General features: G+C 55.7%; 55 protein-coding genes across 59 annotated transcripts; 31 read left to right on the top strand and 24 right to left on the bottom strand.

Annotated features, from left to right (window-relative positions):
* Positions 1-962: 962 nt before the first annotated feature.
* On the top strand, positions 963-3,416 carry KRP23_5486 (Ankyrin repeat domain-containing protein 50; the record flags this gene model as incomplete). Its single annotated transcript, XM_067890556.1, has 7 exons — positions 963-1,511; positions 1,579-1,677; positions 1,767-1,944; positions 1,998-2,671; positions 2,739-2,897; positions 2,964-3,312; positions 3,397-3,416. 7 exons carry the CDS (start codon positions 963-965, stop codon positions 3,414-3,416), a joined length of 2,028 nt encoding a protein of 675 aa, XP_067747094.1.
* A 68-nt stretch (positions 3,417-3,484) lies between these two features.
* Positions 3,485-4,237, bottom strand: KRP23_5487 (mRNA-capping enzyme; the record flags this gene model as incomplete). Its single annotated transcript, XM_067890557.1, has 1 exon — positions 3,485-4,237. One exon carries the CDS (start codon positions 4,235-4,237, stop codon positions 3,485-3,487), a length of 753 nt encoding a protein of 250 aa, XP_067747095.1.
* Positions 4,238-4,469: 232 nt separating this feature from the next.
* KRP23_5488 (TBC1 domain family member 13) lies at positions 4,470-5,658 on the bottom strand (the record flags this gene model as incomplete). Its single annotated transcript, XM_067890559.1, has 3 exons — positions 4,470-4,811; positions 4,874-5,224; positions 5,287-5,658. The coding sequence occupies 3 exons, from the start codon at positions 5,656-5,658 to the stop codon at positions 4,470-4,472; spliced, it is 1,065 nt and encodes a 354-aa protein (XP_067747096.1).
* Positions 5,659-6,147: 489 nt separating this feature from the next.
* Positions 6,148-8,171, top strand: KRP23_5489 (uncharacterized protein; the record flags this gene model as incomplete). Its single annotated transcript, XM_067890560.1, has 2 exons — positions 6,148-7,605; positions 8,067-8,171. The coding sequence occupies 2 exons, from the start codon at positions 6,148-6,150 to the stop codon at positions 8,169-8,171; spliced, it is 1,563 nt and encodes a 520-aa protein (XP_067747097.1).
* A 202-nt stretch (positions 8,172-8,373) lies between these two features.
* On the top strand, positions 8,374-12,975 carry KRP23_5490 (DNA-directed RNA polymerase III subunit RPC1; the record flags this gene model as incomplete). The annotated part of the gene is made up of 1 exon (XM_067890561.1): positions 8,374-12,975. The coding sequence occupies one exon, from the start codon at positions 8,374-8,376 to the stop codon at positions 12,973-12,975; it is 4,602 nt and encodes a 1,533-aa protein (XP_067747098.1).
* Positions 12,976-13,124: 149 nt separating this feature from the next.
* On the bottom strand, positions 13,125-15,917 carry KRP23_5491 (uncharacterized protein; the record flags this gene model as incomplete). The annotated part of the gene is made up of 8 exons (XM_067890562.1): positions 13,125-13,884; positions 13,953-14,374; positions 14,449-14,613; positions 14,687-14,847; positions 14,917-15,067; positions 15,147-15,233; positions 15,299-15,382; positions 15,483-15,917. 8 exons carry the CDS (start codon positions 15,915-15,917, stop codon positions 13,125-13,127), a joined length of 2,265 nt encoding a protein of 754 aa, XP_067747099.1.
* A 3,014-nt stretch (positions 15,918-18,931) lies between these two features.
* On the bottom strand, positions 18,932-21,024 carry KRP23_5492 (uncharacterized protein; the record flags this gene model as incomplete). Its single annotated transcript, XM_067890563.1, has 4 exons — positions 18,932-18,979; positions 19,062-19,166; positions 19,250-19,363; positions 19,438-21,024. The coding sequence occupies 4 exons, from the start codon at positions 21,022-21,024 to the stop codon at positions 18,932-18,934; spliced, it is 1,854 nt and encodes a 617-aa protein (XP_067747100.1).
* Positions 21,025-24,763: 3,739 nt separating this feature from the next.
* On the bottom strand, positions 24,764-25,489 carry KRP23_5493 (Secreted RxLR effector protein; the record flags this gene model as incomplete). The annotated part of the gene is made up of 1 exon (XM_067890564.1): positions 24,764-25,489. One exon carries the CDS (start codon positions 25,487-25,489, stop codon positions 24,764-24,766), a length of 726 nt encoding a protein of 241 aa, XP_067747101.1.
* A 4,045-nt stretch (positions 25,490-29,534) lies between these two features.
* On the top strand, positions 29,535-30,014 carry KRP23_5494 (uncharacterized protein; the record flags this gene model as incomplete). Its single annotated transcript, XM_067890565.1, has 1 exon — positions 29,535-30,014. One exon carries the CDS (start codon positions 29,535-29,537, stop codon positions 30,012-30,014), a length of 480 nt encoding a protein of 159 aa, XP_067747102.1.
* Positions 30,015-32,316: 2,302 nt separating this feature from the next.
* KRP23_5495 (Phosphatidylinositol 4-kinase) lies at positions 32,317-35,445 on the top strand (the record flags this gene model as incomplete). The annotated part of the gene is made up of 6 exons (XM_067890566.1): positions 32,317-33,840; positions 33,913-33,969; positions 34,035-34,298; positions 34,374-34,815; positions 34,888-34,992; positions 35,060-35,445. The coding sequence occupies 6 exons, from the start codon at positions 32,317-32,319 to the stop codon at positions 35,443-35,445; spliced, it is 2,778 nt and encodes a 925-aa protein (XP_067747103.1).
* A 6,635-nt stretch (positions 35,446-42,080) lies between these two features.
* KRP23_5496 (uncharacterized protein) lies at positions 42,081-42,988 on the top strand (the record flags this gene model as incomplete). Its single annotated transcript, XM_067890567.1, has 3 exons — positions 42,081-42,684; positions 42,795-42,865; positions 42,932-42,988. The coding sequence occupies 3 exons, from the start codon at positions 42,081-42,083 to the stop codon at positions 42,986-42,988; spliced, it is 732 nt and encodes a 243-aa protein (XP_067747104.1).
* Positions 42,989-43,082: 94 nt separating this feature from the next.
* Positions 43,083-45,120, top strand: KRP23_5497 (Protein HOS4; the record flags this gene model as incomplete). The annotated part of the gene is made up of 10 exons (XM_067890568.1): positions 43,083-43,487; positions 43,563-43,625; positions 43,702-43,806; positions 43,883-43,915; positions 43,982-44,054; positions 44,128-44,191; positions 44,261-44,490; positions 44,556-44,742; positions 44,831-45,012; positions 45,074-45,120. The coding sequence occupies 10 exons, from the start codon at positions 43,083-43,085 to the stop codon at positions 45,118-45,120; spliced, it is 1,389 nt and encodes a 462-aa protein (XP_067747105.1).
* Positions 45,121-45,822: 702 nt separating this feature from the next.
* Positions 45,823-46,704, bottom strand: KRP23_5498 (uncharacterized protein; the record flags this gene model as incomplete). Its single annotated transcript, XM_067890570.1, has 1 exon — positions 45,823-46,704. One exon carries the CDS (start codon positions 46,702-46,704, stop codon positions 45,823-45,825), a length of 882 nt encoding a protein of 293 aa, XP_067747106.1.
* Positions 46,705-46,893: 189 nt separating this feature from the next.
* On the top strand, positions 46,894-48,084 carry KRP23_5499 (uncharacterized protein; the record flags this gene model as incomplete). The annotated part of the gene is made up of 1 exon (XM_067890571.1): positions 46,894-48,084. The coding sequence occupies one exon, from the start codon at positions 46,894-46,896 to the stop codon at positions 48,082-48,084; it is 1,191 nt and encodes a 396-aa protein (XP_067747107.1).
* Positions 48,085-52,636: 4,552 nt separating this feature from the next.
* Positions 52,637-56,029, top strand: KRP23_5500 (FACT complex subunit spt16; the record flags this gene model as incomplete). The annotated part of the gene is made up of 3 exons (XM_067890572.1): positions 52,637-52,780; positions 52,861-55,650; positions 55,724-56,029. The coding sequence occupies 3 exons, from the start codon at positions 52,637-52,639 to the stop codon at positions 56,027-56,029; spliced, it is 3,240 nt and encodes a 1,079-aa protein (XP_067747108.1).
* Positions 56,030-56,468: 439 nt separating this feature from the next.
* On the top strand, positions 56,469-57,512 carry KRP23_5501 (Transmembrane protein 184C; the record flags this gene model as incomplete). The annotated part of the gene is made up of 1 exon (XM_067890573.1): positions 56,469-57,512. One exon carries the CDS (start codon positions 56,469-56,471, stop codon positions 57,510-57,512), a length of 1,044 nt encoding a protein of 347 aa, XP_067747109.1.
* Positions 57,513-57,850: 338 nt separating this feature from the next.
* KRP23_5502 (uncharacterized protein) lies at positions 57,851-60,868 on the bottom strand (the record flags this gene model as incomplete). The annotated part of the gene is made up of 1 exon (XM_067890574.1): positions 57,851-60,868. One exon carries the CDS (start codon positions 60,866-60,868, stop codon positions 57,851-57,853), a length of 3,018 nt encoding a protein of 1,005 aa, XP_067747110.1.
* Positions 60,869-62,934: 2,066 nt separating this feature from the next.
* Positions 62,935-64,761, top strand: KRP23_5503 (Cilia- and flagella-associated protein 100; the record flags this gene model as incomplete). Its single annotated transcript, XM_067890575.1, has 4 exons — positions 62,935-62,959; positions 63,025-63,116; positions 63,182-63,274; positions 63,340-64,761. 4 exons carry the CDS (start codon positions 62,935-62,937, stop codon positions 64,759-64,761), a joined length of 1,632 nt encoding a protein of 543 aa, XP_067747111.1.
* Positions 64,762-64,979: 218 nt separating this feature from the next.
* Positions 64,980-66,277, top strand: KRP23_5504 (uncharacterized protein; the record flags this gene model as incomplete). The annotated part of the gene is made up of 3 exons (XM_067890576.1): positions 64,980-65,258; positions 65,335-65,810; positions 65,914-66,277. The coding sequence occupies 3 exons, from the start codon at positions 64,980-64,982 to the stop codon at positions 66,275-66,277; spliced, it is 1,119 nt and encodes a 372-aa protein (XP_067747112.1).
* Positions 66,278-66,337: 60 nt separating this feature from the next.
* KRP23_5505 (uncharacterized protein) lies at positions 66,338-70,872 on the top strand (the record flags this gene model as incomplete). Its single annotated transcript, XM_067890577.1, has 5 exons — positions 66,338-67,284; positions 67,363-67,441; positions 67,513-67,568; positions 67,658-67,817; positions 67,906-70,872. The coding sequence occupies 5 exons, from the start codon at positions 66,338-66,340 to the stop codon at positions 70,870-70,872; spliced, it is 4,209 nt and encodes a 1,402-aa protein (XP_067747113.1).
* Positions 70,873-70,987: 115 nt separating this feature from the next.
* Positions 70,988-72,291, bottom strand: KRP23_5506 (uncharacterized protein; the record flags this gene model as incomplete). Its single annotated transcript, XM_067890578.1, has 3 exons — positions 70,988-71,351; positions 71,461-71,936; positions 72,013-72,291. 3 exons carry the CDS (start codon positions 72,289-72,291, stop codon positions 70,988-70,990), a joined length of 1,119 nt encoding a protein of 372 aa, XP_067747114.1.
* Positions 72,292-72,481: 190 nt separating this feature from the next.
* Positions 72,482-74,128, top strand: KRP23_5507 (General transcription factor IIE subunit 1; the record flags this gene model as incomplete). The annotated part of the gene is made up of 5 exons (XM_067890579.1): positions 72,482-72,522; positions 72,597-72,660; positions 72,726-72,814; positions 72,881-74,021; positions 74,084-74,128. The coding sequence occupies 5 exons, from the start codon at positions 72,482-72,484 to the stop codon at positions 74,126-74,128; spliced, it is 1,380 nt and encodes a 459-aa protein (XP_067747115.1).
* Positions 74,129-74,245: 117 nt separating this feature from the next.
* KRP23_5508 (uncharacterized protein) lies at positions 74,246-75,114 on the bottom strand (the record flags this gene model as incomplete). The annotated part of the gene is made up of 4 exons (XM_067890582.1): positions 74,246-74,767; positions 74,838-74,894; positions 74,958-75,016; positions 75,078-75,114. 4 exons carry the CDS (start codon positions 75,112-75,114, stop codon positions 74,246-74,248), a joined length of 675 nt encoding a protein of 224 aa, XP_067747116.1.
* Positions 75,115-75,394: 280 nt separating this feature from the next.
* On the top strand, positions 75,395-80,869 carry KRP23_5509 (Vacuolar protein 8; the record flags this gene model as incomplete). Its single annotated transcript, XM_067890583.1, has 1 exon — positions 75,395-80,869. The coding sequence occupies one exon, from the start codon at positions 75,395-75,397 to the stop codon at positions 80,867-80,869; it is 5,475 nt and encodes a 1,824-aa protein (XP_067747117.1).
* Positions 80,870-81,057: 188 nt separating this feature from the next.
* On the bottom strand, positions 81,058-81,606 carry KRP23_5510 (Protein flightless-1; the record flags this gene model as incomplete). The annotated part of the gene is made up of 1 exon (XM_067890584.1): positions 81,058-81,606. One exon carries the CDS (start codon positions 81,604-81,606, stop codon positions 81,058-81,060), a length of 549 nt encoding a protein of 182 aa, XP_067747118.1.
* A 1,031-nt stretch (positions 81,607-82,637) lies between these two features.
* Positions 82,638-84,560, top strand: KRP23_5511 (uncharacterized protein; the record flags this gene model as incomplete). The annotated part of the gene is made up of 1 exon (XM_067890585.1): positions 82,638-84,560. One exon carries the CDS (start codon positions 82,638-82,640, stop codon positions 84,558-84,560), a length of 1,923 nt encoding a protein of 640 aa, XP_067747119.1.
* Positions 84,561-85,493: 933 nt separating this feature from the next.
* Positions 85,494-87,149, top strand: KRP23_5512 (Myb-like protein L; the record flags this gene model as incomplete). The annotated part of the gene is made up of 1 exon (XM_067890586.1): positions 85,494-87,149. The coding sequence occupies one exon, from the start codon at positions 85,494-85,496 to the stop codon at positions 87,147-87,149; it is 1,656 nt and encodes a 551-aa protein (XP_067747120.1).
* Positions 87,150-87,421: 272 nt separating this feature from the next.
* On the top strand, positions 87,422-87,760 carry KRP23_5513 (Meiosis expressed gene 1-like protein; the record flags this gene model as incomplete). Its single annotated transcript, XM_067890587.1, has 1 exon — positions 87,422-87,760. One exon carries the CDS (start codon positions 87,422-87,424, stop codon positions 87,758-87,760), a length of 339 nt encoding a protein of 112 aa, XP_067747121.1.
* Positions 87,761-87,840: 80 nt separating this feature from the next.
* Positions 87,841-88,793, bottom strand: KRP23_5514 (Peptidyl-prolyl cis-trans isomerase FKBP4; the record flags this gene model as incomplete). The annotated part of the gene is made up of 3 exons (XM_067890588.1): positions 87,841-88,377; positions 88,442-88,600; positions 88,689-88,793. 3 exons carry the CDS (start codon positions 88,791-88,793, stop codon positions 87,841-87,843), a joined length of 801 nt encoding a protein of 266 aa, XP_067747122.1.
* Positions 88,794-88,897: 104 nt separating this feature from the next.
* KRP23_5515 (Heme oxygenase 2) lies at positions 88,898-90,270 on the top strand (the record flags this gene model as incomplete). The annotated part of the gene is made up of 9 exons (XM_067890589.1): positions 88,898-88,974; positions 89,060-89,130; positions 89,212-89,306; positions 89,379-89,470; positions 89,535-89,559; positions 89,648-89,797; positions 89,866-89,973; positions 90,059-90,142; positions 90,229-90,270. 9 exons carry the CDS (start codon positions 88,898-88,900, stop codon positions 90,268-90,270), a joined length of 744 nt encoding a protein of 247 aa, XP_067747123.1.
* Positions 90,271-90,568: 298 nt separating this feature from the next.
* Positions 90,569-92,025, top strand: KRP23_5516 (SAC3 family protein B; the record flags this gene model as incomplete). The annotated part of the gene is made up of 2 exons (XM_067890590.1): positions 90,569-91,048; positions 91,111-92,025. 2 exons carry the CDS (start codon positions 90,569-90,571, stop codon positions 92,023-92,025), a joined length of 1,395 nt encoding a protein of 464 aa, XP_067747124.1.
* Positions 92,026-92,295: 270 nt separating this feature from the next.
* Positions 92,296-94,756, bottom strand: KRP23_5517 (Serrate RNA effector molecule; the record flags this gene model as incomplete). The annotated part of the gene is made up of 4 exons (XM_067890591.1): positions 92,296-93,759; positions 93,827-94,418; positions 94,484-94,614; positions 94,754-94,756. 4 exons carry the CDS (start codon positions 94,754-94,756, stop codon positions 92,296-92,298), a joined length of 2,190 nt encoding a protein of 729 aa, XP_067747125.1.
* Positions 94,757-95,013: 257 nt separating this feature from the next.
* Positions 95,014-95,592, bottom strand: KRP23_5518 (uncharacterized protein; the record flags this gene model as incomplete). Its single annotated transcript, XM_067890593.1, has 1 exon — positions 95,014-95,592. One exon carries the CDS (start codon positions 95,590-95,592, stop codon positions 95,014-95,016), a length of 579 nt encoding a protein of 192 aa, XP_067747126.1.
* A 414-nt stretch (positions 95,593-96,006) lies between these two features.
* Positions 96,007-97,479, top strand: KRP23_5519 (uncharacterized protein; the record flags this gene model as incomplete). 2 transcript variants are annotated; one of them, XM_067890594.1, is made up of 1 exon in its annotated part: positions 96,007-97,479. In XM_067890594.1, the coding sequence occupies one exon, from the start codon at positions 96,007-96,009 to the stop codon at positions 97,477-97,479; it is 1,473 nt and encodes a 490-aa protein (XP_067747127.1). The 2 variants fall into 2 exon arrangements, with proteins under 2 accessions (XP_067747127.1, XP_067747128.1); XM_067890595.1 differs by having other exon boundaries at positions 96,862-97,479.
* Positions 97,480-97,570: 91 nt separating this feature from the next.
* KRP23_5520 (EF-hand calcium-binding domain-containing protein 10) lies at positions 97,571-98,200 on the bottom strand (the record flags this gene model as incomplete). Its single annotated transcript, XM_067890596.1, has 4 exons — positions 97,571-97,610; positions 97,673-97,760; positions 97,820-97,913; positions 97,988-98,200. 4 exons carry the CDS (start codon positions 98,198-98,200, stop codon positions 97,571-97,573), a joined length of 435 nt encoding a protein of 144 aa, XP_067747129.1.
* A 206-nt stretch (positions 98,201-98,406) lies between these two features.
* On the bottom strand, positions 98,407-99,334 carry KRP23_5521 (Mitochondrial inner membrane protease ATP23-like protein; the record flags this gene model as incomplete). The annotated part of the gene is made up of 6 exons (XM_067890597.1): positions 98,407-98,493; positions 98,583-98,727; positions 98,792-98,841; positions 98,902-99,029; positions 99,099-99,177; positions 99,251-99,334. 6 exons carry the CDS (start codon positions 99,332-99,334, stop codon positions 98,407-98,409), a joined length of 573 nt encoding a protein of 190 aa, XP_067747130.1.
* A 186-nt stretch (positions 99,335-99,520) lies between these two features.
* Positions 99,521-100,708, top strand: KRP23_5522 (Peroxisomal multifunctional enzyme A; the record flags this gene model as incomplete). The annotated part of the gene is made up of 6 exons (XM_067890598.1): positions 99,521-99,539; positions 99,598-99,804; positions 99,863-99,980; positions 100,037-100,318; positions 100,390-100,546; positions 100,631-100,708. The coding sequence occupies 6 exons, from the start codon at positions 99,521-99,523 to the stop codon at positions 100,706-100,708; spliced, it is 861 nt and encodes a 286-aa protein (XP_067747131.1).
* A 3,225-nt stretch (positions 100,709-103,933) lies between these two features.
* On the bottom strand, positions 103,934-104,218 carry KRP23_5523 (uncharacterized protein; the record flags this gene model as incomplete). The annotated part of the gene is made up of 1 exon (XM_067890599.1): positions 103,934-104,218. The coding sequence occupies one exon, from the start codon at positions 104,216-104,218 to the stop codon at positions 103,934-103,936; it is 285 nt and encodes a 94-aa protein (XP_067747132.1).
* A 6,741-nt stretch (positions 104,219-110,959) lies between these two features.
* KRP23_5524 (uncharacterized protein) lies at positions 110,960-111,244 on the bottom strand (the record flags this gene model as incomplete). Its single annotated transcript, XM_067890600.1, has 1 exon — positions 110,960-111,244. The coding sequence occupies one exon, from the start codon at positions 111,242-111,244 to the stop codon at positions 110,960-110,962; it is 285 nt and encodes a 94-aa protein (XP_067747133.1).
* A 7,196-nt stretch (positions 111,245-118,440) lies between these two features.
* Positions 118,441-122,193, top strand: KRP23_5525 (Endothelin-converting enzyme 1; the record flags this gene model as incomplete). The annotated part of the gene is made up of 1 exon (XM_067890601.1): positions 118,441-122,193. One exon carries the CDS (start codon positions 118,441-118,443, stop codon positions 122,191-122,193), a length of 3,753 nt encoding a protein of 1,250 aa, XP_067747134.1.
* Positions 122,194-123,871: 1,678 nt separating this feature from the next.
* Positions 123,872-126,211, top strand: KRP23_5526 (Kinesin-like protein FLA10; the record flags this gene model as incomplete). Its single annotated transcript, XM_067890602.1, has 1 exon — positions 123,872-126,211. The coding sequence occupies one exon, from the start codon at positions 123,872-123,874 to the stop codon at positions 126,209-126,211; it is 2,340 nt and encodes a 779-aa protein (XP_067747135.1).
* A 118-nt stretch (positions 126,212-126,329) lies between these two features.
* KRP23_5527 (Kinesin-like protein KLP1) lies at positions 126,330-128,879 on the bottom strand (the record flags this gene model as incomplete). Its single annotated transcript, XM_067890603.1, has 1 exon — positions 126,330-128,879. One exon carries the CDS (start codon positions 128,877-128,879, stop codon positions 126,330-126,332), a length of 2,550 nt encoding a protein of 849 aa, XP_067747136.1.
* A 194-nt stretch (positions 128,880-129,073) lies between these two features.
* On the top strand, positions 129,074-130,117 carry KRP23_5528 (Glycoprotein-N-acetylgalactosamine 3-beta-galactosyltransferase 1; the record flags this gene model as incomplete). Its single annotated transcript, XM_067890605.1, has 1 exon — positions 129,074-130,117. One exon carries the CDS (start codon positions 129,074-129,076, stop codon positions 130,115-130,117), a length of 1,044 nt encoding a protein of 347 aa, XP_067747137.1.
* A 69-nt stretch (positions 130,118-130,186) lies between these two features.
* KRP23_5529 (uncharacterized protein) lies at positions 130,187-133,098 on the bottom strand (the record flags this gene model as incomplete). Its single annotated transcript, XM_067890606.1, has 12 exons — positions 130,187-130,333; positions 130,410-130,508; positions 130,578-130,706; positions 130,781-130,916; positions 130,986-131,188; positions 131,258-131,356; positions 131,429-131,545; positions 131,620-131,922; positions 131,992-132,588; positions 132,647-132,781; positions 132,844-133,020; positions 133,096-133,098. 12 exons carry the CDS (start codon positions 133,096-133,098, stop codon positions 130,187-130,189), a joined length of 2,145 nt encoding a protein of 714 aa, XP_067747138.1.
* A 398-nt stretch (positions 133,099-133,496) lies between these two features.
* Positions 133,497-134,225, top strand: KRP23_5530 (uncharacterized protein; the record flags this gene model as incomplete). Its single annotated transcript, XM_067890607.1, has 1 exon — positions 133,497-134,225. The coding sequence occupies one exon, from the start codon at positions 133,497-133,499 to the stop codon at positions 134,223-134,225; it is 729 nt and encodes a 242-aa protein (XP_067747139.1).
* Positions 134,226-134,382: 157 nt separating this feature from the next.
* Positions 134,383-136,043, top strand: KRP23_5531 (Ubinuclein-1; the record flags this gene model as incomplete). Its single annotated transcript, XM_067890608.1, has 6 exons — positions 134,383-134,968; positions 135,033-135,196; positions 135,256-135,397; positions 135,463-135,550; positions 135,616-135,709; positions 135,774-136,043. 6 exons carry the CDS (start codon positions 134,383-134,385, stop codon positions 136,041-136,043), a joined length of 1,344 nt encoding a protein of 447 aa, XP_067747140.1.
* A 69-nt stretch (positions 136,044-136,112) lies between these two features.
* On the bottom strand, positions 136,113-138,584 carry KRP23_5532 (the record flags this gene model as incomplete). Of its 2 annotated transcripts, XM_067890610.1 has the most annotated exons (2): positions 136,945-136,998; positions 137,052-138,584. In XM_067890610.1, 2 exons carry the CDS (start codon positions 138,582-138,584, stop codon positions 136,945-136,947), a joined length of 1,587 nt encoding a protein of 528 aa, XP_067747142.1. The 2 variants fall into 2 exon arrangements, with proteins under 2 accessions (XP_067747141.1, XP_067747142.1); XM_067890609.1 differs by having other exon boundaries at positions 136,113-138,584.
* A 143-nt stretch (positions 138,585-138,727) lies between these two features.
* Positions 138,728-139,390, top strand: KRP23_5533 (Cobalamin trafficking protein CblD; the record flags this gene model as incomplete). Its single annotated transcript, XM_067890611.1, has 2 exons — positions 138,728-139,081; positions 139,172-139,390. 2 exons carry the CDS (start codon positions 138,728-138,730, stop codon positions 139,388-139,390), a joined length of 573 nt encoding a protein of 190 aa, XP_067747143.1.
* A 251-nt stretch (positions 139,391-139,641) lies between these two features.
* On the top strand, positions 139,642-140,770 carry KRP23_5534 (PWI domain-containing protein; the record flags this gene model as incomplete). 2 transcript variants are annotated; one of them, XM_067890612.1, is made up of 3 exons in its annotated part: positions 139,642-140,420; positions 140,487-140,543; positions 140,626-140,770. In XM_067890612.1, the coding sequence occupies 3 exons, from the start codon at positions 139,642-139,644 to the stop codon at positions 140,768-140,770; spliced, it is 981 nt and encodes a 326-aa protein (XP_067747144.1). The 2 variants fall into 2 exon arrangements, with proteins under 2 accessions (XP_067747144.1, XP_067747145.1); XM_067890613.1 differs by having other exon boundaries at positions 140,629-140,770.
* A 184-nt stretch (positions 140,771-140,954) lies between these two features.
* Positions 140,955-142,205, bottom strand: KRP23_5535 (Diacylglycerol O-acyltransferase 2-like protein 6; the record flags this gene model as incomplete). Its single annotated transcript, XM_067890614.1, has 1 exon — positions 140,955-142,205. The coding sequence occupies one exon, from the start codon at positions 142,203-142,205 to the stop codon at positions 140,955-140,957; it is 1,251 nt and encodes a 416-aa protein (XP_067747146.1).
* Positions 142,206-142,413: 208 nt separating this feature from the next.
* Positions 142,414-143,634, bottom strand: KRP23_5536 (Diacylglycerol O-acyltransferase 2; the record flags this gene model as incomplete). 2 transcript variants are annotated; one of them, XM_067890616.1, is made up of 1 exon in its annotated part: positions 142,414-143,634. In XM_067890616.1, one exon carries the CDS (start codon positions 143,632-143,634, stop codon positions 142,414-142,416), a length of 1,221 nt encoding a protein of 406 aa, XP_067747148.1. The 2 variants fall into 2 exon arrangements, with proteins under 2 accessions (XP_067747148.1, XP_067747147.1); XM_067890615.1 differs by having other exon boundaries at positions 142,414-143,436.
* Positions 143,635-143,820: 186 nt separating this feature from the next.
* KRP23_5537 (ABC1 family protein C21C3.03, mitochondrial) lies at positions 143,821-145,458 on the top strand (the record flags this gene model as incomplete). Its single annotated transcript, XM_067890617.1, has 1 exon — positions 143,821-145,458. The coding sequence occupies one exon, from the start codon at positions 143,821-143,823 to the stop codon at positions 145,456-145,458; it is 1,638 nt and encodes a 545-aa protein (XP_067747149.1).
* Positions 145,459-145,476: 18 nt separating this feature from the next.
* KRP23_5538 (Transient receptor potential cation channel subfamily A member 1) lies at positions 145,477-146,918 on the bottom strand (the record flags this gene model as incomplete). The annotated part of the gene is made up of 8 exons (XM_067890619.1): positions 145,477-145,655; positions 145,729-145,756; positions 145,836-145,907; positions 145,972-145,998; positions 146,075-146,188; positions 146,246-146,305; positions 146,396-146,434; positions 146,499-146,918. 8 exons carry the CDS (start codon positions 146,916-146,918, stop codon positions 145,477-145,479), a joined length of 939 nt encoding a protein of 312 aa, XP_067747150.1.
* A 177-nt stretch (positions 146,919-147,095) lies between these two features.
* On the bottom strand, positions 147,096-148,286 carry KRP23_5539 (WD repeat-containing protein 74; the record flags this gene model as incomplete). Its single annotated transcript, XM_067890620.1, has 1 exon — positions 147,096-148,286. One exon carries the CDS (start codon positions 148,284-148,286, stop codon positions 147,096-147,098), a length of 1,191 nt encoding a protein of 396 aa, XP_067747151.1.
* Positions 148,287-150,213: 1,927 nt separating this feature from the next.
* KRP23_5540 (uncharacterized protein) lies at positions 150,214-152,211 on the top strand (the record flags this gene model as incomplete). Its single annotated transcript, XM_067890621.1, has 2 exons — positions 150,214-150,598; positions 151,607-152,211. The coding sequence occupies 2 exons, from the start codon at positions 150,214-150,216 to the stop codon at positions 152,209-152,211; spliced, it is 990 nt and encodes a 329-aa protein (XP_067747152.1).
* Positions 152,212-220,100: the final 67,889 nt, after the last annotated feature.

Raw genomic sequence — 220,100 nt, forward strand, 5'->3', positions numbered from 1 at the left:
CATGTGGGTCGTCACGGGCTTCGATATGAGTGGTGTCTCGAGTTTCATCTCCGAGTACTTCCAGTCCATTTGCGGTCCCACGCAGTTCATGGGCGAGATCGACGACGGCACAGACCCCGACACTCTCGGCCTGAACACCATCCAGAAGGCCTTTCAGAACAGTACCATGCTGTGGACGAAAAAAGGAGACGGCCAAGTCATCATCAACTTCACCAGCTACGATACCAAGAATGTCACAGTGAATATCTTTTCTGGAGGAGACAAAGTCGACGAAGTGGACGTCGCTGCAGGCGGCAAAGCCCAGTGGAAGTCCAACGTCACAGCGATGGGTGGCCGGACTTTGTATCTGGATCGCTGGCGTCCGGGTTTCCTGGGTCTTCCGGGCACCGGGGGTGGGTCCTTGATGCTGTGGGTGCCTCACGCAGCTCAAGGTGGACATTTGGATCTGAATGCGAGACTGAATGTGAGTTAGATGTTGTGAGAGGTGCTCTCGCATATTAGAGATAGTGAAAGTTAGTTAGAGTGGAAGTGTAAATTATGAGCAGTTTGAGCTGCAAAATAAACTGAATGAATCATCAACTCACCAAAGCAGAGCATCGACTTAAAGTGCTTCGAACCAGCAAGTCGGTCCATTATGCACCATATCAACAATATTGGCTACACGATAACGCTACATCGAAAAGGCCGCAAACTTCGCTGTTGAAGTGGCTTGGTAGCGCTGTTTTGAGCGGTAGGTACCTCGGTATCCGTTCAATTTTCGACATCTTGTCAAAAACTTGGTTGCTGTGTCGAAAGTGGTGGGGCATCAGACCTCTGCTCTACGCCAGGCCTTCAGTCTTAAGGCCGAGTTGGTGCCCATCGACGCGCAACTGGAGTGCTCGTTCTACGGCAACGCTGGGCCGTTCTCCCAGCGATGGGAATGTAGAGGCCTAAAACTAAATTTAAAGCACGCGGAGGAAAAAATGGTTGACGACTCGACACCTGTGGTGAATGAGAAGACTGAAGTGCTGGTGGTGCGTCTTCAGACTTTGTACCGAGCGCGTCGTGCACGTCGACAGGCGGTGGAGCTGGCCAACGGTTCCTACCTGAAATGTTGGGATGCTGTGAGTGGTTTGGCCTACTACTGCAACTTGCGTACGGGTCTGTCGTCCTGGAAGAAGCCGCTGCTTCTAGCAGCTCGAGATCCCGTGGAAGCGCTAGCTCCAACTATTTCCACACTTGATGAGGACGTCAACACACTGGAGAGCAAACCCGAAGGCGAAGCTGGGATAAATCCGCAGCTGAGTTTGAAGGACCGCCACCAGCAGCGCGAAGAGAGCTTGGCGTTTAAAAAGAAGTGCGAGGGAGAAAAGCGTGAGCTGATGCTTCGACATCGCCGGAAGATTGCACGTGCCATGCGTCGCTTTGACAAGGACTCGCTGGACGAGAAGAGTCGAACTCGGCAGGAAAGGCAAACCAAGCTGAAACAGGACAACCAACAACTTCTGCAGGACCTCTACGACGGCAAGAAGGTGCGTTGGTGCTTTGAGTTTTGGTTGAAACCATTGTCGTGATTTTGATTCCACACTTTGCTGCTAGAAAGAGAACGTGGAGACCATCCGGGAGGCAGCGATGCGAGGCAACCTGGACCGGATCGAAAAGCTGCTAGATCTGGGCTTCAGTGTTGACGCAGAAAGCGTAAGTGCTGCTCTTGCAGGCAAAACCCTCCTTCTTGTACACTCTCTCGACGTGAGTAGGCGTTAACTGATTTTGCTTCATCTCTCAAGGCGATGGGATTGACTCCTCTGCTAGCAGCGTGTCAGAGCGGGCACCTGGAGGTTGTTCGACGATTGTTGTCAAGCGGGGCGAACGTTAACCACGCGCACGTCAAAACCGGTCGAACAGCGCTTATGGAGGCTGCCAGTCGCGCAAAGCCGCCTGTGCTGAAAGAACTTCTTCGCTATGGTAAGAAACATCTTGCTCACAATTCCCGCCAGCTCACCTCATTTCTTCGGTAGGTGCTCGAATTCACGTCGAGGACGCGCAGGGTGAGACTGTCTTCGACTGTCTGAAAGATGCGGCAAATCGAGAAATTGTGGAGCGTGCGTGTCAAATCTGGTCAAGTGAGAACGCAGCTCTGTTTCCGATAGAGTTTCGACAGGTCTCCCTCGTGTACGCTCTCATCAGCAAGTGGCAGCGAGGAACGTACGAAGCCGAAAGAGTTGCTGTGCGCAGGGACCTCGCCCAGTTGAAGCAGGTGCTGCAACGGAAATGTGTCGAGGCGAAAGTTCGCTACGACCAGGATGTTCGTGGAAGTAGTTTCGAGCCTACGCTCATGCGAAGACTTTCGGCGATGGAAGCAGCAGATTCTCGATACGACGATGAGCGTCGAGCGTTGCTATTAGAAATCCAGGATGCTGTCGACAAGCTTCGCGACAGCGAACAATCCCGTTTTATCCCTGAAGCAGCCATTCTCACTATCCTGTCTTTCTCTGGGCGACATTGGTTTGATGCAGACCCTCTGCGGCCCCGAATTGCAAAGAAGAAAAAGGCGACCAACACGAAGGTGGTCCGTACCGAGTCGAAAGCCCAAATGAAGTCAGGAATCGCTCCAACAAAACTTCGACCGCCACCAGATCAACTGCCAGGAGACCTCGAAGACGAATGCAGTTCCTTCCAACAAACTTTGAAGGTATCACGTGGTCGAAAAGATTAGTTCACCGGAGCAATTCTAACGATACTGACGTTGTTCGCCTCAGGAACTCTGCGATCAACTGCAGACAACAGCAGAAAACGAGCATTTTGACTCGGCTAACGGCGTCTCGAGAGATGCGAGCGCCACAAGTCTCGCTACACTCGACGTCTTTGTTGAGCAAGCAGAGAGCTTGCCATATCGCGACCCACGAATTGGCGACATGGTACGTTGTGAGCAACCGAACAACCTGCAGATGGAATAGTCTGACATCGCCCCTTGCACCTTGCAGATCGATCCTTATGTGCGCGTTTTCTTGAGGCCAACCTCCGTGCTCGAAGCCGCCGAAGTGTTCAAGTCAGACCTGCGAATCTCGGATCGCAATCCTGTGTGGGAGTTTCGATGCCAACTGACGGCAGTACCATCCGTGCAGAGAGAACTTGGCATCCAAGTAGTAGACACCAAGCGAGAAGACGTAGCAGGTGAAGCCACCATCCCGTTGCGCTCACTCCTAGATCAAAAGGACCACAACGAGTGGCATGTGATGCCTCCAACACTGCGACAGCAAATTCTGGAGAAGAAGCCACGCGAGCAACCGGCGCGAATTCGTGTCTGCGTACGACTGATACACACAAAGGTAGGTGAGCCACCCCCCACTGTATATTATCGCTACGACTCTACACACGAACGACCTTCTCACCACTCGTTTCGTTGGCCATCCGCAGTCCATCGTGCTCACTCGTGAACTTCAGCAGCTCCTGAAAACTCGCGAGCTTCTCGTCAAAAGGCGACGCGGCGTCATTCAACACGCGCTCAACTCTCGGCTTCAACAGCTGCCGTAACCACCTCATCCTCGTTCGAAACCGTGTCCTCCTTGGAATCAAACCTCAAGTGTTTTCCACGACTGCCGCGTTTTCCACGGCTGCGATGTTTGCCTTTCTTGCCTGGTGTCTCTCTGTTGCTGTACTTGGCACTAGCCCAGTCCGGCAGTTTGGGTAGTTGCACGTCCTCGTTCACCCCCAGTCGCTTGTACAGTTCCTCGACGTACATGTGCTTAATGAGTCCAGGGGGTCTCGCCAACTTGAAAGCTTCCAGGGCCTCAGTGACCGTGCAGCCCATCCTCTTCACCATATAGTCGACAATGAGGTATCCCGTCCTGTTAAGTCCATGTGTGCAATGTACGGCAACGACTCCTTCGGACTCTTTCTCCAGAAAATCATCCACAATCTTAGTGAATTTGGCCACATCCCTGGCTTCTGGGGGCCCCGAGAAACCCTCAATTTTGAGTTTCACATACTCGACTCCCGAGTCCTTAAACTCATTTTCTCCATCATAATACTTGAAAGTATTAGTCAGGTCGATGATCATCATGACGTTGAGTTCCTGGTCCTTCTGGGTCGTCAAGAAGTCTTTTGGCGACCAAATTTCGTCATTTTTGGTCTTGAATTGGGGCAGATACGTGTCGTCCAGCGGCACCCGGAGCGGAAGAAACCTGGAAGTACCTACAATTGTCCCCATTTTGGCCACATCAGCCCAATTATCGGGGATGCGGTTCTTTTTGGGCATCTCGCGGCCTCTACTGCGGCTTCTGCGCCGATTTCGGTGGGAATTCCGCGGCTCGGAGCGGCGCGGGGAGCGTCGATGCGGCGGTGAGCGACTGCGACGACGGTGGCGATGACGGGGCGGCGACGCACTGCGACTGCGGCCTCGAGGCATCAAGAGGAGGTCCGGGAGACTTTTATTGGACAGATTGCGGCTTCTATTTACGGGGATGTGGAGAATTAGATATGGGAGATGGCTACATGTCGTGGTGCGGTGTTGCTGTGTGAGCGGCGTCGAAGTTGCGATCGACTTGACGCATTTGTTCGGCGGTGAGGAGGAGCTGGGAGATGTCGAGGTTAACGTCGGAGGACTGCAGGTTTTGCAGTCGTTTGAGACCCGCAGTGAAGCCATGTCCGAGCAGGAAGCGGCGTTGGGAGCGAACGAGTGCACAGTTGACATAGTGTAGGAAGCTGAAGCGCTTGGGGTCGGCGAGCAATGCGTCCCAGATGCGAAGCGTGTCTGGCATGGAGAGCTCGCGGGCTAATAGGGCCATGTACCAGCGGAAACTGTACAGGTCTGGGGTCAAGCCCACCGAATTCTAGGACGACACAAGTTTAGATGGCACAATTCCTCAATACAAGCCTGCTGCGACTGCCGTACCAAGTGCTGCCACAGAGCGGGGTCGTGTTGCCGTAGCAGTTGTGCGAATCGAGACATTTGTAGATCCGCGCCGTTGAGAAGGTCTTTCGGAGACCCACCGTAGAGAACTTTCAGCGACGCCATCACGGACGCGAAGCAGTGAAACGCGTCGGCCTCCACTTCCGACGCCCTGTTAGCTGCTAAATCTGTGCTGCAGACGTAAATGATTGGGGCGAGGATCTCGTTCATGCCTTGGACGTACCCGACGTCTGGATGCAGCTTGGCAAAGACAAACAGGATGTACAGCATCTGCTGCATCGCGATGCTTCCGCTCCAAAAGAACGCAAGCTCACTGCGGGTGCGAAACACGTCCTGTTATCGGACGCACGGTAAGGCATTGCATCTAACGACCATGTTACCGAGGAGGACCTCACCTTTTCGATCTCTTTCATGAGGAAAACGTCACTATGGTGTTCGGACTCCGTTCGAATGGCACCGTCACCGCGACGAGAGGAAGTTCCGCCCACCAAGTTGCGCTTCCACCTGTCGTAATCGGATCGACGGTTCTTGAGCTGCTCGGGCCATTCGTGTGGGTCGCCCTTCACTACACCAAGCAGGACGCGCCAGGCCAGCACTCGAATGTGATCCGACGAGATAGTCGAGTTTGCGCTCAATTGATCATCTGAAAGAGCGATGTCTGCCTCCGAAATGCCCTTGAACATCAACGCTCGGAGCTCGTCCAGGTCGATCGTGGCAGGTATAGTCTGTGTCAACAGCATTTGCTGAAGGCGCTCCAAGCGGTCCATCGTGGCAGCTAATGTGCAGAGAAAGTTAAAGGATGCCGCGGTGATCACTAGCCCATAATAGCCCTCGCAGTACGAATAGACCGTTCACAGTTTGGCCGACAATTTGCTTTTCGGTGAGCAGCTCTAAGATGGCTACGCGGCATTTGATTCGCCATGCAAGTTGAAGTGGGCCAAGATGTAGCAGCAACAGACCAAGATGCAGCAGCAACAGACAGCAGCAACAGACAGACCTCGACTCGAGTGCAACCCGGTCAAATCCAATTCCCTTCCTGCATGTAAAGCCTCGCCGCCGCAGTACTGTGATGGCCGCACACCATCGTGATGGCATCGTGGACCACGGCCAACGTCCGCCCTCCATCACCCTATACCCTCGGCCCATGTTCAACCTTCTGCGACATGTGGCTATGTCCACCACACCACAGAGAATCACGCACAATGAAGGGGGGGGAACACAATCAAAAGGCACCTCTGGCAGCTCAAGCTACAGCTATGGCGCAACCTGGAGGCAGCTCGCACCCCCCGCCCGTCCCCACGTCCGCCGCGCAGGAGGTCCCTGGTGTGAACCCGGAGTTGCTGCGCAGTATGATGGACTGTGTGGACACGTCACTCTTCTCGCCTTCGCAGCTGGCCAACTGGACGCAGATGAAGACGCGGCTCGCGGCGGCCGCCGAGCAGAACGCGCCCGTATCACTCACGGGCGGAGACCTGGCCATGGTCAAGACAGAGCTGGCGCGCACGTCCAACCTGAGCGAGCGCCAGCCACTGCACCGCGAGGCCAGCATCCAGGACGTACTGGCCTGTCTGCTGGACCAGCCGCCGCCGTCCGCGCGCGCCATGAGTTCTGGGAGCAGCTTCCTCGTCAACTCAGAGAACGCCAAGCCGTCGCTCAAGAAGCTGCTGAGCTCCAACGACTTCAGTATGACGGAGAAGAAGGAGAGTCTGCGCCATCTACTGAGCTTCATCGACAACTCGTTCGCGAGCAACACGCCCGAGCCTTTGACGCAGGTGTACAAGGACTGCGAGGCCGGTACGTTGCAGCGGCTCTCGAGTCTGCAGCTCATGCGCAGCTTCATGACGCCCAGTCCACAAACGGGCGCGAACACCGCGGCAGCTGGTGCACAAGGCGGCATGGGCACACGCACCACGAGCTTTGAGATCATCCAGGCCATGCTCAACGCCACGTCCAACCAGGCCATCCAGAAACCCATGACGAGTCAGGACAGTTTCCGCTTCCAGCACTTGGCCAGGACGCTCGAGTCTATTGAGACGGACGTGTCGGCGATTGATAACGAGGATTACGGAGGCGACGACGTCGTGCAAGTGGATAATCTGGATAATCTGCTGGATTATCACGGATCTAACGGTAGTTCGGCTGGTAACACAGTGACGACCAGTGCGCCGAATTCAGCCAATGGAGCGCCGGCGTCGCAGCCTCCTACGGCGGGCTTTGTGGACACGCAGACGCTGATGAACCCGTCGCGATCGATTTACACGGAGATGAACCCAGGACCTGGCAGCATTCCGGGCTTTACGACTTTCGGACAGGCCATGGACAGCCAGCAGCACAATGGATACGGCCAGGCAGGGCCTGGGTCGCTGCCTACGATGAACATGATGAACCAGCAGAACGTGTCGTACCAGCAACAGCAACAACAGATCTTGCAGCAGCAATTGCAGCGGCAGGAGCAGCAACACAAGCAGCAGCAGCAGTACAACCAGCTTTATCAGAACGCGCTGCTTCAGCAGCAACAACAGAACGGGCTCATGATGTCTGCGCCTGGATACGTGGGCGCAAGCCAGCCGATGCCGCAGTTCCCGAGTATGCTCATGCAGCCTGGGGCCGCCTTGCTCCCGCAGAAGCAGCAGCAGATGCGAGGTGGCCATCCACAGCAACAAATGCGGATATCGACACAGAATGGCAAGCCTATCAAGACGGATGCTAATGGGGTACAGCTGTGCTCGGCGCTGGGCTGCAACCACGCAGCGCGGGTGAAAGGCATGTGCAAGCTTCACGGTGGCGGCCGCCGGTGCAAGGTCGAAGGTTGCATGAAGAGCGCTCAGACTGGCCACTTGTGCATCGCCCACGGTGGCGGCAAGCCCTGCAATGTCGAGGGCTGCCCCAAGACTGCGCAGTCACGAGGCTTGTGCAAGCAGCACGGTGGAGGCGTGCGGTGCAAATTCGAGGGGTGCACCAAGAGTTGCCAGTCGGGCGGGTTCTGCCGTGGCCACGGCGGCGGCAAGCGTTGTGAATACCCGGGCTGTGCCAAGTGGGCACAGAAGAACGGCCACTGTGCCAAACACGCACAGGAGATCGCCGCGCAGCAACTACAGCAGCAGCAGGCCTTGCAGGCGCAGATGCAGCAGCAGCTTGTGCACCCTTGATCCCGAGGAGTGTTCTATGAATGCAGCAACGCTGCCAACTGCCAGATCGTGCTTTTTTCATCCACTTTGAGATGATTCTGTCGGCCGTACGACACGAACAGCAGAGGAAGGAGCTGTACGGCCGAGTTTGAGGCCGCGGCACGAGCACGTAGTAGGTAGGTGGAAAGCAGCGATGCTGCTCAAATAATAAAGCAGCAGCTCTTCAACGTCGTATATGGCTACATTATCATGTCTCCCAAGATGGCTACATAATCAATTCTCGCAGGTTTCGCTTCAGCCAGTAGTCCCTGTCCAGCCATAGCCTAATCCGCCTCGCCATCACCTTCGTCCACCATGCAGAGCGGGCGCCCTCGCGGCGAGCGGCGCAACCCGCTGGTGAAGCAGCTCGTGCTGGAGAACGCGCGTCCGGCCAAGATCAGCCACCTGAACTTCGGGTTGCTCTCGGACGTGGACATGATGCAGATGTCGGAGCTGCGCGTGCACTGCAAAGACCTGTTCAAGCTGCAGACGCGCGAGCCGGCGGCCGACGGCGTGTTGGACAAGCGCCTGGGCGTGAGCAACAAGAAGGACACGTGCGCCACGTGTCACCTCAAGCTCTCGGACTGCGTGGGCCACTTTGGCTACATTCAGCTGGAGCTGCCGGTGTTCCACATCGGCTACTTCAAGGCCGTGACGGAGATCCTGCAGAACATTTGCAAGAGCTGCAGTCGCGTGCTGCTGCCACCGACCGAGAGGGAGGTTTTCCTGCGGCGGATGAGAGACCCCAAGGCCGATGTACTGAGACTTGTGGGCCTCCGGAAGAAGATCTCGACGCTCTGCAAGAAGACGGTCAAGTGTCCGTACTGTGACGCTATCAACGGCACCGTGAGGAAGGTCACGAGCACCACGCTCAAGCTGGTGCACGAGAAGTACCGCGCCAAGGCTACGCACGACCTGCGCAACGTGTTCGTGGCTCAGTTTGCAGAGGCACAGGCTAATAACCCCGAGATTGGAGCCCATTTGCCCAAGGCGCAGGACGATCTGAGCCCGTTGGTGGTGCAGCAGCTTTTCAAGGAGATCCCGGACCAGGACTGCGAGTTGTTGTGGGTGGACGCGGACAGCGGACGCCCCGAGAAGCTGCTGTTGAACGCCGTGTTGGTGCCGCCCGTGTGCATTCGCCCGTCCGTGGCCATGGACGGAGGCACGGGCAGCAACGAGGACGACATCACCGTCAAGCTCCAGGAGATCGTGCAGGTGAACTTTGCGCTGCGAGCGGCGCTGCAGAAGGGCGCGTCGCTCAAGATGGTCATGGAGGACTGGGACTTTTTGCAGATTCAGGTGGCGCAGCTCATGAACGGTGACACGCCGGGGCTCGTCAAGCCGCCTGGAACCCAGAGCGGCATCCGCGGTCTGTGCCAGCGTCTCAAGGGCAAGCAGGGTCGTTTCCGTGGCAACTTGTCCGGAAAGCGCGTGGACTTCTCGGGTCGAACGGTTATTTCGCCCGACCCGAACTTACGCATTGATCAGGTGGGTGTGCCCGAGCATGTGGCCAAGACGATGACGTACCCGGAGAGGGTGACGCGCTACAACATTGAGAAGCTGCGCAAGTGCGTCGTGAACGGCCCGAACGTGCACCCTGGCGCGAATATCATCCGCATTGAAGGCCAGAAGTTCACGAAGAACCTACTGTACGGTGACCGCGCGAGCCTGGCCGACGAGCTGAAGATCGGTGATGTTGTGGAGCGCCACATGGAAGATGGCGATATCGTCCTGTTCAACCGTCAGCCTTCGCTTCACAAGATGTCCATTATGTCTCACCGCGTCAAGGTGATGCCGTGGCGCACGTTCCGTTTCAACGAGTGTGTGTGCTCACCGTACAATGCCGATTTCGATGGCGACGAAATGAACATGCATCTGCCGCAGACGGAGGAAGCACGTACTGAGGCCATCATGTTGATGGGCGTGGAGCAGAACCTGATCACGCCGCGTAACGGCGAGCCGCTGGTCGCAGCCACTCAGGATTTCCTTACGGCGTCTTACCTGTTGACGCAGAAGAACATTTTCTTCAACCGCGAACAGTTCTGCCAGGTGATCTCCATCATGAGCGACGCAAACGAACACATTGAGCTGCCCCCGCCTGCGATCGTGCTCCCGGTGCGTCTCTGGACGGGTAAGCAGGTGATCAGTCTTTTGGTCAAGCCGAACTCGCAGACGAAGGTTCTGGTGAACTTGGAGCTCAAGGAGCGCAACTACACGAACGACAAATACATGTGCTGGAAGGACGGCTACGTCTGCTTCCGCAACAGCGAGCTCCTTTGCGGTAACCTGGGCAAGAAGACGCTGGGTGACGGCAGTAAGCAGGGTCTGTTCTACGTTTTGATCCGTGACCATGGCTCTCATGAGGCCGCCCGTTGCATGAACCGCTTGGCAAAGCTCTGCGCGCGCTGGTTAGGCAACTTCAAGGGATTCTCGATCGGCATTGACGATGTGACTCCGTCGGAGGAGCTGGCTAAGGAGAAGGAGAAGCTGTTGCAGGCAGGTTACGACGCTGCCAACAACTCAATCGAGGAATACCGTCGTGGCAAGCTGTCACTCAAGGCCGGTTGTAATGCCATCCAGTCACTCGAGAGTGAACTCAACGGTCTGCTCGGTAAGCTGCGTGAGACTGCTGGTGCCGAATGTATGCGCACGCTGCCGTTCCACAACAACCCGCGTATCATGGCTGAATGTGGCTCGAAGGGTAGTGCGCTTAATATTTCTCAGATGATGGCGTGTGTGGGTCAGCAGTCGGTGGGCGGCAAGCGTGTCCCCGAGGGCTTTGTGAACCGCACGTTGCCCCACTTCCTGCCGCACGCTCTGCACGCCTCTGCCAAGGGTTTCGTGGCCAACTCGTTCTACAGCGGTCTGACGGCGACGGAGTTCTTCTTTCACACAATGGGCGGGCGTGAAGGTCTGGTCGATACGGCTGTGAAAACTGCCGAAACAGGCTACATGGCTCGCCGTCTCATGAAGGCCCTGGAGGACCTGTCGTGCCAGTACGACCAAACTGTGCGTAACTCTGAAGGTTCTGTGGTGCAGTTCACTTACGGTGATGATGGACTGAACCCGGCGTATATGGAAGGAGATGACCGACCGGTTGATTTCCACCGCCTACTGGAACACATTCGCAACACGTTGCCTGACCGCGAGTCCCCGGCACTGCTTCCGTTCGAGCTGCGTCGCCTGGGTAAGCAGGTTGTGCAGCGCCCGCAATTCCAGGCCATTCTGCCGACCGGACGCAAGTTCTTGATTGAAATCGAAAAGTTTTTGGGCTCTGTTGCGAGTGAGATTGCGGCGAACCGTACGGGCTGTGGTCTCGACTCCTTGGACAAGGAGGTGAAGACGTACGCTTCGAAGCTCGAGAAAGCCTTCGATGACGATGAGGCTGCTAGTGTGCTCAAACCCAAATCTGAAGCTGGAGGCACGAAGGAGAAGAAGATCCAAACTGCAACCAAGCTCGAAAAACTTGCCAAGCCTCATGGTCGTCGCCGTCTTGTGAAGCCTGAGGCTGAGTCCGACGATGACACGGAGGAATCTGATGAGGAAATGAGCCTGGATCTGACCACTTACAAGAGCAAGGGGCTGGACAAGGTGGGTCTGCCGGAATGGGAGCGCACTCGCTTTAAAACGAAAAAGGCTCGCACTGAGTGGATCAAGCGCGCTGCCAAGGACGGAACTGCGGAGAAGGAAGAGGCGGCGTGGCTTCTGTCGCACAACGTGTGTCGTATCACGACGAAGCAGGTGGAGAAGCTTCTGGAGATTTCGTTGTACAAGTACAACCGTGCCGGCATGGAGCCCGGCGAGGCTGTGGGTGCTGCTGGCGCGCATTCCATCTCAGAGCCTGGTACGCAGATGACGCTGAAGACGTTCCACTTCGCCGGTGTTGCCAGTATGAACGTGACGCTCGGTGTACCGCGTCTCAAAGAAATTATCAATGCGTCGAAGGTCATTAGTACGCCCATTATTACGGCGGCACTGGTGTGCAAGACGGATGAGCGCTCTGCACGCATTGTGAAGGGCCGGATCGAGAAGACGACGCTGGGCGAGATCGCAGTGCACATCAAGGAGGTGTTTGCGCGCGACCAGGCGTACCTCTCGGTGAAGCTGGACTTGTCTGCCATCGAGCAGTTGCACCTAAATGTTACGGCGCGATCCGTGCGCAACAGCATCCTGAACGCTGTTGGCGTGGGCCCGCGTGGTGTCCTGCGACTGCTGAAGGAGCAGCACGTGCTACTGAACGCCCGCTGTCCGGATAAGCTGCGTTTGCTGGCGCCGCCCAACTACAAGGGCGCAAAGGGCGACACACGCGGTGCGTACTTCGCTCTGCAGGCGCTCAAGGCGGAGCTGCCCGGCGTGATTGTGCAGGGTATTCCGACGGTGAACCGTGCTGTGATCAACTACGAAGAGCAGCAGGATGCGAACGCGGCCAAGTCTCTCCACTTGCTGGTTGAGGGCTACGGCCTTGCCGAAGTCATGGGCATCCCAGGCGTGGATGGTCTGCACACAACCTCGAACCACATTGTCGAGGTGGAGAAGACGTTGGGGATTGAGGCAGCGCGCGAGCTTATCAGCTCCGAAGTGAACTACATCATGAGCGCGTACGGTATCGGTATCGACAGACGTCACTTGATGCTGCTGTCTGATATCATGACGTTCAAGGGCGAGGTGCTGGGTATCACGCGCTTCGGTATCGCCAAAATGAGGGAGAGCGTGCTGATGCTTGCGTCGTTCGAGAAGACCACGGACCACCTCTTCGACGCTGCGGTCCACTCGCGCACGGACGCCATTGTGGGCGTCAGCGAGTGTATTATCATGGGTATCCCGATTCCTCTGGGTACGGGCATCTTCAAACTCCTGCGCCAGGTTGACAAGCCGCGCGTGCAGCAGCGGCGGCCGCTGCTGTCCGGCCAGCTCTAGACTCAGCACCGGCAAGCGTACGACAAACACCGGAGCGGATAAGAAGATTTTGTAGTCTCTTGCTCATGCTGCTTGCATACTACTTTAACTGTTTACTATCCGTTGCTCTCGTTCTTCTTGTCTCTCGCTGTTTGTCCCCACCGATCCGGCTACCACCCCAGGGGCTTGTGTTGCTGGCGATTGTTGTTCTTCTGTGCTCGGCGCTTCCCTCTCCCCTTCCGTAAAAGTTCGTTTGCGAGGCGCTCCAGTATCTGGTGAAGCGTGAAGTGTGGCAGCAAGCACTGGCCTGGAGGCTTGGGGCAGTGCGCTTGTGCATACAGCGAAGCAGTGCTCGGATCGGAAGGTGGCGCTTTCTCTTCGCCACAAAACGCGTAGTTCAGTGTGACCCTTGTCGGCCGACTCAACACCTCGAAGTTCGTTCGCGTCGCCTTCTTCAGCACCTTGGTGTAGTTCTCAAACTTCCACCGCTTCGTCTTCACCGAGCTCTTGGAGCCTGCGTGTTGCTTTGGCAGACGGAGGTGGATGTGGTCGCAGCTTTCCCCCTTGGAAATGCTCGGACACATGCCCTCCAGGAAGAATGGCAGGCAGTACGTGCCTGTCTGAAATGTGTACGGGATACGATCGCGGAGATTCCACGCCGGCAGAACGGAACACGCTGGATCGGAGGGCAGCAAGGCTGCTGCTTGTCCTTCATCTGGTGCGTTGGTCTTCGGCATGAACGAATACAAATCGACCACAGGCGTCTCGAGTCCAGGCTCAGTAGTGGCCATCAGTACTTCCACACCGTCACGCCTTTTACCGAACGTGCTTGGACCGACCGCATCCTGTGGTCGTAGGACGTAGTTCCCTACTGGGACATCCCCCAACGCAGTGAACAACGTAGACAACCACTGAAACTTTGACGCAGGGCTGGCATCAACAAAGCAAGCATACGTCAGCCCAATGGCTCACTCAAAGAAACCTATGCGTGCACTCACTCAAAGCATTCGAGAGGGAGGCTCTGCTTGTCTCCGTAGATCAGTGACGCTGGAGAATACGTCGTCCAGGATGTGACAACATCCTTCTTGGGATTGACTCGAGCCACGAGTACCGTGGAACCACCGCGAAGCCACGAATGAAGCCAGAAACGGCACCTCTCACTTGTCGTGAGCTGCTCCTCGATGCCAAGCAAATGGTAATCAGGTTTGACAAAAACACTCAAAGGCACTGCGTGGAGCTGCTCATGTGCAGCTTTCTTGTCTGATTCGGACGCCGGCCCACCTGCTGTTCCAGGTGGAGAACGTGACGATGTACTCATGGACGCCTGCGTCGTACTGCGCACAAGTATCCGCTTGTCTTCCAGCTGCCAGATGTGGTACGCTGTTCGCCCACCAGTAGATCCCTCGGCGATAGACTCAACCTGTGCAGCACCCATCAGGAACACGGCATTGACGTTAGTCGGGATCATTGTGTTGCGATTTCCGGCAATTTCACCTCGAAACGTGACAAAAGCGCAGCTCGACCAGCCTCTGCAATCTTATTTCGCGTGCTCGGGGTACTTCCTGGCAGTGGACGATCCAAGAAAATTCGCTTTTTCGCCTCTCCACTTCCTCCCACTATGATCGCCCGGCTCTCCATGGGAACACCCCAATCTGTTGGCTGCGTAAGAAAATATTTCATTAGTCAATACTCGAAACCCGTTGCTGTCCGAAATTCTCGACATGTAACTTACCACCTGAGCAAAGTGAGCTGATGTGTCACTGTCGAAGAGTGTGACCAACGTCGATGAAGACACGGCGATATCGCAGTCGTACTGCTCCATCAGTTTCTCAGCCTGTGGATCTGCCGAGATGGCCTGGCGTGGAGATACAACTTCCAGCATCAGGCCTCCATCTTCACCCAGAGAGGTTCGTAGAGGCTGACCAGATACAAGCTGCCTGGGATCAATCACACAGCACCTACCGCGTGAGGCAACTTCCTTAGCTTTAATGACAGCAGACCCATTATCACTGGGAGCGTCACCACTAGGCAGGTGAACAGCCACACACGGCTCAAACCACCGCGGATAAAGACGATAAACATCGTTCCAGCACTGCGTTAGCATCACCTTGTACTGCTCCAGCAACGTCAAAACACATCCTCAATCAAAACTAGATTCCTCATAACTCCATCTTTATAGCAACACAACGTACCCACGATGCAACAAACTGCGGGACGTGAGCCTCGTTGACAGCGGCTTCTGCAGCCAGCCCTCTCGCCATCATCCTGCAAAACGTCATCTGCCATATCAAACCCAGTCACGTCAGAGAGACTCTAGCACATCTACACACTTTCAATTCCCCACCTGCTCATTCTTAACTTCAGACTTCATCTGTTCCCACTGCTTCGCCTCATCTTTCGAAAGTGCGAGCACCTCCGGCAATCCTCGCTGTTTTCAGGCAGAAACCAAAAACCCACCACCAAAACTCCGTCAGCTTCTCCATCCACGTCACCGCTTCGGCTATAGTCAAAAGTCATATATCCCGCACCTGCTGGGCCAGGAAGAGTTTGTGTTGCAACATGAGGTACTGCTCGTGTTCGGCCACGGAAAACCCTGACACCCGGCGCCTCCCGTTGTCAAACTCCGACATTTTCTCTGGGCGCTGGATGCGATCGGTCTCGATGGCCTCCACCAGCAAATGCACCAAGTGCTTTGTTTCTCGCTTGACTTTCATCGCTGAGGAGCTTTTCCGCTTGGAACTCGCGACATTTGACGTGACAATTGTCCGTCGACGGGTCTCCAGGTCCCCATAAAGACGCGACTCGTGGGCGTCCCCGCGCACTGAAAATGCTGCAAATTCATCTGCAGAGAAGAACTGAGTGCTATTGGTGGCATTGGGGGACTCGGGGCGGCGTTTGCGGCCCGTGAACAGCCGCCGAGGGACGGCGAAGGCACCATCCGAGAGCTTTAGCGTCGCGTCCATTAGGCTGAATGGTGATTATTGACCAATCAGAGCGGATAATAACTAGAAGATGGCTACATTAGAGCCATCAACATTGTTTTGATCCTTCAAAGAAACGAAGATATGGACAAACGACTTCTTCGTCAAACTATGTGCGTCAGTAGAACTACTTTTAAGTCTCCAACATGTAGAAATGATGTGGTAGACAGCAGAGCGAACAATGGGGCCGTGCAAGCTAAACCAACAGGCGATCTTGAATCGGCCTTGCTGCGGAAATCGGAAGCCTTCGGCGTAGATGCCTTGGGTAGTTTCTGTGTATGCTACCAGTACAAATGAATACATCACTTCATGTATTCCTGAAGTGTTATTTCCCCACACTCGCCTCAAACCCACCTAAGCCTGGCTGTTCAGCATATCGGACCGCAAATCATCTCACAGTCCGGTCAAATTGTCAGCGTTCGTCTACCGCAGCAACTGAATCACTTAAGCTGGCGTCAAAGGCGCCGTCGTACGCGTCGTCCGTGCCCAAGAAAAAATACTGGATCTCAATGGGGATCGTCCAGTTGAGCGCAGGCATATCATCGACACACGCCTTGTTCAGCTTCTTCAGATCGCCTCTGCCCTTCACGTACGACGATAGCACTGTCATGCCACACATAACGTCGAATGAATTGCTATCAACGAGCGAGCCTTGCATGGTGTAGTCGAAAGTGATCAGCTCCTTATTGTCACCGTCAAGCACCTCGAGCAAATACTCGCCATACTTGCTGGGCGCCATTGGATCCATTTTGCTGCCCATCAGCAGCACGCTGGCTTGGTCCGGGATCTTGGCAGCCTTGTTCCAGTATTCATCTCGTTCGTAAATAATGCCGTTGCCTTCGTAGTTGCCAACCTTCAGCTTGTCACACGTCGGCGATTTCTCTTTGGAACTAGAGCAGTATTGCGGTATCTGTGCGTAAGTCGCCCTAGCACTAGCAGTTGTTTGTTCAAATTCTGCCTTCAGCGTTAAAACGGGTGATGCTGGCGATTCCCACATCTCGGAGAAGGTGATAAATGCGTCGAGCACGCCCGACATGAGAGCATCTTGCTCGGTATCCAGACCGTCATTTACCATTGAGATGAGGAAGCTCAAAACGTCGACATCCTTTGGCGCACAGCGAAGCAGTCTGTAGACGACCGGTGGAATAAGCGTGCGTGTACCTGTACCAATTACGAGTGTGCCCAGCACATACCGCAGAGCGAACGATGGCGGGTCTTCGTCCATGTCACTCTTCGTGGTTTTGATCAGCTCCGAACAGGTCGATTTAGGGTTCTTGTCGAGCTTTGAGAACAAGTGCTGGATCGATGCCTGGATACCTTTCTTTTTGAAGCGAGAACTGCACACGCTGTCTTCGACACAAAGTGCCAGAAGGGCATCGCTAACCTCGCCAAAATCGGTGTCCGCCGATGATGCGTTGAAGATCTTGTCAGGAGAAGCCCCTGACGCCGTGGTAACGCCATCCAAAACATAGCCCGTCACCTCCGGTGGATCAAGATGAATGACTCGCTCCACCCACACCGTGCCGTACCCCACTCCGTACACGGTCGTACTAAAATCGTTTCCGTGGTCGGAGATGAACGTCACAAGGTCCATCGCGGCACTCGTAGTCGAGAACGCCGCGAGGTCGCCGTACGTCTCTTGTAGTTCTTGGGCGCATTCAGGAAATTGTGCTATCTCCGTCGCACTGGACGAATTCTTAGCTGTCTTGCACGTCAACATCGTGCCTCTACCAGTCCCGCGGTAGTCCATCGTGTAGACGTTCACAGATGCGTTCAATTCCACGTACAGGTTGACCATCGGCAGGTCCACTGCAATCACCCAGACAGAGCACATGAATACACTTAGACACTATAATACTCGATTTTCCAAGTGGCACTTACACAACGCGGGTGTGAAACCCGGACCACCTTGAAGAAGCCAAACGCTGGGAGTCGTCTCGGGGTCTCCTTGCAGAGCTGGAAGGCGCTTGACAAATACGTCGACCGTCGAGTTAACAGAGTCCGGCGTCTCACAGATCCCAGGGTAACACAGCGGCGCAGTGTACATTGCGCATTCTGCAATTTGCCTGCCACCGGTTTTTGGTTTTGGCGCATAGGTAGAGTAGGCGCATGTGGACCAGGTTAGGTTGGACGCGGTCGAGGGTTTTGCTAATGCCATCGCAAGCGCGACGACATGGTAGAGCTGCATCTCGGATGCCTTGCACGCTGCTGATCGCCGTTAAATTGAAGAATGAAAATAGTTCGTTGGCGCTGTGGTACGGCGAGCGACCTTGGCTTTCAAAGCCCATGATCGTGAGAGGCAACGACTTAGGTGTGGATATCTCAAACATGAAAGCGGAGTACATGTACGCTGTTACTAAAACTCAATGTATGCAATTTGGCTACCAAAGCCCATGATCATGAGCAATAACGGCATTGGTGATTGCGAGCTGTATGTTTGCCTCCAGTACGAACATTGCTGCCTCCATCTTTTGCTGTATTAGAGCCAGAGCGGACTGTGCTGAGGGACTTGGCAAGGACGAGGATTCATGTCCAGAGCAATACTTGGAACGGCAGCCTAGATTCATTTGGGTTAGCCACGTAGTAACACACCCTCGAGTCCTTGGAGAAGCACCACGAGTAATACATGATGGGAAAATGAGGGCAGCAGTCGCTCCACTTCCACTTTGGCGTCTCTCGTGTACCATTTCTTACTCCTTCAAGGATTAGGATGCTTGCGTCCGACTCAGTGTCTTGATTGTTTGGACACTTGCTTCAATCACACGTTCACGACGTCTGGGATTTCCCGTTATAATTGTGGTGAGTGGCTGATCATTCATTGCTGCGCAGGCTGCTGGACGTTACGCACCACCACACTTGTAACCTAGACCAAAGTACAATGTATATGCGCTTGGAAGTGCTGGTGGATCAATTAATTGGACTCGTTGGTCTCTGCAGAAAATTTGTTTGCACAATGATACTAATGGAAAGCATCGGGCATGCAAGGCACCACCACTCTACTGAGTCATCACTGCAGTTCTCAGGCGATTGATAGCCGCTGCCAACTGGACAAACACACACGTCGAATAGCAAATCAGCCTCCGTTTCCAAGCACACAACCCGCGGCAGCAATTATGCAGCACCTACCTCAAGCTTACGAGGACGGGTGTAGAATCCAGACTTCTTGTGGGTACCAACGACGTCAAGCGAGCCCGTACGGTCCATTTCGGCCTCTAGCATGGCCAGCACTCCCTGCACGAGGAAAATGCACAGCAGCAACAAGAATGAGCGCATATTATCAACCTCCAAGTAAATTCTGCATTTACTGGCCGTACCTCCAGAGTGCGTTTGCCGTCCATGAAAGAGCGGGCCTTCAGAATAGCATCGGCAATGGTTCGCACTTGGCTGGGCTCCACGATCTGCTCCACAGCGCTCAGGTCCAAATCCACCTACATCAAACACACAAACAGCCGTGAAAGTAAGCGCGTGCTCAAGCCCGGTTCACAACTCACATGTGCAGTACCTCTCCGTATTGGATCTTGCCAATCCCGCGCGAGACCACCTTGCCATTGACCTCAAAGCCTCGACTTAGTGGAATACGAGCCTTGAATTCGCCAAACGTAGCGTCTTGACGGATCTCGCCATGCTCGCTCGCGATCTTCTTCGCTTCAGCGGTCACATCTCGCGGCTCGTACGAGTCCATCATGATGACATTGTCCGCCACAGAGAAGTAGTCTCCAGCGCCGCCGATGACCAGAACGGACGAGACGCCACGCTGGGTGTAAAGCGCGCGCACCTTCGATATGAACGGCGTGATGGGTTCCTTGTCCTTAGCCACAAGCTGCTGCATCTTCCAGTCACGGATCATAAAGTTGGTAGCACACGTGTCCTCATCGATCAACAGGGTCGTCGCCCCCACTTCCAGCGCCTCGACAATGTTGGCAGCCTGAGACGTACTTCCGGAAGCATCAGCAGTGGAGAAGCGAGTCGTGTCCTGCTTGAAGGGCAAATTATCGATAAACGCGCTGATATCTGTGCACACCACACTGCGCGAGTCCTCCGAGCGAATTTTAACCGCGTTCGGATCCATCACCACTAGCTCACGTCCGTCCGACGGCACGTGGTTGTACACACCGACTTCCAGCGCCTTGAGCACAGTGCTTTTACCATGGAAACCTCCTCCCACAAACAACGTGACACCTTGCGGAATCCCCATTCCCGTGACAACGCCGCAGTTCGGCAACGTGAACGATCTGCTCAACGACTTGGGCGACTTGAAAGGAACGGCCTTGTCACTGCTCAGCGGGAGATCCGACGCCCCCGACTGTCGTGGCAGCACTGCTCCATCCCGAACGAACCCCACGAGTCCCGCACCCTTCATCATCCCTCTCAGCGTCTCCTGATCCTCCACCGAGTGCAGATGTTCCCACACGTGGGCCACGTCCAGACTCTTGAGCAGCAACGAACGCTCCACCAATGTCGGCAGCGTGTCCACCAAAATCGTGTAGGCCCAGTCCCCACAGATGCTCCGGCCACGGGCTGGCAAGTTAATATTGAATCTGGCCTCTACGTCTCCATTGGTCAGCACCATGACACTGGATCGTTCGATGACATGTTGGCCCGGGGCATCGATGGAGATATCTCCTCCTTTCGCCCCCTGCCACGAATTACTGACAGTTTTAGCATCGGCCCCGGCCTGACGAGCACTGGCCGCGAAGGCCCTCGTCAAATAGTCACACAGGGTCACATTGCGCGTCTTGTCGACGTGCATCTCGGCCGGGAAAGCGGCCGAGCCAGCGGAGACCGTCACGTGGGCCCGGGATGGACTGGCGTACGGATCGCCCTGGATGTGGTCGAACTCGAGCGAGAAGCGCAGGCCACCGGCCACGTCCTCGAACTCGAACGCACGCTGCAGATCGTGGTACGCGCCGTAGTTGCGGTTGTGCAGCTCCTGTAGAATGCTGCCCAGCTGCTGCCAGGAAGCGGTGGCCAGCGGCGTGCTTAAGTGGCCACCACCATGGCCACGCTCGTAGCCGCCTCCGCGGCCACCACGTCCTCGGCCACGACCGCCGCCGCCGTACTTGTTGCGGTAGTACTCGCCCCGGCCCATTGGTTCCTAATGTCAAGAATCGGTAAAATAAGCGAAACAAAACGGAAATAGTGCTAGCCAATCGTGGGCGATGCTACAAAAGCACGAGCAATGATTGGACAAGAAAAACTAAAACCAATGCGAGATACTTCGAAGTACTATTTGGTGATGAAAGCTCTAACATAGCCGACACTGGACAACTATTGCACGCGTCACGCGAGCGCTTGCTGTAACACCATTACAGTAGAGAAAGGAGTACAATGAAAAGTTGCGAGCGCTGTTGAGTGTACCAGCTGAGCCGATCAGCATTTCCTGCATTTTCTGCTGCAGAATATACCCGATAATGCAACTCGAAGTAGCTTGAGTTTAATTAACTCACCATGCCTGTTAATTTGTTAATTGGATAGTATGCTAGCTTTGCTTTCAATTATTCGCAAGTTGAGTTGGGAATCGTGGTCTGTCAGATGACGATTCTTGGCTTGGTCTGTCAAGCCAGATAGTTGAAGTTTGATAGTCGCGAACTTCAACAACTTAACGCATGGGACGGGAACTGTAAGTTGCAAGTATGTGTACATGTAGTCCACCCAGGAGTACATTGTTGGTTGCAGTTGTAAATTTGCCGGGGATGCCTGTAAGTGGACTGACCAGGAGTCACCTCCTAACTTAGGAATGGGGTGCGGCTATCGGTCACTTCTGTCGGCCACTTCTCTATCGGGACAGGCTCATCGTGGAACTGTCGGTGGCAATTCAAGTTGATGAGCAGCTTGCACATCGTGATAGCAAAAAACTTTTCCCGACAAGCTGCTCTGCTCAATGAGCACGTACTGTACAATCTTTATCCAAAACAATCAACAATATACAGATACCGGTATTGAACTTGCCGTCAAAAGATTAGCTTAAAGGCACTTTCTATTCACGATTCGCTCAAAAATATCACAATGTAAATCAGTGTCTACTGTTATCGAGTGGGCAGGAGACCCCAAAGTCCAGCTTTAGGACGGTACATGTACTGCGCATCGGTGCACATTTTTCGCTCATCCTGTGCTGCATGACGCTACGACTTTGTGAAAGACGGCAATGCCGTCGGCAAAGCAGGTAAAGTGTCATAACAAACGCGGTATCGATTTGCAACAACGATTTCATAACTGGGGTTCGGCGTATGTGTCGGTCAACAACACCGCGTAATCACTCGTCGACGTTTCCGAGCTGACCTTGGACACACTCTTGCACTGCTCGTACGCGCAGTGCTTGATAAACAATTGCTCGCACCGAAAATCTTCTATCATTTTAGTACGTGTATCCTACATGTGTCGAAGATGGCTTCACCCTGCTGCTCATCGTTCTCACCGCGAGTTTTCTGTTCGAAGGGGGCACGTCGGATAGAGTTTCCCTCACAGTGAGTGAGATGGTTGTCAGGGAAACATCAGCGTTGCAGTACAATCTTTACCCTTCCCGGGGGAAACCCTTTTGATGGTCGGTTGAGCTTCAACCGCCTTCGGAGACTCTCCGGAGGCAAACACAATGGAAACGAATGGAGAAGGTTATGAACTTGCAGCGCTGTTGGGCTGGGCTGACACTGTCTGCACGCCAGATGGCTGACCTGCTTTGCTGTTTGCTCATCGAGAACTGCATCATCCGGTAGTACCCCGTGGTGTGGACAATCTCGCTGTGTGCTGCCTGGCGAGTAGCCAACGTTGTCCTCATTTTTTGAGCGAGGGGTAACTCATTCTCGAATTTGCTCCACACGACAAAGACCTTCTCCAAGAAATCAAGATATGCAAGCGTGGAAACCAAGGAACATGCTGAAGGCGCTTGCCGTGCTTCTCGTTCTCGTAAGCGCCAGGACAAGCGGCGAGGGTGGCAGCAGCGGAGGTTCCCCTGACTTTGCGGACATTCCTTCCCCGTCGCAGGTTGCTGTGGAGCCGACACCTGAGCCCCTCCTGCCCAATTGGGTTAGGATGGTTGACCCCACCGCCAACGGCTGCTACCGCAAGACGTACATCTCCAGTACTTGCTCAGCGGGATACGCCTCAGACAAAGTTGCAGCATGCCGGGCTGAGTGTCCGATCAACTACCCCGTGGAGTGTGGCCTCGAATGCATTCAGCAGAACGGGGATTGCGCCCTGCATATCATCGGCAATATTCAAGCTGTCGCCAATGCTGCTTTGAGATCCGCGACGTCGGGGATATTCGGTCAGCTAAGTACCGCCAGCGCAGCAGTACAACAGGGTGTCAAGTGCGGCCAGAAGCTTTTCGCTACAGTGGGTGACGCTGTGTCGTATGCCGAACAATTGCAGACGAGCTTCCCGAACTCCACCCAGGAGCAAATCGTTTCTCTCCTGAATCACTCCGACATCTTCATCCGGGACTTGCCCACCGCAGTGAGCGTCTGCCTCGGTTCGGATGCATCAACAGACTTCGTTAACATCGCCGCAAGAATTGTGAGTATTGTCGACAGGGTACTCATTGCAGTGGTGGAGAGAGGTTCGTCGCTTTTGAGTGTCGACACATTCATCACGTTCATCAAAGCGGTCGGTGCGGGAGATTCAGTGCAGACACTCGTAGCGGATGACACGGCAGCACTGATAAGTCTCATCAAGGCTGGGCGAACCTGTGGCACCGAGTTGCAGTCTGCCATCAACAAGGTTTCCAACGCAGTAGCTGCGATCAAGGAAGCAGATGCCGATTCTACTGCCAGCGCCATTCGTGCTGCGCTTGGCAACTCGGACCTTTTTCTTCGCGAGATTCCAACAGTGACGAACAACTGCATCAAGAACACCACCGGCGACGCGTATACTGTGCGAGACCAGATCCGAACGGCGCTCAGTTTGATCACCGACGATCTCATCGACTTAGCAGACGACGACGATGATAAGGCTCTGTCCGTGGCTAACTACCTTGCGAAGGTCGCTGACATGGGTCTGGATGTGATCGCCATGTTCGACCCCACGGGGATTGCCTCCATGCTAGGCAAGTATGTCCAACCGATCTGCGGCCCTACTGCTTTCGTCGGTAAAATCGACGATGGGTCTCTGGAAGATGCGCTTGCACTCACTGCTAAAGACGATGCATTCGCCGGTAGTTACGGCACCTGGAGCCACGATGGAGACGGTATCGTCAACGTCATCTTCGAGAGCACGGATACGGAGGACGTCACTGTGATCATTCACTCTGCAGGTCATGAGATCGCCCAGGTAAGTGTCTCGAGTGGAGCAACAGTCACTTGGAGCTCGACGGTGGCCATCCTCCAAAGTAAAGCATTGTACTTCGACCGCTGGCGACCAGGCTTCTTCCGTCTTGTGGGGTCAGGCGGAGGTTCGCTAGTTATGTGGATCCCGAGCTCGTCAGCCGGCGGCCACGTGGAGCTCGTCGCGAAGATTAATATCAGTTAGTCATCGAACAAGCAGATTCACAACTGGGAAACATAACTAGCAAGTACGAGCGACGGAGTAAAGCTTAAATTTGGCCCAATTGATATCCCTCTACTAGCATGTACCCACTGGGGTTATCAGGGGGCAGCAAGTGCTGGAGTCCCCAGTAGTGCTACAATTCAAATGTAACATTAGGAATGTACCGCGTGCTGTTCTGGACAAACTTTGACCACTCCGCTGTCTTTCATGGACACCCCATTGCAGGCACACCCGAAATCAGAAACCTCTTACTTACTTACGTAAAAGTCAAATGAATGGAACCAACGATTCTTTGCAGCCTATGCCATTTTGCCTTATGATCATTTGCCGGTGCTCGAATATTGCCGTGTCTAAGCGATTTTCCGTCCGACCAACTTCAAAAAGAGCTGGTATTCCTCGTTCACGCTGAGTTTGTACTCAGATTTTCTTTCTAACCCAAGCATTCGTTTCACGTACGAGTTCGACCTCTTTTTCTTGGCCCAAATACCAATTTTCTCAATCATCTGGTCTGGATACATGCTTCCAACGATAACCATGGGTTCGGCGCCGCTGTCCAGGCGCTGATGTAGCTGGTCGTCGTACATCGTCGCATACCGCACGTAGGTTTTGAACTCCTGGCTACCTTTGCGTTCGGCTGCAGGCATATCCTCTAATCCCAACCGTTTCCAAACCTCGTGCGTGGGACGTCCGTTCTCTTCGTGGTGTAACCATTTGATGAGCTTAGGCCCTCCAGTCTTGCGCAAGTATTCCTGGTAGTATGTGAAGGCTGGGCTTGCCGTCAGAGCATTCCCAGTCAGCCTCTCCAGCCCCAACGACTGCTTGACGTACTCGTCCGATTTTCCAACTTGAGCCCAATACTTCACTTTTGCCCACTTCAACAATGCGTCTACACCTCTTTCCTCAACATCAGGCAAGCCGGTTTCGTCGCCTCGTAGCTGTCTTCCATCGAGTAGAGCATCGAGTGCAGTCACCCCGGAGATCTTGGTTTGGCTGGGCTCTGCGGCTATCGCGAGGGTATCACTGTTAACGAGGAAGGCGAGCACCGTCGCAAGCAGGATGTAGTAAACGTGCCTCATTGCAAGTCGAGCAGCTACTTGATGTCTCGATAACAAATGGTGAAGTGGTGGCCACCAACGCAATAACATGCATGACGTGTTATTGTATCGAGTTATCCTTGCATAGCACGTGCGAAAAATATCTCCATGATGGGACTCCCATCATGGGACTACATTTACATGTCCATCCATTCAATTTCGATCAAGATGCCCTGGACAGCTTTTTGCCGAATAGTTACTCCGAGTAACTTACTCGTACGCATTTCTTATTTACATGAGCCCGAGCTATTATGCTGCTCAGAGTGCAGTAGGCCTTCCACAGAAAACCATAGTTCGACTGCTGCAGCGACATTATTAATATAATATGGTTATCTCAATGCTTGTCAATCACTTGTGTCGAGCATTCGTACAACAGTGCTAACTAAGTGATATCATTGGTTAAAAGTACCCGGCAAGCGCGACAAAATTGAAGCAGAGCGTTCAAGTAAGTGCATTTATACTTGGCGTCTTCTCTTCCTCTGCCTAAATGCTAAATTGCGAGCGTTGTTGCTCTGTTCGTGTTCTGTCTCTCTAACTAGACAAAGCAGTGTGGTCATCTCGAGTTGTGCTAACCGACGAGAGCGACGAGAAGAGCTAATCGGCAGACCGTTCACCCCAGTAATACACAGCAATGCTGCCTGCTGTACAGTCATAGAGACAGGTGGTTGCGCTCCAGTCTCGCGCCCAATTGCTGCAGAAATGTGCTGCATCATAATTCGCCACTCTGAATAGGTTTGCCGCTTCCTCCTCGTAGATAGATCACCTGCGCCTGCTCCTCCCTAGTTGCGCTCAGCTTCGATGCGCTTCAGACCGGCGAAAAATGTCTCCATGTCATCAATGTAGGCGACAGCGAGTGGCAGTTTCTTCTGCCGGAAGATGTCTTGAATAGCACTTCGATAGCTGTTGAGGGTTGTAACCTTGAGAGTTTTTTCAGTGTCGTTCATCTTAGCTAGCAAAAAGACCTCAACACCTTTCGGCGTAAATACATTGACGTCAATTTCACCGTTAGAGTCAAAATACCTCGCAGAATCCGTCTTAGTCGCATGAATCCATGCAGCAATGCCGCGGCGATAGCTGCGGTACGTCGTTTGAGTCCTGGAGGTTGTACATGCGCGGCGAACGTTCTCCGCGTTGAAAGACTCGGTGGGTGGCATTGAGGAGCTCGGAGTAGCACCATTGCTTCTCGCAATAATGGTGGGGTCTTCGGGGGAGGACGATAGCGCAGAACGGGGTGGGGGCATAGGGAAATGCTGGGGGTTGAGGGCTGTTTGTTTTCCAGTGAGGTACATTGATGTAACTTAGCTAAGCTAACGCCTTCTATCAAATGGGGCTGAGGGCTGGGAATTGGAGACTGGAGACTATGTGAGGTGCTCTGAGCGATTCTAGCTAATGATATAGCCCAGTCTTTTGTACGACAACTCGTCGTACGAAATGCACGGCAAACGCATTGGTGGCAATACATAAGACACGCTGTCAGACGGCAGCTCTCGAAAGACAAGATACTAGTATGTCGTACGAAAGCGCATGAATCTACGTTTTAAAAGAATATCTATCGTACAAAATGGGCTTACTACATCGCCACATGGACCATGTGTACCAATAACACTGAAAGTCCCATCAAACGAAGTTCATGGTATTATGACCAAGCATCGTAACGACGCTAGTGATGACCTGCATCCTCGGCTTGGTGTCGTTCAACTGCTTAGCGTTTCATAATAGTTACGTCGGCTGACGTCCCCAGCACCCGTACTGTGATAACACAGCGATCGCGCGGTCGCCTTCGACTCGTCGCGGGCCAATCCCGAGAGTGTTATGTGAGACCAGCCGGGGCATCCGGATCTCGCGACGAGGGCTGGTCTTCCCCGCCGCTTTGATAATGTCGCTGCGCGTCCTTCGCCTCCAAGACGTCCAGGCCTTCCTCTGCTGCTGCTGTTGCTGCAACCGAGTTGCAAGCGAGCACCTCTGGCTGCAGTCACCGGCTGTGAATCACAAGTCGGTGGAAGGGTGGGACCTTCGCGGCCCGGCCATGCGCGTGTCTTGGCGCACGCAAGTCAAGCAGATTCGCGCGAGTCAGATGGTCGTAACGGACCTGCTCGGCCCGAGACGTGTGCGGTCGGTGGCGCGCAGCTTGGCCAACGATACGCCACGTTACAGGCAACTTCAAACCGGGCCGAGCCGCATTGAAGACCTCGGGGCGAGTTTGTGCTGAAGATGCCCTTTGGTGCCGCCAACGGCGATGGCTGTATATACAGTAAGCTTACTGAGTATGTGTTATTGCCAAGTGCCATGCTGCCAATAGATCGCGCTTGGCACGAAAAACGCGCGGTGTGGCACTGGCAGACGGGGGCGGGATCGATTGGTCGTGCGAGCTTTGTTGGTTGGCGTGCGTGCAGTTTGTATGTACTGTATTTGCTCGCGTCTCGGGGCCTCGAGTCGAGGCTGAAAGCTTGGCTCATGGATGGCGGCAGCGATGGCGATGCTTGGTGCATGTACAAATACTACAGCGGGTATACATGTGTATATACCCGCTGCAGTATTTGTACATGCACCAAGCATAAAGCGAAGGCGACAGCGCTGACTCAGTAGCTGAGGGCGCTTCAGTCTGCGGTCGAGGCAGCCTGCGACTGGCGGCACGTGCTTCCCGGGCCTCGTTCTGATTCAAATGCGCGTCGGCGCGAAAGATCCTGCGCGAGATCGGCACTCGGATCCCCGCGGTGGGCCACCGGCCTGGTGCAGCTTATCCTGAATCCCCACGGGAACGCGGACTCCGAATGCAGGGCTCGGTTTGATGAGTGCGGAGAACTCTGAGCCGCAAGCGCTGCGAGTTTGACGCCTTCAAGGCATTCGGGGGGAGTTCCGTCCAGCGCTGCCTGGTCTTCACGCTCGAAGTTTGGATTGGCCCCGAGTGCTTTGTTGTTGTTGACGGCGAGGTGAGCGCCATCCAGTCGTCTCGCCTTTGGTCGGATAGCCGATGTAAGGGCACATCGCGCTGGCACTCGTTTACGCTGAAGGCACTCCTGCCTCTAGTCACGTGTCTGCATGGACATTATCAATTGGATATTCCTGTGGCCGGCTGCAGCGAATGGGGCTCGACGACAGCTTGAGCTTTAGTGATGTAAAATACCAAGATAGAGCAGTTGCCGTGGTTATTGAATGACGACGTACACGCGGTGGCAGGAGCAGGTGGGGAATGTCATCCATGATGCATACAGCCGGAAAAGCGCTCTGTGCTCCGTGTGCTGGATATGACTGCCACCATTGACGCCTCAAGCAGGTGTTGGAAACCTGTCATGAGGCTGCTGCCACACGACAAGGGGCGTTGACACGCGCCGCGTAATTGTTCCACTGTGTGTGGTGCACACCAAGCACGCATGTACCCGGTGTGGTACCTCGCACACCCGCCAGCTAGTGCCACACGACGTGTCTTGGCAGACTTTCTGCTGGACTTGTTCACAGCAACAGCATCGCCTGCTGATTTCTCTCAGGCGACGGCAAGTTTGGCAGGGTGCGTGCGTTCCGACCGACACCAAAGTATCGCTTGCCTGCCGTGCTGCTGAAGTCGAAACTGGAATTCCGGCGGACAAACGGCTAGCAACGGCAGTATCTGTGCAGAATGCCCACCATGACAACAACGCGACCTGCTCGTAGTGGTGGCCAGAAGAATCAGCTTGCGCATGAGTTGACGTGGGAATATAACTCGGATATCACACGTACACGATATCCGTGCCCAGGCAACGGCAAGCTTCCCTCGACCCAGAGCCCGTAGAGGAAAGCGCTCGTATAACTAGCAGCAGAAAACTCGTCGTGCAGTGCTCTCTCAATGCCATCGCGCCACCGATCCGACACCGCTCGCGCCACCGTTTTGCTCGTTTATGTGGTCAGTCGCCGCAACTGCTTTCGCCGCGTTTATATCCTTATCCGTCCCGGCTCCGCTCCCTTGTGACTGAACGCTCCAGACGGCGGGGCGCAATCCAGACCTCATTATCGAATTCCCCCGCCGAGAGCGAAAGTCACAGAGAAACAGAGAATGGAAACGACGGAGAGCAGTGAACCGCTGAAGAAGCAGGTGCGCTGGGGCACCGTGAGCGTGCTCGAGTTCCGCGTAGGCTACAACGCCAGTACCGTGCCCAAGAGCGGCGGCCCGCCCGTGGGCCTCGTGGGCCGCCCGACCCGCCACTCGTACTCGATGATCCCGGCCGAGGACGACGAGTTCGCGAGCGACAGCGAGTGCGAGAGCGTGGACTCCGACTCCGACACAGAGATGACCGTCCCCCTGAATGTGGGTCGCAGCCGTAATGACTTGTGGTTGGACCCGATGGAGCGCGCCCGCATCTTGGCAGAGGACCACGCGTTCCCGATGGAGGACATCGCACTCATCTGCCAGGACGTGCAGGCCACTCTGGACGCGCGCGCGTTCTCGCGGTTCGACCAGGTGACGCACAAGATGGTGCAGACCCCGTGCGCTGAAGCCTTCCACGTCACGAGAGAGAAGGTGCTGCTGTATTAAAGCCCCAGGAAGCTGTGGCGTTATTTTATGGAAAGGGGAGCGTCCCGGTATTTATTGCTCCGTGAGTCGTGCAGGTATAAGGAGAAAACAATAGACATGGTGTTCATTACGACAGACAAATTGTCGCCTGCTATCGGTTCACTTGCTCCATTCCTGCTGGACTGAAGTGAGCTAAGCAGCGAGTCGACGAAAAGCTCCTGAATGAATCTCTGGCGTGGTCAGCGTCGAAACAAGCACGCTTCAAGTGCTTTCCAGTGAATCTGGTCGATGGCACCTTTACCCCGAAGGAGTCACTGGCACCGGCGAACCTATTCACGCCGGACAATCAAGTCCATGGCACATGTATCGCCATGATGACAATCGATCGGCCGACCAGGTTTCGCCACGCTGGATCTTATCGCTGCACGCTGTGAAACCTGGTCCTGAGCGACTCACGCACGAGCTTTCGCTGAACTAGTCCACCACAAGAACGACACTTGCCTATCAAGCGACGCGAGATGAAACCGTAATGGACAGCAAAGCTTTAGGTTGAGGATAGAACTTGGCATGAAGCGTTACGGGTAAGCTTCATGCCACGAAACAAGAGCGCCTTCAGCCTCCCCCCGTATAAGATGTACATGTCATGTACACCGTGGTCGGCTGCAGCCGACCACGTGAATATCCATCCAACCACGTTGCCATCATCTGCGAAATACGCTGCACATGCCTTCATGACTCGAGGCAGGAGTGCCTTCAGCGTAAACGAGTGCCAGCGCGATGTGCCCTTACATCGGCTATCCGACCAAAGGCGAGACGACTGGATGGCGCTCACCTCGCCGTCAACAACAACAAAGCACTCGGGGCCAATCCAAACTTCGAGCGTGAAGACCAGGCAGCGCTGGACGGAACTCCCCCCGAATGCCTTGAAGGCGTCAAACTCGCAGCGCTTGCAGCTCAGAGTTCCCCGCACTCATCAAACCGAGCCCTGCATTCGGAGCCCGCGTTCCCGTGGGGATTCAGGATAAGCTGCATCGGGCCGGTGGCCCACCGCGGGGATCCGAGTGCCGATCTCGCGCAGGATCTTTCGCGCCGACGCGCATTTGAATCAGAACGAGGCCCGGGAAGCACGTGCCGCCAGTCGCAGGCTGCCTCGACCGCAGACTGAAGCGCCCTCAGCTACTGAGTCAGCGCTGTCGCCTTCGCTTTATGCTTGGTGCATGTACAAATACTGCAGCGGGTATATATACACATGTATACCCGCTGTAGTATTTGTACATGCACCAAGCATCGCCATCGCTGCCGCCATCCATGAGCCAAGCTTTCAGCCTCGAGTCGAGACCCCGAGACGCGAGCAAATACAGTACATACAAACTGCACGCACGCCAACCAACAAAGCTCGCACGACCAATCGATCCCGCCCCCGTCTGCCAGTGCCACACCGCGCGTTTTTCGTGCCAAGCGCGATCTATTGGCAGCATGGCACTTGGCAATAGCACATACTCAGTAAGCTTACTGTATATACAGCCATCGCCGTTGGCGGCACCAAAGGGCATCTTCAGCACAAACTCGCCCCGAGGTCTTCAATGCGGCTCGGCCCGGTTTGAAGTTGCCTGTAACGTGGCGTATCGTTGGCCGAGCTACGCGCCACCGACCGCACACGTCTCGGGCCGAGCAGGTCCGTTACGACCATCTGACTCGCGCGAATCTGCTTGACTTGCGTGCGCCAAGACATGCGCATGGCCGGGCCGCGAAGGTCCCACCTTCCACCGACTTGTGCTTCACAGCCGGTGACTGCAGCCAGAGGTGCTCGCTTGCAGCAGCAGCAGCAGCAGAGGAAGGCCTGGCGCGCTCTGAATGCCTGGACGTCTTGGAGGCGAAGGACGCGCAACGACATTATCAAAGCGGCGGGGAGGACCAGCCCTCGTCGCGAGATCCGGAGGCCCCGGCTGGTCTCTCATAACACTCTTGGGATTGGCCCGCGACGAGTCGAAGGCGACCGCGCGATCGCTGTGTTATCACACTACATGTTTTATAGTACATGTAGTGACAATACGGGTGACCTACCCATGACAACGGATCAAACATGCAAGTCCATACACCTACAGGCTGCAGCAGAGAGCAATGGCATTGCCATTGACAATGAAGACCCTCTCGTTTTAACCTTCGGCCGTCCGTTTCGACGAGGGTGCCTTCAAAATGAGGCAACCAGAAGGCACGCAGCCCTCTCGTTTTATTTAAAGCGCCGAACAGCAGCCTGGCCAACACCAGACAGAACTCATCCAAGCTCACGGGCAGCTGAGTCGGTGGAGGAACTTCGGTCGCCATGGCGTCCACCGCGAATCTGTCGACGAGTCCTGGAGCTTCGTCGATGTCGCCTCTCGCGCTCGCGATCAAGTCGCCGCCCCCGTCGCCCACCAAGTCGAAACTTGTGGCCACTCCCAGTGTGGCGGATGTCCTGGCTCGCGACGGCAGCGTGGACGTCCGACTCCTGATGATTTCTATGTGGAAACACCGAGCCAACGCCCCGTTCACGGCGGAGCTCTGTCAACGACTGTGCTCGATGCCAATCACGCTGTCGATGCTGGACCAAGTGGAGTTCTACCTGCCTCAGTTGGCGCACATGGTCGTGCACCTCGAACAAGAACTGCCCATGGAGGACATGGAGCAGTTCGTGCTGCTGCTCTCGCAAAGCAGCGTGCACTTTGCGTTGCAGTTCTTCTGGATGATTTACGCGGCGCTGGACGAGAATCGTCCGAAACGTGCAGGCAACAACCCGCGCACGTTTGCTCGTTGCGCGCGGTTGCTACTGGCACTGGAGCAGTGCTTTGTGTATGGTTCTCCTGCAGCCCGCCAGGCTTCCGAGCTGCTGACGCGACAAAGTATTTCCAGGGACGAGATGGAGCAGATTCTCATGGCTGACCGTCGATTCTTCGCGGTTCAGCAGAGCAGTGCGGACGCTTCCAGCGCTGGCAATGCGGTTGAGGGCGTCGCACCAATATCCGGTGGATGGCTACTCAAGAAGGGAGGCGGCACCAGGACAATGGGGAGACGCAACTGGACGCTGCGATGGTGCCGACTCGAAAAACGCATTTTGCTTGTCTTCTCGAAGCCCACGGATTTGCAACCTCGTGCTGCAATCTCGTTGCATGGTGCCAAGGTGCATGTCGTGGAGAACAAGCGTCCATTTTACTTCGAGATCACCCACGACTTCAGCGAGACGAAGGCGAAGTTTGCTGCAAAAACCGCCGATGAGCTGTCCACGTGGGTGGCCTACCTCCAGAAGACTGCTGCGTTGCCAGAGCCTCCTGCGGGCAGCCCGACCAAGGGCAACAGCAGTCCCGAACGCACACTAGCACGCATGTCCTTTGCCATGCGGACCTTTATAATGCAGTCCTCCAGCAACGTGAACAGCAACGCCACTCTGACAGCCGATGGCACTGCGAATCCATCGCGGGGTGGCTCGCCTTCAAAAACAGAAAGTGCCAGCCGCCCACCAGAAGCAACCGTAGAAGCTCTAGCTGTAAACCTCGAGCAGATGCGGACTCGTATGCTCAGCAGCGGTGCCATGAGCGCTTGTTCTACCCAGGCGGGCGATACCGAGGTAAGTCAGTCTTCGACGACAGACTGCTGTGGGCCCGACGCGTTGATGCAGGCGCTTATGATGCCAGATCAGCAGCGGCGGTACGAGTTCTTCTGCGGCATGATCCATTTTGTCAAGTCTGTCACCGACGTATCGGAGGCATTACGACGTGTTGAACCTTCAAAGCGCAAGGAGCTTTTGGGTCCACTGTTGAAGCAGCTCCGATTACCAAGGCGAGCGTACATCCCGCTGTGCAAGTCAACAGAGGTATGTTCGTGCAGCGTTGAATCTGTGAAACATCCTGACTTACCTATTATCCTTGCGTATTGTGGTGACTAGCCATATTGCAACGTCGTATCAGTGTTTAGCGACGAAGGTCGTGTCTTCAGCACCCACGTATGTCTTCTGCTCATGCTGCGAACTTCTGCTCAACATGTCCTTACTGATTATTTACTTCACAGGAAAGAGCACCGTGCCTCATCTACTTCGGTACTGAAGAGAACGAGAATGGGGAGGATGTTTCTACCGTCTTGTTCAACGAGCTGTACGAAACTCAACCAAGTGATGGCGACGACGGTGTTAATGGGGACGATGAGACTGTGACGACATTTGATGAGCATGCCGCAGATATTACAATGCCTCGAAGGCAAGTGCCACCTCCGCCGCGGTCTCAATCAAGCCAATTGTCCAGCCATATGTCTCCTTTTCTTCGTGAACTCCTGATGGTGAGTTGGCTACGCTACTGCCTCGTAAGCGTGTGTTGTGATGCTCAATTTCGTGTCGTTTTCGCTTGGTGACAGGACGAAGAACGAAAGCAGCTACTAGAGAAGACGTTCGGTGAGCTGACCTTCACCAAAGCGGAGCGTCTTCAGGAAACAGTCAATTGCGCGAATCCGGAGCGGTGGCGTCTGACTGGGCTAATGGCCAAGAGTTACGATGATCTGCGTCAGGAAGTTCTGGTAATGCAGCTCATCTCGTACTTCCAGCACATCTTTGAGCTCGAGAAGCTGCCGCTGCGACTACACCCATATCGCATTCTATCTACGGGCTCTAGCACAGGTCTCATTGAAGTGGTTCGCAACGCGATGTCGCTCGACGGCATAAAGAAAACGCCAGGTTTCAAGAACCTTCGCAGCCATTTTGAACAAATGTACGGTGGGGCGACGAACAACGCAGAGAGCAAGGCTGGCGAGAGCGCTGAGCTCCTTCGTCAAGCTAAACTCAACTTTATCCACAGCCTAGGTGCGTTCTCTTCGTTCGGGTTCTCTATCGCGATGCATCCGTCCTAACTTGTGGTTTTGTCTGCTTCTCTAGCTGCATATTCGATTGTGTGCTATATTCTCGCTATCAAGGATCGACACAATGGCAACATCATGCTCGACATCGAAGGTTACATTATCCACATCGATTTCGGCTTTTGTAAGTGTTGCTTGCTTAGTGCGGGGCTAGATAGACTGCCAGCACTAACTATCAGCCTTTCCTTTAGTCCTAGGAAGAGCACCAGGAGGGAGTTTCAGCTTCGAAACAGCCCCGTTCAAACTGACAGCGGAGATGGTTGACGTTCTGGGCGGCCGTCACTCCTCCAACTTCCAGTATTTTATCGACTTGTGCGTTCAAGGTGCTCTGGCTGCTCGAAAGCATGCCGAGACTATTTACACGTTAGTGGAGGTTATGAGCTATCACTCCAAGCTCCCGTGCTTCGTCGGGGGTGCAGCAGGCCCGCTGTCGGGACTGAAAGACCGACTGTTTCTCAACATGCCTGAGAAGAAAGTAGCTCCAACCATTCAGAGCATGGTGCAGCGGGCCTACGACCACTTCGGCACGAACAAGTACGACCAGTTTCAGGTGTTCTCGAACGGGATCGCCAAATAGATCACATGCCCAGCTCTAGTCAAGATAGTGGAATGTATTGGGAAGAGGCTGGCGGTCTACAACATTCACCTGATTCATTTCCTGTATAGTGTCCCGGAAACGGAAAATTGCAGAATGAATTGAATTGAAGCGAAGATCGAACTCGCTAAGATATCCCTAGCTAGTCTATCCTACGAAGAGAGAAAGCAACATGCAAACAACAACCCACAATCATTGGTACTGAGTTTCTGTGTGATTCGAGTGCTCTTAGGATAGCTCTCTGTTAACAACATGGAGAATCGGTCAAGCACCTTGGTCGCATACAGGTAGCTCTTCCGATGTATGAAAATAGAGCGGGTGACACGATTTCTCTCGATCGTCCAGCCAAGTGGGTAGGATACGCCCCCTCAATCGGTCATGAGGAAATCGGAGCTCAAGGCCGATTTGACCAGAGCGACAACTACATGTAGCTTGGACGGTGAGATGAACAACAGGCCATCTACCAAAACCGAGATGTAGCACGGTTCATTGAATATAACCTTAGCCCTATTGCAGTAAAAGTTTTACTTCAAATGTTGTATATTTATTTTTCGTAGTGAAATATAAACAGGCATAAATGCTTGGTTTTAGCCCGCACTCCTCAGGATAGTATTCTCATATTGCGTAGTTTTATCGATTTTATTGTCATTATTGTCGTAAAATCATGCATACCGGTATTGCTTAGTTACCCCAAGTGTTATGATTGGTCTAAAGTAAAATATTTTATTGTGATTCGCTAATATTTGTAAAAACAACCATAACGTTATTGCAGAGTTTAAGAGTCTCTAACCGCAATACGGTTGAAGAACGCGCAACGACCCTGAACTGGGCGAGGGAAACCAAAACGCTCGATGTATTTGGCGATGGTGTGAGACCAATCCCGTAGTGTCTGTTTCAGATCATAAAGGCTCTTGCCAAGATAGAATACTCGTCTAGAGCATTCCTTAGAAATAAATCCTTCCGGTTGTTCCATGAAATTTTCGACTAGAGGGAAACCGTTGATAAGAGTTGTCTTCACATGTTCATAGTGAAGGATTGCTGCATGCGTGAGAACTTCCATTTGTTCGCCGGTGAGAACATCTCGGTGCAGTCGTCGCCATACTTTTATGGGGACCCTCTAATGACCGGTTATGCTTTAAAACAAACAATACATCCAGTCTCATCGCACGTGCCGACAAAAACCAATGGCACTGAAGCACTTTACGACTGTACGGACGAGGTACTAGAGCCCATGTGTTGTTTCCATGAGCGATTCATACCCGGAGAGGGCAACTGTGTGCCAGTCAGAGGCATGTGGAGACTGCACAGGTATTGGGGTCATAGTGAGCGGCTAAAAGACTGACAATGATTTAGTGGCGAGTGTACTCCTCCTCCGAATTATTGAGCGTTAGCGCTTTAGAGTACGTAAAACAGCGCATTGAATTAAATTTTCTGTGCGGAGCAGGGGCAAACTTCGGCAACAGTGGCTACCAGAGAGGTATGGTTGCATTTCAGGACCGCACTCAGGTGGTAGCAGTTGGTTTTGAACAGGTAAGAAGGTACTGATTGGATTGATGTAGCGCGTTTGAGATAACTCAAGGTAAACCAGCGAGCATAAACTTTTGGCACGTGTCTTGAGCTTGTTGCGGTAGGGCTCTGGCATTAGAGTAACGAGGTCGGTGGACCCGTTTCTCTCAGATGCGTAGTGGTAGCCTAGACTCAGGTTTTGATTCGAGCTGGGAGGTAGACCCTGAACGCAGTTCCTTGAAACTGTGATTCAGAGTGATATGGCACCTTGTGACATGCATAGGCGATCTTTACCTTTGAGGAACCTGAATGGGTCACCAGTAAGCTGCTTGATGTAAATAGGCCTTGCAAATGTTGGGCGTAGCGTTCACTTCCTGAACGCACTTCTCCAATGTCTGAAACCAGGTCTGAGAACCCAGAAGACATACTCCCATTCAGATAACCAATACAATACAGAGTTACATAAAACAATCAGCCGTTACTTATTCTTATAGACCCTTGAGCGGTGGGTCTGAAATGTCAGTCAACTAGGGTGCATTCAGGATACTGGCAAAATCCTGAAGCCTCAAACACGCGCACCACCCTCAAATAAGGGAAACACACACAAACCAATACAATCGAATTATGAATGCAGTCTATTAAACTATTTCTGGGGATGACTGCTACGCATCACCAAGAATACGAAATAGAGCATTACTCTTACCCTACATTAATGAGCCCGACTAGGATATGGAATGCGTGGATCACTACAAACGCTGGCACGAATGATCCCCTCGCAACTGGACTTGTGACTTGAAGGGAGCTCAGAACCGACCCGTCCACAACCGACCGGCGGACCCTAATCCCGTTGGGTACAAGCACTAACCCATTTTTCGGGCTGCTCGGTCGACTTGCGCGGTAGGGGGTTAAATAAACTCTGCTGTACTATCGCTAACTATTTGCAAATGACATCTTACTGATTTGTTCTTCTTCATGTTATTCCATGTTCTTCGGGCAATGATGTGACTTGAGTATACTGAATGCTGCCGTCGACACCTTCCTGGGTTGATCTTCCCATCTTCAAGACGTCATGTCTTTGTGTAATCACGTGGCGACGCCAGGAGAAAACCTCACTCAGTCTCGTGTCATGAGTGCAAATCCAGCACATCCAAACACTTTGATATATTATACGGATGGCTTCTTGCCGTACCAGAGTTCGTAAGGTGCAACTTCACTAGCAGAACTCTGCTTAATCAGATGACCGAGCTTTTCGTTCTTCACACTTGTCGCTTTGAAGGCGTGCAATTTCAGGATCAAATTGATTGAACTGTGTCTGAAGCGTGTCAACCTCTGTGTTGAAGTGATTCTTAACTGCATTGCGGGATTATTCATTTAAATCAGACTTCCGCTGCACTCCGTAGAGATAGATAAATCGCGAGTAAAACATAAGAAGCAGGGGTCACCACTTAGGCTAGGGTAAGACAAGGGACCATTGATATCAGAATGAACCTTTTAGGAGGTAATTTTGAGCGGCCGACATTGCTATTGAAGGGAGCACTGGATTCATTAGCAAAAATAGACGAGGACAGAAGTGTTGTGCGATCACGGGTGTACCCTTTCTGGTCCCACTTGAGTCCTAGACATGGCCAGCATCACACGGAAGTTAGGATGACCGAGACGTTTGTGCCACAGTAAAGAAGTCGGGTCCATACCTGTAGTGGTCACAAGGGCATTGGCGGATCTGTTTTCCGCAGCAGCCAATATTACGAGCGTGCTGGATGGCATCTTGAATGACGTTTTGGTCTTCACTTGAAACAAGTCTATCTCCGCGTCAAGTTAGACCTGTAGTTTGTAGTCCATTCCCACGAAGAACGTGTAGGGATGCAGCCGAAGACAAGGCCAATGCCCAGTTTTAGGACTTGTGCAATAGACAGCAGGATGAACTTTGTAACGGGGCTAGAGGTACTTGGGTGTCTCGTGAGGGAAAACGGCGTACACCCTGACCCGGGAAAGGTCAGAGTGATCAATGAATGACCTACGCCTTCAAACGTAAATGAACTGTAGAAAAGCGGCGTGGTGCACCAATTGAAGCTGTGTGATGCTATTATAATGGATCGTCTCAAATTTTACTCCACTACGTGTACGCTATATCCAGTTGTGTTGACACCTACTACGATGGGCTGTCGATGGCGCCCGTAGTGCACACAGCACACACTATACGATACTACCCGTACACGCACACGAAATAAATACTGGAATATTGCATGACAAGATATATTAATAACGACTACGCTATGTAAGGGGGGTGGCACTTGAAGATTAATTGATGGTGTTTACATACTGCCACCACACGAACAACCCCCGCATCAGCTGTAATTAGTGTGCTCCGCGTTTCTAAATACTAACTAACAGAAAGTGGTGTCTGCAAATTGATATGATGTTTGTACTGCCTACAATTTAAACAACAGCAACGCTGAAGTCGTTACGTGTACTGCTGGTGGCACGATGGGGGAGAGTGGTAGCCAGCTTGACAATTGGAAAATGAATAAAGAATGCATGCAAGCCAGAGCTAACTGACTGCCTGGAGCGCAACCAGAAAGAGAGCTCGAGGCCGCCACGCCTTAGAGGCCGGCGGAGGCTCTAGACTCCAGGAGCTAAAATAGGTCAGGTGGTTAAAGACAGCTGCCGATGCCGACAAGGTCATAAGAAGTCGTTAGCCAAAGAAGTTAAGTGACAGCAATGTACCTCACTGAGAAAACGAAAACAAAAATAGAGCTGAATTGAGATGGTTGGAGGCGGTGGACGGATCCTTGCCAACCTGACATTGCTTGGACCGACCGAGCCGAGGGCAAGCTCTACATATAACGTACCAGTGAGACCGCTTGGCTATATTTGCAAACAGTATTACAGACAACGACAGTGAAATCCGTACCCCCTGAAGTGGGGCAAGTATAAAAAAAAAATAAGGCAGCCAATTTAAAGTATTTTAATCCAATCAGCGGGCTAGATAATTAATGGACAGCACGTCAATCTGTCCCCCCCACTCGTGCATTTCGCCATTGCGGGGCGAGCCATCATGGCTCCTAAAGCATCTTACACAGTCAAGAAAAAGCGTGAAGCTTTAGAAAGCGTCCGTCGTATTGGCTGCAAGCCCACGGCTCGCAAGTTTGACATCCCGTTGACAACACTGCACGATTGGAGAAGGCAAGCGAAGGATATATCCAACTTCGAGGGGCCGCAGACAAACAAGACACTAAAAGGACAGGGGGCAAAGAGCATCATACCTTTCGCACATGACATGGTGACCTACATGAAGGATGTGCGTAGGTAACGCAAAATAGTATGGCTTAAGTAATTTGCTAATAGTACTAACACATTATTTGTAAAGTATTTGTGCACAGGAAAGATGATAGAGTATATAAAACAAGAGCATTACGCTTGGTTAGATATTTATCTAGCATCGAAGTCAAGTGACGAAAGACGTGTGAATGCACTGATGCGCTTGTGTCAGCGGTTTGCACAGCGATAAGCATCAATTATTTTCGAATATTTAATAACTTATTCTGACAAATTTGGTTTATTAACTTTTGTTTAGACACGGGTTTTCAACGCAAAAGCGCTGTGTTGTTCGTAGTTTCGAAAAAGCTATTCCGAGATATCCTGTTGTCCAAGTATAGAATAAAAATACATTCTTTTTTACCAATCATAAATCGCAAATGACTTAGGGGTACGGATTTCTTTGTCCAGTTGTCCCGTCTAATTTGTATGGCGGATATAATTCAGTGGGGGTACGGATTTCGTCGTTGTCTGTATTATAGCAGTGCAGTTATAAAACTTTTAAATATTTAAAAATAAGTACTTGAAGTGATGGATAGCATTGAACTGCTACAAAAGTATTCATAACCCTACTCGCAAACAAACCATGCCCATAACGCCCGCGTAGCCTGGGTGCCCAGAGCTCTAGTAACATTCATAATAAAACTTCGAACTCCTCCCGACCCGGTAAACAAGCAAGGTCAATTCCCGCGATCAATTGTCCTCCCAGCCCAAAGCATTGCCTCTAGTTGTGTAGAGATTTTGAAGGCCAACTGAGGGCTAATGGAGAGGAGGCAAACCGTATGCGTTCTAGACTATGAGTGGCTCAGTGTTTAGGTACATGTAGTAGTGGCAAATGGGTCTGCAGCAGTGCCTCAATGGGCTACTGCTACATGTACGCGGTTGCTCTGCCAGCGGTTGGTGGGCTTCGCAGTTGCGCCACGAAGGAGGACGAGCACTGCTCGTCGAGCAAACCAGCATGATTACACTGTAGAGACTCTCTACTACATGTAGAGAGTACAACTGTATGTACAAGCTTTGTAGTCGAATACCACTCCGTTCAGGAACACCTCTCAGCAGTATCGGCGGCGATGGATCTTTTTGCGGACACCTACTTCCCAGACTTTTCCATCTGCTTTTACGGCAACCAGAGGAAATACAGTGTACAGAGGTCTCTCTCAATAAACGTCGGATGGTCATCAAATTGATTTCGAAGGGATATAGAGATGTGCAAGCGGATATGTACGGGCTTATGTTGTATCAATGATCAGAAATATCGGGATATTGAAACGACGAGGTGCGCTTATTGAGAGAGAGACCTCTGTACCTGCCAGTGTGTGATTACTCTCTGGGTATGTATCAATTGAATAGCCTTCGTAAATGCGGTGATTAAGATAAGACACCCAAGTGAAATGAAAAAATACGCCTCTGCCCGAATGGAGAAGATCTACGCAAAACCACACTCGTTTTCATGGGCACTGTCGTCCAAGGACTTTTTGGACTGTATTACTGCTCCTCTCTGCGTTGCTGTCGGAAGTAAGTTCATTTCTTGGTATCAGCTAGGGTATCATCACGTGATTGCGTCAATTCACTCTCCTCTGCTCCTACATGTACATGTACTCTGTTCCACGATCACGGAACGGATCCTAGGATAGATCTATTTTTCAGGTTCTGTGGTAGATCTATCCCAAGATGTGACGCGATCGTGCGACATCGGCTGCGCATAAAGCTTCATGCATTGCCAACCAAGTCTCACTTCATAAATCACCTTCCAGTACTCAAACTCTCTCGTACCCGAGCGACATTAGCCCGAGACCATGCGTTTGAGTTCCATCCTGCTCGTCGCGGCAGCTGTCTTCCTCGTTAGATGCGACGCTGTGTCGACTGCCACCAAGTCGGAGCAGAACACACTCTCTGCTGTGACTGCCCCAATGAAGAACGCAAGATTGCTGAGAACCACCGAGATGGAGAAAGATGATGATCTCGATTCAGAAGATGAAGAGAGGCTGGGCTTCAGCTCCATCGCGAAATGGTTCAATCCAGCAGAAAAGGTTGTTGCGGCGGCGGCGGCAAAAAAGCTTCAGCCACAGCAGGTGGCTAAGTTAAGCAAGCTCGACGACGTGAAACCCAGTTACCTGAACAACCCACTCCTGAAACCAGAAGGGGAGGTGTTGAAGAAGGCACAAAAATTTGAGGCCCAGCTGATGGCTCAACTGAGCAAGACGGATAAAGCTCTCTTAGAGAAAATCAAACAGACGCCGGGTGCCGCAGAAAGAATCAGCCGTTGGAAACAGGCTGACTGGAATCCGATCGACCTGGCAAAGCTCATCAAGACGAGTAACCCAAGTCTCTTCAAACCGAATGCGCCGGAGAAACAGGCCTGGGACATATACGCAGGGATGGTTCTGAGGAGGGACTTTAGTGTGAAGTGAGGGCAGGGGATGATTCAGAGGTCCTACGTTAATTTTTGATTGTTTGCAATATACAATGACTTCCACGGGATTTCTTACTTCGTGGGGTTCCTTCTGTAGGAACACCACATGGGACTAAATCTGGCGAGGATGACGAGGGAATCTACACATTATACTTCAGCTCACAATTGGTAATTGGGCGCGCTCTGAGCTGAAGTATTTGATCATGAAGTACACTAATAACCCGAACAATGCAGAGCGATAGCTACACTCCCGATTGCCCATGCCACAATGACCGCAAGAACAAGTCGTAGTGCAGATCCAGGTTTGGCTATAGTTGTTATTTCTGTCGGGGGTTGCACGCAAAGACTCCAGGGTGGAGATCCAAGAAGACATTGCGCAGCCGCGATGGCCGAGGACAAGGAATTGCGAGAGACGGTTCGTGCGGCTTTCGCCTGCTATGACGAAGACAGCAGTGGGTGGATTGATGCAGGAGAGCTGCGTCATCTCGTGGCGGATTTAGGCGGCGTTCTCACAGAAAGAGATTTCCGGAAAGCGCTTCACGTGCTAGACCGTGATGACAACGGCGTGATCGACAGGGACGAGTTTAGTGAGTGGTGGGCAGGCCAAACAGGAAGCCATGAAGCTGCAGGAGAAGTCGAAAAGACGTTAGCGCGGCTGAAGGACCTTGGACGCCAGCGGTTCCGTGTCGACATCCATACGGCGTGCTGGAGCGGCTTCGAGGACGTGGTAGCAAGACTCGTAGAGGATGGTGGCGAATTAATAAGTGAGAAGGACGCGTCCGAATATGGTGTACGTTCAACGCTGGGGTGGTTCGAATGGGAGTCAAGAGATAATGTTCTGACGATTATATTGCTACAATTCCAGAACTCCAACTCTCCACTGCACTACGCAGCCTACCAAGGACACACGGCGATAAGTGACATCCTCGTCAGTGACTCCTTAGTGATCCGCGTTTCCTGGTGGTAGTAGTTTACTCATAAACTGGGTACGCATGCCTCTGCAGATTAAGCGGGGAGCGAGCTTGAACAGCACGAATGGGTCCGGTTGTACGCCGATATTTTTTGCAGCACAGCAAGGACATGTGGAGGTGGTCAAACTGCTACTACAGGTGCCTCATTGGTGGATGAATACCTTGTCTCTGGGTTTATCCGTGCTCACTCCTGTTAATGTACCCGCCAAAACAGAATGGAGCAGAGCTGCGGATAGCAGAGAGCAAGGTATTGCCTATTGCCCTCGTCAACCAGCTAAGGTGGAAGTACTGTACTCACTTTGCTTGGTGTCAGCATGGTTTGACGCCGGTTGACGTATGCACTACGCCTGATATCATGGAGCTTTTTAGAAATCTGTCTGGAAAGCGTACGCGCTTCTTACTTTTTCCGGTTGGTGTCAATTGAATGGTCATCTAAGCAGCATGTTTACGGTGCTACAGCTCCGTCGACTCCGCTAGCACCGACCCTGGAGGCCATGTCAGACACGGAGTTGAAGATTACATGGTACCGCATGACCTTGGATCCTCTGGCCAAGAAATGTGACTAAGCGGGTGTTGCTGAACGTTCATGTAGGTCGCCACCAAGACCTAACCTGGACGAGGTTGTTCCAGTGTCAGGATACAAGATCAAGCTTTCTTCGCCCGCAGGACCGCAAAAGATTGCTCTGGCAGTTGCGTTCCCAACCGAAACTTTGATTGGGGGACTAAGTCCCGATTCCGAGTACGTCGCGGAAATATGCGCCATCAACCTGCATGGAATGAGTGAGTTTAGCGCTGAATCCCAACCTGCCAAGACACGAAGAGGTAAGTTTACGCAGTATGCAACGTTGAGTATCATTTTGTTTTGATATATTATGTCCACACTGCAGCAAAACCCTCAGCACCAGTGTTATCTGTCACTGATGTCGGGCCGACCGAGTTCACCGTGATGTGGGCTCTAGCGGACAGCGACCGCCACCCTCGTATTTCCTGCGTTATTATTTACCTGTCGTCTCCGGAGCCTGACGGATCTTGCCACTGGGAATCAATTGTCAAAACTGACAACCACAGTATCAAGTACGTACAGATCAACGTAGAATTGCTGCTCCGTTGACTCGGCTGTCTGATAAGCCCCATCTTTCTTTGGAAATTAATCCACGCTAAGCTCGACGACAGTGGAGAAGTTGCTATCTGACCACCGATATAAGCTCCGAGCTGCTGTAATCGGTGACGACGGGCAGCAGACACTTTCCGACGCGATAGCGGTTAGAACAGCTGGCAAGTCAATGGCGAAGCGTAGCGCTTCCAGTGCAGTGGTGGGTGCGGTCAACGCTATGCGAGTTTTCGGTATGTGCCATCAAACTTTCAATCTGCGCGTAGGATCGATATGTAACAGTCACTGCTGTAGGATCTAGCAAGATGGAGACCAACGACAGCAAGGAGATCGACGGATAAAGCAGTGCACTACAGACCGCAAGGTCAATCTGAAGAAAGTTGTGCATATGCACCGACTTTTATAGGGAATCGATCCTCCGATAATATACTCTGATTAGAACCCTTTAGAGTGCTCTCATCAACGGTTAGCTCTGAGCTCAGCAGAAGTGCACAGAAGCAGTGTACGTACACGCACCCGAGCGTCAACATTGACCGGTCCGTTCGTGTTGACGGCGCAAGACCCCTACTTCACGTGCACAGCAGCAAGAGACTTTCATCTGCAAGTTGGATAGCAGGAATCGGTTGATAACGATGATGTTCATCGCTAGCAAGAGAGTTCTATTGCTAACGAGGATGCCTCAGGTCGATGCGGAAAGTTCGAGTTCTGCAAGGACAGATATCATCAATCCGGGAAGTTCCACCATAACCGTTGTCAACACATCAGTATTCAAGTTTATGCCCAACCGAACCACCCAGGAGAGGGATTAACCATTTACGCGTCATTCTCGAAGCTTTAAATCGTCTCAACCCCAGTACCCACTCAGGAAACCCGTCCATGTCTACCACGTCGTTGTCATCACGGATTAACACATGAATCCCTCAGGCTCAACGCTGGAATAGCGGCAGCGCTAATGGACAGTGGCTCGAGCAGCTCTTGCTTGCTGGAGCCCAATCAAGGAGCACCAGATCACCAATATCCACACTCAGTTTAAGGACTCATCATCACTCCGTTCGCTGTACATCCTGACTCCACAGGTAGCGAATAATCTCTCGCTGCTGTCCGCCATCCGACTGCAGATAGTCGCTCTGTGCTGTCCGGTCCTTCATCAAGTACGTCAGGGCGCTACCAAACCGAATCAGGTACGGCTCAATATCAGCGCTCCACATTTTGTCGTCCCAGGGCACCTTGGTCGTCTTCGTCTGCGCCTCCTCGGCGTGCAAATGCTCCACCAGCTCACCCTCCTGCCCGTCTAGAATGTACAGGTACGTCTGCAGCTGTGCAATGTCATATTTCGGCAATGGCGTGATGAACCTCTTCAACCTGTTCTTAACCTCAATGACCTTCCCGTCCGCGCGTCCGTCGATCTTTCCGCCCACCAGAACGTCAAAACTCCCCACCGTCGCGACTTTTTTCTTGGAAAACACGAGGTTCCGCTCGTTTACGATCACTTTTCTCTTTTCCTGGTACTGTTCAATGCCCGCCGTCTCCTGTTTCACACCGAACCCTTTGTGCATTGTGGACGTCACGAAGTGCACCACTTCGGCCTTGACAGCGGCCGGAGTAGCGGACGGCAATGATTGCTCCACTTTAGCTTGCGCCTGGGCCACCTGTTGGATGTTTTCAGCCTGTGCAGCTTCCTGGATGAGCTCGTGAATGGCGGGAGCGGCCCCCAAGTCCTGGACCACGGCCTGCATCTTCTCCTCGGGACTGGGCAGCGCTAGCGAGAGACGCTCCTGCAGCTGGGAGACCTGGCGCGGGTTGGTGCGGCGCCAGACGTCCAGGAACACGTCCTCGATCTTGCGGTACGGGTTCAACGCGCTGATGACGGGCACCTCGCTCGCGAAGATCATGATGTTGCGCCCCAAGGCGCGCCGGCCGCCCATTGTGATATTTGCAATAATGCAAATTGTGTGGACCACGTTGGATAAAATGTAAAATACGTTCCTATGGGAGAAAATGTGTTGACTGAGGATACCGAATTGGGCGATAGACTGCGAATATTCGAGCCAGAGTGACAGATGACTCATTCTGAACAGTAAAGCTCACGTCAAAACCACAGCATCTTCTACAGTATGAGCGCCGTGTCAAACATGACGACGGACCTCCATGCAACGGACTTCGTGGGCGAGATGCCTCCGTGTGAGGTGGAGCTGGGCGCGTTGCTCAGGGACTTGTTCGAGGAGCCCGCGGTGCACAAGAAGGCCAAGCATCGCGAGGAGATGGTCGAGTTCCGGCTAAACAAGAAGCAGAAACAGAAGAATCTGGTGGCAGAGCACCGCAGACTAGAGAAGGAGATGAAGGCGCTGGTGGCGGGTGCGAGAGCAGCAGCCGCGCGTAGTGGGGGCGCAACAGACGCGCTGCGAGAACTGGCGGTGGAGAGAGAGGGGCTGCAGAAGCAGAACTTGGCACTGCGGGAGGAGATTCTGCGGCATGAGAAGTTTAAGAAGGCGCTGCTGGAAGCGAGGGACGATCCTATGGAGAATGAGGAGTCGACGCTGCTACGGAACACGGCGGACTCTGGCTGGCGCGTGCATTTCGACGGGGGGGAGGCGTCGTTCCACTTCCATCCATTCACGCGCGACGAGTTTGATGATCGAATGAAACTCTTTGACGCAGAACTGAAGAGCGGCATGGCGTCGCTCATGCTGGCTGGAACCTTTTTCGGGTGGGAGATGTATCGCGTACCGTTGGTTGCGTCCGCGGTGGATAGCAAGCGGCTGGTTGCTAGGATTCGACTCACCAAGCGCCTCAAGTGCTCTCTCAGCGTTCACCAGAAAATGTCGTACACGAAGCAGAAGGACCTAAGTCCCATGATAGTCACGCCTGTTGGATGGGGACTGCGCCAACGAGCCAGAGCTCACACTCAATTGCTACAGGAGTTTGACCAGGACTCTCTCGTGTTCGCTCATTGTATCCCCGGTCCGGAGCAGGATCTTCAATATGTGTTTCAAGTACGACGTGCTCAATGGGAGCTGCTAGACGGTAGGCGTAAGGTGGCTACAAGCTTGGTGATCACCGACTCGGAGGCCAACAGGCGCAGTCGGGACTCCGAAACCTCTCAAGACAAGGTCGAGTGGGCAACAGAAGGAGCGATCCACGTGTCGGTCACGGAAGTCGACGAAAATTCGGTCGATGTCGCGTGCAATTACTGGGCCAGTTGCGAAAACAAGTTGCATGCGGAGTATTTGATGATCCAGTGGACACAGTTTGCTGTGTGGTGGGAGCAGCTCATTGTGCCTTCCAACTTGCTTTTGAGCAAATAGTTTGTGTAGTTTGAGACCAGATCATGTAGTATACTTCCAAGTATCTGTGTGCGTCGAAGCGGCAATGAATTCCATAGTTCAACACAACCACGAACGCTGAAAGCGAAGGCAAATACAAGCACAGTAGGGTCTGACTAAACAATTCGTTGTAGGCGCCTTGATGCGCTCAATTCACGAACATGAATCCTGGTATACGGTACCTCATTGTGGTGCTGGTGTAGGGGTATCATTCAATGTGAGACTTTCATAGAAGGCACTCGTGGTGTAGTTGGGGAAAATCATGGGTGTTTATGGTATAGCTGAATCTACCTCTAGTACTGACAATATGCATCGCTATCGATCCCTTCTCTAGTTTTCGTGCGCCGCCGTGTAGTTGTAGTACACAGTGTTCTCAAACTCCGGCTCGCAGAAGGGGAACTCCACGCCGTCGTCGTCCGGGAAGAAGAGGTTCTCGCCCGACGTGTACGTCACGTAGCAGCCGAGGCAGAAGCACACGACCGTGACAATCACGGACGTGACTTTCTCCCAAATCGGCATCACGGTCCACTGCTTCTTCATCAGGAACACGATCGGCAGGATAATCGAGTGCATCGTAATGCACGACGCGCCAACGAAGTCGGACAAGTCCGCGAAGTGGTCCTTCAAGACCACTGATGCAATCACCAGTAGCACGATAATCGCGATACGCAGCATGACGTACTTGATGGCGTTCGCGCCGCGGTACTCAGCAGCTTCGGCCTCAGGCTCACCGAGGTGAACGTTTTCGTTGTCGGCAACAGAAATGAAGGATCGTTTCGAAACACGAGACTTATCCAGGTGGTCGGCGTCGTTCGGCGTGGCAGCCTCCGCGTAACTCAGCAGGTTGTTCTCGATGTCCTCGGGTGTGCGCTGGTGCATGCCCAAGAAGAAGCGCTCGGTGATGTAGAAGGCAGGGTTCAGGATAACGGAGAATGCGATGGTAATGTGCAGCTGCATGAACATGTACGCGAGCACGATGGCACCCCAGTCCGAGGAGAAGCCCAGAGTGGTCAAACCAGTGTCCTCCTGTGGGTAAATAGACCACAGCAGGTTGCCGGAAATCTGGCAGCCAACCGACGAGTACGCCGTGCTAGCAAGCACCAGGAAGCAGCACGTAGTGAAAGCCATCGTGACGAACACGACGCGGGGCATGCGGGTGGGGTCACTGTGTTGACGTTGGAGGGCCGGAATCACAATGCCAGCACCGTACGCGAGAGCCAGGTTACCGAAGGCACCAACGACTTGCTTAAAGTTGAGATCGGGGGAAGGCGCCGTCGGGTGTCCACGCATGCCGTGCATGACGACTGCGATGCCGATAACGTCCGCAACGAGCGTACCCATGCAGCCCGCGAATGCAGCGCCGGCACCTTCCTTCAGAGTCGGCACGAGGCACACGGGCAATACCGTGAGCGCCATGAGGATAGACCACGTCGTCGTGCTGAAGGCGCCAGGGTAGAGTCCGTCCAGTAGAGTGCCTCCAAGCACCAGGAACACGCAGGGCACGATCAAGCAGTTTCCCATCTGGGCAATGACAGTGAGGTAGCGACCCCACTTGCCCATGGCCCACTCGCCCAGGTCGCCGTACGTCTTGACGGACGTTGGCGCGAGCAGCATGACGCGGCAGATGGCCACCGCACCGTAGATGTTGGAGAAGGCCATGAAGGCCATAGCGACGATCGCGAGAGCTGGACCAGCACGCGAGAAGTTGCCCGGCATGCCAAGCGTACCAATGCCGTAGACGCAGCAAAAGAGATTGAAAGACGCCTTGGCATCCTCCATCGTGAAGAAGGGCTTGCCCATGGTTGTTGAGACGCTTGGGTTGGAGTGGGAAAATTCAAGACTGAGCTTTATGGTGAAGTTGTCGGAGGCTACCAGTACACTGTCAAGGTAGATCAACTGGTGGCAGCGAGGAGAACAACAACAGAGCGAGATCGCAGCCCTCTTGTTACGTTGGCTGGATTCCACATGCTTGCTTCGACTCTGCACGGGACTTACTTCGAGGCAACACTTAAAGGCATGTTTTACGAAGATTACAGCTTCTCAGTCGGAAACGATGATTGGAAGATGTGGTAAAACCTGCTATAAGTAATACCGAAAGGTCGCAGCTCTAAGACTTTATAAAAAGCGGTTGGGCATGGAGGGGCGATGCGCTGGAGCGGAAGAGTGCAATAGACGATTCTATGCCTTGCACTGAGGAGCAGGTTTAACTTGCTGCCACTTCGAGTATCTTGGAGCAAGCATCATGCCCGGACGCACAGGTTCCTCGGCTCCGTCCTTTTGCTGCACCGGTGTTTGGATGCGGGTCTTCTGGGCGAGTGTTTGGACTCATCCGGGTAGAGACCAGGGATATTAATCTCTGTCCATGCGCTAGTTGTCATATACACTTTGATGTCGACGAACTGCCCCAAAGCTTGCCCCCGACCGCGCTCAACACTCTTTCTCCAAGAAGTTTGACACACCAGACCTTCACACAGGAGTACGACCGCAAATGGTAACTGCACTCGGGCCATTATTCTGAGTCCTGGAGGCTACAAGAACACGATCAGCTCAGCGTTCGCTTGCACGGTTGTCTTCGTGACGCGCTCTTCGTCGACAGTGCTGCCGCAGACACGATTGGTGGAACAAATGGGGCAGAAAATTGTGTGTACAGTTCCGGTGCTTGGGGCAAATCTCCACTGAGACAAAAACTTATCAGTGGTGTCGGCGCCGTATTTACATCTTCGAACTGGTGGAGTACATGTAAGGTCAGACACTTTGCTCGTTTGATCACGTACGCAACCTTGTGATTGAATTGTTGTACACTCAGTAGTGTGCAAAGATTGGAAGCGTTATCAGCTACCGGTATTTGTGTCGGAGCCACAAACCATAGGCCTTTGGTTTCGCTAGAAGTGAGAGATCGTCGTGACCAGCAACGAGCTCGAGTTCAGAATGCTTTGGGTTAAGACGAACAGCTTCCAAGTCACATGAGCGAGCACCCCTCAAACTTCCGGGGCACCCATCGTCACCGACGAGTCGTCCGTGAAGACAGAAGCATCGGACCTCCACGCTTAAAGGGGTATTCTTACGGGAAATTGTAGGAGCTACGTTAGCCCCCCGGGCGGGCCTAAGTGAGACTCATGCAAGGATGATGAGCTACGTTAATGCCAGTGAATGGGGCCTCGCTGTTCCCTCCTGCTGGCGATCACGTAGATGTTGTGGAGCTTGTAGCGACACTGAAGGGAGAACTCTGGGCCTCCTTGGTGACATTCCAGTGCAACAAGAAGGAGAATCAGAAACAAATACAGGCTGAGCATCTCCGACTTGAGTAGATTCAACTGCTCGTTGGGAGTGTGAGAGTTGAGGCGGTAAGACCACTGCATGCACGACAGGCGGGCTATGGGAGCTGATTGCAGAGCGAGAAAAGCTTTGGACCAAAACTCCGCAAGAAAATCGAACGGCATGATAACTTTCAACAGGCTCTGCGGCAAACGAATGGAGATGCTCGTGAAGAAAAAGTGATGCGGATGAACACTCCTGCTGGTACGTGCATTTAGATCGAGGTGATCCCTCATTCCACTTCCATTCGTTCACACGCGACGAGTTTGAGACCGTGGAGCTTGCGAGCAGCGCGTCATCGTTGTTGATGGTTTGCAACTTCCTTGGATGGAATGCACAACGGGTGTCGTTGGTGGCCTCCCCACGAGCGGCAAGCCGATTTCGACACTCACCAATAGTATTTACTGTTCGTTGGAATGGTGTGTCGTTCAGAAAGGAAAATGCCTACAATCGTTACGCTCGTCGGATGGAGTACACAGCGTCAGCACACAACTTTGACCAGGACGCGCTCGTCTTCGCGCACATTAATAATTATCCCAGGACCAAAGAAACACCTGCACTACCTGCATATGGTTCGTCGCGAGCAATGGCAGCTTCCCGATGGCCGACGCAAGGTGCAAACATGGCTATCGCAGACACGGATGCAAACCGTGAATTCCAAGGTGACGTTGGTGGAGCACCGAGGGAGGCATGCAAATATCCCTCACGGAAGTCAACGAAACCTTTATCGATATCGTGAGCGATCGCTGGCTGTCAGAACAAGTCGCACGCAGACTATGCCATGCTCCTGTGGGCTCATTTACCGAGCTGGTGGGAGCAAACGGTGTCACCGGCAAGGCTGCTACTGTAGAAGCTTTAGTTGTGAGTATTCATCAACCTACCGTTTATAAAATATTGAGTTCACACAAAGCTGCGCCGTCGGTGTCGAGCATGAACTCACCAAGTATAATAGTTGTAGCTGGGCCTGGAATTGTAGTCTTGTAGCCTGCATCTGTTTTTGAGTTGCCTTGGCAAGATGGCTATTGTAGCCATCTTGCCGTAAAAACCTCGGCTCATCCTCGTCCAAAACACCTCTATCCATTTGTAAGCCCCCCACAACCGCACCGTCCACACTCTCTAAACTACGATTTCTCAGGACGCGCCAAACCTTGCGCTGACATTTGGCGCGAGTGGGCAGGAAGCCTCCAGACTGAGACTGAGTGCGCCCTACGTAGCGGCCATGGCGGAGGACAAGGTGACGGTCAAGCACGAGGTCCAGACGGAGGTCAAGACGGAGTCCGGGGCCGCGGCCTCCTCCAACGCGCCGCGCTTGAACGCGCAGATGTTCTTCCGGCGGCTCAAGAGCCTCTATAGCTCGTGGAAGGTAGGACGCGCTGTACTCTCTCTTTTTTTCTTACGTGGAACTTAACATGCTATGATAACTGTTACTTGTTAAATAACCAGGAGCGCAAGGACGACGCCGTGTGGGGCGGCGTGGACTCGTTCTGCGTGCTCGCGGGCCGCGCGCAGCAGGAGGAGTCTGGCTACCGCAAGTCGGCGGTGCTGCAGATCTTCCTCCTGGGCTTCCTGGAGTTCCCGGAGACGCTCATGGTGTTCACACCTGCGAAACTTTATGTGCTTACGGGTGGCAAGAAATATACGATGTTGGAGGCCGTGGCCAAAGAGAACGCGTCCTCGGACATCAAGCTGGAGCTGCTCAAGCGCAACAAGGCAGACGGCAATCAGGCCAATTTTAAGGTGCTCACGGACGCCATCAAGCAGAGCGGCGCCAAGGTGGGCGTGCTGAGCAAGGAAAATCCGCTGGGGGAGCTCGTGGCTAGCTTCAAGAAGGCGCTGGAGGCTACGGACGCCGAGCAGGTGGACGTGGCCAAGGGCATCGAGACGGTGCTCACGGTCAAGGAGAGCGATGAGCTCGAGAACATCCGCTGGGCCGGCGCGCTGTCCAGCAAAGTGTTCAAGCTCAAGTTCATGGAGGACATGGAGCAGATCATCGACGACGAGAAGAGCATCAGCCACGAGAAGATCTCGATGGGCATTGAGGATGTGTTTGACAACCCGTCCAAGATCAAGGTGACCATTGACCCCGTGGACATTGAGCCGTGCTACCCGCCCATTGTGCAGTCGGGAGGCAAGTACGACCTTAAGCCCAGCGCGCAGAGCAACAAGGACACGATGAAGTACGACGTGATCATTTGCTCGCTTGGTGCCAGGTACAAGGGATACTGCTCGAACGTGGGTCGCACGTTCTTTATTGACCCCACGAGTTCGATGGAGAAGTCGTACGAGCTGCTGCGCGAGGCGCACGACTTGTGCGTGAAGGAGCTGCAGCCCGGCAAGGTCGTGGGCAAGGTCGTGGAAAAGGTGCGCAAGTTCGTTCAGTCCAGGAACTCGACGCTTTTCGCCAAGCTCACCAAGAACCTCGGCTTCGGTATCGGACTCGAGTTCCGCGAGTCGTGCAACTTGCTGACGACGAAGAACCAGACGGTGATTAAGGAAGGCATGGCGTTCAACGTGGCCTTCGGCTTCAACGACATCCCGATCCCGGAGTCGCAGCGCAAAAAGAAAAAACTGGACAACTACGCCGTATTCCTTGCCGACACGGTGGTCGTGCTGGAAAGCGAAACGAAGTACTACACGAAGGTGCCGAAGGCGTGGAGCAAGGTGAGGTATGACATTGATGACGACAACGATGTGGAGGAGGTGAAGACATCGAAGAAAAAGAAGTCGAGCAAGGGCGATAGCTCTGTCCATGGTTCTGTGGACACCTCGATCTCTGGTACCCGCAATCAGGTACTGCAGTCGCGCCTCCGTGACCAGCAGCGACAGTTGGAAGGCAAGGAAACGGACCAGGAACGTCGTGATCGTCACCAGGCTGAATTGATGCGCAAGAAGCGAGAGGAAGCTATGCGGCGACTGGAGGAGCAGAATAACGACAAATCTGATGACCCGAAGAAGGAGAAGAGCATTAAGGCCTATACGGGTCCCCAGAACTACCCTTCGGAGCTGCGCGAGCGCCAGGTGATGGTGGATATGCGCGCTGAGGCTGTTATTCTTCCTATCAACGGCGTACCAGTGCCGTTTCACATCTCGACTATCAAGAACGTGAGCAAATCCGAGGAAGACAAGGCAACGTATCTGCGTATTAACTTCTACGTGCCTGGTACGTCTTTGGGACGTGATGTGCTTCCGGCCATGGCGAATGCGATCACAAAATTCCCGAACAAAATGTTCATCAAGGAGCTCGGTTTCCGCTCCTCTGACGCACACAACCTTAACAACCAGTTCCGTCTGATCAAGGAGCTCCAGAAGCGTGTGAAGCAGCGCGAGCAGCGAGAGCAGGAAGAGTCCGATCTGGTCGTGCAGGAGGACTTGATCTTGACTCGCGACCGTCGTGTACCACGCCTGATTGATCTATCGGCTCGGCCGCACTTGACGGGCCGTAAGACTCACGGTACACTGGAAGCACACTCAAACGGAGTGCGTTTCACAACGAACAAGAACCAAAAGCTTGACATTTTGTACGCGAACGTCAAGCACGCAATCTTCCAGCCTTGCGACAAGGAGCTCGTGGTGCTGATTCACTTCCACCTGAAGAACCATATCATGATTGGCAAGAAGAAACAGAAGGACGTGCAGTTCTACACGGAGGTGATTGAGGGCTCACAGACGCTGGACAACCGGCGGCGGTCGATGTACGACCCCGATGAGCTGGATGAGGAAAACCGCGAGCGTGCGCTACGTGAGAAGTTGAACACCACTTTCAAGGAATTTTGTCACAAAATGGAGAGCGTGTCGGAGAGGCATGGCAAGCCGGTGGTGTTCGACATTCCGTACCGTGAGCTCGGCTTCATGGGCACCCCGTTCAAGGAGATGGTGCTGCTGCAGCCTTCTGTGCACTGCCTTGTCAGTCTGACGGATATGCCGTTCTTCATTATCTCGCTGGACGAGGTGGAGCACGTCCACTTCGAACGTGTGATGTTCTCGTCGAAGAACTTCGATGTCGTGTTCGTTTTCAAAAACTTCGATATCATGCCCACGCGCATCAGTGCCGTCTCCATGGGCGAACTGGAGCGTATCAAGGAGTGGCTGGACGACATTGATATTTGCTTCACCACGGGTACTGCCAACTTGAACTGGAAGAGTATCATGTCCACGATCAAGAGCGACCACCGCTTTTACCTGGACACGGACGATGATGGTGTGCCGAAGCCTGCAGGCTGGGAGTTCCTCAAGGTGCGTTGGCTGTTTGCTTTGAGGTTGAAAGCGAGGGAAGAGTGTTGCTCATATTGCTTTGATGTGTGAGTAGATGGAAGGCTCAGACGACGAAGACGAAGATGAAGAGGAAGCTGGAGACAGCAACTACTCCGGCGCTTCCGATGAGGACGAGGAAGAGAGTGAATCGAGCGACTCGGACGGCTCGGACTGGGAGTCCATCGTGGATGAGGATTCATCTTCCGAGGGGGTGTCTGAGGATGACGACGCACCGTCCTGGGACGAGCTGGAGAAGGAGGCGCAGGCGTCCGACCGCATGCGCAACGAGAAGCGCGGCCCCGATGACGAGGACGAAGAGTACCGCCGTTCGTCCAAGAAGAAGAAATCACGTCACCAGTGAGCGCAGACTGCTGCAGGGTGCTAACACGCGCGTCTTGCTCAAGCTTTCGTAAACATACGTGACAAATACTACATTGTGAACGCACTGCCTGGTTGCCAGTCTTCGTGCCTCGCAGTTCCCCCAATATAAGTACTACAGTATCTACTACTGTGACTCGAGTTCCCCAATACTAACTACAGCTTTGTGCAGTTTACAGATGCACTTCCTGGCCGAAGGGATGCAGCAGCATATGAAAGCATGCAAACAACTCAAATGCTTGCATGGATAGAAGAGTAGATTTCACGTTTCCACCGAGATCATTCTGTCTCTCCCACTTATTGTCGCCAATAATGGCATCCCGCAAATCTATTGTCATGTGTCGCACACAACCCCTTCAAACCCGCTCACTATCTCCTCTTCCGGGGCCGAGCAATTGAGCGATAAACCAGGGCTCTTCGCCATGCAGCTGCAGACGCTGGCGTACGCCGTCTCGGGCGCCTTCACGCTGCTGGCCATCGTGCTGAGCGGGTGGCTCATCTGGACGCACCTGCTGTACAACCCGTCGGCGGGCATCCGCAAGCACGTGATCCGTATCCTGCTCATGGTCCCCATCTACGCGCTCACGTCCTACATGGCGCTGGTCTTCAACGAGTCCAAGCTTCTCTTCGAGACGGTGCGCGACCTGTACGAGGCCTTCGCGCTCTACTCGTTCCACTGCTTCCTCGTCGAATACCTGGGCGGCCAGTCGGTGCTGGCCAGCACCATGCGCTCCAAACCGCAGATGACGCACGTCTTCCCCTTCTGCTGCGTGCAGCCCTGGTCCATGGGGGGCAAGTTCCTGCGCCAGACGACCATCGGCATCCTGCAGTACATCCCCATCAAGCTGCTCATGTCCATCGTCATGCTTATCACGAGTCTGGCGGGCGTCTACGGAGAGGGCGAGCTCATGAACCCCTTGGTGAGCTACGGCTACGTGTGTTTGATCCTCAGTGTGTCCCAGACGTGGGCGCTCTACTGTCTGCTCATCTTCTTCCACGGAGCCCACGAGGAGCTGCAGCCCATGCGGCCGTGGCCCAAGTTCTTGGCCATCAAGGCTATTATCTTCTTTACCTACTGGCAGTCGGTCATGATCAGCATGCTGGTGAGTGTGGGCGTCATCTCGGAGAAGTGGCATATTGGGTGTCCGGACTGCTGGGACGCGCAGAAAATCGCCTCGGCGCTCAACGACTTTGTCATTTGTGTGGAGATGCTGGGCTTTGCCGTCGCGCACCACTACGCGTTCGCAATTGAGGACTTTTTGTCGCCCTCGGGCACGGCCGGGGTCAGTGTGGCGTCCTCGAACGTCAAGGCGCCGCTGCTGGCGAATTTCATGGACGCCATCAACGTCACGGACGTGTCGACCGACCTCAAGAACTCGCGGAATGAGATCCTGACCAAGAAGCAGGCGCTGGCCGCCAAGTTCGAGCGCTTCAACTCCTCGTCACCTGGCGGCGGCATGTTTTGAAGCGCTCACTCCAGCACTTGGGACTTACAAGCGACAAGGGAGAGCGATACAATAAGCACACGCCTAATTATTCCATTTGTTTGTACGTCACGCTTTGGTTTGGGTCGATGCAGGGAGAAGACGACGAAGAAACGAGGCGAGAGCTCTACACGATCGATGACACCGACCAAAAAGACATTTCTTACGGAGCGGGTCGAGGCCCCGTCTTCTAACACCGAGAGCTTACAATCCTGTTTCTGTTGCTGTCTTGACGATTCCCCTGCTTGGTATTTTAACTACTACGATTCGTTGTCCAACTTCAGTTCAGCTACGACTTCGTTCATGGCATGGCACTCACATCATGTCCCGCGTTTGAAAAAGCGCAGCACGACAGGCCGCTTGACGGCGCGTAATGTCGCCATCGACGAGTGGAAGGACGAGCCGCCAATCTCCATGGGCCCGATCCAGGTCAGCACGTCTCCGACGGACACCTTGTGCAGCATGGGGCCGCCCGAGTCCATGTCCACCTTCGTCACCTTGGGTACGTCAGCGTCCGAGCTAAACACAAGCCCAAGATTGGCATTCTCCCGCCAGATGAGCTCGTACTCGCGGTCCTTCAGTGCTGGTCCGCGCGGGAGCAATTGATCCGACTCGTCTGGCCGTGTGGTAGAATTCGCCACAGACTGAGCACGCCGGAAGCGCAGTACTGCCGGCTTCGGTAGGCGCGACAGGTTCTCCAACGTCTGCTTGAACTTAGGCTGCGGTACAATGTTCATGTTGTTGGCCGCGAACAGGATATCACCAGGCGAAACGTGCTCGATGTTCTTGAGGTTGCTCGTGCCGGTCACACGTGCCACCACAGGGAACCGCGTCGTCGGGTGCACGCGTAGCGTCAGACCGAGTGCCGTCCCCTCGGGCCATACCACCTCGTACACGTCGTTGTCCTTCTCGATTTCTTTCTCCTTTGACCTGCTACCCTCGCTTGGCATTTGAGGCGCCGAGCCATGCCGATGACCACTTCGAGACAGCGGCTTCAAGGGGGTATCGTTGTCGATAGGGTCGCTGGAAGACTTGGCCAGCGGGGACTTGCGCATAGCATGTTCTAAGTTGCGAATCTTGTTTTGTGTATCTGCTGAGCGATGGTTCATGTCGTTCCGATGCCCACTGCTGTGGTCGGGACTGTTGATAGATCGAGGGGACGGCTCCTTGCTGGTTAGCATAATGGGCGCGGCCGCATGGTGGTGTCCGCCTCTAGAACCGTGCGGCGACACTCTTGATGCATTAGGCGAAGCGCTTGTTTGCCGTACATCATGACCTGAACGTTTGGCTTCCTGATCGGTGTGGCCTCGGTATTTGCTTTGTGAAGCATCCTGCGCGGCGTGCTGCTGCGACACATGCGGCTGATGTTGCGATTGTGACGGGTGAGCCTGCCTCTCCTGATGTTTTCTGTGGTCATTGTGCGTTTTGGCAATGGGGGTATTGTTAGCGTTCTCCTTGGCGTGATTACCAAGTGCTGCGCTCATCTTCTTGAGCGGATTAATGAAGCTTCGCGGTGTAGGGAGCGCGGGGGGTGGAGGCTGCACGGCCTTCGGAGGCGACGCAACGGGAGCGGGAGCCACACTTTGACTCGACGAAGGCGACGACGAAGGAGGAGACGATGACGTAGTGGACGCAGACGAAGATACTGACGTCGATGAGGACGCTAGTGACGAGGTTGAAGCCGTGAACGTGGATGCCGAATGCAAATCTGCAGGAGATAACGCTGCGATCGCGTCTTCGGGAGAGCCCTTCTTGAACCGAATAACCAGCGGGCGCTTGGCTGTGCGCAGCTTGAGGAGAGACTCGTGGAACGTCAGGTCTGTGACATTGTCGTCGTTGATCCACTGGATTCGGTCTCCAGAGCTGACGAACGCTGACACATTGTTCGGCGCACCCTTAATTTTCACCTTGATGGACTTGGCACTGCCCAAATCGGCAACAATCATGTTACCGCCAGCATTTGGACGAACCGTGAAGCACAGCGGCTGCTTCTTTTCCCAGATGTGGTCGTACTCTTCGTCAGTAGGGTCTGGGCGAGCAGACACCTTCTTGTTGCTCGGACAGAAGAAAAGCGACACTGGTTTCTGCACCTTCTGCAGGAACTTAATCGCCGTGTTGAAATTGCCGTCCGCGGTGTTGTAGCTGCCAATTTGCACCAGGTAATGCCCCGGCTGCACGTCCTGTACCTGCGGCGAGCGGTTCTTTCCCGTAATCCGCGTGACAAGTGGGTACGGCACGTCCTTGCTGGCAATGAGACTAATGCCAAGCGGTCCGTCAATCCACTTGATCTCGTACTTGGCCTCCAGCTTCACCGCCGGCTGCGGCGGGAACTTCTCGTTCTCAGCGGCCGTGAGCTCCTCGAACTTCAGCGCGAGCTTCAAGCCAATCTCGCTCTTCACCTTGGGCTGCACGGGCTTGACGGCCATCGGGTCGGCCATGAGTCTGCGGAACACGAGTTTGCAGGGCTTGGGCACCTCCTTCAAGTAGTTGATCGCCTCCAAAAACTCCATATCACGAGTCACTCGGCCCCCAATCCTCAGCAGCAAATCGCCCACTTCCACCAAATGAATGCCGAAAATCGCGCTCTTGCCCGTGATCTTGGACACGGCCGGCATCATCCTGGACGTCGAGTGGCGCAGTCTCAGGCCCAGCAGCCCTCCCTCCCACACGAGCGTGCACAGGTTGCCCGTCGTGTTGTTGGAGATGCTCGACGCGCCGCTCATGGAGGCCAGCAGGTCCAGCGACGAGCGTCGTAAGTGGACAAACTCCTCCTCCGGAGCGTGTTCATTCGGTTCCTGTTTGTCGTCCACTGCCAGGTCCTGCACGTCCAGGTCCATGTCCAGGTCGTCCAGGTCCATGTCCATGTCCAGGTCGCCGTCATCAGCGCTCCGTGCTCGCTCACTGCCGCTCGAGAGCGTGTCGTCATTCAGGTCGTCCAGGTCCATGTCCAGCGACTCGAGGATGTCCGCGAGGCTGTCGCGGCCGCCGCTGACGCTGCCCGAGCCCATGGCGTCGTCGTCGTCGTCCATCGTCTCCTCGCGCGCCTGTTTGGACAGCGACCCGCGCTCGGGCGCCACGGCCCCCGACGGGATCATTATGAGGTCGTCCAGCATGTCGAAGACGTTGTCGCCCAGGTCCGGCTCCACCTTGGCGAGCGACGCCGTGAGCGACTGGCGGCTGTGGCTGGAGCTGAGCGAGGAGGAGGACGAGAGCTGCATGCTCATCTCCATCTGCAACTGCATCTGCTGCTGAATCTTTTGGTGCAGGTCGAGCTGGTGCGCCAGCATCTCCTCGTTGCTCATGGCAGGCGCGTCGCCGTCCGGGGACGCGGCGAACATTCCGGCGCTGCTGGAAGGAAGTGCGCACTGAAGGGGGAAGGCCGGCGACTGGCACCTTGAGGAGGTTTGTGAAGCGTGCGACTTGGCGTTTGTATGGGTAAACACCTAATCGCTTAATGGCGAATGGTGATTGGAGGAAATGCTGCGCGCCTCTCCCGACTACTTTCGGAAGACATTTTGAGGGGATAGCGAACACGAGTGTGCACACGTCGCAGATGGAGCAGTTGAGACCGCCACGCTTGACGTGGAAGCTTAGCGGCGGAGCGCTGGATGTAGGCACTATGAAGCTCTAGGTTGCGCGATGCGACGCTCGTGGAGGCGGAACGTTTGGCATGCAGATTGTCGAGCGCTGGAGAGAGATCCGGCGTGTCGATCGGGCGTCCCGATGGCTCTGTTATCCGCACGCAGTCTTGACGGCCTCGGTACAGACTCTCTACATGTACCAAAGAGACCTGTCCAGCTGGTTGATGGGAAGGCGAGGCGACAATCGCCACGCGAACTCCGCCCCGAAAAATCCACCGCCGCATTTCGGTGGAGGTGGCGGGGTGGCTCGGTTGGTAAGGAGCGCCCTGCGACTTCAAAGAGAGCTTGACTTGGCATGTGCGACTTGGGGGCTCCCGACTTGTGAGCATTGGAACAAGCCGACGACGAGCTCAATTGAACGAGCAGTGCAAAGCAGCGAGGTTTTGCTCGCTGTGTCCGATTGCGGGCAGACGAGCACAGGCGATATGAACTTTCAGCGGGAAGGAATGCACTATACAGCGAGATCGTGAGCGGACCGTCATGAAAATATCTTGTGACGACGCGGGTGCTCGACAATGGAGAGGGCAGTAGGTTCCTGGATTAATTACCATTCCGATACGACACGAAGAGCTACCAGGTTGCGGGTTCACGCGCGAAGGTGGTGGAAGCTGGCCAGAAACCACGCGTGTTCCTGTGGCAAGGTGCAGAGAGAGCGAAATGGTTGGTGAACTTAGCCTCACGGAATTTCGGGGATGAATCGTTACCAAGTGGGTCCACGTTTCCAGCGCAACGCCGATGAGCAACACGTCGAGCAGGAATCGCACCAGGAAAAGAGCGTGAGGTAGCAGTAGCAAGAGAGACCAGTCGTCAAGCACCGCGATCGCTGCAAGTACGACAGTGACAAGGCAGTTAATCGATGTGGAAGTCCTGGCACTGGCGGTGATGCTGCGATTAAGAGGAGAGCGGGGCGAACGGCTACCACTCGCTCGACATTTGCTTGTCCTCTTGGAGACTGGTAGGCGTCAACGTGATACCAAGCAGCAACCAACATTTACAGGATCAGACTGATATCATCGAGAGTTCGTAGCTCCAACTGTTTGTGGTACCCGTGTCGGCGGGACACAGCAGCATGACTGCCAGAAGGAAGTTAGCCACTGCCACCCCAGCAATCGTGAACTGAAGCAAGACACAATGGAGAATGAGAACGGGGGGGGGGGGGGGGGGGGGGGAATGATGCGACAGATGGTCAGAGTGAGATTACTTTTCAATACGTATGATGTTGACGTACCCGTGCGAGTTTGTCAGCGTCTTCCCAGGGTAGAAGGATGAATCGGAGCTGGTAGTGGAAGGATTTCTCGTCGCCGACATCCCAAGTGTGAACGTCCGTCCATGATCAGAAGCTGCACGGGCGCCCTTTGTCGCCGTCCACCGTCATTCGAGCTGGAATTCCTGTCATGGAAGAGCAATCGGCGGCCACTCAAATCCGGTCTGCAATGGAAAACCATTCGACTCTCAGAGTGGTTTAAGTATTGGGCATCTGTCTCGACGACATGCGATGGCGGAGTAGCTTCATTCAAGAGAACTTCATCTGCTGCTTCCATCATGATGCACTTGTCAAAACTAGAACCAGTGTCAGTTGCAGTCCAACCGTCACAGGCGCTATGGTGAGACCAGCTTGTAGGCGTTTCGTTGTCAAGTTCCAGCGGTCTGGTGCTTAAATAACCCGACGCCACCGCCCCCACTTCCTTCTTCATCTTCCTGAGAGCGGAAGTAGACAACGCAGCGTGCGTTAGTCTTCACCTGCGACTCAATACAGAGCAACAATGCAGAGAAATCGGGCCATTTCCGGTAGGTTTGTACCTTGCGGTGCAGAGTTTTGTGTCTTGGACTAACGTGGTTTTACCTTCTCGCAGAGCACCCGACGGCGGAGTCGAATCCGTTCACGCTTCCATCCGATGAAGAGGTCTTTCGCATGCGAGAAACGGAGAAGCAGCGGAAGGAAGAGGTGCGTCAAGGTGGTCGTGGAGATTTCGATGGCGAGAGGATGCTAAACACGTGCGCATTCTACAGGAGAAGGGCAGGAACTCACGCCTCAAGATCTACGACAAGACCACTGCGTCGTCCAAGATCGGCAACATCCGCCGCTTCCGCTCCGATGACGCGGTGAGACCTTGACACTGCTGCTCAATTCTAGCTCTCTGTCTGACTTGGGCGTTCTGTGTGACCAGCCAACTGGCTTAGACAACTACTCGGCGTCTCAGTCGCGTCAGACGCGAGGTCTTGTCGCCGCAGCAACTGCTACCATTTCCAATGACAGACTTCGAGAGAAGGAGAATATGGCCGACTTCATTGCCAAGAAGCGTGAAATGTTCCTCGTGCAGATGTCGCTCGACACTAAACGTGAGGAGATCCGCAAACTCGAGGAGAAAGCCCAGCTAAAGGAGGAGGCTCTGAAGAAGAGTGAGCTCATGCTCGAAGAAGACGCTGTACGTTTCGACACGTTCCTGAAAGAGAACGACAAGAAAGCGCACGAGGCCATCAAGCGCGCGGAGAAGGAGACGAAGGCCAAAGCGGACAAGGTACAGGAGATCAAGAAGCTCAACCAGCAAATCCAACTGGTGCAGAGCGATATGTCCAAGCTGAGCGAGCAACTTCAAGACTGCCTCCAGTACAAGGCCTTCTTGGACGAACTCACGCCGCAAGAGTACGAAATCGAGCAGCGCGACAAGAAGCGTGCTCGCCAAATGGCACGCTTGCAAAAGCGTAAGGACAAGATCCTGCGGGAGTGGGAACTACAGAAGGCCAAGGCTCTTGCCGAGATTGAGGAGCGCGAGCGTGCCGAGAAGGAACGTCCGGACTCGAAGAACGGCAAGAAGAAGACTGACAAAGCCGTTAAAGTGAAAGAAATCATTGTGCCGCCGATGCCGAACCTGGACAGCATGCCCCTCACTAGCAGTGGCGAGGAGATCCCCATGTACTTCCAGAACCCGCAGCAGTTGTTGGACATCTTCACGGCTCTAGAGGAGAGCAACCTTTTCCTCATCCAGAACAGTCAGGAGACCGAACAAACACTGGAAGAGCTCAAGCAAAACTACCGAGAGACAAAGAAGACAATGGACCGCAAGACCCAGGCACTCAAGACAAACGTCGATGGTTTGCAGCAGCAGATCAGTACGGAAGAAGGCAAGGCCAGCCAATTGCGGCTGCGATCGCAAGGTGGCACGGGTGAAAATGCACAGGAGCGAATGCTGAAGGAGCTGCAGGACCGGGTACTGGAAGTGTACAAGCGTTGCGGCTTCGAGGCCGAAACCAACTCGTCGACGCTGTACATGCTCACAGATCTGGAGGCTCGACTGGAAGACCTGCTGAGTGCTATTGAGCAGATGCCGGAGGACTATGTGGCTAAAGCTGAAAAGGAGAAGGAGAAGGAGCGTCGGGAGCGAGTGCGACAGGAACGAATCGCGCAGCAGCAGAAGATGTACGAGGAGCGCATGAAGAAGTCGATGGAGAGAAGCATGCAGGCGCCCAAGAAGCGCAAGGGGCGGCAAGTGATGTGGCGGTCGCAACCAGCTCGACACATCAAGCATGCTGAGGACGACAACAAGGTCGACCAAGGCGACGAGGCAGATCATCACCACTTTATCTGGTAGAGAGGGGCTAGTCACCGAAGCAATAGGGAGCGTGCTTTCTTCTTCAGTCATAGTTTCGCGTCGAATATGGACTGCAGCTTGCAAGAAAATCGTAGTTTTTTTAAACTTTGACTCGAAAAGCTACAGCTTTTGTCTTCTGTTCGACCACCGAAATGTACTTCAACAACGTATGCTTCCCCTAAATACGACCACGTCAGTCGGCCATCTCGTAACTCAGAATGGCTTCCCAGCGTGAAGAAGCTTCTGGCGTCCAGTGGCAGCAGCGCCACACGCAGGCGCTGCGAGACGCGGCCGAGTCTCTGGATGTGGGCAGAGCCACCGCGCACTCTCTGAGCCTGCAGGCGGAGCAGTTGGGCCGCAGCGAGCGCGTGCTGGACGAGACGCAGGCGACCGTAGCCATGTCCAGGCGCGTCCTGCGCGGGATGACGTGGGGCGGCTGGCTCTACAACAAGTTTTCAGCCGCTCCAGAGCTTGCTGGAGACAAGGGGTCGGCAGAGGTATACAATGGACAATGGACCTGTGTGTACATTTGAGCTCATTTTTTACCGTCATTTGGTGCTATGTTTTGGGTAGATTGCAATGGGGTTCATTTGTCCAGAGTGCAGAGTCATGTTCGAGTCGCCAGAGCAATTGGGGACGCATTATGGGAGTGTCCACGAGAGACGGACAGATGGGGGACACGTGGCTCGACATTTGGGCACGAATCGCCCAAGTGGTGGACAGAATCGGCCGTCGCCGCCGCAGAGTCAAGCTGCTGCGAGTTCCATGGAGGACATTCATGACAAGTTCCTCCGGGACCTGGAGCCGCAGCTGGCGGAGCTGAAGGAGCAGTCGCTGGCCCTTGGGAGTGCACTGGACACGCAGAACGAGCAGTTGGGCCGAATGGACTCGAAGATTGGACAGGTGCATCACGACATGAAGCGCGTGGGGATCCAGGCCAACAAGATTGCAGGGAGGAAGGTCTCGGTGATGTTTCGCTTCCGGTGTGCGTTCCAAGAGGTTCAGACTGGGAGGTTCTTGCGCGATGTCGACGGAGAGGCGCTGCTCAGGTGCGTTGGAGGCTGTGCTCTTCCGTTGAGACTGACAACCTCGTTGCGTGTCAGTATGCACGATGTACTAACGTGTGTGTGTGGGAAATGTCATGCTTTCTAGTGCGGACGTCGTGGTTGATGGCTGTACGTTTCGAGCGTACACGCTGGGTGACGACAGCGACGTCTGGGGGTTCCAGAGCGAGAAGTCGAGTCAGTTTTTGGGCATCAACCGCTATGGGAACTTGAAAGTGCGTGGGGGAGACTTCAACTCGTACGAGCAGTTCCTTGTGGAGTCCAAGTCGACCACGCCCATCTTTTGCCTCGCGAGCTACTTCGGACTTGGCGGTTGGATCGCTGTGAAAGGGCCAGCAAACAGCGATAACCTCACCACCATCCGAGGCACACCTGAGAACAGGCCACTGGCAGCTCACTTCAAGATCGTGAACTTGGAGGATGGACTTGATAAAGTGTCCAGGGAGAATTGAAGTTGTGCTATTTATTTTAATTAATTATCCACAGTTTCGGAGGTGGCTCTTGGACAATTGATGAAGCTGAAAACCCGAGTGGGAGATGCCACTGGCGTGGGTACTGGTATGTCGCTCAAGGAGGCAGAGATGGCATTGCGAAGCAGTATTACGGTCAGAGAGCAGCACAAGGCCAAACTACGCGCGTTACTTTCGATTATTGCCCCACACACATGGTCAAAAGTATCTTCTGAAGTTCAGATTCGCTCTCGTACCAAGAGTGTTTCCAAAGACAAGCCGAGGAAAACAAGAGAAAGCGTGGGGGTCCGCATTCCAGAGGTTGCAGAGGGCAAGGAGATCCATGTGTTGGGAGACGTACTCTTACTAACACGAGCAGCTTCGGTGGACGTCGTCGAGAATATCCAGACGTGGCGAACCGTTGTTCACCAGGGCATGCCTCGGCCCTACGTGTACGAGAACGAAAATTACATGCTCACCATGTGTGAAGATCTCGATTTCCTGGACCAGGCTGGTGAATTGGCAGAGTGGCTCGGTTTTCGTCTTCTTCGCAACCCATTCATTGTCAACGAGGCGTTAGATGACGTCGTCAGTTCCAGACTCGCGTTAAGCGTTCACGATGACCGCTCACTCAAGTATTGGAACTCTACCAGCTGGAAGCTAAACAATAAGCTGGCCACCAAGAGGGTTGGCCTTCCGAATGCTTCGGAGGCTTCTCCGTCGAGACAAGCGTCTAAGGCTCGCTGGAAGCAGCAGCCCCCTCCTCCACCCCTCATCAAGCCTTTGGCTAGTATTTGCCCGGAAGATGATGTCGTGGACGGATTGCGGATAGCAACTGCCCAGGAGGTACTGCTGGAAGAAGAAAGTTTTCATGGCCGGCTGCGTGGGCTGAGAGCAGCGCGAGAATACGTGGATCGAGGCCCCTCGGTACTGGAACCAAACGACGTCGATAATAACGCTCCGTCTCCAACCGTATATGACGCGATGGCAGCTTTGAACATACAGCTAAGGTACGTCCAAGCCTTAGCGAGCAACAGCTGACCGCTCAAATTTCTGGCTACCCGTTGCTGTAATTGTATCCGTTTTAGATCAAAGGGGGGGCGATTGTCGTTGATTCGCCGGGAGCGTACGCAAGTAGAGCGCACTCTTCAAGACATACACAACCAGGCACTCTTCTTTTACACTTGCCTACCTCTCGGAATTGGAGGGTTTCTAACTCAGGTAGTTCCTCTTTGCAGATGAGATGGACGGAGCTACGTCGGGATTGCGATCGCACCAAGGATCATCGTGTCTGGTATGGAGGGCTTTGTTTACTGTTGTCAGCTTCTGCTGGTGTGGAATGAAAATCACACGCTATTGAGTACTCACAATCGTCTTTTGTAGGACCTGCCGTGATATGTATCGCCAAGAAGTACTGAAGACGTACAATCGCCTTGCCGAACGGTTGGAGCGTTGTCTTTCATCGCTAGAAGGAGATGAGAAATACGTCGGAGGCGCGCTGGACATCTGCAAGGGACAGCTGAGTGAATTACGGCTCGAAAAGGTAGTCCGATGTGTTTGTGCTCCTATATGTTGATCTTCGAAGAAGAAACCATCGTTTGACATTTGATGGTGTTCCCTGTGTTGAACAGGACAAGCAGCGAGCAACACGACACACTAAGAAACAGCAAGAGGAATCAACCAAGCGTAGCAATGGTCGCCAAAAGGCTGAAGAGCGTCGCAAGGTTCGATCGAAGAAGAAAAGTCTGCAAAGGCGCTCTGCGTCAGACCTCGTTCAAGAGTCTTTGCAGCAGAAAGAAGACATTATCTATGAGAATATCGCGGTAGATTTTCAGAGCGATATTCGTGCGATCGAAAGCAAGAAGTCAGGCGGTCCTGCAAGGGAACAAGAGAGCCCTGGAACTTGTCAGAAGCTGGAAGAGAAGCGCCAGCGAGCGATTTATCAGAAGCGCGCTCGCCTCGAGCAACATGCCCGGACTCTGAAAGATATGGAGTTGGTACTGGATCGCAGACGAGCTGAAAATGTGGCAATGAAATGGGAAGACGCATTGGCTCGGGCGGTGGAGCGAGAAGCAAGAAGGAAAACAATCTTGAGGTCTCGGAAGGCAAGGCTGGATCGAGTGGCGTCGTGTGCCATGTTCAAGTGCATGCACGAGATGAACGGGAAGCGGTTTTTGGTATCTGTGTATATCCGCCATGCTCGTGGCTATGACCTGGAAGGACTTCGCATTGTGGCATACGATCCTAGCTCGTCTGCTGCGTTCACAATGGAGATGCCACTTCGCGTGTTCAATTCACTGGGCTATGGTCGTACGAGTGACGGGCTGGGGGGCTTCTGTAAGTGGCTCTGTCTGCTGTACGAAAAGCGGCGTCGGCAATTCCGACTGGTCTGGTCTGGTACACCCTGTCCTCCTCCACTTCGCGTGCGCGAAAACGACCAAGCGCTTGTTTGTATTCATAAGGAAGGTGTGAAGCTACGGCACTCCGCTTCAGACCGCTATTCTCTCGTGGCGGTTTACCTTAGAAGAAACGATCCGTCAATCCTGCGGTTCGTTGTGGGCTCATGCTATGGGCAAGAGTTCTTACTGACCGAGCACGCTGTCTCCGCCCGCTGGCTCATTGTTGGCAGTGATTTGGATGTTCAGTGGAAGTCCTCAGGTCACGCTGTGATTGTGTGGAAGCACCACACCGATGCGCTCGAAATGCAAGAAGAATTATATTCGTCGCAAGACGGCGCAGAAGGAAGCGCTAATAACGCGGTAGGGCCTCGAATCTACTCGAGCGAGATCATTGTGAGACGCGTGAGGTACTCGGTCCACTTGTACGACACGGACGAGACCAAGTACACGGTGGAGCTCATCCCAAAAGCCCAAAAAGGCCAAATTGAGCAATCCAAGCCAGTGGGCGACCGACTGGTTCTCAACAAACGTGACGTCAACCCGTACGATGTCCACCTTTCATCATCGAGTTTTGCGGATTTGTTCTCGCTGATTTGCTTTGAGCACAATCCGCCTCAGGAACCGAAGAGGGAAGACGCCAGCGATCCCGCCACTCGCCTCAAGTGGAAGGCTACCGTATCACCCAAGTGGACAGGTAAGCTAGCGAACTACGTTCGGGTACTGCGCCTCGCAAAATACGCATGCAAAGTCGGCGGCGTCTTCTGTTTCGTCGCGGTCTTTGTTGTTCAGCAGAAGACCGAGTTTCGGGCGCACTTGCTACTGGAATTCACGTGGCTGGCGCCCACTCCGTCGTCATTTCCGCTCGGGGGAGCAGCGACACGGCAGTCACTTCGGATCGCTCTCTCCGATTATCTCGTGTGCACGAATGCATCGCGCCGTTTTGCAGTGGGGTTGGAGTATAGTGGCAACGAAAGAGAAGGCGGCGACGAGGAGTGTCCTTCGTGTTCGACGTATGATGCAGCGCGTACAAAGCTGCATGCTAACGATGTCGGCGTGCCAGAAACAGTATTCGACTGCACGACGAGTTGCTCCAACTGCGCGATGATTCAACAGCGACGACTGCGCGCAATCAAAGAGCTCGTTATTCATGCGGGTGCCATTGCGCCAGAATCTCTGGAGGTAATTTACCACGGATACTGTGACGTCTGTGCGACGCTGGCTCCACCGATTGTGCTCGTTGTTGGGTCGGCATTCTCGGCGACGATGAATTGGCTGCTCCCTCTTCTCGAGCAGTACTTTGTGTCCTTCGACTGCGGGAAACATGGCTTCTTGCGTTTTGCTGAGGGAGATCAAGGCCACGCAATTGCTGAAGAAGGTATCCATGTGCGAGAAACAGTTTTGCAGACGCTAGCACGGGATCAGGTCGCCGTTCTCTTCAACGCTGACTGTGGTATGACAGTAGCCAGCGCGAACTTGTTCGTCCATGAGCTTCACTGGTGGCTGTACCCGGACTTCAGCGAGCTTCCGTGTCACGTGGCGTATGCTGTACGTGCTCGATACGATCATGTTGACGATGGCAGCAGTTTCGAGCAGAAGCCAGCAGGAATATATCGTGACCATGATCTTCTAGAAGCTTTGCAGGCATTGCGCCACGCAGCTTGCCAAGTAGCAGAGCTCACCCCCGTATATCTGGACGACGGTGGTGAGGAAGGAGGTGATCATGCCTCTGCGTTCGATGCTTATCTTGTCGCAGAGGCCGTGCTCATCGAGGCCACACGCGTATTACTTCATCCAGACTACGCGTGGCAGAAACCTCGGAAGATCGTCGGAGCCTCCAGCTGGAACACCGCGTGCAGCTATTTACTGGATCCCGTTCGCTTAGGCGCCGACCTACAAAGGTGTGACCCACTTGGGCTCGGTACAGCGACTGCAGCGGTTCTGGACGAATATTTCGAGCACGTGAAGTGGCCTCATGAGTACGCAGACGTTCGCCCTTTTTTCTACGGGCTCTTGGCTTGCATGATGCACGTGCAGCATGTACGTCGGATCGTTGGTGTGAGAAGTGGCTCGCTCCAGGCTGCATTGACAGCACACCACGGCGCTGAACAGGAGGTGCTTGCACAGAACACCAGCATTATCGACTGCTCCCATTTCGACCACGTGACTGAGGCAACTTCCCACGTGGGTGTTGATGGGTGAAAGCCGCACCGTCTGGATACCAGCGAGTTGTGGACTTCCTGTTAGCCGTATCTCCTTCACCATCATGGTGTCTTGTCAATGTATGCCGACAAGGAGCAAATTAAATAGCACAACTTCAATTCTCCCTGGACACTTTATCAAGTCCATCCTCCAAGTTCACGATCTTGAAGTGAGCTGCCAGTGGCCTGTTCTCAGGTGTGCCTCGGATGGTGGTGAGGTTGTCGCTGTTTGCTGGCCCTTTCACAGCGATCCAACCGCCAAGTCCGAAGTAGCTCGCGAGGCAAAAGATGGGCGTGGTCGACTTGGACTCCACAAGGAACTGCTCGTACGAGTTGAAGTCTCCCCCACGCACTTTCAAGTTCCCATAGCGGTTGATGCCCAAAAACTGACTCGACTTCTCGCTCTGGAACCCCCAGACGTCGCTGTCGTCACCCAGCGTGTACGCTCGAAACGTACAGCCATCGACCACGACGTCCGCACTAGAAAGCATGACATTTCCCACACACACACACACACGTTAGTACATCGTGCATACTGACACGCAACGAGGTTGTCAGTCTCAACGGAAGAGCACAGCCTCCAACGCACCTGAGCAGCGCCTCTCCGTCGACATCGCGCAAGAACCTCCCAGTCTGAACCTCTTGGAACGCACACCGGAAGCGAAACATCACCGAGATCTTCCTCCCTGCAATTTTGTTGGCCTGGATCCCCACGCGCTTCATGTCATGATGCACCTGTCCAATCTTCGAGTCCATTCGGCCCAACTGCTCGTTCTGCGTGTCCAGTGCACTCCCAAGGGCCAGCGACTGCTCCTTCAGCTCCGCCAGCTGCGGCTCCAGGTCCCGGAGGAACTTGTCATGAATGTCCTCCATGGAACTCGCAGCAACTTGACTCTGCTGCGGCGACGGCCGATTCTGTCCACCACTTGGGCGATTCGTGCCCAAATGTCGAGCCACGTGTCCCCCATCTGTCCGTCTCTCGTGGACACTCCCATAATGCGTCCCCAATTGCTCTGGCGACTCGAACATGACTCTGCACTCTGGACAAATGAACCCCATTGCAATCTACCCAAAACATAGCACCAAATGACAGTAGGAAATGAGCTCAGATGTACACATGGGTCCATTGTCCACTGCATACCTCTGCCGATCCCTTGTCTCCAGCAAGCTCTGGAGTGGCTGACAACTTGTTGTAGAGCCAGCCGCCCCACGTCATCCCGCGCAGGACGCGCCTGGACATGGCTACGGTCGCCTGCGTCTCGTCCAGCACGCGCTCGCTGCGGCCCAACTGCTCCGCCTGCAGGCTCAGAGAGTGCGCGGTGGCTCTGCCCACATCCAGAGACTCGGCCGCGTCTCGCAGCGCCTGCGTGTGGCGCTGCTGCCACTGGACGCCAGAAGCTTCTTCACGCTGGGAAGCCATTCTGAGTTACGAGATGGCCGACTGACGTGGTCGTATTTAGGGGAAGCATACGTTGTTGAAGTGCATTTCGGTGGGCCAACAGTAAATGTTGTAAATTATTTTCAAAATGTTGAAAACAAATATTTGAGTTACACTTAAATAAACGTACCCCGGTTACGGAACAGTCTCGAACTCGCACGGTCGTGGTAACATGGCGGGGCTTGTGGAGAAGCTAGTGAACCTCGTGGGGCGGTGCGTCGCGTCTGCTTCTGTTGTGTGTATCCCCCCACCCTCTCTCCTAACGTTCCTCCTCTCTGTATACTCAGCGCCTTCTACTCGGACGAGCATGTCGTCGTGCTCAGCGCCTTAATCCGAGAGAAGTTCATGAAGGTCCGGCGTCTACTGTCACATTTGTTGCCTATTTTCTCAAACTTACGTATTTGTTAATTTTACAGGACGACGAAATGGGCAACGCCGTGAACATGCAGACGCGCCAGGTGCGCAAGATCATGAACGAGCTGCATCAGGACCATCTCGTCTGCGAGTAAGAGGCATCCACCACTTTTACTTTTTACATTTGTGATGCTCACTGTTATGACATTTATGATAGGGAGGCGCTAAATGACAAGCGACTGGGCGGCAGCTCGTCCACGTCGTACTGGTACATTGACTACAAGTACTTTGTGGACGTGGTGCAGTACCGACTGTACCTGATGCACGAGCACTTGAAGGACAGTGAGCAGCTGGAGATTGAGAGACAGACTTTTCAGTGCAGCGACCCGGAGTGCGGGCGAGAATATACGGCGCTGGAGGCACAGCTGCTGCTTATGCCGGGACAGTTCCAGTTCCGCTGTGGGCACTGCAACGAGCTGCTGCTGGAGTGTGACAACAATGACAGGCTGCTGCGGATCCAGAACTTGCAGCGCAAGTTTAAGGACCAGATGAACAAGCAGAACGGTATGCACGAAGGCATCTACGAGGTGCTGCGCCGCATCGGCGACTTTGTGAAGGAAGGCCACGCTCTGCCGTGTAATCTGCCCAGCGACAACCGAGCTGCTGGACTTGGAGGCAATAGCGCACGCGCTGGGAATGGGGCCAACGGAGGCCGAGGCGGCGGAAGTGGCGGCGGCGGCGGCAACCGAGCCGACGAACAGAACAGCCAGTCCTATTTGTATCCGTACGGCGCACAGGACAAGGAGATCATCGTGGATATCGCGGGCAATGACCAGGCGGAGGACGAGTATTTAACGAGCAGAGAGCGGAAAGAGGACAAGGAGGCTGCCAACCAGCAGGTCGCAGCACCGCGCGCGCTGCCAGAATTCTTGATGGGTAGTTCCATTAGTGGCCACATGGCGGCCAAGCATTTACAGGCTGCCGCTGCTGTAGCGGAAGAACAAGCAATTCCCATGGAAACTAGCATTCAAGGTGTGGATCCTCTCACCCAGAGTGAAATGACAGAGGAGCAGCGGCAGGAAGCGTTTAAGCGAGCCTACATGGCTGAGCTGGAGCGCTACAACGAAGAGAATCACGAAGGAGAGGAGGTGCAGGTACAGGTTGACAAGCAGGGTTGGGATGCAGAGATGAACGGCGATGCCATGGACGAGGAGGAGCTGGAGGACGTGGAGTGGGAATGGTGCACGGATGACGAAGGAGGCAGTTACGACGTGGAGGTCACGGTGAACGGCCAGCCCAAACGGTTGGACGGTGTGGATGACGAAGATCTGCTGAACATGACGGAGGAAGAGTTCCTGGTACGTTTACCTCTACTTGTGCTGGGGCTGAGGAATAATACTGATTTACTCTTGCTGTGCAGAGCTGCCACCGGATGTGCCTAACCGAGAATGGAGCGTCTCAGTAACCTGAAAATCTTGTATATTTGAGCAACAGAGCAGTTGGATCCATACGACTAAAAGAAGAAAAATGAGTAGATAGAAAGTGAAACCTCGACGTGGTGAGTGAAACGCTGTCACTGCATCTACTGCTGATGTTCCGGCTCGTCGTCAACGAAGACGCCTTTGTGGTGGTGTCGAATCTGTGTGATGGAGGTGACCTGTCGTCCGTAGTTTTCGGTCTTGTGGATTGCTTGGTGGGGCTCGAGGGGTGTTTTCGGCTGAGTCGCATCACGTTTCTGCATGACGGCGATCATCGGGTCGGTGGAGTACATCCATGATCGCTGGGCCAGTGTGTCCTTCTGCGGCTCGGAGCTTTTCTTGTAAACCTCGCCCATGGCACCAGACGCAGCCTTGCCACGCTCGACCGCCCTTCCACCTGGACCTCCCGCTGCAATCATCGCTCCAGCAGTCGATGCATATGAAGGCTGGGATGACGCTGCGAAATGGTTGACGAACACTCGATGCTGCGTCGAGATCAAACCGCGGTCCGGTTCTGGATCTGGTACGGGGAGTATTGAGCGAAAGCCCCGACTCCAGTTAAGCTCCGCGGTCTGGCGTATGGCCTCGTCGACATTTCCGTCGTTGATCATGCGAAGCTTGTGGCGCTGTGTGCAGGGGGATTCGAAAGGTAACTTAGCAAGTGTTCTGGAGGGCTTCAACCCCAGGAAAACATACCGGAACGATCGGCTGCGCTCCGCTGAAATCTGTCCCCGTCGTTGTCTTAAACTCTTTCTGCAGCAACAAAGCAACGGTGAGGAGGTTGCTGCGGGATCGGCAAGCTTCAGACGTCCTTACGACTCCATCGCGAGGGAGAACACCATTCAAAGGTGCTGCACGCTCCTCGTACCAGTTGTCTAGCATCATTGACCAGTGTGAATATCAGTATCCAGAACTATTCTGTCATAGCAGCCATACCATTCAGAGTTTCGCGGTGGTAGCTCTTCAACGCCATGGCGAGACCTTGGAGACTGGGAGGACGCCGCAGATCGGAGATCAAACCAAGAATGAAAGGCTAGCTTGTCATCTGCGTCCCATGTTCCCTAAGAATAGTGGCGACAATATTAGCGTCGGCAAGTCCAGCGCAGCGTGACCAGGCCAGGCCTTCCCTCTTTATCACCGTGCCTGCGAAACGGACAGATAGCTGGAACTGCTGCACCACCACAGCTTTACGGAAGAGCAATCGCGAGAGTTTAGTGGAATCGAGTCGCGTTGTCTTTGGGAGTCGACAAGTCATGAGCCATCGATTATCGCAGAATGCGAGACACACCCGGGATCTGCTGGAGGAACTCGAGCGTGACAAGGAGCTGGATGTGCTTCGCGAGTACCTTACGCGCTTCGAGCTGTTTCCGCGCCAACGGGACCCAGCAGCGGCGCCAATCCGCTTTGAAGAACTCAAAGAGCTAGCGAAGCACTGGAAACTGCATCGCCAGCGCAACTTCTGGAAGACCAACACCACCAAGGAGGACCTCGTGCGAACGCTTTATCGCCACATCAACACGAGGATCATCCCTCAAGAAGCCCGGGATGAAAACAACGGTCACGCGTCACCCTCGCACCAAATGAATAGTCCTACTGGCAGCATGACAGCAGCGTCGCCCGCACCGCCACCAGCAAGACACAACTCGGTCGCGGTGATCGAGTCGCCACGGAATCGGTCCGTCATCGAACGACCCACCCCACCACGTCGAGGCCCTCGCATCGACAACGTGTTTGGAGGCTACGGTGGGGACTTGTTCAGCCAGCGTGGCAACTACGAAGACGGCATGATTTACTTGTCGCGCTTCCGCAAGCCCACCACGCTCTCGAACATGACTGGCGAGAGCGGCTCACTCAACAGCGTCGGCGGCAGTGACTCCACGTTGAGTCGCCATAGCAGAAGCAAAGAAGAGGAAGAGGACGACGAAGACGAGCAGGAACCCAGTGCCGATGCGCTCGACTTTAGTGCCGGACTCAACCGCGAGATTCGACTCAAGCAGGAATGCGCCTTCAGCATCTACCACTTCTCGACCGTGTACGGCCACGAGCGGCAGATGGTACTGGAAGGCTGCATGTTGGCACTGAGCAAGCTTGCAGTCTTCGAAGACATGGAGGTGAAGCGATTCTGCGCCGCGTCCATCCTCAACCTCTTGTGTGAGGCAGTGCTTGTAGGCAGGATGGCTGACGAAGGTGTACTGTTCGCATTGCTCGAGCTAGCCAAAGCTCAGCACGAAGAAGTGCGACGCCACACGAGTATGGCTTTGTGTCGCTTCTCGTACGAGCGCGGCGGACAGCTTCGACTCGTGCAGGAAGGGTGCGTATCTGCTATCCTTTCCATGCTCAACGTGCCCGATCTCGAGACCAAAGAAGCCTGCGTGAAGGCGCTCATCAACATCGCCTCCTCTTCGAGCACGACCGTGGCCGAAAGCGTGGTGCATGTGCTCATGAAGCTCGCCACGCGCAAAGACCCGTCTAGCGCAAAATTTGCAGCGGAGGCTATCTGCAACTTGTCGCTTCTGAGCGGTTCACGCGCGAAGGTTGTGGAAGAAGGCATTCTGGACACGGTTTGCGAACTATCCCATCAGAGCAGTGTCGCCGCCGCCGGCGGGTCAGGCGAAGAAGCGGAAGATGGAGGTGACGTTGGGATGGTGCGAAAGCACTTGGCCACTGCACTTTGCAATTTGTCAGGGCTGTCCAGCAACCTGGAGGCTCTGAGTCACGGACGCATCCTCGAGTGTCTTGAAGAACTGTTGAAGTGTGAGAAACCTCGAGACGTGCGCGAAATGTGTGCGGTGACCATTGCTAACATTTCATCGTACCCGGCGTCGCTCAAGAACTTGGCTCTCAGCGACGCTGTCGCCAACCTCGTGGAGATTGGGGCTCACCACCCAAGCACCACCGTGCGCGAGAACACAGCGCTCTGTCTGTCCAATATGTCAGCCACCGCCGATAGTCGCGCTCTGTTGGCACGGTTCGGCGTTGTATCACTGCTGTTGCGCTATGTCGAAGAGGACGATGCCAGCGGCAGTGCATTAGCCCAACAGTACGCAGTTCTGACACTTTGCAGCATGTTGGCACATCCTGCTGCATCCACTGAAATCCTCCAAAGCAACATGCCTGCAGCTCTGGCCAAGCTGGCTGCACGAACACCACACGACCGCGTGCGGGAGCTCTGCGCCAATGCTCTCTTCAACGTATCGTGCGAGAAGAGTCTGCATGCGGTACTTCTTCAGGACGATACCATCCGTGCCATCGTGCGGCTGTGTAGACGTAAGGGAGACGTCGACGACGAAGGCGCTAATGGAGGCTCAGGAGTAGCTCCTTCCACGCCTGCAGCTGGGTCAGGGCCACCGACAGTGCTCCTGCGGTACCAGGAATGCGCACTAGGCTGTCTTCTCAACCTTTCCTTCGCGGCCGAGAGCAGACCCGCTCTGCTGCGTGCTGACGTGGTTGCAACACTTGCCAAAGTCTTCAATAAGCCACCAGTACGCGCTGATGAATTGCTACGCCAGTGCGCGGGTGTTCTGGCCAATTTGTCGTTTGACGCCGAAGCACGCGCGCGAATGGTAGCTGATCATGGCGTGCGGTTAATCCGTCGTATCATGAGCGCCGCCACTTCCTCTGCAGCAGCGGCCGCGGCTTCCGATGTCCCAGTGAGCGCCTCTGCTAGCTCGATCATTCGCGAAACACTTCGAAGTTGTTCTACTGCGTGCTGTAACCTCGCTGCCGATGCGCTGGAGAAGACCCCTGTGCTGGACATGCTGATCGACCTGTCCGCCTCTTCATATCCCCCCACGACGCTCACGTGTGCAATCGCGTTCGCCAAACTCGCATCTAGTGCTACGCACCGCGTTCAGCTCTCGCGTTGCGCCGAGCTGTACCCGGCCCTCACCCTGATGATGCGCTGCGGCGTCGAGGACATCCAAATCTACTCGGCCGTTGCCCTGTGCAACCTAGCTGTCGAGCCCCCTGCTGCAAAGCCCGTGGGTGTTCGTCACGTCTGGAAGGAAGGCACCGTGCCCGACTTCATCGTGAATGCCTTGCTGCGCATCAACAGTGACTCGACCAAGGAAATCTGCGCCCGCGCGCTCTTCAACCTGCTCACGCACGACGAACTACGCGCAGCACACATCAAGGACGGCGTGCTGTATGCGCTGGTGAAGCTTGCACGACTCGAAAGCGTCGAAATCCGCACACTGTGTGTCACAGCTCTCTACAACCTCAGCTGTGACCCAGCGCTAGCGGAGACGCTCATGGAACTCAAGGTCGCCCAGGTGATCACCAAGCTGTGCGAAATGGAGTTCAGCAGCCAAGAAATCCATCGCAAGCTTGCTGCGTGCCTGACCAACTTGGCCTCAGAGCCCAAGCCACCTGCGGGAAAGAAGCCCGTGCCTCCCAGCGACTCGACGGCTTCCAGTGGCTCCTTAAGCATGGCAGTGAGGCTGGTAGAGAGTGGGGCTCTTGTTGCACTTCTCGTGTTGTGTGAGCACGCTGATCCACCCACACGACACGCCTGTGCCGCTGCACTGTGTTTCCTATCGGCATACCGTGTCAATTGTGAGGCCATGGCAGCTCTTGGACTCGTAGATGTGCTTACGAAAAAGCTTCTGCTCGCGCCACTCGATGCAGAACCCTCCGAGTCGGAGACCGAATACGCAGGACCGGACCTCGAGCAGCGACAACAGCACGAGTACACGCTCAACGCGCTCTGCAACATATCGTGCTTTCAAGCCTTGCACGACCGCATCGAGGAAGCTGGTGCTGTACCGCAAATTATCCGGGTACTTGCTGCAAATGCGAGCCGCGGACGACAAGATGGCAACAACGACCAAGACGAAGCAATGACGCTGGCTTGTGTGCAGACCCTGGGTAACCTGACATTCCACGCGCGACACCGGCGCGCACTGCTTACCCACGGGCTGGTGCCAACGTTGCTGTGCCGACCTCAAACACTCCGATGCTCACAAAAGGTTAGTGATGTTTGCGCGGAGATAATAGCGGTTTTGTGTGAAGACTCGTTGCACTGGCACGAGCTCATCGCCACGGGTGCTGTGCGGGTTCTTCGCGAGATAACTGAAGCCACTGCGGGTACCGAAGACCCAGCATCAGCTTCTCAAACCTCACATCGTGCCTCGATCTACGCGCTGAGCCAACTTGCTCGGTGCGAGAAGTCCGGGGAGGCTGTGATAGCGGATGGGGCGTTGGATGTGGTAGCACGCGCGCTTGATCTCGGAAGCGAAGCTCCGACTGCTGGCGAGGACGCAGCAAGTAAGAAAGCCCACGAAGCTCGTCAAGACATGGCCGAACGATGTGCTGTCATCCTGCGTGCCTTGTCAACTCAGGGGGAGTCCGTATGCCTGATGCTTATGCGCGACAAGCGCCTCGTACCGTTGCTCAGCTCCATCGTGAATGCGTGCTGTCCTGGCCGCCGACAAATACAGGCAAGCAAGCACGTCATCTTAGCCTTCTACAATCTCACATCTTGCCGTGTCAGCATCGAAGAGGACGACGCAGTCAGTGTTGCCGACGGCGACGAGGAGGTTGAAAAGCTGAGAGAGAGCGAAGGCTTGCGCGGCTTGGATGCGATGGTGATAAGCGGTGTAGTGCCGTTGATCATCAGACTTTCCACGGACGGCGGGAGCGATATGGCGCCGGCCTGTGCAGTGGCACTTGCACACATCAAACACCGCATCAAAGAGCGTCTTGCTATGATCCAAGTCCAGGAAAGCGAGGGCTCCGATCAGCCTACTCGGCGCGAGTTCGAAGAGATGGACAACTTGATGGAGGCCGGTGTGGTGACGGCTTTGCTGGCTATGTTCGAGCTTGACCCTGCAGGCATTCAGCGCGTCGATCGCTTAGCGGCAGCCATGCCACTAGCGCTGCCTGTACTCCGCCCTGCCACCGACAAGGATTGGACGTTTTTGACGGGCAGCACGACACTGCGTTTCGAGACGCCCCTACCCGTGTGCTGGGACTTCCGCAGCTCGGCCATCGATGATACACGATTCGTGCCTACTGAGCCGCGCACGTTCTTGTCGGTCCTTGCTCCAGTGGTGCCTCCTTCAGGCGCCACATTTCAAGACAAACTGTATGGGCGTTTCCAGATCCTCCAGGTGCGTTCAGCCAAATGCTTGTTGCGGCTTGAGAATTCTCGCTTTGCCAAGCTAGCAACCGCCTTGATGGGCCCAGCGGGGTCAGCAGGAAGCAGTGCGAGCGACTTATCCGAAGCTATTGCGATGGCAATCGGAGAGGATTCTGAAGACCAGGATGAAAACGACCACGAGCATGGGCATTCAGCGCAATCACGGCAAAGCAGCAACGCCCGAAAATCTACTATCGGATCCGGCGCGAGATCCATTGCGGGATCGGCGAGTACTGACGACGACGATGCTGGAAGCGAGACTAGGATGCCCTCGCCCGTGAAAAAGAAACCCACAGGTCGCGCACTAATGGCGCGTTCCCCCAGTAACCGCGGAAGTGCCGCCTTCGGGATCGGTACCAACGCAGGAAGCAACACCGACAGCAACGGCTCAATAGCGCGCCGCACCTCCAAAGCGCCTCCCACCAATTCCGTGGTTCGTCGTCCTAGTCGTACCTTGACCCACGACAACAACCACAGCACGTCATCAATGATGAACAGTACACGCAGCCTCACCAACGGCCACAAGGGTTCTTGGCATCGGCTCGGCAGCGACAGCTCCGGTTCCAGCGTCACACTACCCAAGATTTAACCGAGACCAATAGTTCTCATCCACTTGCTCGTAATATTCAACCCATCACCGTGAACCATTTCATCCACCTCTTGTCTCCGTTCACCCAGCACGGACCCCTTCGAACCGATCCACGAGTCACCCGACAGCCTCTGGAAGCACGAAAATGCAGCTTCCACCCCACTATTTTCTCCAGTTCTCACCCTCCTTTACTCTACCACGATCTTGCGTCTCAACTCGTCCGACAGCTCGAGTTCTCCACTCTGCAGTGCCTGGATAAGCTCCAAATTGCCCGCCACCCGCAGCGTCTGCAGCTTCTGCAGCGTTTCCAGCTGTGCCACCGGTAGCGTCTTGAGCGCGTTGTGGCTCAGGTCCAGCGTTTCCAGCTGCGCGAGCTGCTGGACGTCCGCAGCCAGCGCGGACAGGCGGTTGCGCTGCACGTCGAGCGCCTGTAGTCGCCGCAGCGCGAACACGGCGTCGGGCAGCGCACGCAGCTGGTTGTCGGCCAGACACAGGCGCTGCAGCCGGGGCACGCGCTCCAGCGCTAGCGCCAAGCGGCAGGCGCAGGCGTCGCCCACGTGTTCGCACATGAGCTGGCGGCAGACCAAGTCGCCGGACTTGCGCAGCTCCAGCTGCTCGACACGCGCCCCTGAGCGAGCGATGTCACGCAGGGATGTAGCCGAGTTGACTGCGGACCTGTCTGAGAAGTTGCGACGTTGGACACGTAGTCGTAGTGGCGAGAGTGAGCGGCGTAGCATGAGCAGCAAGCGAGTGTGCGGTTGATGATGAGGACGGTATGAATACTGTTATTTGAGGGTAGTATTTCGAGTCCGATTTGCACCCCGATTTACCCGGGTTGTCTTTATAAGGGGTTTACAGGCCAATTGCTCATTTTTCCGAAAAAATGCTTCTTTTTTTCATATTTGTAAAAGACACGGCTTTAGTGCGCCATGTTCGGCTCCGGTAGTGCGTGGAGCCACAACAAATGGTACGTGCCTCTCCATTCTGATGGACAAGCCTTTTCCTTCACATTGCCTCTCTGCTCGTCGGCAGCGGACACGTGTGTAACCCATTCAATAACTGAATGTGCTCGATCGACACCCCACGCTCGACTCCGTGGTTGAGTGTGCAATACTCAAGCACACAGCAACAGCTTGAGAACGTCTCAAGGAGAACTTGCAGCGAAGCCAAGCCACACATCGGCGAGCCAGACGCGAGATGTGCCATTTCACCAGTGCACAACACGAATTTCGCAGACTGCCTAGCAGCGACGAACGTATTGGTCATCCAGTTCTGCGATTTCTTAGGCCCGAGATCACACCGCTGCCCTTGCACTGTAAGCCTCAGACTTCTTGAATACCAGAGATCACACCGCTGCCCTTGCACTGCGAGCCTCAGACTGTTTGAATACCAGCACACCAGAGCTTGATGCCCAAAAAGGCGGTGCTTGTCGTGCCATTGCGGTTTGGGTTCAGCAGTGCCTTTTCCCGGCATACAAGCGCCCATACTAAATTGAGCGCACCTTTTTTCTACTATGCCTCTCATTAGCGCCAGCCCGAGTCGGACCGAAACCAGCCTGCGACTTGTGCCCGCTCAGTGCAGACTTGCCCGTGCATGACGAGAGTGCGATTGCAAGGCCCCACTCGAGCTCCGCTTCCTGCTTCTCCCCATTCGGGCGCTTCCGGCCCACACTCCACTGCGCTGTAGGCTCCCGCTCTTCCGCTATCTGTGTACGCGCAGGACGCTAACTTGCTGTCTGCAGAGCACAGACACTCTACAGCCCAGCACCATGCAGAGCGAGCGGTCCTCCAAGAGCTACAGCTTCATCTCGGAAGGCTCGTTCTGCGCCGAGAGCTCCGCCTACGACTGGGGCCGAGGCGTCGGCGCCGGGGACGACGTCTACGGTCTCCGCGTGCCCAGGGAGATTCGGGTGCACTCGTCCACACCCACAGACCTGGACGACGTGCTGAGTGTCAGTCCTCGCTCAAGAGCAGCGACAAATGCCAGCAATAAAGGAGCGGGGCAGAAGCACTCGGTGGCCTTTGACAGGACGTGGGTGGACTCGGACATCCCAGTGGTGGGGGGGAGGTCGAGCTCCGCCCCGCCGTCTATCCAGCTACTACAGGAGGTGCTACACCCGTCAGATAGGAGACGCGCCGCCACAGCCCCGCCCACAGGTTTTTTCAATCATTTATTGTACGGCAGTTTACGAGCCGGAGCATTGGCGGAGCTCTTCTCGCAGCCCTACTGTGGACTGGCCATTTCAGCTGCAGCTACAGGTTTCATGCTCCCGTTCCTTGCCGACGCCTTCCAGCCGCTGCTTTGCGTCTACCTGAGCTTCAACAGCGACCAGTGCACTGCGACGTTGCGGTTCCTTAAACTACCGGGCATTATCAGCTTCTTCATCGGCTTGCTGTCGGACTTTTACCCGATTTGGAGCTTCCACCGCAAGTCATACATGCTGGGTGGCTGGATCCTCGCCTATGTCGCGCTGATGGCGCTCGTGGTGGTGGCGTTGATCGACGACAGCAACGGATTGATGAACCCTGGTGCGCGAACGTTCTACGGAGGTGTCGTCTACGTGCTACTCATGCTGGCGGCCGCATTAGGTGTGACTGTGGCATCAGTAGCTGCGTTCGCCTTTTTGGTGGAGTTGTCCCAGCGCGAGCCGATTCACGAGCGAGGCACGCTACTAGTGCAATATCTGCTGACTCAAGAGGCGGCCACGCTGCTAGCGGACATTGTGATATCGCTGGTGGTGGGGTACAACGAGGAGTCCGAGTCGACCGAGGCAGTGATTTCGATGAAGGTCATTATTTTGATCATGGCGTTGGTGGCGTTGGTGCCCATTCCTGCGGTTCTGTTTCGCCTGGACGAGGAGCCACGACAACTCAAGGTGGATTCGGTGGATCGTTCGTCCCTGGCGCATCAGCTCTGGAATATTTTGCAGCAGGAGGCCGTATGGCGCATCATTTTGTTTGTCTGCTTCTCGGTGTTCCTGTCCTCGTTCAGGTTCAACTTTGTCGACGAGGCCGTGTTAAACTGGGCGAACGCGTCGCCCGACGCGAAGCGCGTAGGCGAGATCCCCAAGCAGATCGTTACGATGTTCTCGATCTTCATGTTCCAGCTCACACTGTTTAACTACAGCTGGATTCGCATCTCCGTCGGAGGTTTGCTGCTCGGAGTGGGGGTGAACCTGGTTGCAGCAGTGCCGACAATTTTCGATAGTGTCCGCAGCGCATGGTACACCATGGCGATTTCATCGCTGATAGGTGTCTCGCGTGCTGCTGTGCTGTTGGTGACGACGCTGCCGATCGTGGAGGTTACGGAGAACTGTCTAGAGGGTGCGACCACCGGCCTCGTGTCGTCGTACAACATTCTGATCAACATGGCGATCTTGACGTTCTCGGACTACATTAGTACGTCGAGTTCGCAGCTGAAGACAGATTTCACGGACGGCGTGATCGACCAGGACTCCTCCGAGACGCGTACGCAGGTGCTGTCGTTCGTGATGGCAAACTGCGCGATCAATCTGCTGGCGCTGGTACCTATCCTCTATTTATTACCTCGCCAGAAGCTGGAGGCCCAGGAGATGCGCACGTATGGCGAGTACAGTCGTCCGGCTGGCATCGCTGTCACCGCGCTGTTCGTCGGCCTCGTTGCGTACGCTGGCACGGTGAACCTCTTGGCGCTGCTGAACGACACCAATTGAAGGATTTTTATGAAGCGGAGTATGACGTTCGGTCTTGTCGACAGCTTGCGAGAGCTGAATCGGAGTCGGGTATGAACAAGTTTTGGTGGATTGATGTGAATAAGGCGAGGCGCCGTCCAGAGTCGTGGGAGTTTTGAGGAAGCACCCAGTCGTTAGTTCCCATAGGGTGCCTAAGCCATTTTAATGAATAGAAGAGGCGGCCACACCGAGCTGCCCATTTTATCAACATGATGTCGTGTTCAACATGGATGGTAAAAAACTCAAGCTGCACCTGGCCGTGCCTGAGTGCCAGGCCATGCGTTGGAACGAGCAACGATGTCCACCCCAATATAATCCGGATTATCTTCAGGTGGCTCGCGTACTTGAACACCAGGTGCCTGCAGCATCACCCAGATCACCATCAGACCCGCCATGAAGTTGTACTTGCTCTCCACGTCTTCTCGATATACCACGCAACTTGGGCAACGGCTCCACCAGCATACAGGCCATGCCCTGAAGTTTGTCTGCACGAAGAAGCAGCTCGTAACACAAGCTCTCTCGCCTGATGCAACTCGAGGAATCTTCATGATCAAAGCCCGCCATCTCGTCGTCAAACACCGCCATCTCGAGCAAACTGTACAGCGCCTGGAGCTGAAGAACTACGGACGAGCAGCTGCCGGTTGTAACGTTTGGGAACTGGGTCATAAGCACAATGTCGAGCAGATTGGATGCACCCCGGCGACAAGTAGACGCTCGAAGCGACTGAGCTCCTGGGTTCGAGTCCGCTCCGACACTTCAGTCCGCCATCAATGCTCTACCCTTCTTTTATCCTATCGAACCCAAATAATATCACAGTCTTTTCACCTCACAAATAAATAACCCATGGGTTTTACATCCCTCCATTCTATCACCCATTCACACACACACTTTACCAATCAAGCCGTCCGTGTCAAAATGGCTCCTGGTCTTGACGCTCGCGAGGCCATCGCGGACGCTCTCGAGGCAAATCGCGCGCTCGTCGCTGAGCTGCGATCTCTGGAACAGTCGCTCGCCAATGAAGAGGCCAAGTTGCTCGCTAGAACGCAGTCAATTCGGCGCCAAATGGCTCTGCGTAGGGCTCAGCAGGCCATGGACGCGCTGCTGCCGCGCACCGCGCCCCACCAGAAGCTCCTACCAGGATGCGAGAAGAGCCGTCGCACCAGGAAGAAACCCACGGGTGTCGTGCCGCGCTCGTACATCCGCCAGCAGGTTTCGTTCTTCACGGACCATACGGAGACCCAGCGGAAGGTGGGGAGGCCCAAGAAGAAGAAGCCAAAGACGGTGGCGGCCCACGACCAAGAGAGTGAGGAGCAGGCCAAGCTGAGAGCTCTTCCGGAGCCACCCGTCAATGCCGACACGGAGTTTCTACGAGCTCACAGCCACGAGGCGTTCGTGGCGGGGCCCCCGACCATCTTCACGGCCAGGGAACGCAGAGTCTTGAAAGACTTTGCCACTGAGTACTTCAGTTTGTATGGGCGTGGGAACCCCATCGAGATCCCGTTGCATGCATGGAACAGTATTCAGACGTGGCAGGGCCTGAGGAAGTCCAGGGAGTTCCCAATTGAACGCTCGGGCTTTGCGTGCAAGCTGTGGTACGACCTGCACGAGTCGCCCAAGCTGCGACTTGGCGCCTGGACCAAGCAGGAAGACGCAGCGCTGAGACGTCTGGCGACTGGAGAGGAAGACCCGGCGCTGGTGAATAAGTGGCACGAGATTGCCGACCGCATGCCAATCCCTGGCAGACCAGCCGTGCACTGTCTTACACGGTACCAGACGACGCTGTGTGGAGGCAACGTACGGACGAACTTTACACCTCAAGAAGACGAGATTCTACGCGAGGCGGTTCCAGTGTTTGGAGAGAAGTGGAACGTGATTGCAGACTTGCTGGACGGCCGCCTGTCGGAGCAGATTCGGCACCGTTGGCAGCTCTCGCTAGCTCCAGGTCTTCGACGAGGCAAGTTTTCGCTTATTGAAGACCGGCGACTGCTGCTCGCCTTACGCGCTTACGTGTCTACTGGTAGTGAGTTCAATCAGGATCAAGTTGCGTGGAATGAGATCAGCCACCACATCCGTGGGCGGACCCAGCCAGCGATACGCGATCGATACTCGAATTCGATGAACCCGGATCTGTCATTCCGCAAGTTTACCAAACAGGAGGACGAAACCATTCTGGCCAGAGTGCGCGAGTGGGGAATCGACTCTCCCAAACTATGGGCGAGACTAGCTGCTGAGATGGATGGTCGCACAGACTCGCAAGTTGCTCGCCGTTGGAAGACTTTGGACCCAGAGGCCTGGGAGCAGCGTCGCCGAGCGCTGGCAGAAGCAGGCAAAACCCAAACGACTGCAGTCTTCCGTCGACGATCGATCCCGAGACACGATCCCCGCCTCAGGAAGCACACTTTGCGGAGCTCCTACAATGGTCTAGGCGATGGTGAGGTTGAGGTCATTGGAACGGCCTCTGTACCAAACTCACGAGCCAACACGAAGAGATCCAGAAGAGCACAAGCTGTTCAGGTGCTGGAAGCTCACGGAGCGGAAGGAGACGACGGTTGCATGGAGATTTCGTTCTAGACTATTGTCGTCGGATGAATGAAGCCGCTTAGTGCTGCCAGTGGGGTGACAGCTATTCGCAGACGCCAACCCTCTCGTCCACGAAACGCCTTCAGGAATACTCGCTCGCGTTGCTAGTCTACAGGTCATTCTAGTATTCAAGCAAGACCTTCTTCAGCTACCTAAGAAACCACACACCGAGCCGCGAGTCAAACATGGAGGTGCTGTCTGTTAACGCAACGTCCCTGAGAAGCTCGAACCTTTCGTCGCGTGGGACCTCGCGCAGCTCCGCGATGCGCGCGTCGAACACTCACTTCAAGATGGACGAGGATTACTCGTCGGACAACAACAACCACGCGCAACCACAGGCTATCATCACGAGCACCAAGGCAACCCGGTGCTACCGTCCTAAAGAATGGAGCCCCGAGGCGGAGGAGGCGTTCCGCGTGCAGCAGACTGGCTGGCGCGACATCAAGGAGTACATGGAGACGTACGGCGAGCCGGAGCGCTGGTACAACGGCTTCATTCGCTGCACTCGTGTCAAGGCTAACGGCTACTACACGTACTGGCGCCCACACCGCGAGTGCGACGACAAGTACCTGTACACGGTCAAGCTCTTCGAGTATGCCTAGAAAAGATACATCAAACTCAGGAGCTGCCTTAACCCACGTCAATAAACTATTGAACCCTCCTCAGCAGCCCACCTGCGTCTCTACTCCACAAAACTGAGCTGGCCCAGCGCTAAAGCAATGCCGATCAGCACGATCGCAAACATCCACAAAGCGTTACCAGACTCGCTCGGCTTCTGCAGTTTCTGTGGTGTCTTGCTGCTAGAGCTCGAACTCGAGCCAGCACCCTTGTTTTCACTTGCAGCCTCCTTTCCATGGAGCAGTCGCCCGCCCCAACGTTCCTTCTCCTCCTGCTTATGCTCAGCCAGTTTTTCCTTCAGCGTTGTCATTGCGTCACGAATATTCTTGTCTGTCGGGTGGTGTTTCGCCGCCTTGGCGAGCTTCTCCTTTGCCCCATCTAAATCTCCCGTCAGCAGCAACGCGCGTCCTCCACGATACAAGGCCTTGTCATTTTCGGGGTCGATCCCCAGCGCCAGGTTGGCGTTCTCCACCACCTTAGCCAGCAGCGCCTCATCCTTCTCTGCACCTCGAGGGTCTCCTTGGACCAGGTAGCACGCCGCCAGATTCAAATACACCGGCAGCCTCACCACGTTCACATCCGCTCGGTTCTTGGCCGTGAACTGCAGCAACATAATGCAAAAAGTGAGCACTATTTCAGCAGCTATTAGCGTTGCAGACGCGCACCTCAAAGTGCCACGTGCCCTCGTCAAAGTCCACGTGGTAAAGCGCGCGCTGGTACCACTCCAGTGCCTGGTTAACGTCCCCAGCCTTGAAATGAGCGGATCCTCGTTGGCGACACATATCTGCGCGCTCGATGCGGGTCTCGAAGATGCAGGAACGCTCCTGATAAGGATTGATATGATGCGTGTCAATAGTTTAGATGGAAATATCTCTGCGAATACTGCGAGTTATGGGATGCAACAAGCCTCACATCATGCATCAGCATCTTTAATTCTTCGTCCATGTCGAGTTGGGGGTCTGTAGCGGGTGTAGCGGTAGCAGGAGAGACAGCAGCGGCTTCATCTGCCGAGGTCATGCTTTTGACGATGAAAATGTCAACTGACGTGTGACACGGGTTTTGTATGGGTGGATTTCAGCCAATGGGAGAGATAACATTTACAAGAAAACTAGGGACAAAAGATGAAGATGGAGACGCCAACGCCGCTTACAGAGCAGATGCGCGCCGCGACGCGGGAGATCCACAGCGTCTCAGACAAGTAGAAGCTGTGCTGAGTGTTAGGTTGCAGGTTGAAGCGTGAAATCGCTGAGAATGTCGCTGTATTTTGTGAAATTTGGGATTAGTTTGGTGAATTTGAAGCTGGTGGTAGCGTTGACAGACAAGGAGCTCTACGGCCGCGCGCTAATGCTCTTCTGTACGTGGCAATGAAGATTACTATTTATTATACTGTAGGGGTATATAATTTGTACACATCATCGCTGGTGGTGGATGCTAGACTACGTCTACGCGCAACTCGAGTCGTCGATCAAGATACACAAGGAGCACGAGGCTTTCAGTGGACTTTATGAACTACTTGACGAGATTGCCAGGGTGGGGGGATGATGATGAAAGTTTTGCCTATTTGGGAAGTGCTGATAAAACATGATATTTTTGAGGTTGTAGGCGGATAAAATCGCGAAGGACTTGCGCTACTACCTCGGCGAGGACTGGAACACCAAGTACCAACCCACTCCAGCTGTGCAAGACTACGTCAAGTACGTTGGGGGTCTTCTTGTATAATAATTGTTGGGGACTGACTTGCTATGCGACCGCTGTTAGACACCTGCAAGAACTGGGAAAGAAGGTACTCATTAAGAGTCCTCCAAGTTGAATCAATGTGTGCGGCGGCTTTCACTCCTGTTAACCAGAGTGTCGTTTGTTCGTCGTGACAGAACCCGATCTTGGCGCTGCCATACTGCTACCACATGTACATGGCAATTCTCGCTGGCGGGGTGATGATCAAGAAGTTGGTCAAGAGAAGCTTCAAGCCGCCGGAGGGTGACGGGCTTAATGCCTTTGCCTTCGACGTCAAGAGCAACAAGGTGTGCAGCACTAAATTGTTGTTGGTTGTGCTTGATGACTACGACTGATGTTGTTAACCGCGTGACAGGCCCTCCGCGACACGATCAAGGACAAGATCAACGCTGTCCCGTATGATGAGGCGACCAAGAAGCTCATCCTCGTCGAGTCGATGAACTGCTTTAAGATGAACAACCAGGTGCACCAAGAACAAGAATATTCCTCGATCAACCCGGATATATCGTCAAATCACTTATTCATTGTGTTGGTGTTTGGCGCTGTAGGTCGTGGGGAGTCTCGATGGAGCTGGAAATCACGTGATGAAGTTCATCTTGAAGTGGATCGCCATCATCGGTCTGATTCTCGCCGTACGTTTTGTACAGGGCTTATTTGCTCGCCTATTCACCGCTATCCTAGCTTGACGATGTTCCATGTGTTCTCGTTGCCAATGCAGACGTACTTCTTGCTCTCGCGCAGCTCTATCATGCAACACTAGTTTAATACTTGGAGGCATTGCTTTTTGCGCAGTGAATACACTTGTTGGAGCAGCAATAGGATTCTACTGTCGCAACACGCAAATGCATTGTTATTGACTGCATTTGCTCAGGAGAAACGATCCCTTTCCACCCGACAGCCATTTCAACAGAAGCGATCCTTTTCCATCACTCGTAATTTCCCCTTAACGGGTAAACTACAAGTATCAAAAGGGACCCCTTTTCATTATCATACATATTTTGAAAAGTCGCGATATATGGCTACATTTTCCGCTTACGTACGAATGCAACATAGCTCCCATGACACGCGGAGAACATCAACCCCGTGGTCGTGGTCGCAGTCGCAACCCCCGTGGTCGAGGCCGTGGCAATGACAACGGTACTCCTCATGCTCCTGCACCACCTCGTGCGTCAGTGTCATTGCAGCAAGAGCCAATCCGTGGTCAATGCCAATCTCTGTGTCCCTCAAACGAAGTGACCGAGCGGACGCGAACCCAGGAGCTCAGCCGCTTCGAGCGTCCAGTTGTTGTCGGGGTGCAGGGCCTCGTGCCAGTGAAGAAATACCGACGAGCCGCTGCCGGTCGTGACGTTTGGAACGCGTTGGAGTTGAGACCGGCACCTGTGCTGCTGCGCACCCTGCGTCACTTGTTCACGACGGTGCTGCCCTGGCCCAAGAGCGGCTTTGAGGCTTGGGAACTGCAAAGTTCTGCCGAGTTTTTGGCGGTGTATCACTTTGTGAACGACCGTATACGAAGCGTCCGACAAGATTTTACAGTACAGGTTGGGTGGGGTATTGGGGAGGTGGACACTGGAGGACAGCTACTGACATTTCTTGTTGACAGAGGATTGAGGACGCGTCGCTAGTGACAGCGTTGCAGCAGGCAGCGCGGTTCTATCTGTTGGCGGGGCTAAGGTCCGTGCAGTTGTTGGGGGATGTGAAGACTCAGCAGGATTGGAGTGACAAGCTGAACGACGAGCAGCTCGCATCGGCTCTGTCGCAGCTCCAGGCGCTGTACGACTTGCACGAGATGGCGGGCTTTGACCATGAAGACGTCCCCGAGTTGCACCATGCAGGTGAGTTTGTGGCTTACGACCTGCTGCTTCATGCGGAAAAGCCTCAGGAGGTGGCCTGGATGCTGCTGAAGCTGTCGCCGAAGCTGCGTAGTTTGCCGGCGGTGCAGCGTGCGCTTCGAGCGTTTGTGGCTGTGCAGACGGACGACTTCCACGCGTTTTTCGCCGAGTTTGGTGCCATGACACTGCTGGAGCGAGCAGCGTCACTGCGTCATCTTTCAAAGATGTGGACGCATAGTCTGCGCATGATCAACAAAGGCTTTGGCAAACAGGACCGCTTTCCTCTGGAAGAGCTCGCGCGTTGGATGCGCCTCGCCGACCCTCGTAGTGAAGGCGAGGGTGGCGAGCTAGCTGAGAAGCTGTGCAATGGCATGAATATTCAAACGCAGCGCCATCCGCCGCCGCCGCCACCAGCTCGAAGCGAGCAAGACGATGTTGCTGACTCGTGGGAAATTGTCGACGACCTCGCTCAGCCAGAATCGTCGCTGTCGGTGGCAAAACCTTCCTCGATTGGGTTTGCTCAGTTCAAGCTTGCGCCTCTGCATGATCAGATGGACTCGGGGGCATTGCGACCGCTACTGCGTGCAGTCGCGCTTCAAATGGAGAAAGACTTGGCTGATAAAGGAGCGCTGAAGACGACAACGGAGCTCATCATGGGGGAAGCACACGAAACTACAGCATGCTAAACTTCGTGAGCCGTGTGTTTCTTCGTTTTTATTGTCTCTCACATACAGCTAAGCTTTGTCAAAATGCAAAATCGCAGCGGTTTACCTCCATAGTCAGCGCCGGCAGAAATGGGAAGAAGGTCTTCCCCGTCGCTCTCACTACGTACATGACTGCTGCGCAACAGATTCTGCTCATTTGTTCGGCCGTCAATTACGACGGTTGCTGATTTCGATTCGCTCTTGTTACAGCGCTCGGTGAGCTGCGTATTCATGGCCCTGGGCACAATGCTATCACACCTTGGTTTTCTTCTTGGGAGGCGGCAAGCTATCGAGAGCATCGAAGCTCAGCTCCACCTTGGTGTCCTGCAAGTTGTCCAGGTCGCGGTACGACGTCGACACCTGGCGAGGGTCCACAGGCAGCTCACTGTCCGGGACACGCGGCGGGCCCGAGGGAGGAGGACCACGAGAGGGCGAGCGACCGTAGCCACCACCACCACCGTTGTACCGAGGGGGCGAGCGCGAAGGGCGGTCGAATGAACCTCTTCGCATGCGGTCATCGCGCATCGGAGGTCCACGACCCCGGTAGCCATCGTCGCGGTAGAACCCTCGGCCACCTCCGTTAAAGTCTCTTTCAGGTCGGCCACGGTACCCGCCCCCATTGCGGCCCCCGTTCGAGCCTGCGCGTCCGCCGAGCACAGCGCCGCCCGGCATGTTGTTGCTAGTTTCAAGAGGAGGCATCGGGTGCTGCTCATCCTCACGGTATTGCTCCCACATGTAACTCTCGCCCACCTCAGCGATCTTATCAACAACCAACTCCGGGTGCTTGTTGCGGATGTGCTTCTTGACGAAATCCATGGCCTTGAAGAGCTTCGTGCACAGTCGGCAACGGTGCTTGCCGTCATCGCTAGCCTTCTCACCGTAGTTCGAGTAGGTGCTTTCCAGAGCAGCCTCTTCGCGAGTCTCGATCTCGTCGACTAGCGCACGGTTCTTTGCACGCTTGGCATCCACAACCTCAGGCGTCAGCTCTTCCAGGTAAGCCTGCACCCTTCCGTCCAACGCTGCCGCCCATCCGCCGATGGCCTTGACGGGCTCTCCCGTTGTACTCGAACTTGCCGGTTCCTTCTCTCCACCCTCCGTATTCGCAGCGTCGTCCTTGTTCTCTTCCGTCGGGGCCTCTTCTTCCGGCTTTGCGGCGGCAGCAGCCTCCTGTCGAGCCTTCTCTTCTTCAAGATCGCGCGCCGAAGGTGGCGGGCGGCAGAATAGCGCTGGGTGAGCGTGCATGATGTCACCCATGTCGAGGCACTGCACACCGGCATAATAAATATAATGGTGCACGCGGCGCAGGTAGGCCACGACTACGTCCAGCTTCTGCTTATCAGTCGAATAGTTCTGTGTCACCTCCTCAGACGTCAACAGCGCCTCGATTCCAAAGCGAGCAAGCTTGTCTTCGGCACCGTGGAACAGCCGAGCGTCCAGCGCCTTTGCCAGTTCCGTCGCCTGCTTGTAGTCGGACGTCAGGCGCTCGGGTACCGACAAGTACGATGGCGTTTTAAGTGGCGCGCGGGCGCGGTGCGGGGACACCTGGAGGCGGAATGGCGGGAACTGGTTTCCGTCTTCCACAAACGTGTTGTGAATCTTGGGCATGGCATCACTCGCAGCTGCCGCACTCTCGTAGATGATGTACGCCGAGCGGTCAAAGTCGAACGCGCTCTTCTTCACTGGGTCCGACAAGTACATGTGCACGAACGGGCCTCCCTATTAACTCAACACAGCACACCTTGTCAACAACCTCTTCCTCTACACGCCATTCTGCAAAACTCACCGCCTTCTTGATGGTCTCGCTGAGCGTGCCGACAGGGCAAGCACACGGCACGCGGCGGACATAGAGCACACGCTCGCTGTTCTCCAAGTCGTTGGCGAAGTCCTCGCCCAGCGGGTTGACTCCGTTCTCGACAGGCGGCTGTTCGTCCAGGCAGATCTTGGCTGTTCCGGCGCGCACGCGCTCGCCAAACTGCTTGGCTTCATTCATCTGCTGCGACGTCTTGTGCTTGTCGACGCGGTGGCGCAGCGCCGGTGAGTAGCGCTCCTGTAGCCACTCCTCGCGCTTGTGCAGTTCGAAGAAGGCGCGCAGCACACGCTGCACGTGTTTCTTCTTGTACTCCTCGTAGCGCTGTTGATACACCTCGGGGGACAACTCGTCCGTCTGCCGCATCATCCAGACCTTGTACGACACGAGCGGCTCGGGCAGCGAAGACGACGGCCGCGCGTCGCGACGAGGACCCGCATCGTCAAAGCGCGGACCCGAGTCCCAGTCGGGAGGGCCTCGACCGCGGCGTGGCGGGCTGCGGCTTCGACTGCGGCCGCGCGGTCCCCGGAACCGCATGTCGTTGTTGTCGCGGCTGTTGCTGCGGTTGCTGAATGTGGTTAAAGCGTTAAAATGCTAGAAGAGGGCAACAGGACGTCAAAAGTTGATACGCACCGGCCTCGGAAATCGTCGCGGCCGAACGGCGGGCGCTGCTCGGGATACGGCGCGTTCATGGGCGGGGGGCCGGGCGGACCGCCCCCTCGGTGGTCGACGGGAGGGAAATCCTCGCGCATCGGCGGCTCCGCCTGCGAAACGAGGAAATAACCCGGTGAACAGTGGTTAGAACACGTAATTCAGCAGTTAAAACGCTCAAGTCCAGCGTTTAAACGGGTGGGGAAGGGGGTGCAGACACCGCGGAAGACACGGAGAGCGCAGAGGACGCACCATTTGGGGTCTGGTATCCGCGGGAGGGAGGGGGAGCTGACGCACGACACGCACGAAGCTGCGTACTGAGCGGTGGCTGGTGTTTTGAAGACTGAAGGCGCCACCACCACTTTTGGAAGTATGGTACCGACTTTATGGTACATCGTACCAGCCGCTGGGTACATAAAAGGCAAGTTGAAGTGAACAGCAAGTTGAAGTGAGTGATTGAAGTGAGTGATTGTCGATGGAAGGAGGCTAGTGTATTGGCGTTAGGTTATTGCTTAGACCTCGGCGGTGGCTGCACTGCGGTTGGCGGCGGCTTTGAGGCTGCGTGGGGAGCCTATGGTCTCGCCGAAGGTGAAGTCCTCGGCAGGCGGCTCGGCGCTGCCGACTGGGATGGCGCCCGTGGTGAAGAGGATGTCGAACACGATGCACACGGACGCCATGAACATGGTCACGATCGCCGTGACGATGTTGGAGCACTTGAAATCGCACACCTCCTCCAGCAGCGTCTGGATGTCCTTGTCCACGCCCGAGCAGACTGACGTGCCCACGGGGGCAGCGGCCACCGCCACGGCGCACGCGAACGTGAAGAGCATCCACACAGCGTCGAACATGACGAGTGCGCGAGGGCTCGGGAGTCGCAGTTTGCGCACATCGAACACTAGGACGCGGAGCGTGAACGCAATGACCACGAGCGCGCCGATGACCATGAGGAAGTAGACCTGGTTGCCCGACCGGAACATCTCCTGGCCGTAGTTGCAACTTTTGATGCCGCCCGAGCCGGCCGTGCCGGTCGCAATCACTGCGAGGACAGCTGTCAGTACACGGACAGCCATCGGGATACGCTCGTGCACCATCTTGACTATTGCGTTGGCCGGAAGCAAATGGGACTTGGACGGAGAATTTGTGAATGACAGTGGAGGGGGCTTCCCTCTCACCCCCAAACGAAAGCTGCATGCGGGGAGGTGCCGCAGGCCCTGCACAAATAGCGTCTCCTGATTGCCGAGAATACGCAGTCACTGCAACGCGATGATGGGGTATGCAGCTTTTCTTTCCATGGGAAGAAGCAGCGATGCACTTACATGTCATGCACAACACACCAAGGTGTATTTACGGCGCGCATTAGCGCAGTTCCCACGTCGCGGGTCTATTTGCGTGAAGAGAGATGACAAGCAAGTGACTGTGTATTTCGAGGTGTTGGTGCTTCCTTCTGGGGACACCGGTCAGTGTGCGCCAAAGGTGCCTGCTCAAAGGTTTCGTACGAGCCCAGCATGCCAACTCAACAGACACCCGCAGCAACGCTCGCCTTCAACTCGCCTGTCCATCATCAAAGCATCTTGGAAACGAATCCTGAACGTCAGGAATCCCCAGCGCAAAATGACGAGTCTTCCTCTCCGGATGATAGCGACGAAGACGAAGATGACTATGAAGACAGCGATGAGGATTCGGACGAGGAAGATGACGAAGAAGAAGTGCTTCGGCCATTGCAGCGAATATCAAACACGTTAAAGGCCGAGCAGCAGCGTATGTTAGCTAAGCGCCGCCACCCGGTTCTTGAGTGGAAAGAAGTTGCTCGCTGGCACGCTGAAAATGCAGCGGGTTGGGCTGCTGCCGACCAAGAACGGAGACATCGCGAGGAGGCGGCAGCAGAGAAAGCAGCACGTCGAGAGCGCAAGGTGAAGCGAAAGGCCCAACGAAAGCTCACGAAGCAGAAAGAAATCGAGTTTCGCACGCTGCTTGAGGAGTACACCGTAGCAGTCACCAAAAGCGAGAAGCGGACCGCGCTAATAACGCACTTCGCAATCGAGAACCGTTCTGTTGAGAAGCAAAAGTTGGCTGTCATTGAGGCGGCTAAACGCGCAGAGCAACTGCGTGAGGCTACTGAGAGGTTGCAACTCGCGGAAAAACGCGATGAAGAGGAAAGGCAGGCTACTCTAGACAACCTACAGCAGTGCAGCGAGGCCTCCAACGAGATGGGGAGACGATACGGAATACTTCCAGCTATCAACACGCCTGCTGCTCCGCCTCCGGAAGAGCAGGACGAGATGTCGACACTACTCATTCTTAGGGTCAATACTGCGCCACTTACCAACAATGCCGAGTCCCCTCCGCCATTTGCTCGGGGGATGTTGACAGCAGCTCTTACAATACCGGCAGCAAAGCGACAATTTTTCACCATCAACTTGAAGCGATGTAAACACGTGGAAGAGCTCCGTGGCGAACGTATTGGTGATCGTGGAGCAAAGGAGTTAGCACGGTCGTTGCTAACGGGTGCATGCCCCCGGGTGCGGAGCATTCATTTAGGCTGGAACCTCGTCAAATACTCTGGTGTAGCTGCGCTAGCCGATTGCTTTACTCGCGGTGCGTGTGCACAACTGCAAGAGCTGGACCTGCGGTCCAACAATATCGACAGCAAGGCGTTCGCGACACTGCTCACGGCTCTTGAAAAGGGAGCGCTGCCGGAACTGCTAGACATCAGTCTGCAGGGCAACTTGCTGGGCGACGAAGGCGCTCGTGCACTAGCCCACGCGTTTTTTCGCGGCACGCTTCATACGCTACGTCACATCGATATCCGCCAGAACAGGATACGCAACGACGGCGCGCTAGCACTTTGGAACGTGTTCACAGCACCCAACTTCAGACGCTTTTGCCCGAAGCTTGAGCGACTCGATATGCGCCGTAACGATGTGCATGGTGCCCTCACGCGCACATTCTGCCCATGCCCCCCATATCTCGAGTTCTAGATTGTAAAATGTGTTGATCCGAACTGTGAATTGATTTCCGAAATGCTTTTGTTAGTGGCTTGTGTCGAAAGATTCCTCTGCAGCAAGAGCATCACATGAACGAAGCAGACGCGTTCTTGATCTCTTGGGTCCTGTGAGCAAACAGTTTTAAGGACGAGAAAACTCGACGAAAGGATACGCAGCAAGCACATACACGCTGCGAATAAAGAGCACTTGGTTGATGGTCGTCGCAGATTCGGGTAGGCGCAGTGTCGGCTTTTCAATTCCGAGGTTTTGCAAGGCTACAGCAAATAAAGCTGTCAGGTTGCTGTCGTCAAGGATATTTTGTATAATGCTGTACCTTGGTTGTACTGCTCCGTGGTAATATAGCCTTGCTCTTTGATGTCAAAGGCTGCAAACATCGCCTTGAGATCGTGCTCTTCAAAGAACGGTAGCTAGCAAGGTAAACCACGTGCGCATTGTTAGTATAATATGTTGGAGCTCATTCATCCACAACGGCTATCCGTACGTAGTCTTGCTCCTGCTTTGCTTTTCGCAGGTCGGCAAGTTGCTGTATGAGGAACTCGCGGGGGTTGGGCGGTCGGTTGTAGAGCAACAATGTTCCCAGACCCTCAAAAAGCTCCTTGATGCCATGCGAGGTCGTGTACAGCTCCGCGCGCGCTTTGGGGTCCTTTGTGTTGACCTCGGGAGGCATTGAAGTTGGTCGGCGCACGGACGACATGCTCACTGCTAGATTTCTTTCCCAGTCTGCCAAGCGGCGCTAAAACCAACCGTCGCGTCCGTCTACATTGGACGCGTTCCATGAACAAAGTTGACCCCCATACTGATGTGCACATTGCAAGCACCTTGACTCGGATAAAATAGAATTGTCCTCTATTTTGCACGACCAACCCACCATCCATCGCTTTAAGGACTGCACGGCGAGCATCACTTCCTCGGAAAAGGGCTGTGGTCGGCATAGCACTGCTCAAACATTTTGTCGACTTCATTGCGCGCTTCAGCAGGGAACATGGACTTCTCAAGGGTACAGCACACGCACAACCAGCATTAGATACAAAAGCGCAAGCTATTCCAGCATCGTTCGCAACAGCAATGAACCTCACACTTGTAGACCGAACGGCGTGCTCACGAACGCAGCGAGCGTTCAGCCAGCGCGCGCTCTTCTGGAAGAACTCGACATCAGGCAGCACAGTCTCTAGCAGCTTCGCCTTCTGGTAGCACTCAGACTCCCGCGCCGACCGGATCTCACTGCACCAGCAGAAGTAAGCGTCAACAATAAAGGATGGCAACCTGTCTTCTAAGCCATACGAACCTGCAGGCCAGCACGTCCGACTTGGTGATATCCATCTTGCGCACCGTGAACTGCAGCAATTAATCGTGTCAATCCCGGCAAACTTCAACACTGCGAGCCAATCAACGCACGTCGTAGGCGTGGATGAGCTCGTGCACCATGGTCTCCTCCACCTCCCGTGACGAGTGCAGGCGGTTGGCGCAGAAGACGACGGTGGGCGGCGGCGCCGAGAAGAAGGCGCGCGCGTTGCCCTCGGGTCCTGCAGGCAATACAAAAATAAAGAGGTCAGTACACCACACTCCCTCTCTCTTGTTATAGTTCGACGCACCGTCGTCTCGGCAGTCGAGACACACAAAGTCGATGGCGGGCACAGCGCTCTTGCCTTCAGTATGCTGCTGGGCCAGGAACTGGTGGTACAACGGGGTTAGCACTGCGCAGATCAAGACGAATCAACTATAGGAGAACGCGCCGCTCGCCTGCCTTGTTGATGATCCCCACAATGAGCTGCGGCCGACGCTGCTGCAGCGCCACCTGCACCGCGTCCTCGCACTCGTACAGCTCCATACTGAAGTGTGAGCGTTTGTGCCCCAGATCTTGACTGTCCAACGATAAGAGTCCCAAAAATGCATAGCCAGCTCAACCATTATGAGCCATTTCAACTTGGACATCAGAGTGATGGTCATACCTTCGTGCAACCTGCACTTGAAGTTCGACGTCTACGTCATTCACTTCGCAATTTGCCTCGGCAGTATGCGCTTCGATCGTCGCGGTAGGAAGGCGCCGTCCATTGCATATGTATATGCTTTGATACTAATGTGTCAATGCAGTGGCCATCGTTACGGGTGCCGGCAACGGACTGGGCCGCGCGTACGCCGAGTATCTGGGCCGTCTGGGGGCCCATGTGCTGGTGAATGACCCGCAATCTTCGGCTGCGGACGACGTGGCGCAGCGCCTGGGAGGAGGCGACAAAGCGCTGGCCAATTACGACAGCGTCGTGGACGGGCACAAGGTCGTGGCCGCTGCGCTGAACAAGTGTACGGACGGAAGTTGGAGGAAGCAGGAGGAGACGCTGACATTGATCTTCTGCTGTAGGGGGCCGCGTGGACATCCTCGTGAACAATGCGGGCATTATACGGGACAGTTCCTTTGCGAAAATGACGCAGCAGCAGTGGGACGACGTGTATAAAGTGCATTTGGAAGGCACCATGAGGTAGAGAAGAAAAAAGGAGAAGTAGAGCGCTGCTAACGGTTCGGATGTTGCTGTAGGACGACCAAGGCGTCGTGGGACATCATGAGAGAGCAGCAGTTTGGGCGCATTGTGAACATTGCGTCGGCGTCGGGACTGTATGGGAACTTTGGGCAGGCCAATTACTCGGCGATGAAGCTGGGCATTGCCGGGTTGACGTTCACGCTGTGCAAGGAAGGAGCCAAGCGAAATATTATGGCGAATGTTGTGGCGCCATTGGCCAAGTCGCAGATGACGGATGGGCTGTTGGAGAAGGAGCTGAATGAAAAGCTGACGCCGGAGAGTGTGGCTGCTTTTGTTGCGTGGGTGGCGAGATGGAAGTGGTGTCTTGTTTGAAGTATGTGCTCACTGGCTGCATTTGAATTGACTGCAGGTATTTGTGCCACGAAAGCTGCGATCGAACGGGTAATGTGTACGAGGTGGGAGGTGGTTGGGTGGCCCAAGCGCGCTGGCAGCGATCGCGTGGCGCTGTATTCCCGAAAGATGAACTCACGCTCGAAAACATCGCTTCACAAATCGACGAGATCGAGGTAACATTTGCCACTTGCAGCTTTCCCTCAACTACATGTAGTATTTGTTTTAACTCATCGCAAATTTCTTTTCCGATCGGTAAGAACTTTGACGTGGAGCCGACGCGCTACCCGAGAAGTCTGCAGGACACCATCGCGGATATCCAGAGTATTCTCAAGTGAAGTGATGAGCTATGATTTTGAGAGAAGAAAAAGCATGTCTCCGTGTCCAAGTTCGCAATCGGTCACTGCTGCAGACTACTTCGAACAATTCATCTATTATTTCTACTGAATTTTACTCGCACTTCTGTGCCAACTATTTCTACAATGTCTGCACGACTAACTTACGTTCAACTTCACTTTTAGATCCAAATGACCGCCGCTCCCCGCTGCTCGAGGCATCCAAAGTACCAATGACCCACCGCCTGTGCCAGGAAGCCCCAGAATACCCGGACGCCAACGGTCCAGGTACAATGTCTTTCCTCCAAGGGCCGTAATATTTGAGCTCCACGTCGCAGTACCACCAGCCGTGACTGTCACTTTGTCGACCTTTTTACCGGCGGAAATGATGTTCACAGTCACATCCTTGGTGTCACTACTCTGAAAAGTAATGGTGGCCATGCCATCACCTTCCTTCGTCCATGTGCCAGTGCTGCCGTTGAAGGCCTTGCCAGCCATCGTCAACCCCAATGCTTTGGCCACAGGACCATCGTCGATGTCGCCGACAAACTTTGTTGGGCCGCAAATTGTCTGCAGGTATTCTGCGAAGACATTGCTGATGCCCTTGATATCCCACACACCCGAGAACGAGAACGCTTTGTCTGCAATCTTGTACGCATAGTGCTCGGCAGACAGGTATGTGCCATTACTGCTCGTTCCAGACTTGATGAGGTCTTCCACGATAACTCCTAATGTTGTTCGTAGCGTGGTGCGGGTGGCATAGGCTTTTGCTTCGCCCGACTCAGCAATCAGTTCCTGCATGCAGTTGTTGGTCGCGATCGGGATGTCGCTCAGCACGAGGCTCGACTTGCTAATGTAAGCACGTAGGTCGTTCTCGGACATCTCTGGATTCTGCTTGCGGAGAGCTAGGACGGTCATCCACGTGCGGTCGGCGATGCGCTTCATGTCGTATCCACAGGTTGTGTTCGACTTGATCGCCGACTGCAGCGACGTGATCTCTGTCTTGCTTAACCCTTTGATCGACTCTCCCAGAAGTACTCTATTCATGAAAGCTTTGAAAGAGTCCCAGCTCTCGACGATCGAGTCGGCGCCTGCGACGACTTCTTTCAAGACGAGCTCGGCCGTGTTCGTGATCTTGTCGTAAAATCTCACGTCGGGTTTGACATTGATGCCGAGGCAAGAGGCGATCGTGACCGGGATATCAAACACCACGTTGTCAGTCTGGTATAGCATTGCCAGCAACTGAGACTGTGGAGTCTGTGGGTCAGTCACCTTCACGCCGCGGACATATTTGTTGAGCTGCTTTACCAAGTTTGCCATCTCTTTGGCGCACCGGAAGGCAACTTGAACGGCCTTCGCCATCAGCTTGAACTGGCCGTAGATGTCGAATAAGGCGAGCGCCATCACCGACTGAAACACGTACGCAACCTTGGACACCACCTCGAGCTTGCAGTCGTCGTTCTGTCGGATGCATTCCATCCCGCACTGTACTGGGAACTCGATCGAGCACTGCGCCCAACAGGTCCCCCACTTGCTGTTGAACTCGTCCGGACATGTCTTGCCAATGTGCGACTCGCGGTAGCACGCCATGTCTGGCGGCCTTACAACCGGGCCCACCCAGTTGCTGTAGGTCGACTCGAAGGTGCTGACGGCCGTCGTCGTGGAACCGATCATGAATCGCGTTGCATTTGTAGACCCCGAAGCAGACGATGCCGTCGACGCATGTGTCTGAGTGGTTTTGAGCTCCGATGGCCGATCCGTTGTAGAATAATTGGAGAGTTGTGGTGTCACTGTCGGTAGTGCTGTTGAGGCGGGTGCCGACGTAAAAATGCCTATAATGTCGTGGAACCCGAACTCCGGCGTGGACGCAACTACAGCGACGAACAGCGAAAACAATGCATAGTACGCAGCCACGCGGTTCATTTGCTTGACGCCGCAGGAATCACTCTAAACTGAACAAATGAAAAATGAGACTTCAAATAGTTGTAGACACATGCCATGCAGTTCGTTCTGTATGGCTGAGCGGGGGGCCCGAGCTGAGCCGAGCCCTTTTCATCTGTCGTCGATGATTGTTGGTGTGCCGGTGTTGTTTCGAGGTCTTCAACGACCAAATGCACAGGGATGAGGCAGGACAGATCGTTAAGAGTGTATAAGGACTTTCTTGTCCCGAAAATGCGGAGCGCAAGCGAAATAAATAGGAAATATCCGCAGCTTTTTGGGAGTTCATCCACAGTTCTGTGGGGCGTCGGTCCACAGCGACAGACGATTGGTTTTTGAGTCCAACGAAGGCGAGCTACATGTAATGTACTGCGCTCGGAAGGATGTTGAGAACACCAAATGGATGGATCCCGTGATGGGGTCGCCAAGCAGTGGAGGCCACACTGTAGACTGGTTCGTCGTCGGCGAATCGCCGAGCGCAAAACTGTGGATTAAGATCACCCTTCCTATCGAAACGAAGCATCGTCATACATGTACTGCGTCCACCACCGTCGGTTTGCAGGCGGGAAGCAACATTGAGGTTTGCGTAGTCGAGTCGTCGACGATTTCCATCGGTCCAGCTGCAGTTGATGCGTGGTTGCAACCTGCAAGACCAGACCAGGATACTGTACATGTTGGCGGCCACTACTCGAGATCGTTTTGAGAGCAATCGGCTGATCGGGGCGTTGAAAAACTGTAATCGATGTCCGTTCTCACAGCCACACAAGTAAAAAGCAAATCGTGTGCTCTTTGAGCACGTTGTTGTCATCGAGTCGTACTGTATTTGAGCTGCATCAAAGACTAAAGTTTAGGACGAACAGGTTGCTCGGGGCACTCGAAGTACGTGCACATGTATCCACAACGTCGACGACCGCGCTACATTACATACCAGGTTTGCCGTACAGCTGTACTGCACGACCAGCAAACTTCTGCGTCAAATCCTCTTTTACCACAGCACGCGTCCGGCGATCGGCCGCCTATCTTGGAGGTTCTTGTGCTACGCGACCACATAGCAGTGTCGTCGTCATCGGGGTCCGTGAATCGCGGGCCCTTGTGACGGGACAACCAATCAACACCACAATTAATAATACATGTACTGTGCCGACCAACGAGACTGCGGCGCACCGAGAAAAGAGCCTCAGTCGCAAGACCACGTGTAAACTTTGAAATAGCAGCTGGCTAATAAAAGGGCAAAGTGCATTATATATGCTTAGGTAAAGATGGATTATGGCTGCTTGATGTGTCCGCTGCTCACATGAGCTTGGAGCTGGCGACGTGGAACGGGTTCTTGGTGGCGGGTTTCTTGCCAGTCTGGGGCTTGCTGGGGCCCAGCAGGTACTCGAGCGAGAACTTGTCCGTGACGCGCTGCTGGGGCGTGCCCTGTGTCTTCCTGTGGACCTTGAGCAGCCGGTTGCTCGACACGACGAAGGGGCTCTTGCCGCCGTTGAGCGAAGCCAGGTTGAACTTCTCCGCGAGCTTCGGGTCCTGGCGGCGGCGCAGGGCAGCGACCGCGGACGGAACCAGTCGGGAGACCATCGTGGCTGCTGTTCGAGTCTTGGGCTTACGACCTTGGTGGCGAGTTGGAGAATGCGGAGAACGATCAGAACGCGGGTTGTTAAACCCTGTGCTTGATATTGTAGCCATCATCTAGACACATCGTTTTGTATTGAGCAGCCGTCGCCAAAGCGAAATACCTGCACATGCCGATCAACATAGAAGGATGATGGGCCGGTTGAAGTTTGCGCATTTATTTTCGAGATGGCTACACATTACTAGTAAGGATACTCGTATTATTAAGGACTTCCTCCACTTGAATTGAATTAGTTTCCTGTATCACTGCACCAACTCTCACGTTTAATTAGCTCACATTGAGCTTTACCGCCAACTTCAGGTTGCCGCCGCTCTCGGTCGCTCGGGGCACCCACATCAGTAGTGAACCTCCTCCCGTGCCAGGAAGACCAAGGATACCCGGACGCCAGCGATCCAGATACAGCGTCTTCCCTCCCAGCGCCGTCACATTCGAGCTCCACGTGACGGTCTCGCCCGTTGCAACGTCCACTTCGTCGAGTTTGCTGCCTCCAGACTGAATATTCACGGTCACATCGTCGGTGTCGCTGCTCTCGAAAGTGATGGAGACGGTGCCGTCGCCCTCTTTCGTCCAGGACCCAGAGCTACCGTTGAAAGCATCGCCGGCCATTGTCAGACCCAGTGCATCCTCTGCGGTGCCGTCGTCAATGTCTCCGATGAATTTCGTAGGCCCGCAGATCGTCTGGAAGTATTCGGCGAGCACGTTGGTGATGCCGGTGACGTCCCACACACCGTAAAACGAAGCCACCTTGTCGGCCACCTTGTACGCGTACTCTTCAGCGGCGAGGAACGTGCCGTTGCTGCTAGTCCCCGAGGTGATGAGGTCTTCAACAATCCCACTGAAGGTTTTACGCAGCGTGCCGCGGGTGGTGTAGGCTGTCGCTTCGCCTGATTCGTCGATGAGCTCCGTCATGCAGTTGTTCGTGACGATTGGGATCTCACTCAGCACGAGGTCGGACTTGCTCATAGCGACACGAAGGTCATTCTCGGACATCTCTGGGTTCTGCTGACGAAGAGCCGCTACTGTCATCCACGTGCGGTCTGCAACACGCTTCATGTCGAAGCCGCAGGTCGTGTTTGACTCCATTGCTGACTTTAACGACGTGATGTCTGTCTCGTTCAGGCTCGAGATCGGCTCGCCCAGCGCAACCTTCTCCATGAAGGATGTGAACGAGCTCCAGCTGGAGACGATCGAGTTGGCGTTGGAAATCACTTCCTTCAAGACGAGCTCGGCGGTGTTAGTCACTTTGTCAGCAAACTTGACTTTCTCCGCCACCTTGATTCCAAGGCACGTGCAAATTGTCACGGGTAAGTCGAACACCACGTTATCTGTCTGGTACAGCATCGTTAACAGCTTATCTTGAGATGTCTGTGGGTCCGACACTTTGATGTTGCGGGTGTACTTTGTCAATTGTTTGACCAGGTTCGCCATCTCTTTGGCACATTTGAACGCAGTTTGGATACCCTTCGCCATCGACTTGAACTCGCCGTACAAGCCGAACGTGGCGAGAGACATTGCTGACTGGAATACAACGGAGACTTTGGTTACGACCTCGAGCTTGCAGTCGTCATTCTGACGAATGCATTCCATCCCACACTCGACAGGGTAGGAAATTCCACATTGAGCCCAGCACGATGCAACTTGGCTGTTAAACCCCAATGGGCAAGTGTCGGCGACATGGGCTTCACGATAGCATGCTGTGTCGGAAGGGGTGGCGACGGGGCCAACCCAGTTGTTGTATGTCGACTCGATCGTGCTGACGGCACTTGTTGCCGAGCCGATTGTAAACGTCGCATCCGTGGATCTCGACGCGCCAGAAACGTTTGACTGCGTCGTTGTGGAGCTTGTCTGTGCCGCAGACGCCGATGTGCCAAGCGTGGACGAACTTGTCTGCACTGTGGACGCCGAAGCATTTGAGCTGTCTGCTGGTGCTGAATACTCGAGGTTTTGTGCTTGCGTTGTGTCCATTGTAGACCCTGAGATAGATGCTGTTGCAGATGGAGCCGACGTGAAGATGCCAATGATATCGCCGAATCCGAATTCCGGTGCGGCGGCAGTCGCCGTGACGAGCACTGAGAGCACTCCGTAGAATGCGCTCAAGGCGTTCATCCCACAGTCAGCACTTCACAATGAAAACAAATTTTTGTGTTGATGACGAAGCGGAAGCGACCCAACTGGGGCAAAGGCTGGAAATTGAATAATGAGACTGCCAACCTCTGTCACGTAGATGTGGTGTGCTCTGTTGCAGCGACCAATTATTCATGTGCAGGTCGTGTCGTCACGGCCTTCAACCTCCGTTGAGTAATTCGGCAGGTATAATAGCGACGCGGCGGTGCAAATCGCAAAGATCCCCACGGTCCCAGTTTTGGTGGCGTGGCGAGATTCATTGCACTGGAATTTCACAGTGAGTGTGGAGCAAACCTCATTTAGTTCTTATGATTAGCGCCATAACCGACGCACTAATGTGAAGCACACAAGGCTTTGTGTTGCTGGCTGGAGTCAACCATGGTAACGCATTTCACTTTTCCTCTTAAAACAATAGTGCACATGTATTGTACTTCGAAGTACAGTATGATATATGTATTAATACATCTACCGGTATGGCTGACCAACATCTGCCTCGCCCGAAAAAAGCAAATCCCAAAAGAGTCCGAGAGCTAGTGAATTTCCCCGGCTCAAGGTTCGCCTTACACCTGTTTGAATCTTGTGGACAGTGTACCCCGGCTTTCGTCAAGGTCGCTTCGACTTCGTTAATTGGAGCTGTAACCCTTCTTCTTGAAGAAGCTCTTCGTGCGCGATTATCGGCATATTATGCTGATTAAAACGTATTGGTGACCGCTGCTAGATTCAACGGGAAGGCGCCAACGAATGCTGTCGGCAGCAACTACATAAAGCCTTTGACTTAAACACTAGAAAGGATCCAGACCGAGCAGGACTGCGAAAGCATGGCACACCTAAATGGCTACTTCTCGTACAAATTCACTGAAAATCAAATGGAAAATGAACTTATTTTGTCGTCCTTATCCACATGCGCCAGAAGCACCACAGTTTCGATCGTCTGATGGACGAACTGACCCAGATGAACCCTGCCCTCGGTGTATGCAGTATTAGATACGGATGGCGGACAGGAACACCACCGTGATGACAACGAGCTGAATGGGGCCCACGTCAGGGGCAACGTGCTGCAGACCGAACTTTATGATGGCGGGTAGCCGGCAGCGATGTTATGCAGACACAGGGTAATATAATAGAGTCCTTGTTACTTCAACATCCGCTTGAACAAGAAACTGTTTGACCAAAAGCAGCAGGCCATGGTTGATGGATTTCTAAGGCGTTTCTAAATCAATTGCTCAAGCCGGTTTCTTAGCCACATTTACCCCGGTCAGAACTTTGACGTGGAGCCAACGCGCTACCCGAGAAGTCTGCAGGACACCATCGCGGATATCCAGAGTATTCTCAAGTGAAGTGATGAGCTATGATTTTGAGTGAAGAAAAAGCATGTCTCCGTGTCCAAGTTCGCAATCGGTCACTGCTGCAGACTACTTCGAACAATTCATCTATTATTTCTACTGAATTTTACTCGCACTTCTGTGCCAACTATTTCTACAATGTCTGCACGACTAACTTACGTTCAACTTCACTTTTAGATCCAAATGACCGCCGCTCCCCGCTGCTCGAGGCATCCAAAGTACCAATGACCCACCGCCTGTGCCAGGAAGCCCCAGAATACCCGGACGCCAACGGTCCAGGTACAATGTCTTTCCTCCAAGGGCCGTAATATTTGAGCTCCACGTCGCAGTACCACCAGCCGTGACTGTCACTTTGTCGACCTTTTTACCGGCGGAAATGATGTTCACAGTCACATCCTTGGTGTCACTACTCTGAAAAGTAATGGTGGCCATGCCATCACCTTCCTTCGTCCATGTGCCAGTGCTGCCGTTGAAGGCCTTGCCAGCCATCGTCAACCCCAATGCTTTGGCCACAGGACCATCGTCGATGTCGCCGACAAACTTTGTTGGGCCGCAAATTGTCTGCAGGTATTCTGCGAAGACATTGCTGATGCCCTTGATATCCCACACACCCGAGAACGAGAACGCTTTGTCTGCAATCTTGTACGCGTAGTGCTCGGCAGACAGGTATGTGCCATTACTGCTCGTTCCAGACTTGATGAGGTCTTCCACGATGACTCCTAATGTTGTTCGTAGCGTGGTGCGGGTGGCATAGGCTTTTGCTTCGCCCGACTCAGCAATCAGTTCCTGCATGCAGTTGTTGGTCGCGATCGGGATGTCGCTCAGCACGAGGCTCGACTTGCTAATGTAAGCACGTAGGTCGTTCTCGGACATCTCTGGGTTCTGCTTGCGGAGAGCTAGGACGGTCATCCACGTGCGGTCGGCGATGCGCTTCATGTCGTATCCACAGGTTGTGTTCGACTTGATCGCCGACTGCAGCGACGTGATCTCTGTCTTGCTTAACCCTTTGATCGACTCTCCCAGAAGTACTCTATTCATGAAAGCTTTGAAAGAGTCCCAGCTCTCGACGATCGAGTCGGCGCCTGCGACGACTTCTTTCAAGACGAGCTCGGCCGTATTCGTGATCTTGTCGTAAAATCTCACATCGGGTTTGACATTGATGCCGAGGCAAGAGGCGATCGTGACCGGGATATCAAACACCACGTTGTCAGTCTGGTATAGCATTGCCAGCAACTGAGACTGTGGAGTCTGTGGGTCAGTCACCTTCACGCCGCGGACATATTTGTTGAGCTGCTTTACCAAGTTTGCCATCTCTTTGGCGCACCGGAAGGCAACTTGAACGGCCTTCGCCATCAGCTTGAACTGGCCGTAGATGTCGAATAAGGCGAGCGCCATCACCGACTGAAACACGTACGCAACCTTGGACACCACCTCGAGCTTGCAGTCGTCGTTCTGTCGGATGCATTCCATCCCGCACTGTACTGGGAACTCGATCGAGCACTGCGCCCAACAGGTCCCCCACTTGCTGTTGAACTCGTCCGGACATGTCTTGCCAATGTGCGACTCGCGGTAGCACGCCATGTCTGGCGGCCTTACAACCGGGCCCACCCAGTTGCTGTAGGTCGACTCGAAGGTGCTGACGGCCGTCGTCGTGGAACCGATCATGAATCGCGTTGCATTTGTAGACCCCGAAGCAGACGATGCCGTCGACGCATGTGTCTGAGTGGTTTTGAGCTCCGATGGCCGATCCGTTGTAGAATAATTGGAGAGTTGTGGTGTCACTGTCGGTAGTGCTGTTGAGGCGGGTGCCGACGTAAAAATGCCTATAATGTCGTGGAACCCGAACTCCGGCGTGGACGCAACTACAGCGACGAACAGCGAAAACAATGCATAGTACGCAGCCACGCGGTTCATTTGCTTGACGCCGCAGGAATCACTCTAAACTGAACAAATGAAAAATGAGACTTCAAATAGTTGTAGACACATGCCATGCAGTTCGTTCTGTATGGCTGAGCGGGGGGCCCGAGCTGAGCCGAGCCCTTTTCATCTGTCGTCGATGATTGTTGGTGTGCCGGTGTTGTTTCGAGGTCTTCAACGACCAAATGCACAGGGATGAGGCAGGACAGATCGTTAAGAGTGTATAAGGACTTTCTTGTCCCGAAAATGCGGAGCGCAAGCGAAATAAATAGGAAATATCCGCAGCTTTTTGGGAGTTCATCCACAGTTCTGTGGGGCGTCGGTCCACAGCGACAGACGATTGGTTTTTGAGTCCAACGAAGGCGAGCTACATGTAATGTACTGCGCTCGGAAGGATGTTGAGAACACCAAATGGATGGATCCCGTGATGGGGTCGCCAAGCAGTGGAGGCCACACTGTAGACTGGTTCGTCGTCGGCGAATCGCCGAGCGCAAAACTGTGGATTAAGATCACCCTTCCTATCGAAACGAAGCATCGTCATACATGTACTGCGTCCACCACCGTCGGTTTGCAGGCGGGAAGCAACATTGAGGTTTGCGTAGTCGAGTCGTCGACGATTTCCATCGGTCCAGCTGCAGTTGATGCGTGGTTGCAACCTGCAAGACCAGACCAGGATACTGTACATGTTGGCGGCCACTACTCGAGATCGTTTTGAGAGCAATCGGCTGATCGGGGCGTTGAAAAACTGTAATCGATGTCCGTTCTCACAGCCACACAAGTAAAAAGCAAATCGTGTGCTCTTTGAGCACGTTGTTGTCATCGAGTCGTACTGTATTTGAGCTGCATCAAAGACTAAAGTTTAGGACGAACAGGTTGCTCGGGGCACTCGAAGTACGTGCACATGTATCCACAACGTCGACGACCGCGCTACATTACATACCAGGTTTGCCGTACAGCTGTACTGCACGACCAGCAAACTTCTGCGTCAAATCCTCTTTTACCACAGCACGCGTCCGGCGATCGGCCGCCTATCTTGGAGGTTCTTGTGCTACGCGACCACATAGCAGTGTCGTCGTCATCGGGGTCCGTGAATCGCGGGCCCTTGTGACGGGACAACCAATCAACACCACAATTAATAATACATGTACTGTGCCGACCAACGAGACTGCGGCGCACCGAGAAAAGAGCCTCAGTCGCAAGACCACGTGTAAACTTTGAAATAGCAGCTGGCTAATAAAAGGGCAAAGTGCATTATATATGCTTAGGTAAAGATGGATTATGGCTGCTTGATGTGTCCGCTGCTCACATGAGCTTGGAGCTGGCGACGTGGAACGGGTTCTTGGTGGCGGGTTTCTTGCCAGTCTGGGGCTTGCTGGGGCCCAGCAGGTACTCGAGCGAGAACTTGTCCGTGACGCGCTGCTGGGGCGTGCCCTGTGTCTTCCTGTGGACCTTGAGCAGCCGGTTGCTCGACACGACGAAGGGGCTCTTGCCGCCGTTGAGCGAAGCCAGGTTGAACTTCTCCGCGAGCTTCGGGTCCTGGCGGCGGCGCAGGGCAGCGACCGCGGACGGAACCAGTCGGGAGACCATCGTGGCTGCTGTTCGAGTCTTGGGCTTACGACCTTGGTGGCGAGTTGGAGAATGCGGAGAACGATCAGAACGCGGGTTGTTAAACCCTGTGCTTGATATTGTAGCCATCATCTAGACACATCGTTTTGTATTGAGCAGCCGTCGCCAAAGCGAAATACCTGCACATGCCGATCAACATAGAAGGATGATGGGCCGGTTGAAGTTTGCGCATTTATTTTCGAGATGGCTACACATTACTAGTAAGGATACTCGTATTATTAAGGACTTCCTCCACTTGAATTGAATTAGTTTCCTGTATCACTGCACCAACTCTCACGTTTAATTAGCTCACATTGAGCTTTACCGCCAACTTCAGGTTGCCGCCGCTCTCGGTCGCTCGGGGCACCCACATCAGTAGTGAACCTCCTCCCGTGCCAGGAAGACCAAGGATACCCGGACGCCAGCGATCCAGATACAGCGTCTTCCCTCCCAGCGCCGTCACATTCGAGCTCCACGTGACGGTCTCGCCCGTTGCAACGTCCACTTCGTCGAGTTTGCTGCCTCCAGACTGAATATTCACGGTCACATCGTCGGTGTCGCTGCTCTCGAAAGTGATGGAGACGGTGCCGTCGCCCTCTTTCGTCCAGGACCCAGAGCTACCGTTGAAAGCATCGCCGGCCATTGTCAGACCCAGTGCATCCTCTGCGGTGCCGTCGTCAATGTCTCCGATGAATTTCGTAGGCCCGCAGATCGTCTGGAAGTATTCGGCGAGCACGTTGGTGATGCCGGTGACGTCCCACACACCGTAAAACGAAGCCACCTTGTCGGCCACCTTGTACGCGTACTCTTCAGCGGCGAGGAACGTGCCGTTGCTGCTAGTCCCCGAGGTGATGAGGTCTTCAACAATCCCACTGAAGGTTTTACGCAGCGTGCCGCGGGTGGTGTAGGCTGTCGCTTCGCCTGATTCGTCGATGAGCTCCGTCATGCAGTTGTTCGTGACGATTGGGATCTCACTCAGCACGAGGTCGGACTTGCTCATAGCGACACGAAGGTCATTCTCGGACATCTCTGGGTTCTGCTGACGAAGAGCCGCTACTGTCATCCACGTGCGGTCTGCAACACGCTTCATGTCGAAGCCGCAGGTCGTGTTTGACTCCATTGCTGACTTTAACGACGTGATGTCTGTCTCGTTCAGGCTCGAGATCGGCTCGCCCAGCGCAACCTTCTCCATGAAGGATGTGAACGAGCTCCAGCTGGAGACGATCGAGTTGGCGTTGGAAATCACTTCCTTCAAGACGAGCTCGGCGGTGTTAGTCACTTTGTCAGCAAACTTGACTTTCTCCGCCACCTTGATTCCAAGGCACGTGCAAATTGTCACGGGTAAGTCGAACACCACGTTATCTGTCTGGTACAGCATCGTTAACAGCTTATCTTGAGATGTCTGTGGGTCCGACACTTTGATGATGCGGGTGTACTTTGTCAATTGTTTGACCAGGTTCGCCATCTCTTTGGCACATTTGAACGCAGTTTGGATACCCTTCGCCATCGACTTGAACTCGCCGTACAAGCCGAACGTGGCGAGAGACATTGCTGACTGGAATACAACGGAGACTTTGGTTACGACCTCGAGCTTGCAGTCGTCATTCTGACGAATGCATTCCATCCCACACTCGACAGGGTAGGAAATTCCACATTGAGCCCAGCACGATGCAACTTGGCTGTTAAACCCCAATGGGCAAGTGTCGGCGACATGGGCTTCACGATAGCATGCTGTGTCGGAAGGGGTGGCGACGGGGCCAACCCAGTTGTTGTATGTCGACTCGATCGTGCTGACGGCACTTGTTGCCGAGCCGATTGTAAACGTCGCATCCGTGGATCTCGACGCGCCAGAAACGTTTGACTGCGTCGTTGTGGAGCTTGTCTGTGCCGCAGACGCCGATGTGCCAAGCGTGGACGAACTTGTCTGCACTGTGGACGCCGAAGCATTTGAGCTGTCTGCTGGTGCTGAATACTCGAGGTTTTGTGCTTGCGTTGTGTCCATTGTAGACCCTGAGATAGATGCTGTTGCAGATGGAGCCGACGTGAAGATGCCAATGATATCGCCGAATCCGAATTCCGGTGCGGCGGCAGTCGCCGTGACGAGCACTGAGAGCACTCCGTAGAATGCGCTCAAGGCGTTCATCCCACAGTCAGCACTTCACAATGAAAACAAATTTTTGTGTTGATGACGAAGCGGAAGCGACCCAACTGGGGCAAAGGCTGGAAATTGAATAATGAGACTGCCAACCTCTGTCACGTAGATGTGGTGTGCTCTGTTGCAGCGACCAATTATTCATGTGCAGGTCGTGTCGTCACGGCCTTCAACCTCCGTTGAGTAATTCGGCAGGTATAATAGCGACGCGGCGGTGCAAATCGCAAAGATCCCCACGGTCCCAGTTTTGGTGGCGTGGCGAGATTCATTGCACTGGAATTTCACAGTGAGTGTGGAGCAAACCTCATTTAGTTCTTATGATTAGCGCCATAACCGACGCACTAATGTGAAGCACACAAGGCTTTGTGTTGCTGGCTGGAGTCAACCATGGTAACGCATTTCACTTTTCCTCTTAAAACAATAGTGCACATGTATTGTACTTCGAAGTACAGTATGATATATGTATTAATACATCTACCGGTATGGCTGACCAACATCTGCCTCGCCCGAAAAAAGCAAATCCCAAAAGAGTCCGAGAGCTAGTGAATTTCCCCGGCTCAAGGTTCGCCTTACACCTGTTTGAATCTTGTGGACAGTGTACCCCGGCTTTCGTCAAGGTCGCTTCGACTTCGTTAATTGGAGCTGTAACCCTTCTTCTTGAAGAAGCTCTTCGTGCGCGATTATCGGCATATTATGCTGATTAAAACGTATTGGTGACCGCTGCTAGATTCAACGGGAAGGCGCCAACGAATGCTGTCGGCAGCAACTACATAAAGCCTTTGACTTAAACACTAGAAAGGATCCAGACCGAGCAGGACTGCGAAAGCATGGCACACCTAAATGGCTACTTCTCGTACAAATTCACTGAAAATCAAATGGAAAATGAACTTATTTTGTCGTCCTTATCCACATGCGCCAGAAGCACCACAGTTTCGATCGTCTGATGGACGAACTGACCCAGATGAACCCTGCCCTCGGTGTATGCAGTATTAGATACGGATGGCGGACAGGAACACCACCGTGATGACAACGAGCTGAATGGGGCCCACGTCAGGGGCAACGTGCTGCAGACCGAACTTTATGATGGCGGGTAGCCGGCAGCGATGTTATGCAGACACAGGGTAATGTAATAGAGTCCTTGTTACTTCAACATCCGCTTGAACAAGGAACTGTTTGACCAAAAGCAGCAGGCCATGGTTGATGGATTTCTAAGGCGTTTCTAAATCAATTGCTCAAGCCGGTTTCTTAGCCACATTTACCCCGGTCAGAACTTTGACGTGGAGCCGACGCGCTACCCGAGAAGTCTGCAGGACACCATCGCGGATATCCAGAGTATTCTCAAGTGAAGTGATGAGCTATGATTTTGAGAGAAGAAAAAGCATGTCTCCGTGTCCAAGTTCGCAATCGGTCACTGCTACAGACTACTTCGAACAATTCATCTATTATTTCTACTGAATTTTACTCGCACTTCTGTGCCAACTATTTCTACAATGTCTGCACGACTAACTTACGTTCAACTTCACTTTTAGATCCAAATGACCGCCGCTCCCCGCTGCTCGAGGCATCCAAAGTACCAATGACCCACCGCCTGTGCCAGGAAGCCCCAGAATACCCGGACGCCAACGGTCCAGGTACAATGTCTTTCCTCCAAGGGCCGTAATATTTGAGCTCCACGTCGCAGTACCACCAGCCGTGACTGTCACTTTGTCGACCTTTTTACCGGCGGAAATGATGTTCACAGTCACATCCTTGGTGTCACTACTCTGAAAAGTAATGGTGGCCATGCCATCGCCTTCCTTCGTCCATGTGCCAGTGCTGCCGTTGAAGGCCTTGCCAGCCATCGTCAACCCCAATGCTTTGGCCACAGGACCATCGTCGATGTCGCCGACAAACTTTGTTGGGCCGCAAATTGTCTGCAGGTATTCTGCGAAGACATTGCTGATGCCCTTGATATCCCACACACCCGAGAACGAGAACGCTTTGTCTGCAATCTTGTACGCATAGTGCTCGGCAGACAGGTATGTGCCATTACTGCTCGTTCCAGACTTGATGAGGTCTTCCACGATAACTCCTAATGTTGTTCGTAGCGTGGTGCGGGTGGCATAGGCTTTTGCTTCGCCCGACTCAGCAATCAGTTCCTGCATGCAGTTGTTGGTCGCGATCGGGATGTCGCTCAGCACGAGGCTCGACTTGCTAATGTAAGCACGTAGGTCGTTCTCGGACATCTCTGGATTCTGCTTGCGGAGAGCTAGGACGGTCATCCACGTGCGGTCGGCGATGCGCTTCATGTCGTATCCACAGGTTGTGTTCGACTTGATCGCCGACTGCAGCGACGTGATCTCTGTCTTGCTTAACCCTTTGATCGACTCTCCCAGAAGTACTCTATTCATGAAAGCTTTGAAAGAGTCCCAGCTCTCGACGATCGAGTCGGCGCCTGCGACGACTTCTTTCAAGACGAGCTCGGCCGTGTTCGTGATCTTGTCGTAAAATCTCACGTCGGGTTTGACATTGATGCCGAGGCAAGAGGCGATCGTGACCGGGATATCAAACACCACGTTGTCAGTCTGGTATAGCATTGCCAGCAACTGAGACTGTGGAGTCTGTGGGTCAGTCACCTTCACGCCGCGGACATATTTGTTGAGCTGCTTTACCAAGTTTGCCATCTCTTTGGCGCACCGGAAGGCAACTTGAACGGCCTTCGCCATCAGCTTGAACTGGCCGTAGATGTCGAATAAGGCGAGCGCCATCACCGACTGAAACACGTACGCAACCTTGGACACCACCTCGAGCTTGCAGTCGTCGTTCTGTCGGATGCATTCCATCCCGCACTGTACTGGGAACTCGATCGAGCACTGCGCCCAACAGGTCCCCCACTTGCTGTTGAACTCGTCCGGACATGTCTTGCCAATGTGCGACTCGCGGTAGCACGCCATGTCTGGCGGCCTTACAACCGGGCCCACCCAGTTGCTGTAGGTCGACTCGAAGGTGCTGACGGCCGTCGTCGTGGAACCGATCATGAATCGCGTTGCATTTGTAGACCCCGAAGCAGACGATGCCGTCGACGCATGTGTCTGAGTGGTTTTGAGCTCCGATGGCCGATCCGTTGTAGAATAATTGGAGAGTTGTGGTGTCACTGTCGGTAGTGCTGTTGAGGCAGGTGCCGACGTAAAAATGCCTATAATGTCGTGGAACCCGAACTCCGGCGTGGACGCAACCACAGCGACGAACAGCGAAAACAATGCATAGTACGCAGCCACGCGGTTCATTTGCTTGACGTTAGAGGAAGCGCCGAACTGAATAAATGAAAAGTAGGTGCAGTAAATACCTAGTAAGCCAAATTCACAGCTTTTTGAGAGCCCTCTTGGTGTCGGTCCACAGCGACGGACGATAGGGTTTTGAGTCCAACGGAGGCGAGATTCATGCACATGTACTGCGAAGGGTGTTATCTCGAACGAACGCCAAATGGAGTGATCCCATGATGGGGTCGTTGAGATATGGACTGGTTCGTCGTCGGCGAATCGCCGAGCTGTAGATTTTCCTGTGGACCCACCGACCTCGCAAAACTTGGATTAAGACCACCCTTCCCATAGAAGCGAAGCATCGTCATACTGCGTCCACTGCTGTCGGTTTGCAGGCGGGAAGCAACATTGAACGAATGCAAATCGCACACCGTGCCTTGCTTGCTGGTTGGGTTTGCGTAGCCGAGTCGTCGCCGATTTCCACCATCGGTCCAACTGCAGTTGACGCGTGGTTGCAACCTGCAAGACCAGATCCCGTTGATTAGAATCAGCTGATCGTCTTGGTCAAACACCTTGAAAAACGGTAATGATGTCCCTTCTCACAAAAAAAGCCACGTAAGAAAAAAGCAAATCACGTGGTTGTTGGCTGTCATCGAGTCGTATCATACTTTCAAGACGAGCATGCTGCTCGGAACAGCTCGAGAATCGACAACGAGCCATCCCTGTGCTACATGTATTATTATAAGAAGGGTTGCCCTACTGCGAACACTATAGTTTGACCTACACGGCCAGCAAGCTCCCGCGTCAAATCCTCATTTACAGTACAGTACTACATGTACGGTAAGCACTCTTCCCGGCGATTTGGTCGGGACCACATCGTCATCGCATTCCCGCAGCTCGGGACAATCGAATGAACCCTACAAACGAAACCACAAACTATTACATGTAATGAGGCTGCGACGGCGCTGTGCGCACTAGGAAATGCATTTGTATTTGTTGCGATTATGCCGACTTCACCCGAGGCGCGCTACCCTGCATCCTTGCACTTTGAAAAAGCAGGCTACTAATATGGCAAACGGCGCTCTATGTTGGTCATTATCTTTTTTCCTAGATATGTAGTGAGACGTCCTAACAAAGAGTCTGTCGGAGTCAGAAATGGAAAACGGTTTGTGGGTGCTTCATGTGGCGGCAGCTTACATGAGCTTGGAGCTGGCGACGTGGAACAAGTTCTTAGTGGCAGATCCTTGCCGGAGAGGGGAGTATTTTTGGCAAGATGACTAAGAGTATCATCAGGCTGGAACTTCCAGTGGAAACGATGCAAGTTTTATTTTTATGATTGTGTGGTATATTGTGCTACACTAGAAATGAACTCTAATGACCATCCCAGTCACATATTGACCAGTGCTTCGGGCGCCTTGCGGGTTCCACGCGAGCTCTGGCATCCCTGCTCGTCCCTCCATCCTTATCTCACTCGCACATGTACGGCGCACTGCGGGTTTCTTCAAGGACACTGTTAGTTCCAGCTACACTACCACCACGGCACTGCGCCGATTAAAGCCTTCTTGGTGGCCCTGCAAGATTCAACTGGAAGACGCCAACGAATGCTGCCGAGCCTCATTGCAACGATATCTGTAACTACTGTAGCCAACACATTTAAAGGATCCCGAGCGAACAAGACTGGATCGGCTACATTTTGGGTATCCATTCACGATCACCGAAATGTTGCAATCTTTTCGGCAAGGATATTGAGCTCCTCACAAATCAGTCTGACGATCTTCGAGCAGCAAATGCCCCGCGCCAACGAGTTCACGCCGCTGCTGGTGAGCGACGCGGACGTCTTCCGGCCGCCGCATCGTCGACGTCGCAATGTGTGGCAGTTTGTGCTGGCGGGGGCGCTGAGTCTCGGCGTCCTGAGCCTCTTCCGGCAGCAGGGCAGCCTCACGGGTTCTCCTCTCAACGTGGCGGTGAGCTTGGACGCTAACGAAGCAGAAGATGCGGCATTTCTCTCGTCCATGGAGACGTACAAGGACCCTTCGGTGGATCCTTGTGTGGACTTCTACCAGTACGCGTGCGGCGGGTGGCTGCGCAACCATGAGATCCCATCGGATCGTCCAAGCATCGACGCGTCCTTCTACGTCGTCTCGGAGACCAACAAGGACACTATTCAGAAAATCTTCGACCAAAAGCCGCCGCAGATTCACGAGCTGTATCAGTCGTGTCTCAATAGCCAAGAGGTGGACAATGACGCAGTTGCATTCGTCGCCCAGCTCATTGAAAACGTCCACCAAGCCAACTCCACTCTTGCTCTGATGGAGTACGCAGGCGAGATGGACCAATCTCTGGGCATCAGCTCGTTCTTCAGCTTATTTGTGGGTGCAGACCCGCGAGACCCAAGCACAAATGTCCTCCAGCTGGCTCAAGGTGGACTCACGCTGCCGTCCAGAGAGTACTATTTGGAAGAGAGCAAGGTGGACGCTTATGCGGCGCTCTTTGTGGACTACGTGACCAAGTTGTTTGCAGTGGGGGGCCTGGACAAGCACAACGTGAGCGAGTACGCGCAGGCGGTGCTGCAGACGGAGACGTCTCTTGCCAAGATTTCTCTGCCGAACGCAGCGCTGCGCAACCCGTGGACCACCAGCAAGGCGTACCCTTTTGCTGAGATTGCGCAGAAATACCCCTTCTTGATGGCATATCTCAATGGAATTTACAAGCAGGAACCGTTCCCGATGCTGCATGCAATTGTTGCGACGCCGGATTTCTTCGAAGCTCAGAACAAGCTGCTGGGTGATGAGTCGTTGCTGCCACAGCTGAAGAATTACCTGAGTTTCCATTTGATCGACTCGTTTGGGGCCATTCTCGGAGAATATTTCCGCCGTGCGAGCCATGAATTCCACGGTACGATCCAAGGTGCAGGGGCTCTTCTGCCTCGCGATCAGTTTTGCGTGCGCTTGACGACGGCGTTTCTCGGAGATGAACTTGGAGAATACTATATGAAAGATGTGTTTGGTCCTGACGCAAAAGCGGCGGCACAGGCGCTGGTGGCGGAGATTGAAGAGTCGCTCAAGGCGCTGCTGACGACGGAGGCGTGGCTTGACAAAGTCACGTACGATGCTGCTGTGGCCAAGCTCGACAAGGTCAAGAATTATATTGGCGGTCCGGAGATTGTACAACCGTTGCCGTTTGCGCTGCAGGCTGATGCGTTCTTCAACAACGTGAAACGCTTGATGCAACTGAGCGCTGCAGGAACTATTCAAGCGATTAATGAGCCAGTGAATGAGCAGGCTTGGGATATGTTTCCGTCGACAGTCAACGCTTACTACGACCCGAGCGCGAACAAGATGGTTTTCCCTGCAGCAATTCTGCAGCCGCCATTTTACAGCGCCGAACACTTCCCAGCGGCTGCAAACTTTGCTCGTATCGGTATGGTCATGGGTCATGAGCTCTCGCACGGATTCGATGACCAAGGACGCAACTACGACGGAAATGGCGCGCTCCGCTCCTGGTGGACTCCGTCAGTTTCTGCCGAGTTTGCAGAGAAGGCGCAGTGCTTGTCTGACCAGTACTCAACCTTCCCTGTCATTTCTGTTGAAGATGGCCACGTGCTTGGCACGGTGAACGGTAACCTGACGCTCGGTGAAAATATTGCGGATAATGGTGGCATCCATTTAGCATACGAGGCGTATCAACTCTGGAAGAGTACGTTTGCTACCTCACCGCCCACCGAGGTACCACCTGAGACGCCTTCTCCACCAGCAGAAGCCCCTGCCGGCCAGACACCAGTACCGACCGAGCCAACCCCAGCATCAGTGCCAGTAGAGACAGCTCCTACTCCGGCAGAAACGATCCCAGAAGTACAATCTCCCGAGCCAAGTGCACCAAACCCCAACGAAGATATTCCAGCCGTGACGCCAGCTCCGGTTCTTCCGAATCCTGAACCGACTGAAAGTGGGCCGGGTGAACATATTCCGGCACTGACGTTGCCTTCTCCAGTCCTTCCTGTTCCTGAAGCTGAGACGCCAGAACCAGCTCCAACCGGGCCTAGCGGAGAGATTCCTATCACTACTCCATTGCCGCCCCAAGGCGTCCCTGTGCCGACACGTGAGCCGTCCACAAGTAGTCCATCGGTGGAGACTAAGCCTGTCGATGTTACTCCTAGCCCAATAGCTACTGAAGCCTCACCGGAGAAGCACAAACACAAGAAAGAGAAGGACGAGCCTGAGGTAAAAGAATCCTCTGGGAAAACGAAGCACCACAAGGATGAATCCGACAAAGACAAAAAGGCTGACAAGTCGAAGGATGAAGAGAGCCACAAGCGTTCCTCTGAAAAAGACGGCGAAAAGGAGGCAAAGAAGTCACACAGAGACGAACATCTTGGCGGCGAGAATGAAGGAGATAAGTCGTCCAAGCACTCTAACAAGCACGGCAAGGATGAAGAAGATGAAAAGCACCGCCGTCATGACGAGGGTTATGAAAGCAAGGGCGGTGACAAGAAACACCACAACGATAGATCCGAGGGTCACCATGAAAAGGACGAGCACAGTCGTGACAATGACGGCGACGACCTTCAAGAGCCTGGCGAAAACCACCACCACGAAAAACGAGGAGAGAATGGCCACCATAGCCACGAGCACCGTAGGGATGAAAGTAAACGTGAGCGACGCCGACGCGAGGAAGAAAACGAGGAGGAAAGTGATCACCACGGACGTAACGAGGAGGATCGTGGTCGTCATGGGAAGTATGGCCACTCTGACGAAGAGGAGAATGGCCGACACAAGCACGGCAGACACGAAAGCAAGGAAGAGCGTCGGGAGGAGCGCAAGGAACGCGAGAAGGAAGAGGGCGGTCGCCACCACGGCGATCACGAAAGCAAGAAAGAGCGTCGTGAAGAACACAAAGAACGCAAAAGGGAAGACGAAGAGCGTAAGGAAGAACGCCGAGAAGAGCGCAAAGAGCGCAGAGAGGAAAAGGAAGAGCGCAAGGAAGAGCGTAAGGAAGAACGGCGAGAAGAACGCAAAGAACGCAGGAAGGAAGAGGGCGGTCACCGTGAAAAGAGCAAGCACCACCATCGATCGGATGAGGAGTATGGTGAGGACCGCGAATCTGGACATCATGAGAAGCACCGCCGTCATGAGGAGGAATGCGATGACTGCGAGAGGGAGAGGCACATTCGTCACCACGGATGTGGCAAAGATGAAAGTGGTTGCGGGTCAAAGCACCACAAATGGGCTACCTCGGAAAACGTGTACCCGTTTTCTGGTGGCGATGTGAGGATGCATAGTATGGTTGAGAGGCTGGCGCGTGCTATCGCGCAGACCGGCGATCCTGCGGCAGACGATCGGTTGTTCTTCACGGCGTTTGCCCAGAACTGGTGTGAAAAGCGCACACCTGGTTACGCCGAGCTGCTGCGAATGATTGATCCTCACTCACCCGGGAAATGGCGTGTGAACGGCCCACTAATGAACTACGGCAAGTTTGCGGAGGCGTTTTCGTGCCCCGTCGGGACGCCCATGAACCCCGAGAAGAAGTGCGTCATTTGGTAAGGGACGGGTGAGATTCGTAAAGTATGGCGGCAGGAAGAGAGGACATCCAAAGCGATGGAAAAACAAAGAAAGAGGGATTAGAGAGGTCGCTAAAGAGAAAACAAGTGTTGATACATGTAGCTGGACTGTTGGGGTTGTTGGTGTGCACCTCACAAGACCATAAGCCAATTCTGCTGTAGTACGATATCTCATAATACTTGTATGCACATTATTCAGGAAGTGGCGTCTGCTAAAAACTCCATCGTTGTAGGTTTTTGACTATTTTTGTAGTCTCTGTTTCTGTTTCTTCGCTGTGCAGCTTAAAGACCTGGAGGTGAACAATTGCAACTGACCGAGCCACATGGATGCATCCGAGTCACCAGCGGGAGTGCCAGGCACCGGCGGTGGGAAGGACAAGGAAACAGTGAAAGTGGTGGTCCGATGTCGACCGCTCTTCGGCAAAGAGCTCGTTGAAGGTCGAAAGTCGATCGTGACGCTGGACTCGGCAGCGGCGCTGATCTCACTCAAGTGCCCAGACAACGGCCAGATCAAGTCCTTCACATTCGACTCGGTGTATGATGAAAACACTTCGCAGCGGCAGTTCTACGACGAGTCCGGGTACCCCCTCGTGGAATCGATCTTCGACGGCTATAATGGCACTATTTTCGCCTATGGACAAACTGGTTGTGGTAAAACGCATACGATGCAGGGGAAAGACTCCCCTCCAGAGCTACGCGGAGTCATCCCGCTCTCTTTCGACCACATTTTTGATACAATTAATGCTGACACGACGAGGGAATATATGGTTCGGGCATCGTATCTGGAAATTTACAACGAGGACATTCGAGACCTGCTTACCGACGATGCGAAAAAGAAATTGGACTTGAAGGAGTCTGCAGATGGAACCGTGTACGTGAAGGATTTGACAGAGATCGTTGTGAGGGACGTGGATTCCATGAACAATGTGATGAACCGAGGGTTTAAAAACCGAACTGTTGGTGCTACCTTGATGGTAAGTGGCAGCAGTAATGAAGGATCATAGTTTATCAGGCGTTCTTATCGGCGTTTACCTTGTCGATCAGAACGAAGGTTCGTCACGGTCGCACTCCATCTTTACTGTTGTAGTGGAAACGAGTGAGACTATTGGCGGTCAAGATCACTTCAAAGCTGGAAAGGTAAGGCTGCAACGAGATGATTTCGAGGGTAATTTATCTAAGTGAAGCCTGGATTGGTTTTCATGCAGTTGAACCTGGTAGACTTAGCAGGTAGTGAGCGTCAAAGCAAGACAGGAGCAACGGGCAATCGTCTCAAGGTGCGCGACGACCAGAAAACTGCTTTGCTGGATGGTTCTCATTTGTTGTGATGTGCACGTGTTCGCATCTGGCAGGAAGGTTGCAAGATTAATTTGAGTCTTTCGGCATTGGGCAACGTCATTTCAGCGCTTGTAGACGGCAAAGGCAAGCACATCCCGTACCGAGACTCGAAGCTTACGCGACTGCTACAGGATTCGCTGGGGGGCAACACCAAAACGCTCATGGTAGCTGCTGTAAGTCCCGCAGACTACAACTACGATGAGACACTGTCCACCCTGCGCTACGCTAATCGCGCGAAAAACATCAAGAACAAGCCGATCGTGAACGAAGACCCTAAGGATGCCAAGCTACGCGAGTACAAGGAAGAAATCGAGCGTCTGCGAAAGATGCTCGAGTCGCAGTCGCAGTCTCGAGGTTCTGGGCTAGGCACTGCGAGCGGCATGGGTACTCCCTCTAGACCAATCTCTCCCCGATCCGGTAGCAGCAGCGGATCGCGAACGAATAGTAGCAACGAGTTGGCAAAGGAGCGAGAAGAAATCACCAAGTACCAGCAGGAAGCTGCCGAAATGCTTGAGCGCGCTAAGCGAATGATGGATGAGGCGAAGGAACTGCAGGCGCAGCATCAAGGACAGCAAGCGGACCCAACGAGTGATGCGGGCGGTGGTGAAGTCCCAGTTCAAAAGCGAAAGAGTTCCAGTGTTCTAGGAAACCTCCCTCCTCTCTTGGGTCTGTTTGGCAAGCAAGAGCAGCAGCCAAGTCCAGGGGCTGCAAATAATAACGGCACGGCGCCTTCGGTAGTAGGAGATGCAGTGTCTAGCGGGACTTCGCTTTCGAAAGAGGAGGATGCCGCGATTAAGCAAGCAATACGTGAGGCGGCCCAGATTGACGCCCAAGCTAAAGCCATGATGGTGAAAGCTGAAGCCATGATGAAAGAGGCTGCCCAGCGAGAAGGTGCCAAGCAGACGGAGGTCGTGGTGAAGGAGGTGATTCCAGCCTCCCATGTGAAGGAACGAGACGAGCTACGCGAATTGAACCAGACGATTCTGAACCAACGCGATCGAATCGGCCAGGAGCTCGAGCAAACACAAGTGGCGATGGAGGCGTACCTTCGAGAGAAAGAGATGCTACACGCCAAGCTCAAGAAGATCGAAAGCCACATTCTTGGTGGCGCGTCTAGCTCATCTTCGACGCGCGGCTCTGTTGGTGGCGATGCAGACTCGGAGGTTGCGTTGCTAAAGCAGCAGGTGGAGTACCGACGAGCACAGATCAAGCTGCGCGAGAAAGCCAAAAAGCAGGCCAAGAACGAGGCCGTGCGCCGTGCGCTTGAACTGGAGAAGCAGCACGTCGAGGAGGAGCTGAAGACAGCGCAAGAAGCCGCTCAAGCGAGTCTGGCTGCAGCACGCAAAAAGGAGACGAAGTACCGAGCAAAGCTCGAGGCCACTCGGCAAGAAATCGCCGACCTCAATAGTGAGTTTGAGCGCGAGCGTGAAAACCTGCTGGACACGATCCGAGAGCAGACGAAAGAGGCCAAACTGTTGGAACAGCTCGTAGAACTCTTTCTGCCTCAAAATGAACTGGTGAAGGTGTGGGAGCGAGCCGTGTGGAGTGAAGAACGGGAGGAGTGGAATCTACCAAAGCTGAGGCCTCGCAGTGACTTCCACACAATCAAACTGCCGACGCTGCCACTTGGAGGCGGCGGAGCTAACGTTGGCATTGAATCTGGTGGTGCTGAGGTCGTTTTGGACGAGGACGACAACAGGCGAGAAGGAAGCGCGGGGGCTGCTGGCCACTCTACTGTGCGCTCTTCGGGATCATCGTCGAGTGCGAAGCGAAGGAAAAGTGTCTCCAGACAAACCTCGCAGGGTGCTCATGCAGGTGCCATTATACCGTACACGAAGCCAAGTGACCACGACAACGAAGGCCAGGCAACGTCACATACTCCAGCAACCTCGGCTCGCCTACCCAGTGCAGTGCATACAAGTCGCCCCGATGCTAAGGCAGCTAGCTTGGCTTCAAGAGGAATGAGTCCGCACAACAGTTCCAATGGGAGCAAGGAGCGACGGAAGCACAAGGAGAAGGACAAGAGCTCGGGTAGCTCCGGGCAAGCGGTATCGCAGTATCAACGCCAACCGCAGGAGGATCAGGAGCCTCAACTCGCAAGCGCGTATGAGGCTCCGGGTGCAAGTCACTATTTCCCGGCTGAAGAGGATCTGCTTACCCCATTGTCTGGCGAGTACCAACCTCGTGATCGATTGCAGTCGCGTCAAGGTTCGCGGCAAGACTCGCGACAGGAGAAGAACCGACGAAGTGGTAGCTCTGGTGCCAATTCTCGAGGAGCTCCGAGTGGACTCGGCCAGCTTGAACACTCCCCCCCACCGATGGTAGCAGCTTCGGATAAAACTCGGTCATCGAGTAGAGGCGATGGAAGTCGACAGGGTAGTCACCGTCACCACCGCCATCGCGACAGAAAGGAACGACAGCAAGAAGACGAGGGTGGATCTGCTGGTCCGGGCGGTGAGGAATGGGTCGAGACCGGTGATGCTGCACAACTACCTGCATCCAAGAAGAAGAGTGGGAAGCACTCCAAGAAGAAGAAGGAACGACGAGACAAGTCCGAGCTCCCAGCAGCAGAGAGCGACATTGCTTTACCACCTACAGACTCGCTCAACGATCACTATTCGTCGCTGCGTCGACCATCGTTTCGGTCTCTTGATGGCCCTCTATAGACCACGAAGCAGGTAGTTCCCCACGTTGAATCGAAAGCACTGAAAGACAGCCAACTAGACCAGAAGAGTTGCAACCGAAAGAAAAAGGTTCCTAGCTGGCTATTCGTCGTAGTTACCATCAGCGTTTGGCTTTTCGCTGAGATGCAGGTACGATTGCGCCTGCCTGCTGCCTCATTTTCTTCTGGGCTTGGAAGAATGCCAACGAGTCCGGGTCCTGCGCTCTGATGCGGTCCACCTCCATTTGGTCGAACTTCTCGCCGTCATCCAATTTGTCATCCTTGCTGAACGCAGGTCCTGCACACGCGTCAAAGGCGCCGCCACCTGAGGTTTTACTGAGAGCGTGCGCGTGTCCCTCTTCGTCGAACCAGTCTTCAAACTCGCGCACAAGTCGTCGTCGAAGCAGCTCCACGCTGCGAAGAGAAAACTCTAACTCCGCCTTCGCGTCCTTGAGGTCCCCAAAAAGCGAGCGATAGTCCCGCTTAGCTTCGCGCTCCGCTGTCATGAGGATGAACTCTTCTTCGTCCACAACTTCGTCGCGCTCGTGCTCCACCTGCTTGGCACCTCCCTTTCGACCACCATCCGCCTTTCGCTGGTTGCGCTTGTCCTCTAGCTGCGCGCGAACGGCGTCTATCTGAGCTTTCGCAGCATTCACGCGCCGCGTGACTTGCTTGACTCGCTGCTTGGCATCAAACAACTTGTCCTTCTCTTCTTGCAGATTATGATGCAGCTTCCTCCCAGGCCCAGCGGACCGGTAGAACTGGAACGCATCGTTTTTCGCGCGAGTCTCGGCATCTTGCGCTAGCGTTGCGCCATCGCCATTGCCACCTGCACCAGTAAGGCCATAGTCATCGTCACGATCATCTTCGTTATTGTCAGACACGCCTGGTAGCTCAGCACCACTGGGTGAACGCGAGGCAGACAGACTGCGCTGCGCATTGGCAGTCGGACTGGGTCCACCTGCAGTTCCTCCTGCTGCTCTGAAGTCCTTCTTCTTGCCGGTGTCCATGGTTGACGGCCTTGCTGCACCAGGTACCAGGCCTAAGGGAAACCCAATTGCACCAGGTTCCTCCTCGCCCACTAATGCTTCACCATTAGGTCCATGTGCTGCATGCAGGCGAAGATCATCACGCGAGCCAGTGGATGTCTGTGTCCGCGAAGCGGAGGACCCTGCGGACCCCGATCGGACCGAATTGTTCGAGTTCGCTGATCCACGAGGCCCGTTCATTCCAGACGAAGCTCCTTCGCTCATGAAGTCAAGGCCAGAGCTCTTGACCAGTAACTTGAACTGGCGAAACAGCTCACGAATTTCATGTACGCTTGTAAGTCGTAGTGCTTCGTCCTCCATCTCTTGACTCGGTGCGTCGACATAGCGACGTACCATTTGCAGTAGCTGGTGCTTTTGCTCCGGTGTATGTTCATCGTAGACGACTGCTGTACGCTCCACAAGTGCGTCGTGCATGACCAGCTCGTGCTTCAGCTCCCGAATCTGCCGCTCGTACTTGCGTAGCAATAGAGCTGGGTCCGTTTCCACGATGGTGGACACCTCGTTTTGCACTCGCATCATGCGTTGGGCTAACTTCAGAGTCGAAATGGTCTCCTCCAGGTGACGGCCTTCTCCCCAGATGCACGCGAACATGAGCGTGTTCGAGTTGCCCCCCAACGAGTCTTTGAGTACATTTGTGAGTTTCGTCTGGCGGTACGGGATGTGGCGCGGCTCCTTCGAGCCTAGCGCCAGGATGCACTGCTCCAGAAAGCTGAGACTCTGGTTGATATACATGGATTCCTTCTTGATAGTCGATAACGCTGAGCCAGCCTTGGAAGCCGAGGTTTTGGTGGGGCTGACGTCCCCGTCGAGGGTCTTTTTGAGTCGCTCGCTCCCGGCGAGATCGACAAGGTGCAGCTTGCTGAGCGTGACGCGCTCAGTGCCGCCAGCGCGTGACTTCTGCGCGATATGGAAAGTCAGCACGCAGTGCGAACGGTTTGAGCGCTTGTTGAGCTGGTGCTCGGCCACTGTGCGCTGCAGCTCGCCGTTGAAGAGCTGATCCAGCGCCTCCTGCTCGCTGTGCACTTCCACCTGCGTGAGCCCACGCACATACGTCCCTCGCGCGTCCTCCACGACTACGAGCTCTCCACTGCCACCTCCAGTGCCACGATCACCGCCTTGCTGTCCTTCCAGCAGGTCGTAAATGCGATCGTTGTAGATCTCCATGTATGACACGCGGACCGTGTACTGCAGCTCGATGCGGTTCTCCACCTCCTCGAATAACTGCGCGATGGAGCGCGGGGCGATGCCTCGATGCTGGTAATTGCGCGTGTCTCCGATCATCGTGAAGCTCTTGCCCGCGCCGGTCTGGCCGTACGCCAGGATCGTGCCATTGACGCCGTCCACCACTGCGCCGTGCACAATGTCCCGAGCGATGGCCTCGTAGACGCGGTCCTGGCCGGCGTTGTGCAGTACCTGGTGGAACTTGAACTGCCAACAATCCTTGCGGTTCGACGGCCCTCCGTCCGTTTTCGACGGCGAGAGGCCCCCCGAAGCCGCTGCAATCGCCGCCGCGCCGCTGAAGACAGTGATCGTGCTGTCGTCCGGGTCGATCTGCAGCTGGTGCGTGGCGAAACTCGCCGTCGGCCGCGTGCGGATGATCACCTTGACGCCATTGCGCCCCATTCTACCCTTACACACAACAGTCGTTTCCTGCAGCAAAGGCAACTTCAACTATTCCTAGCGTGTAGCCATGTCACTCTGCAGCCATAGCAACTTTCTAACCCTTTCCAAATAGCTCGGCTGTATCCATATCATCTTCTCCATGTCAGAACCGCTCACAAACCCACGAGCAAGAAGTACGTCACCAAGAGGCGTTAATGCTGCTGCGTCTCGTGCTGTGCATTTGCCTCCTGGCGGCCAGCAGCGTCGCGCATCGCCCTCAGCTGCTGGAGCAACTCGGTACCAATGTCCCGGCCATGAGCCTCGTGTCTGTCGCGCCGCTGAGCCGTGCCGAGGCCGCCCGGACGCGCGTCCTGTGCTGGGTCAACACGTATCACGCCAACCACAAGGCGCGGCTGCGCTCCATCAAGAAAACGTGGGGCAGCAAATGCGACAAGCTGCTGTTCATGAGCGACGAGGAGGATCCGAGCGTACCCACAGTGCAGATCGTGGCCCCGCCGCTGCACGAGACGCTGTGGCAGAAGCACCGCGAGATCGTGCGGCTGCTAGCTCGCGAGTACAGCGAGGAGCAGTTCGACTGGGTCTTCAAATGTGATGACGACACCTTTCTGCTCATGGAGAACCTCAAAACTTATCTCAACTCGCCAGAAATCCGGGCTATTCCTACAGATGAACCGACACTTTTAGGGCACCGGATGACCTTGCAGTGGTGGGAGATGCAGCGGCTATTTGAACCGTTCGAAGACCACAACCCGGACCATGTCGCAGCGGTGCTCAAGGTGAAGCAGGACACGCAGAAAGATGGGGGACTGCTGTACACCCCTGGAGGAGGAGGCTACGCTATGAATTGGGCCTACCTCAAGAAGCTCGAGTCGATTTTCGACCAACCGTACTGCTTGCCAAATGAGCTAGTCCCCGATGACTGGGCTATTTCGTTTTGCATGCACCATTTGGGGGTGACCCCGCTGGATACGAGGGATAGCGAGAAACGAGAGAGGTTCCACCAGTACGACCCTGATGATCTGTACTCGAGACCACACGACGAAAACGCCTACGACCACAAGATTTTCTCGTCCATTTACCAGGAGAACAATTGGTTCTCGGACCATAAAGGAATCGGATGGCAGAATGGGGAGAACTGCTGTGCGCCGGACACGATCAGCTTTCACTACGTCAAGCCGCCGCTGATGGAGCTCTTCTACGAGTACTACTACGGTGTAAATGTCACCACACAGTCGTAGAATGACGAAGAAGCGTGCAATTAGATAAAAGGATGCGCTACTACATCAAGATGATTCTTAGAGTGGGTGTTAGCTACAGCTGTACGAGTCACACCCAAGCACAATTTCGACGTCGCCCAGGTTGGAGCGCAAATAGACGCTTCCGAAAGCTAAGCAATTGTTGATAGCAGGGTTGCAGTTGATGCTGCCATGCCTTTCGCGTCCGTCGATCGAATCCTGCGAAAAAGTGCATTCAAATGTTAGTTAAACAACTTTGGATTTAGCCGTAGGCAAGATCATATGAGCTGCTCACCTCAGAATCGAAGATAGTGTCGCTGGAATAGTTAGATTGGCGGATGGACATGGTTCCGTACTCGGATCTCATGAAGTACATTCCGGCAAACGTTTGGGTCTATAACGTTCACATAGTACTCGTTAGCGCCTTGAAGGGTAAGCAGCAGCAACCGCACACACAACTTACATTCAATTGCACAGAGATTTTCCCGGAAGAAGACTCGACGTGGATGGTGCCGCTTGCAGTGATTTCTTCGAGTGTGACGTCTCCTGATACTGATGTGACTTCCAACCTGCCCAGGAAAGCTCCATTTCCCTACAACCGCATCCACACATACAGCATTGAGCAATTCATAATGCAGATAGCTGCGTCGCTGCAAGAGACCTCACCTCGACAAGTAACTCTGAGCCGTAGATGTCTCCAGTTTCACTTTTCAGAGTGATCCAGTTTGCCTGAATGTCATCTACGGAAATGGAGGCAGACGAGCTTTTGGCCTGGATTTGGCTTCTTCCCTCGTTGACCGAGCTGCAGAAGACACCAACACGAAGTCAGATTGAAAAGGAGAGCTACTGCAAGGTGGTGGGTAGCTCGTACCTATGAACGTCGGAGAGCTCCAGACTGCTAGCTCCGGTTTCGACGTGAAGGTCACATTGGGACAGAACAACATTCGTCAAGCTGACCAGGCCGAGAGCAGATGAGACTCTGGCAGGCGACCCCGCTACCATGTCGCTCGCGTCGATTACCATGCCATCTACACTGATATCACCCGAAGTCGAATGCAATACCATGTTGTCCCCCTGAACGTCGACATTCGAGCATTTTATGCTTGACTGGACGGTTGTGACGTTAAGCCCTCGAAATGTTACCGGGTCGGAATCTGATGCCTTCACTACGACGGTTGTGTTGCTGTTCACGACAAGAGTTCGAAGCGGGGTCGGCGGCACTGCAATCTGCATCATCGATCGCTACACCACGTAAAAAAAAAACACTTCCTGAGAAGGCCACGACAGATAACCACTGCAGAGAACTTTACGCACCTGGCATGATGTATCGAGCCACAGGAACTGAGTCGTTTCCTTCGGCCAAATAGTGATGCTGATTGTATTGTTCTCAGTTCCCATATCGTACATACTTGTTGCTGCAACAGCTCTACTCTGTGGTGCGTTCAACAAAGGAAATAGGGGTTAGTTAGAGGTTCAATAATGCATGAGGGCTTTTGATCACTTACCTCAGCACTAAAAACCTCCATGTCCACGCTTCCGTTTGTAGAATTTACAGACCCCACGACCATTTCTCCCCGCGAAAACGAGTTCGTCAAGCGAATGGTATCTGCTTCTTGATCCGTGCTAGAATTGAAGAGTGGAAAATTGGCTGAGGCGATGCGACTCCCGATGCTGCTGCACTTGGCGACTAAAATGACGTTGGCGCACATGACTGCAAGGATGAATACTACGGCCAGCACGATGAAGACGATGACAATTCGCATGGCAATCCGCTGGCGCCTCGTCGATGACTCAAAGAGTCGAAGCCACTGTAGAACGCACAAAACACAATGAGTGGCCTAGTGTGAGACCAATGCGGTATTAGCCATGCAGCGAACCTGTTGGAGGGACGAAAGCGGGGAGTCTGGTCGAGGAACTCTAGCGGTGGGACCGATTGGGCTGAGATTAACTGCTGTCTGCCGGAGGTCTTTCATGCTTTGTTTCGCCCGCGCGACTTGACGCTTCCACGACGAAGCATGCCGTAGTAGCGTCAAGCTCATACTCGCTTCAGATAGGACAAAGAGTCCCGAAATCAGTCCTACGAAAGCGACCGTGTTCAAGTTGGACCGCATGACCGCTGCGAACCGATCACGGTCGTATGCTACTTGCGCTGTCGGGGGCAAAAGGATGCGGATGCTCTCCCAGTTGTCGATTATATTGCCCTCCACGAAGCTGCGTCCGGCAAAGCAGGTGATCGCTAGCACGACTAAGCACGCGCCGATAAGCGCTGAAATCAAGTAGCAAACTGATAGCAGTCGACGATACTCGAAGTTCCCGCCGATAAATGCCAGAAGTGCTACCAGTAGCAACAGAACTCCGCTAGTGAAAATCGCAAGTCCTGCGTATGGTGCAGAGGCAAGCGTTCCGGTATCGACGATGTAGTTCCCACCGAGAATGAGAAAGAGAGAGATCGGGAACATGATCACACTGAAGACCTGCGCAACAAAATGATATTAGACCCCCGTAACACCTCGAGATTGTTGAGCACTTTACCTGCAAGAAGGCCACGGCAGCGCGTCGCGCGCCCACCAATCGACGCAAATACGAACTAAAGCTTAGGTGGGCGATAGCATTCACGATGAGTACGGCTGCCGCAATTCCCAGTATCTTCTTGGTGTCCGAGAGAAGCTAATAAGCAGGAGTCAGCAGGACATTTCACAAAGGGTACTAGCATAATTAACAAAACAAACCTCCTCCCTGTCCTCGACATCACTTGGCACTAGTGACTTGTTGAGAAAAGCTGCCACCTCCAGTTCGACACTTGATGTGAACAGAATGCACAAGCCTCCGAGCAGTGAAAAGCCAAAGCTCGACCCAATAGCAACCATGTAGCTTGTCACCACCGCTGGCGTCGACCTGCAGACTCCCTGGCACACGAAATTGGGTGAGGCTTCATTCTCGCGAAATAACCAGCGATGTTTTTGAGAACGATAAAAGCTTACCATAACTCCACACAAAATGCTGACAATCCCCACCAAACTGTTCAGAAGCAGCGTATCACGGTGAAGAGGAGCCAATGCGTACAGCGCAAATAGTGCGCCGGCACTCACAAGCTCTAGCAGAAGGAGCAAAGCGCTGGTGCATCTTGTCTTGGAGGTGAAAGTTGGCGGCGCCAGGAAGTCGTGGGGCATGGTAGCCTCAGTATAATACCGTGAAGGCTATTTGCTGTATCGAGGACCAGTGCAAACGTCCACGTGCGAGTCGGTCCAAGTGGAAATGATGCATCGGAGTGGCTTGTCGATGCGTTTCATGCTGACACGGGACTTGGTGACGTTATTTTAGTTCCTGCGAAGTCGCAGCACTCGCACCTTCGACCGACACGCTTCACTCACTGCTCTCCAATATGACGGACTGGTATATGGACAATCTCTACCTGCTCGCTGCGGTGCTGGGGTGCAGCCCGTTGGTCTTCGTGTTGGCCTTCGTAGTCATCAGTATGCGGGTGCGACGCAAGTTCGTCGGGGCTGCGGCCGAGAGTCGCAAGACCTCGGACACCCCTGAAGTGGCTCTGATTAAGGCACACACGCGGATGGTTCGTCTCCTTTCGGTCGTGGGCATTCTCCTTCAAGCGGTGCTGATCGTGCGGATCACCAGGCTTTCGTCCACAAGCGCGTCATACTCGCTCGCACTCATCCGCCCAGTCATCAACCTGTGCGCGTTCATCCTCGGCTTCATGACCAACACCCACGCAGCCTTCCGTCTCGCGTACATGCTGCTGCTCTTTCAGATGATCGTGTTGGACACCATCGCTGAGGTGTCGTTCGCCATGGTCGTCAACTGCCTGCAGGTGGAAGGCATGCAATGCGGCGACAGCGCCCTCTCACTCTCCCTCAGCCACCTGAAGCTCTTACTACACCGCGAGCTCGCCAGTCTCTTCTTAAGTCCATGGGTGGCGCTGGAAACGGCGTATCTCTGCGTGGCCATCGGCTTCTGCTCGTCCAGATACTCTGCCCGGCGTCTCTCGCTCTCTCGGCCCACCTTCAACCTCCGCGCCGCGCTGCTCGCCCACTTCCCCGTCCACCCTCACGTCACTGCAACAGCATCGACCAAACGTCCTCGCTTCGCCGCTTAATAAAAAGGCAACTTCAACATGTACAGTTTAAGCAGGTTCAGCACAGTGTAAGCGTAGTATGAGCACAGGATAAGCGCAGGTTACGGAGTGTAACCTCGCAAGGTTACAGATGGGGAAATAGGCGTGTAACCGTGTTCAATAATCCCAGTCACTTGCCATGACGATGGCGCCCGAGACGCCGGCGGCTGCCTCCAAGCCTCGGCGCACGTTCCACGTCCAGCTGGACAGCGGCAGCCCCGCGGAGATCAACTTCAAGCAGCTCGTGACGCAGAGCGCGCAGCCGTCCGACCCGTCAGCGTCCGCCGCCAGCTCACCAACCGCCGCGCCCGCGAAGGCGGCGCGTCCGCAGCGCTTCAACATCATCGAGCACCTAGAGAAGCGCTACGGGGGCGGCGCGGTGCTCGCGGACGGTGACGAAGGTGGCGGTCTGGACCGACGCGACGACGACGACCTGTACGACTCGGAAGACTCGTTCATCGACGACGTGGAGCTGCAGCAGAACATCGAGGACGCGCGCGGCCAGACGCGCGTGCAGACCAAGCACGTAGGCTTCTTCGTGAACGCCGGGGAGGAGATCGAGACGCTGGAGAAAGAGGATGAGGACAGCAAGCGCGGCAGGAAGCGGACGAACGACGGAGCGCTCCGGTCATTTTTGGAGGAGCTGCCGGATGCGGCCAGTGATTGGCAACCGGAGGAGCAGGTGGTGAGGAAGCTCGAGGTGCTGCGCACGGCGGTGCAAGAACGTAAGAGCTTTATATGGAGAGGAGGAGGAGAGAGAGCTAATGTTGTGGTTTGTGGTGATGCTAGTGGTGGACACGGCGCCGATCCCCAAGGTGTTCCCGAGATCGTTGGATGAACCGCTGCGTGCGGTGGATAAGCTGGTAGTGGAGGCACATCCCAATAAGTGGCGCGTGACGGGCTACTTCGCCACGCTCATGACGTTCTTGCCGTACACCAAGCAGTATTTGAAGGTGCGGGATGTGGTGAGAGGGTTTCTGGATGGATGACTGAATTGTACTGTGGGTGCTAGTCGAATATGCTGCGTCTGGAAGCACGAGATGTGGCGAAGAGTGAGAGGGAGGAGCTGGACAACGCGCTGGAAGCGCTGACGCAGCTCGTTATTGCGTACGGGACGCGGGCTCCAACAGAGCCTGCTGAGGTGGTCAAGGCGGGTACGGTGCCGACAGTAATTGTTGTTGTACAGGCTTCGCGTAGACTGAGCTTGGCTTGCTTACAGATATCGCAAAGGACAAAGAGCTAGGAACGAAGCTGCATGCGCTGCTGGAGCTTCAAGACGACTGGGTTTCTAAAGAGAACGACTACCGGTAAGAGTGCTCGCCGGCCTACGTCTGCCAGCATCAACATCAGTGATCTGATTCTCGTTTTGTAGGCAAATGCTGAAGACGGAAGACAAGAAACACATGAAGGAGGCAGACTACAAGCCACTGAACCAGCGCCAAGAGCGGAATCGAATGTTCAACCGCGTAAGTCGTCGTGGCGCAACAAAGTCTCTGTGCTCGGGCTAATGCTCGTTACACTTCCACGCAGATCCTTGCACTATTCCCATCGGGCCTGACCGACCTCCAGACATTGCGCGCCCTCAACAAGGCTGCAAAGGTGAAGACACCGAAGAAACCTGCACAGCCAAAGCCAAAGACACCAGTCAAGGGCGCCGCTACGGCAGCAAAAAAGAAAACAGCCGAGCCCACTGTTGGAGGAGCTGCTCCTGCGAAGCGGTCGATCAAACCGTTTAAGTCACGGATGATGGACGAAGCCCCACCGTTCGTAGAGGCAGACTTTGAGGAGGTAGAAAAATGAGATAGGACGCTGGCAGAATGCGAAGAAGTCAACAATGGGCAATACCTATTAGAATGAGGGTATGTTCATCTATTCGGTCTTCTTGACGCGATCAAACACGATGATCATCTCGCAGTGAGGTGTGTGTGGGAACATGTCCACTGGGACGGAGTGCACAGGCTCGAAAGCCTGGCCCTGGAGCGACTTGGTGCTGGGTCCGCAGAGCGTCACAGCGTCTCGCACCAGCGAGTTGGTCGGGTTGCAAGACACGTACACGATGCGCTCCACCGGCGGGCAGGCACGGAGCGCGCGCAAGACCTGGTGGTGCAGACCAGCACGTGGGGGGTCCACGATGGCCACCACACGGTTTAGGTGCGTCTCACTCTCCTCACGCTTCTTGTACAGCAAGTCTTTCATCACGTCTTCGGCCTTGGAGTTCACGAAGGTCACGTTCTTCACATCGTTGAGCACCGCGTTCACCTCGGCGTCGTCAGTGGCAGGCTTGCAGATCTCAATCCCCACGACCTTGCCCGCGCCCTTCGACGCGCAAATGCCAATCGTACCGGTACCGCAGCACACATCGTAGAGTAGTGTGTGCTCGTCCGCGTTGGCGTACTGCTTCACCAAGGAGTACAGCTTCTCGGCACCACGCGTGTTCACCTGGAAGAAGGCGTTCGGCGACACAGAGAAGCGCATGCCCAAAAGGTGCTCGTCAAGCTTGGTTTTGCCGAACACGTGCTCCACTGGGTCGTTGTCTGAAGGAGCTGACAATCCCTCGTACTCCTGCATGTAGATAGACGTCACCTTGAACGAGTTACTCTCGTCGGTTAACCGCTTCACCACCAGGTCCTTGATGGCGCTGCGCTCTTCGGGCGTCTTGCCCGCCGGGTTCACCTGCATCATGACCATGAGATCGTCCGTGTTAACACTCTGGCGCACAGTCAGCACGCGCCACACACCCGACTTCGTCGTAACACTGTAGACGGGAACATCAGACGTCTCCAGGATGTTCTGCATGACGGTGCACACCGCCTTCATCTCGGTTGACACGTTGATGCACTCATCAGGTTTGCTGACAACAACAGAGCCTTCACGGAACAAACCAAGACGGAAGCCGACGCACGGCTTGTCCTCCTTGTCGAAGCCAAAGCTGAACTCGCATTTGTTGCGATAGCCTTCCGTCACAGGGGAGGCGCGGATGGACTCCATCGGGCAGCACAGACCCTTGTGGCTCGCAAACCCACTGAAAGTCGCACCCTTCAGCTCCTCCGTCAAAGCAACAGTCGCCTTCACGTTTCCATCCTGCTCCACGAACTGAAGCGCGTCGGGTGTGAGCAAAATAAACACCGTGTTGTGCGAAGTGATGCCAAGCAACTTTGGCATCGGCACCTCGAACGGCTCAAACTTCGGGGCCTCCAGCGCACTTGCGTCCAACGGAGCGCGCGACCACGCGCCTGACGTCGAGTTACAAGCGTACAAGAAAGCATTGTGCAGTCCAATCGTGGTAGCGCCAGAGACTTCGCTCAGCAGCTTCCATTCACCAGACGCGAAGCGGCCCGTGCCTTCTTGCTTGTAGATCTTGCCCTCGCTGGTGCAGCACACCAGCATGCCTCGCAGCGACGCGAACGACGTGATCTGCGTTCCCTCAGGGCCGCTGCAAATTTTCTCCCACATGAAGCCATCCTTCGACGCCGAGTCGGGCTTCAGCGCGTAGATAACATTGTCTGTCTTGGCAGCCACTAGATCGCTGCCAAACGAGATGATCGCCACCACATCTGGGGCTTCAGCCACACGCAACCACGGCGTGCCCGCTTCCGCCTCGTGTGCACGCGAGTACAGCACACTGTTGGCCACAACAAAGAGCGATCCATGGCTGTTGAGCCAACTGGGGATCTTGAGCGCGTACTGCGGCTTGGTGTCGTCCACGTACGTCTCGGCTGGCTTTTGCTCCTGCTTCTCTCCGTCCTTCTCCTTGTCCTGCTCCATTTTTCGTTTCTTCCTGGCAATGTTGCGCTGGTCCTGTGCCACGCGCTTCTCCTTCTTGCCGAACTCCTTGCGGGTCTGACGCACGATCTTCACGAGCACCTTCTTCATCTCGTTCTCCTTGCGTTCCAGCTGCTCCTCGTACGGGACGCCAGCCCACGGGGTCACCACGTCGCGCACGTCACGGGCTGAGACGTCCTTCTGCGGCTTGTCCTCCGGCGTCTTGTCCTCCTTCGTGTCGCGGTCGCGCTTGGTCCGCGTGCGCATGGGCTTCATGCTCTTCTTGGGTAGCGCGTCCTTGACCTCGAGCTTCTCTCCGTTCCAGTCGATGGTCAGCATCTTGGGCGTGGCCTGGGCACGTTCCTCCGTTGAGTGGAAGTGCACGAAGCCGAAGGACAGCTGCCGCGCCTTCTGCACCTTGAGGAACGACACGCCCTTGGCGCGCAGCAACTCGCTCAGCGCCTTCGAGTCCTTCCACTTGCCGTAGTTCATCACGATCACCTTGATGTCCTCCTCCTGATGGCGCGCATCGCTCTCAGCCACGGCCACGGCCGCCACCTGCTCCTGCTCCTTGTCCATCGTCTGTAAATGACACGCCGCTCGGTTGGTGGGCACGACAAGCTCCTTTGATTGGCTGAAAATATCCAACCTATTTTGCTGCAGCAATCCCATACTAACGCATACGCCTTCCAGCACCAGCGGAACGAGAGGTTCATTTGACGATGGGCGAGCTGGAGACGACAACTCGCAGCGTGCGCGGATGGCTGGAGCCACTGCTGCGGCCCACGGAGCTGCGCGAAGGCTTCCAGGTGTCAGTGCACGCGTGTCCGCGGCTGTTGCAGCGCGAGCTCAAGCACGTGTTCCCGGCGCAGTTCCAGCGCAAGGGCAGCGACTCGGTGCTGGCCGTGCTCACGTGCCAGAAGTCGCTCCTAGACCTGAGCCAGTTCGGCGTGGACGCTGACCGGGAGAAGGACCGACTTCTCGAGACTTTTGTGGCCTTCGCGCAGCAAGTGGCCAACGCACTCATCGCCAGGAAGTACTGGGCGGACTTCATCGACCCGTGCTCCGGTCTTCCGGTGCGTTTGCGGCACTGTCGACTGGTTCAATGGGAAGTTGTGGGACTGACTTGGTATGTTGCCATTTTGTGCGTGTTTTGCTACCTGCAGATGCTCACGCTGTCGAGTAACAAGGTGTACAGTGAAGTGGACGGCGTGGAGCTGCTGCTGCGGTACCGCTGTCTGAGCGCGGGCATGTGCAAAATTCTGCTGCATCCGGCGTGGGGCGCCGCAGTGTATCCGGCCTCGCTCTTCACGACGGCGCCCTACGACGTGGTGCAGGACGTGCTGCACTCTCTGCCCGACGCTGCCTGGGACGCCTCCTCCTGAACTGCCAAGCTGTGCAGGAGAACGGCAGCTCGTATGTACAAATAACACTAATAAACGCATGCACGCACCGTCCTCACGACGGCTGCAGCGCATGTAGATGCATGGCCGTCACACTCACCAAGACTGAGCTTGTTTTGTCTATTCCTGTATATTTAACAAAAATTAAAGGACCAGACGAAATATTTCGCCGTATTGCGTATCTTTTGTTGAAATCCGTACAAAAATTGCATTGATTCAAATAGCTGGCGGCGATGGCGATCCGGGGCACGAGCGCGAGCCAGGACGGACGCTACTTTGCTCAGGAGAAGAAGCTGCTGGCGACGATGTCGTTCCCCAAGTGCTTCGCGCAGCGCGTGGATATGGCCAAGGTGCAGCGCGAGGTGGTCAACCAGTGGGTGGCCGAGCGACTCACGGAGCTGCTGGGCTTTGAGGACGACATCGTGGTGTCCATGGCCATCAACCTGCTGGAGCCCAAGGTGGACGAGCGCCTGGACCCACGCCAGCTGCAGATGGCGCTCACGGGCTTCTTGGAGAAGCAGGCGGGCGCCTTCACGGAGGAGCTGTGGCAGCTGCTGTTGAGCGCGCAGAGCCACCCCACAGGCATCCCCAGCGCCATTTTGGACAAGAAGAAGCAGGAGATGCAGAGCATCGCGGCGGAAAAAGACAAACTCAAGAAGGTGCTGGACGCCAAGAGGGCGGAGGTCGAGGGACAGCGGGCGAAAGAGGTGGAGGGAGGACGACAACCTGTGGACACGGGCAGGAGGACGCAACGACGCAGCCCTGAACGGAGAGTGGACGCTCGTAGACGGTCGAGAAGTCTTCAGCGACGACCACGTAGTCCGCCGCGACGCGCTCGTAGACGTTCGCCAAGTGTGCGGAGACGATCGCCTAGTCCGCGTAGACGCAGGCGCTCACCGAGTCCACGCAAGAGGTCGCGTAGTCCCCGACGACGCTCGCGCAGCTTGCCACGTGGTCGCTTGAGACGCGACCGATCTCGCTCGCCATCTGTGAAGCGCCGACGCAGTCGCCGGTGAGCCCTGTAGTTTTTTCATTGCATCTTTGATGGGGTGTTAATGCAGTTTTGCGTCAACTGTAGGTCACCGTCTCGATCGCGTGAACGACGCATGGAGAGGCCTTCAAAACGGGAGAGCAGGTACTGGAATGCAAAGCTCATTCGGACGTCGTTCTCGGCACGACTCTAATGGTGATGATGTATATTTCTCTTTGTGCTGCAGTAGACGCTCTCGCCGTTCGCCATCGAGCTCGCTGTCGGATGCCCGCCATCGCTCGCCATCCTCTTCACGCTCACCTTCGCCCCGTCGCCGCTCAACGAAGTCTCGCCGAAAGGACTCGACTGAAAGTGGATCGGGTAGCGACTAATGCAGCGGGTCGATAAGGTGGAATCGGGTCACCTCGATTCCTGGAGGTAGCCTTTCATTTTTCAGGCCAACTCCATGACCGTTGGTTCTCTTACTATTTCGTTGACTTCTTCTACCTACAAGGTGTGGGTGGACGCCCTGCGATGATGGAGAAGAAGGTGTAACATGTATCTTAACGCACTGCGTTAGTAGATCTCCAACGTGGCGTTGGGGTTGACCGCGTAGACGCCCTTGTAGCTGTCGAAGAGATCCTTCAGTGCTTGCACGTACTGCGCCTGGTACTTCTGTACATCCTCCTTGGTGGGGTGCTCGATCCGCGGAAACCGCAGCGGCTTGCCCACAACAGTAATGAGGTCGACATCATTGCGCGGGAGGTAAAAGCACGTAGCGTCCCCAAAGAATAAAGTCCCGGGGATCTGAAACCTGTTCAGCTGCAAACGCAGCGATTGCAAGTACGGGAAGGCGTGGTATGTGTACTCCTCCCCAAAGGTATACACAGGGTGCACGTTGTAGCCGTGTTGCAGCGCAATCTTGATGAAACCAAAGCGCTTCTTCAGGTACAGGCGGTGCTTGCCTCGCTGGTACAGCGTCGCCTCCTCAAAGCCGCCAGGAATGATGCTCACATTCTGGTCCTTGCGCATGAACTTGAGCATGTTGGCTTTGGCGCAGCTGCTGTATTCCATCCAGTTGAGAATGTCACGGACGAGAGGGAACCAGAAGAGGTTTTCAGCCGATAGCCACCGGCAGGCGGAGCGCTCGAAGCCCATGTGATACGCGCCGTTGAACGAGAAGCCGCAGGTCAGCACTCCATGAGGATGGAAGGCGAAGAGGTTCTTCGTCCCTGTCTCCACGTACGGCGTGATGTCGTTCTCCTCGACGGCCTTGATCGCAGCAGCCGCACTCAAATGCTCAGCGTCGACTTGCTCGTCGTCGTCGTCGTCGTCTTCTGTAGCATCGTCACTGTCCTTGGTCTGCTCGTATTTCAGCGGCAGCTTGTGCTTGGCCAGCTCTCGCTCCTCGAAGATGGTCACGTTCAGGCGGAAGTACGGGTAGTGTAGCAGAGTGTATCGCGCGAGGCGTCGCATCCGTGGCCACAGATGCAGCGAGTCGCGCGTGACGAAGTGGTACCCCTCGTACAGCGCGGTAAACGCCAGATAGAGCTGCACACTCATCGGTGGCGGCGTTGCTTGTGCCCAGCCGCCGCTCTGCACTGCCGTCCACGCCCACCGAGCCACACACAGCCCCGAGTAGAGCCACATGGCCACGTACGCCCCGAGGCCGAAGATCCAAAGGCCAAAGAGCGACCACAGCAGGAAGCGCCGCATCACGTACCCGCGCAGCGTTTGCAGCTCCGGGGCTGCATTATTGTTGGGCCACGCGGGTGTGCGTCCGCAGGCGGCGTGCCGCAAGGTCGGCAAGGTAGAGGCGTCCTCCATCGCTTGCTGCAGCCGAGCGACTTAGAGAATGGCTTGACCGCAAACCGCTAAAACATGTCTCAGCATGATTGCGCTCCACGCTTGAAGTGCATGGTGTCCGTCGATCGCAGTTTGAAGCACTTGTCCAGCTTGGCCAAAGGCTATTTGAGCTGTGTTTTACATGGGAGACGCGACACAGTGCCTCTATCTACATCGTCGGATTCGTCGCCTAAAACAGCTCGAGCTTGGCGTCCGGGTCTACGGCGTAGACGCCCTTGTGTGTGTCGAATAGGTCTTGCAGCGCCTGTACGTACTTGTCGTGGCACTCTTTGACTAACTCCCTACTCGGGTGCTCGACGTGTGGGAGGTGGAGCGGCTTGCCCACGACGGTGATGAGGTCTACGTCGGAGCGCGGCAGGAAGAAGCAGAGCGGCAGCCCGAAGAAGATGGCGCCCGGGATCCGGAACCGGTTGAGCTGCAGACGCAGCCACTGCAAGTACGGGAATGCGTGGTACGTGTACTCTTCGCCGAAGGTGTACGTCGGATAAACATTGTAGCCGTGCTGCAGTGCCAGCTTGATGAAGCCGAAGCGCTTTTTGATGTAGACTCGGTGCTTGCCGCGCTGGAAGAGCGTGGCTTCTTCGAACCCTCCTGGCAGCAGACACAAGTTCTGGCCCGTGCGCATGATGCGCTGCATACTGGTCTTGCTGCTGCTGCTGAACTCCATCCAGTGCAGGATGTCGCGCATGATCGGGAAGTAGAAGAGGTTCTCCGCCGAGATCCAGCGGCACCCCGCCCGTTGGAAGGCCATGTGGTGGGCGCCATTGAGAGAAAACCCGCAGGTCAGGATGCCGTGCGGGTGGAACGTGAACAGCGCGCGCTTGTTTGGCTCGACGTACGGTGTCACGTCGTTCTCTTCGATGGCTGCAGCAGCAGCCTTCGCAGTCAAGTGACCGGCGTCTCCCTTCCCGCTTTCATCGCCAGTTATAGCGTCGCTGTCCTTCTCCTTCTCTGGTTGCTCTCCATTGTGCATTGTCTGATTGGCCTCCTCTCGCTCTTTGAAGACCACGACGTTCAGCCGGAAGTACGGGTAGTGCAGGAACACGTAGCGTGCCATGCGACGCATCGCCGGCCACAAGTGCTCGGACTCGCGCGTCACGAAGTGGAACCCTTCGTACATGACCATTGCAACCAAATACATTTGTACTGTAACCGGCAGCGGTTCGGCTTCCGTCCAACTGCCCCGTTGCATGGCGCTCCAGGCAGAACGCGCCACGCAGACGCCCGAAAAGAGCCACAAGCCGATGAATGTAGCAAGGCCCACGATCCAGAGCCCGAAGAGGAACCACAGCAGCACGAAGCGTAGCACGCGCCCGCGCAGCGTCCGCAACTCCGGCCGCTCGTCGTTGTTCGGCCACGCCGGCGTTCGCCCGCCCGCAGCATTTCGCATCGGCGCCAACAACAAGCCGAGTGCCGACATACATACTACCGGTGCACTGCGATCATTTTGTCCAGTTGGCAGGCGCCTTCGTCTCTATTTCGTCCAATTAGGAGGCGAACTGAAGTACCAACATTGATGTACGAAACGTCATATGCGTCCACCGAAACAGTATTAAAATACGTAGTCTTCGCGGCCATGTTCCTGGTGGGCCGTCGCGGGGCTCGTGCAGCTACCCGACCATCGCTAGCGCCGCGCCGACAGCTCCGTCCGACGCACAAGTCGCAGATCTCGACGTGGCCGCGGCTGGCGCCCCACCAAGCGCTCGTGGCGTACTCCAGACACTGTGCCGACGCCCACGCGCGACTCGCCCGCGATGCCTGGACGCGCCGCAACGCGGAGCTGCTGCGCGTGTTCCCCCGAGTGCTGGCCACATCCTCCTCTACGGTGGAGAAACAGTCGCTGGTTCAGAAGCTGCGGCGTCTGTTGCGGGTGGCATTGCACTTCGCCAAGCTGCTGGGGCTGGCGCTGCCGCTGGCCTTCACAGCTCCCGTGGCGTTCACAGCGGGCGCACTGCTGCCTACAGTTGCAGAGCAGTGGTGGGGGCTGGCGCTGTGGCTGGCGCAGTTCTCGTCCCCGACGGTGATGAAGTTTCTGCAGTGGGCCAGCACCAGGCGCGATATGTTCCCAGCCTCGTTCTGCGACCGTTTCGAGAAGTTCCATGAGCACGCGCCAATGCACTCGTGGGCACAGACGGAGGACGCACTGAGGATGGCGTTCGGACAGGAGTGGAGAGACGTGATGGAGGTGGACAGCGATCCCATTGGGTCGGGCTGCATCGCGCAGGTGTATCGAGGTCGCATCCGCGCGACGAACGAAGAAGTGGCGGTGAAGGTGATTCACCCGCACGTGAAGCAAATGGTGGCGCTGGATTTGCAGCTCCTGCGCGGGTTTGTGGCGATGTTGGAGGTGGTCCCGACGCTCCGGTGGCTGGGCGGGAAGGACAGTGTGACGGAGTTTGCGTCGCTCATGGAACGGCAGCTGAATCTGCGGACTGAGGGCGAGAACCTCGCGTTGTTTAGCGAGCACTTTCGCAACCGGAAAGGACTGCGGTTCCCCACGCCGCTGATGGACTACACGACGGAAAATGTGCTGGTGGAGAGCTTTGAAGATGGCCTGCATTTCAGCGAGATCCTCTCGCAGATGGAGCCGCCGCGCCGGAAAGCCGTCGCACGAGTTGTGCTCGAAGCTTATCTCCGGATGGTGTTCCTAGACAACTTTGCTCACGGAGACCTGCACCCAGGAAACTTTCTGTTTGACGAGCAAGGCTGTGGCGCTAATTCTCGTGTGTCTCGCTCCGAGGCCATTCGAAACGCTGGTGTAGTGGTGATCGATGCTGGCATTGTCACGAAGCTGGAGCAACAAGATTTGCGGAATTTTGTAGAGCTTTTCCACGCAGTAGCAACGGGCAACGGATACAAAGCTGGCGAGCTCATCGTCTCAAGGAGCAAGGGAAGGGTGCTGCCAAATGGAGAAGTTGTCCCGGCCAAATGCAAAGACCTCGAGTCGTTCTGCACCGGCATGGAGAAGATTGTGGACGAGGTGCTGAGTTGGCGACTCGATTTGAAGAAGGTGCATATCGGAGCGCTGCTACGTCAGGTGATGGAACTTTGCTGTACCCACGAAGTGAAGCTGGAGGGGAAGTACGCCTCGATTGTTGTGTCCATTGCGGTGCTCGAGGCGGTCGGCCGAAAGCTCGACCCGGATATCGACATTCTGGCTGTGGCGCTCCCCATCATCACGCAGGCGCTCATAAAGAACGTGTTGAAAACTTAAGTCGGCAATTTACCCCGACTAGGTGGCTCGCTGAGGCTGGCGGTAGGTCACCTCATACAAGAGAATGGCAACCAGGTGAGAACGCAACCGCTCCGCCATTTCAAGTGCCGTCTCGCCCGTGGACTCCGTTCGGGCCTTGAGGTTGATGTCATACTGAACGAGGACTTCAGCCGCCAAGGCGGCGTCGTTCGCAGCGGCTGGGCCACGCAAGCAGTAGATCATTACGAGGCCAATGGCAATGCAGTGCAGAGGGATTCGAGAGCCACGTACCATAGTGAAGCGCACTCCATCCATCGTTCTGAGCATAGAGGCAGCTCGTTTGTAAGCATACAGATGTGTAATAGATTCCGTTCATACTCGACGCTGCAGACACGTACATCCGTCTCGTCGATGAAGGCTTTCTTGCGCAGCAGCAGCTTGGCGACGCTTGCGTGGTCTTCGCCGCATGCCTCCGACAAATACAGACAAAGAGTTGGAGAAAGAATCGCTGGAGTGAAGTTGCAGGCTGCTTACGAGCATAAGGGGTGTCATGCCACCTTTCTAGTTCACACGAGAACGCCAGCATTGGTCAGGGGAAAAGTATCCGAGAAGCGATGCAATAGCGAGAAGTACGCACATCCTTGCGGTTAATTGTGATTCTCCGGACAGGAGCCTTGTCTACCAAGCGCTGTACAATAGACTCGTGGCCTCCCATCACCGCATAGTGCAAGGGAGTCCAGCGCATTTCGAGCTGATAAAGTGTTAGTTATACAGCTTGAACACAGTACGAGAACCTTGCCTGGCGTACATCCGGATCATCGATCGTGGTTTCTTCATGGATAAGTGTTCGCACTGCACCACCCGCCCCCTGTAAACATGCAATGAGAGTTTGCACGTTTGTTACTTCGAAGTACTATTTACATGTTTCGGACGGAAAAACGTTCGGCAACCAACGCACGTGTCGGCAAGCGTAATGCAGCGCTGTTCGTCCCTTCTCCTGTTTACAGCAAGAATTCAAGTGGGCTGAAGGGAACCATTGCATCAGTCGACGCACGACTTACGTCTTTGCCGTTGGGATTTTGGTTGTTTAGGCGCAAGTGCTGCGTGACGTAACCACTATGGTCCAGCTTGGCTTCACAGATGAAAAATGGAGACAGAATGAGAGCGAGCACAGACGTAGCAGCAAAAGTGAACTTCTTGCCGTGGATGTGGAAGAAGATTGTGCGCCGATAGAGGCGGATGCGCTGGTTGATCGAGTCTCCTTCCACCTGACGCAAGACGGGTGTTGTGGCTCCCATCTTCCGCTGCTCAGACCATTTCAGCTCCATGAACAGCTTGGGTCGGTCGTCATCTGCCTTTTTCTTCTGCTTCGATGTCTTCTTCCCACCTTCTTCCGCTTCCTTGTCCAGAAACGCCGCGATCTCAGCATCGCTGCCGCTTGCGGTGATCGCCTCGTGTCCGAACCCGAAACGGGAGAGCATAGTTGTCCGAGCCCAGGCACAGAATATTGGACACCGTCCTCAAAACCGGTTGATCTCTTCACGCAGATTGAATGTAAAATGTATTCGTTGCTAGCGAGAAGACGCCACGACTGATGGCATCAAGCTAGCTAAAATAACTGCGAGGCTATCTATTCTATAGGGAAGCAACGGGGCAACTTACTCGCTGTCGTCTTCTGGGTCCTCGTCGTCCTCTTCATCATCATCATCGTCATCTTCTTCCTCCTCCTCACTGATCTCGAGGCCCTCGTAGGCCTCTTCCTCTTCTTCATCATCGTCGAAGTCGATTTCGTCGTCCGTCGACTTCTGTTTCTTGCGCGCAGGCTCGTCGTCGACGATCGGGATGTCCTTGAGACCGTCGGCGCAGAACAAGACGCTGTTGAGTCGCTGCTTGGTGTAGACCGTGTGCCGGTACTTGCGCGTGTTGATGTCGAACACGTGCACCATGCGGTCGAGGCCCACCGCCGCGATGTACGGCAGCGTCGGGTGGCACGCGATGTCGCGGATCGAGCCCACTGGTCCTGTGCAGCGACCCATGTGCTTCAACGTACGCAGGTCCAGGATGTCCAAGTTGCCTGCAGTGTCGCCGACATAGATCCGCGTCTCATCAGGTGATACACATAGTGACTGGATCGGGTTCTCGCCGAAGTTGTCGAGCTGCTGCACCGGCCGCCGCTTCGTGTTGGTGTCGTAGATCCGGACGTGACGGTGGCCACTGCCCACCACGACGCGGTGTCCGTTGCTCGTGCCGGACAGGAAACGCAGGTCCTTGACCCACACGGGCACACGCATGTCGAGCTTGTCGTGTGACACGTTCTTGGCCCGGAACAGCATCTGCTGCGTCTCGAGCGACCACAGGTTCAGGTCGTGCTCCTTGCCGCCCACGCCAATGACCGTCTGTGCGGCAGCCTCGAGCCTCATGATGTGCAGGTCGCCGCCAACGTTGAAGGATGCAGGCTTGCCCGCGTCCTGCAGCGTGCTGCGCACCAGCACGTCACCAGCGTCCGAGCACTGCACCACGGAACCGAATTTCTGAACGACGTCGAGTCCCACGCAGCGCGTCCTGTCCTGCTCCTTGTCCTGCGCCGGCCAGGACCAATCCGGCTCCCGCGTGGCGCTCAGACTCTTACCGTGCGACGCCTCGTAGCTCTCCACGACACCGTCGGCACGGGCCGCCACCACGTTGCGCTGGAAGTTGGCGGCCTCACGCTCGTCTCCGTACCAGCAGAGACGCTGGATGCCGCGCACTCGGGCCTGGGGCTGCTCGCGACTGGACAAAATCCGCTGCTCGTTTTTCTCCAGCTCAATAGACTTGAGCAGACCAGTCTCGTCGCCTACCAGGACGCGCATTGTGCTTTACTTGTTGAGTACTGCCTGCTAATGACTGGCATTGAAAGTCTTGAGATTGTGGCATGGTGATTGGCGGAAATCAGGCGAAGGTAAAAAGAAAAAATGAGGATAGATTTTAAACTGCTGATTGGCAGATAAGCCCCCATCGTTTATTTTCGGACATAACGTGGTTTACCATTGAGTCATCCAATCAGGAGCGAGAGTTCTCATTTTTTGAGCCGAAGCAAAGCAAGCGGTAATATTGTTTTTTTACACACTGCCCAGGACTTATCGGTGATGTTGAACCTTCAACTCCGATATACGTCTCTGGCGCACTTCAACTAAGCAACACATAAACGTATAGGAAATCGTTGGTAGATTATGGCGGAACCCATTATAGTTAATATCACCAAAAATTGAAGTAAATTCGGGGAAAAAACTATTGACTCCCATATTCACCTAAATGAATTTGACAATCCTTCCCCGTTTATTCTGGTTTTAGAAACCCAGTAGCATCACGCGATAGCCCAGAACCTCAGCTTTATTCTGAGGTAACACTCGCCCCTAATAAAACTTTCGGGGTTGTTGGTGCGGTTGACCAAAATGCCAGGGGTTCCAGAAGTGCGAAGGATACAGCTTCAGCCACGTCTTGAGGAAATGTCGTTTTCCTGTTCGCATCAGGGAACGGATCGGCGAGAGAACTCTTTTAAACTCCCAGGATACGTCGCGCACGACCACACTGACCAGCATTATCTGTCACGACAGCCCCGATTTTCCACCCCTTTGCCTCAATCTCTTTCATCAGCTTCTCTATTTGTTCTGCGATCGCAACTCCATCGTGTCGTGAGCCAGTCGGAACCAGCCCGTACGTTATGATAGTTCCAAACAGAGCGAGCATACACCCGCAACTTGGCGACGTTCTGCCACACATCAGACAGGAAATTCAGTCGTCCACCACCGAAGTCCAGTCTGTTGCTCAGTGCAACGAGCTGATTATCTTCTTCGACTCTGCTATGCTTGTCAAGAATCCGACTTATATATTTGCTTTTCGGAAGAGCTGTCGCACAGGCCCTGTTGAGGAAGATAAACAGCCGGAGAGTCGATATCTTTCCAATAAAACGATCCGGAAACCCGTTTTCCGCTTGGAAGTGAATGATGAGACGCAGAAACTCTTCGTTATCTTCCTCAGTGAAGATATTGTCAAAATATTTACTGATAAATCGTTGGCACTTGTCAGAACTTGTTGACGAAGCAACCTCGGCCGTGTTATCTTGTGCATTATGACGTAGAAAGGTATTGAGAACTGTTTGCTGTACTTGGGGCGGCTTAATGTCTCCGCGTGCGACCGCTTCTTTGTAGAATTGGCAACGCTTGAGATGGTTCGCGAAGGTAGTTGATCGCGAGGAAACAATCTTGGGCACTGGTGGATCGTCGGTTCTAGTTTTGTCTCCGTAAGCGGCAAGGTAGTGCTTACACACAAGCTTCTCCCTACCGTTCTTTGTTGGTAGACCTGTACCAGCGAACTGCTGCCTTACGAAGCCTTGCTCGCGTCCCATTGCATTCAGGCTTGCGTCGAGAAGAGTTAGGCTTGCGAGGAACTGGGGTGCCTCGAATGTAGGCGTAGACGCTTGCTGCGTCGGGGTTTCCGGTGTGGTGGGCTACGTGGGCACTTCCTGCTCGTGCGGATCAGGTGTATGCGTAGGTTTTCCTGCGAAGGGGAGTGTTGTAGGGTGGCGACGAGTGCAATACGTGTACACACTCGTATACAGCGCAACTCACTATCCGAATCACGCATTTCCTGTCGTATATGAGAGACATTTTTTCAAAAGTATCATTATGGCCATTTTGAGGTTTTCTGTAATGGGCCTCACAAGTTGGTGGATGGTTCGTGGACCGCTTTTCCTCGAGCTGAGGAAAACGCAAAAACAATTCGACCCACCTCAAAAGCATGTCTTCAGACAGCGAGGAAGACGCATTTGACGACGCATCGGCGGCTGGGAGCCCCCCGACAGACGATGGCGACGCTACAGGATCGGCGGAAGATGATGCAGTGTCTCTCCCCAGAGGCGGGCCTTTTCTCGAAGAGATGGAGGGCGTGGTTACCCAAGTTGCTGGGCTGGAGGAGCTAGAGTGCTGCTCCAAGCGTCGCTTCATCGGCAAGCGCGACGCAATGATCTACTTCTTCCTCTCGCTGACCCGTATGACGAAGAACGAGCGGCAGGTGTCGCTGCTCAGCGTCTTGAGTGTCTCTGCTGCAGTATCTGACAAAGCGAGCGGCAGTCGCGATCGTTTCCCTTACTATCTACTTTTGTGGGTGTTGTATGTAAGACCGGGTTCGAGAAAGCTTATGGAGTCAGTCATAGGACGCTTTCAATACATCGCAAGCGGTTGAAAGATGGCTGGATATCTGCTAAGGAGCATGGAAACACGGAGAATAAGAATGCAGCGGCCATTGATGAAGATCTATTGGTTGGGTGGTTTGAGTCAATTAGTGAGCTTTACGGAGAGGTGGTACCAGTTCGGGTTCAGCGCAAACCATTAGGCGCATCCAGGCAGCGGCGCTATGTTTCGTACGCCATGCATACTTTGCTACCGCCTGTATTTACGTGGGATTTACTGTGCAGTGAATACAAAAAGCACTGTATGAAGATACACCGCGTCCGTCACTGAACGCGTTCATGCGAATTCTACGGAAACGATGCCCAAAAGTTGGCATTCGGTCCGGCAGAATCCAGGTGTGTGACGTGTGCGCTATCTACCGCAATAAGATGACCCCAGAGGTTGACGCTGTGGAGACAGAGGTCTTTGGGGTGCATTTGACAACAGCTAAAGCGATGAGGTAAGTAAGGCTACTTTTGATTAGGTGCTACAATTTTGTGAGCTCACTAATGCTTTGGATTGTATAGAGTTGCTTATCAAGTCGACGTTAGTAAAACGACAAGGACAACATAGTGTTGATCATGGATTTTGCTCAAAATCTATCGCTGCCGCACGTGCCCGATGTGCCCTCGAGCTGGTATTTCCTATCCCTCGTTTCTGTTTCGATGTTTGGAGTGTACTGTGCTAATGATTCTAGTTACAATCACTTCATGTACACGGAAAGAAAGGGTGGCAAGGGAGCTAACGAAGTGACGAGTATGCTTCATCATTCTTTGGATCTGTATAGTGTTTTTGATGCTGCAACCAAGTCTCCTGTAGACAAGGATGCAATGGACACTAGCGTCACTGTGTGGGCTGATAATTGCGAGGACAGAACAAAACCTCGCAGGTTGTCTGGTATTTACTGTTTTTGGTGGAGTATGGAGTTTTGAGCGAGGCGCATCTAAAATTCTTTACTAAAGGACATACCAAAAATGCATTTGATCGTGGATTCGGAATTATCAAACGCCACATGCGTCGTGAATCATGCTGGACCATGGATACTCTAGTGGAAGATGTGGAACGTGCTACTGAGAACGTGAGCGTTGTGAACCTTGAAGAGGAGGAAAAGCCGTTCTGGGCGTCTAAAAGTTTCTTTGCAGCTAGGTACCGTAAAGTGGCCGGTATACAAAAGTATCACATTTTCAGGATCACCCGAGAGAAGTCGGGTTTTGTGGAGTGCAAAGAAACCCCTGCTTCAAAAGGCGTATGGATAAGACTTCACAAAGACAAAGAACCGAAGACACAGTCGCTGGCAGACTTCCTGAGCGCATGGAGTGTGGTCCCGAAAGCGAACGACAAGCCACTCAATCCTGAAAAGGTTTCTGACATTTACAGTAAAGTGCTACCTTTTGTGCCGTCACAGTTTACCGACGACCCCATTTACATGAAGCCTTCAGCGAGAATGATTGAGACGGCCCAAGAAATCAAACGATCGAGGCGGAGCAAGGCCGACAAAACGAGAAAGGAGAGAGAAGAGGTTGGCGTTTCAGTGGACGACGACGAAGGGAAGGAAGCTGTTGTCTAGGCTGTTGACATATTGATAGTGATACTTTTGAATAAACAAAAACATTTTTTGCGCATGTCAGTTTCGACTTCAAATTTCATTTTGAAATTGTTTTCGTACGATTCGGAAGGCGCGGATTGGTTGATTCGAAAGCGCCGGAATTGAGGTTTTAGAAAATATCAAAAAATCAAATCGGCATTTTTGGTCACCTGGTCATGACATCTGCCTCCACCGCGGCATAACTTTGCTTCCACGTCGAGTTAGAAGGCAGTAAATAGCCGTAGATGAAGCCAAGATGCATCCGTTTCGCGCCATACCGGTGGTTTAATAACCTCAAAATGGCCATAAGGATACTTTTGAAAAAATGTCTCTCATATAAACAGTCTTTCGGCTTTATATCGGCTGAAAATTCGGCTTTTCGGGCATACCTCTTTGGCTTTATGTACAATACACCAGAGAGCACAGAGCCGGCAAAAGCCGATTTTTTCCGGCTTTATCTAACACTGCTGTGCCGCCCAAATGCAGTGTGCTAGCTTGTGGTCTGGCGTCAGGTCCAGGGTGTTGTCCATTTTGCAGTACTGAAGCCAGTCCACACCCGCGAGTATACGCTGGATTGTCCGCACAGACGCTTTGACACTAAGCTCTTCCTTCAGCTGCGAGGCGCTGTGATTACCTGCGGCCGGTTTATGTACAATCCTGCTCAGCTCTCCGTCCGTGGTGAGGGGAGGGCGGCCTGTGTACTGGTCAACTGGGACGTTGTTTACGACCCGCCGGACGGTATCCCTGCAGCGCCCTACTCTGGCACGATGTTGCTTTTTGAGAACTCCGCTTCGTGGGGGCCTTGATACGGCCGCGCTCCTCTGACGTTACTGGTGGCTTGTGTGCCATGAGCACAGCAGATTCTTGACTGGCTGTGCAGCGTTCATCGCTTTTTCATACATTCTTTTTATATAGAAGTTTGTATGTTGTGGTCTAAAACCGGCCAGTGACGATACTTTTGACGCAGTAAAAACAATCGACGTTTGTATGCTGGCACTATCAGGGACGCCGAAATCGACGTCGTTAGCACATGGAGGTGGTCGGCAACGGTATTAAAATACACATATCTAAATAGATAGCAGTCCTTATATCGAAAAATCGACCGAGATATGACCACCGACCCACCCGTCGATAACGTTTGCCGCGGGTGTACATGTATGTTTTGTATACTTGTGTAGCGGGGCTACACATTCGGTTCACCTCCTACCTTAGTGCAACATGCACTAAGGCATACATTCAGGTGACCACCACAGGGTGGTCCACATTCATAGCAAGAGGCATATGACTGGTAGAAAGTAACACCTTTCTACCAATGAGAGTCATTCAATAGATAGGGGTTCTGCCAGCCATCCAATGGCAGAACCTCTCATTAGAAATATCAGTTTTAGGAGGAAACCCCATTTACAATCAATACAGTTCTCATTTACCACCAAAGCTTTCGTTTGGTTCGTTTATCTAGGTTTAAGTATACTTGTGGATACAAGTATACTGAACTTAAGTAAATTACTCCTACGCTTCCTCCTACACGTGCGCACACGTGTAAGCTTAAGTAGTGGGTCTAAGCAGACCCATTACACCTGGTAGCACTTTGTAGTCCGTCCAACGACCGACTAACACGTTCGTATGGAATACGAACGCGGGGCTGAGAACCTGCCCTCGGACAGTAACATGTCCGTGGGTAGCCCAAACACGTCTGCAACGCATGTTGCGCGTGCAGACTGCCCCCACCTGTCGGAACCAGAGTGGGAGGCCCTCCAACGACTGTCAACAGTCATTGGGGAAGCGGCGGTAGCAACGATGTTGCGAACGCTATCACCGACGGAGCAACACGGTGTTGCTCTGGGTTTCATCGTGAAGGAACAGCGTGAAACCGCTGCTCGAACTTCGGTGTCGCCATCGGCCACACCGCGCGTGGAGTCATTGAAACTCCACGTAAGCAGCTACGTTGGAAGAGAGGGGGAGCCTCTCCTCCGTTGGCTTGTCGAGGTCGACACTGCCATTGCGGCTCGACGTATCGTCGACCCGTTGTCGAAGGTTGCGTTCGCCATGTCATGTCTTGGCGGACGAGCGAGGAGTTGGGCGTACGGACGCCGACTCACAGATCCTACGTGCTTTAGCACGTACGAGGATTTCAAGGAGGAGCTCAAACAAGCGTTTGAGCCCCCGCAGAACGAGTTCCGATCGAGGGCGGAGTTCCTCGATCTGCAACAGGGCAAGCATGACGTGCATGCTTACGCCCAAAGAGCACGGTACTTGGTCTCGAACATCGTGACCAACCCGATTGACGAGGCGACAAAGGTCGTCACGTTCATGAAGGGCCTTAGAGATGGGCCTGTGAAGACCTATCTCTTCCGAGAGTATCCAAATACTCTCGAGGCTGCAATTGCGCTCGCAATGCAAGAAGAGTTTAGCCTGCGGCAGGCTAAACTGCATGTGAACGCCCCGCGGCTGATGCCACGACCGGTGGTGAGGCCGTCGGGAGGTCCCGAACCAATGGACCTCTCGAGTGCGACCGCTGCTGGGAACCAGCAGCGTCATGGATCAACGAATGTGCGTTGTTTCCGCTGCGGAAACATCGGTCACTATGCCCGCGAGTGCACAGCACCTGTGCACGCGGCGAGGAGCCGTCGTGGCGATACTGGGTATCGCCACGGGCAATCAAAAAACTAAAGGGACCAGCAGGCGCGGGGCGCCCTGCTGGTGATGCGATCGAGCGTGTCGACATCGGACACGCTGCAATGAAGATCGCTGCCCCCAGTGAGAGTCAATCTCACTGCAAGAAGCAAGATGACAAGCCGAACCTTGTCATCTTGAAGGTAAGCTCGAAGAGAGAGAAGTCTCTTCGTGCTCTAGTGGACTGTGGTGCGTCGAACAACTTTGTTCGACTGCAGAGCCTTCCAAGGCTTGACTTCGAGGAGGTGGAAACACCTCGAAGTCTATTGGAAGAGAGGCTAGCAACGGGTGTCGTTGTTAGAACCGAGAAGCGTATCGTACGCGTACGCTTCTCTTACCAAGAGAAGGAGTTCGTCGACGAGCTTATCGTCCTGGAACTGGACGATAAGTTCGATATGGTGTTGGGCATGCCGTGGCTTGCACGGCATGATCCGGTGATCGACTGGATGAAGCGCACGATCGTGCGCTTCGGGAGCAGCAGCAGCGCGACAGAGAGCGATGGCCCTGTCGGCGCAGCACATGCACCACGTGGTGCATGCGGCCCTCCACTAGAGACAGCGCGGAATGCGGCTGTCTCCGGTCACCCCAAGCGAACGCCAACGACTGCGAGAGTCGTTGGGAGAAGATGTGAACCGAATCAGCAGGGCCTGGTTCAATCCGATTCTAGAGGGTCTCGAAGCATCCGGGGCGACGCGGTAGTGTCGACAGGTAATGTCGACACACAATTGGTCGAAAGACACTCCGCCGTTAGGCGTAGAGGTAAAGAAGACGCGTCGGCTCTGGGAGCCGACGCTGCAAGCAGTGCGGACGGTTGCAAACGTCCCGCACCGGAAATGTTTGCGAGCTCGCGTGCAGCCGGGCTGCACGACGAAGCGGTGCGCGATCAAGCCGGGCTTGAACGCGTGCGCCCGCGGGTAAAACCCGCCGGCGAATACAAGGAACAACTGTCCACGGCCGGGCCTGGACAAGAAGAAACTCGCGGAGCCGGGCTCGGCACGAGAAGTGAACGGCGCAAGCGGGAAAAGCTGCGCAAGTCTCGGTCAGGGACCGAGACGCTACAAGCAGTGTCTGCCGGGCAGACACAGGAGTTGGAGACGACCGTCGAGACATTGAATGTCTTGACGCGTACGAGTATTGGTCTCCAATACAAGAAGATGAGGCTGAATAATCCTCCGACGTTAGCGTCGGAGTTGATGTCCCTCCCAGTTACAAGCTGGAAGCGTTTCGCTCGCGAACTGCACGATGGACGCATCGAGCAGATCTGCATCCTCTCGGACGTCGAGAGGATGACGTGTGAAGCAGAAGAGCTGAATCAGCTCATCTCTGAGGGCGCGGACGCCCTCAGCGCGAAGTCGAAGAAGGAACGCTTCGACGAGCAAGGCTGGGACTCGCTCAAGGCGAGCCCCTTTTACAAGGTCTTGCGTGAGTACAAGGATGTACTCCCGGACGACATTCCTGCGGAGTTACCGCAGGACAAGGGTGTTCAGCACGAGATTGATCTCGTGCCGGGAACGAAGTACTGCGTCACGCGACAGTGGCCACTGCCGCGTGAGCAAGTCAAGGCAATCGACGACTTCTTTGAAAGTCGTCGCAATGCAGGACAAGTGCGGGAATCGAAGTCCCCGCACAGCGCGCCTACGTTCTGTGTGAAGAAACCACAGGGCGGGTGGCGCATCGTTCATGCGTACAACAAGCTGAACGATGCGACGGTACCGGCACAGACGCCGATACCTCGAAAAGATGTGATCATCGATTCGATGACCTCGAGTACTATCTTCAGTACTCTGGATCTGAGAGACGGGTTCTATCAGATCCTCATGCGTGAGAGTGATATCCCTCTCACGGCGGTAAGCACTCCGAGCGGCATGCTCTGGGAGTGGCTCGTGATGCCGCAGGGGCTGAAGAACGCCCCAGCGACGTTCAACAGGTGCGTCACGCACTTGTTGCGCTCGGTGCGCGACTTCGCACCGAGCTATTTCGACGACGTGTTCATTCACAGCCGGGCTGTGAATGGGAAATCGGATGTGGAGATGCATACAGAGCATCTCCGCAAGTTGCTTGAGCTCATGCGAAAGCACAAGCTCTACGCGAACCTGAAGAAGTGTATCTTCGGGGCAACCGAGATACCCGTACTTGGGTGTCTCGTGGGGAAGAACGGCGTACGCCCTGACCCAGGATAGGTCAGAGTGATCAATGAATGGCCTACGCCTTCAAATGTAAAGGAACTGCGGCAGTTCCTTGGACTCGCCACGTACTTGTGCAAGTACGTGAGCAACTACGCGGGCAAGATTCGCCCGCTGTCGCAGCTCTTAAAGAAAGAGGCTGCATGGGAATGGACTGCTGATTGTCAGCAGGCCTTCGAAGCAGTCAAGCAGGGCTTGACTGAGGCGCCGATCTTGGCGGTGGCCGACCAAGATCGCCCATTCCACGTTGTGTGCGATGCATCCGATTTCGCGATCGGATGCGCACTGATGCAACTCGATCACGAAGGTCGTGATCGTGTGGTTTACTACCAATCGCGTCAGCTGAAGCCAGCTGAGCGCAATTACCCGGTACATGACAAGGAACTCCTTGCCATGAAGTATGCACTCGCAAAGTTTCGAGTGTATCTACTTGGGAGTAGACCATTCGTGGTCTACACCGACCACGCATCGTTGCGTACGGCGATCAAGTCGCCGCACATATCACAAAGAATGGCACGGTGGCTGTCATTCTTTGCTGAATACAACTTCCAGGTTGAGTACAAACCTGGAAGGTTGAATGTCGTGGCCGACGCGCTTTCGCGTCGACCAGATTATGCGGTGCAAGAGGCCGACGCCAACGCAGTTGGCGTCGTCAGGACGACTACACCCTCGTCGTCCTTGCTGGACGAAGTGAAGGCCGCATACGCACATGATGCGGATGCGAAGCAATTGTTGGAGTACTTCTCCACACCTTCTGACAAGTCTCGTCAGAAGCTGGCCAAACACCTTCGTGCCCGTGTACACCGTTATCGTGTACACAATGGTCTGCTGCTTTACAGCGCAGTCGACGACAACGCAGATCGCATTGTCGTGCCGGATGATCATGAGCTGAAGCTCAAGATCACGTACGAGTACCACGATGCCCCGACATCGGGACATCCTGGCCGTGAGAAGACATATTTGCTTCTCACGCGTGACTTCTATTGGAGTCACCAGTACAAGTGGGTACGCAAGTACGTTCGTGCTTGCGAGGTATGCCAGCGCGTGAAGCCTGCGCCCAACTCGCAGGCTCCGCTTCAATCACTACCGACTCCGTCGGAGTGCTGGCAGTCCATTTCAATGGACTTTGTTTTTGGTCTTCCGCAAGACAACAAGCGGAGGACTGGTATTGTGGTCTTTGTTGACCGCTTCAGCAAGATGGTGCATCTTGCTGCAGTACCAGCCGAGGTGACAGCCAAACAGACGGCATGTCTGTTTGTCGACATGGTGTTTAGACACCATGGTATGCCACTCGACATCGTGTCGGATCGGGATCCGCGCTTTACAGCGCGATTCTGGCAAGAAGTGTTTACACTTCTTGGGACGCAGTTGTCCATGTCGACTGCGGATCACCCGCAGACCGACGGACAAACAGAGCGTGTCAACCGCGTGCTGGTTGACACCATGAAGAGCTACGCGCACTCGTTCCATCAATGGAGCGACTGCTTGCCGATGGCGGAGTTCGCCATCAACAACTCGGTGCATGTCTCGACAGGACACACACCGTTCTACGTGAATGCCATGAGGCACCCACGCGTACCGAGCGTACTCGGTGCGGTAGCTCCTTCCTTAAGTGGGGGAGGATATCCGGTTAATTCAAAACAACCGGATAAGCACGCTGATACAAGCAATGTATCAGCTGTGACGACTCGCGCACGTACTGCGCGCAGTCATGGCGACGAAAAGACAGTGTCTACGACGGGCGTAGACACTTTAAACGACAACGAACATCACGCGCAGGCCGGGCCTGCTGCGAACAAGGAGCACGAACTGAACCAGGGGTTCAGCTCGGATGCAATGGACTTTGTCCAGCGTCGACAAGCCGTAATTCGGTTTGTCCAAGATGCAATAGCAGCTTCTGTCGATCGACAGAAGCTGAATGCCGATAACATCGGCAGGGGAAACACAAATGAATTCAAAGTTGGTTCATTAGTTCTGTTAGCTACTCAGAACCTAGCTAAACATGCAGTTTCCGATTTCGGAGCAAGCAAGCTTGCTCCGCGCTTCATTGGGCCATTCACCGTGTTGGCGAAGCATGGCAACGCGTACACACTGGACATACCGTCCAGCATGCGCCTGCACCCAACGTTTTACGTTGGGCGACTGAAGCCGTACGTGCAGCACGAGTCACCTACGTCTGGTGACTCGCCAAAGCGCTCTCGAGCGCGGCGACGCGCTTCGAGACGCCAGAGAGTCTCGTCCCGACCTCGACCTTTACGTTCGAGGTCGTCTGCGCAACCTCCGCGAGCTGAGCCTTTAACAAGCTCAGCTCCTGACGCAGAGCAGCGAACTGCGACGCTTGGAGACGCTCAACAGCCTCCAAGCGAGACTCAAGGTTTGGTTGACCAAACCCGGGGCGTCTACCCGCCCCCCCCCCCCCCCCCCCCCCCCCCGTTGCGAGACGCACGCGGGGCAACTCGCTGGATCGTCCAGCGAATTGTTGGTCATCGGAACCAGACCCGAGGTCCGGTTCATTTTCGTATTCGTTGGAGAGGATTTCCTCCCCAACACGATACGTGGGAATCACGGAATGTCCTGATGGAGGACATTCCGGAAATGGTGACGGCGTACGAAGGCCGCCACCGCCACCTCCGCCGAAGGGCGTAAAACTTGGGCGAGCGCTGTAGTCGCCTACAGCACTCGGATAAGTGCTGCGATTATCCGCAGCACTAGAAGACGCCTGCGCCTGAAAACTGGCGCGCAGGGTCTTGAGGTCGTCAGGTACACACATGGACGTGTACCCGTTGACGTCCCGCTCGGTGATGCGTACTGCTCCAGGGTAGCAGTACTCACAAGCAGTGTCATAAGGCACTGCGCAAGGAAGTCCAATACCGACTGCACCATGGTGCAGTCGTTCAAGTTTACCACGCTTCGAGAACTTCTCGTAGCCTGGCTAATCCGGTCGCGATAGCCAGCGGGGTTCTTGTTGAAGTTTTCAACAAAGGCACTCCAACTTTGACAAAGTGCCTGCCACTCGGGCACTTTGCTTCTGCGAGAAGTCTTCTTGCTCGCAAACCATCGGAGCTCATGGAAGAGCCCGATGTAGTAGTCGCGCCTTTGATTCGTTAACGGATCAAAGTGTACTCGCTTCGCGACGTCATCGTCAACGATGGCGTTGCACGAATACAGCGCGTACAGATTCGGTGGTGCGGTCGCACCGAATCGGCTGCCGATCTCAGACTGAGACGGCATCAACGGCTCGCGCACTGGTTCAGTGCGCGAGGCCGCAACAGCAGCGGATGGAGTGGAGTCATCTCCATCCCGCGGAGTCGACAAGGCTCCAGCGGCAGCGAGCGGTGTTCCACTGCCGCTGCGCGAACGCTTCGAGCTCGAAGCGTTCGGGTCGTCCTCGCGTGGACGACGCAGACCCACATTGGGGTCAGTGTGGCCCGGAGACAAGATGTCCTTGTCTCCTTCGAGTTCCCCCTCCTCGACTTCACTTCCGTAGTCGAGGGGAACTCCCTCTCCACCCGGAGAGTAGATACCCACTCCGGTTTCGACAGCAATGATCTTGCCTGTCTTGTTTCGGATGGCATGTTTCTCATGCCATCTCGAGTGGTATCCAGCAACAGAGAGGCGACTCTCTGTTGCCGCGCTTGTCGGCATCGCCGTCGAGGCGATGCCAGTAGCGGTCGTGGCTGAGGCAGCGGCCGTCGTCGCCTTGGAGGCGACGACAGCACTTGCTGTTGCCGAAGCGGCCGGCGTCTTGGACGAAGACGTCGTTGGCGTGCTCATTGGGAATGAGCACGTGTTCTCCCGAAGAAAATACGGATTGACGTGTCGAGACCGGCACGTCAAATCCTAACGGGGGGATGGTGTAGCGGGGCTACACATTCGGTTCACCTCCTACCTTAGTGCAACATGCACTAAGGCATACATTCAGGTGACCACCACAGGGTGGTCCACATTCATAGCAAGAGGCATATGACTGGTAGAAAGTAACACCTTTCTACCAATGAGAGTCATTCAATAGATAGGGGTTCTGCCAGCCATCCAATGGCAGAACCTCTCATTAGAAATATCAGTTTTAGGAGGAAACCCCATTTACAATCAATACAGTTCTCATTTACCACCAAAGCTTTCGTTTGGTTCGTTTATCTAGGTTTAAGTATACTTGTGGATACAAGTATACTGAACTTAAGTAAATTACTCCTACGCTTCCTCCTACACGTGCGCACACGTGTAAGCTTAAGTAGTGGGTCTAAGCAGACCCATTACAACTTGGCTATAAATGAACACTCAACTTATGGACAACCCTTCTTAACTATCGAGTATCTGAGACGCAGTGTGCATCACTACGCCAGCATCTTGACCTTGGCTTCGCAGCGTTACAGTCGTTAGAATGATGTAGAGTATGCAAAAGTGATGGAGCAATCAATAACAATGCGTAACCATAATTCGGGCTGAAGCACAATGTCATGACATGCAATAACGGCGATCCGGTGCAATAAGGTCTCGCTTGCGACGCAGACGCCCGGTTATCAAGTGAGCGAGACTAGCAATAAAATAAGAGTCCACCGATTAAAGCAGAGACCTCGTGACTCTCCAGCATCTTACGCAGCTTGCACGACCCGCACAGAGTTCACGAGATAGATGGGCGGTTGTCTAGTCTGCATCTTCTCCTTATTCCTCTTCCCCAGCTCCGGCTTCAACGGCTTGTCAGTGGTCGCAGTGCACTCGATCCATCAATGGCCATCTCCACCGCAGTTGCCGTAGTTGGTATGCGTCTTTTTGTCACACATGCCCTTGCCGCGCTCGCGCTACTTCTTGGTGCGCTTGCGATCCTTGTTGTGGTCTGCCGTAGCATGCGTCACTTGTGCGGCAGCACGTCCCACGGGTTGTGACTGCGACTACAGCTGTTGTCGCCGGTGCTCCGCAGCACGCAAGCGCTGCAGCACCATGGACAGCTTCAACGCCCTGTGATCATGGCCGTTGAGTCAGTTTGCGTACTCGTGCGTCAAGTCAGGGAAGACGAATACGGATTTGGACAACATCAGGCAAGCTTGTTGTCACTCCTCAAACTTACCCTTGGATTGATGCAAATTGGTCGTCTTCAACTCGATGTCCTCGGCGTACGCGTCCACCTTCTCGTTCGGCTACAACATCATCATCATCATGAGGTCTCAACAAATAGTCAGGGTTGATGCCGTCGCCGACCTCGAAGTGCTTTGTGATGAGCTCCCACCAGGTGGGCTCCATGCCGTCAAGTAGTGCGTCAATCTTGAACGTGGACCACAGGTCCACCGACAGTGACAGTGCTAGCGTCGAGAAGGCCTTGTTCTTGCGCGTAGTGTACGACTCATCGTACTTCGGTCTGCGTAAGCAGAGGTCCACATCATAGCGTTCGCTGCCGTACATAATGTCTCCAAGTGAGCACGGCACCAAGTACAGGGCATTTCGCTCTTCCAGGCTTTGTAGTCGTTATTGTTATAGAGCGTCGGCAACTGAATCGGCGCTGCGTTCCTTAGCACCATAGCGTACTCAACCAACTCTCGGTAGCGCCCACCAGAGAAGGTATTGTCCAGTGGCGCGACTTCGTATATTGACTTGTCCGGGTCCTTTTCTCCGCGGTCGCCGTGAGAGCTGCCGTTGCTTCCTGATTCGCTGGGTAGCTACGGCGGCGAAATTCCAACTATCGCAGCAGCGACTGAACGCGTGCGCTGTTTTATCCCCACATACAGTGTGCGGATTAGTGGCAGTCCGTCAGGGATTCAAACCAATGAGCGGACCAAGAGTTCAGCTTCGTCGTGCGACAGCACGGCGTCAGCGCAAGCGGTCTCTAGACCGCTTTCCGCGAGGGTTCTCGCGAATTCCTCACTTTCAGCCAATCGCTGAGTTGCTTGATTAGAATTGATTGAAGCTTTGTCTTGAACGTCCGCACCAGATGCCACGTTGGTCGATTGCGGTGCCCTGTTCGGGCTCAAAACCCTGTGATGCTGCAGAGCGTGTTTGGCCCTTGTATATCGCTGGGTCGTGTAACTGCCGTCGTAGGAAGCTTGCACATGAACAATATAGCAGTGATAAGCAGGGAAGATCGTAAGCACCATGAGTGCCGAGCAAAATACCGCTACAGGACCAGCGTGATTGGGTGCAGGAGGCTCTCCCTCTCTCTTGTAGTGCTCACTGAACTGCAAACTCGTAAGTGTGTGAGAGAGAGAGGTGTCCGTTGCCAGAGCACGCCGTTCCGCTAAGATTTTATTGGTAGTATACCAAAGCTAAGTCTAATGGAACTGATTGGCTACTAAGAGGTCAATCGGTGAGGGCCATTGGTGGTCATCCAAGAGGGAAGAAGAAAGGTGCCAGTGAGCCTCACAGATAAGCATAGGGGTGTAAAGGGTGAAATAGTCATGTGCTACTATCTCATTCTCAAAACTGACGTCAACTATACACCCAACCGAACAATAGTACTTCCAGGACAGTTTAGTGGTTGAAGTGGCCGTAACACAGCAATTCCCTAGTGTCGATGAGTATCATAAGTATACCAGGATTAACATCAGCTACGATGTTCTTTATGATCCCCCGACAAATCGAAAACATCAATGTACAGATGTTTACGTCAACGTCGATAAGTAACATAAGAGTACAAGAAAAGAGCGCGTCCGGTTTGGAGGGTTTGGGTTGTTTTGGCCTGGTATCTTGCCCGAGTGGTCTAAGGGGGCGGACTTAACCCTTTTACTACCAGACATGTTTTGTAGGCCCGCAGCGGCCCTGTAATTCCGCCAATCAGCTGACGTAAAATCCAAAATTCCACCAATGACTGTGCAGCGTGTTTTCTCTCCCTGCTTGGTACGGTACTACCAAATTTGAAATTCAAGCTCAGATCCATGGCCGCCAGCAAGACGACGCCGCGGACGTGCAGCTACTGCGGCGATGAACCGTGTGAGTGGGCCCTGTACGGCGAGGCCATCATCGGCAGCAGGCTCCGGATGCTGACGCAGGAGCGGCGTAGACGGCGGCTCTCATCCCGCCACGTGCAGAGGGCGCTGTGGCAGCTCTATTACTACAAGAAGCACGGTTGTCTCTGCAGGACGAAGCGCGTCGACTTCCCGCTCTGCGTGGACAAGGAGATCGCTCGACTCAACGCCATTGGCAGGTATCATTTGCTTACTCCCTCCTTGCCTCTATGGAAGCTCTAGCTGATCTAAGTATGTGATGGTTTTATTCTTCTTCAGCCATGTATGTACTGCAGAGTCTCCCGTTGCAGCGTCGCACACAGCATCCAGTGCTGAACGGACCGTAAGCGATATGGACGAGAGCGCATCTCTGTAATGGAAAGCGCTGAAGCAGGTCACGTAAAAGCCACGGTGGCACCCCGTGCAGCCAAAGCGTGCCTTTTTGGCGAAGCCACGCAGCGAGCAAAGATAACATGTAAGCTTACCTGCTGAATGCTGAGTTGAGTTCGGTGTAATTGCGTGGACGCTGTCATCGGCGCCCACGACGTCTGCAATTGGTTCGTTGGGGACAGGTTGGCGACGACGCTGCTTTTCCACTCGAACACGCTGTACTGCTGTCAATTTTTCCGCCACTCGCTGCTTGAAGTCGCGTAAGGTGACGCGCGTAGCATCTTCGCCGGCAACCTTCTTGAGGAGCGTGAACGCATTGATCAACGCAAGATCCAGCGCCCAAGTCAGGATACTCACCGACAGCCTTTTCTCCTTTCGACGAATTGGATTCGTGCTCCTTAGTTGACCAACGCGGTCAACGCCATTCATGAAGAGGTTGTAGGCGACTACCATTGACGGCTCTCGGAAGGTTTGCCGATGCATGACTCTGTCTGCTGTCCAGCGACGAAGCGGCGCGAGGCCTCGACAAAGCCAGATTGCCTCCGGTGAATTGCCAGGTAGCACCCGTTGCGATGGCGTCCCCACCAGATCGTTCGTGTAAAAGATCATCGTTAGTTTGTCTCGGAAGACGATGTATCCTGCACCGGCCGCCACCGTCATCGACGCAACGTACTCCGTTTGGAGGTGTGGCGGCAGCTTCTTCTGGGCCCGCTTGTGCTTCTCTTGCAGCTTCTCCCAGCCTGGAGCTACATCTACCGCGGCAACGAGCTCCCAACTACCCCTTTCTGCAGCGTCAACTCGCGCCTTCGCCGTCTCCAAAGCTGCAGCGTTCCACTTGCCCTGCAACGAAATTCTGACCGTTCCCAACATCCTCATTTCACCATCGGTGAACGCCATAAGGGTCTTTGCAAGATTGTGCCTCGTGTAGAAGTTGTCACAGACGAGCAGTCTGTGGCCATCCTGCGCTGGATATTGCTTTGTCAAGTGGCCGCACATCGCGACCCACAGCACGCTCGGATCTTTGCGGCTTATTGGAATATCTCCACGGTCGAGCGTTCTGAACAAAGGCGTCCGAAGCGCCGGAAAGACGCCCACGTAGCGTTCTGCTGGCGTAGTCCTCGTTCGATTACCAGATCCGTTGTCCCATACAGAGTAGGCATGCAAGCTCTCCCACCCCACCACCGCGTAGAAGCGCACTCCGTATTTGTCCGGCTTGGACGGCAAAAATGTCTTGGCCGAAGAGCGAGCCTTCGTCCGCACGGTGTTCTCGTCTAAACTAACAGCACCAACTGGGACAGCAATTGTGGCAAACTTCTCCTGAATCTGGGCCATCAGTCGCCGGCTGTGCCACAACGGATCCAGCTCACGCCTCTCGACGGGGACGCTCTCTGGCGCATGAACTTGGAAGCGAGCGCGAATGCTCTCAAACCGGTTTCTTGCCATTGTCGAGGCGAAGTCCGATTGACCCATGAAGAGCTTCTGCGACCACAGCTCTTTGATCTCCGTAACGGGGTTGAAGCTCATAGCGATCTCTAAGCCGATATAAGCATCAATTTCAAACTCCGTAGCCTCGAACCTCCCCTTGGTTTTGAGCATTTCGTTGGTCCACGTCTGTAACGACGTCCGGAACTCCCGGGTGAAGAACAGCGAGAAGAGCCCCAACTCGCCGCGGTCTTTCTAAGCAGTGCGGATCTCTCTGTCACGGACAATATGCAGGCCGCTCGCCTGGATGAGGTGGTCGACGTACGCGTTGCCGGTCCGACGTTGTGCCGACGGACTTGTAGAAACTGGCGGCGCTTCCTCGCCATCAGACTCGGCAGCAGCGCCCCCCTCGTCATCTGCTGCATCCTCTGCGCTCTCGTCTACCTCTTCTGCTTCTGACACCTCGAACTCCCAGTCCGCACCGTCGCTGTCGTTGTTCAGGAGCTGTGAGATGTCCATCGTCGAGCTGCTGCTGGACAAGTGCAATGTTTGCAATAGAAAATAGTCGAGTGGTTACGAAGGCAGCATCAAACTGTTGTGACCGCTACGGTACTACAAACCGTTGGGGACTGTTGCGGTCCTTTGAGGCTTGTGCAGTGCAGCATGCGCCTGCAACCTCAGAATTTTAGCCTATCAAACGACAGCCACCTACTCATTACGGGACCACAGTGGACCTGTAAGCCTTGTCAAATCAACCGGTAGAGAAAGGGTCAAGATCCGCTAGACATTCCAGTCTGCGTGGGTTCAAACCCCACAGATACCATTCCATATTGACCTCCTCCTCTTCGGAAGAGACGTTTGTGCGTGCGTGCGCGCGTGCATGCGCATGGGTGCGTGCGTGTGCGTGTGCGTCGTGCTGCAGCCACCATGCTGTCGCTCCCTAGAGCGCGGAGCCTGGAGGCTCTTGTTGCTGCGTTTGGGCGCCGGTAATTTATATCCCGCACGCAAGCTGGACGTTGGCAGGGCGGTAATTTATGGTCACGGGGGTCGGCTGCGTCGGCTTCGTGGTCGACATAGAGAGGAAGAGACCGAGCAGCGAGCGTAGCGACGTGGCTTTGCTGTGGCGAGGCTGGCGGAGCCGTATCGACAGTGCGGCGGGCTAGCGGCTAGCGGCTAGCGGCGATGCTGCAGTCGGCTGTGTGGTGGGCATTGCTGCGGTGGAGAGGCTGTGGGTGGCAGTGGGAGTGCAAGAAAAGAGCGCGTCCGGTTTGGAGGGTTTGGGTTGTTTTGGCCTGGTATCTTGCCCGAGTGGTCTAAGGGGGCGGACTTAAGATCCGCTAGACATTCCAGTCTGCGTGGGTTCAAACCCCACAGATACCATTCCATATTGACCTCCTCCTCTTCGGAAGAGACGTTTGTGCGTGCGTGCGCGCGTGCATGCGCATGGGTGCGTGCGTGTGCGTGTGCGTCGTGCTGCAGCCACCATGCTGTCGCTCCCTAGAGCGCGGAGCCTGGAGGCTCTTGTTGCTGCGTTTGGGCGCCGGTAATTTATATCCCGCACGCAAGCTGGACGTTGGCAGGGCGGTAATTTATGGTCACGGGGGTCGGCTGCGTCGGCTTCGTGGTCGACATAGAGAGGAAGAGACCGAGCAGCGAGCGTAGCGACGTGGCTTTGCTGTGGCGAGGCTGGCGGAGCCGTATCGACAGTGCGGCGGGCTAGCGGCTAGCGGCTAGCGGCGATGCTGCAGTCGGCTGTGTGGTGGGCATTGCTGCGGTGGAGAGGCTGTGGGTGGCAGTGGGAGTGCAAGAAAAGAGCGCGTCCGGTTTGGAGGGTTTGGGTTGTTTTGGCCTGGTATCTTGCCCGAGTGGTCTAAGGGGGCGGACTTAAGATCCGCTAGACATTCCAGTCTGCGTGGGTTCAAACCCCACAGATACCATTCCATATTGACCTCCTCCTCTTCGGAAGAGACGTTTGTGCGTGCGTGCGCGCGTGCATGCGCATGGGTGCGTGCGTGTGCGTGTGCGTCGTGCTGCAGCCACCATGCTGTCGCTCCCTAGAGCGCGGAGCCTGGAGGCTCTTGTTGCTGCGTTTGGGCGCCGGTAATTTATATCCCGCACGCAAGCTGGACGTTGGCAGGGCGGTAATTTATGGTCACGGGGGTCGGCTGCGTCGGCTTCGTGGTCGACATAGAGAGGAAGAGACCGAGCAGCGAGCGTAGCGACGTGGCTTTGCTGTGGCGAGGCTGGCGGAGCCGTATCGACAGTGCGGCGGGCTAGCGGCTAGCGGCTAGCGGCGATGCTGCAGTCGGCTGTGTGGTGGGCATTGCTGCGGTGGAGAGGCTGTGGGTGGCAGTGGGAGTGCAAGAAAAGAGCGCGTCCGGTTTGGAGGGTTTGGGTTGTTTTGGCCTGGTATCTTGCCCGAGTGGTCTAAGGGGGCGGACTTAAGATCCGCTAGACATTCCAGTCTGCGTGGGTTCAAACCCCACAGATACCATTCCATATTGACCTCCTCCTCTTCGGAAGAGACGTTTGTGCGTGCGTGCGCGCGTGCATGCGCATGGGTGCGTGCGTGTGCGTGTGCGTCGTGCTGCAGCCACCATGCTGTCGCTCCCTAGAGCGCGGAGCCTGGAGGCTCTTGTTGCTGCGTTTGGGCGCCGGTAATTTATATCCCACACGCAAGCTGGACGTTGGCAGGGCGGTAATTTATGGTCACGGGGGTCGGCTGCGTCGGCTTCGTGGTCGACATAGAGAGGAAGAGACCGAGCAGCGAGCGTAGCGACGTGGCTTTGCTGTGGCGAGGCTGGCGGAGCCGTATCGACAGTGCGGCGGGCTAGCGGCTAGCGGCTAGCGGCGATGCTGCAGTCGGCTGTGTGGTGGGCATTGCTGCGGTGGAGAGGCTGTGGGTGGCAGTGGGAGTGCAAGAAAGAGCGCGTCCGGTTTGGAGGGTTTGGGTTGTTTTGGCCTGGTATCTTGCCCGAGTGGTCTAAGGGGGCGGACTTAAGATCCGCTAGACATTCCAGTCTGCGTGGGTTCAAACCCCACAGATACCATTCCATATTGACCTCCTCCTCTTCGGAAGAGACGTTTGTGCGTGCGTGCGCGCGTGCATGCGCATGGGTGCGTGCGTGTGCGTGTGCGTCGTGCTGCAGCCACCATGCTGTCGCTCCCTAGAGCGCGGAGCCTGGAGGCTCTTGTTGCTGCGTTTGGGCGCCGGTAATTTATATCCCACACGCAAGCTGGACGTTGGCAGGGCGGTAATTTATGGTCACGGGGGTCGGCTGCGTCGGCTTCGTGGTCGACATAGAGAGGAAGAGACCGAGCAGCGAGCGTAGCGACGTGGCTTTGCTGTGGCGAGGCTGGCGGAGCCGTATCGACAGTGCGGCGGGCTAGCGGCTAGCGGCTAGCGGCGATGCTGCAGTCGGCTGTGTGGTGGGCATTGCTGCGGTGGAGAGGCTGTGGGTGGCAGTGGGAGTGCAAGAAAAGAGCGCGTCCGGTTTGGAGGGTTTGGGTTGTGTTGGCCTGGTATCTTGCCCGAGTGGTCTAAGGGGGCGGACTTAAGATCCGCTAGACATTCCAGTCTGCGTGGGTTCAAACCCCACAGATACCATTCCATATTGACCTCCTCCTCTTCGGAAGAGACGTTTGTGCGTGCGTGCGCGCGTGCATGCGCATGGGTGCGTGCGTGTGCGTGTGCGTCGTGCTGCAGCCACCATGCTGTCGCTCCCTAGAGCGCGGAGCCTGGAGGCTGTTGTTGCTGCGTTTGGGCGCCGGTAATTTATATCCCACACGCAAGCTGGACGTTGGCAGGGCGGTAATTTATGGTCACGGGGGTCGGCTGCGTCGGCTTCGTGGTCGACATAGAGAGGAAGAGACCGAGCAGCGAGCGTAGCGACGTGGCTTTGCTGTGGCGAGGCTGGCGGAGCCGTATCGACAGTGCGGCGGGCTAGCGGCTAGCGGCTAGCGGCTAGCGGCGATGCTGCAGTCGGCTGTGTGGTGGGCATTGCTGCGGTGGAGAGGCTGTGGGTGGCAGTGGGAGTGCAAGAAAAGAGCGCGTCCGGTTTGGAGGGTTTGGGTTGTTTTGGCCTGGTATCTTGCCCGAGTGGTCTAAGGGGGCGGACTTAAGATCCGCTAGACATTCCAGTCTGCGTGGGTTCAAACCCCACAGATACCATTCCATATTGACCTCCTCCTCTTCGGAAGAGACGTTTGTGCGTGCGTGCGCGCGTGCATGCGCATGGGTGCGTGCGTGTGCGTGTGCGTCGTGCTGCAGCCACCATGCTGTCGCTCCCTAGAGCGCGGAGCCTGGAGGCTGTTGTTGCTGCGTTTGGGCGCCGGTAATTTATATCCCGCACGCAAGCTGGACGTTGGCAGGGCGGTAATTTATGGTCACGGGGGTCGGCTGCGTCGGCTTCGTGGTCGACATAGAGAGGAAGAGACCGAGCAGCGAGCGTAGCGACGTGGCTTTGCTGTGGCGAGGCTGGCGGAGCCGTATCGACAGTGCGGCGGGCTAGCGGCTAGCGGCTAGCGGCGATGCTGCAGTCGGCTGTGTGGTGGGCATTGCTGCGGTGGAGAGGCTGTGGGTGGCAGTGGGAGTGCAAGAAAAGAGCGCGTCCGGTTTGGAGGGTTTGGGTTGTTTTGGCCTGGTATCTTGCCCGAGTGGTCTAAGGGGGCGGACTTAAGATCCGCTAGACATTCCAGTCTGCGTGGGTTCAAACCCCACAGATACCATTCCATATTGACCTCCTCCTCTTCGGAAGAGACGTTTGTGCGTGCGTGCGCGCGTGCATGCGCATGGGTGCGTGCGTGTGCGTGTGCGTCGTGCTGCAGCCACCATGCTGTCGCTCCCTAGAGCGCGGAGCCTGGAGGCTGTTGTTGCTGCGTTTGGGCGCCGGTAATTTATATCCCGCACGCAAGCTGGACGTTGGCAGGGCGGTAATTTATGGTCACGGGGGTCGGCTGCGTCGGCTTCGTGGTCGACATAGAGAGGAAGAGACCGAGCAGCGAGCGTAGCGACGTGGCTTTGCTGTGGCGAGGCTGGCGGAGCCGTATCGACAGTGCGGCGGGCTAGCGGCGATGCTGCAGTCGGCTGTGTGGTGGGCATTGCTGCGGTGAAGAGGCTGTGGGTGGCAGTGGGAGTGCAAGAAAGAGCGCGTCCGGTTTGGAGGGTTTGGGTTGTTTTGGCCTGGTATCTTACCCGAGTGGTCTAAGGGGGCGGACTTAAGATCCGCTAGACATTCCAGTCTGCGTGGGTTCAAACCCCACAGATACCATTCCATATTGACCTCCTCCTCTTCGGAAGAGACGTTTGTGCGTGCGTGCGCGCGTGCATGCGCATGGGTGCGTGCGTGTGCGTGTGCGTCGTGCTGCAGCCACCATGCTGTCGCTCCCTAGAGCGCGGAGCCTGGAGGCTCTTGTTGCTGCGTTTGGGCGCCGGTAATTTATATCCCACACGCAAGCTGGACGTTGGCAGGGCGGTAATTTATGGTCACGGGGGTCGGCTGCGTCGGCTTCGTGGTCGACATAGAGAGGAAGAGACCGAGCAGCGAGCGTAGCGACGTGGCTTTGCTGTGGCGAGGCTGGCGGAGCCGTATCGACAGTGCGGCGGGCTAGCGGCGATGCTGCAGTCGGCTGTGTGGTGGGCATTGCTGCGGTGAAGAGGCTGTGGGTGGCAGTGGGAGTGCAAGAAAGAGCGCGTCCGGTTTGGAGGGTTTGGGTTGTTTTGGCCTGGTATCTTGCCCGAGTGGTCTAAGGGGGCGGACTTAAGATCCGCTAGACATTCCAGTCTGCGTGGGTTCAAACCCCACAGATACCATTCCATATTGACCTCCTCCTCTTCGGAAGAGACGTTTGTGCGTGCGTGCGCGCGTGCATGCGCATGGGTGCGTGCGTGTGCGTGTGCGTCGTGCTGCAGCCACCATGCTGTCGCTCCCTAGAGCGCGGAGCCTGGAGGCTGTTGTTGCTGCGTTTGGGCGCCGGTAATTTATATCCCGCACGCAAGCTGGACGTTGGCAGGGCGGTAATTTATGGTCACGGGGGTCGGCTGCGTCGGCTTCGTGGTCGACATAGAGAGGAAGAGACCGAGCAGCGAGCGTAGCGACGTGGCTTTGCTGTGGCGAGGCTGGCGGAGCCGTATCGACAGTGCGGCGGGCTAGTGGCTAGCGGCTAGCGGCGATGCTGCAGTCGGCTGTGTGGTGGGCATTGCTGCGGTGAAGAGGCTGTGGGTGGCAGTGGGAGTGCAAGAAAGAGCGCGTCCGGTTTGGAGGGTTTGGGTTGTTTTGGCCTGGTATCTTGCCCGAGTGGTCTAAGGGGGCGGACTTAAGATCCGCTAGACATTCCAGTCTGCGTGGGTTCAAACCCCACAGATACCATTCCATATTGACCTCCTCCTCTTCGGAAGAGACGTTTGTGCGTGCGTGCGCGCGTGCATGCGCATGGGTGCGTGCGTGTGCGTGTGCGTCGTGCTGCAGCCACCATGCTGTCGCTCCCTAGAGCGCGGAGCCTGGAGGCTGTTGTTGCTGCGTTTGGGCGCCGGTAATTTATATCCCGCACGCAAGCTGGACGTTGGCAGGGCGGTAATTTATGGTCACGGGGGTCGGCTGCGTCGGCTTCGTGGTCGACATAGAGAGGAAGAGACCGAGCAGCGAGCGTAGCGACGTGGCTTTGCTGTGGCGAGGCTGGCGGAGCCGTATCGACAGTGCGGCGGGCTAGCGGCGATGCTGCAGTCGGCTGTGTGGTGGGCATTGCTGCGGTGAAGAGGCTGTGGGTGGCAGTGGGAGTGCAAGAAAGAGCGCGTCCGGTTTGGAGGGTTTGGGTTGTTTTGGCCTGGTATCTTGCCCGAGTGGTCTAAGGGGGCGGACTTAAGATCCGCTAGACATTCCAGTCTGCGTGGGTTCAAACCCCACAGATACCATTCCATATTGACCTCCTCCTCTTCGGAAGAGACGTTTGTGCGTGCGTGCGCGCGTGCATGCGCATGGGTGCGTGCGTGTGCGTGTGCGTCGTGCTGCAGCCACCATGCTGTCGCTCCCTAGAGCGCGGAGCCTGGAGGCTGTTGTTGCTGCGTTTGGGCGCCGGTAATTTATATCCCGCACGCAAGCTGGACGTTGGCAGGGCGGTAATTTATGGTCACGGGGGTCGGCTGCGTCGGCTTCGTGGTCGACATAGAGAGGAAGAGACCGAGCAGCGAGCGTAGCGACGTGGCTTTGCTGTGGCGAGGCTGGCGGAGCCGTATCGACAGTGCGGCGGGCTAGCGGCGATGCTGCAGTCGGCTGTGTGGTGGGCATTGCTGCGGTGAAGAGGCTGTGGGTGGCAGTGGGAGTGCAAGAAAGAGCGCGTCCGGTTTGGAGGGTTTGGGTTGTTTTGGCCTGGTATCTTGCCCGAGTGGTCTAAGGGGGCGGACTTAAGATCCGCTAGACATTCCAGTCTGCGTGGGTTCAAACCCCACAGATACCATTCCATATTGACCTCCTCCTCTTCGGAAGAGACGTTTGTGCGTGCGTGCGCGCGTGCATGCGCATGGGTGCGTGCGTGTGCGTGTGCGTCGTGCTGCAGCCACCATGCTGTCGCTCCCTAGAGCGCGGAGCCTGGAGGCTGTTGTTGCTGCGTTTGGGCGCCGGTAATTTATATCCCGCACGCAAGCTGGACGTTGGCAGGGCGGTAATTTATGGTCACGGGGGTCGGCTGCGTCGGCTTCGTGGTCGACATAGAGAGGAAGAGACCGAGCAGCGAGCGTAGCGACGTGGCTTTGCTGTGGCGAGGCTGGCGGAGCCGTATCGACAGTGCGGCGGGCTAGCGGCGATGCTGCAGTCGGCTGTGTGGTGGGCATTGCTGCGGTGAAGAGGCTGTGGGTGGCAGTGGGAGTGCAAGAAAAGAGCGCGTCCGGTTTGGAGGGTTTGGGTTGTTTTGGCCTGGTATCTTGCCCGAGTGGTCTAAGGGGGCGGACTTAAGATCCGCTAGACATTCCAGTCTGCGTGGGTTCAAACCCCACAGATACCATTCCATATTGACCTCCTCCTCTTCGGAAGAGACGTTTGTGCGTGCGTGCGCGCGTGCATGCGCATGGGTGCGTGCGTGTGCGTGTGCGTCGTGCTGCAGCCACCATGCTGTCGCTCCCTAGAGCGCGGAGCCTGGAGGCTGTTGTTGCTGCGTTTGGGCGCCGGTAATTTATATCCCGCACGCAAGCTGGACGTTGGCAGGGCGGTAATTTATGGTCACGGGGGTCGGCTGCGTCGGCTTCGTGGTCGACATAGAGAGGAAGAGACCGAGCAGCGAGCGTAGCGACGTGGCTTTGCTGTGGCGAGGCTGGCGGAGCCGTATCGACAGTGCGGCGGGCTAGCGGCTAGCGGCTAGCGGCTAGCGGCGATGCTGCAGTCGGCTGTGTGGTGGGCATTGCTGCGGTGAAGAGGCTGTGGGTGGCAGTGGGAGTGCAAGAAAGAGCGCGTCCGGTTTGGAGGGTTTGGGTTGTTTTGGCCTGGTATCTTGCCCGAGTGGTCTAAGGGGGCGGACTTAAGATCCGCTAGACATTCCAGTCTGCGTGGGTTCAAACCCCACAGATACCATTCCATATTGACCTCCTCCTCTTCGGAAGAGACGTTTGTGCGTGCGTGCGCGCGTGCATGCGCATGGGTGCGTGCGTGTGCGTGTGCGTCGTGCTGCAGCCACCATGCTGTCGCTCCCTAGAGCGCGGAGCCTGGAGGCTGTTGTTGCTGCGTTTGGGCGCCGGTAATTTATATCCCGCACGCAAGCTGGACGTTGGCAGGGCGGTAATTTATGGTCACGGGGGTCGGCTGCGTCGGCTTCGTGGTCGACATAGAGAGGAAGAGACCGAGCAGCGAGCGTAGCGACGTGGCTTTGCTGTGGCGAGGCTGGCGGAGCCGTATCGACAGTGCGGCGGGCTAGCGGCTAGCGGCTAGCGGCTAGCGGCGATGCTGCAGTCGGCTGTGTGGTGGGCATTGCTGCGGTGAAGAGGCTGTGGGTGGCAGTGGGAGTGCAAGAAAGAGCGCGTCCGGTTTGGAGGGTTTGGGTTGTTTTGGCCTGGTATCTTGCCCGAGTGGTCTAAGGGGGCGGACTTAAGATCCGCTAGACATTCCAGTCTGCGTGGGTTCAAACCCCACAGATACCATTCCATATTGACCTCCTCCTCTTCGGAAGAGACATTTGTGCGTGCGTGCGCGCGTGCATGCGCATGGGTGCGTGCGTGTGCGTGTGCGTCGTGCTGCAGCCACCATGCTGTCGCTCCCTAGAGCGCGGAGCCTGGAGGCTGTTGTTGCTGCGTTTGGGCGCCGGTAATTTATATCCCGCACGCAAGCTGGACGTTGGCAGGGCGGTAATTTATGGTCACGGGGGTCGGCTGCGTCGGCTTCGTGGTCGACATAGAGAGGAAGAGACCGAGCAGCGAGCGTAGCGACGTGGCTTTGCTGTGGCGAGGCTGGCGGAGCCGTATCGACAGTGCGGCGGGCTAGCGGCTAGCGGCTAGCGGCTAGCGGCGATGCTGCAGTCGGCTGTGTGGTGGGCATTGCTGCGGTGGAGAGGCTTGTTAGAGGGTGCTGCGTGTGCATGTGCGTGTGTGCACCAGGTGTGGGTGCAAGGCGTGTGTGCGTGCGCGTGCCTCTACGCGTGTGCGGGGGGATTTGTAGCGGCGTCAAGTGCTCATGATGAGACGCGCAGGTTGCGTGCGCGTGAGAACAAGCGTGTGGGAGCGTGTCCAAGTGCTGAAGCGGCGTGGACATGCGTGTGGGTGCATAGTAAGAGTTACATATGTAGGAGTAGGGTGTGCGTGACTTTGGTCATGCAGTATGGTGTAGTGGGTTAAGTGCCGGGTCTTTGATCCGTAGGGTGTGGGTTCGAGTCCCCACATGGACGTTTTTCTTTTTGCCGACAAGAGAGCGTAGGAGGCAGGCTAGCAGCTAAAACTCACTCAATCAATCTCACTTTTGGTTTTGCAATCTCGGCCCGAAGCCGTCTTCTAAGCTTTCAACTCTCCGCAGCTCGTAGCCCAACTTCCTTTTGGTTATGAGCCCAAGTACCGACACCAAGTTCAAGGTCGAGCCTTTCGACGGCTCGAACTACTCGCTGTGGAGCTACAAGATGAAGATGTACCTGATGTCCAAGGGATTGTGGGAAGCTGTCTCCGGGGAAGCCGGATCGACGGCGAAGGAGCAACAAGCGCACGCGGCGATTGTGCTCAACCTGAATGACTCGCAGTTGATGCACGTGGTGACGTCCACGACTGCGAAGGAGGCGTGGGACACGTTGAAGAAGTTCCACAAGACTCAAGACATGGCGAACCGGCTGTGGCTCAAGGAAAAGTTCTCGGCGTTCAAGTTCACGGCGTCCTCCGTCGGAGAAGCTCGTGATGGAGATGAGAACGCGGGGTGTGAGCCAACTGAGGAAGACGTCTGCGCGACGATGCTGCGGAGTCTGCCATCGAGCTACGAGGCTCTGGTTCAAGCGTTTCGCATGTCAGTGAGTGAGTTCAAGCTTGCAGACCTGGTGAGCAAGCTGATTGCGGAAGAAGTGCGTCAGAAGGACTCGAACCGCATCGAAGAAGCGACTGCGCTTCTTGCCGGCAAGGGCAATGGGAAGCGGCAGCAGAAGAAGAAGAACGCACGCGGGATGCGCAAGAAGGGGCCCTTCGGGAAGTGTTTCAACTGTGGCAAGCCTGGCCACTATGCGAGGGATTGCCGTTCCGAGGCAAGTCCCGATGAAAATGTCCAAGACCAGTCGAACGTTGCGTTCCATGCGACGGAAGCTTTTGCTAGCGAGTGCTGGGTGATGGACAGCGGTGCTTCGGCACACATGTGCAAGACACGCGACGCGTTTCAAGAGTACTCGGGTGTAAAGACTGCGCGCACCATATCGAGCGCAAAGAGCAGCGCGAGCTTGAAGATTCTCGGGGTTGGAACAGTTGTTCTGCGTGTCTGGACTGGTAGTGCGTGGATAAACGCGCGACTGGAAAACACACTGCACGTTCAAGATTTGAACAAGAACCTGTTCTCTCTCACGGCTGCAACGGCACGCGGCATGACCGTGACTATGGACAGCGAGCAGTGCGTTGTGAAACGCGGCGGCCAAGTGGTGGCGACGGGCAGGAAGCAAGGCAAGCTGATGTTCCTCAACATTGAGGGCGGCGACGAGTGCCATGCGGCTGAAGACAATATGGATTTGTGGCACCGGCGACTCGGCCACGCGTCTTTCGGCACGCTAAACTCCATGATCAAGGACGGGAAACTCAAGGGTGCGCTGGCAGAGCCTGGAACCGTGTGTGGCGTGTGTGCGACTGCGAAGCAGGCACGCAAGCCTTTCAAGTCGACCAAGGATGGACTCGAAGCCAGGGAGAGCGCACGCAAGGACACCACTGTGTGCTCTGATGTGTTGGGGCCCGTCACTCCTGCATCCAAGTCGGGCTACAAGTACATTGTGAGCTTCATCATGATGAAGAGTCGCTTTGTGACAATCTACCCACTGCGCAAGAAGAGCGAAGTGTGTGAGGCGTTCAAGAAGTTTCTCAAGGAGGCAGAAACAAGTGCGGGCATCAAGGTCAAGGTGCTACGCAGTGACAACGGCGGTGAATACTGCAACGCGGGGATGGTGGCTCTGTGCAACGAGAAGACCATCAAGCAAGAGTTCACGGTGCCTTACAACCCGCAACAGAACGGCATGGCAGAGCGGATGAACCGTACGCTGGTCGAAATGACACGCTGCATGCTGGAGGAGAGCGGGATGGACAAGTCGTACTGGTGCGAAGCCATCATGACAGCTGCAGACATTCGGAACGTGTTGCCTAACACGTCAAGCCCACACGCAAGCCCATTCCAGCTGGTTTTCAAGAGGGCGCCACGTCTGGAGCACATGCGCGTTTTTGGGACCGAGTGCTACGCCCATGTGACCAAGCAGAAACGCAAAAAGCTGGACAACTCGGGGATCAAGTGCGTGTTTCTCGGCTACGCCAAGCAACACAAAGCATATCGACTCCTGGACCCCAGCGACGGATCGATCGTGATTTCAAGGAGTGTGACGTTTGCTGAAGCGCCACCGGTCACAATGGTGAAGACGCGCAACCAGGAGGTGATCGACATCATCGACAACGATGAAGAAGAGGAGCGCACCGAAGAACCCAGTGTTGACGACGGTTTCAGCACGCCCCCGACACGCCCACTCCACGAACCCGAGGAGCACAGCGGACCGACCGGATCTGTGCCAACGCGTGGCTCTAGCACGCCAGGGAGAGACGGCGAAGAGGAGTGGATGGTGCGTCCGGCACGCAAAAGGCGTGGAGTCGTGCGCTACCAAGACGAATTTCCCGGGACTCGAAGGGGTGAGTTCAACCTGGACGACTACGAGGCTGAGTTCGATTCCCTCTACTGCTTCCTCACCGAAGACGACGACGGTGAGCGCGCGGTGTCGTACGATGAAGTCATGCGGAGCAAGTACAAGGACGAATGGCTGCGCGCCATGGAAAGCGAAATGAAGTCGCTTGAGGATCACCGCACCTGGAAGTTGGTGGACATGCCGTCAGACAAGAAGGCGATCGGGTGCAAGTGGGTGTTCCGTATCAAGCGTGACCCGAGCGGGAAGATCATCAAGTTCAAGGCTCGTCTTGTGGCGAAGGGCTTCACGCAACGTCCAGGGGTCGACTACACGGAGACTTTCGCTCCTGTAGCACGCAAAGAGTCCATCAACACGGCGGTGGCGATTGCAGCAGAGGAAGACATGGAGGCTGAAAATGTGGATGTGGACACCGCGTTTCTCTACGGCGACGTTGAAGAGGAGCTCTATATGGACCAGCCGGACGGATTTGAAGACCAAGTCAACCCAACCAAGAAGTGCCTGTTGATGCAAGCGCTTTACGGCACGAAGCAAGCGGCACGCCAATGGAACAGCAAGCTGAACAAGCACCTGGAGGGCCAAGGTTTCCATCGGTCAGCGGCGGATCCGTGTGTGTATGTTCGGCGTTCGGACTCGAAGTTCAGCATCATTATCGTCTACGTGGACGACCTCATGATCTTCAGCAGGACGAAAGCGGAGATCGGTGAGATCAAGAAGGCGCTGAAGCGCGAGTTCAGCATCAAGGAGCTCGGTGAGCTGAAGTACTGTCTCGGCATCGAGATCCACCGCAACCGCGACGACAAGACCATCATCATGAATCAGCGAGCGTATATTCAACGACTCGCGGAGAAGTTCGGCGTGGAAAAGTGCAAGGCAGTGCACACATCAGCGGACAGCAACTCGAAGCTGGTGAAGCCGTCAGAAGACGAAGATTTCGTGCCCAGGTACCCGTATCGCGAGTTGGTGGGGGCTTTGATGTACCTCGCAACTTGTACGCGCCCGGACATTGCTCAAGCTGTGGGTGAAGTGGCCAAGTTTTGCGAGCGGTACAACAAGTCTCACTGGGTGGCTGCGAAGCGGATTTTGAAGTACTTGAAGACCACTCAGGACCTGGGACTCGTGTTCAACGGCGGGACTAAGGGAGAGCTGATCGGCTACGCGGATGCGAACTGGGCAGGTGATTTGGACACCCGGCGCTCGACTACTGGCTACGTGTTCTTCCTGAACGGGAGTGCAATTTCGTGGAAGTCGAAGCGGCAACCGACAGTGGCAACCTCGAGCACGGAGGCAGAGTACATGGCACTGTACAACGCCACTCAAGAGGCAGTGTGGCTGCGTCAGCTACTACTGGACGTGGGGTGTGAGTGTGTGGGTGCGACTACCATTTTTCAGGACAACCAAGGTTGCATTGCGCTGGCCAAGAACCCAGCGTACCACTCACGCACCAAGCACATCGACTTGAAGTATCACTTCTTGCGCGAGAAGGTGGAAGACAAGGTCATCGTGCTCGAGTACAAGCCGACAGACGAGATGATCGCAGACGGGTTTACCAAGGCACTGGCGCGACCCAAGCACCGCCAGTTTCTCGTCGGACTCGGCATGGACGCCTAAGACGCCAAGCACAGCGCATCAAGGGAGAGTGTTAGAGGGTGCTGCGTGTGCATGTGCGTGTGTGCACCAGGTGTGGGTGCAAGGCGTGTGTGCGTGCGCGTGCCTCTACGCGTGTGCGGGGGGATTTGTAGCGGCGTCAAGTGCTCATGATGAGACGCGCAGGTTGCGTGCGCGTGAGAACAAGCGTGTGGGAGCGTGTCCAAGTGCTGAAGCGGCGTGGACATGCGTGTGGGTGCATAGTAAGAGTTACATATGTAGGAGTAGGGTGTGCGTGACTTTGGTCATGCAGTATGGTGTAGTGGGTTAAGTGCCGGGTCTTTGATCCGTAGGGTGTGGGTTCGAGTCCCCACATGGACGTTTTTCTTTTTGCCGACAAGAGAGCGTAGGAGGCAGGCTAGCAGCTAAAACTCACTCAATCAATCTCACTTTTGGTTTTGCAATCTCGGCCCGAAGCCGTCTTCTAAGCTTTCAACTCTCCGCAGCTCGTAGCCCAACTTCCTTTTAGGCTGTGGGTGGCAGTGGGAGTGCAAGAAAAGAGCGCGTCCGGTTTGGAGGGTTTGGGTTGTTTTGGCCTGGTATCTTGCCCGAGTGGTCTAAGGGGGCGGACTTAAGATCCGCTAGACATTCCAGTCTGCGTGGGTTCAAACCCCACAGATACCATTCCATATTGACCTCCTCCTCTTCGGAAGAGACGTTTGTGCGTGCGTGCGCGCGTGCATGCGCATGGGTGCGTGCGTGTGCGTGTGCGTCGTGCTGCAGCCACCATGCTGTCGCTCCCTAGAGCGCGGAGCCTGGAGGCTGTTGTTGCTGCGTTTGGGCGCCGGTAATTTATATCCCGCACGCAAGCTGGACGTTGGCAGGGCGGTAATTTATGGTCACGGGGGTCGGCTGCGTCGGCTTCGTGGTCGACATAGAGAGGAAGAGACCGAGCAGCGAGCGTAGCGACGTGGCTTTGCTGTGGCGAGGCTGGCGGAGCCGTATCGACAGTGCGGCGGGCTAGCGGCTAGCGGCTAGCGGCTAGCGGCGATGCTGCAGTCGGCTGTGTGGTGGGCATTGCTGCGGTGAAGAGGCTGTGGGTGGCAGTGGGAGTGCAAGAAAGAGCGCGTCCGGTTTGGAGGGTTTGGGTTGTGTTGGCCTGGTATCTTGCCCGAGTGGTCTAAGGGGGCGGACTTAAGATCCGCTAGACATTCCAGTCTGCGTGGGTTCAAACCCCACAGATACCATTCCATATTGACCTCCTCCTCTTCGGAAGAGACGTTTGTGCGTGCGTGCGCGCGTGCATGCGCATGGGTGCGTGCGTGTGCGTGTGCGTCGTGCTGCAGCCACCATGCTGTCGCTCCCTAGAGCGCGGAGCCTGGAGGCTGTTGTTGCTGCGTTTGGGCGCCGGTAATTTATATCCCGCACGCAAGCTGGACGTTGGCAGGGCGGTAATTTATGGTCACGGGGGTCGGCTGCGTCGGCTTCGTGGTCGACATAGAGAGGAAGAGACCGAGCAGCGAGCGTAGCGACGTGGCTTTGCTGTGGCGAGGCTGGCGGAGCCGTATCGACAGTGCGGCGGGCTAGCGGCTAGCGGCTAGCGGCGATGCTGCAGTCGGCTGTGTGGTGGGCATTGCTGCGGTGAAGAGGCTGTGGGTGGCAGTGGGAGTGCAAGAAAGAGCGCGTCCGGTTTGGAGGGTTTGGGTTGTTTTGGCCTGGTATCTTGCCCGAGTGGTCTAAGGGGGCGGACTTAAGATCCGCTAGACATTCCAGTCTGCGTGGGTTCAAACCCCACAGATACCATTCCATATTGACCTCCTCCTCTTCGGAAGAGACGTTTGTGCGTGCGTGCGCGCGTGCATGCGCATGGGTGCGTGCGTGTGCGTGTGCGTCGTGCTGCAGCCACCATGCTGTCGCTCCCTAGAGCGCGGAGCCTGGAGGCTGTTGTTGCTGCGTTTGGGCGCCGGTAATTTATATCCCGCACGCAAGCTGGACGTTGGCAGGGCGGTAATTTATGGTCACGGGGGTCGGCTGCGTCGGCTTCGTGGTCGACATAGAGAGGAAGAGACCGAGCAGCGAGCGTAGCGACGTGGCTTTGCTGTGGCGAGGCTGGCGGAGCCGTATCGACAGTGCGGCGGGCTAGCGGCTAGCGGCTAGCGGCGATGCTGCAGTCGGCTGTGTGGTGGGCATTGCTGCGGTGAAGAGGCTGTGGGTGGCAGTGGGAGTGCAAGAAAGAGCGCGTCCGGTTTGGAGGGTTTGGGTTGTTTTGGCCTGGTATCTTGCCCGAGTGGTCTAAGGGGGCGGACTTAAGATCCGCTAGACATTCCAGTCTGCGTGGGTTCAAACCCCACAGATACCATTCCATATTGACCTCCTCCTCTTCGGAAGAGACGTTTGTGCGTGCGTGCGTGCGTGCATGCGCATGGGTGCGTGCGTGTGCGTGTGCGTCGTGCTGCAGCCACCATGCTGTCGCTCCCTAGAGCGCGGAGCCTGGAGGCTGTTGTTGCTGCGTTTGGGCGCCGGTAATTTATATCCCGCACGCAAGCTGGACGTTGGCAGGGCGGTAATTTATGGTCACGGGGGTCGGCTGCGTCGGCTTCGTGGTCGACATAGAGAGGAAGAGACCGAGCAGCGAGCGTAGCGACGTGGCTTTGCTGTGGCGAGGCTGGCGGAGCCGTATCGACAGTGCGGCGGGCTAGCGGCTAGCGGCTAGCGGCGATGCTGCAGTCGGCTGTGTGGTGGGCATTGCTGCGGTGAAGAGGCTGTGGGTGGCAGTGGGAGTGCAAGAAAGAGCGCGTCCGGTTTGGAGGGTTTGGGTTGTTTTGGCCTGGTATCTTGCCCGAGTGGTCTAAGGGGGCGGACTTAAGATCCGCTAGACATTCCAGTCTGCGTGGGTTCAAACCCCACAGATACCATTCCATATTGACCTCCTCCTCTTCGGAAGAGACGTTTGTGCGTGCGTGCGCGCGTGCATGCGCATGGGTGCGTGCGTGTGCGTGTGCGTCGTGCTGCAGCCACCATGCTGTCGCTCCCTAGAGCGCGGAGCCTGGAGGCTGTTGTTGCTGCGTTTGGGCGCCGGTAATTTATATCCCGCACGCAAGCTGGACGTTGGCAGGGCGGTAATTTATGGTCACGGGGGTCGGCTGCGTCGGCTTCGTGGTCGACATAGAGAGGAAGAGACCGAGCAGCGAGCGTAGCGACGTGGCTTTGCTGTGGCGAGGCTGGCGGAGCCGTATCGACAGTGCGGCGGGCTAGCGGCTAGCGGCTAGCGGCGATGCTGCAGTCGGCTGTGTGGTGGGCATTGCTGCGGTGAAGAGGCTGTGGGTGGCAGTGGGAGTGCAAGAAAGAGCGCGTCCGGTTTGGAGGGTTTGGGTTGTTTTGGCCTGGTATCTTGCCCGAGTGGTCTAAGGGGGCGGACTTAAGATCCGCTAGACATTCCAGTCTGCGTGGGTTCAAACCCCACAGATACCATTCCATATTGACCTCCTCCTCTTCGGAAGAGACGTTTGTGCGTGCGTGCGTGCGTGCATGCGCATGGGTGCGTGCGTGTGCGTGTGCGTCGTGCTGCAGCCACCATGCTGTCGCTCCCTAGAGCGCGGAGCCTGGAGGCTGTTGTTGCTGCGTTTGGGCGCCGGTAATTTATATCCCGCACGCAAGCTGGACGTTGGCAGGGCGGTAATTTATGGTCACGGGGGTCGGCTGCGTCGGCTTCGTGGTCGACATAGAGAGGAAGAGACCGAGCAGCGAGCGTAGCGACGTGGCTTTGCTGTGGCGAGGCTGGCGGAGCCGTATCGACAGTGCGGCGGGCTAGCGGCTAGCGGCTAGCGGCGATGCTGCAGTCGGCTGTGTGGTGGGCATTGCTGCGGTGAAGAGGCTGTGGGTGGCAGTGGGAGTGCAAGAAAGAGCGCGTCCGGTTTGGAGGGTTTGGGTTGTTTTGGCCTGGTATCTTGCCCGAGTGGTCTAAGGGGGCGGACTTAAGATCCGCTAGACATTCCAGTCTGCGTGGGTTCAAACCCCACAGATACCATTCCATATTGACCTCCTCCTCTTCGGAAGAGACGTTTGTGCGTGCGTGCGCGCGTGCATGCGCATGGGTGCGTGCGTGTGCGTGTGCGTCGTGCTGCAGCCACCATGCTGTCGCTCCCTAGAGCGCGGAGCCTGGAGGCTGTTGTTGCTGCGTTTGGGCGCCGGTAATTTATATCCCGCACGCAAGCTGGACGTTGGCAGGGCGGTAATTTATGGTCACGGGGGTCGGCTGCGTCGGCTTCGTGGTCGACATAGAGAGGAAGAGACCGAGCAGCGAGCGTAGCGACGTGGCTTTGCTGTGGCGAGGCTGGCGGAGCCGTATCGACAGTGCGGCGGGCTAGCGGCTAGCGGCGATGCTGCAGTCGGCTGTGTGGTGGGCATTGCTGCGGTGGAGAGGCTGTGGGTGGCAGTGGGAGTGCAAGAAAAGAGCGCGTCCGGTTTGGAGGGTTTGGGTTGTTTTGGCCTGGTATCTTGCCCGAGTGGTCTAAGGGGGCGGACTTAAGATCCGCTAGACATTCCAGTCTGCGTGGGTTCAAACCCCACAGATACCATTCCATATTGACCTCCTCCTCTTCGGAAGAGACGTTTGTGCGTGCGTGCGCGCGCGCATGCGCATGGGTGCGTGCGTGTGCGTCGTGCTGCAGCCACCATGCTGTCGCTCCCTAGAGCGCGGAGCCTGGAGGCTGTTGTTGCTGCGTTTGGGCGCCGGTAATTTATATCCCGCACGCAAGCTGGACGTTGGCAGGGCGGTAATTTATGGTCACGGGGGTCGGCTGCGTCGGCTTCGTGGTCGACATAGAGAGGAAGAGACCGAGCAGCGAGCGTAGCGACGTGGCTTTGCTGTGGCGAGGCTGGCGGAGCCGTATCGACAGTGCGGCGGGCTAGCGGCTAGCGGCTAGCGGCTAGCGGCGATGCTGCAGTCGGCTGTGTGGTGGGCATTGCTGCGGTGAAGAGGCTGTGGGTGGCAGTGGGAGTGCAAGAAAGAGCGCGTCCGGTTTGGAGGGTTTGGGTTGTTTTGGCCTGGTATCTTGCCCGAGTGGTCTAAGGGGGCGGACTTAAGATCCGCTAGACATTCCAGTCTGCGTGGGTTCAAACCCCACAGATACCATTCCATATTGACCTCCTCCTCTTCGGAAGAGACGTTTGTGCGTGCGTGCGTGCGTGCATGCGCATGGGTGCGTGCGTGTGCGTGTGCATCGTGCTGCAGCCACCATGCTGTCGCTCCCTAGAGCGCGGAGCCTGGAGGCTGTTGTTGCTGCGTTTGGGCGCCGGTAATTTATATCCCGCACGCAAGCTGGACGTTGGCAGGGCGGTAATTTATGGTCACGGGGGTCGGCTGCGTCGGCTTCGTGGTCGACATAGAGAGGAAGAGACCGAGCAGCGAGCGTAGCGACGTGGCTTTGCTGTGGCGAGGCTGGCGGAGCCGTATCGACAGTGCGGCGGGCTAGCGGCTAGCGGCTAGCGGCTAGCGGCGATGCTGCAGTCGGCTGTGTGGTGGGCATTGCTGCGGTGGAGAGGCTTGTTAGAGGGTGCTGCGTGTGCATGTGCGTGTGTGCACCAGGTGTGGGTGCAAGGCGTGTGTGCGTGCGCGTGCCTCTACGCGTGTGCGGGGGGATTTGTAGCGGCGTCAAGTGCTCATGATGAGACGCGCAGGTTGCGTGCGCGTGAGAACAAGCGTGTGGGAGCGTGTCCAAGTGCTGAAGCGGCGTGGACATGCGTGTGGGTGCATAGTAAGAGTTACATATGTAGGAGTAGGGTGTGCGTGACTTTGGTCATGCAGTATGGTGTAGTGGGTTAAGTGCCGGGTCTTTGATCCGTAGGGTGTGGGTTCGAGTCCCCACATGGACGTTTTTCTTTTTGCCGACAAGAGAGCGTAGGAGGCAGGCTAGCAGCTAAAACTCACTCAATCAATCTCACTTTTGGTTTTGCAATCTCGGCCCGAAGCCGTCTTCTAAGCTTTCAACTCTCCGCAGCTCGTAGCCCAACTTCCTTTTGGTTATGAGCCCAAGTACCGACACCAAGTTCAAGGTCGAGCCTTTCGACGGCTCGAACTACTCGCTGTGGAGCTACAAGATGAAGATGTACCTGATGTCCAAGGGATTGTGGGAAGCTGTCTCCGGGGAAGCCGGATCGACGGCGAAGGAGCAACAAGCGCACGCGGCGATTGTGCTCAACCTGAATGACTCGCAGTTGATGCACGTGGTGACGTCCACGACTGCAAAGGAGGCGTGGGACACGTTGAAGAAGTTCCACAAGACTCAAGACATGGCGAACCGGCTGTGGCTCAAGGAAAAGTTCTCGGCGTTCAAGTTCACGGCGTCCTCCGTCGGAGAAGCTCGTGATGGAGATGAGAACGCGGGGTGTGAGCCAACTGAGGAAGACGTCTGCGCGACGATGCTGCGGAGTCTGCCATCGAGCTACGAGGCTCTGGTTCAAGCGTTTCGCATGTCAGTGAGTGAGTTCAAGCTTGCAGACCTGGTGAGCAAGCTGATTGCGGAAGAAGTGCGTCAGAAGGACTCGAACCGCATCGAAGAAGCGACTGCGCTTCTTGCCGGCAAGGGCAATGGGAAGCGGCAGCAGAAGAAGAAGAACGCACGCGGGATGCGCAAGAAGGGGCCCTTCGGGAAGTGTTTCAACTGTGGCAAGCCTGGCCACTATGCGAGGGATTGCCGTTCCGAGGCAAGTCCCGATGAAAATGTCCAAGACCAGTCGAACGTTGCGTTCCATGCGACGGAAGCTTTTGCTAGCGAGTGCTGGGTGATGGACAGCGGTGCTTCGGCACACATGTGCAAGACACGCGACGCGTTTCAAGAGTACTCGGGTGTAAAGACTGCGCGCACCATATCGAGCGCAAAGAGCAGCGCGAGCTTGAAGATTCTCGGGGTTGGAACAGTTGTTCTGCGTGTCTGGACTGGTAGTGCGTGGATAAACGCGCGACTGGAAAACACACTGCACGTTCAAGATTTGAACAAGAACCTGTTCTCTCTCACGGCTGCAACGGCACGCGGCATGACCGTGACTATGGACAGCGAGCAGTGCGTTGTGAAACGCGGCGGCCAAGTGGTGGCGACGGGCAGGAAGCAAGGCAAGCTGATGTTCCTCAACATTGAGGGCGGCGACGAGTGCCATGCGGCTGAAGACAATATGGATTTGTGGCACCGGCGACTCGGCCACGCGTCTTTCGGCACGCTAAACTCCATGATCAAGGACGGGAAACTCAAGGGTGCGCTGGCAGAGCCTGGAACCGTGTGTGGCGTGTGTGCGACTGCGAAGCAGGCACGCAAGCCTTTCAAGTCGACCAAGGATGGACTCGAAGCCAGGGAGAGCGCACGCAAGGACACCACTGTGTGCTCTGATGTGTTGGGGCCCGTCACTCCTGCATCCAAGTCGGGCTACAAGTACATTGTGAGCTTCATCATGATGAAGAGTCGCTTTGTGACAATCTACCCACTGCGCAAGAAGAGCGAAGTGTGTGAGGCGTTCAAGAAGTTTCTCAAGGAGGCAGAAACAAGTGCGGGCATCAAGGTCAAGGTGCTACGCAGTGACAACGGCGGTGAATACTGCAACGCGGGGATGGTGGCTCTGTGCAACGAGAAGACCATCAAGCAAGAGTTCACGGTGCCTTACAACCCGCAACAGAACGGCATGGCAGAGCGGATGAACCGTACGCTGGTCGAAATGACACGCTGCATGCTGGAGGAGAGCGGGATGGACAAGTCGTACTGGTGCGAAGCCATCATGACAGCTGCAGACATTCGGAACGTGTTGCCTAACACGTCAAGCCCACACGCAAGCCCATTCCAGCTGGTTTTCAAGAGGGCGCCACGTCTGGAGCACATGCGCGTTTTTGGGACCGAGTGCTACGCCCATGTGACCAAGCAGAAACGCAAAAAGCTGGACAACTCGGGGATCAAGTGCGTGTTTCTCGGCTACGCCAAGCAACACAAAGCATATCGACTCCTGGACCCCAGCGACGGATCGATCGTGATTTCAAGGAGTGTGACGTTTGCTGAAGCGCCACCGGTCACAATGGTGAAGACGCGCAACCAGGAGGTGATCGACATCATCGACAACGATGAAGAAGAGGAGCGCACCGAAGAACCCAGTGTTGACGACGGTTTCAGCACGCCCCCGACACGCCCACTCCACGAACCCGAGGAGCACAGCGGACCGACCGGATCTGTGCCAACGCGTGGCTCTAGCACGCCAGGGAGAGACGGCGAAGAGGAGTGGATGGTGCGTCCGGCACGCAAAAGGCGTGGAGTCGTGCGCTACCAAGACGAATTTCCCGGGACTCGAAGGGGTGAGTTCAACCTGGACGACTACGAGGCTGAGTTCGATTCCCTCTACTGCTTCCTCACCGAAGACGACGACGGTGAGCGCGCGGTGTCGTACGATGAAGTCATGCGGAGCAAGTACAAGGACGAATGGCTGCGCGCCATGGAAAGCGAAATGAAGTCGCTTGAGGATCACCGCACCTGGAAGTTGGTGGACATGCCGTCAGACAAGAAGGCGATCGGGTGCAAGTGGGTGTTCCGTATCAAGCGTGACCCGAGCGGGAAGATCATCAAGTTCAAGGCTCGTCTTGTGGCGAAGGGCTTCACGCAACGTCCAGGGGTCGACTACACGGAGACTTTCGCTCCTGTAGCACGCAAAGAGTCCATCAACACGGCGGTGGCGATTGCAGCAGAGGAAGACATGGAGGCTGAAAATGTGGATGTGGACACCGCGTTTCTCTACGGCGACGTTGAAGAGGAGCTCTATATGGACCAGCCGGACGGATTTGAAGACCAAGTCAACCCAACCAAGAAGTGCCTGTTGATGCAAGCGCTTTACGGCACGAAGCAAGCGGCACGCCAATGGAACAGCAAGCTGAACAAGCACCTGGAGGGCCAAGGTTTCCATCGGTCAGCGGCGGATCCGTGTGTGTATGTTCGGCGTTCGGACTCGAAGTTCAGCATCATTATCGTCTACGTGGACGACCTCATGATCTTCAGCAGGACGAAAGCGGAGATCGGTGAGATCAAGAAGGCGCTGAAGCGCGAGTTCAGCATCAAGGAGCTCGGTGAGCTGAAGTACTGTCTCGGCATCGAGATCCACCGCAACCGCGACGACAAGACCATCATCATGAATCAGCGAGCGTATATTCAACGACTCGCGGAGAAGTTCGGCGTGGAAAAGTGCAAGGCAGTGCACACATCAGCGGACAGCAACTCGAAGCTGGTGAAGCCGTCAGAAGACGAAGATTTCGTGCCCAGGTACCCGTATCGCGAGTTGGTGGGGGCTTTGATGTACCTCGCAACTTGTACGCGCCCGGACATTGCTCAAGCTGTGGGTGAAGTGGCCAAGTTTTGCGAGCGGTACAACAAGTCTCACTGGGTGGCTGCGAAGCGGATTTTGAAGTACTTGAAGACCACTCAGGACCTGGGACTCGTGTTCAACGGCGGGACTAAGGGAGAGCTGATCGGCTACGCGGATGCGAACTGGGCAGGTGATTTGGACACCCGGCGCTCGACTACTGGCTACGTGTTCTTCCTGAACGGGAGTGCAATTTCGTGGAAGTCGAAGCGGCAACCGACAGTGGCAACCTCGAGCACGGAGGCAGAGTACATGGCACTGTACAACGCCACTCAAGAGGCAGTGTGGCTGCGTCAGCTACTACTGGACGTGGGGTGTGAGTGTGTGGGTGCGACTACCATTTTTCAGGACAACCAAGGTTGCATTGCGCTGGCCAAGAACCCAGCGTACCACTCACGCACCAAGCACATCGACTTGAAGTATCACTTCTTGCGCGAGAAGGTGGAAGACAAGGTCATCGTGCTCGAGTACAAGCCGACAGACGAGATGATCGCAGACGGGTTTACCAAGGCACTGGCGCGACCCAAGCACCGCCAGTTTCTCGTCGGACTCGGCATGGACGCCTAAGACGCCAAGCACAGCGCATCAAGGGAGAGTGTTAGAGGGTGCTGCGTGTGCATGTGCGTGTGTGCACCAGGTGTGGGTGCAAGGCGTGTGTGCGTGCGCGTGCCTCTACGCGTGTGCGGGGGGATTTGTAGCGGCGTCAAGTGCTCATGATGAGACGCGCAGGTTGCGTGCGCGTGAGAACAAGCGTGTGGGAGCGTGTCCAAGTGCTGAAGCGGCGTGGACATGCGTGTGGGTGCATAGTAAGAGTTACATATGTAGGAGTAGGGTGTGCGTGACTTTGGTCATGCAGTATGGTGTAGTGGGTTAAGTGCCGGGTCTTTGATCCGTAGGGTGTGGGTTCGAGTCCCCACATGGACGTTTTTCTTTTTGCCGACAAGAGAGCGTAGGAGGCAGGCTAGCAGCTAAAACTCACTCAATCAATCTCACTTTTGGTTTTGCAATCTCGGCCCGAAGCCGTCTTCTAAGCTTTCAACTCTCCGCAGCTCGTAGCCCAACTTCCTTTTAGGCTGTGGGTGGCAGTGGGAGTGCAAGAAAAGAGCGCGTCCGGTTTGGAGGGTTTGGGTTGTTTTGGCCTGGTATCTTGCCCGAGTGGTCTAAGGGGGCGGACTTAAGATCCGCTAGACATTCCAGTCTGCGTGGGTTCAAACCCCACAGATACCATTCCATATTGACCTCCTCCTCTTCGGAAGAGACGTTTGTGCGTGCGTGCGCGCGTGCATGCGCATGGGTGCGTGCGTGTGTGTGTGCGTCGTGCTGCAGCCACCATGCTGTCGCTCCCTAGAGCGCGGAGCCTGGAGGCTGTTGTTGCTGCGTTTGGGCGCCGGTAATTTATATCCCGCACGCAAGCTGGACGTTGGCAGGGCGGTAATTTATGGTCACGGGGGTCGGCTGCGTCGGCTTCGTGGTCGACATAGAGAGGAAGAGACCGAGCAGCGAGCGTAGCGACGTGGCTTTGCTGTGGCGAGGCTGGCGGAGCCGTATCGACAGTGCGGCGGGCTAGCGGCTAGCGGCTAGCGGCTAGCGGCTAGCGGCGATGCTGCAGTCGGCTGTGTGGTGGGCATTGCTGCGGTGAAGAGGCTGTGGGTGGCAGTGGGAGTGCAAGAAAAGAGCGCGTCCGGTTTGGAGGGTTTGGGTTGTGTTGGCCTGGTATCTTGCCCGAGTGGTCTAAGGGGGCGGACTTAAGATCCGCTAGACATTCCAGTCTGCGTGGGTTCAAACCCCACAGATACCATTCCATATTGACCTCCTCCTCTTCGGAAGAGACGTTTGTGCGTGCGTGCGCGCGTGCATGCGCATGGGTGCGTGCGTGTGCGTGTGCGTCGTGCTGCAGCCACCATGCTGTCGCTCCCTAGAGCGCGGAGCCTGGAGGCTGTTGTTGCTGCGTTTGGGCGCCGGTAATTTATATCCCGCACGCAAGCTGGACGTTGGCAGGGCGGTAATTTATGGTCACGGGGGTCGGCTGCGTCGGCTTCGTGGTCGACATAGAGAGGAAGAGACCGAGCAGCGAGCGTAGCGACGTGGCTTTGCTGTGGCGAGGCTGGCGGAGCCGTATCGACAGTGCGGCGGGCTAGCGGCTAGCGGCTAGCGGCTAGCGGCTAGCGGCGATGCTGCAGTCGGCTGTGTGGTGGGCATTGCTGCGGTGGAGAGGCTGTGGGTGGCAGTGGGAGTGCAAGAAAAGAGCGCGTCCGGTTTGGAGGGTTTGGGTTGTTTTGGCCTGGTATCTTGCCCGAGTGGTCTAAGGGGGCGGACTTAAGATCCGCTAGACATTCCAGTCTGCGTGGGTTCAAACCCCACAGATACCATTCCATATTGACCTCCTCCTCTTCGGAAGAGACGTTTGTGCGTGCGTGCGCGCGTGCATGCGCATGGGTGCGTGCGTGTGTGTGTGCGTCGTGCTGCAGCCACCATGCTGTCGCTCCCTAGAGCGCGGAGCCTGGAGGCTGTTGTTGCTGCGTTTGGGCGCCGGTAATTTATATCCCGCACGCAAGCTGGACGTTGGCAGGGCGGTAATTTATGGTCACGGGGGTCGGCTGCGTCGGCTTCGTGGTCGACATAGAGAGGAAGAGACCGAGCAGCGAGCGTAGCGACGTGGCTTTGCTGTGGCGAGGCTGGCGGAGCCGTATCGACAGTGCGGCGGGCTAGCGGCTAGCGGCTAGCGGCTAGCGGCGATGCTGCAGTCGGCTGTGTGGTGGGCATTGCTGCGGTGGAGAGGCTGTGGGTGGCAGTGGGAGTGCAAGAAAAGAGCGCGTCCGGTTTGGAGGGTTTGGGTTGTTTTGGCCTGGTATCTTGCCCGAGTGGTCTAAGGGGGCGGACTTAAGATCCGCTAGACATTCCAGTCTGCGTGGGTTCAAACCCCACAGATACCATTCCATATTGACCTCCTCCTCTTCGGAAGAGACGTTTGTGCGTGCGTGCGCGCGTGCATGCGCATGGGTGCGTGCGTGTGTGTGTGCGTCGTGCTGCAGCCACCATGCTGTCGCTCCCTAGAGCGCGGAGCCTGGAGGCTGTTGTTGCTGCGTTTGGGCGCCGGTAATTTATATCCCGCACGCAAGCTGGACGTTGGCAGGGCGGTAATTTATGGTCACGGGGGTCGGCTGCGTCGGCTTCGTGGTCGACATAGAGAGGAAGAGACCGAGCAGCGAGCGTAGCGACGTGGCTTTGCTGTGGCGAGGCTGGCGGAGCCGTATCGACAGTGCGGCGGGCTAGCGGCTAGCGGCGATGCTGCAGTCGGCTGTGTGGTGGGCATTGCTGCGGTGGAGAGGCTGTGGGTGGCAGTGGGAGTGCAAGAAAAGAGCGCGTCCGGTTTGGAGGGTTTGGGTTGTTTTGGCCTGGTATCTTGCCCGAGTGGTCTAAGGGGGCGGACTTAAGATCCGCTAGACATTCCAGTCTGCGTGGGTTCAAACCCCACAGATACCATTCCATATTGACCTCCTCCTCTTCGGAAGAGACGTTTGTGCGTGCGTGCGCGCGTGCATGCGCATGGGTGCGTGCGTGTGCGTCGTGCTGCAGCCACCATGCTGTCGCTCCCTAGAGCGCGGAGCCTGGAGGCTGTTGTTGCTGCGTTTGGGCGCCGGTAATTTATATCCCGCACGCAAGCTGGACGTTGGCAGGGCGGTAATTTATGGTCACGGGGGTCGGCTGCGTCGGCTTCGTGGTCGACATAGAGAGGAAGAGACCGAGCAGCGAGCGTAGCGACGTGGCTTTGCTGTGGCGAGGCTGGCGGAGCCGTATCGACAGTGCGGCGGGCTAGCGGCTAGCGGCTAGCGGCTAGCGGCGATGCTGCAGTCGGCTGTGTGGTGGGCATTGCTGCGGTGAAGAGGCTGTGGGTGGCAGTGGGAGTGCAAGAAAGAGCGCGTCCGGTTTGGAGGGTTTGGGTTGTTTTGGCCTGGTATCTTGCCCGAGTGGTCTAAGGGGGCGGACTTAAGATCCGCTAGACATTCCAGTCTGCGTGGGTTCAAACCCCACAGATACCATTCCATATTGACCTCCTCCTCTTCGGAAGAGACGTTTGTGCGTGCGTGTGCGCGTGCATGCGCATGGGTGCGTGCGTGTGTGTGTGCGTCGTGCTGCAGCCACCATGCTGTCGCTCCCTAGAGCGCGGAGCCTGGAGGCTGTTGTTGCTGCGTTTGGGCGCCGGTAATTTATATCCCGCACGCAAGCTGGACGTTGGCAGGGCGGTAATTTATGGTCACGGGGGTCGGCTGCGTCGGCTTCGTGGTCGACATAGAGAGGAAGAGACCGAGCAGCGAGCGTAGCGACGTGGCTTTGCTGTGGCGAGGCTGGCGGAGCCGTATCGACAGTGCGGCGGGCTAGCGGCTAGCGGCTAGCGGCTAGCGGCGATGCTGCAGTCGGCTGTGTGGTGGGCATTGCTGCGGTGAAGAGGCTGTGGGTGGCAGTGGGAGTGCAAGAAAGAGCGCGTCCGGTTTGGAGGGTTTGGGTTGTTTTGGCCTGGTATCTTGCCCGAGTGGTCTAAGGGGGCGGACTTAAGATCCGCTAGACATTCCAGTCTGCGTGGGTTCAAACCCCACAGATACCATTCCATATTGACCTCCTCCTCTTCGGAAGAGACGTTTGTGCGTGCGTGTGCGCGTGCATGCGCATGGGTGCGTGCGTGTGTGTGTGCGTCGTGCTGCAGCCACCATGCTGTCGCTCCCTAGAGCGCGGAGCCTGGAGGCTGTTGTTGCTGCGTTTGGGCGCCGGTAATTTATATCCCGCACGCAAGCTGGACGTTGGCAGGGCGGTAATTTATGGTCACGGGGGTCGGCTGCGTCGGCTTCGTGGTCGACATAGAGAGGAAGAGACCGAGCAGCGAGCGTAGCGACGTGGCTTTGCTGTGGCGAGGCTGGCGGAGCCGTATCGACAGTGCGGCGGGCTAGCGGCTAGCGGCTAGCGGCTAGCGGCGATGCTGCAGTCGGCTGTGTGGTGGGCATTGCTGCGGTGAAGAGGCTGTGGGTGGCAGTGGGAGTGCAAGAAAGAGCGCGTCCGGTTTGGAGGGTTTGGGTTGTTTTGGCCTGGTATCTTGCCCGAGTGGTCTAAGGGGGCGGACTTAAGATCCGCTAGACATTCCAGTCTGCGTGGGTTCAAACCCCACAGATACCATTCCATATTGACCTCCTCCTCTTCGGAAGAGACGTTTGTGCGTGCGTGTGCGCGTGCATGCGCATGGGTGCGTGCGTGTGTGTGTGCGTCGTGCTGCAGCCACCATGCTGTCGCTCCCTAGAGCGCGGAGCCTGGAGGCTGTTGTTGCTGCGTTTGGGCGCCGGTAATTTATATCCCGCACGCAAGCTGGACGTTGGCAGGGCGGTAATTTATGGTCACGGGGGTCGGCTGCGTCGGCTTCGTGGTCGACATAGAGAGGAAGAGACCGAGCAGCGAGCGTAGCGACGTGGCTTTGCTGTGGCGAGGCTGGCGGAGCCGTATCGACAGTGCGGCGGGCTAGCGGCTAGCGGCTAGCGGCGATGCTGCAGTCGGCTGTGTGGTGGGCATTGCTGCGGTGGAGAGGCTGTGGGTGGCAGTGGGAGTGCAAGAAAAGAGCGCGTCCGGTTTGGAGGGTTTGGGTTGTTTTGGCCTGGTATCTTGCCCGAGTGGTCTAAGGGGGCGGACTTAAGATCCGCTAGACATTCCAGTCTGCGTGGGTTCAAACCCCACAGATACCATTCCATATTGACCTCCTCCTCTTCGGAAGAGACGTTTGTGCGTGCGTGCGCGCGTGCATGCGCATGGGTGCGTGCGTGTGCGTGTGCGTCGTGCTGCAGCCACCATGCTGTCGCTCCCTAGAGCGCGGAGCCTGGAGGCTGTTGTTGCTGCGTTTGGGCGCCGGTAATTTATATCCCGCACGCAAGCTGGACGTTGGCAGGGCGGTAATTTATGGTCACGGGGGTCGGCTGCGTCGGCTTCGTGGTCGACATAGAGAGGAAGAGACCGAGCAGCGAGCGTAGCGACGTGGCTTTGCTGTGGCGAGGCTGGCGGAGCCGTATCGACAGTGCGGCGGGCTAGCGGCTAGCGGCTAGCGGCTAGCGGCGATGCTGCAGTCGGCTGTGTGGTGGGCATTGCTGCGGTGGAGAGGCTGTGGGTGGCAGTGGGAGTGCAAGAAAAGAGCGCGTCCGGTTTGGAGGGTTTGGGTTGTTTTGGCCTGGTATCTTGCCCGAGTGGTCTAAGGGGGCGGACTTAAGATCCGCTAGACATTCCAGTCTGCGTGGGTTCAAACCCCACAGATACCATTCCATATTGACCTCCTCCTCTTCGGAAGAGACGTTTGTGCGTGCGTGCGCGCGTGCATGCGCATGGGTGCGTGCGTGTGCGTGTGCGTCGTGCTGCAGCCACCATGCTGTCGCTCCCTAGAGCGCGGAGCCTGGAGGCTCTTGTTGCTGCGTTTGGGCGCCGGTAATTTATATCCCGCACGCAAGCTGGACGTTGGCAGGGCGGTAATTTATGGTCACGGGGGTCGGCTGCGTCGGCTTCGTGGTCGACATAGAGAGGAAGAGACCGAGCAGCGAGCGTAGCGACGTGGCTTTGCTGTGGCGAGGCTGGCGGAGCCGTATCGACAGTGCGGCGGGCTAGCGGCTAGCGGCTAGCGGCGATGCTGCAGTCGGCTGTGTGGTGGGCATTGCTGCGGTGAAGAGGCTGTGGGTGGCAGTGGGAGTGCAAGAAAGAGCGCGTCCGGTTTGGAGGGTTTGGGTTGTTTTGGCCTGGTATCTTGCCCGAGTGGTCTAAGGGGGCGGACTTAAGATCCGCTAGACATTCCAGTCTGCGTGGGTTCAAACCCCACAGATACCATTCCATATTGACCTCCTCCTCTTCGGAAGAGACGTTTGTGCGCGCATGCGCATGGGTGCGTGCGTGTGCGTCGTGCTGCAGCCACCATGCTGTCGCTCCCTAGAGCGCGGAGCCTGGAGGCTCTTGTTGCTGCGTTTGGGCGCCGGTAATTTATATCCCGCACGCAAGCTGGACGTTGGCAGGGCGGTAATTTATGGTCACGGGGGTCGGCTGCGTCGGCTTCGTGGTCGACATAGAGAGGAAGAGACCGAGCAGCGAGCGTAGCGACGTGGCTTTGCTGTGGCGAGGCTGGCGGAGCCGTATCGACAGTGCGGCGGGCTAGCGGCTAGCGGCTAGCGGCTAGCGGCGATGCTGCAGTCGGCTGTGTGGTGGGCATTGCTGCGGTGGAGAGGCTGTGGGTGGCAGTGGGAGTGCAAGAAAAGAGCGCGTCCGGTTTGGAGGGTTTGGGTTGTTTTGGCCTGGTATCTTGCCCGAGTGGTCTAAGGGGGCGGACTTAAGATCCGCTAGACATTCCAGTCTGCGTGGGTTCAAACCCCACAGATACCATTCCATATTGACCTCCTCCTCTTCGGAAGAGACGTTTGTGCGTGCGTGCGCGCGTGCATGCGCATGGGTGCGTGCGTGTGTGTGTGCGTCGTGCTGCAGCCACCATGCTGTCGCTCCCTAGAGCGCGGAGCCTGGAGGCTGTTGTTGCTGCGTTTGGGCGCCGGTAATTTATATCCCGCACGCAAGCTGGACGTTGGCAGGGCGGTAATTTATGGTCACGGGGGTCGGCTGCGTCGGCTTCGTGGTCGACATAGAGAGGAAGAGACCGAGCAGCGAGCGTAGCGACGTGGCTTTGCTGTGGCGAGGCTGGCGGAGCCGTATCGACAGTGCGGCGGGCTAGCGGCTAGCGGCTAGCGGCTAGCGGCGATGCTGCAGTCGGCTGTGTGGTGGGCATTGCTGCGGTGGAGAGGCTGTGGGTGGCAGTGGGAGTGCAAGAAAAGAGCGCGTCCGGTTTGGAGGGTTTGGGTTGTTTTGGCCTGGTATCTTGCCCGAGTGGTCTAAGGGGGCGGACTTAAGATCCGCTAGACATTCCAGTCTGCGTGGGTTCAAACCCCACAGATACCATTCCATATTGACCTCCTCCTCTTCGGAAGAGACGTTTGTGCGTGCGTGCGCGCGTGCATGCGCATGGGTGCGTGCGTGTGCGTCGTGCTGCAGCCACCATGCTGTCGCTCCCTAGAGCGCGGAGCCTGGAGGCTGTTGTTGCTGCGTTTGGGCGCCGGTAATTTATATCCCGCACGCAAGCTGGACGTTGGCAGGGCGGTAATTTATGGTCACGGGGGTCGGCTGCGTCGGCTTCGTGGTCGACATAGAGAGGAAGAGACCGAGCAGCGAGCGTAGCGACGTGGCTTTGCTGTGGCGAGGCTGGCGGAGCCGTATCGACAGTGCGGCGGGCTAGCGGCTAGCGGCTAGCGGCTAGCGGCGATGCTGCAGTCGGCTGTGTGGTGGGCATTGCTGCGGTGGAGAGGCTGTGGGTGGCAGTGGGAGTGCAAGAAAAGAGCGCGTCCGGTTTGGAGGGTTTGGGTTGTTTTGGCCTGGTATCTTGCCCGAGTGGTCTAAGGGGGCGGACTTAAGATCCGCTAGACATTCCAGTCTGCGTGGGTTCAAACCCCACAGATACCATTCCATATTGACCTCCTCCTCTTCGGAAGAGACGTTTGTGCGTGCGTGCGCGCGTGCATGCGCATGGGTGCGTGTTTGTGCGTGCGTGCGCGCGTGCATGCGCATGGGTGCGTGCGTGTGCGTGTGCGTCGTGCTGCAGCCACCATGCTGTCGCTCCCTAGAGCGCGGAGCCTGGAGGCTGTTGTTGCTGCGTTTGGGCGCCGGTAATTTATATCCCGCACGCAAGCTGGACGTTGGCAGGGCGGTAATTTATGGTCACGGGGGTCGGCTGCGTCGGCTTCGTGGTCGACATAGAGATGAAGAGACCGAGCAGCGAGCGTAGCGACGTGGCTTTGCTGTGGCGAGGCTGGCGGAGCCGTATCGACAGTGCGGCGGGCTAGCGGCTAGCGGCTAGCGGCTAGCGGCGATGCTGCAGTCGGCTGTGTGGTGGGCATTGCTGCGGTGGAGAGGCTGTGGGTGGCAGTGGGAGTGCAAGAAAAGAGCGCGTCCGGTTTGGAGGGTTTGGGTTGTTTTGGCCTGGTATCTTGCCCGAGTGGTCTAAGGGGGCGGACTTAAGATCCGCTAGACATTCCAGTCTGCGTGGGTTCAAACCCCACAGATACCATTCCATATTGACCTCCTCCTCTTCGGAAGAGACGTTTGTGCGTGCGTGCGCGCGTGCATGCGCATGGGTGCGTGTTTGTGCGTGCGTGCGCGCGTGCATGCGCATGGGTGCGTGCGTGTGCGTGTGCGTCGTGCTGCAGCCACCATGCTGTCGCTCCCTAGAGCGCGGAGCCTGGAGGCTGTTGTTGCTGCGTTTGGGCGCCGGTAATTTATATCCCGCACGCAAGCTGGACGTTGGCAGGGCGGTAATTTATGGTCACGGGGGTCGGCTGCGTCGGCTTCGTGGTCGACATAGAGATGAAGAGACCGAGCAGCGAGCGTAGCGACGTGGCTTTGCTGTGGCGAGGCTGGCGGAGCCGTATCGACAGTGCGGCGGGCTAGCGGCTAGCGGCTAGCGGCTAGCGGCGATGCTGCAGTCGGCTGTGTGGTGGGCATTGCTGCGGTGGAGAGGCTTGTTAGAGGGTGCTGCGTGTGCATGTGCGTGTGTGCACCAGGTGTGGGTGCAAGGCGTGTGTGCGTGCGCGTGCCTCTACGCGTGTGCGGGGGGATTTGTAGCGGCGTCAAGTGCTCATGATGAGACGCGCAGGTTGCGTGCGCGTGAGAACAAGCGTGTGGGAGCGTGTCCAAGTGCTGAAGCGGCGTGGACATGCGTGTGGGTGCATAGTAAGAGTTACATATGTAGGAGTAGGGTGTGCGTGACTTTGGTCATGCAGTATGGTGTAGTGGGTTAAGTGCCGGGTCTTTGATCCGTAGGGTGTGGGTTCGAGTCCCCACATGGACGTTTTTCTTTTTGCCGACAAGAGAGCGTAGGAGGCAGGCTAGCAGCTAAAACTCACTCAATCAATCTCACTTTTGGTTTTGCAATCTCGGCCCGAAGCCGTCTTCTAAGCTTTCAACTCTCCGCAGCTCGTAGCCCAACTTCCTTTTGGTTATGAGCCCAAGTACCGACACCAAGTTCAAGGTCGAGCCTTTCGACGGCTCGAACTACTCGCTGTGGAGCTACAAGATGAAGATGTACCTGATGTCCAAGGGATTGTGGGAAGCTGTCTCCGGGGAAGCCGGATCGACGGCGAAGGAGCAACAAGCGCACGCGGCGATTGTGCTCAACCTGAATGACTCGCAGTTGATGCACGTGGTGACGTCCACGACTGCGAAGGAGGCGTGGGACACGTTGAAGAAGTTCCACAAGACTCAAGACATGGCGAACCGGCTGTGGCTCAAGGAAAAGTTCTCGGCGTTCAAGTTCACGGCGTCCTCCGTCGGAGAAGCTCGTGATGGAGATGAGAACGCGGGGTGTGAGCCAACTGAGGAAGACGTCTGCGCGACGATGCTGCGGAGTCTGCCATCGAGCTACGAGGCTCTGGTTCAAGCGTTTCGCATGTCAGTGAGTGAGTTCAAGCTTGCAGACCTGGTGAGCAAGCTGATTGCGGAAGAAGTGCGTCAGAAGGACTCGAACCGCATCGAAGAAGCGACTGCGCTTCTTGCCGGCAAGGGCAATGGGAAGCGGCAGCAGAAGAAGAAGAACGCACGCGGGATGCGCAAGAAGGGGCCCTTCGGGAAGTGTTTCAACTGTGGCAAGCCTGGCCACTATGCGAGGGATTGCCGTTCCGAGGCAAGTCCCGATGAAAATGTCCAAGACCAGTCGAACGTTGCGTTCCATGCGACGGAAGCTTTTGCTAGCGAGTGCTGGGTGATGGACAGCGGTGCTTCGGCACACATGTGCAAGACACGCGACGCGTTTCAAGAGTACTCGGGTGTAAAGACTGCGCGCACCATATCGAGCGCAAAGAGCAGCGCGAGCTTGAAGATTCTCGGGGTTGGAACAGTTGTTCTGCGTGTCTGGACTGGTAGTGCGTGGATAAACGCGCGACTGGAAAACACACTGCACGTTCAAGATTTGAACAAGAACCTGTTCTCTCTCACGGCTGCAACGGCACGCGGCATGACCGTGACTATGGACAGCGAGCAGTGCGTTGTGAAACGCGGCGGCCAAGTGGTGGCGACGGGCAGGAAGCAAGGCAAGCTGATGTTCCTCAACATTGAGGGCGGCGACGAGTGCCATGCGGCTGAAGACAATATGGATTTGTGGCACCGGCGACTCGGCCACGCGTCTTTCGGCACGCTAAACTCCATGATCAAGGACGGGAAACTCAAGGGTGCGCTGGCAGAGCCTGGAACCGTGTGTGGCGTGTGTGCGACTGCGAAGCAGGCACGCAAGCCTTTCAAGTCGACCAAGGATGGACTCGAAGCCAGGGAGAGCGCACGCAAGGACACCACTGTGTGCTCTGATGTGTTGGGGCCCGTCACTCCTGCATCCAAGTCGGGCTACAAGTACATTGTGAGCTTCATCATGATGAAGAGTCGCTTTGTGACAATCTACCCACTGCGCAAGAAGAGCGAAGTGTGTGAGGCGTTCAAGAAGTTTCTCAAGGAGGCAGAAACAAGTGCGGGCATCAAGGTCAAGGTGCTACGCAGTGACAACGGCGGTGAATACTGCAACGCGGGGATGGTGGCTCTGTGCAACGAGAAGACCATCAAGCAAGAGTTCACGGTGCCTTACAACCCGCAACAGAACGGCATGGCAGAGCGGATGAACCGTACGCTGGTCGAAATGACACGCTGCATGCTGGAGGAGAGCGGGATGGACAAGTCGTACTGGTGCGAAGCCATCATGACAGCTGCAGACATTCGGAACGTGTTGCCTAACACGTCAAGCCCACACGCAAGCCCATTCCAGCTGGTTTTCAAGAGGGCGCCACGTCTGGAGCACATGCGCGTTTTTGGGACCGAGTGCTACGCCCATGTGACCAAGCAGAAACGCAAAAAGCTGGACAACTCGGGGATCAAGTGCGTGTTTCTCGGCTACGCCAAGCAACACAAAGCATATCGACTCCTGGACCCCAGCGACGGATCGATCGTGATTTCAAGGAGTGTGACGTTTGCTGAAGCGCCACCGGTCACAATGGTGAAGACGCGCAACCAGGAGGTGATCGACATCATCGACAACGATGAAGAAGAGGAGCGCACCGAAGAACCCAGTGTTGACGACGGTTTCAGCACGCCCCCGACACGCCCACTCCACGAACCCGAGGAGCACAGCGGACCGACCGGATCTGTGCCAACGCGTGGCTCTAGCACGCCAGGGAGAGACGGCGAAGAGGAGTGGATGGTGCGTCCGGCACGCAAAAGGCGTGGAGTCGTGCGCTACCAAGACGAATTTCCCGGGACTCGAAGGGGTGAGTTCAACCTGGACGACTACGAGGCTGAGTTCGATTCCCTCTACTGCTTCCTCACCGAAGACGACGACGGTGAGCGCGCGGTGTCGTACGATGAAGTCATGCGGAGCAAGTACAAGGACGAATGGCTGCGCGCCATGGAAAGCGAAATGAAGTCGCTTGAGGATCACCGCACCTGGAAGTTGGTGGACATGCCGTCAGACAAGAAGGCGATCGGGTGCAAGTGGGTGTTCCGTATCAAGCGTGACCCGAGCGGGAAGATCATCAAGTTCAAGGCTCGTCTTGTGGCGAAGGGCTTCACGCAACGTCCAGGGGTCGACTACACGGAGACTTTTGCTCCTGTAGCACGCAAAGAGTCCATCAACACGGCGGTGGCGATTGCAGCAGAGGAAGACATGGAGGCTGAAAATGTGGATGTGGACACCGCGTTTCTCTACGGCGACGTTGAAGAGGAGCTCTATATGGACCAGCCGGACGGATTTGAAGACCAAGTCAACCCAACCAAGAAGTGCCTGTTGATGCAAGCGCTTTACGGCACGAAGCAAGCGGCACGCCAATGGAACAGCAAGCTGAACAAGCACCTGGAGGGCCAAGGTTTCCATCGGTCAGCGGCGGATCCGTGTGTGTATGTTCGGCGTTCGGACTCGAAGTTCAGCATCATTATCGTCTACGTGGACGACCTCATGATCTTCAGCAGGACGAAAGCGGAGATCGGTGAGATCAAGAAGGCGCTGAAGCGCGAGTTCAGCATCAAGGAGCTCGGTGAGCTGAAGTACTGTCTCGGCATCGAGATCCACCGCAACCGCGACGACAAGACCATCATCATGAATCAGCGAGCGTATATTCAACGACTCGCGGAGAAGTTCGGCGTGGAAAAGTGCAAGGCAGTGCACACATCAGCGGACAGCAACTCGAAGCTGGTGAAGCCGTCAGAAGACGAAGATTTCGTGCCCAGGTACCCGTATCGCGAGTTGGTGGGGGCTTTGATGTACCTCGCAACTTGTACGCGCCCGGACATTGCTCAAGCTGTGGGTGAAGTGGCCAAGTTTTGCGAGCGGTACAACAAGTCTCACTGGGTGGCTGCGAAGCGGATTTTGAAGTACTTGAAGACCACTCAGGACCTGGGACTCGTGTTCAACGGCGGGACTAAGGGAGAGCTGATCGGCTACGCGGATGCGAACTGGGCAGGTGATTTGGACACCCGGCGCTCGACTACTGGCTACGTGTTCTTCCTGAACGGGAGTGCAATTTCGTGGAAGTCGAAGCGGCAACCGACAGTGGCAACCTCGAGCACGGAGGCAGAGTACATGGCACTGTACAACGCCACTCAAGAGGCAGTGTGGCTGCGTCAGCTACTACTGGACGTGGGGTGTGAGTGTGTGGGTGCGACTACCATTTTTCAGGACAACCAAGGTTGCATTGCGCTGGCCAAGAACCCAGCGTACCACTCACGCACCAAGCACATCGACTTGAAGTATCACTTCTTGCGCGAGAAGGTGGAAGACAAGGTCATCGTGCTCGAGTACAAGCCGACAGACGAGATGATCGCAGACGGGTTTACCAAGGCACTGGCGCGACCCAAGCACCGCCAGTTTCTCGTCGGACTCGGCATGGACGCCTAAGACGCCAAGCACAGCGCATCAAGGGAGAGTGTTAGAGGGTGCTGCGTGTGCATGTGCGTGTGTGCACCAGGTGTGGGTGCAAGGCGTGTGTGCGTGCGCGTGCCTCTACGCGTGTGCGGGGGGATTTGTAGCGGCGTCAAGTGCTCATGATGAGACGCGCAGGTTGCGTGCGCGTGAGAACAAGCGTGTGGGAGCGTGTCCAAGTGCTGAAGCGGCGTGGACATGCGTGTGGGTGCATAGTAAGAGTTACATATGTAGGAGTAGGGTGTGCGTGACTTTGGTCATGCAGTATGGTGTAGTGGGTTAAGTGCCGGGTCTTTGATCCGTAGGGTGTGGGTTCGAGTCCCCACATGGACGTTTTTCTTTTTGCCGACAAGAGAGCGTAGGAGGCAGGCTAGCAGCTAAAACTCACTCAATCAATCTCACTTTTGGTTTTGCAATCTCGGCCCGAAGCCGTCTTCTAAGCTTTCAACTCTCCGCAGCTCGTAGCCCAACTTCCTTTTAGGCTGTGGGTGGCAGTGGGAGTGCAAGAAAAGAGCGCGTCCGGTTTGGAGGGTTTGGGTTGTTTTGGCCTGGTATCTTGCCCGAGTGGTCTAAGGGGGCGGACTTAAGATCCGCTAGACATTCCAGTCTGCGTGGGTTCAAACCCCACAGATACCATTCCATATTGACCTCCTCCTCTTCGGAAGAGACGTTTGTGCGTGCGTGCGCGCGTGCATGCGCATGGGTGCGTGCGTGTGCGTGTGCGTCGTGCTGCAGCCACCATGCTGTCGCTCCCTAGAGCGCGGAGCCTGGAGGCTGTTGTTGCTGCGTTTGGGCGCCGGTAATTTATATCCCGCACGCAAGCTGGACGTTGGCAGGGCGGTAATTTATGGTCACGGGGGTCGGCTGCGTCGGCTTCGTGGTCGACATAGAGAGGAAGAGACCGAGCAGCGAGCGTAGCGACGTGGCTTTGCTGTGGCGAGGCTGGCGGAGCCGTATCGACAGTGCGGCGGGCTAGCGGCTAGCGGCTAGCGGCTAGCGGCGATGCTGCAGTCGGCTGTGTGGTGGGCATTGCTGCGGTGGAGAGGCTGTGGGTGGCAGTGGGAGTGCAAGAAAAGAGCGCGTCCGGTTTGGAGGGTTTGGGTTGTTTTGGCCTGGTATCTTGCCCGAGTGGTCTAAGGGGGCGGACTTAAGATCCGCTAGACATTCCAGTCTGCGTGGGTTCAAACCCCACAGATACCATTCCATATTGACCTCCTCCTCTTCGGAAGAGACGTTTGTGCGTGCGTGCGCGCGTGCATGCGCATGGGTGCGTGCGTGTGTGTGCGTCGTGCTGCAGCCACCATGCTGTCGCTCCCTAGAGCGCGGAGCCTGGAGGCTGTTGTTGCTGCGTTTGGGCGCCGGTAATTTATATCCCGCACGCAAGCTGGACGTTGGCAGGGCGGTAATTTATGGTCACGGGGGTCGGCTGCGTCGGCTTCGTGGTCGACATAGAGAGGAAGAGACCGAGCAGCGAGCGTAGCGACGTGGCTTTGCTGTGGCGAGGCTGGCGGAGCCGTATCGACAGTGCGGCGGGCTAGCGGCTAGCGGCGATGCTGCAGTCGGCTGTGTGGTGGGCATTGCTGCGGTGGAGAGGCTGTGGTGGCAGTGGGAGTGCAAGAAAAGAGCGCGTCCGGTTTGGAGGGTTTGGGTTGTTTTGGCCTGGTATCTTGCCCGAGTGGTCTAAGGGGGCGGACTTAAGATCCGCTAGACATTCCAGTCTGCGTGGGTTCAAACCCCACAGATACCATTCCATATTGACCTCCTCCTCTTCGGAAGAGACGTTTGTGCGTGCGTGCGCGCGTGCATGCGCATGGGTGCGTGCGTGTGTGTGCGTCGTGCTGCAGCCACCATGCTGTCGCTCCCTAGAGCGCGGAGCCTGGAGGCTGTTGTTGCTGCGTTTGGGCGCCGGTAATTTATATCCCGCACGCAAGCTGGACGTTGGCAGGGCGGTAATTTATGGTCACGGGGGTCGGCTGCGTCGGCTTCGTGGTCGACATAGAGAGGAAGAGACCGAGCAGCGAGCGTAGCGACGTGGCTTTGCTGTGGCGAGGCTGGCGGAGCCGTATCGACAGTGGGCGGGCTAGCGGCTAGCGGCTAGCGGCGATGCTGCAGTCGGCTGTGTGGTGGGCATTGCTGCGGTGGAGAGGCTGTGGGTGGCAGTGGGAGTGCAAGAAAAGAGCGCGTCCGGTTTGGAGGGTTTGGGTTGTTTTGGCCTGGTATCTTGCCCGAGTGGTCTAAGGGGGCGGACTTAAGATCCGCTAGACATTCCAGTCTGCGTGGGTTCAAACCCCACAGATACCATTCCATATTGACCTCCTCCTCTTCGGAAGAGACGTTTGTGCGTGCGTGCGCGCGTGCATGCGCATGGGTGCGTGCGTGTGTGTGTGCGTCGTGCTGCAGCCACCATGCTGTCGCTCCCTAGAGCGCGGAGCCTGGAGGCTGTTGTTGCTGCGTTTGGGCGCCGGTAATTTATATCCCGCACGCAAGCTGGACGTTGGCAGGGCGGTAATTTATGGTCACGGGGGTCGGCTGCGTCGGCTTCGTGGTCGACATAGAGAGGAAGAGACCGAGCAGCGAGCGTAGCGACGTGGCTTTGCTGTGGCGAGGCTGGCGGAGCCGTATCGACAGTGCGGCGGGCTAGCGGCTAGCGGCTAGCGGCTAGCGGCGATGCTGCAGTCGGCTGTGTGGTGGGCATTGCTGCGGTGGAGAGGCTGTGGTGGCAGTGGGAGTGCAAGAAAAGAGCGCGTCCGGTTTGGAGGGTTTGGGTTGTTTTGGCCTGGTATCTTGCCCGAGTGGTCTAAGGGGGCGGACTTAAGATCCGCTAGACATTCCAGTCTGCGTGGGTTCAAACCCCACAGATACCATTCCATATTGACCTCCTCCTCTTCGGAAGAGACGTTTGTGCGTGCGTGCGCGCGTGCATGCGCATGGGTGCGTGCGTGTGTGTGCGTCGTGCTGCAGCCACCATGCTGTCGCTCCCTAGAGCGCGGAGCCTGGAGGCTGTTGTTGCTGCGTTTGGGCGCCGGTAATTTATATCCCGCACGCAAGCTGGACGTTGGCAGGGCGGTAATTTATGGTCACGGGGGTCGGCTGCGTCGGCTTCGTGGTCGACATAGAGAGGAAGAGACCGAGCAGCGAGCGTAGCGACGTGGCTTTGCTGTGGCGAGGCTGGCGGAGCCGTATCGACAGTGCGGCGGGCTAGCGGCTAGCGGCTAGCGGCTAGCGGCGATGCTGCAGTCGGCTGTGTGGTGGGCATTGCTGCGGTGGAGAGGCTGTGGGTGGCAGTGGGAGTGCAAGAAAAGAGCGCGTCCGGTTTGGAGGGTTTGGGTTGTTTTGGCCTGGTATCTTGCCCGAGTGGTCTAAGGGGGCGGACTTAAGATCCGCTAGACATTCCAGTCTGCGTGGGTTCAAACCCCACAGATACCATTCCATATTGACCTCCTCCTCTTCGGAAGAGACGTTTGTGCGTGCGTGCGCGCGTGCATGCGCATGGGTGCGTGCGTGTGTGTGCGTCGTGCTGCAGCCACCATGCTGTCGCTCCCTAGAGCGCGGAGCCTGGAGGCTGTTGTTGCTGCGTTTGGGCGCCGGTAATTTATATCCCGCACGCAAGCTGGACGTTGGCAGGGCGGTAATTTATGGTCACGGGGGTCGGCTGCGTCGGCTTCGTGGTCGACATAGAGAGGAAGAGACCGAGCAGCGAGCGTAGCGACGTGGCTTTGCTGTGGCGAGGCTGGCGGAGCCGTATCGACAGTGCGGCGGGCTAGCGGCTAGCGGCTAGCGGCTAGCGGCGATGCTGCAGTCGGCTGTGTGGTGGGCATTGCTGCGGTGGAGAGGCTGTGGGTGGCAGTGGGAGTGCAAGAAAAGAGCGCGTCCGGTTTGGAGGGTTTGGGTTGTTTTGGCCTGGTATCTTGCCCGAGTGGTCTAAGGGGGCGGACTTAAGATCCGCTAGACATTCCAGTCTGCGTGGGTTCAAACCCCACAGATACCATTCCATATTGACCTCCTCCTCTTCGGAAGAGACGTTTGTGCGTGCGTGCGCGCGTGCATGCGCATGGGTGCGTGCGTGTGTGTGCGTCGTGCTGCAGCCACCATGCTGTCGCTCCCTAGAGCGCGGAGCCTGGAGGCTGTTGTTGCTGCGTTTGGGCGCCGGTAATTTATATCCCGCACGCAAGCTGGACGTTGGCAGGGCGGTAATTTATGGTCACGGGGGTCGGCTGCGTCGGCTTCGTGGTCGACATAGAGAGGAAGAGACCGAGCAGCGAGCGTAGCGACGTGGCTTTGCTGTGGCGAGGCTGGCGGAGCCGTATCGACAGTGCGGCGGGCTAGCGGCTACCGGCTAGCGGCTAGCGGCGATGCTGCAGTCGGCTGTGTGGTGGGCATTGCTGCGGTGGAGAGGCTGTGGGTGGCAGTGGGAGTGCAAGAAAAGAGCGCGTCCGGTTTGGAGGGTTTGGGTTGTTTTGGCCTGGTATCTTGCCCGAGTGGTCTAAGGGGGCGGACTTAAGATCCGCTAGACATTCCAGTCTGCGTGGGTTCAAACCCCACAGATACCATTCCATATTGACCTCCTCCTCTTCGGAAGAGACGTTTGTGCGTGCGTGCGCGCGTGCATGCGCATGGGTGCGTGCGTGTGTGTGCGTCGTGCTGCAGCCACCATGCTGTCGCTCCCTAGAGCGCGGAGCCTGGAGGCTGTTGTTGCTGCGTTTGGGCGCCGGTAATTTATATCCCGCACGCAAGCTGGACGTTGGCAGGGCGGTAATTTATGGTCACGGGGGTCGGCTGCGTCGGCTTCGTGGTCGACATAGAGAGGAAGAGACCGAGCAGCGAGCGTAGCGACGTGGCTTTGCTGTGGCGAGGCTGGCGGAGCCGTATCGACAGTGCGGCGGGCTAGCGGCTAGCGGCTAGCGGCTAGCGGCGATGCTGCAGTCGGCTGTGTGGTGGGCATTGCTGCGGTGGAGAGGCTGTGGGTGGCAGTGGGAGTGCAAGAAAAGAGCGCGTCCGGTTTGGAGGGTTTGGGTTGTTTTGGCCTGGTATCTTGCCCGAGTGGTCTAAGGGGGCGGACTTAAGATCCGCTAGACATTCCAGTCTGCGTGGGTTCAAACCCCACAGATACCATTCCATATTGACCTCCTCCTCTTCGGAAGAGACGTTTGTGCGTGCGTGCGCGCGTGCATGCGCATGGGTGCGTGCGTGTGTGCGTCGTGCTGCAGCCAGCCATGCTGTCGCTCCCTAGAGCGCGGAGCCTGGAGGCTCTTGTTGCTGCGTTTGGGCGCCGGTAATTTATATCCCGCACGCAAGCTGGACGTTGGCAGGGCGGTAATTTATGGTCACGGGGGTCGGCTGCGTCGGCTTCGTGGTCGACATAGAGAGGAAGAGACCGAGCAGCGAGCGTAGCGACGTGGCTTTGCTGTGGCGAGGCTGGCGGAGCCGTATCGACAGTGCGGCGGGCTAGCGGCTAGCGGCTAGCGGCTAGCGGCGATGCTGCAGTCGGCTGTGTGGTGGGCATTGCTGCGGTGGAGAGGCTGTGGGTGGGAGTGCAAGAAAAGAGCGCGTCCGGTTTGGAGGGTTTGGGTTGTTTTGGCCTGGTATCTTGCCCGAGTGGTCTAAGGGGGCGGACTTAAGATCCGCTAGACATTCCAGTCTGCGTGGGTTCAAACCCCACAGATACCATTCCATATTGACCTCCTCCTCTTCGGAAGAGACGTTTGTGCGTGCGTGCGCGCGTGCATGCGCATGGGTGCGTGCGTGTGCGTCGTGCTGCAGCCGCCATGCTGTCGCTCCCTAGAGCGCGGAGCCTGGAGGCTCTTGTTGCTGCGTTTGGGCGCCGGTAATTTATATCCCGCACGCAAGCTGGACGTTGGCAGGGCGGTAATTTATGGTCACGGGGGTCGGCTGCGTCGGCTTCGTGGTCGACATAGAGAGGAAGAGACCGAGCAGCGAGCGTAGCGACGTGGCTTTGCTGTGGCGAGGCTGGCGGAGCCGTATCGACAGTGCGGCGGGCTAGCGGCTAGCGGCTAGCGGCGATGCTGCAGTCGGCTGTGTGGTGGGCATTGCTGCGGTGGAGAGGCTGTGGGTGGGAGTGCAAGAAAAGAGCGCGTCCGGTTTGGAGGGTTTGGGTTGTTTTGGCCTGGTATCTTGCCCGAGTGGTCTAAGGGGGCGGACTTAAGATCCGCTAGACATTCCAGTCTGCGTGGGTTCAAACCCCACAGATACCATTCCATATTGACCTCCTCCTCTTCGGAAGAGACGTTTGTGCGTGCGTGCGCGCGTGCATGCGCATGGGTGCGTGCGTGTGCGTCGTGCTGCAGCCGCCATGCTGTCGCTCCCTAGAGCGCGGAGCCTGGAGGCTCTTGTTGCTGCGTTTGGGCGCCGGTAATTTATATCCCGCACGCAAGCTGGACGTTGGCAGGGCGGTAATTTATGGTCACGGGGGTCGGCTACGTCGGCTTCGTGGTCGACATAGAGAGGAAGAGACCGAGCAGCGAGCGTAGCGACGTGGCTTTGCTGTGGCGAGGCTGGCGGAGCCGTATCGACAGTGTGGCGGGCTAGCGGCTAGCGGCTAGCGGCGATGCTGCAGTCGGCTGTGTGGTGGGCATTGCTGCGGTGGAGAGGCTGTGGGTGGGAGTGCAAGAAAAGAGCGCGTCCGGTTTGGAGGGTTTGGGTTGTTTTGGCCTGGTATCTTGCCCGAGTGGTCTAAGGGGGCGGACTTAAGATCCGCTAGACATTCCAGTCTGCGTGGGTTCAAACCCCACAGATACCATTCCATATTGACCTCCTCCTCTTCGGAAGAGACGTTTGTGCGTGCGTGCGCGCGTGCATGCGCATGGGTGCGTGCGTGTGCGTCGTGCTGCAGCCGCCATGCTGTCGCTCCCTAGAGCGCGGAGCCTGGAGGCTCTTGTTGCTGCGTTTGGGCGCCGGTAATTTATATCCCGCACGCAAGCTGGACGTTGGCAGGGCGGTAATTTATGGTCACGGGGGTCGGCTGCGTCGGCTTCGTGGTCGACATAGAGAGGAAGAGACCGAGCAGCGAGCGTAGCGACGTGGCTTTGCTGTGGCGAGGCTGGCGGAGCCGTATCGACAGTGGGCGGGCTAGCGGCTAGCGGCTAGCGGCGATGCTGCAGTCGGCTGTGTGGTGGGCATTGCTGCGGTGGAGAGGCTGTGGGTGGGAGTGCAAGAAAAGAGCGCGTCCGGTTTGGAGGGTTTGGGTTGTTTTGGCCTGGTATCTTGCCCGAGTGGTCTAAGGGGGCGGACTTAAGATCCGCTAGACATTCCAGTCTGCGTGGGTTCAAACCCCACAGATACCATTCCATATTGACCTCCTCCTCTTCGGAAGAGACGTTTGTGCGTGCGTGCGCGCGTGCATGCGCATGGGTGCGTGCGTGTGCGTCGTGCTGCAGCCGCCATGCTGTCGCTCCCTAGAGCGCGGAGCCTGGAGGCTCTTGTTGCTGCGTTTGGGCGCCGGTAATTTATATCCCGCACGCAAGCTGGACGTTGGCAGGGCGGTAATTTATGGTCACGGGGGTCGGCTGCGTCGGCTTCGTGGTCGACATAGAGAGGAAGAGACCGAGCAGCGAGCGTAGCGACGTGGCTTTGCTGTGGCGAGGCTGGCGGAGCCGTATCGACAGTGCGGCGGGCTAGCGGCTAGCGGCTAGCGGCGATGCTGCAGTCGGCTGTGTGGTGGGCATTGCTGCGGTGGAGAGGCTGTGGGTGGGAGTGCAAGAAAAGAGCGCGTCCGGTTTGGAGGGTTTGGGTTGTTTTGGCCTGGTATCTTGCCCGAGTGGTCTAAGGGGGCGGACTTAAGATCCGCTAGACATTCCAGTCTGCGTGGGTTCAAACCCCACAGATACCATTCCATATTGACCTCCTCCTCTTCGGAAGAGACGTTTGTGCGTGCGTGCGCGCGTGCATGCGCATGGGTGCGTGCGTGTGCGTCGTGCTGCAGCCGCCATGCTGTCGCTCCCTAGAGCGCGGAGCCTGGAGGCTCTTGTTGCTGCGTTTGGGCGCCGGTAATTTATATCCCGCACGCAAGCTGGACGTTGGCAGGGCGGTAATTTATGGTCACGGGGGTCGGCTGCGTCGGCTTCGTGGTCGACATAGAGAGGAAGAGACCGAGCAGCGAGCGTAGCGACGTGGCTTTGCTGTGGCGAGGCTGGCGGAGCCGTATCGACAGTGTGGCGGGCTAGCGGCTAGCGGCTAGCGGCGATGCTGCAGTCGGCTGTGTGGTGGGCATTGCTGCGGTGGAGAGGCTGTGGGTGGGAGTGCAAGAAAAGAGCGCGTCCGGTTTGGAGGGTTTGGGTTGTTTTGGCCTGGTATCTTGCCCGAGTGGTCTAAGGGGGCGGACTTAAGATCCGCTAGACATTCCAGTCTGCGTGGGTTCAAACCCCACAGATACCATTCCATATTGACCTCCTCCTCTTCGGAAGAGACGTTTGTGCGTGCGTGCGCGCGTGCATGCGCATGGGTGCGTGCGTGTGTGCGTCGTGCTGCAGCCGCCATGCTGTCGCTCCCTAGAGCGCGGAGCCTGGAGGCTCTTGTTGCTGCGTTTGGGCGCCGGTAATTTATATCCCGCACGCAAGCTGGACGTTGGCAGGGCGGTAATTTATGGTCACGGGGGTCGGCTGCGTCGGCTTCGTGGTCGACATAGAGAGGAAGAGACCGAGCAGCGAGCGTAGCGACGTGGCTTTGCTGTGGCGAGGCTGGCGGAGCCGTATCGACAGTGCGGCGGGCTAGCGGCTAGCGGCTAGCGGCGGATGCTGCAGTCGGCTGTGTGGTGGGCATTGCTGCGGTGGAGAGGCTGTGGGTGGGAGTGCAAGAAAAGAGCGCGTCCGGTTTGGAGGGTTTGGGTTGTTTTGGCCTGGTATCTTGCCCGAGTGGTCTAAGGGGGCGGACTTAAGATCCGCTAGACATTCCAGTCTGCGTGGGTTCAAACCCCACAGATACCATTCCATATTGACCTCCTCCTCTTCGGAAGAGACGTTTGTGCGTGCGTGCGCGCGTGCATGCGCATGGGTGCGTGCGTGTGCGTCGTGCTGCAGCCGCCATGCTGTCGCTCCCTAGAGCGCGGAGCCTGGAGGCTCTTGTTGCTGCGTTTGGGCGCCGGTAATTTATATCCCGCACGCAAGCTGGACGTTGGCAGGGCGGTAATTTATGGTCACGGGGGTCGGCTGCGTCGGCTTCGTGGTCGACATAGAGAGGAAGAGACCGAGCAGCGAGCGTAGCGACGTGGCTTTGCTGTGGCGAGGCTGGCGGAGCCGTATCGACAGTGTGGCGGGCTAGCGGCTAGCGGCTAGCGGCGATGCTGCAGTCGGCTGTGTGGTGGGCATTGCTGCGGTGGAGAGGCTGTGGGTGGGAGTGCAAGAAAAGAGCGCGTCCGGTTTGGAGGGTTTGGGTTGTTTTGGCCTGGTATCTTGCCCGAGTGGTCTAAGGGGGCGGACTTAAGATCCGCTAGACATTCCAGTCTGCGTGGGTTCAAACCCCACAGATACCATTCCATATTGACCTCCTCCTCTTCGGAAGAGACGTTTGTGCGTGCGTGCGCGCGTGCATGCGCATGGGTGCGTGCGTGTGCGTCGTGCTGCAGCCGCCATGCTGTCGCTCCCTAGAGCGCGGAGCCTGGAGGCTCTTGTTGCTGCGTTTGGGCGCCGGTAATTTATATCCCGCACGCAAGCTGGACGTTGGCAGGGCGGTAATTTATGGTCACGGGGGTCGGCTGCGTCGGCTTCGTGGTCGACATAGAGAGGAAGAGACCGAGCAGCGAGCGTAGCGACGTGGCTTTGCTGTGGCGAGGCTGGCGGAGCCGTATCGACAGTGTGGCGGGCTAGCGGCTAGCGGCTAGCGGCGGTGCTGCAGTCGGCTGTGTGGTGGGCATTGCTGCGGTGGAGAGGCTGTGGGTGGGAGTGCAAGAAAAGAGCGCGTCCGGTTTGGAGGGTTTGGGTTGTTTTGGCCTGGTATCTTGCCCGAGTGGTCTAAGGGGGCGGACTTAAGATCCGCTAGACATTCCAGTCTGCGTGGGTTCAAACCCCACAGATACCATTCCATATTGACCTCCTCCTCTTCGGAAGAGACGTTTGTGCGTGCGTGCGCGCGTGCATGCGCATGGGTGCGTGCGTGTGCGTCGTGCTGCAGCCGCCATGCTGTCGCTCCCTAGAGCGCGGAGCCTGGAGGCTCTTGTTGCTGCGTTTGGGCGCCGGTAATTTATATCCCGCACGCAAGCTGGACGTTGGCAGGGCGGTAATTTATGGTCACGGGGGTCGGCTGCGTCGGCTTCGTGGTCGACATAGAGAGGAAGAGACCGAGCAGCGAGCGTAGCGACGTGGCTTTGCTGTGGCGAGGCTGGCGGAGCCGTATCGACAGTGTGGCGGGCTAGCGGCTAGCGGCTAGCGGCGGTGCTGCAGTCGGCTGTGTGGTGGGCATTGCTGCGGTGGAGAGGCTGTGGGTGGGAGTGCAAGAAAAGAGCGCGTCCGGTTTGGAGGGTTTGGGTTGTTTTGGCCTGGTATCTTGCCCGAGTGGTCTAAGGGGGCGGACTTAAGATCCGCTAGACATTCCAGTCTGCGTGGGTTCAAACCCCACAGATACCATTCCATATTGACCTCCTCCTCTTCGGAAGAGACGTTTGTGCGTGCGTGCGCGCGTGCATGCGCATGGGTGCGTGCGTGTGCGTCGTGCTGCAGCCGCCATGCTGTCGCTCCCTAGAGCGCGGAGCCTGGAGGCTCTTGTTGCTGCGTTTGGGCGCCGGTAATTTATATCCCGCACGCAAGCTGGACGTTGGCAGGGCGGTAATTTATGGTCACGGGGGTCGGCTGCGTCGGCTTCGTGGTCGACATAGAGAGGAAGAGACCGAGCAGCGAGCGTAGCGACGTGGCTTTGCTGTGGCGAGGCTGGCGGAGCCGTATCGACAGTGTGGCGGGCTAGCGGCTAGCGGCTAGCGGCGATGCTGCAGTCGGCTGTGTGGTGGGCATTGCTGCGGTGGAGAGGCTGTGGGTGGGAGTGCAAGAAAAGAGCGCGTCCGGTTTGGAGGGTTTGGGTTGTTTTGGCCTGGTATCTTGCCCGAGTGGTCTAAGGGGGCGGACTTAAGATCCGCTAGACATTCCAGTCTGCGTGGGTTCAAACCCCACAGATACCATTCCATATTGACCTCCTCCTCTTCGGAAGAGACGTTTGTGCGTGCGTGCGCGCGTGCATGCGCATGGGTGCGTGCGTGTGCGTCGTGCTGCAGCCGCCATGCTGTCGCTCCCTAGAGCGCGGAGCCTGGAGGCTCTTGTTGCTGCGTTTGGGCGCCGGTAATTTATATCCCGCACGCAAGCTGGACGTTGGCAGGGCGGTAATTTATGGTCACGGGGGTCGGCTAGCGTCGGCTTCGTGGTCGACATAGAGAGGAAGAGACCGAGCAGCGAGCGTAGCGACGTGGCTTTGCTGTGGCGAGGCTGGCGGAGCCGTATCGACAGTGTGGCGGGCTAGCGGCTAGCGGCTAGCGGCGATGCTGCAGTCGGCTGTGTGGTGGGCATTGCTGCGGTGGAGAGGCTGTGGGTGGGAGTGCAAGAAAAGAGCGCGTCCGGTTTGGAGGGTTTGGGTTGTTTTGGCCTGGTATCTTGCCCGAGTGGTCTAAGGGGGCGGACTTAAGATCCGCTAGACATTCCAGTCTGCGTGGGTTCAAACCCCACAGATACCATTCCATATTGACCTCCTCCTCTTCGGAAGAGACGTTTGTGCGTGCGTGCGCGCGTGCATGCGCATGGGTGCGTGCGTGTGCGTCGTGCTGCAGCCGCCATGCTGTCGCTCCCTAGAGCGCGGAGCCTGGAGGCTCTTGTTGCTGCGTTTGGGCGCCGGTAATTTATATCCCGCACGCAAGCTGGACGTTGGCAGGGCGGTAATTTATGGTCACGGGGGTCGGCTGCGTCGGCTTCGTGGTCGACATAGAGAGGAAGAGACCGAGCAGCGAGCGTAGCGACGTGGCTTTGCTGTGGCGAGGCTGGCGGAGCCGTATCGACAGTGTGGCGGGCTAGCGGCTAGCGGCTAGCGGCGATGCTGCAGTCGGCTGTGTGGTGGGCATTGCTGCGGTGGAGAGGCTGTGGGTGGGAGTGCAAGAAAAGAGCGCGTCCGGTTTGGAGGGTTTGGGTTGTTTTGGCCTGGTATCTTGCCCGAGTGGTCTAAGGGGGCGGACTTAAGATCCGCTAGACATTCCAGTCTGCGTGGGTTCAAACCCCACAGATACCATTCCATATTGACCTCCTCCTCTTCGGAAGAGACGTTTGTGCGTGCGTGCGCGCGTGCATGCGCATGGGTGCGTGCGTGTGCGTCGTGCTGCAGCCGCCATGCTGTCGCTCCCTAGAGCGCGGAGCCTGGAGGCTCTTGTTGCTGCGTTTGGGCGCCGGTAATTTATATCCCGCACGCAAGCTGGACGTTGGCAGGGCGGTAATTTATGGTCACGGGGGTCGGCTACGTCGGCTTCGTGGTCGACATAGAGAGGAAGAGACCGAGCAGCGAGCGTAGCGACGTGGCTTTGCTGTGGCGAGGCTGGCGGAGCCGTATCGACAGTGGCGGCTAGCGGCGCGGCTAGCGGCTAGCGGCGATGCTGCAGTCGGCTGTGTGGTGGGCATTGCTGCGGTGGAGAGGCTGTGGGTGGGAGTGCAAGAAAAGAGCGCGTCCGGTTTGGAGGGTTTGGGTTGTTTTGGCCTGGTATCTTGCCCGAGTGGTCTAAGGGGGCGGACTTAAGATCCGCTAGACATTCCAGTCTGCGTGGGTTCAAACCCCACAGATACCATTCCATATTGACCTCCTCCTCTTCGGAAGAGACGTTTGTGCGTGCGTGCGCGCGTGCATGCGCATGGGTGCGTGCGTGTGCGTCGTGCTGCAGCCGCCATGCTGTCGCTCCCTAGAGCGCGGAGCCTGGAGGCTCTTGTTGCTGCGTTTGGGGCGCCGGTAATTTATATCCCGCACGCAAGCTGGACGTTGGCAGGGCGGTAATTTATGGTCACGGGGGTCGGCTACGTCGGCTTCGTGGTCGACATAGAGAGGAAGAGACCGAGCAGCGAGCGTAGCGACGTGGCTTTGCTGTGGCGAGGCTGGCGGAGCCGTATCGACAGTGTGGCGGGCTAGCGGCTAGCGGCTAGCGGCGATGCTGCAGTCGGCTGTGTGGTGGGCATTGCTGCGGTGGAGAGGCTGTGGGTGGGAGTGCAAGAAAAGAGCGCGTCCGGTTTGGAGGGTTTGGGTTGTTTTGGCCTGGTATCTTGCCCGAGTGGTCTAAGGGGGCGGACTTAAGATCCGCTAGACATTCCAGTCTGCGTGGGTTCAAACCCCACAGATACCATTCCATATTGACCTCCTCCTCTTCGGAAGAGACGTTTGTGCGTGCGTGCGCGCGTGCATGCGCATGGGTGCGTGCGTGTGCGTCGTGCTGCAGCCGCCATGCTGTCGCTCCCTAGAGCGCGGAGCCTGGAGGCTCTTGTTGCTGCGTTTGGGCGCCGGTAATTTATATCCCGCACGCAAGCTGGACGTTGGCAGGGCGGTAATTTATGGTCACGGGGGTCGGCTACGTCGGCTTCGTGGTCGACATAGAGAGGAAGAGACCGAGCAGCGAGCGTAGCGACGTGGCTTTGCTGTGGCGAGGCTGGCGGAGCCGTATCGACAGTGCGGCGGGCTAGCGGCTAGCGGCTAGCGGCGATGCTGCAGTCGGCTGTGTGGTGGGCATTGCTGCGGTGGAGAGGCTGTGGGTGGGAGTGCAAGAAAAGAGCGCGTCCGGTTTGGAGGGTTTGGGTTGTTTTGGCCTGGTATCTTGCCCGAGTGGTCTAAGGGGGCGGACTTAAGATCCGCTAGACATTCCAGTCTGCGTGGGTTCAAACCCCACAGATACCATTCCATATTGACCTCCTCCTCTTCGGAAGAGACGTTTGTGCGTGCGTGCGCGCGTGCATGCGCATGGGTGCGTGCGTGTGCGTCGTGCTGCAGCCGCCATGCTGTCGCTCCCTAGAGCGCGGAGCCTGGAGGCTCTTGTTGCTGCGTTTGGGCGCCGGTAATTTATATCCCGCACGCAAGCTGGACGTTGGCAGGGCGGTAATTTATGGTCACGGGGGTCGGCTACGTCGGCTTCGTGGTCGACATAGAGAGGAAGAGACCGAGCAGCGAGCGTAGCGACGTGGCTTTGCTGTGGCGAGGCTGGCGGAGCCGTATCGACAGTGCGGCGGGCTAGCGGCTAGCGGCTAGCGGCGATGCTGCAGTCGGCTGTGTGGTGGGCATTGCTGCGGTGGAGAGGCTGTGGGTGGGAGTGCAAGAAAAGAGCGCGTCCGGTTTGGAGGGTTTGGGTTGTTTTGGCCTGGTATCTTGCCCGAGTGGTCTAAGGGGGCGGACTTAAGATCCGCTAGACATTCCAGTCTGCGTGGGTTCAAACCCCACAGATACCATTCCATATTGACCTCCTCCTCTTCGGAAGAGACGTTTGTGCGTGCGTGCGCGCGTGCATGCGCATGGGTGCGTGCGTGTGCGTCGTGCTGCAGCCGCCATGCTGTCGCTCCCTAGAGCGCGGAGCCTGGAGGCTCTTGTTGCTGCGTTTGGGCGCCGGTAATTTATATCCCGCACGCAAGCTGGACGTTGGCAGGGCGGTAATTTATGGTCACGGGGGTCGGCTGCGTCGGCTTCGTGGTCGACATAGAGAGGAAGAGACCGAGCAGCGAGCGTAGCGACGTGGCTTTGCTGTGGCGAGGCTGGCGGAGCCGTATCGACAGTGCGGCGGGCTAGCGGCTAGCGGCTAGCGGCGATGCTGCAGTCGGCTGTGTGGTGGGCATTGCTGCGGTGGAGAGGCTGTGGGTGGGAGTGCAAGAAAAGAGCGCGTCCGGTTTGGAGGGTTTGGGTTGTTTTGGCCTGGTATCTTGCCCGAGTGGTCTAAGGGGGCGGACTTAAGATCCGCTAGACATTCCAGTCTGCGTGGGTTCAAACCCCACAGATACCATTCCATATTGACCTCCTCCTCTTCGGAAGAGACGTTTGTGCGTGCGTGCGCGCGTGCATGCGCATGGGTGCGTGCGTGTGCGTCGTGCTGCAGCCGCCATGCTGTCGCTCCCTAGAGCGCGGAGCCTGGAGGCTCTTGTTGCTGCGTTTGGGCGCCGGTAATTTATATCCCGCACGCAAGCTGGACGTTGGCAGGGCGGTAATTTATGGTCACGGGGGTCGGCTGCGTCGGCTTCGTGGTCGACATAGAGAGGAAGAGACCGAGCAGCGAGCGTAGCGACGTGGCTTTGCTGTGGCGAGGCTGGCGGAGCCGTATCGACAGTGTGGCGGGCTAGCGGCTAGCGGCTAGCGGCGGATGCTGCAGTCGGCTGTGTGGTGGGCATTGCTGCGGTGGAGAGGCTGTGGGTGGGAGTGCAAGAAAAGAGCGCGTCCGGTTTGGAGGGTTTGGGTTGTTTTGGCCTGGTATCTTGCCCGAGTGGTCTAAGGGGGCGGACTTAAGATCCGCTAGACATTCCAGTCTGCGTGGGTTCAAACCCCACAGATACCATTCCATATTGACCTCCTCCTCTTCGGAAGAGACGTTTGTGCGTGCGTGCGCGCGTGCATGCGCATGGGTGCGTGCGTGTGCGTCGTGCTGCAGCCGCCATGCTGTCGCTCCCTAGAGCGCGGAGCCTGGAGGCTCTTGTTGCTGCGTTTGGGCGCCGGTAATTTATATCCCGCACGCAAGCTGGACGTTGGCAGGGCGGTAATTTATGGTCACGGGGGTCGGCTGCGTCGGCTTCGTGGTCGACATAGAGAGGAAGAGACCGAGCAGCGAGCGTAGCGACGTGGCTTTGCTGTGGCGAGGCTGGCGGAGCCGTATCGACAGTGTGGCGGGCTAGCGGCTAGCGGCTAGCGGCGGTGCTGCAGTCGGCTGTGTGGTGGGCATTGCTGCGGTGGAGAGGCTGTGGGTGGGAGTGCAAGAAAAGAGCGCGTCCGGTTTGGAGGGTTTGGGTTGTGTTGGCCTGGTATCTTGCCCGAGTGGTCTAAGGGGGCGGACTTAAGATCCGCTAGACATTCCAGTTTGCGTGGGTTCAAACCCACAGATACCTTCATATTGAGTTAGAGGGTGCTGCGTGTGCATGTGCGTGTGTGCACCAGGTGTGGGTGCAAGGCGTGTGTGCGTGCGCGTGCCTCTACGCGTGTGCGGGGGGTTGTAGCGGCGTCAAGTGCTCATGATGAGACGCGCAGGTTGCGTGCGCGTGAGAACAGCGGTGGGAGCGTGTCCAGTGCTCAGCGGGCGTGGACATGGTGTGGGTGCATAGTAGGAGATACATATGTAGGAGTAGGGTGTGCGTGACTTTGGTCATGCAGTATGGTGTAGTGGGTTAAGGCGGGTCTTTGATCCGAAGGGTGTGGGTTCGAGTCCCACATGGACGTTTTTCTTTTTGCCGACAAGAGAGCGTAGGAGGCAGGCTAGCAGCTAAAAACTCACTCAAGCAATCTCACTTTTGGTTTGCAATCTCGGCCCGAAGCCGTCTTCTAAGCTTTCAACTCTCCGCAGCTCGTAGCCAACTTCCTTTTGGGTTATGAGCCAAGTACCGACACCAAGTTCAAGGTCGAGCCTTTCGACGGCTCGAACTACTCGCTGTGGAGCTACAAGATGAAGATGTACCTGATGTCCAAGGGATTGTGGGAAGCTGTCCCGGGGAAGCCGGATCGACGGCGAAGGAGCAACAAGCGCACGCGGCGATTGTGCTCAACCTAAACGACTCGCAGTTGATGCACGTGGTGACGTCCACGACTGCGAAGGAGGCGTGGACACGTTGAAGAAGTTCCACAAGACTCAAGACCATGGCGAACCGGGTGGCTCAAGGAAAAGTTCTCGGCGTTCAAGTTCACGGCGTCCTCCGTCGGCAAGCACGTGACGGAGTTGGAGAAGCTCGTGATGGAGATGAAGAACGCGGGGTGTGAGCCAACTGAGGAAGACGTCTGCGCGACGATGCTGCGGAGTCTGCCATCGAGCTACGAGGCTCTGGTTCAGCGTTTCGCATGTCAGTG

The sequence above is a fragment of the Phytophthora ramorum genome, assembly GCF_020800215.1.
Source record: "Phytophthora ramorum isolate Pr-102 chromosome Unknown Phyram_PR-102_s0004, whole genome shotgun sequence".
NCBI lineage: Eukaryota > Oomycota > Peronosporomycetes > Peronosporales > Peronosporaceae > Phytophthora > Phytophthora ramorum.